This window comes from Mustela nigripes, chromosome 3 (assembly GCF_022355385.1).
Source record: "Mustela nigripes isolate SB6536 chromosome 3, MUSNIG.SB6536, whole genome shotgun sequence".
In the NCBI taxonomy this organism is placed as follows: domain Eukaryota; kingdom Metazoa; phylum Chordata; class Mammalia; order Carnivora; family Mustelidae; genus Mustela; species Mustela nigripes.
Genome location: NC_081559.1, coordinates 20,885,448 through 21,173,805, shown reverse-complemented (window position 1 = coordinate 21,173,805; position 288,358 = coordinate 20,885,448). Strand labels below are relative to the sequence as shown.

At 37.5% G+C, this 288,358-nt stretch overlaps 1 protein-coding gene and 1 long non-coding RNA gene across 4 annotated transcripts; both read right to left on the bottom strand.

The window, feature by feature from the left end:
• Positions 1-11,252: 11,252 nt before the first annotated feature.
• On the bottom strand, positions 11,253-96,282 carry LOC132012865 (uncharacterized). 3 transcript variants are annotated; one of them, XR_009402781.1, is made up of 7 exons: positions 96,203-96,282; positions 95,823-95,885; positions 84,223-84,305; positions 56,297-56,373; positions 48,009-48,112; positions 12,558-12,604; positions 11,253-12,004 (listed from the first exon to the last, which is right to left on the bottom strand). It is a non-coding gene; the product is annotated as an uncharacterized LOC132012865 (long non-coding RNA). The 3 variants fall into 3 exon arrangements; XR_009402783.1 differs by lacking the exon at positions 56,297-56,373; XR_009402784.1 differs by lacking the exon at positions 84,223-84,305.
• Positions 96,283-122,003: 25,721 nt separating this feature from the next.
• CPS1 (carbamoyl-phosphate synthase 1) lies at positions 122,004-246,114 on the bottom strand. Its single transcript, XM_059393414.1, has 38 exons — positions 245,974-246,114; positions 223,619-223,728; positions 219,435-219,579; positions 218,046-218,135; positions 215,835-215,891; positions 213,596-213,688; positions 211,245-211,334; positions 209,671-209,799; positions 208,984-209,090; positions 207,992-208,130; positions 206,989-207,066; positions 205,269-205,367; positions 203,462-203,557; positions 199,505-199,694; positions 198,324-198,481; positions 196,674-196,802; positions 193,326-193,470; positions 191,592-191,802; positions 190,061-190,259; positions 186,468-186,644; positions 183,042-183,160; positions 163,732-163,873; positions 162,371-162,436; positions 161,839-161,902; positions 159,956-160,137; positions 153,040-153,234; positions 152,548-152,615; positions 150,417-150,492; positions 146,051-146,128; positions 143,237-143,344; positions 141,499-141,588; positions 140,045-140,215; positions 137,260-137,334; positions 134,491-134,589; positions 125,908-125,967; positions 125,308-125,420; positions 123,840-123,969; positions 122,004-123,097 (listed from the first exon to the last, which is right to left on the bottom strand). The coding sequence occupies exons 1-38, from the start codon at positions 246,097-246,099 to the stop codon at positions 122,999-123,001; spliced, it is 4,503 nt and encodes a 1,500-aa protein (XP_059249397.1). The 5' UTR covers positions 246,100-246,114; the 3' UTR covers positions 122,004-122,998.
• Between the last annotated feature and the right edge of the window lie 42,244 nt (positions 246,115-288,358).

Genomic DNA, 288,358 nt, shown 5'->3' with positions numbered 1-288,358 from the left:
TTTTTTTTAAGATTTTATTTATTTATTTGACAGAGAGAAATTACAAGTACACTGAGAGGCAGGCAGAGAGAGAGAGGAGGAAGCAGGCTCCCCGCCGAGCAGAGAGCCCGATGCGGGACTCGATCCCAGGACCCTGAGATCATGACCTGAGCCGAAGGCAGCGGCTTAACCCACTGAGCCACCCAGGCACCCCTATTTATCTTAATTCTTATTACACAATACAGTGTTCCTAGTTTCCCACAAAAAAATGTACAAGATATTCAAAAAGATAGGAAAAAAACACAGTGTGAAGAGAAAATGACACAGATGTTGAAATCATCACACAGGAAATTTCAAGTAACTACAGTTAATGGGCTAAGGGCTCTCTAAGGGAAAAAATGGACAACATATAAGAATAAATGAAACCTAAGTAGAAAGATGGACATTCTAAGAAAAAATCAAAAGGAACTGCTAGAGATCAAAAATACAGTAGCAAAAGTAAAGAATACCTTGACGGGTTCATCAGTATACGGTATGTGGCTGAGAAAAGAATCAGTGAGCTTGAAGACATATCACCAGAGACCTCTAAAACTGAAATGCAAGGAGAAAAACAAATTAGAACAAAAGAAAATTCAAGAACTGCTATTTTTCAAAATATATTAACATGAGTATAGATTATCAGAAATACAGAGGAAACAAAACAGAATTATTTGAAATAATAATCCTGAAAACTCTCTAAATGTAATGACAGACACCACACCACAAATTCAGGAAATGTGAAACACCACAAGAAGGATAAAAACAAAAACAAAAAACAAAAACAACAACAACCAAAAAGACAACAAAAAAATATAACTAAACATATTAAATTTAAACTTCAGAAAACCCAATCAAAGAAAATCCTGAAAGATGCCAAAAGGGAGAAAAGAATGACTTAGCTCTTTAGGAACAGGGATAAAAATTATAGTGGATTTCTCATTGGAAACCATGCAAGAAAGAAGAAAGTAGAATGAAATATTTAAAATGTTTTTAAAAACACACACACACAGACAAAACAACCACCAACCTAAAATTCCATATCTGGTATAATTATGCTTCAAAGGGAAGCAAACATAGAAACTCAGATAAACAAAAACTGAGGGACGGGCGCGTGGGTGAATCGGTGGGTCAAAACCTCAGCCTTCAGCTCAGGTCATGATCTCAGGGTCCTGGGATCGAGCCCCACATCAGGCTCTCTGCTTAGTGGGGAGCCTGCTTCCTCCTCTCTCTCTGCCTGCCTCTCTGCCTACTTGTGATCTCTTTCTGTCAAATGAATGAATAAAATCTTAAAAAAAAAAAAAACTGAGGGAATTCAACTGAGGGAAAACAACTGAGCAGAAATATCCATTGAAAATGTTAAATGGGTTTCTTTGAGGAGAAGGAAAATAATATAGGTAAGAAACTCAGAACTACAGAAAGAAAGGAGTTTCAGAAAAGGAATAAATAAAATAAAATATTTAATTTTCTTATTCTTACTTGATCTGAAAGAAGACTTTGTTTAAAAATAGTAATTATAACATACGAATAAGTAAAATGACTAACAGTAATGTCATATAGAATGGTAGGGAAATACACTATGATAAGAGACCTGTATTACACATCAAGTGATGAATTAACACATCTGCTGAAGCTGAAGTGAAGAGTTTCTTTCTATGATTATTTTCTTCATTCCATCCCCATTCCTCAAAACATCCATGCATAGCTCCTTTAACACTGAACTTTCTACTTTGGCTTACAGCAGAAAACAAGATTGCAGACTTCAATTATACAAGATGGGTTCTTGAAGGATATACATATATACATATATATATATATATATATATACGTGTTTGTGTGTGTGTGTGAGATATATGTGTGTGATATATATCTATATAGATATATATAGATATATATCACATTGGCTAGGGGATAGTGCTTAGATAATAATGTTATAATTACCAAGAAACTAAATGAATTTTCTGTTATGGTTGAGTTGTGTTATAGTGTGTGCTCTGATATTTCCCTATTAGCACATTTAACCAGAAAACTGGAGATGTGAGGTACTTGAGACTAGATTAATGTAACTCTGGGGGTTCTTATGTATCCCTACCTTTCCAAGGGAACTGATTCAGGCTAGATTTGTTGGCACCTGTACAGAATTTCTCTGGCTAAGAGTAAGCACAAGAAAACAAGGAAGAAATGATATATGAACTCATTCCTTCCAAGGAGAAGGGATTGTATTTTGGAAGTTAACATGGCTTTGACAGTAAGAGAAGGGAAATTTTATGGTTTGGATCTTAATTTTCCTTTTAGAAATTCAAAATGAAAAGATGATTTGAGATCCTTACTTTGTAGCTATACTTTTTAGCATAATATGTCTGTAATGCTCTTTATAAAACCCTCTCTGATTATCTCAGACAACATAACAGGCCATAGTTTGAGATGAGAAATAAAATAGTGAGTGAATCTTCAACATAATATATGATATACTTTTCATTAATATTATTATAAGCTGCTAACTCGAGCTTTTAGGCTATAACATCTGAACTGTTCATTTCTCTAGAGTCACTTAGTGGACTGTGGCTATGACCAGCTAACTTCACTGAAATTTCAAATATATTTAATGGATATTAAGAAGTAAATATGGATAATGAAATAAATATAGAGAAAGAAAGAAAGAAATATAAATAAATATAACTGGCACAATGATACATTCTTTCCATGGTGATGAGGTAGAACCTTAAGGATTGGCATATCCTCACCACAACCTAGAATAGTATAAAGGCAATAAATCTACATGGTTGCAGTTTTCTGATCTGGCAGTTTCCTCACTTCATTAAGAACTTCTATGAGAATCAAGAAATGAGCTGAGAGGTACATCTTATTACCTGAACATGTATTCCTGGATCTTATGTTTGGCATAACTCACTAGATCATTTTGGAGGTGATGATAAAGTAAAATCAATTTCAGCCAAATTTCTAGTATCATATCCTTACCAATTTTCAAATCTGGTCCATCCTTTGGGTGAGTCTGGTTCATAGATGTACAAGAAAATCTGTAAATATACCAAGTTTCACAAATGCTGGAATAAGACTTACCTGGAACCTTGTTAATATCATCTGCCAGCAGAGGCAGCTCATCTTTGGATCCTCAGAATCTCAGCAATTTGGTCCAGGAAGCCAACAGGGAGCACTGAAAAGTAAGGCGATAGAGGGCGGAACAAAAATCTCTCCCATCACCCTCCGTATGAGAAGACGACATCAGGCTGGTTTACTGACTTTGTTCTTGGTTATAATTCATAGAATTTTAGACCATAACCAATTAAGAATATAGAAGGAAGTTATGCATGTGCATGAGAAAGAAAGATATAGATACACTATATAATGTGTGTATACTATATAATCTGTGTTTGTGTCTATGTGTGTTTGTGTGTCCATACAGCTTATATAACTAGGAAATACAAGGATTGATGAACAAACCAACAGAAAAACCCAACAACTTATCCCTACATATGGTACAGAGAGAAAATCAGACCTATCTGGATTTGCAGAATTCCACTTTAGTTACTCTCATTAGAGAGCCTCTCTCTCCCTGTCCCTCTCTCTTTCTTTCTCCTCCTCTCTTTCTCTTTCTCCCCATACGGTAGTGTGGCAAGGGAAAAACTAAGCCAGAAATTTTCCCTCAGATAAGCACAAATATTTCATTCTCTGTTCTTCTGTCTCCTATCAATAATGACCCAGGGACAGCATGAAAACTGATTTAACTGCTCCTCCAACCCCACCCCCATCAAATTATGTTCTCTGAATGTTCGGGATTTGGAAGTCCCTGGTGATTTGGAGAGCAAAGCATATTTGTACTTTAGTCAAATGTCCCAGTTCAGTTTACCAGAAAACTCTGTATTGAGACACAGACACCTGACTAATAATAAAATGGTACTTTTTTCCTCATTTTCCATGGTCCCTTATAGATAGGGTGAACATCGGTCCCAGTTTTCAAAAGGTGGTCCTAGTTTTCCCAGCTCAATTATTAACAGTATTCTTCTCACACACACATATTCCACTTTGGCTGAAAAAAATGTTATGATCAACTTCCCTATCATTGATTCTCTTCTCCTTAGAAACCTCACAAATTGAGTTACTGTATCAAGATGGGAATTTGACTCTGCTGGGTATCCCACTGAGCCCTGACCAAATTGAAAATTTGTAAGCAAATACAAAATAGTTGTTTAAGGCCCCCCAAATTTGGGGTGGCTTGTCACAAACCAATAACTAACTAAAACATCAAAACCTAAACTGCATTAACATTAACCAATTCTCTTCCATGATGATTTTTGGGAAAGAACTAGCCTTAAGTGTGAAACACTTACTTATATAGAAACACTTCCTTCCAGATATAGAGTCCTCACAGCTGTGCTGGGCTTGTCATGTTGTATGGGAATATCTTTTTCTGTTTCATACTCAGCACGTGCTCTTTGGTTCTGTTTACAGTATGCGCATCATGTAACACCTGGCTAACTTCCTTGCTCTATCTGTGCTCTGTGGGGTGAGGACAGCTTTCCTTTTACTCTGGCATGAGAATGCTTGTGAGAACACACTGACAATGGGGCATTGATGTCTGCCTCTCAATGCTGATTTTGCTCTATCTCTTCTTACTCATCCAGCCCCTGACTGTGTTGTGTTTTCTTCAATGACTCAGACACCAAGATGCAATGGTAAGAAGTATTTGAACATCTGTTCTTAGTGGTTGGCAGAGAGATGATCTTTGCTATCCGATATGACTTTTTTCTTTTCAGCATAACAGAATTCATTGTTATGCACCACACCCTGTGCTCCATGAAATACGTGCCCTCCATAATACCCACCACCTGGCTCCCCCAACCTTCCACTCCCCACCTCTTCAAAACCCTCAGATTGTTTTTCAGAGTCCATAGTCATTCATGGTTCATCTCCCCTTCCAATTTCCTTCAACTTCCTTCTCTTCTCCATTTCCCTATGCCCTCCATATTATTCCTTATGCTCCACAAATAAGTGAAACTATATGATAATTGACTCTCTCTGCTTGACTTATTTCATTCAGCATAATCTCTTCCAGTCTCATCCATGATGATTCATCCTTTCTGTTGGGTATTCATCCGCTCTGTTGGAGGCATAATACTCCATAGTGTATATGGACCACATCTTTCTTATCCATTCATCCGTTGAAGGGCATCTTGGTTCTTTCCCCAGTTTGGCGACTGTGGACATTGCTGCTATAAACATTGGAGTACAGATAGCCCTTCTTTTCACTACATCTGTATCTTTGGGGTAAATACCTAGTAGTGCAATTGCAGGGTCATAGGGAGGCTCTATTTTTAATTTCTTAAGGAATCTCCACACTGTTCTCCAAAGTGGCTGCACCAACTTTCAATCCCACCAACAGTGTAAGAGGGTTCCCCTTTCTCCACATCCTCTCCAACACACGTTGTTTCCTGTCTTGCTAATTTTGGCCATTCTAACAGGTGTAAGGTGGTATCTCAATGTGGTTTTAATTGAATCTCCCTGAGGGCTAGTGATGATTAACATTTTTTCATGTGTCTGATAGCCATTTGTATGTCTTCATTGGAGAAGTGTCTGTTCATGTCTTCTGCCCTTTTTTTGACGTGATTATCTGTTTTGCATGTGTTGTTTTTGAGAAGTTCTTTATAGATCCTAGATATCAACCTTTTGTCTGTACTGTCTTTTGCAAATATCTTCTCCCAATGCGTGGGTTGCCTCTTTGTTTTGTTGACTGTTTCCTTTGCTGTGCAGAAGGCTTTGATCTTGATGAAGTCCCAAAAGTTCATTCACCACTCTTGTTCAACATACTATTAGAAGTTCTAGCAACAGCAATCAGACAACAAAGAGAAATAAAAGGTATCCAAATTGGCAATGAAAAAGTCAAACTCTCTCTCTTCGCAGATGACATGATACTTTATATTGAAAACCCAAAAGACTCCACCCCCAAACTACTAGAACTCATACAGCAAGTCAGTAATGTGGCAGGATACAAAGTCAATGTACAGAAATCAGTTGATTTCTTATATGCTAACAATGAAAATACAGAAAAGGAAATTAGAGAATTGATTCCACTTACTATAGCACCAAGAACCAAAAGATACCTGGGAATAAACCTAACCAAAGAGGTAAAGGATCTGTACTCGAGGAACTCCAGAACACTCATGAAAGAAATTGAAGAAGACACAAAAAGATGGAAGACCATTCCATGCTCTTGGATTAGAAGAATAAACATTGTTAAAATGTCTATACTGCCTAGAGCAATCTATACTTTTAATGCCATTCCGATCAAAATTCCACTGGTATTTTTCAAAAAGCTGGAGCAAATAATCCTAGAATTTGTATGGAATCAGATGAGGCCCCAAATTGCTAAGAAAATGTTGAAAAAGAAAAACAAAACTGGGGGCATCACATTACCTGATTTCAAGCTTTACTACAAAGCTGCGATCACCAAGACAGCATGGTACTGGCATAAAAACAGACACATAGACCAATGAAACAGAATAGAGAGCCCAGATATGGACCCTCATCTCTATGGTCAAATAATCTTCGCCAAAGCAGGAAAAAATATACAGTGGAAAAAAGACAGTCTCCTCAATAAATGGTTCTGGAAAAATTGGACAGCTATACGTAGAAGAATGAGACTCGACCATTCTCTTACACCATACACAAAGATAAACTCGAAATGGATAAAAGACCTCAATGTGAGACAGGAATCCATCAGAATCCTAGAAGAGAACATAAGCAGTAATCTCTTCAATATCAGCCACAGCAACTTCTTTCAAGATATGTCTCCAAAGGCAAAGGAAACAAAAGCAAAAAATATGACTTTTTTAAAATACCAATCCTTCCCTGGGATTGGTAAACAGGGCATGGTGCTCTGTTCAAGAATGATAGGTGACATGATATATCTTCTGAGGTTTCATTTATATCTTCTGAGATTTCTTTTCCCTCAAGTACTTGTAACCTGACGAGTACCCTAAGGCATTAAAATTATTTATCCATGAATTTCTAATATCTTCTTTCCCCCAAAGATTAGATGAAAGACTAATGAATTTATAGCTAACCTTGGGAATAATAAGGCTCTTTTATTTTGTTACGTTTCTGTTTGTTAGTTAATAGCACAGCAAAAATAACCAACACATTTCATGTGTCTTTGACTATCTTAATAAAATGAGAAAAGGTGTAAGAATCAATCTATCTCCTGTAACACTTTGGCAATACTGAAAATGTGCTCAAAATTTTCTTTTCCCTGAGTACTTTATAGTTTTCTGAGTATAGATTCTGTGTCTCTTTGGTTAGGTTTATTCCTAGGTATCTTATGGTTTTGGGTGCAATTGTAAATGGGATGGACTCCTTAATTTCTCTTTCTTCTGTCTTGCTGTTGGTGTAGAGAAATGCAACTGATTTCTGTGCATTGATTTTATATCCTGACACTTTACTAATTCCTGTATAAGTTCTAGCAGTTTTGGAGTGGAGTCTTTTGGGTTTTCCACATATAGTATCATATCATCTGCGAAGAGTGATAATTTGACTTCTTCTTTGCCGATTTGGATGCCTTTAATTTCCTTTTGTTGTCTGATTGCTGAGGCTAGGACCTCTAGTACTATGTTGAATAGCAGTGGTGATAATGGACATCCCTGCTGTGTTCCTGACCTTAGCGGAAAAGCTTTCAGTTTTTCTCCATTGAGAATGATATTTGCGGTGGGTTTTTCATAGATGGCTTTGATGATATTGAGGTATGTGCCCTCTATCCCTACACTTTGAAGAGTTTTGATCAGGAAGGGATGCTGTACTTTGTCAAATGCTTTTTCAGCATCTATTGAGAGTATCATATGGTTCTTGTTCTTTCTTTTATTGATGTGTTGTATCACATTGACTGATTTGCGGATGTTGAACCAACCTTGCAGCCCTGGAATAAATCCCACTTGGTTATGGTGAATAATCTTTTTAATGTACTGTTGAATCCTATTGGCTAGTATTTTGTTGAGTATTTTCGCATCTGTGTTCATCAAGGATATTGGTCTATAGCTCTCTTTTTTGGTGGGATCCTTGTCTGGTTTTGGGATCAAGGTGATGCTGGCCTCATAAAATGAGTTTGGAAGTTTTCCTTCCATTTCTATTTTTTGGAACAGTTTCAGGAGAATAGGAATTAGTTCTTCTTTAAATGTTTGGTAGAATTCCCCCGGGAAGCCGTCTGGCCCTGGGCTTTTGTTCGTTTGGAGGTTTTTAATGACTGTTTCAATCTCCTTACTGGTTATGGGTCTGTTCAGGCTTTCTATTTCTTCCTGGTTCAGTTGTGGTAGTTTATATGTTTCTAGGAATGCATCCATTTCTTCCAGATTGTCAAATTTATTGCCGTAGAGTTGCTCATAGTATGTTCTTATAATAGTTTGTATTTCTTTGGTGTTAGTTATGATCTCTCCTCTTTCATTCATGATTTTATTTATTTGGGTCCTTTCTCTTTTCCTTTTGATAAGTCGGGCCAGGGGTTTATCAATTTTATTAATTCTTTCAAAGAACCAGATCCTACTTTTGTTGATTTGTTTTTTTGGTTTCTATTTCATTGATTTCTGCTCTGATCTTTATGATTTCTCTTCTCCTGCTGGGCTTAGAGTTTCTTTCTTGTTCTTTCTCCAGCTCCTTTAGGTGTAGGGTTAGGTTGTGTACCTGAGACCTTTCTTGTTTCTTGAGAAAGGCTTGTACCGCTATATATTTTCCTCTCAGGACTGCCTTTTGGCGAGGATGTGGAGAAAGGGGAACCCTCCTACACTGTTGGTGGGAATGCAAGCTGGTGCAGCCACTCTGGAAAACAGCATGGAGGTTCCTCAAAATGTTGAAAACAGAACTGCCCTATGACCCAGCAATTGCACTATTGGGTATTTACCCTAAAGATACAAACGTAGTGATCCAAAGGGGCACGTGCACCCGAATGTTTATAGCAGCAATGTCCACAATAGCCAAACTATGGAAAGAACCTAGATGTCCATCAACAGATGAATGGATCAAGAAGAAGTGGTATATATACACAATGGAATACTATGCAGCCATCAAAAGAAATGAAATCTTACCATTTGCGACAACATGGATGGAACTAGAGCGTATCATGCTTAGCGAAATAAGTCAAGCGGAGAAAGACAACTATCATATGATCTCCCTGATATGAGGAAGTGGTGATGCAACATGGGGGCTTAAGTGGGTATGAGAAGAATAAATGAAACAAGATGGGATTGGGAGGGAGACAAACCATAAGTGACTCTTAATCTCACAAAACAAACTGAGGGTTGCTGTGGGGAGGGGGTTTGGGAGAAGGGGGTGGGATTATGGACATTGGGGAGGGTATGTGCTTTGGTGAGTGCTGTGAAGTGTGTAAACCTGGTGATTCACAGACCTGTACCCCTGGGGATAAAAATATATGTTTATAAAAAATAAATAAATAAATAAAAATAAATTTAAAAAAATTTTTCTTTTCCCAATAACCAGGAATTTTGGCATAAATTATTCAGATAATTTATCAGATAATTCTTAATGAGAATAATTTTTAATCTTATTTGATGTAAATTAGAAAAAACTTAAGTACAAATCAGATAGAAAGTATTGAATTTAGATAGCAACTGTAATGCCAAAGAATTAAAATGATATGAAAGAAAATTTATGAGAGTAGATTAAAGGAAAAGTATATTTTATTTGGGAAAAGAGGCCATCTTCCAGGTAAATTAATAATAATTATTACACACATGATAGATTATGATATGCAAGATGTTGACCAGCTGTTCCTTATTTCCACTGAGTACTGACTATGAGGAAATGCATTGTAAAACACAGCAAAATTTTAAAAACAATAGCATCAGAACTATTGTAGAAATCCCTTTTTAAAATGTAAAGTGGTTATTAATTTAAAAAATAATAAAATAAAATGTAGAATGATTATTAACATTTAAAAATGTAATTATAAGGACTATAAAGCTTCCCTTCTCAAAAGATGTGTTATAAATTCAAACAGAGACTAAGTCTAACATCCTAACACATCATGGCTAGTAGAGTCCTTAACAAGGAGTATTAACCTTAACAAGGAGTATTATCTCATATTAAATTTTTGTTTTGTTTTGTTTTGTTTTTTTCTGGAAGACTAAACAGTAGTTTGCAATGAAAAACAATGTGATTTACTTTAATGTTCAACTTTTTGAGATGTGCTATTCTCCTTGAATGTTCCATTGTTATTATCACATTGTCACATTTCATTTACTTGTGATTGACCTGCCTTTTTTATAAATTGGTGGTGGAGTGGAATAACTTACAAAGTCACACCGAGCCCTATATTACTTGCCCCCTTGCCTGATATACCTTTGTACGTTCTTAGCTGCCCCATTTTCCAGCCAGTCCAGTCATAGTGGCCTTTGCTATGCTGAGAATCTGGCAGCACTGGCTGCTGCTCCTGCCTAGAACTCTCCTTTTACACAGCATGGCTCAGCCCTCTTTCTTTCAGGAGATTGCTAAGTGTTACTTTCTCATGAGGTGTTTCCTGACAACCCTATTTTATGCTGAAGTCAACCTTCTCCATCACAATCCCATGGGCACTCTCTATTCTCTGTTCTCTTTATTTCTTGTTGGTTTTTTTGTTTGTTTGTTTGTTTATAATGTAACATTCATCACCTTCTAACATATAATGGTTATATTTATAACATTTACTATCTATGGTCTGATTTTTTCCCCCACTAGAATGCCATGTAATCTCCACACATTTAGGAAATTTTATCTTTTTTTGTTGTTGTTGAAGCATAGGTATACCAAGTGCCTTAAATGATGCTTGGCGTTCTTTATACATTCACTGTATGAATGAATAAATAAATGAATATAAAAAGATAGATCCAATTGAGTATTTGCCCAAATCAAGTCACAGAATACCTGATTATATATAATTCCTGATTATATGTAAAATGTCTTACCTGTTGCTAAGCCATAGGGATTTTGTGGTTTGAGTACAATGAATTGCAAGCATAAGAAGTAGATGGACATACACACATACTAAAACACAAACAATTAATGCCTTAGGATCAAAAGATAATGACAGGCTGTGTTGATGGATGTTTTATAGAGACTTTCAACCCCAATTATCTAGAATATTATGTTAGTCTTCATATCTCATGTTACATTTATTAGTTCCTGATGCTATTAATCTCAACTCAGACATTGAGTGCTAATTGGCAAGTCAAGGAGGGATATCGTTTTAAACTTAGAACTATTTATTCAAAGGGAAAAAAAATTGTAAGGGTGTCACATAGAAACCATGCTAAATTGGGTTAACCTAGTTAACCACAGCTTGCCCTGGCATCCACTGTTAAGCCTTGCTATTCGTTAAGCTGCACTATTTACTGAAATTTTCTATAAACCAAAAACTAAACTGAATGCTTTACAGTCGTTATCTCTGGTCCTCTAGTAACTATTATAAAATACATATTGTTAAAAAAAAAAAAAAAGATTCAAAGAGGTTAGATAAATTCTCCAAACTCACACAACTAAAATAAATAAATAAATAGATAGATAAGTATAGCCTGGATTCAAGCCAAGGCATGTGGGTTGTTTAAGACCCATGTTCCTTCTACTACAGCAGGCTGCCTCCCTGTTTTCTGATTGTTTTCACCACTGTCTGAGAGCAGGGACATTGCTACAGATCATCAATTCAATAGTAATTTGGCTTCCTGGCAGCCACCATGAGAGTGAACTCGGGGATGTGGGGAAAAAAATCTGAAAATCCTCAGTCCCCTTTGCCCCCATCACATCATGAGTTTTGACGAGAATCCAGATCATCAAATCAGTGCCTCCTTGACTCTGTCTTCTCCGCGTGGGAACCCTTCAGGCAGATCTGTGAGTGCTGCAAGCATAACAGTCCATCACCAACCCGGAGGCGTGTTCTAAGGAAGTTTGGTGCATCAAGGCTCTGGGCGACAGCACAGCTCCTGGTTTTCAGCTCTACCTGGAAAGCATTTTAGTTTTTCATTGCTTTATTTTCTTGCAAATTAACAATAAATTCTTATTGAGTACATATGGACAGCTCAAGACCATATGAAAATGGTCAAAATATTACATGCAATCTCTACACACAAGTATTAATGTGAGCTTCTTGTGTTTTTTCTTTAACTCTCCCATCCTTTTTCCTTCACACACCACTCTTTCCTTTCCTGTATCCTGAGCCTCATTGTTGGAACTCAAGTCCCAGAGAGTGAAATCCTTCTAAGCATATTTAATTTCCCACATTGGAATGTCTGAGGCACAATAAAGAATAAAGGCCAATAAACACCTGATCTTTAAGTAAAATCCATCCAAGTAATCAAATAGAATTTATTAAAAAGCAACCATCACACCTACTTATGAATAGAGTATGTGGTATCTACCTTTAAGAGTTTATACTCTATGGATTGTGGGTCCTACATTCAGTTGGGTGATAGTGGAGAAGTTCTTCACCTACCTTCATCTATAAATATACTAAGAATAGTAGTAATTATAAAATAATGAAAATTAAAATATACCTCTCAATGTTGGAGAGTTCCAACAAAGGATAGATGAGCTTGCAGACCTGGAAAGTACAACAGAGACATTATGTTCACTCTAAACATCACAATCTCCCTATATTTCCCTGCTCTCTTGTGGTTGGACAGGGCCATGAGACTATTTCTTGCCAAAGATTTATCAAAAGTGCCACGAATCATGTTCAGACCAAATCATTTGAAGTTTGATGACAGAGGGATGAGCCAAGAGCACCTAAATCACTGAGTCACTGCACAGAAGACCTATAACAAAGTTTTCATGTGTGAGAAACAAACTCTCATTTGTTCAAGTACTAAGAATTTTAGTTTGTTTCTCATTAAGACAAGTATAACCTTTCTTAAAGAACAGAAGTGGTCTGATACAGAGAAATATTGTGGACACTTGATAAATATTTCCCTTAAAAAATTCCATGAATACTTCATTCTAATAGGCAGTTTGAGATTGGATGCTAGACTGTACAGGAAAATCCACAATTGGAAATTTAGCAGAGAAGGATCAGAGGTGTGATTGATGTTGGATGGGATTTCATGAAGTAAAATAGACAGGAGAGAGCTATTTATGCACACAAGGAAAATGGCATGCGTAAGAGCAGGATAGACTGGGATGTGCACAGTAAGTTGGTTGTGAGACCTGTACGTTTGAAACAGACAATGTGAGTTGTAGAATGTTACCAAATCATGAGATAGTAAACATGCTTAAAGACTGGGCAGAATTTAGATTTCATTCAAACGTCAATGGAAATACCAAAAAAGATTGGGTCAGTGATAAAAGTAATGATTAAGGAAAATGCCTGGCTTTAGCATTTGTAAAATATTACTCAAGACGGTGGTTCTCAACTGAGGCTGCACATTTGAATCCCATGGGAAAGCTTGAAATGTAGCCTAGGTCTCCCCCTAATTCCCGATTTAATTGATGAATCTGGGCATCGGTGGGCTTTCAAAGCTAAGCAGGTGATTCTAATTATTCTAAATTGCAACAAGTATTATGGTAACTGGAAATCAAGGGGTCTTATCCTCTAGAAGGCCAGTTAGGGAGATAATACAAGACACCCTTTCAGGTGTGATGACACACATACACACAAAAAATCTGCTTATTCTACCCAGGAATTGAGGTGGAATTTATAAAGGGGAAGTGGTACTCTGGATCTTGCTCTGCTATTTTTAATTCTTCTCCCAACATTAGAGCAAGAACAAACTACGTTGGTGCACTTTCTCTTCTTTTCTCCATTTTTGTTTTCAAAACACCACACTCTGCAAATATACGGTCTACAGCATAAGGTGTGAAGTAGGACCGTACAAATTTCTCTCTGTATTCCATCTCATTTACCAAGCCCACACTTTAAGACCTGGATTTAATCTTCATATTAAAGAGTGAAAGGTTAAGTAATTTGTTTCAGTTACTTGTAAAAGAGTTATCCAAACGTCCCAGTGCTTTAACCAGGCTTCCTGCCTCCTACACTTTAATTCATTTTCCAACTCTGTAACATCTTACAATTAGCCAAATGGGTCCAATCAAAAATCATATATACAAATTATAATGTACCCATATAGTAGTGTTCTTAACCACTTATTACATACCTTCTTATTTCCAACTCCCTTTCTCAGACTCCCAGCAGACATCCAAATACATAGAATATCCCAGAATATGCACACAATATTTGAGGTTGAGTGAGTTTAAAAAAAAAAAAAAATTCAGCTTTTCCAAAACATACAGACTTCAGTGCAATGAAAGATTTCCTCACCAGAGACTTTCATGATGGTAGTGATCAATTTTTTAAAAGGTTAACAAAACTCCCTTTAGCTTTTTAACAAAATTATCCCAGTCATCAAAGTTGTGCAAGACAGAGACTCCAGTGTATTCAGCTTCAAGATTTTGTAGAAAACCCCTAGTTATTAAAAAGAACTGAGCGTCTTTTACACGATCACACTTATTTATTTGGCCCACGCCCTAATGTGTTGGCGTGTTTATTGAGGAGAGCTTTTTGTTTTATTCTTTCTGGCTTGTTGGCTTCAAAACACAGTCTGGCCCCATAGGAAGCCATTTCGATCTAAAGAACCCACTCTCCAAAGAGCAAGGAGCTGCTGCAATATTTATGAAATCTAAAACCTCTCTTCTTGATCTTTTTAATAAAGATCCTAGAGGAAGGTGTTGCGGGTAATAAAGAGAGAAGGGAGAAGAAAAAGCAGCTTGTGAGGGAGTCTAAGTGCACTCTCAGCAGACTGCTAAAATGTAAACAGAGAGGTGATCAATGACGGACTCTGTTTCTAAATTAAGTCTTAAAATGCATATTAATGAATGCTTTCTGGAAAAGTATATCACATTGAGAATGTCACTTAGGCGAATGGCAGCTACTTTAATTTTAGATTCAGCCTCCCACCCAGCTGAGTTAGGAAACTAAGAAACATTTGCCTAGTTAGTGGATAGAGTGGTATGGTTCATTTTAAAAGTAGTCTGGAAAGAGGATTTGCGGGGGGGGAAAAAAACCTTCCCAAACATAAACAGGTCAAATGTTGCTCTCAACTCATCCCCGAAGGGTCTCTTAGAAAGACTCACAGCTGTTCAGTTTTATAGGGCCACCTGCCATACTGATGAAAAGGATGGGATCGCTTTGAATAGCAAGGGAAAAAAGCCAACCTCCTGGAAATGAGCATGAAAAACTGAAAAGATTAGGATTCAGTGTCTCGATTCTATGAAACAACTGTGCAATGTAAAGCATATTCATGAGTCCAAGAAGAAACAAAATTAGAACCGGTCTAATTCAAATTGAATATTCTTCCGAGGGCAGTAGCACCATGAAACCTCATCTTTCCTTTATTAAGTAAGTGGCTCGATGAATGTGATGGAGCATAAATTAAAAAGCAGGAGAATTTAAGGGATGAGGCTGGCCCGCTGGTCAGGAGCTAGGTCATGCAGAGGGTTGCCAATCTTGGATACTATGTAGGCTGATGGCTTTCAGACTTTGTAAAAACAGTCAATTTCTTTCCTTTCTTCCACATCCTCCATCTGTTTACCTCCCCCAAGTGTCATATGGCACTATAATATATAAAAAAATATAAAAATGGACCTACTCTGGTTAAGACTGGAAGAATTAGAACATAGAACATAGATGTGGTGAGAAGCCAGGAGTTAGACTGTCTCTGTCTCCATAAACTCCCCCAACCAAACCCTGCCATCACTACATGGACCCACAGACATTTCTAATGAATCTTAAGGCTTTCAGAGAACCATTTTGAAAACTGCTCATGTCAACTATTTAGGGTACTCGATAGTTTTAAGCAAAAGATGAACATGTCCCAATCACAACTTAGATGCTGAATATCATTCTGAGATGGGTAAAGAAGACAGATTTGAGCCTGTGAGCTGGGAGGCAGAGCAAGAGTTGGGAGACTATCACGGTTGTCTAGATAAAGAAGGCAAACGGCCCAAACCAGGACAAAGGTTTTGAGAATAATATGTGGGGGTGACATGAGAAGATTTGGTGATTAGTTGGATGTGGGAAATTCAGGGTTAAGGAGGACTCGAGAATATATGTTAGATTGGTTCCAAGCACCGTAACTGGCTAGAGGTATGGAGAATGCTGGAGGAACAAATATTTATTTGGAGGGTAGAGATAAATTCAGTTTTAGTTTCAGGTTGGTGTATTTGACAAGTTAAGTCAGAAATAATATATATATTATATACAGTATATATTCAGACTCAGATTCATGTATTATATAATTATTTTTATATATGTATATTATTTTATATAAAAAATATATAATATATTATATACTATATTATTATTTATATATAATTATATTAAATTATATAATTATATATTCATATATAATTTATATTTAATATAATTATATATATAATTATATATATTTATATATATATTCATATATAATTATATAATTATATATATTCATTATATAATTATATAATTATATATGAATCTGAGTCTTGAAAGACAATCCTGGTTTGGATATTTATATTTAGTGCCATTGCATATAAATAGAATTATAATTATAGCAAAGCAGTAGACAAGAAAGAAGTCTATTTTTTCTTAATATTTTAATTATTTGAGAGAGACAGAGATAGAGCACAAGCAGGAAGGGGAGGGAGAAGCAGACTCCCCATGGAGCAGGGCACCCAATGTGGTGCTCCATCCCAGGACCCTGGGATCATGACCAGAGCCAAAGGCAGACGCTTAACACACAGCCACCTAACCACCCCTGCACCAGAAGAATCTATTTAAACTCCATGGGCCAACATTTAAGGGATGGATAATGCAAAAAAAGGCATATAATAGAGTCAGAAAAGATACAGTATGAGGAACAAGGAAAATATCAAGAAAATCACCACAAGGTTTTAAGAAGAAAGAGATTAGCACTGTTAAATGTAACAAAGAGGTCCACAAAGACAAAAAAAAGAAAATACTTCTTTTGGGTTTAGCATTTAAGAAGTTGATTAAGCCTCAGTCAGTTAAGCCTCTGACTCTTGATAGTAGCTGGGGTTAGGATCACAGGGTTGTGAAATCAAGCTCCACACTCAGTGTGGAGTCGGCTTGAGCTTCTCTCTCTCAATCTCCCTCTGCCCCTGCCCTGCACATGCTCTCTCTTGCTCTCTCTCAAAAACAAATAAATAATGATTTAAAAAATAAAAAGGAAGTTGTTTGGGATTAAAAAAAGAGAAAAAAAGGAGAAGTTGCTTGGGACCATAACAAAACGTCAGAAATTGGGTTACAGAGGGGAGGTGAGTAGAGTGTTGGGTGAGCCTGGTGGTGGTTATGATGGAGGGCACGTACTGCATGGAGCACTGGGTGTGGTGCATAAACAAAGAATTCTGGAACACTGAAAAGAATTTTAAAAAGAAAAAGAAAAAGAAATTGGGTTGCAGTAGTTGACAAGTGAATGGAAGGTTAAAAGGAACCAGGGACTACTACAGACAGGGAGAAAGGAAAAAAACAAAAAACAATTGGACAATAGAAGAGGATTTATGAGTAGTGGAGCATGCAACCAATACGGAAGCAATAAATGAGTGAATGAGCACCAGAACAAAGGGATGAAATAAATGGGGAGAATAGTTAACAGGATAAAATTAAGGAAACATAACGTGTGTATAATGATTTTATTTCTTTTACATTCCTCGAGCTGCTTCAAATCTTTTGGGTAATTGAATGAGAAATTAATGATTTAATCGATCAGGGATCCTGATAGTATTCAAATGTGCCATGAGTCATGCCATGTTTCCTTATCCTTGAACATATAAGGAAAGGGCAGAGAAAGGAAGGGAATTGAGCTAACATTTATTCATGGAGAGCACTTCACTTACATTATTGCATTTGATCTTTGAACAATCCTATGAGGCAAGTATTATTATTTCATCATCTTACAAACGAGGAAACTGAAGTTCAGAGGGTTAAGTGGTTTGCCTGAGGTCTTACATCACTATTTATATGGTACTATACTCAGCTATCAAAATCGGCTACTATAAATACTGTATAAAAGAAGAAAATAGGTCTGTGAGTGCAATTTAAAAACCATTCTGACTGGAGAAATTGAGTGGCAATAGAATGTGTTTAGAAAAACAGCATGGGAAGCAGGAAATACTTCGCTGAATGTCGAGGATGAGAATGTAGGTTTTGGAATCAGATTGTCTATGGTCTATGATGTTGGGAAAGTTATTTATCCTTTTCATGCTCTGATGTCCTCATCTGATGAATGGAATTAAAATCTTTCCTCCCTAATGCATGACATAATTTATGCAAAACACTTGGCACAGTGCTTGCCACATGGTAAACACTTAATTCGTGAAGTTATTTTTCATCCTTGATATTATTGCCTTTTATTAGAGTGACCTAAAAGAGGAAAATCATAACGTGACATTCCCTTTTAAAAGCGTTCAGAGATAGTCTGTTTAAAAAGTACAAAAGCTAATGCTAGGAAACTTTGTCTTAGAGTACGTTCCATTTGGAACAACTCCAGCAGTCGCATGGGTGAAAGATACATGAGTGCTGCCAAAGACTATGAGAGTCAGACCAGATTTTTCTAAGATCTATGCCTGAAATTCATTAAAAAGCAAAAAATAATTTCCCTATTTACATTAAAGAGATTGCAGAAGAAAACATGAGCTCTGTAGCTGAGTGATAAGGTTACTTGGTTTGGAATCGTGGATTCTCATGCGTCCATGCCCACAGGACAATGCTGCTTCTGATGGGTTCTTCTGCTAAGGAAGGAATCAGCCCTCTCATCTTAGAAAACTCTCCCCTTCTGTCTGACCTGAAAACTCGAAGAAAGAGAAGGAAATTCTATTTCTCTGGATGTTCTAGAGGACAACTACCCTTGAAAAAGTGACATTAACCCACCACCACTCTAAAGTTAACCATCGAATCATCTATTCGGACCATGATGTGCAGCAGCCTTGAGGCAGCTACCCACCCGTCTTTGGAGGAATCCAGTCCCAGGAGGGGGGTTTCAACCATGACCACGATACTTCCTCCTCTTAACATTAATGGTGCTGGCTAAGTAAATTGAAGGGAGGAGCTATATATACTAAAATCAAATCCACATGAAAACAAAACGGAGCTTCTGGAGAAAATCAGGTTGACAAAGTAAAGTTATTTCTCGAGCTTGAAGCTTGACCTTTGAGTGGCAAAGTCTGTAGAGACCATGTCCTGTAATGGAAAAAAATTCCTTAAAGGGTGCCTGTGGGAGACCAATAGCACATAAAAGTAAAATATAGCTGAGGGCTAAAAATGATGAAAAGATGACCTGTGGTCCCTGAGCATAGCTTCAGTCTAAGGAAACATTTTATTAGATTGGGATAAAAAGAACAGCAAACGATTTTCTCTTCCTCACTTCTGTTCTCACTACCTCTGAGTGTAAATATCACTTATGGACAATGAACACAAATACTACAGAGAAGCATAACTGATTAGAAGAGTATGAAGGAATTTAGTGGAAAAACCAGAATAAAAACCAGATATAAATGTGGTTTATCCCTAGACACAACTATGAGAGGAAATATATTATTGTGTGTAAGAGCTCGGACACTATCATCGAACCATCTGGGACTGAATGCTAACACGTATTAGCAGTGTGGTCTTGGCAGGGCATTTAATTTTTCTCAGCCTCAGTTTTTTAATCTGTAAAATGAGGATTACATTGGTACCTATATCATATATGATGAAAAGGGCTTTTCTTCTTTCTTAACTGTAAGTTCTTCAAAAGCTCAGAATATGCTTCATGAAATCAGCTTCTATATCCAATTCTTAATATGGTGTCTTCTACTTTTCATAGTAGAAAATAAAGTGTTTGTTGGATAAAATATGGGATAAATTATTCCCTTAATGCAACCACTGAATTACCTAAGCATGTTTTTATGATACACCCAAATTCATGTTTTACTTAACGCCAAATGGAATCAAGGGTAGTTTACATGTTCCTAAGCTTGCATTTCAGAAAGATTATTTAATAAAAGGCATAATAAACACTGTAATCAAATTTTGGTGAGTCCTCAAAGATGGGGATAGAAAAGAACTGTTTATTAAAAATAGTTTAACATGAATAAGTCTAATGGACATTCTGAAATCACTTTGCTCCTTAGTGTTATTAGCTATATAAAATTAGGCTGTCAAATGCTGCTTTATGAATAGTAAGGAAGAAAGAGAAATCACAGGGGACAAATCACTGTCATTCACAGAAGACTACCTGGCAGTCTAAGAATTAAGTTCACTCTTCAGGGCATGCTATCCTCAGCTGTTATAAATATGCCAGAATGCCTCTGTCAGCGGGCTTAATAAAGAGGCCGCCTCCACCAATATGGTGCTTGTAAGGTGCAGTCTGTTGCTCAGAGGGAAAGGGAACAAAGACATTTTGTTTCCAATTATTGTCACTTTGCCTTTTAGCTCAACTGAGCAATTTCATGACCAGGAAGACAGACAGGATTCTCAACAGTAGAGTAACTAAACAAAATCTCTCTAATTAAATGACACTTGGCAAGGGCAGAGGACACCCAGAGTTTAGTTTAGAGCAAGTTGTCTCTACATGGAGTCAGTAGCTTAGCATTTGGGGGTTAGGAAAGACTTTTACATTTGCAGGCGATTCCACTGCCTCATTCTGAACTACTTTTAGGCCTTAGCTAGGCATGAGTTTTCTCGATGCTCACTGGTTTATTAATCCTTACAATATGTCATGAAATAAATAGAAGCTTTTGATACAACCATCGTCTTTTACAAGTGGTGTACTATTATAGTTCCCTTATCTCTTTTTCTGCCTGGTCTCCTGACTAAATACTTTATTAACCTACATCCCTGGCATCATTTGATATTCTCAAGTTTATATATTTAGCCTACAAGTTTCAGGAGGTCAGAAAGTGGTTTATAAAGTATATTTAGGAAAATCCCAAAATCTTCTTTAAGTCATGGCAATGGCAGGTCTGTGTGATTGTAGTAGAGCCCATCTATAGCTATCCTTTAAAGTCCTAGGTCTCAAATCACATAAAGTTTTGGAACTCTGAGATCTAGAAAGCTCCAGGGGCCAGAGCAGGAAATGAATGGCAATACATGGCCAAGTCGTCTCCATGGACCATTGAACAAAGGAAGAGAACATAGATGTACAAATCAGAAGACAAAATATCAATGGTTATATTCCTACAGTTATTTGTAGAATATATATGCCTGCTATTCTAGAATCTTCCAGTGGGAATCATAGAACTATTTCCTACTCTAGGAGTCATAAATCCCTGGGGGAATCTGTGGAGTAATTAAGGGTCTTCAAATCCAAAAGCAAAGGCAACATTGTTAGTAGAATGAATAAAACATCTTTTGTACCTAAATGTACTTTCAAAATGTATACTGACTCTAATACATAAATGTATTTGAAATATTTCCAGAAAGCATAGTATCTACTGATTGTTACATTTTTTTATTATTAACTGATTATAAAGGTCAAACTGACAGTAAGGTTGTGAAGAACTGTAAAAAAAAAAAAAAAAAAAAAAAAAATGCTGATAATCAGTGACTTCCTTTCATTCCAAAGAGTTTAGAAGTACTTCCAAAGAGAAAACAATAAACTTGATATGCATGAAAATAAGAAAAAAGGTTAAAGTGTTTCAGCTACCAAATTTTCAATCCAAAGAAGAGATTTAGAATTACTGAAACCTACTCCAAGTACACTAAAACCTATCTCCCTCCATACAGTACCAGCATCTGCTGGAAGACACATATTAATGTGACTTTCTGATTAGCACTTTGATAATTTTCACCTTATTCTTCCTTTATGTGACAGCGAGATCTAAACACTAAATTTGCTGATCTTCTATGGCAGCATAAGTTTTATGGGACTTTCAGAATGCTATTACTCTTGCTTATTCATTCTTTTCCTCTCTCACCTTCTATCTGTAGAGTTCTTAGTCATAGATGGGTGGCTTACACTGACATGCTGAGATTTTTTTTTTAACATTTATCTTGTGATAGGTGAAATGGTCTACACACTTTAATATCTGAATATATCCTCCATGTCTAATTCAATTCCCCAAGCAGTATAGAAGGTGCAATCTAAACATTTCAGGTAGGAGTGAGTAATTTACATAGAGAAACAGTTCTTGCGAACAGCATCTAAAATGATTTAGATTTTACTCATTGAGACGTGAGATAGAAATCTTTCTCTACGAATGACCTTCACATTATGACATGGATCATATGGAATTTAAAAGTGTAATTATGAACTATAAATCCTCTAAGAACCAAAATGTCAGCCTTTTTTTTTTTCATATTATGTTGTTTCATTACCATCCAATACAATAACTGTTATATCATTAGATATATGTTGGTTTTTGAATGAATAAATAAATGAATGGGTAAAACAGTGAATTTTATTAGCAATTTAATAACTTAACAAACTCACTTTGGCCTAAAAATAATTAATCAGTGATAGAAATAAGGGAAAGCTTGGGATAAGGGAGAGGGGGTTTTAGAATTCATACCTCCATCACCTCTTCCCCAAAGTCATTTCAAACAAATATGAAATCTATATTGAAACAATTTGCTATCTTTCTATATATAGTTCAGTTCAAGATTTGTCAACTGCCACATTCTTCCAAGAAGACCACCCCAATCCAAGTTTGTTTTACAATGAAATTCTAGAATTGGATTGAATCAACAATCAGCAGAATCCATAAATTGTTCTTTATTTTCCCCCCAAATATTTTGTTAAAATTTCCAAAATTCTGTATAAGTCTGCCATAGCATTGCCTTTCTCCACTACTCTGAATCACTAGAATATAAACTACACAAGGATAGACTCTTAGCTCAGTTTGTTTAATAGTGCCTTACAAGCACCCAAACAATGTTGGGTATATACTTGACACCAAGTATACATTTGTTGAATTTTTTAATGTTTCATCTAACTCAGTTAAACATACCAAACCACTGATACTTCATGTCACTTAGTGATTCTATGCCTACATTTATTCCATTATTGGACTTGACACCTTATTGCCAAAACTATATTCTCCTCACACAAAACCCATTTTAAAAAAAAAAAGACAGCAATAACAAAAGACCCTGCTATAATCAATATAGTGGAAACATTTAGTTATTAATTAGACTTCTACTTAGACATTGTTTCCTTGGACGCCCAAGAGTGAAACACTGTAAGATTACCATTAAGTGGCAGAACAGGAAGGTGCCAAAGCAAGAAGGTGAAATGGTCATCCCTACCCACATCAGCAGTTACACTTTAGAAATCACTTCTCCCATCTACCACCTTATTTGATAATCTTCATAATCTTTTTTGTAGAGTCAGAAAGAGTCCTCAACATTGAGGAAAAGAAACTGAGGCTCAGAGAGGCTGACTTGCCTGGGTACACATAGCTAATAAAAATTTGACTAAGTCCTTACTCATTCCCTTGGAATTTGCTTTCTATCCAGAACTTTAGGTCCACGTGCATTCCAGAGTTATTATATACTTAGGAAATGGAGAACAAACCAACAAATACTAAATAGAGGCAAGTATATGTCTCACTTTTGCCACTCTGGATTGCCATGTAATAGCTGTAATAATGAAATTGATGAGTAAAATAAAAGACTAAAGAACAAGCCTTAATCTCATAGAAACAAGCCCTCCAGGGGAAAAAGTCTGTGTGCAGTAAAAGTTGGAAAACTGTGCAGAAGACAGAGAAGTCTGTAAAGGCACAGGTGGACAACCTTTCAAAGTGAAAGAGATAATTGTAATTCTGCGGGGACACACACCCTCCAGACCATGTGGCAGCTGCTTTCCAGACCTCTGTCACACTCTGCTCTGCATGCCCCTGAAGTCAGTGGGGGAAGGAGGGCTTCTTTCCCTTCTCACTAATCATCCTTGACATCCAGTTGGCACACCCATCAGAAACAGTCTATTTGTGGCTTTCTAGGTCAGCATGGCACTGTGCGAGGAGAGTGTCAGTATTTATAGGTAGCCTAAGGTTGTAATTAGAGTTACTTTGCATTATTTGGGGAGCTCTGGGATGCCTGTGCCTTCCCTGGGATTCCATTTGCAGATGTGTTGCTGTGTCCTTTGAGGGAGGCAGATTCAATCCAGACTTAAAGATTCCTATGCTGTAGGACCCCCACTTGCATGGGACCCTTCCAAGACCCTGGGTAAAGGAGAGAGTTCCTAGTAATATCTGTACATACTCAAATATTTTGTAAATTTTATAAAAGTTGCTAAATTTTTCTATTCTATCTCTTCCTCTACTGTATTTCCCCCTTATGTCCGGTGGCATTAGAGTACCTGCTGGTACATTTTGGAACTGGCTAAAGGTGGATTAAATTGGAGATACATTAAATTAAATATACAAAATATATTTGTGTAGTTTACAGTCTCATTCCTGTACAGTTAAGTTACTAGTAACAGGGTTGTTCAACTCGTGAGGGTAAGAGATGGAACTTAAACTGACCTTTGTCTGACTCCAATTGTAATGAACTTAACACTACACGAAAAGACTCTTCGTATGCATAATGATCCATCATAAGCATTTGGTTCCTTACCCTAAAGGCAGGAGTAGAGAGCTTTCAGCTACCTGCCAATATCTGAGATCAGGTCTTTACCTGACCCTGACACACTTGTCCAGCCTTATCCCCCTGGTTGCTCCCTTGCTGTATACACTAAAGTATACCACAATTCCCTATATTCTTTTCATGCAAGTCTTCTCACACACGTTCTTCCCTTGGCCTGAAATAGTCGGACCCAATAATATTTCTATGGATTCTTATTAAATTCTGGTTGACTTAACCCAAAGTGCTGATGTTGGCAAATATAAAAATCATCATATGCCATTATTATGAGGACACCGATGGCAATTGCTTCATGAGAATTCTCAAATTAAACAATACTGAAGAATACTCCTGGCACATAGAAACATGTAATGCTCTGATATCTTACAACTCAAGTAGAAAATTTTCCTAAATCTAATAATTCTAAAAATTTCCATGACAAAACCAGAGTTAAAAAGATAAAAAGGACTTTGCCTTGTTTTCAAAATTAAATATAGTCTTTTTATGAATGATGGTCAAGAAAATACTCAGTCGTCTCTCTCTTTTCTCTGTAGAAACTGGCACTGCAAAATTGTTGTCAGAGATTACACAGCCAAAATGCAGGACAAATTTATTACAGAGGTGTGTCGAGCATTTAATTAACAAAAAATAAAGCTGTTTTTCTGGATTTGGTGCTTCTTGTAACATTTGTTCCTTTTTCAGAATTTATACTTTGTTGTGATTTCTTTTTTTTCATTCTACATAAAATATTTATTTTAAGTAATTTTCTATTCTTTTTTCTTAAAGAAGAACTCCAAATTGTATAAGCTTCAGGCTCCACAAAACCTGAGTTTGGTTTTGTTGGAGGAGGACTATAAAAGAAATCACAGATTAACGATGTGTCTAAAGGTCTGAATTTAGATGCCCTCGGGACAACACAAGAGGTCTCCCTGGCAGCCTAGAGAGTAGAAACTCACTTGGAGCTAAAGGAACATAAAGGAAGCCCTGGGGAGTCAGGAATGTGACACTCTCATGTATGAATTTGTTTCCTTAGGCAATCACAAACAATACAGAGAGAATTCTTAGCAAAATTTCTCTCAACAGATTTGCATTTCAGTGGTGCTATTGCCAGATAACTCACTGGTGAGATGGTTCTATTCCTTCTCTAGAAAAACTGGGGGAACAGTCCAGAGGATGGCTTCAGGGAGTTACCAAGAAGGCCTGCTGAAAACAGGATTGCCTGAAGCCCACACTGGCAGGTCAGTAGTGATAAAGGAGTCAAGAAATACTCTACTGAAAAAGCTATTGATCCATAGGATGCTACACACAGGATTGAGACCTAATGCACAGAGCAGTAATTCTCGGTGGGAACCATGCCACACATAGCGGGTGTTTTGGAGATGTGTAGAGATGTTTTTGGTTGCAGTGATGGCAGAGCACTGATGGTTTACCAGTCAGGGATCCTAGACAGTCTTCAATGTGCATCATGATCAAGCCTAAAAAGACTTCTGTATTTTATGCTTTCCACTAGTTTCAAATGTGCTTCTGGATATTGATGCCAAATAGGTGATAATCCTATTTGTAAGTATTTGAGTCTTTTTATACAAATGTGATATACTTTTGTATGGTTATAATCTAAACTGGATTTTATACCATGTGAAGAATGGGAACTTGTTTATAACTCCCTCACAGTTTGTTCATCTCTTTCAAATATGGCCATCTTGGGAAAGAAGCATGTGTCACTTCCATTACCAATATATCATGCCTAAGTCATTTTGTATTTGCAGTTGTTGTATTTACGGAATTATACCCATATACAGAAATATATTTCACTGATTTCAAATTGTCAAATGTAAAACAAAGTTTCTTATAAGTTTTGAAAACCTATTCACTATAAATGTGTCTACATTCTTATTTCATCCTTTATTCTATTGTGGTAGTTCCAGAACATGTTCATAATGTCAAAGAATAATTCAGAGTTGGTTACATAGTTATTTTGCTTGTTAAAATTAGTTTCTCAAATATGAGAGTAAGCTTGTAGGTTGAAAAATAATAAAGGCAAAAAAAAAAAAAAAAAAAAGGATATATAAGAAGAGGGAAGCTCTAGCCCAGCAACAGTGAATCTTGTGAGTACAAATTGTTGGTTAAGCCTGTTGGCTGGAAACTAATGTGGAAGCATCTGGACTTTGAAGAGGACAATGAGGTTATGAGAGAAGACAATTTTAGTGATTATGGATTCCCTAGAAAGCCTTGAGAGTTTTAGATGTAAGCATTCATGTCAGGTTGTCTGTGTTAAGTCTCCTGGCTTAAGTCTGCCCCATACCCTTCACTAGAGTTTTTAAATATTGACATATACAATATTTTATTTTAAATTACTTTTATATTGTTTTATGGATATTATTAAGTTCTTAAGAGTTAGGTAAATAGATGGGTTACATTAGCTATGACTTTTATATCAGGAAAAGACAGAGTTGTTACAAAACATTCACTATGAAAAAACATGGAGCAAAACAGTGTAAGGACCTATTTAGAAACTGTCCCTGCTCCCCTTCCCCCAGGGGATTGACTTGGAGACAGGTCCAGGAAACCAGCTTCAGGTAACAAAGCCCAGATACAAGGGTGGGTGAGTCCAGGTGGAGAATTCAGTGGGGGGATGCACACTGTCTCCCTGGTTACCAAGGAGTATGGACCCTGCCCTTTGGGAGCCGTTTGTCGCCAATCCTAACCAAGGTGTGATAGGCTAAATCAAATGTCTACTAGGGTAAATTGTAACTCGACTGGTCACTTAGCATCACTGTGATGTTTCCTGTGTGTGTTACAATCTCATTGGCCACCTGTGAGTGGCCAGGCCCGACCGCATGGCCATTTCCCTTAAAAGCTAGACTGTGAAACAGAGAAGGTTCACCCTCTCTTGTAGGAGGTGCGGCCCCGAATGTTTGGTTAGATTCTTGATGCTTGGTGTGAAATAAATCTTTGCTTGACCTTTGCTTTGTATCAGTCTCGCTCCTTTAATCACGGACCCATTATTGGGACATAACAACAGCAGGACAAGCTCATGTTTAGAAGCCTTTGGCTTGGACTCTCTCCTTGTCCATAGGTCTCCCACAGGTGGAAAGGTGTCTCTATCAGAGAGTCTACCATGTGATAGACAGTCAACTCATGTTTAACATATGGATGGATGAACTTAAAAAAAATTAGGTTTTATAACCTTCACATGCCTCTGGAAGGAAGGTAGAGTCTTTCATTTTGCTTGTTTCTTTAAGTAAATGATCCACTGAATAGAAAGATGATTTGGGAAGTTTGCTGTCTCAGAGAAATTATAAGTAAAGAAGCAAGTGAAAGGAACTCAGGATTCCCTTCAGAAACCCTGTAGATCTGGCCTGAGGAAATCAATAATTTTAAAATTTATATGGAATAAAAACAGAAGTAGATTCATAAGCCATGAATTCCCTCCAGCTTCTAATAACCAAAAACAGGTCATGTTGGATATGCTCACTGCCAAAAAAATTTTTGGCTTTATAAAATAAATGGCCAAATCAACATAGGTATTATATTATTTCAGAGAAGGTATTTCACATATTGGAGGGAAGACATACCAGCAATTCAGCTTATTACCAATAGTAGCTATTTTTCTCAAAATGATGATGACTGCCATACTCTCTCTCTGCGGTCATCAATTTGAGTGGCAATTCCTAAAGGAGTTCTTATTTCCCAAATCACTTGTCCATACCAACACCTATCCATACCTTTTCTTAATAGTATGATCATCTTAAACTTTCTACCAGTACTATAAATAAACCTATATCCCAGATAATATCTCATCTTAGTTTTCTCCTATACCTAAGTTGTGCCCCTGTTGAAATAAGCCTCAATACCAATTTCTCTCCCAGACTTAGCCACTCTTGCCAGCTCTTGGCTTCCTTCCTACTGGTGCTCAGCTTCCTTCTACAGTTCACTAGCAGTTCTGATGGTAGGTACAGGTGGATGGAAAAGACTTGGCAAAAGCCATTCTATCTCTAGAGGTCTCACAAGTTTCCCAGCATTATCATATTCAGAGATATCATAGGATGATATATTAATGACTTCATTCATTCATTCACTTGGCTGAGTGTTTGCCCTGTGCTTTAGGTGTTGAAGATGGTTTAAAGTCCAGTACCCTATCACAGGGTTTCAGAATGAACTCAGTCCCATCGTGGGGACAGCTATTTTCTGTCACTTAGCCTGCTGCCAAGGTGGCAAACCCCACAGAATAATGAACTCCCATGAAAATCATCAATAATTAAGAGCTACTTAAAAACTCTCCTCAGCCTTTTGAAAGCTATGGAAAACAGGGGCAATTTAAAAACTGAGGAATGGGGGCGCCTGGGTGGCTAAGTGGGTTAAGTCGCGGCCTTCGGCTCAGGTCATGATCTCAGGGTCCTGGGATGGAGTCCCGCATTGGGCTTTCTGCTCGGCGGGGAGCCTGCTTCCCTCTCTGTCTCTGCCTGCCTCTGCCTACTGTGATCTCTCTCTGTCAAATAAATAAATAAAATCTTTAAAAATAAAAATAAAAACAACTGAGGAATGTTTAAAAATCTTTCTGTCTCATCACTAAGACTTTGTTAAACAAAATTTATCACTGAAAATCCTAAGCCTCCTTTCCGGAATACAGACTGCATTGCTAAGGACTTAGAACTACAACCACACGAGAAAACTTGTTAGGCACGAATGTGTATGCGAGCAGAGTGTCGATGAGATACTCAGCATCATAAAAAGCAGTACGTAATTTCTCTGCTGCTTTTCATTCATATGTTTGCAGGACTTTTTCTTTAGCCTAAACATGGTAACCCTGCTTAACGATAACCACGCAGGATGTTACTTACTACTTACAACAGAATTAAAATAAAATAAATGCACTGAATCGGATTATTTAACTTCAGAGTGCTTATACCACCAATCTCGCCTTTCCGGCAGCAGCTGGAGAAAGGCAGAGACAACACCATGCTTCAGTTCAGCTTTACTTTACAGCCTGACTGACTCCAGATGCCAGGTTTACTCTGGAAATGTAATTAGTTTCAATTAACTAACATCTGGCCAAATATAAACATATTTGGGATTCAGGTAAAGAAAAGCACATTCCTACAGAGCAAGCTCGTTTACTAAACAACCTGAAAAGAAGGTGAAGAAATGCTGTTTAGGTTCATCAAGAAAGAACTATTTCATTACAAGTGGCTTTTAAAACGTGTGATATTCTCCATCTTGAGGTTTCTGGATTAACCTCATTACAAGAGCCAAAATCGGTTTGTGGCATACCAGGTCAAATTCTAACCCATCTGAAATCTCTGCATCAACCTCTGCCAAGAGTTCATCTGTTTCAAGGAAAATTTTGAATCTATTTTCAACATGACAAAAGAGCCATCTCCTTGGAATTGGCTATAATAGGATTTGAGTTGCACTTCCATGAAATGTTGAGGGAAGAATTTGGCTTCATGGTAGCTATAAATAATCCTTTACATGGGAGCTGTACATAACGATATTGATGATAAATCTCTAATTTGATGTGCAGCATGTAGAGATCCAACGAAACACTGCCAAGCTTAGTGGGAATAAAAGTCATGTTTCATTAGAGAAATTTTTCTGCACATGTGCTTATGAGGCCATAAGCACTACGCACTTCTATTCAAATTTGAGACTTTAGAAAATATAGACTTGCCAATGGCTTGAATATTGTCAACATAGACAGAAGACTTCAATCTGTAGCTATAAAATGGTAAATAACTCACGTCCTGGAAGACCTAAGTGGGAAAACATTTGGTTTCTTGTTCATTTCCACGTTTGTAATATTCAGATAAAATTCCCTTTAATCATCACCTGTAATAAAGAATCAAATCAAAAAACATGTCCAACCATAGGAGGTTGAAAATTTGATGATAAAGTAGCCTCAGGCTCTCTACTAAATAAATGTTTTTAAAGCACTTTGGCATTCTACCCTTTTGTACCAGAAAGAGGTAGACTAACTGCAGTATCACATTTTACTTCCTGAAAGTAGCTTTTTCACTTGAACTATTCCATGTATAGAAGAAAATTGTCATCAGTAACAAACTTCAGTCAATCCATATTTCAATCCAGTCAATCAATTAGCACATTCCCCGATACCTTGTAGCCTGGTTCAATTAACACAGATAGTTTACATAGAATAAACAACACAAGCGATAGTGACAAGATATGATTTTAAGTTACTAAAAAATAACTTCAAACTTACTTACTATACATTTCCTTAGCATTATTTACCTCTCTCTAATTCATAGCCAAAATTCGATTTACATAGACTTTCTCCATTTTCTCATCACTCCCTCATTCTCCAATCATGCTCTATTTTCATGACTTCACTGAAAAACAAGTATTTCTCAATGCTTTTCTTAACATGATCTCTGTGACAAGTTGAACACAATGAATTTTCCCTCCATATGGAACTATTCTGCCACCGCGGCTTTCAACCTACTCGACTCTTGCTTCTATTCCCAGGTCCCCACCTATTCCTTTCCTGTCTGTTGGCCCTCCTTCCTCGGTGTTGTCCTTAAATGTTGGTGTGGCCTTGGGTGTTCTCATGGTACGTAGTCTCCATGGCTAATCCATTTATTAACTTCAACCACCATGTCTATGCTGACAGCTAGTAAATCTATACCTTTTGCCCATATTGCCTTTCTAAGACGCATAACTGTATTTCTAACCATCTACTACTTACTGATAGGTGTTGTCTAGATATATTAAACTCACCTATCCAAAATGAACCTATTTAACTCTCTTCTTTATGAACTAGATCCTCTTATTTAATTCCCAATGTACTCTGTCCTATCAACATCTACATAATTTTCCAAACCAGAAACATGAGTGTCATCCCATTTTCCTCTGTCTTTCTGATTATTACTAGTGCTTCAGTGTGGGTCCTCATCTTCTCTCATTTGGATAAATACAACAGCTTCATAATAGCCTCATTGCCTTGAGACATGACTGCCCCACTTTGAACTCTAGGCTCTGACTATCCATTTTACATAGTCTCAATGCAAGTCTAATATCACTGCTTTGATTAAAGCATATACATGGCAATAAAATGTCAATTTTTCAAGAGTTGTATACCATGAATTTTTGTGGGCTAGATTTTTTTTTTTAGTCAACTTGGTTACACTAGGAACTGTTCCTATAGAGTTTCAAGTTATACCTGACCAAAAGTGAGATTACAAGAGATTTAGGAGGCAAAAGTGAAACAACTGCCATTACCTTGTGAAGGTCATTGTTCAGAGATAATGACACGATACATATGTGCCAGAAAGTTCCACTTTTGTCTCTTTTCCATTCCACTTCCAGTTTCTCTTCCTGATTGCCAACCATGCTAAGTGACAGAGGCCTCAAGCCAATGAGCAGCCTCTATTCTACAAACTCACAGAGGTGGAAGTCACCAAGATTAACAAATGCCCATAGACTTCTATGCAGTTTTAATCTTGTGTAAGGTCTAATTCTTATGATAAGATCTTTATTTCATAATTCTCCCTGCCTGAGTCTTGATTGACACATCTGATGCACGATCCCCAGGTACAGTACTGCTATAGCTGAGGTCCTCCAAACATGCCCTTCTCAGCAGTACTTGTGCCCATGCTCTTCCCCTGTCTGCCATGTATGTCCCCGTATCAGTCTTCTTCCCATATCTCCCTGACTATTTTCTCTCAGTCTCAGGTTCTAATCCATTATCGCCTCTTATCAGAAGGATTTCCCCACTATGTGCATAATAACTGACATTATATTAATGACTATGATCTATAATTAATTGATCTAGTTTTTTTTATTACTAAATTATCTCATTTATCTCCTGTTACCTTCCTAGATTGTGAGATTGCTGAAGGTAGGGACTATCTTTATACAGTACCTTCAAAACCTGACACAGAACTTATCAATGAGATCTAAAATGGTAGTCAGATAGGAAAACACCCCAGCCAACCAAAGCATATGGAATAAAACTCTTCATTTACAAAGACCTCAAAAGGTCCAATCTCAAAAGAACCCTTAACAACTGAAATGAGACCTTTGCTATCAAGTAGAGATATTTTGCTGAGTTCAAAACTCAAGTTTATTGCCCAAAACACTGGCATTACTATTTCCATTTCATTTTAGAACCTCCTTAAAACTCTCCAGCCATACTTCACCCTCTGCAGCAATAGTTTTCAAACTAGATTCCTGAAACTCTGAGGTTTCCTTGGAATTGTTTCAATGGTCCCTGTGGTGATGGAGGAATTAGTAAACCCTACATAAGAAAATTTTGAGTTATCTTGCTCTCTACTCTTATTAGATGATATTCCTCTGTAGACTTCTGTTGAAAAAAAAAAAAAAAAACAGAAGGAAAAAAAAAGAGAGAGAGAGAGAGAGATGTTCTTTGTTTAAAATAAGTTAAAAATAATCCCTGGCTTACAGGAAAGTGTCAAAGCGTCTTAGCAAATCTAATCAAGATCTCCATGAACTATCCCTTACCTAATTCTGTAGATTCTTCTCTTGCATCTCCTCTATACCTTTACATTCTAGTAATTCACAACACAGACCACGGTTTACGCTGATTCTGCTTCGGTTCATGCTTCTGCCTTTGCCTTGCATGTTCCTCCCATTTCTCTTCACCTAACTCACTTCACTCTTGTGTCTAAAGTAGGCTCAGACATCATCATCTCCAGGAACACTTTACTGAGACCACAGGATAGGATGGGTTATCATCCTCTCCACTCTTTTTTTTTTTTTAAATATTTTATTTATTTATTTGACAGAGAGAAATCACAAGTAGATGGAGAGGCAGGCAGAGAGAGAGAGAGAGGGAAGCAGGCTCCCCGACGAGCAGAGAGCCCGATGCGGGACTCGATCCCAGGACCCTGAGATCATGACCTGAGCCGAAGGCAGCGGCTTAACCCACTGAGCCACCCAGGCGCCCCATCCTCTCCACTCTTAAAGTGCCCAAAATACAACTCTCTTGTAAGATAGCAGTCCACTGACATTATCTTCCAAACTGACTTGTAGGACGGTGAGTGTTGTGAGATGTGTTTACAGTGCTTTAGTTCAGCCACAGACGCAGTCAGTGTTCAATAAATCACTGTTCAAAAAAGCGCCCTCCCACATATAATGATCATAATTCATCAAAATATTTTAGATTAAAGATGAGAAGGATCAAAGGAAATGGAAGGTAATTCTGTTTATTTAGATGTGCTACCTGATTTCCTTACATAGCCTATGTGAGCCTCACAAGAGCTCTATGACAGTGATGCTATTGTTTCCATTTTACAGTTAGGAAATCGTGGCTCAAATCATATGGGATTGGCTATCTACAGGAATAAAAAGGATTTGATATCGGAGTTGCCTGACTCCAAAGCTGAAGTCTTTCGTTTACTACATGTCTGATGGTTAATTTTATGTGTCAGCCCAAACAGCTAAGAGATGCTGGTAAAACACTATTTCTCTGTGTGCCAGTGAGGATGCCTCCAGAAGAGATTAAGATTCGAAGCAGTAGATTTGAGTGCAAAAGACTGACCTTGTCAATGTGGGTGGTTATCATCCAATACCTTGAGAGCCTAAATGGAACAAAAATGTGGAAGAAGAACAGGTTTGCTGTCTTACTTGAGGTGGATTTTAATTTTCTCCTGCCTTTGGATATTAACACTTGGTTCTCAGGCCTTTGGACTCAGGCTGGGACTTCTACCATCGATTCTCCTGGCTCTCAGACCTTCAGATTTGGACTAGAACTACACCACCCGTTTTTCTGAGCCTTCAGCTTACCGATGGCAGATTATAGGACTTCTCAGCTGCCAGATCACATGAGCCCATTCCCTCCCAACACATTTCTGTCTATCTATGTGTATATCCTATTGGTTCTGTTTCTCTGGAAAACCCTGATTAATAAAACATAAATAACATATGTTAATGCATATTAAAATGTGATACCAAAGAAAACTGACCAAGAGAGTGTGTCTGCTCTACCAAAGTCCCCCATAACATTCAAACCTGTTTATTTTTCCATATTTTTCTGGCAACCAAGATTTTAAAATAAAACAGTCCTTTCAACGAACAGCAGTCTATTTCTAGGTATATGCCACCTACTCAGTCAATTTAATAAACATTTACTTAGCACCGACTAAATGCAAGTCACTGCATATGGCCTTAATGGAGATACAAAATGAGGAAGGCATGGTCCTTGCCCTTCAGCAGCTCATAATCTAAAAATATACATTAACAACTCTGAATGGAGGCAGATGGTGATAAGTGCTATAATAAAAGCACTTACAACATGCCAAAGAAGCATAAACCAGGGAGAGATTAATTCCAACCATGGAGTAATAAAACACCTTGGTAAATGTATCTTTCATTATACACCCAAAAAATCTTTTATGACCCAAGACAAAGGATGCATTTCTTTGTGAAATACCAGAGCTTATTCAAGAAACTAATAGACATGGCTTTTGTTAGCAAGAATAGAATTTAACAACAATAGAGACAGCCCTACCTGTGTGTGTTTCCCATAGCAATCAGAGGAGACCCAGGGGCCTATTTACTTAAAGGGCTCTTGGTCTGTTTGGAAAAGACTGTACTTGGTTCTGCCTACAAATCCATGTCCATTCATAGCATTTCTTTTCAGTTCCTTTGTGTGCTTAAAATGAGACTCTGAATAGTCAATCTTGATGTAGGAAATGTAGATTTCGGAGGATACAGCTCAGGCCTAACCAATGAGGGATGAAAGAAACAATTTTTTTTTTTTTTTTTAATAAGAAGCAACTACAGCAACTTATCTAGTTGAAACTTTGATTCAAAGAACTTAAACGACTGTGACTGAGGCCAACAATGTTAAATGACTTCCTCCATGTGCCAACTAGATTTATTAGGTTCTGGCAACGCTGTATCAGACGAAAGTCATTAGACTAGAATTAAAAGTGAAAGCACAGACAGTTCATACAATTCCATCATTAAAGGATCAATGTGTAACATTTGCCCTGTTTACAGATTGATAGTATGCTGTATCGACAAAGGAAAATGTAGATCATTCACCCTAGTAGTATTTTAGAATAAAGAAATGTCTTAATTAATGTAAAAATACACATATGGTTTATTTTACATAAGTTCCTTTGTAAAAATTAGCAATTTTCTTAAGGAAGATATATCCATGGGAAAAAAAAAACAATGTGAACTAATTAAAGCTCAACGTGTTGCTATTTTTTAAAAGCTCTCTCCCTGGCAGGATATTCAGACCATATAGGAAAGAACAGGTGGAATTTGCCAGAAGCCAATGGGCCAGTGAAAAGTTCTGCTTTTGTGAAATCCCGAATTTGCTTTAGACAGAATGAATAATTGATGAGGAAGTGCCCATGACCTTACCACCTCCCTGTCTCTTTGAACCCTTTCTTTTTCAGCTCTAGCATTTTCCATCTTTCATTCCCCAAAATAAGTTCCCACTCTACGGTCAGAGATGAAAAGCTTCTCCTTGTCTCTGGGAAAAAAATCCTTGGCTACCAATATATTCTTCTACCATAAAAGACATTTAAAATCTTTAAAAATAAATAAAATAAAATAAAATAAAAGACTATATTTTGTCCTTTTCTTGGATGGGAACTAGTGGTTTCTTAACGTGTTTAATCTGACCTTTGTCCCAGCCATTGCCATTACGCTTAAACATTCTCGGTATTTACCGGTTATACGCTCCAAATCTGATAACCTGGTTGTTGTCCTTAGAAAAGTGATCGCTTCTCTTTTCAACTCCTGACATCTCCTTCCTATGAAAAGGGCTCAGTTAACATGACTCTGGGCTGCAGTGTGATACTGCTGAGGTGATGTGATTTACCAGACTTAGAAATCTGGGAGGGAAAACTAGGCCTGTTGAGCTCATCTCCAGCTGCTTCTTTCCGGAGCTGAATCTGCCTGCTGAGAACTTGTGTTCTCTGCTTCTCCTTAGCTAAGACTTAGACATTCAGATACTCACATCAGCCTATCCAGATATAGAATTGACTGTGATCAGATCAATAAATTAGCTAACTTTTAGAACCCTGGTAGGAAGTCCATTTGGACCCCATTTGGTTCAGCGGTCATACCACTGTTATTTTCTTTCTTTGTTCTTTGTTTTATTTGTTAATTATTTCAATACCTAGATTTAGAAGAAAACGCCAATCTCATTTCACCTATGAAATGCTCTCCACCCATGGCTTCTGGTACATATTTCTGTTTTTCCTCCCACTTCTCTAATGGTTCCTTCTTTCCTGTTCTTTTATTAGATTTTAATAATTCCTTTTTTTCTCTTCATAAACCTTTCACATGGAATGTATTGTTTCTCTCTTTATTTTTTTCTCTCCCCCCACACACGTCGCACATATGTACATATACATGCATACATATATGTTCATACACACCCATAAACACACACATACATATATCCTCAGTGCACACATAGAGGAAGTTCAATACGTTTTTCTTGCATTGAATACATCTTCAGACTGCTCCTCACTCATACTCATATTTTGTGATTAAAAGTTACTATTAAACCAGGGATTCCCCATCAAAAAGTGGAGTGATTTTAGGCATCCGTAATTTAATCACTGTGTCCAAGCTTTTGCTAATAACTGACTTTGTACAGTTATTAAGTTTCAGAGCTTTGTTTATGTATTCTCGATTAAATCATTATCAATAAATTTCCACAGAAAATCTATATGCCAGCCACCATAATAGGTGAACAAAAGAGTAATGTATGAAACAGACATGGATTATAATACCAGGGATCTTACAGTAGAGAAGAGGGGACAAATACTAAACATCCATCATTACAAAATGCAGCAAGTGGTATGGGGGGCAGGGAGGTGGCGTTATCAAAAATAGCCGAGGAACTAGTTTACATTGGGATGTAAGGAAATGGCTTGCTGGGGAAGTGACGTTTGACCTGGAAACTGAAGAATGGGTTGGATTATACATGATAGGGAGAAATTATAGTTCCCAGAAGGAGATCATAGACATTTGTTTTATTGTGCTTCATAAGTGACATACATGTAGCATATATTCAATTTCAAGATATCAAAGTTATAAAATAAAAAGAAGCTTTATATACAAACTAGAATTATAGGATAGATGGTATTTATTACAATTGTAAGCTTGTATATGTATATACAGACATACACACACACACGCACACACACACATACGTGTTTCTTATAGGAACCCCATGATCTTAACGAGCGGCTAGAATCCAATCAGTCAAAGGCTCTTGGTATCCGGCTTTAAAAAAATCTGAATCTTCGCCAACCGAGAAGTTTTAAAATGGATTTGTTAATTATTTCAATACCTAGATTTAGAAGAAAACGCCAATCTCATTTCACCTATGAAATGCTCTCCACCCATGGCTTCTGGTACATATTTCTGCCCCCCATACCACTTGCTGCATACACGGCTTTAATCTCCTTCAGCAACTCCTTTGAAAATGGATTTATGGGAGGAAGTTCACTGCAACTCCAAATGCATTGATTCCCAATCCTCTTGCCCCCGAAGTGAAAAGGATGCAACCTCATGAGGCAGAGTGTGAGCCGCGTAGTCGGGTAAGTCTAAAATTATACCTCCGGTATGATTTCTCTTTCCTCATAAAACTGAACTCTAAATTTTAAAGAAATGTTTAGAGTATTCAGAATGCAACCTCTAGACAATATGCTCACTCTATCCCAGAACGGCACATCCTAACTTCATCTCCACGTCATCTGGCAGGTGTACAGGCGTGAAGTGACGGGGGAATGCCTCGCAGTTGCATCGTGTAGCATTTTATGTCTTAAAGCAGCAGCTTAATTATTCATATCATTATCATTGCTTCCCAGACAGACTTTTTTTAAGTTTAAATTATGAAGGCTTCTGACAAATGACAAAATTATTATATTAACACTAGGGCAAAAGACTTGCTGATATTCGTTGAAGTTTAAATGGAGATTCCGAGAATATGTGTAAAATAGACAATGAGATAAACAACAGACTTCATTTGTAGCTCAATATATATTTTGTGGGTTTAGCTTTCCTTAGAAAGGAACATGTGCAATTGTTCACAGACACAAAACAAGCGGTAGCTGCATTTCTCATCTTTGTTAAATAGCTAATTCTGAATTTTTTAACCAAGTAGTGATTTGGGTTTGCCATTTAGGCAATTTCCAATGTTACATGCATAGGAACCACCTTAGACATTGGAAAGGAGCAGCCAGATTTCCATCTAGACGTCACATCCCTCAGTAGCTGAGACTAGAGCTTTGTCCTAAAGGGACTGGTGCTCAGAAAGTGTGGCTCATTTCCCATAACACTAGTTAAGGTTTCAAATACACAGTTAAGAAAGAAAAATGAATAAACAGATTGGACCTGCCAGAGCCTGCATCACCAGTCAGAGAAGCAGAGAAGGAGAACAAAGAGAAAAAAACGAATGTGGCCTTGTCCCATTCCAGGGCAATGCACACGATTTAGGAAAAATTCCGTTCCCTCTGTTTACCCACCGTAAAGACTGATGTCGTAGTTCTGGTAGTGAGGAGAGACATACACTAGTGAAAGCGATCTGACAGAAGAGGACTGCCGCAAAGCACCCCTCAGCTCCTTCTGGCCTCCTCCAAGGCAAGACTGCATAGACACTGCTGACAATGTCACATGCTAAATTCATTTTGTGCTTTGGTGGGCATGATTTTTTTTCTCCTGATAGAGACAGGAATTCACTAGGGACACCCAGGAGACTGTCACACTCATTCCATTTGTATGCAAAAACAGATCGGAATGCCAAAGGTGGTGAGGTCCGGGGGCACAAAGAAGTAGTTGCAGGATCACTCAGCCTCCCTTTCTTGGCTGAATCATGGGGCAGGGCCAAGGCAGGCATCCTTCCCAGCTCTTACTAGGGAGAAATGCTCAACAAACACCACCAGATGTGAAGAGAAGAGAAGAAGGGAAAGGAAGGGAAGGGAAGAATGGAAGAGAAGGGGAGAAATGGAAGGAAGGAAAGAGAAAGAACCCATTGCATTTCTTTCAAATTTAGCTTTAAAACGCTTTTCGAACTTCAGGCTGTTATTTTAAGCAGCACCATCCCACTGTGCCGATGAATATAGATTTTGATCCCTCCGTGTCTATCTAACACCTCTTCATAAAACACTCTCCCACACTTCACCCCCAAGCATCCCCACCTCCTCCCCCTAAAGAGCAATTAAACCCCATTACCCTTCAGCTCAGGCACAACGGACACTGACAGCCTGTGAAACTGTCATCAGATAATCACCATCAAGGTGGCTCAGCTTCTGTCAAGAGCAGCCCGCAGAATTCAGCCTGGAGCCCAGAAAGCTGCTCTAGCGCTCTCAGGAATCCCACCCACTCGCAGAGAATCCTGACTCCGGGGGTTTTCCCTAATGATGAGTCTCGTTCCTGGAAGAACGTCTTCTGGGACATCCCTTAGGGGAAGGGAGCCACCTGCCTTGTCATTTCTCTACCGTGTTACCCTCCACCAGAATGGGAGTCCTTAATGTGGAGGACTCCCAGGACCCTGGAGGGAATCCGAGTGTTGCTGTCATTTACATATCATTAAAGAAAACCCCATGGCAAACCACTAGATGCTATCAAATCACCAGGAGTGAGTCATGAATGTCTTGTGGCAAATCCCAGCCAGCCTTGTCAGTCTTTCTTTTCTCCGGGTACTGCCTGGTCTGAGAGCCCGTTTAGGGACCCCCACCGTACAGTACATTCTGTTCAGTGTTCCTTCTTTACCACCGACTTTGTAAGGTCCGAGGACAGTTTTCATAAGTCACGTCAGCCTATTAACCTTTAGAATATTGGCATTTTCCAGTCTTGCAAGTAAATGAATCTTCTAAGAAGTGGAGGTAGACGGTCCCCAGTGTGCAGCTCACAGAGAGCAGCATTTGAAGGCTTCCAGCCTTGCTCAGAAAGGGCAGCTGCCCCTGGCTTCCCTCAGCACCTTTCAGCAGGCAACCAACAGGAAAAACTTAGTTTCACCTTTTTTCCTCATCTCGGAGAAGCACAGAGAAGCAGATCAATGGACTGTAATTAACAAATATTCATTGAATGCTTGATGCGTCTAAGTTTCCCACAGAAGAAGGGAAACAAAATTAAGGAGGGAAAAGGAAAAAAAAAAAAAAGAAAGAAAAAACAGGCTCGTTTACATATTTATATGTAATGAAGTCTATGGCCTTTATATCAGCAATAAATTAATTTTATGAACTCACGGCTTATAAACATTTAGAGAAAAAAATATGTAAGGTAAACATTATCCAGCTCCTAGGCTAAAGAGCTGAAATGGACCCTCGAGATTATCTTGATTAACCTTTTCCATTTACCAGTAAGGGAAACAAGAGCTCCAGGAGGGAGCTCCTGAGAGAGCTGGCACACGGCAGGGGACACAGAGTAAGCACGTCTGGATTGGCGCAAAATTAACCAGAAAGTTGGTATCAAAGAATTAGAATGTCGCTGGATTCCCAAGCCTGTTTGGTTTCTTCTGATATTCTTTTTTTTTTTTTTTTAAGATTTTATTTATTTATTTGACAGAGAGAAATCACAAGTAGGCAGAGAGGCAGGCAGAGAGAGAGGAGGAAGCAGGCTCCCTGCTGAGCAGAGAGCCCGATGCGGGACTCGATCCCAGGACCCCGAGATCATGACCTGAGCCGAAGGCAGCGGCTCAACCCACTGAGCCACCCAGGCGCCGCTCTTCTGATATTCTTAGACATAAGTTATTTGGCTTATTTATGCAGATAAAAAGTCAGAGAACCAGGATCTCAGTAAAATACCTATTTCTACATAATAATAGGGCAAATAAAGAGAGAAAGGGAAGTAATAAATAGGTGCTATAAAACCAGACTAATGCAGAATACAAGGAAGAAGGGCAAGGAGAACGGACCCACTTGGGTGAAAACCATTTTAATATATGTTAGGTATAGAAATACAGCTAATTATATTATCTGACACAGCTACTTCCAGATCAAGTTCAATGAAAACAAGCATCATACGCGGATGTGCCTTCTAGAAACGTATGTGACGGTGACGCTAGGTACATCTTGTCTCTTTTTAATACAGACTTTCCTTCTCCTTAAGCCCTGTATCATGGGTAAGCCAAGAGATTAGCACCTAAAAGAGGAAAGAAGAAAGCTGTCGTAGGGTCATCCACCTCAGCGGGAGAAAAACTACTTTGGAGAGAGCGGCTGTCTAGGTTTTGAAGGAAAGGGAGGTAGAACCTGGGGAGGAAAAGAATGGCCCGATGAAGGGGTGAGAACTGTTTTCACTTTCACTTCCTTCAGCTCAGAGTATAGGGGGGGAGGTGGTAGAGGACGAGATGCTAAGGGATAGAAACAGCACACGTGGGGTTGGGAGAATCCAAACCCAGAGGCTGAGACTCCACTGCTCTACACACAAACCAAGGGAAACTACACCTTCAGAAAGCCTTGGTTTGGGTGCAGTACTGGATCCAACGTGGTGTGACGCTCCATCATGTAGCGTGGCTGAGCAGGTGCCTGAGCCGTGCACGTTTCAGACAAACATGCACAGAAGCATGAAGGGTGTGTGTGTGTGTAGTGTGTGTGTGTGTGTGTGTGTGTGTGTGTGTCTGTGTGCTGGGGGACAAGTATGCATTGAGCTCATAAGTAGTGAGAGAATTAATAGACTAGAGCAGACCGTGAGTAAAGACAGGATAGGCAACTACAGAGGCCTCTGAAACTCTGCAAATCCCTCTCTTTCTATGTTTCTCTTGATGTCTCCTTACTTGTTGAACAGAAAGTTGGCTCTACCTTAAGGACACTGCGTCTAAGTGGTGGTGGTGTTCCCTTCCACATTCTCCACATGACTGTCTTTGGAGGTGGGGTAGATGTCCTTGTTCTTCAGTCTCCTTAAAAACCCTTTCCAGGTGTGCCTGGGTGGCTCAGTGGGTTAAGCCTCTGCCTTCAGCTCAGGTCATGATCTCAGGGTCCTGGGATCGAGCCCCGCATCGGGCTCTCTGCTCGGCAGGGAGCCTGCTTCCTCCCCCTTCTCTCCCTCTGCCTGCTTCTCTGCCTGCTTGTGATCTCTGTGTGTCAAATAAATAAGTAAAATTAAAAAAAAAAAAACCACCCTTTCCATCCAACCCACCACCCACATATACTTCCTTCTCACAGGAACCCACAGACTCAGATAAGTAGGGGGTCGAGCATCACTCCCTTTTATTTCATGAAACTTCAGACGCTGGTTCACTGTCATTCTTGCAAATGCACTTGGGTCATAACTGGTATTTCCTTTTCCACTTCATTCCATAAGAAATCTTCCAGTGTGCTTGCCCTTAAATTCCTTGACTCATTCCTTGATTTCCACATCACTGACCTGTTCCACATCTGCCAGTTGCTCCTGCAAATACCAGAAGTATGTTGACTTTTTTACTCCCACTGGCCTGTCAGCTTGTTGGGTATCTAAGTCACCTCCAAGTAGCCCAAATTTTTCATGGGGTGCTTCCTGGGGTGGAGACCGGAAAATCCTGATTCCCTGAGCCTCACCGCACATCGTTGGCCACAGTGACTAATTCAAAATAGAGACATGATCTATATGGCTCAATAAATATAAGGAGATGTTGTGGAGAAAGCAACTTTCCTGATCCTCCTAGAAAACCACTGAAGAAGTTCCTACTCTTTTTCTGGACAATGTGGTATAAAGTTTTACCATTCAGGACTGCTATGACCTGTCCTGCTATAATACCATACACTTCTAGATCAAATCATATTTGAAATTAGATAAGCAAATAAGTCTCATTCTCTACTCTACTGATACACAAAGCTAAGAAATGGTCTGGGCAAACCAGAGGCCAAAATTACTAAAATAAACAAATAACCAAACCTTTGACTGGCTGAAACATACCAATTATACTTTCAGAAGAGGTCCCTTTGTTTCTCTAACTGTGGATTGGTAAATTTAGTAAGAAACAGATAGATGACAATTTTTTAGTGGCACTCTCTTTAAAAAGCTTATGATTAGGGCGCCTACATGTTTCAGATGGTTAAGCATCTGGCCTTTGATTTCAGCTCAGGTCATGATCTCAGGGTTATGAGATGGAGCCCAATGTCAGGCTCTGCACTGTGTGTAGAGTCTCTCTCGCTCTCGCACTCTCTCTCTCTGTCTACCCTACCCTTACCCCTGCTCATGCTTTCTAGTTATCTCTCCCTTAAAAATAAATAAATAGGGGATGGGAGGTTGGGGTACCAGGTGGTGGGTATTACAGAGGGCACGGATTGCATGGAGCACTGGGTGTGGTGAAAAAATAATGAGTACTGTTTTTCTGAAAATAAATAAATCGAAAAAATTTAAATAAATAAATAAATAAATAGTCGTTGATGATGACCTGAAAACTTTAACTGTGTTAGCTGTGCGAGGGTTTGTTTTACTATAGCAGCTGGCTCTATCCTAACTCCTATACCCTTGTAAGCCCTGGTAAAAAGTCTCGATTCTATTCTTTCATGCAACAGGGGAAAGTCATAGGAAGGTTTAAAAAAAAAAAAAAAAGGTTCTGGCTAAAAATTGGGGCCTTAATATATAGACAAATGCATTCTAAAAGTCTGTATTTACATGAAATGATCACCGTGTTCACTCTATGATTTCTACGTACTGGGGTCCTCCATGTTTATTTTCGCCTTCCCCCAATAATCACTTAAGGTAATAATTGATTCAGAAGCACAACAAGTCAACTTTCAGGTATTCTTAATTTTTATAACAGCACTCAAGTAATTGTATCATTCTGGCTTTTCATTCAGAATAGGTCTTCATGGGGCACCTAGGTGGCTCAGTGGGTTAACCATCTACCTTCGGCTCAGGTCATGATCCCAGGGTCCTGGGATTGAGCCCCACATCGGGCTCCCTGCTTGAGGAGTCTGCTAATCTCTCTCCCTCTGCTCCCCCTACTAGTGTTCTTTCTCTCTCTCTCTGTCTGCCAAATAAATAAATAAAATCCTTTAAAAAAAAAAAATAGGTCCTCATGCTTGCTGTTGTTCCTCCTTGGGCCAGCTTCATGGATGTGCAGTCACACAGGCCACCTGTGCAGTCACACAGGCCACAGGCTGGAGAGGGTCCCCTGCTTGGTATAAGGCTCTTTCATTGCTATTTTCGAGTTCTTAGTAATATTTAAATGAGAAAAATCCATATTTTTCTTTGGCCTGGGCCCCACTAATTAGGTAGCCAATTCTGCTCCCACTTAGTCACCGTCGTGCGCGTTTGCACATGCGTGTACATACACACTTATCCTCCATTGCACCCCTGCCTCAATAAGAACAAAAATAGCGAATGTGCCATAGGTTTAGTCCTATCATGTGCTAGATACTGTACTTAGAACTTCATAGACATTGTCTTTTCATTTTTATAACAACCCTGTAAGGAAAGACTTTTTTTTTTTTAAATAGGTTTTTTTTTTTTTTTTAAGATTTTATTTATTTATTTGACAGAGAGAAATCACAAGTAGATGGAGAGGCAGGCAGAGAGAGAGAGAGAGAGGGAAGCAGGCTCCCCGACGAGCAGAGAGCCCGATGCGGGACTCGATCCCAGGACCCTGAGATCATGACCTGAGCTGAAGGCAGCGGCTTAACCCACTGAGCCACCCAGGCGCCCCAGGAAAGACTTTTATTATTCTTATTTACAGGTAAGATATGGAGATATTAAGTCATTTTTTACCCAAATTGGTCCAACTTTTATGCGACTAAACTAGGACTTGAATTAAAAGATTCTAACTTTTAACTGCTATGTTACACTATAGACTTTTTTTTTTTAGTAGACTTCAAATTCTGTGTTAAGAAAAAGTTGGGCAGGGGGAAGAAAGAACACCTTCTAACTTAGTTCTGCTTTCTGGTAGAAAGCAGCATCACTGTTTGGGATCAGAACCATATAAGGTAATCCACATGAGTATTAAAAGCCACTGATAATAATGACCTTTCTTGAGTAAAACATACAGATATGTGGCTTCAGTAAGAGAAACAAATTTATTTTAAATTATACTCTACTAATATTCTACAAGGCAGCTATGGAAACTAAAATACAAGCATGATATTCCCCTTAATCTCCTTAAATATCAAATTTTGACTCATCCAGTTGTTTAACATTCATAACATAATGTTATAGGAATGGCAGATGAATTATTAATCAGAATCTGAAAAAAATTTATAATTACATATTTATAAAAGTAATCCCTATCTTTGGTTCTACACTTACTGAGAAGAAAAGGCAGCTGAATCTTGGCTCGAAGGAGCCAGCTGCCAGTTCTTTTCATTGCAGCAAGAAACAATTACAGATCTGATGCCTTCTAAATATGGTTAAAATGCAAATTTAAAAAAAAAATTCAGTATTTCTAAAAAATAACCTGAGAAGTAGTAATGAGCTCTGGTGTTACCAATACCAGTTAGTTAGTAAGAAAAAAAGACCACTTATCCATGAAAATTAAAAAAGCAGGTCAATTTCTGTGGATGTCTCAGGTTAACTTCCATTTAACATAGGGTACATATTTCTTCTCATTTTGGACACTGAGACAAGACAAACCACTCCCCAGTTAGAGACAGATGATCTTTTGCCCCTGCTTTGTCACCTTCTACTTTAGGATGGATGCTTCTTTCAAATTACCGCTTCATCTGCTCCTTACTTTCAGAAGATGAACCACACTTGCTCTGGTAATAAGTCATTTCAATTTCCACTTTAATAATATAAAGATCCCAATGAGTTTCATTTTCCTACACTATTGCATAGCAACAAAAAATTTTCATTACATTTGTCTTCAAATTATTCATGTTTCTTGTAATCAAATTTGTCCTCTTTGGGGATTATTTCTTTTAAATTTTGATTACATTTTCCCATTCACAATAAATCACATCAAAATGATTTTTAGTTTCCCTAATACACACCCAGGACATTAATCTCCTCTTATTTGAATCATCTGGCAAATGAATCCCATCCTCTCAAAATACGTTCAGAAGCACCTTTTTTGTCTTTTTCCTTTTTTTTTTCTTTTTCTTTTTTAAGAGGGAGAGAGTGGGGTAAAGGCAGAGGGAAAAGGAGAGAGAGACTCTTAAGCATGATCCTGAGATCATGACCTGAGCTGAAATCAAGAGTTGGATCCTTAACTGACTGAGCCACCAAGACACCCCTCAAAAGCACCTTTCTTAAGACTTCCCTAGTCCAATCCTTTCCTAACAAAGACTGTTGGGACCGGATGCCTCTGATAAGTTTCCTTCTATTGTAACTCTAGCTACACCATATTGTGTAATAATTGCATGTTTTCCCATGTCTTTGATCTCTGTTGCATAGAGGAGGAAAAATAATTTCCCTTCTACTCTTCTCAGTTCTTGGCTAAGACCTTTGTAATAAAACCCAGATTAACAAAAGAAAATTAGAAGTAAACATGTGTACCTCACAGACACATGAGAGATACTCAGGGAAAAATGAGTAACCTAATGAGGTGACTTTAAAATTCAGGCTTAAATACAATACCAGGAAAAGGGAAAGAGGCCTTAATAGGGAAATGGAGGTCTCTTCGGGGTATGCGAGTTTTAGGAAAAATGGATGGGCCTTTCAAAGAATGGATGGGAGTTGTGAGAGTTGGTAACAATGTGTCTGGGTGTGGTGTGGCTTCTATTCCATGACCCCCACTCCCACCCCCACAGTTGCCTTGACAAGAGTCAATCTTCCCTGTTTGATGAAACTCCTGGGGAGGAGACAGTTGAGTTCTTTTTGGAGGATGTGTCTTTAGGTAGATAAGGAGAGTTCAGAGAAAGCATGTCCCTGCACTTACTGTTTTTTGAGTGCCTACAGCTCAAAATCACCAGGATGCCTAAGTGGCATATTTGGGGATGGCGTCTCCTGAATTCCTGTGGTCATATCCTGCTGTCCTTCCGTTCCTTTCGCAATCCAACACATGGTAACAAATGTTTGTTTGAAGTGTGTTGAAGAAAGTATACATCTCAGGGAATGTGAGGGAGTTATTCTTAACATCATTGTATGAGGGACTTTTTACCACTGTACAATGGTTGAATCACTGCACGGTGTTAGGACACCCTGAGTTTGATAACGAAACTCCTAATGATGATCAGAAGATCATTTCCAGCCTTTGTTTTGGCTACACAGGCTACTGGGGTCAGTCAGCTGGAGCCGCAGCTACTATGGGTCCTGGACAAAGTTTTTACTCAGTATTGGAGAAAACGTCTTTTTAACATTTTGTCTTCTGAGTTTTTGCTTTATTTTACAAAGGAGAGATGTTAGAAAAAATGCCAACAAAGTTAGTTCCCAAATAAGTGGAGATTGTTACATAGTGTTTGATTCCTACAGTTTGACTCTTGGATCTTTCTTTGGAATAATTTAAGGTAATCTATAAACTGTTTACTTATAACACCAACCATCCTACCAAAACACAACCTGATGATTCCTTTAGGAAAGACCATTCCTGAAGCCAGGCACTTACCCCTCACCCCTACAGAATCATCATGGTGAACCTCTGTTCTTCAAAATACTCCTCGTATAATGGCACGTAGGTTGTCCTCATGCTCTGAACTTTACCTGGGCCACCTAGAAATGTTGAGAATTTATGGATTTACTACCAGATTTCTAAAAATGGTGTGGTTTTTTTGTAATAAAGAAGTTTATTAACCTGTAATTTTCAGAGCTTCAAATGTATATGTGCAATAATATAAGGTTTAGATATATAGTAAATTCTGAGTAAAGATATATAGTATATTTTTATTTAGATATATAGTAAATTCTTAAAACTTTTAAGAATGGTAAATATGCGGGGCGCCTGGGTAGCTCAGTGGGTTAAAGACTCTGCCTTTGGCTCAGGTCATGATCCCAGGGTCCTGTGATTGAGCCCCACGTCCAGCTCTCTGCTCAACAGGGAGCCTACTTCCCTTCCTCTCTCTCTGTCTGCCTCTCTGTCTACTTGTAATCTCTGTCAAATAAATAAATAATATCTAATAAAAAGTTGTTAAAAAAAAAGAATGGTAAATATGACATCTCTATTCTTTGCTTACATATTCATAATAAGTAAATGACATTGAAGCTTGCATGTCATGATGTATCTCCCATAAGAAAATCTGTCTACTTCTTTCAGAATTCTTTGCTCACTGTTTTCTTCGTACTTACTGAGTTTTAGAAAAAGCTAAAATTTCTGTTGGGCTATTTTCATATTAGGCAGAAAATGCCCAAACATATTTGCACAGGTTTGGAGGCTATGGGAGAAAATACAGGCTACAAAGCATTCTCGAATTCTTTCTTTGAGATGTGCGGGAGGAGTCTCCTCAAAAAGATAGGCCAGCACCCTTCAGAAAATGTGAAGCTGGGACACAATCAGAAGAGCTACAATATGTATTAAAATGCAAGAAAAAGAAGGAAGTGGCTCCCAATACAAGCCTCAAAACTAAAGTTTTGAGGACAGATGTTTTCAACTGCAGATGTTTGTCTTCTATCTAAGCTACTTCTCCTACGGGCAACTATCAATTCTGAACGGAACACCAGCAGCAGTTGATTTATTTAAGACAGGTAATGCTCACTTGCAAGGCCAATAAGACAGCTAGTCTGGTAAAAATTTGCAGAAATATAGAAACACAAAAATGAAATATTCAGATGAAACCTACTACTACTTCAGAAAATAGATTCAAACAACATGAATATTAAAAAAACAAAAACAAAAACCACTTTTCATTAGTAAAAGAATTCTTTCTCTTTCCTAGTCATTTAAAATTCGGAACATCCTGTAATTATTGTTAAATATTCTGACTGGTGACATGTGTTGACACATCAGAACATTCACTTTATTTAAGTGACCTAATAATCTGTCATTTGTATTTTACAAAACGGAAAGAGAATTTTACATCTCAACAGTTTAACCACGGGTACAGATTCTTTTATGTGCCAGTAATTTTGATAATATTTGCTCATAGAAAACAAATATAAAGCTTGTCCCGGTCGGATCTATAAACTCATTTATATGAATAATCACCAACAGATTATGACTGAGAGGTAACCGCACAAATCCATGGGCTGTACAACTGAAGGGAGAAATTAAATCCATCGCAACAGCCCAATTCAAACTAAGCAAATTCCTCTTCTCGCCGCTTCTCACATTAAATTGCACAAGGTCATTTGACCACCCTGAGATTGCCTGAATTACCAAAGTAGTAACTACTAAATTCCTTGCCTCCTTTTACCTAAATTAGCTGCAGCAGTGGCCACTCTTGAGACAGGCATTTGACTTGGACTTAATACAGTCCCTTAACAAAACTGCAGAATGACCCAATCTGGCAGACCCACTGGGGAAGAAAGACAGCCTATTGACAGCTCCTGCTGGAGGAGTGGTTTATGTTTCCTAGCTGTTACAACATACAGCTGTAACTTCCAATATTCTTGCCAGACCTCATGTTCTAAGTTCCTGGTTATAAAAACAGAATCATTATAACCTAAAGAATCCCTACAAATACAATCCGATTCTAGCTGCCTGGTATTTTGGACTCTAAGAAAAGATGTATATGTTTTCTATGCATCATGGTGTGGTTCAAAGTTAGAGCTCTGATCCCTTTGGGGTTTCTCCCATCACTCACAGCATATTGTAGTTAAGGAAAAGGATTAGCCAAGAGTAATTTTTATAGCATAAAGGTCTGTTTCTGAAAGCTTGTCTATCTTTTGCCTCTTATACTGTTCCAACACAAAACGTTCCTAGCAAAAAAGCTAGAGCCTCTCTTCTATTGAAGAGTTCATCGCCCAGAAATCAGAATATATTGCAGCTCTTCCTTATTTAAGTCCCTTGAGAATTCTTCTAAACATGGAATTTTTAGTTACTTTTACTTTCTATCTAGCTCATCCACTTTCAGTCTGAGCTTTTTAAAAAATGTTTTAATATTTTTTTTTTTTTAAAGAAAGAGAGAGTGTGTGTATGTGCAAAGAGGGAAGGGGCAGAGGCGGGAGAGAGAGAGAAAAAGTATCTCAGGGAGGTTCCATGCTCAGTTCAGAGCCTGACATGAGGCTTGATCTCGGGATCCTGAGACGTTGACCTGGGCAGAAGTCAAAAGTTGGATTCTTAACTGACTGAGCCATCCAGGTGCCCCTCAGTTTGAGCTTTTAATGATTACTGATCACATCCAAAAAATGATAAGACTGACCCCAAAACCTATTTTCTTTTCCAAGTTCCTTCTCAAACTCTACATTAGGTCTTAAGATTCCTAATCAATTCTTCAGATGGATTGTCTTCTCCACGAACTTTATTCACATTGTTTTGAATAGGGGTGATATCGAACCATCTTATTTGGCAGTTTATAGCAACTACTGTCACCTAATTTCATGAAGTTCCTACTTAAGCTCAAGGAGTTGCTTCCATAACTAAGTAAAGCCAGTACACATGGGAAAAGTGGCCAGTATACATGGGAAAAGTGGGTTTGCCTTGTTGTTAACAGACATAGACAAGCTAAAGCCCCCCAAATTTAAAAAAAAAATCACTTAAAAAATAAAAATTCAGGCACCTGGGTGGCTCAGTTGGTTAAGCAACTGCCTTCAGCTCAGGTCATGATCCTGGAGTCCTGGGATTGAGACCCGCATCGGGCTCCCAGCTCCATGGGGAGTCTGCTTCTCCCTCTGACCTTCTCCCTTCTCATGCTTTCTCTCTCTCTCTCCCTCTCTCTGATGGATAAAGAAAATCTTTTAAAAAAAATAAAAAAATAAAAATTCAATAGAACCATAATTATGATTTTTTAATCAGAAAAGTCACATTAATTTCATTCATTTGTTCATTCATTTATTTATTTATTCCTTCATTCAAGAATTCGTTCACTCAGCAAATGTTTACAGAGTACCTATTTGTATCATTTTATAGGTTCTGAAGACAAAGCAAAGAAAAAAGTGACAACATTTGCTTTTTAAGAATTTATATCTTAGCAGAAAAAGAATAAACTGACTGAATAAAATATGAAATATGTCAGCTGGTAATCAGTGTCATGGCAAAAATAAATTAAGGAAGTAGAGTCCAACAGTCAGGGTCAAGGAGGAAAAGGGGCAGAAATGAATGAGGAAGGTAATAAGGGAAGGACCCCTTGAAAGGGGGGCAGTGAGCACATACCGAACAGAGATGAAGGAACAATCCAGGCATATATCCAAGGAGCATTCCAGGAAGAGAAGGCAGGTGTGTGTCAGAGCCAAGGGAGCCAGAGCGAACCCAGATGGAGATGAGGAAAGGGCAACAAAGAAGAAGGCAGGTAGGGGGGAGGAGCATGAGCTCACACAGTCCCAGGGCCTCGCCAGCCACGGAAGGCATCTCCGGGCATTGGGGGAGGGGGGGCATTGAGGGGTTTTGAGCAAAGGAACAACATGGTCTGCCTTAGCTGTCCTGATGACTGCTGCTGGGATGAGAAAAGATTTGGAAGGACAAGAGCAGGACAGAGGAGCCTTCTTACTGTCCAGGACGGGCAGACAGAACTTTTCATCCATCCTTTTCTAATGAGAACTCTCAGCATCTGTTTCCTCATGTGGCAGAAACCAGTGTACCTGCTGTGTCTTCCAAAGGGAAACTCCTCCACAAGTACCATGGCAACTTCCTGTGTGTTAAGAGTCATTCTATCCGTGCAACCAAGGCTCCCTCCGGGCATAAATGTGAGAGCTTCTTAATTGTGCTTAATTAAAGAGCATGTAAACAATCTTAATTTGAGATGTCTATGTGAGGATGGATTTTAATTATTTAATATTAAATTTAAAAACCCTCCCTTATAAGTGGAATTTTTTTCTCATATGAAAGATGGATATAGCTACATTCTCTGGATTAGACATATGGTGTGGAAGTTTTATAACCAAGAAAATGTAAGCAATTTAAATCTGACACATGCTTAGAATTCTATAATATTGGTATTAAAGGTATATGCCTTAAAACTCAGAATTATAGAAGAAAAAAATTTAAATATCTCTGTGTTTCAGGGAGGTTTCTTTAATCTATGAATTACCATAGGATTCCTTCAAATAGAAAGCTCCCATAGTGAATTATTAATATATTATCGACATGTTTATAGAAATGCAATTATATTTTAAAGATTGAGATTTCTAAGCTGGGTTATTACGGCTCATTACTAAGTTTCCTGAAGTCTGCAAAATCCCTGAAATCATGTGCAAAATTCTGTGTTTGTATGTGCGTGTGTGTGTGTGTGTGTGTGTGTGTACTATGGATTTTTCCAGAGTGGTCATAGATTTCACCAGAGTTTCAGAGAGCATTTTTACCCAACAAATTTAAGAACTATGGTACAGTCGGTAGAAAGAAAAGATTGTAGCAACAAAAAAAGTAAGAGTTTAAGCAGATATTTTACTGTTTAATCTGAGAGATTTTTTTAGGGTCTTCTAAGTGCAGAGTACTTAAACTTCTCACTACAAAGATCTAACTCTTCTAAAACTTGTGTTTTTCTCTAGAAGATAAATAAAACTTACATAAAACAATCCACGGAAAAGGCAGGGGGGGTGAACTGAGCAATGATCAGAAACCCAATCATACTAAGAAAGAGGAAACACAATACAAGGAATCAGGAGAATTGTGCAGGCCCCCAGTACAGAAAGGACACCCAGCTGGCACGGGAACTGAGAGGTCTTTTCTTATTCTCGTTCTCTTTTATTCTCTGCAATATATCTGATCTAGTCCTTTGTCTGCCAACTATCTCTAATAGGCTGATAATTTTTGTTCCTCCAAACTTTGGGTTATGATTGGGTTTGGATCACCATGATGTTGATGCTGAATTCTCAATTGACTAAACTTCTAAGCCTCCAAGCTTAATAAATCAGATTCAGCTTCTGTTTCGTTTAAATACGTTCTATAAAAAAGAGAATCTGATACTCTCAGCTTGGATTCTGAATCCATCCTTGCTCCAAGAGGTAGAATTATCTGGTATAAGCCAGATAATTATCATGGTCGCTCCTTCTTTTCTCTGGAGAACCCTAACACAGATTTTGTTACTTAAAGCAGTTCTAGAAAAACAGAATCTTAAGGATGAGTTTTCTAAATTGGTTCTGGGGTTTCTGAAATTGCAATTCTAATTAGATCTGAAGAGATGAATGACTCTATTTCCAGTAGTAAAGAGAGCAGTAATAGTTCATAGTATGATGTGACAACAGAAATACAGAAAATATCACCATTGGATATTCCTAATGAAATACTTACAAGATAAAGGTTCTAAGTAACCACATATTTGATAGAAAACTTAGAATATTTTTGCCAAACTAATGAGTATTATGAGATTCGTTGACTGCTCCTAATTGCACTGGGTGAATTGGAGAGAGAAAAGGATGAGCTCGGGGATTAAAATTCCCTGCTAGAGCACTGTATAAATGATCTGCAAATTTCTAGGTCTACCCTGAAAGAAACCCTTACCACCTATAGCTGCAGGACTGAGGTTGCTGCAAACTAAACCCAGATTCTCATTCTATGCAAGTCCAGATTACAACACAAATTTAATTCCTAACCTCAGAGGGTGTCTTCTGTTAAAATGAAGGCATGGACTGGAAAGGAATGGGATCCTGAAAATTAGCATGGGGATATATGGGAAGATCCTGATGAAGGTGGAGACATTGAACCCCTAAATTCTGTTGAGGTTTCTTTGCCAGTAGAATCAGCCATCCAATCCTTATTTGAGGCAAATAACCCTGCTTTACCTGAGGAAACTGAAATGGCCTTCCCTAAGGAAGATACTCTAAGTTCACCTAAGGTGAACTTGCCCACCACTCCTCTTTGCTTCTAAATCTAAGCTAACTCAAGCCCCAGCAGACCCAACAAGGTTATATATAAATCATGACCCATGAAGATGTGAGCTATGCTCTAAAAGAACTTTGTAATGCTTCCAACGTACAAAAAACAGAAATCTGGGAATATGTGTGAGAATGGATATTAATTATGTGAGATGGTAGTGCAACATAAAGTTGTATCAGGCCAAATTTATTGATATGGGTCTACTAAGTGGAGATTTGAATTTAACATTACAGTTTTGTGGATGATAAATAATTGTAACAGTTTGGTTCGTTGGCTGAAACATGGACTCACAAGTGAACTACAATAAATAAAATGACACGTTAAAATTGTCACTTGAATGATAGAGTAGATTTATCATTTAAGACCTAATCCTAATAAATATAAGCTAATAAAAATATAGCCTATAAGGCTACTAATAAACCAAATTCAGTAGACATTTGGAGGTAGGAAGAAGGAGAGGGATGTCATATGATAACCACCAAGAATTTTAAGGTTAATGTTCTCTGCTGCAGTGTGGAAGATTGAGGCTTGGTTTACCTTACCTTTTGCTCTTACTACATATAATAAAGGAAAATAGAGAAAGAATATCACAATTTTAGAGAGGGTCAACTTCTTATGATGTGGTTTTTCTCCCAACCTACTGTTCTCACCTTTGATCTAAACCATAAGCTTTGAAGAATAGAAAAGAAAGTGTTCTCACTTGAAAGTTTAAGATTATAAATCTTCTTTCCTCACTCTGATTATAAATTTCTTGGGAAAAACCCATCATAGACTCTCTCTCTCTGTCTCTATGAATCTAAGATGTAGCAGTACTTTTCCTAAACAGTATTCTCCCAAAATATGACATCATTAAAGTTTTCTATAACAACAATAAGAAGAATAATAATGATTGGGCCATGTTAAGTTACTGGTAAGATCTTTATCTCTACCAAGCAAACATCAAATAGATATGTAATTAATTTTTTCCTGACTATGAAAGTAATTATATACTGGCAAACATATAATTGCCAGTTTATAAGATACAAAGGTAAACCACAGTGTACCAGAATATATAAACAATGTATAACTAAATCCAAGATGAACAAAAAGGAATTAATGCAATTGCTTTCTACTCTTTCTAAAATTACATTATTTATCCAATATTTACTAAATATATACCACCAAATATTTATGTAACAAAATGAGTAAGCTTTGTCATGTAGTAAAGAGTAATTTTCAGAACAGTGAATAGAATTAGACACCTGCTTTTAAGGGTCTCATTTTTTCATTGTTTTCTAATATTTTCTAGACATGAACACACATGGCCAAGATTCCTAGGATCTTGCTAAACCATCCAAATAATTTCTTAAAATTATGCCTGATCTGTATGGAACATATTTTATGCTATCACTATTACTATATGTTCAAAAATTAAGAGAGTTTAAAGTGTGGCAACTTGGGCATTGAGACAGAGGTTAAATACGATTTCACTTAAGCTCAAATGCCTACAATGACTAGGCAGCAAAGTGAGGAAGAATAAAGAAATACAGAAGGCACAGACTGTTAACATGGAGAATGTGGCCGATGTGAAGTGAGATAAAAAATCTCTACATTCTAGTTGGAATTTGTCATTTGGGAACTGAGGCCAAGCATCGCCAGACACCCTGAATTTTCAAGAAAGCCAGAAATCCAAATATCATGTTATTTTAAAGTATCAATAGTGTGCATTTTAACATTCAAAGCTATGTACGGTGGCTAGATGGGTAGGTGATGGGAACCTGGATATGTCCCAGCTTCAGACCTCTGGCCACTTGCTTGCAATTTCTTAGTCAGACAATACTGAAGATTAATTTCCTATCATACAGCTTCCTTAACTAATGGGAACAGAGTGCTACACATCTCAGACACTCAAACATAAAACTGTGAGCTTATTATTCAGCTTATGAAAGTTAATACGGAAAATAAATCCAATTCCTGTTGTAAAATTATGCAAACTAATTGAGCAATATTACCTTACATGTGCAAGAGGATTGGGGTGGGCTTATTTCAATTAGGCAAACACACAGTGCTCCGACAGGCAGAACAATTTCTAAGAAAAATATCGGGAAAAATCCTATATAAGCAATTTGGTTATGATCACAAACTGTTTCAAATCAACATCATCAATCTGTTTTAAATAAGCAATAAACAACTAATTAAAACGAGAATCATAACAGATTCAACAGTTAAAATTCTTGCTGCCAAACCAGCTATTTTTTATCTAGAAATAAATCTTCAGTTGACATATACATAAGTTATAGCTTCTAGGCTTCTATGCACCTGCCTCCCTTTTAGAAAGGAAAAGAAAACATTGTTTCATTTTTTTTTTTCACAAGTACAATTATAGGATGCCATCCAGTCAAAAGTCCTGTTAACTTGCTCTCTTAGAAATACTCAGAGGCTCGATTAATAAGGTTGGTGTTATTGTTCATTCTTGTACCCTGTTTGTCTCGGTCATTGTCTCACTCTGGAAATGAAAAGTTTACTCTCACAGGGAGGCTGGCATGACTGTTAACTATATTCAAAGCAAAGTTTAAATATGCAAAAGAATGAACATTTTCCCCAAGTGCAACATTTCCTAAGGCTTCTGAAAATGCCTTCCTGCTTCTAAGGTTCCAGATGAGCCCCTAACACCTAACCCTTTGATTTTCTTTAGTGATTGACTTGGTGTTTATCTATCTATTTAGTTTTTTTATTGAAGTATAACTGATACACAATATGACATTAGTTTTAGGTATATAACACAGTGATTTGACATCTAACCTTCTTACCTCACCCTGTGCCTATATCTTTTGGCCTATGCCTCAAATACAGCATTATTATAGCATTTATTTCAAGTCTTGCCTTTTTTGAATAATTTGTGTATGTGTTTTTCTTCACTGATTAAAACCAGGTACATGAAAAGCAGTAATTTTGTCTTGTTTAATTTTTATCGTTTGTCTGCAGAAGATCAACATATCATAGGGTCTTACATGGAATAGTAGATACTCAACAGATATTTACAAATTAATTGAAATACCATGAGTTGGAGATTTAGAGATGAAAGTCAACCATCCTTTCCCTAGTACTTTTGTTTTTGATTGGTATCAACAACTGGTAGCAGCTGCCAACTAATAATTTTATAAAATATATATCATATTGTTGAATTATACAAAGAGTTTTTGAGTTTCTCACTTGCCAGCAGACAATACCTCTTAAGAACATGAAAATGAGATATATACATATATTTGCCCTTTAAATGGAGTATAGAAAGTGGTAAGACAAGAGCAATGACTACATTATATGAAAATCTGTTTCTTTCTTTGCTAGAATACAAATCCTTCAGGATACTGATCATGTCAGTCTCTCCACACTTGTAAAACGAAACACAACACAGGATTTAACAGTTAAGATATGCTCAGTAACTATTAACTACCTGTTAATACAGTAATCAGTGATAACCCAATTTGAATAAAAATGACATCACCACTCTCACAATCATACCCAATAAAACATATAGTAAAGAAATTTCTAGGTAATGAAGATAATAGTAGCTGCCTAAACCCAAGTCTCTCCATACATCCTCCAAAAACTATACAGATCAACAAAAAGAACAAATGAAACCACATGAATTCTATGTTTTCAGCAGAAGTGGAAGACAGTGGGGTACCTGGGTGACTCAGTCAGTTATGTGTCTGCCTGTGGCTCAGGTCATGATCCCAAGATCCTGAGATCAAGCCTTGCATTGGGCTTCTTGCTCAGTAGAGAGCCTGCTTCTACCTCTCCCTCTGCTGCTCCCCCCTGCTTGTGCTCTCTCTCTTTTTGTCAAATAAATAAATGAGATCTTAAAAAAAAAAAAAAAAAGTGGAAGACAGAGAACATAACAAACTTAGATTAACTAAAAGTAGAAAAATAAATATCAATTTCCACCAGAATCCCTGTCACAATTTTTGAACCCCTGTCACAGTCTTTTGTAGGGAGTTAGTGAGATTTGGAAAGATAGTCCAAAAGAGAGAAGAGGGGATGGAGATAAAACATACTCCCACAGAGAATTAAAAAAAAAAAGAAAGAAAGAAAGAAAGAAAGAAACAAAACAAAAAAGGAGTCATACTACATCAGAACAGTAACTTAAAAATTTACATAGTGATGTCAGCAAAAATGACAGAGATGGTACTCCAAGGGCCCATCCCTCCACAGAATTATTGAAAAATGAAACCTAACTATAAGAGACAACTTGGTAAGAATTCTGAAAAAAAGAAGTCATAGGATTTCAAAACATACAGAACCCTTAATCAAGAAAAATACAACTTAAAAAAGGTAAGAAAACTTGACAACACTTTTACTTATTCTTGTCCCACCTGCCTTCACAGCTCAGTGAGACACAGCCCAGACTCAACAGTGAGAGACCTTGGTCCTGGGTTCTAGAGGGAATGGATCAGATCTTATTCTCAGAGAATTGTGTCAGTCTGTTTTAACTTACCTGAGTAGTGGAAGAAAGCATGTTTTGCCTAACTTAGAATGTGCTCAGGAAAGAAAAGAGGCAATGCCGAGGGCTTCCCAGTAAACACTGTAGGCAAATGAGCAAATGAGGCCAACAATAGACATGGAAAGTATGGGGGAAGAAACTGGGGGACAGTCCTAGAGAGAGTCCCTTTGGGAAATGAGCGCATCCAAAAGCACATATGTGTATACTGGAGGGCAAAAATGCATGCTCAGAAAAGACTTGAGAAGACCCTAAGATTTCAACCTCTAGCTATCCTTAAGGCTCAGGTTGAGCACCAAGGTAAGGCTAAAACAAACTGGTAAGGGACCTGACCAAGCACTGAAGGAGATCCAACCAGCAAAGATTAAGAGTTTTATTTTCCTTTTTTTAAAACTTCTTTAATTTTTTTGTCTCTGGGCCTTCAAGAAAGTCTTTGTCAAAATAGTAGCTGAATATATGCTAAAAGAACAGAAAAACAAACTTCAGAGCTCACAATGACAAAAAATACAGACTTTACAAAAGTAGGTTAGAAAGTCACTAAAAAGTAAATATGTACAGCCTACACACAATAAGCAACATAAACCTTGAGGAGGAAAAGAATCTGATTTCTTTAGATACCACATGATTATATTCAAATATCAAGTTGTCAACCAAAAAAGTAGAAAACATACAAAGAAACAAAAAGTGTGGCCGATTCACAGAAGGTAATAGAAACTATCTTTGAGGAAGCAGAATAGGAAGGAAAAATAAAGCTGTCTTTTGTCGCAGAAAGTATGTTCATCCATGTACAAAATCCAAAGAATTGACAAAACATTCCTGAAATTAATAAGCAATTCGTGTAAAGTTGCAAGATTCAAGGTTAATATACAAGAGTTGATCATGTTTAGCAATAAACAAGTAGAATTTGAAATTAATACAATTTACATTAATATCAAAACATGAAATAGTTGTAAGTCTAACAAAATACGTATAAGAGCTATATGGGGAAAATTACAAAACCCTGATGAAAGAAATCAAAGAACTAAGTAAATGGAGAGATATTCCCTGTTTACAGATAAAACAGCTCAATATTGTCAAGATATTAGTTCTTTTCAATTTGATCTACAGATTTAACATAATCACAATAAAAAAAAAATCAAGTTACTTTGTAGATACTGACAAACTTAGTCTAAAGTTTATATAAAAAGGCAAATGCCCCAGAATAGCCAACATAATATTGAAGAAAAAGGACAAAGTTGGAGAATCCTCAAGGTTCAAGAACTTATTATAAAGTAATTGACTGTGGTATTGCTAAGAGAACAAGAAAATAGATCTATGCACCTTAACAGAAAGTCTGAAATAAACCATATAAACAGAATCAACTGATCTTTTACAAAAGGACCAAAGGCAGTACGATGGAGCGAAGATAATCTTTTCAGCAAATAGTGTTGAACAATTGAGCATTCACTTGCAGGAAAAAAAAATAAAAATGAATCTAGACACAGACTTTATACACTTCACAATAATTAACTCAAAATGGATCACAGATTTAAATGTTAAAATACAAAACTATAAAACTCCTAGGAGATAGGATAGGAGAAAATGATGACCTTAGTTATGGAGAAGAATATTCAGATATAATACCAAAAATACAGTTCATGAAAGAAATGACTGAAAAGCTAGACTGTTAAAATTAAAAACTTTTGCTCTGTGAAAGATAATGTCAAGAGGAGAACATAAGTACAGAGAGGCAGAAAATATCATAAAACACATTATCTGATAAAGAACTGTTACCTAAAATATACAAAGAACTCTGAAAACTCAACGATAAGAAAAGGAATAACCCAATTAAAAGAAAGCTGGAAGACCTGAATGGACACTTTACCAAAGAAGATATATAGGTAGCAAGGAAGAATATAAAAAGATGCTCCATATCATATGTCATTTGGGAATTGCAAACTAAAACAACAATGAAATACCATTACATGCTCAGAATGGACAAAATCCAAAACACTGATGACAACAAATGTTGGCAAGCATATGGAACAACAGGAACTCTCATCATTCCTTACTAGTGAAGATGCAAGTGGTACAGCCATTTTGGAAGGCAGTTTGGCAATTTCTTACAAAATTAAACATACACTTACCCTATGATCCAGCAATCATTTGTATTTACCCATATGATTAAAAACCTAAGTCCACACAAAACCTAGACACAAGTTTATGGAAGCTGTATTCATAATTCTCAAAAGTTAGAAGCAATGATGTTTCTCAGTAGGTTCACGAATATATAAACTGTGGTTTATCTAGCTAAAGGAATATTATTCAACACTAAATAAATAAATAAATAAATAAACAATCAAACCATAAAAAGACATGGAAGAACCTTAAATGCATATTACTAAGTGGAAGAGGAAAATCTGAAAAGGCTTCATACTGTATGATTCCAACCAATTGACATTCTGGTAAAGGCAAAACCATGGAGATGGTAAAATGATCAGTAGTTGCCAAGAGTTAGGGGGAAGGGAGGGATGAATAGAGCATAGAGGATTTGTAGGGCAGTGAAACGACTTTGTATGATACTATAATGGTAGATACATTCTATTATACGTTTGTCAAAAGCCATCAGGAGTGAAACTTATGTCATGATAATAATGTGTCAATGTAGGTTCATGATAGCAACAAATGTATTATTCTCACAGGTGAGACTTTTGATAGTAGGATCAGGAATAAATGGGGCATCTGTGCTTTGTGCTCAATTTTGCTGTAGACATAAAACAGTCCTAAAAATAAAGTCTATTTTTTAAAATGTGGTGGTAAGAGAGGAATAATAATATATAAAATTTTTATGTTCTGAAGAGTAGAAATAATGCAACTAAAAGTCAGTGGTACAAGCATATATAAAATGGAAATATAATAAGACGACTAGTGTAGTGTAGGCAATAAGAAGCAGCCAAAATATATTATTAAAAACTGGGACGCCTGGGTGGCTCAGTTGGTTAAGCAGCTGCCTTCGGCTCAGGTCATAATCCCAGCGTCCTGGGATCGAGTCCCACATCGGGCTCCTTGCTCCGCAGGGTGCCTGCTTCTCCCTCTGACTCTGCCTGCCATGCTGCCTGTGCTCGCTCTTGCTCTCTCTCTCTCTCTCTCTCTCTCTGACAAATAAATAAATAAAATCTTTAAAAAAATAAAAAAATAAAAAAAATAATAAAAACTGACAAAAGACATTAAAATGTTAAATTTAAAGATCAGAGAAATAGGACATAAAGTGTATAATTATAAAGGCAATCACAGAAAAATGCTATAGCCTTAAATATAAAAAAATTTATATTTATGAAATATAAATATATTGTTCTCTTTAAAACAGAGAGTTTAAAATATTGATATCAAAGTTCAATTCAAGACAAAAGTGAATATATTAAAAGAGAACAATTTGTTCTCAATTGTTAAAAATCACAATAAAGTTGAAACAGTTGTTAGTGTACACCAAAAAACACAGTGACCATGGTTAAGAAGTAAAAACTGCAGAAGATGATAAGAAACATACATGAGAGACTATGGACTCTGAAAAACAATCTGAGGGGTTTGAAGTGTCGGGGGGTGAGAGGTTGGGGGAACCAGGTGGTAGGTATTAGAGAGGGCACGGATTGCATGGAGCACTGGGTGTGATGCAAAAATAATGAATCCTGTTATGCTGAAAATAAATAAAAGAAGAAAAAAAAGAAACATACATTAGTAGAAGATTTTAACATACTGTTTTTAAAAAATATTTTATTTATTTGAGAAAGAAAGAGAGAAAAACAGTGGAGGGGCAGAGGGAAAAAGAAAGACTCTCAAGCAGATTCTGCACTAAGTATGGAGCCCAGTGTGGGGATCTAGCTCATAACCCTAAGATCATGACCTGAACTGAAATCAAGAGCTGGATGTTTAACTGATTAAGCCACCCAGGGGCCCCTGACATACTACTTTTAATACCAGAACAAGTTAAGGGCACAAAACATAAGCATGAATATAGAATGTAAACAATATAATCAATAACCTAGATTGTGTGTGTATTGTATGTATCTGAACTTTATACCTTTGGGACACCTGGGTGGCTCAGTTGGTTAAGTGCCTGCTGGCTCTGGTCATGATCCTAGCGTCCTGCGAATCAACTCCCACATTGGGCTCCTTGCTCAGCCAGAAACCTGCTTTTCCCTCTGCCTGCCACTCCTCCTGCTTGTTCCCTCTTTCTCTCTGACAAATAAATAAAATCTTTCAACTTTATACCTTTACAGCAGAGAAAAATCCTTTTTAACAACACAGGAAATATTCACAAATTTTTATTATATACGCTGCTATAAAGAAAGCACCAATGAATTCCATAAACTAGAAATATTACAAATACTCTGTTCTAAACAAAATAAAACTAGAAATTAATAACAAAAGTTTTACAGTCCTTTCTATATAGAAATTAAAAAAAAAAACATACTGAACAACTCTTGCAAAGGCAAAAACAAACCAGAATGATAGGATTTCTCAAAAGTAATAATAATGACAATTTTATGTATTATAACCTCTGGGCTATACTGAAAACAGTAATCAGATGAAAATTCATAAACTGAAACTCATGTCAATTAAAATAGAAAAACAGGGACGCCTGGGTGGCTCAGTTGGTTAAGCAGCTGCCTTCAGCTCAGGTCATGATCCCAGCGTTCTGGGATCGAGTCCCACATCGGGCTCCTTGCTCAGCGGGGAGCCTGCTTCTCCCTCTGCCTCTGCCTGCCATTCTGTCTGCCTGTGCTCGCTCTCTCCCCTTCTCTCTCTCTGATAAATAAATAAAATCTTTAAAAAAAAAAAAAATAGAAAAACAAACTAAATAAATTAAATTCTCCAATTAAAGGCAAGAAAACAACAATAAAATAAACCAAAGAAAACCACAGGAAAGAAATAATAAAATGCAAAAATTAATGAGTGAAAACAGTACTGTTCAATAGAATTTTCACATGTCTATACATACGAAAATTAATAAAAAGCAATAAAAAGGAGCAAACAACTTATATATGCAATGATATGGATGAATGTAAAAAACATTAGGTTACCTGAAAGAAGAAGCCAGACACAAAATAAAAGGGAACTCTAATCTATAGATGTAGGCAGCAGGTCATTGTTTGCCTGGGTTTGAGGGTGATGCTAGAGATTCACTGCAAAGGGCATGGGGAAATTTTTTGGAGTGATGGAACTGTTCTATAATTTGATGGTATGGTGGTTGCATGGATATTCATACTTACCAGAACTCACTGAATTGCACTCTAAAAATGAATGCATTTATATATGTAAATTACACCTCAGTTTGATTTAACAAAAGAATCCATGTATCTATGCTGATACAAATATAATAAACAAAGAGAAGTGAAGCAGATCTCTTCCTTATAGTAGAATCCAGCTGACTAATGTGGCAACAATGGTGAAGTTACAAAAGAATATAAGGAATTTCCACACTGTTTTCCAAAGTGGCTGCACCAACTTGCATTCCCACCAACAGTGTAAGAGGGTTCCTCTTTCTCCACATCCTCTCCAACACTTGTTGTTTCCTGTCTTGTTGACTGTGGCCATTCTAACTGGCATAAGGTAGTATCTCAATGTGGTTTTGATTTGAATCTCCCTAATGTGCGTGTTGAGTTTGAAGAGTTCTTTATAGATCTTGGATATCAGCCCTTTGTCTGTAGTGTCATTTGCAAATATCTTCTCCCATTCCGTGGGTTGCCTCTTTGTTTTCTTGACTGTTTCCTTTGCTGTGCAGAAACTTGATCTTGAAAAAGATATTGTCCATTTATACAATGGAGTATTATGCCTCCATCAGAAAGGATGAATACCCAACTTTTGTAGCAACATGGACGAGACTGGAAGAGATTATGCTGAGTGAAATAAGTCAAGCAGAGAGAGTCAACTATCATATGGTTTCACTTAATTGTGGAGCATAAGAAAAACATGGAGGACATTGGGAGATGGAGAGAATTGAGTTGGGAGAAATTGGAGGGGGAGACAAACCATGAGTCAATTATAGTGAGTCAATTATATAAGAATCATCTTTGGATGACAAAACTAGTGGTTGAAAGGTTGATGAAAAGCAAACTGTTTACATAGTTCTAAAGTATCTTCCAAGTCACTTGGTAATTACAAAGAAGACAAAAAAAAAAAAAAAAAAACACTTTCTGAAGGAGAAACTAAGCAAAGTCCACTTTAACCTAGTGTTCAAAGTTAATATCACTAGTAATGGGACAAATCAACATCATATACCTGCTGATATGCCGCACTAAGGACATATCACACCTGTAACACATGTGTTTAGATCTTATAAAAATATCAAACATTAAAAAGATAATACACAACTGTTTTTAGAAACATTAATTTCTTAAAAGCAAACATTTCATATAAAAACTGATATAAAGCACTAAAGTGTATTAAAGTACTGGTTTAATAGAGATGGAATATCTTGCCTTCCTCACCAGATACATGTCCCCTAAATAAACATATATTCCTCATTGCTCAAAAGATTTTTATATTCCTCATATATTGTATCTAATCATGTGGGAATATCAAACTCATTGAGCTCAATTCTACAAAATACCTAAATTTTACTCTTAAGAAATAATAAGGCTCATGAAAGACAAATATTCAAAACTGTTCCAGATTAAAGTAATATGACAACCAAACTTAATGTGTGATTCTGGATCCTAAACCAGATCCATATTTGGACATATATTCATAACATATACATATGTTATATGTACATATATTCATAACATATACTTAGATATATGTTACACTGAAGACAATTGGTAAAATTTTTATGAAGTCTGTAGATTCAATAATATTATACCAATATAATATTCTTGAGTTTGGTCATCATTCTCTAGTATATAAGAGTGCTCTTATCAGTAAGTAATGTACATTAAAGTATTTTAGGATAAAGTGGCATCATACCTGTAACATACTATCAAAGGGCTCAGGAAAAGTAATTGTGTGTGTATGTGTGTTTGTGTCTGTACCTATTTATTCTGAAAATGATGAAGCAAATGTGGTAAATGTTAGCAATTGAGGAGTCTGGGTAAAGAGTAAATGAGAATTGTTTGAATTGTTGCGATTGTTCTAAAAGTTTGAAATTATTTCAAAATAAAAAGTTACAAAAACTAAAAAAAAAAACACATATTAAGTATGTAGTAATAAATGGTATAATATTAGTTTGGAGACTATGCATATGCAGTAGGTTGTAAGAATGACCCATTCTGATAAACCATTTCCTTCTTAGACATAATAAAAAAATGTAAATAGAATGGATCCTTTTCCAATGCCTACTGTTCTCTGTGACTCATTGAGAAAGAATGTTGAGAATTTCAAGGCAGTATTTGACCTATTCTCTCTTCCTTATTCTTCTCTTCTAAAGCCACATTTTGATATTGTCTCGTGAGATTCTCTGGAGGTTTGAGTTACTACTGTCCTTTTTATTTCAGTATAATAGAACCCTCATCAATTCATGGTAAAATACAGGATCATGAAATCTCTAAACAGAGAAGTTTCTATTTAAGACAGTTGATTTCTAGATAGGCATCTCAATTTGAGGTACTACAAGGGAACAGTTTATATTGTTATTTCAGTAATATATGTTGAATTTCTGACATAAGCCTATATAAATATAATAAAGTATCTAACATTAAATATAAAACAAGTATATATTTTTAGCATTAACTGCCTAAAACTAAACCAATTGTTATAAAACCTGGTAACATGCTATATATAACAGTAGCAGCTTAATACAGAGAAAAATAATACATGTCTTTCTCACCAGTTATATATGCTAATAATCTAAGGATCTTTAAACTATACTCAAAATTATCATCATCTGTCTCAAAAATTTCATTGTCAATTTGATTTTCATGAATGTCCCTAAAATCATTTGGATGATGAGTTCTGGGACTGGAGAAGAGTCTGTGGCTGTCATTTCCTCTTCAATAATTTCTTATTTTATAGACAGTTAAATACTTGAAGTAAGTAAGCAATAGCATCTCCAGTAATAATTTCAGCTAACTGTTGTGAAAATTCTTCAGTGTATCTATTTGTAGCTTCTCCCTAGACTTTGCCGCTATTCTGGTCAGAATTTCTAAGATCATCAAATACTCATCCTCACAATAACTAAACAAAGCAAAAGACTTCTTTGTTGGAAGACAGAGATTCAGCTAGCTTAACTATGCATCCATGGAAAGTTATGTTTTCCATATGATCACATGACTCATCATGTTATCTTATCACCATTTATTTAATTGATCAGAATCAGTTAATTTCATTAACTTCATTAGACACCGGTTTAGTCCCCACATTGGTACTTTCAATTGGCAGTTGTAAATACAATTTATGAACATCACTGCAGAAGCATTCATGTAGCAGTCATCTGCTCTGATTTACTAGCAATTATCAATGGTAGGATAAGAAAGTTTACATCAAAAATGACTGTGCATTAAGAAAAAATATTATGATAAATAATCAATCCACCAGTATTACTAGTATTTATTGGTTCTCTTAATTACATATAGTCTTAGATCAGCTGGATTCTAACGGGGCTTTCAAAAAAAAAAAAATGAGAAACACTGCACATAATACATTTCAAACAAACCCTGCATCTTCACAAGACTGCCATTTTGTCAATAATTTTCCAGTAGAAACTTCCAGAAAATGGAGACTATGAGCAAAGAACTAAGCACTTACAAGGTTAACACAGAAGCAGTTCCAAAAGGTTTATATTTGAGATAATACTTAAGAGCATAATACCAATCTGTCTGGGTTCAAAATCTATCTCAATCAGTTATTTGTCATGTAGCCCTTGGGTTAGCAGGCTAGTTCCCTGACCTCACTGAGACACAGTTTCTCTATCTGCATATTAGGAATATCAATGCCTCATAAGGCTGTTGTTTTTTTATAGGAATTAAACCCCATATAACTTTTTTTTACTTGTTTAGGTTTTCTTCCTTTTTTCTAACCACAGAAGCAATAACAGAGTAAGAAGGGAGGTAATAATAATATAAACTCCCATCGAGAGTTTAGGCTCTAGTGTTATAAATACCTGATTTCAAAACCTGGCCCTGACACTTACTATTGACAGGATTCTGGGCACATTGCTTTATCTCACTCTTCTAATTTGTATAATATACATACATAAAACATAGTTAGTGGGAATACTGACATAATAAATATTCAATAGAAAGTCATTTCAAAAAATACATTTTACTCTTAGAAATTTTGTATGCCAAACAAGTAATCGATCATAGTATGAAATCAATATGGTATAAAAAAATAACTACTGAAGAATTGATTATAAAGCATTTTGCCAAATGATTTGTAATGATGGTAGCACAGGTCTGCAGTCCCTTAACTAAAATTCTTGGGCCACATTTCAAAATTCAGAATTACTCAGATCTTAGAAAGGTAATATACAGCATAGCCTGCATATTTCATACCTCTAGCAAGGTCTGAGGCAGCACCCCATAATTAAGCATATTAATATTCTGTAGAGAAATGTATGAATATTCAAATTAAGTACAGCTTTAAAAAGATTTTAAGTCACCTCAGCTCAGTTTAGGTCAGAGTTTGCCACCAAGTGACTTGAAAGAAATCTTTTCGTTTTCTGAGATTTAGAATTTCAGAATGGTAAATGGGGAATCTTGGATGTGTATTTGCATACCTACTAACAGAGCTGGACATACAGAGAATTCTTTATGTACCTTTAACAGGGTGATTGCCCAATAAGAGAAAATTTTCATCAAAACATTCTTATCTCTTCAAAGTCAAATTTGCACATCACCCATGGTAAGTTTAGTGTCAGCTATGAATTCATGTGTTTTCTAGAACACAGCAAGTTGCCTTATTAGGAGATCTGTAATAGTTTCTATGTCCAAATTGAGTTCCTATTAGGATATTCAGTAATTTTGCTTCAGTTCTTCCCGGGTTCTCAAAAAACAAAGCAATATAGAAGTAAAAAAGCTTTCATTAAAAAAGAAGGAGAAAAGCAGAGAGAAGGAGGGAGAAAAAGAAAAAAAAGGTGTCATCTACCCAGATTTATTGGGACATTTGCAAGTCAGAATTTACTCCCATAATAATGAGTATTTCATAAAAGCTCTGTCTTAATTATTATATGTGATTCTTTTTAATATTATGAGTATAATCCAAAACTGTGTAAATTTTATCTTTATCAAGAAACACATATCCAAGGGGCTCCTGGGTGGCTCAGTGGGTTAAGCCTCTGCCTTCAGCTCAGGTCATGATCTCAGGGTCCTGGGATCCAATACCTCATTGGACCCTCTGCTCAGCAGGGAGCCTCCTTCTCCCTCTCTCTCTGCCTACTTGTGATCTCTGTCAAATAAATAAATAAAATCTTAAAAAAAAAAAAACAAAAGAAACACATATTCAAATAATTTTTTTAGATGTCACTGGTATGAAGAGTCTTCAGAAAATGTTTTAAACAAAAGATCAATAAATAAAGACACTTTTTTTTGTTTTGTTTTTCTGAATTTCCCCTAATTACTTAACTCTCCATGTATTTAATTAAGACAAAAAATGAGTAAAATGCTTTGATTGTCTGGGTGAAAGTTTTCATAATTATGCTGACCATTATTATTAATAATTACAACAGTAATTCAGTGTAACTTAATTTAGCATGCATTACAATCAATGACAAAACCACATACTGATCCTGCAAAAATGTTATTTTTAATCAATTGCAATTTCCTTGTCAGCAAATTTACTTTTATATTTGGCATATATACATTGAAAGCTATGGATATTTGAAGCCCAGAAGCCCAAAGTTAAAATAATATAGTCCAATAGGCATTTTAAAAAGTGAAAATCATTTCTATTCATAAACAGATAGTATAGCATCACTATCTAAAAATCCCATATTCTAGGGCGCCTGGGTGGCTCAGTGGGTTAAAGCCTCTGCCGTCGGCTCAGGTCATGATCCCAGAGTCCTGGGATTGAGCCCCACATCGGGCTCTCTGCTCAGTGGGGAGCCTGCTTCTCCCTCTCCCTCCACCTGCCTCTCTGTCTACTTGTGATCTGTCTGTAAAATAAATAAAATCTTAAAAAAAATAAAATAAAAATAAATAAATAAAAATCCTATATTCTAATTTGGCCAGTCACTTTAAGAAAGATAATCAGGAGCACCTGGGTGGCTTGGTCAGTTAACTGTCTGCCTTTGGCTCATGTCATGATCCCAAGGTCCTGGGATCGAGCCCTCCTAAGGCTCCCTGCTCATGGGGAAGCCTGCTTCTCCGTTTCCTACTCCCCCTGCTTCTGTTCCCTCTCTCACTGAGTCTCTCTCTGTCAAATAAATAAAATCTAAAAAAAAAAAAAGAAAAATAATTTTTAAAGATAATCAATGAAGAAAGATAAGTATTGGGGAAAACATTATTTTTCAAACAAAGAGTTTTCCAGATGCCACATAGTATTCCTGCCGATCCATCTATATAGGGTTTTTACTGTCACCTTCTAGGGTAAATCAGAGCCATGGAAGACCAGTAAATTCTCTGTTTCTGACATTCTGTCTACTTGATAGCTTAAAAATCCATCAGATGGACTCAAGTGCTTTAAAAATAACAACAACAAAGCTGCTTTGTTTTCAAAGTCTCCTGCTTTACCCACTACATCCCGTAAGAGTCATTACTAGGAACCATGTTCCATTCCTTTAAATAGGCTTCACCAGAGCAAAGTTTCAAACTCAGTGAGAGAAGAGCATGCTACTACCACTAGTCAAACTGACCAGGCTGGGAAGCACTTCTTTATCATACTTAAAGCTGAGAAACAAAGCTTATCTTTTCCCAAACCAAAATAAATCACTCGATGTCCAGTTTGATGCTAACTACAAAAGATTTTACAAAACAAGTCAAGGACTTCTTTGGGTTTGCTGAAGGAAAGGAAGAAACATTTAGTTCTTGTGAGTGCCAATTGCAAATGATTAATGAATTGACAGAAACGAACAGGAAAGGGAGTAAATCAACACAGAAACATGTAGTCCAGATGTCAAAAGAAGGAGCAAATGGGCCATTTGTTGTGATGTTTATGGAGGATTTTCCCAGGGAAGTTTACAAAGTGCCACGACTACAAGTACAAGAGGTACGGAAACTCTTCCATTCACCTACAGGGAGGATCTGTGTTCCTGCTGGATACAGGTAAAGGTATCGTCCTTATACACTTGCTGATCTCGTTGGAGGAAGTGAGGTGGTGTCTGGAGAATGTCTTCATTCTCTCTAGTTTATGGGAGCAGATGAACAGAGCTGAGACTGCACACACACACACACACACACACACACACACACACACATATATATATATATATATATATATATATATATATATTCAGGGAAAGTTGAGGGGAGAGGGGCCAGGAGGAATTCTAGAAGCTGAAACAGAGTGAGCAGAATATAAGCCATCTTAAAATGAAGGGAAGAACATGAGAAGAAAATCTGCATCTCTTTATCAAAGATTCAAAGTTTTGTAGGAATGTTAGTATGAAAGTCATAGGACCATATTCTCTATTGAACATAAATAGGGACTTCTTAGGCCCCAGCAGGCAAGAATCTCTATTTTTACACATATAGGTGAAATCCTTTTGAGGAAAAGAAAGAAGACTGTATTCATACCAGTCATTACAAACCACCAGTACTGGTCTGGCTAACCAACATTACCAGTCAACAGCGTTGTTCTGCAGAGACAGGTCAGAAGGTCAAAAAGACGGCAAACACTTACCTAGCACACAAACTATGTGTTCCTCTGTCTCAGGAGAGTGAAAAATACCTCCAAAAGAAGTTTGGATTGGTACCTTAATGCAAGAGTATTTAATGTGGGGTCCACAAACACTATTCAAGAAAGCCAAAAATCCAATCCTCTCCCCGCCACACACATAGTATACTTTGTTAATCTGTGTGCATTATTCTGAGAATCTTATAGCTTCCATCAAATTCTCAAATGATCCTTAAAGTGTTAGTAACCACCAATGTAATACCCTACTGATAGGCCAGTAGGAGATAGAACATACTAAAAGGATGAATAAAGCAGTGACCATCCATTTAGCTAAACCCAAGAAGAGGGTTTAGTTCATGGAATTCGTGTGTGTGTGTGCATGTGTTTGTGTATTCGAGGAAAGAAAAATTGAGGCAGAGTCAAAAACATCCTTGTATTATACTGTTAATATTAATAATCACACAATTCTTATCAGTTTTATATCAGAATAAAGAAATTTAGCAAGTAAAAGGAAGAATGTCAAAGAGAACAGAACAGGGAGAACATGTTTGGTAGAGTGTTTATTTGCTGACTCATCAAAATGTCTTTAAGTAGAAAATTGAAGGAAAGAGAGAAAGCTGTTTTATCAAGTCTATAAGGGATACCAGGGTAAGCATTGGAAGAGAAATTTAAACACTGAACTGTGGGGACACAGAGTTGTGCAAATGTCCTTGTTTTACAGAAATTGAATAATTACTGAAGAGCTCATATTTTGCTCCTTTTTCACTCAAATGATGTACAATGAGCTAAGCTACTCAAAAATCAAAGTTTTTCTCATGAAATGTTCATGTGAGATTCTTCTATACAGTAAGAGGACAATAACCTTGCATTGAAAAGCTTGCTAGGATTTAAGTCAGCTTACAAAAAATAGTATAATAGTCACATGAGACAGAAAGTAGATTTAATAAAATTCTATCTTGCTTTTATCTTTTAAAAAATACACAATGATTTTCAACATAGAAAGAGTAGGAATACACGTTATCAGAGATAATTAAAATCAAATATGATATGGATGAGAAGATAATTTTCTTTTGGAAAAATAAAATCTAGGAGACAGAAAGAACTTGTAGGGAAGGTTAATCATTTTTTGAATCTTCAAATTACAGAAACATTCAGGAGAGTATTACAATACTAAACACTATCAAAAATCTTGATTTTAAGAAAGAAGAGATTATTGAATACTGTATGTCCTGACTGTTTACACTGGCATTGTTCCCTGGCCAAAGTTCAGAACAAGTTATTATACAAATGGGTTATGAGTACATAGAAAAGAAAGTGGGGTTACTAATGACCATCGTGAGTTCATGGGAAGTGATGCTGAGGGGAATCGTCCTCCCTTGGGACAGAACTTGCTAGTGCCCCCCTGAAGACTTCAAACCTTCAAGCAGACTTTGATGTTTTCTGATCCATATTTCTTACCAATGAATGTGAGTGAATGCCCAAAAATTTCAGAAGAAAAATATCTGATTGCATTGGAAAGAATGAGAGCAGTTATGATAGTTAAAAGATTGAAAAGCACAGATAAGCCGTGGGAACCTGGAAGCAACATAAACCAGACAGAACAATATAAACCAGATAGCTGTCAAAACAAGCAAACAGGAAATAAATGCAGTTTAGGTTACATAAAATAATGTAATAAGCTAGAGAACAATGGACACCTGAGAAATAGATATGATTAGTGAAAAAGAACATATTCGTCATGACAAGGCAATCTTTCTCACACTCTGCCTTGCAGGGCTAAGCTAGGAGAATGGATATAATTATCTACCAAGTTCCTTGGTTCTGTGACCTTTCAACTTTCATACTGGAGGCTTTGTAACCCCTAGATTTGGACTCTAAAACAGAGATTACAAACTCAGCAATCCAGAGTAAGACAGCAAGAATGATGGGGATGCTGGCAAAGCAGAGTGTCAGATTCCTTCTGCTCCAGCCTATTGTTGTCAGCAATAAAACAGGTCCAAGTGGTCAGATTTTCCAGTTGCTCAACAGAGGCCAGAAATCTACATTTTTAAATATGCAATCTACTGATTTCTTAAAATATTGGCAATTAATTTAATATTTAAAATTATTAAAATAAAATAAAAAATATTTTTAAAATAATTGTGTAAATGATAGAAAAAACATGAATGGGTAATATATACATTAACAAGTTGCTCTAGATATTCTCCATTATGAGAGATGTAAAGAGCTCTAGGCAGAGCCTCCACTAAGCCTTTATGTGAGTGCTACCTTTTTAAAAAATATTTTGTTTATTTATTTGAGAGAGAGTGTGTGCTAGTGAGAGACCACAAGCAGGGGAAGCAGACTCCCCATTGAGGAGGGAGCCCAATGGAGAGCTCAATCCTAGGACCCTGGCATCATGACCTGAGCCAGAAGCAAACATTTAACCCACTAAGCCATTCAGGTGCCACTACAGTTTCTTTAAGTTTTTATTTAAATTCCAATTAGTCAATATACAGTGCGATAACATCAGTGCTACTTTGAATTTATTCTTGAGTCTCACAATCTCTTTCTTTTCATGAGACAAACATCTGGTGTGTCCTGACTCTACCGACCTTACTCCTATCCTGGTTCTCAGATCCCGTGGAGCTGCTCTATCTCTTACTCTTCATGCTGCCTAAACTCCTTCCTGAGACTTGAACTTTCCTGAACCTGAATGTCTGGAGATGTTCTCTATCATAGTGTCATCTCTGTGGCCCACAGATGGACATTCCTCTCACTTCCAGGTGGGCACCATTGCATATTTGTACCAAACAATTCTCTACCCACTTAGTTATTCTGCTACCTGGAACATGGATTAGGGTCACTTGGTAATGTTGGTCAAGTTGTACAAGGTACACTTTTCATGTCACGGTCTCCCTCTATTTGTAGTTTATTCTAACAATTTTTTTTGGCAGAAGGGAGGGGAAGTAAACTGTAATGGGGTGGGAAGTCTCTTTCTAATTCACACAAAGGCATCCTTTGGGATTGATGTGGACTTGTCTACTATTGCAAACCCTACTTCCCCATAGATTTTATTGTACAGTGTGTTAAATTTGGATTGGCTATAATTAATGAAATGAATTCAAACTGGCTCTAGCAATATTTTTAAAAATACATAATAATAACAGGAAATCCCAGAAGGAATTCAGAATATGACAAAATAATCTAAGTATACTATAAATACATGAGACCACCACTGACATGACTGGGGGGAAAGGTGCTAATCCAAGTAACTTTGGAAATGAGCAGTCTATAAGACTAAAGGCAAAACAAACTGTACATAAGGACTATACTCTAGTTTATAAAATAATTTTCCATTGGGGATACAGGTTTACCATTCTGATATTAAAATGCATGTGTAATGAAATTGAATAATTAAATAAATGCATGGCAGATGGGAGAGCCAGATTTTTCACTGTTAGAATAAAACATTATAAGTAATCAAAGGAAAGAAGATAGAATGATCCATGTTGTAATGGATTTAGAGGTGGACACATCAGTATAAATTCATATTCTGCTTAATACAGATACAGATGATTTTATACAGAAATATTTGTAGAAATGTGCATGTACATGGGCTAGTATATACACATGCCTCTTTGCTCTGACAGCTGGAAGGGCCTGGAAACAGTGATATCCCATCAGTAATGTGCACATCTAGTACCCAGATGTTAGTTTCTAATACTATACCCCCCCAAAAAGGAACTAGGGTTCCTTAGAGAAATGACCGATTCTAGGACTGGGGCAGGAAATGTGCAACATGAACCTGAAACATCTCATAGTACCAGAAAGCACAAAAATTCCTCACCCAATTCCTCAACTTGATAAAATCTATCTATGAAAAACCCACAGTGAATATCATCCTCAATGGGGAAAAGCTGACAGCCTTCCCTTTGAGATCAGGAACACAAGAAGGATGTCCACTCTCACCACTGTCGTTCAACATGGTACTAAAAGTCCTAGCAACAGTAGACAACAAAAATAAAAGGTATTCAATTGGGAATGAAGAAGTCAAACTCTCTCTCTTTACAGATGACATGACACTTTATATGGAAAACTCGAAGACTCCACCCCCATACTATAAGAACTCATACAGCAATTCAGTAATGTGGCAGGACACAAAATCAATGTACAGAAATCTTTTGCTTTCTTATACACTAACAACAAAAACATAGAAAGGGAAATTAGAGAATTAATTCCATTTACTGTAGCACTAAGAACCATAAGATACCTGGGAATAGACCTAACCAAAGAAGTAAAGTATCTTTACTCAAGAAACTACAGAACACTCATGAAAGAAATTGAAGAAGACACAAAAAGATGAAAGAGCATTTCATGCTCATGGATCAGAAGAATAAACATTGTTAAAATGTCCAAACTAAAATTTTTATTTAAAAAAACAAACACATGATTCTAAGTATATAGGAATAGATTACTAAAGGCAAAGGAAACATTTGAACAATCTGATCAAGAAAAGCATAACGAAGTAGAGCTTAGGAGACTTCAGTATAGGAGTTTCTGACTTCATCTGGTTTACGTCCAATAATATAATTCAGCCACCAACCTCTGCCTTTCTCTTGTCAGAATTCCTAATTCCCAGGAGAATAAACCTGACCAGTTTGCATAGGTTAGATAACCAACAGACTTAAGTGGCTATAGCTCAGAGAGTCGTAGTGTAATGACATGTCTTCCTTCGGTATATTGTCAACAGATCATAGAAATAGGGAATGCATGGTTCAGTTATCCAGTAGTCCATTCTTCAAGGAGACTTGAAAGGAGGCTTTACAAACAGAACTGGGCTGAGCAACACCAAGATAGAAGGATAAAGGAAAGCAATTAGCATTTCAATTCTACCATTTTTGGTTGGTATATCACTTAAAGTTCAGGGTAAGTGCTATAACAATAAACATTTTTTTTTTAAAATCCACCCATTTAACAAAATGTAAGTTTATTTTTCTCCCACATAACAATCCCAATATGATTGGTCCAAATCTGGTGGGTGGCTCTTCCACTCTCAACATTTAGCTTTCAACTCTAGACTTGAGGCAGTTTTTATTTTTTTGCTGCCATTTCCTAGCTGGCATGGAAGGGTTAAAAAGAATAAAGAGAAAGAAGCTAGAAGCAGGGGGAGGAGGAAGGAGAGGAGGAAGAGAAATTGCACATATCACTTCCGTTCATTCCCTACCTCACCCCCACTCCCTACCAAAATATTTATTCTATCTATTAGTAAGAATAATATTAGTGAGGCCATGCCTCACTGCCAAAGGCTAGGCAGTACAGTCCTTAGCTATACAGCCATATGCCAGCTAAAACTTACAGAATTCTATTATAGAAAGAAAGAGGATTAATACTGGGGATCATTACTTAGACCTTCCATGGACAATAATCAAACTTTTACTCCCATGTATGTTTTCCATACTGATTAATTCACCTTACTAATATTTTATGAATCTCTACCACCTTTGTTTAAAAGATATCCAGTGAAAACTTCCATTTTATTCTAGTACTTTTATAGGCTCTATGATTAGCCTATTACTATATAATTTGAGTTGGGATGATTTAATCTACAGCACTATAATCTGTGGCTACAAGTTACAGGTAATTGCCACAGGTGTTAGGGCTGCTCTCCAAAGATGACACGTAAGAAACTTCTGGGACAAGGAGTCAATTCATTGCCTTGTTAGTTAGGCCAGTTTGAGTTGGGCTTTCTATTACTGGTTGGATCATTCATATTGATTAAGAATTTTTTCATCTATCCTATCAGTTACCTCTGGAGCTTAAGAAGGACAGTATTCCCTTGAACAGCATCTTGTCAGAGACACCTAAATTGACAGAGGACTGTCAAATCCTAGTTGGCTAGTATGCCTGAGAATTTGAAGGGCTCATGAAGAAGCCTGGAAAACACCCCCATGAGAAATAACTTTGACATGAAGACAAAGTTTGCATTTGTTGACTTGTTCTTTTGACTTTTCTTATCTTCTATGCCAGGAACCTCACAGCTTTTGCTGGAATTGATGCTGTCACAATGATCAGAAAGTTAAACTATGAAAAGATTATATGAATGATTTTATGTGATATATAGAGAGATTTGTTCTAAATAAACTTGTGCAAGTTTATGACTTTGAATTATGCTTTGAAATGCTATCACATACTCTCTTGATGCCAACGTGCACCCTCAAGTCAGTAGGTCCTTCTTAGATTTCCAAGAAAGCCATGTCTATAGTCTGTGGCATGGAATGAGGGGTAAGGGGGTATGGGAATGAATAGGCTTTCAAGTCAGGGTGTCAGTCAAAGGTTAAAATCAAATTTAAAAAAAAACAAGAAACAACAAAAATATACAGAAGGTCAGAAAGAAAGGTGTGGGAAGGAAAAGGAAAAGCCAAGCCAAAATGCCTAACTGTACTTGACTAAACCATGTTTTAATTCAGATGAGGTGAGAGTGTGGTCAGTTCCTAGCAACATTTAGTTCCTATGCCCTTTCATGAGACTGGATTACAAGTTTCTATAAGAAGAAGGACCACAATTTTACATTTCTTTTTAACATCCTCTCCTGACCTGACTGCACTGCTGAGCTTCCACATTCCTCACACAAAAATTACTTGTTGATGAATGTATTTTGTTCTGACAATCCAAAATTGAACAATTTCTTCTATCATAAAGACTACCTGATGATTTATTTTACTTTTTTCCCCCCTACTTTTCAGTAATTTATGGGCTATAGTTGAGATGCATCCAATAGAAAACCAGTGCTTATAATTGCAAAATCCACCTGAATGAGAAAAATTAAAAACAAAAGCACTAATTAAATTTAATTAGGTTAGACAGAGTAGACTGATCATCCCCTTTCATTTACTGAAGTATATGAGCTTGAGGAAATGGTAACTCATTAAGCATTTTGCATCGCACTTCACTGATAGCTAACAGATACGATTTCCTCCATATCATGACTGTAACAGGAAAATTTTAAAAAAGATAATAAAAAGAACTGAGAAAGAACTGAAACTTGAAATAAGATTTCCTGGAGGTTAAGAGAAATGACCGTGTCACTTACAAATAGACATAAGGACCTTAGAGTGATGCATTCTTCCCCTCTTTAACATCTAGAAAATTTTGTACTTAGCAGTGGGGAAAAGATACAGAAGAGATTAAGATGTGACTTTTTTCCCCTTCAGATCAGATTTATAAATTCATCACACAGGCTCTTCTCGGGAGTTTGGTAAAAAGGTCAAATACAGCTACATAGTCGACTAGTTTGTATCACTGTGTGTGTGCCTGTGTGTGTGTGCATGCACCTGTGTGTGTGTGTGTGTGTATTTGTGTGTATATACACATTGTTTGGGTGCCAGCAACAAAACATGACTCTGGCTACATTAAGAAAAATGTGGGGGAAAAAACGTATCAGACTGCTCCTAAAATTAAATGGAAAGCGAAGAAAATATCTAGCTTAGAAACTGGCAGAAACCAGAGGTATTCCACAGCCCACAGAGCAGGCAATTCTCCATGGTCTCTTCACAAAAGAATGAGTTCTAACAATCTTCTGTCTTTATATCACTCAAATCAACATTCAAATCCCAGAGGAAAAAAGTCCGGTGGACCTAGCTTAATCCCATTAGAAAGGCCAGGACACCTTGTGGAATGGCCAAGTTGCATACAGTAAGAAGACAAGTAAACTCCACTACCACCACTGCCACCACCACCACCACACACACACACACACACACACACACACACACACACACCTCCAAAATTTGGGATCCTATCACTAAAATAATATCATTTCATTTAAAAAGGACAGACATCCACTGCAATCACTCAAGTCTGAATCAGTCCCTAGCCCCCAAATGGTGGATCGCCTAGCAATGAGCATAAAATCCAAGCGGGATCAACCAGGGTCCTTCACAGAGACTGTAGGTACCTAAGACTGCTTCCTGTGGGGTTTTAGTCTGAATGATGCATGTGTAGAACAGTCACAGCCTCTAAACTTCTCCTGACATGAGGAGAAAGACTTTCTACAGTAAGCAGGACAGGCCACAAAGGGAAACAAAAAGACAGGAAGAAAAGGGGAGTAGAAGAAACTGAAAACTATCTTACATCATGTGAGTTTCTGACACTGACGTGACCATAGACTTGCCAGCTTTTTACAGCTCCCATTTGTAGTGGGAGGAGGGGGGTGTTAGGATTAAAGTACTTGGAGCAGAGATTCTGTCACTTGTTCCCATAAGAAATCTAACTAATAATCCACTTTCTAAAAATAGCTATTCCCAAACACTAGTCACTTGAGACATCCTACCTACTTATGGCTTTCCCAGTTTTTGTAAATGTTCTTACTAAGTGATACCAAAAATAAAAAAAAAAAGGAAAAAAAAGTCTCTCATGTGAAACCTCCAACTTTTTGGACCATTCTCATACTAGTGTGTGCTCAAATCTATTCTATCCACTCTTGTTCTTCTCTTTGGTACAACCTCAAAGGGAAAATTGCCAACCTCCTTTCTCAAACTAAAGTTCTCTTCATTCATTCATTCTTCAGTAAACACACATTGCATATTTGTTACTACTCATGGGACAATGACTTTGGCTTTGGAGATAGAAGAAGAATTAAGACCAGTCCCTACTCTCAAGAAACCCACAGCCTAGTCAAGCACGTAAAACATAGAAATGGGGAATTGATTGTTATTTGTATTAAATGTATTAATGTATTACTGTATTAAATGTAGTAAAAGGGCATGTGGGAAACAAAGACAGTTCTTTAACCAAACATGCAATAGGAGGAAGAAGTAATATCTAGAAAGACCTGATAGAAGAGAGACATGTTAAAGGTAGGAGATGAGGAAATAAAAAGAACATTCCCAACACAGAAACCCAGTCTAGAAAGTATAGAGAAAGCAGCAGCATGGTATCCACAGTGAACCATAGTCCCAAGTGAGTGACAAAGCAAAGTTGAATCAGACGGCCAAGAAATGAGACCCATTAAATGAATATAACTGAGGGTCTAGCACACGAAAGGCCATGATTGAGGATTTGAACAAAAACATGACATGATAAAATTTATGCTTTATAAGATCACTCTGGATGCTCTGTGAAGAAAGGCTCTAGAGGGGTAAGGGCTAAAGTAGATAAATAAGTCAAGAGGATAATTCTGGAATTCACAGGAGAAACAACACTGCTAAGAATATTACTGGCGTACTTCTGGAATATTACTGGAGAAACAATGTTGCTTGGACAAGGGCAAAGGTGGCAAGAAACATTTTGAAACAAGAGCTAACAAATTCACTTAATGGATTCAAGAAGTAAAGGAGAAGAAGCTAGAAGGACACCAACGATTTTGACCTGAGCAATGGGGGAAATGGAGATCGAACTTATTGGGCTGGAAAAGACAGGGAGAGAAACAGTTTCTAGAAGAAAACAAGACATCGTTTGTGACCACTGTACGATAAAAATTAGAAATTTGAAAATTAGACATTCAGATAGAGATACCATGTAGGCAGTTGGACACAGGAGTCTGAATTAAGAGGAGTGGTGAGAAGTGAAGCTGTAAATGTAGAATGCTTTAGCATAAATACATCATTTCAAGGTGTTTAGCTAAGTGAGATCACACAGGGCGTGAGTATAAACAGAAGTCTCAGGACACTGAGGTGCTTCAACATTCGGAGGTTGGGAAGAAGGATCTAGCGAAGGAAATGGAGAAGGAAGACCTGTTAGTGAGATCCAAGGAGTATCAGAAAGAAATACTTGACAATAAGTTTCTAGGAAGAAGGAGTTGTCAAATGCTGCTGAACACTTGATTTTCAAATTTAGAGTTGAAAGCCATTTTCAGCAATTCCATTCTGTCATTATCCTTGTCCCCCTGGCCTTATTAACTCTTATCCTGTCTCCAGCATTGCCCTGCCTTCTGACAACTGGTTCCCTCCTCGCAACCAAGACAGTAGCCCTTTTCAGTTTTAGCATCTCTTCCTAAAGATAGGTTAAGTAAATCACGTTTAATATGTATCAGGGGGCAATAGTTTAATAGTGCAAGAGATAGCAGAAGCAAAGAAAAACAGTCTTGAAAAGCAATTATCTTGGACATAAAATTATAAGTTGTTTAAATCAGGTGAAAATTTTTGCAATCGTTTATGCTTTTCTAATTTTCTTGCCTCTACAACTCATTGCGGCAGCATTACACATAGCTCAGGGATTACCCCAATTTAGGAGCTTCAGTTCTTCCCATTTTGAAAGTAATTCTGATTGATGGTATTAATATTATAATATTACATCAAGAAAAGCTATCAAATATTCATTTTTAAGTATTTGTAACCCCAATTTTCATTACACGGAATGACAATAAAGATTGCCTAGGACAATCCCGGCAATTTTACAAATAAATTTCAAGATTGATCTAAAGGTGTGCTGGTTTAACTCTGAAAGCTGAGACTGGGTTATCATGTCCGTTCAAGTGGTTCGTGAAGTACGGTCCCTAGAGCCGAAGCCGTGTTCTCACCTGGGAATCTGTTAGAAATGCGAGTTCACAGGCCACACCCCAGATCTACTGAGCTCTACACTCTGGGTAGAGGCCCGCCCCCTCTGTTTTCCACAGGCTCCCCCGTAGATTGCAATGTACAAAAGAGTCTGAGAAGCAAGAGTGAGCGAAGGGAAAGCGGGAGGGCAGAGGACCCAAGGAGAAGGACTAGAAGGGGCGAGAGAAAGGGAGCAAGGAGAGAGGAGAAGGGGCAAAACAGAAAGGAAAGCAAGAAAAAAGGGCCAAAAAGGGGAACACTAAGGAAAGAGAACCATAGTTATCCTAAGATAGTAGTAAGCAGCGAGGTGTCTACTAATTAGAAGGGCAGAATCATTACCTCAGACTACTGCTGTAAGAACTGAGAAAATTAAAGTAAAACACTTTTCCAGGTGCCCTGGCACCCAGTATTGGTGACATCTGTATAAAATGACTGGTCACAAAACAGCTCAATATGAAATTTGCTCAGCGCAGCCACGTTCTTTTTTTTTTTTTTTCTATTTTTTCTATTTTTTAGGATTTTATTTATTTGACAGAGAGACACAGTGAGAGAAGGAACACAAGCAGGGGGAGGGGGAGAGGGAGAAGCAGGCTTCCTGTGGAGCAGGGAGCCCGATGTGGGCCTGGATCCTAGGACTCCAGGATCTTGACCTGAGCTGAAGGCAGATGCTTAATGACTGAGCCACCCAGACGCCCACACAGCCATGTTCTTAACCTTCATTGCTCACCTTTATTACGAACTATCTAATCCACCCCTTGACTTACTTGAACTCTGCTTCCATTCCAGACACTTCATGACTTCCTTGAAATCCCCTTTACTGCCTACACTGGCACCCATCCACCTGACTTCCAGCTACCAGAAAAAGTTGCAAAGGCACAGTTGAGGTGGGGTGACACTCAAGACTGTCACAGCGGAAGGTTCGCCACTGAGACACGATCTTGCAAAGAATGATAGAGGAGATTGATATTTGTTCAAGCTGAGAAAGGAACACTTTCCGTTTCAAAGAGAGAGCCAGAGAGAAGAGCAGCCAAATTGTTTTTTAGTATCGTTTGACTTCCTTATGGAGACTTGAAGATTTCCTGGAGTTTTATTACCAACAGAAAATACCTGAGAGGCCAACTAATTCCAAAGATTCAGCTCTTCTTCGTTGTTTAATAAAAACCATAAAATCCAGCTGGCTAGGAAATTTAAAGATAAAGAAACAACTAATTAAACTTAATTGGGTCAGTCTGGGCAGGCTGATTACCCTGCTTGGCCTCAGGAGAATCTGATCTTGGATTCACTGAGCACAACTTGGCAAAGGAAAGCCCGAAGTCAAGACAGGTGCTATATTTTTGTCTGACTGGAGATGTAATTTTTAGTGAGGAACACGAAAAAGAGGTTAAAAAAAGAAACAAGATACTGGGGTATGGCACAATCAACCGCAGACAAGTCATTCCAGACCCATTCTATTTTCTCAGAGTGGAGCAGAGGGAATTATTATAATAATAAGACAACAGGCTTATTTTATAGAAGGCCCTGGATTTCCTTCACCTGAATTAACCAAATGTATTTTATCAGGTTTTCTTAGCAAGTTCTTTCTTGCTTGCAACCCAGAAGAGAAATCTGAAAGAGCTATGTGCAATGAATTGAGTACATGGACGAAGGCCCAGTTTGAGGAGCCCACATCCCGTGAGTCATGGACAAGGGTGTTGGTTCTTAGAACCTGAGGACAATCTTATGCCTCCAGCCTACATGCAATGAGCATTTAATATGAAACCCTTTGTTTTGTTTTCTTAAAGATTTTATTTATTTATTTGACAGACAGAGATCACAAGTAGGCAGAGAGGCAGGCAGAGAGAGGGGGAAGAAGGCTCCCCACTGAGCAGGGAGCCCCATGCGGGGCTTGATCTCAGGACTCTGGGATCATGACCTGAGCTGAAGGCAGAAGCTTTAACCCACTGAGCCACCCAGGTGCCCCATTCCACCCTGAAAGCGCCCAATCTCTTCTGATCTCAGAAGCTAAGCAGAGTCAGGCCTGGTTAGTACTTGGATGGGAAACCCTTTGTTTTGAATGCAGTAATAGTTAATCTGGCTAGTATTGGTTTGGATTACACCAAGATAGAAATGGTTTTGCACACAGAAATTATTTTCTCTCCTAGGAAATGACTTAAGAATTTCAGTCCTGCATTTTTACCTTATAGGAGAACTCAAAGAATTAATTGAATTTTCTTCAAAGATGTATAGATCCCACGCTTCTCAAAGTAATCTGTGGAACACCTGCATTGAATCCATTAGAATCACGGGTTAAAAATGCAGTTTTTTAAGCCCCAACCCTGGCTCCTAAATCAGAATCATCTATAGTAGTAGGTCTAGGGAAAATGTATGCTTAAAAAAAAAAAAAAAATGCTTCCCGGGTGGCTCTTAATAACCCTAAAATGAGAGAAATGTACTTCCAGTGTCTTATTGAATGGCAAAGTAGTTAAGAGTTTGAATGCCACCTCCATCAAGCCAAATAATGGTGTGCCTTACCTTAAGTAAGTCATGTTACCTTTTTTCTCGTGCGTTGGTAACTAAAATGAGAATAATAAGAGTACCTGTTCTCAAATGTTGTTGCAAATATTAATACACAGAAAGTGTTTAGTATAGTTCCTGGCTCAATAAATCTTGGCTCCAACTATTATTAACAGTCACACTATGGAGATAAAAATAGTAAGACATTAAAAAAAAAAAAAAAGTGGAGTCTCAATGAAATCCGTGTGGTGACCCTATTGTACTGTTGCATTTTCGCCGTTTTTGCAACATGCTAACTATTCTTCATTAAAAGCTAATTTTTAAAGTTTTTGAAACTTCTGGGGTGCCTGGGTGGCTCAGTTGGTAGATCATATGACTCTTAATCTCAGGATTATGAATTCAAGCCCTTGGGGGTGCCTACTCAAAATTAAAAAAAAAAAAAAAGATGAAAGGTTTTGAAACATCTTTTTTGTCTTTTACCATCTTCCTAATACTGTTAATCTCTTGAAAGAAAGAGAATACGCAGACAAGGGTATTTTCTATCGCACAAGGATGAAACAAGAGACCTAGCCTTTATGAAGTGTCAACCACGTGGCAACAATGTCCACACATGACCGTAGGAGGAATTAGGTGTAAACTTATGACCCTTAATGACCCAACAGAATGGCTGATGACCGAGAGGGGGAGAAAAAAATCTGAGACATTAAGCACAACTGTCAAAAAAGGATTAAATTAGTTACGTATATTATGAAATATGTTTCTCATTACTCTGGAATATGTCGAGTACATTTTTCATTAAGAAAAGAAGTAAAGGAACACTTGGGTGCTGCAGTCGTTTAAGCAACCGACTCTTGGCTTTAGCTCCCGTCCTGATCTCAGGGTCATGAAATCGAGCTCCATGCTCAACCCAGAATCTGCTTGAGATTTTCTCTCCCTCCGTGCCTCCCTCCCTTAGTTTCTCTCTCTCTCCCTCTTTCAAATAAATAATAAGTCTAAAAAAAAAAAAAAAAAAGAAAGAAAGAAAGAAAAGTAAAAACATAGATAGGAAGATAAAGAGTTTCATATCATGCAAAAGCCACATCTAAATTATCTGTGCTTCATTAACCATAGTTTTTATGCTATTCCTACAGATTGATATGCATGATCTCATTGAATTCTCAGGAAACTGTGCCAGGAAGATATCATTTCTTTTCACATGGAAAAGAAATAAGGTTAGCAAGATTAAGCACCTTGCTCACGGTGACACTGCACATTCAACAGGTAGCCAGCTGCTTCTGCCTCCAGACTCCTGCCCTTCATCCCTCTACCTGAGTGACAGATACAAAGGGGTCTGTTGAGTGCCCAGTACTGAACCAGCAGCCGAGGACACATGCCCTCATGAAGCTTTCAGTCTAGTAGAAGAGCTAGAAAATAAATACATCCTGATCGGCATTATGGGTTCTGCCCATAAGTGGTTTAAGAAGTTTTAAGAGCATGTCATGGGGAAACCCTTAACTTATTCTGTGGACAAGGAAAGGACTCCTCAATGAGGACTTATTCTGTGGGCAAGAAAAGGACTCCTCATGAACAATGAGCGGGGTCAGTGAGGGAAAGGGACAGTGCTTGTAGTGAAGGAGGCAGCAGGCATGAAAAATCTGAAGCAAGAATGAATCAGATACTTTGAAGAAAAATGATATTCAGGAAGGCTGGAGCACCCAAAAGGAGGGCTGGAGCCAAGGAAGAAATCATATAGGTTATGTAAGGTTTGGGGAATTCACCCAAAAGGATAAAAACAGACATAAATTAAGCAGATGAAAGCCATGAGCAGATTTTCCAACTGGAGAGGCTCTCCACATGAATGACTGGCACAGACATATGAGAAGACTAGCTAGAGTTAGCAGTTTTCAGCCTCTACTCAACATGCTTTTGACCAGTAGATCCATAGCTCTCTTCAAGCTATACTCCTGCCAATTCAACTAATGCACCACAAATACAATAAGTACTATAAATACTCTGCAATTTCTACTGAACTATAGCTCCAAGCACCACCTCTTATCTTGATCTCGAGATGTACATCAGCTGTTCCTCTTGGCTTATTGTCTGCAGCTGTGTAATAACAACACCCCAAGCACCCATTAGAGTCAATTTTATTGGTAACTTCTGCTTACTTACGACGACCATCATTAATCAGCTTCTGGAAATCAAAGCCAACCAAAGCCGCTGTGCTGACATAGACTTGCAGTCCAGTGAGTACTAGATCCACAAGGATAGAGAGAGAAATAGCCTTTTTCTGTCTTGTTGATAAGTCACTGGCTGCCTTAATAGATTTTAGTTGGAGTCACCGCAGACTACAGAATGAAACTCATCAGGTTAATCTTGAGTAATGTCGTAGCCTTGAATGTTCCTCACACCTCCTAAACTTCCTTTTTTAACATTTCATTAACTGATTCACTGGCAATTAAAAATAGGCATGAGAGTGAACAACTGAGCTGATTTTACTCCTCTTTGGATTGGCTACCCAACTATGAACAAGATTACAAAGTCTGCCCTTTTGTTCCCCGGTGATTCCTGTTCTTCTTTATCTTAGGTATGCATCTGTCTCCTAAAATCTTTCCCAGGGCTAACCCAGTCCTGCTTTTGCACAACTTCCCTAGTCAGAGTTCCTCCTGTACTGTTTGAAGATTTAGTTTAGAACTCAAAAGTTTCCAAGGATGTACCCTACTCCTTGGAGGCTGAAGCCACAGAATATAAAGTGAAAATGGAAAATAAATAATGTATGTTGTAATTTGATGTTGTGATTCCCATCAGAGTCTACAGAGCAAATACATAAAGGTCAGGGCACTGCCCGGAGAGAAGGGTTTCTGCATCAGGGAGGTTTGGAAGGAAGATGTTCAGCAGGCTTTTCTCCACAAACTGATTGTTCAACGAGTAACCTACCACGGACTATTCTAAAATTAAGTAAAAACCGTGTGCCTGGAATTCCTTTAAAATATTCCTAGTATAGAAAGATTTGGTGCACACTCTAAAGTGACCCTGGTGAGTCACGCCCTCGTGTAACTGCCTGCTTTTAAAGGAGGGTGGAAATTGCTCGTGCTTCTAAATGATAGATTGTAACAAAAGAGATAGGATGTAATGCCTTTGATTAAGTTACTTTATATAGCAAAGGTGATGCAATGTCACTCCCATGAATTTGTTATATTATATAAGCCTCTGACTTAGAAGGCTGGAGAGAGAAATTCTCCCGGTGGTGGTGAAATAAGCAGCCATGTTGTGAGGAACTGATGGGGAAGCTCCCGTAGCAAGGAACCATGGGAGGTGTGTAGACCCCAGCCAAGAGTGAGCAAGGAAATGGTGCCCTCACTGAGTAAGGGACAGGCAGGGCCAGGTACGGAGAGATAGTTAGGGGGCTACGTGATTAGCAAATGTGGAGGGTTAAGGAAATCAGAGATAAGGGAGCACACCAGATCACCCTGTCCTAGGCAAGCTGTCCTGTGACAGTCTCCTGTGGTCAACCGAAAACAGCCAGACCCTAAAAAGAAGTAAGCGCTTGAAGATGTTATCAGTAGTCCTTAATCAATGGTGCTGCCAATAGAGAAGTTAAAAAGATTTAAGTTCCTTGCTTAGCTTTCAATAAAAGACCAGCCTAAAAGCCATCAATGGCAACCCTGTCGCGACCCCTCTCACTCCTGAGAGCTTTTTTCTGTATCCTTGGTTAATAAAACTTGATGGCTTTACTCACTCTCCTTTGTCTGTGAGATTAATTCTTCAACTCCGAGAGACCAGTACCCCCCTCTCGCACTTCATTTGTTCCATAGCTACAAGGAGATGAACTCTGTGGACAACTGGAAGGAGCTTAGAAGCAGAGCTTTCCTTAGTCAAGGCTCTGATGAAAATCTAGTACGGCTAATACCTTGATTGCAGATTGTTTGAGACCCTGAGCAGAAACCCCAGCTCATCTGTGTCTATACTCCTGTCCCCCAGAAGCTGTGAGAAAATAGTGGATTTATTTATTTTTCCTCTTCCTTCAATATGTTTTAGAAACTTTCCATTATCTTCTGCAATTGGGTTTCTGTTGCAGAAAGTATAACATACAACTAATTGACTTGGGGTCCTTTGTAGGTGATTAGGTGATTTGCTCTTGTTCTTTTCGTGTTTGTTAGAATTTTCTTTTCGACTTAGCTGAATTGACATATGTACAAGTTACGCATTCTTCTCGGGAGACTACGAATAGGGATACATCTGAAAGAGCAACACGCGGAGCTCCGACCCTAATGATGTGGGAAATGTTGGATTTCAGCACTGATGACCAAGAAAGAATCCTTGAGACATCTTCGGTGCAAAAAGGTGGTTTTATTAAAGCACAGAGATGGGCCTGTGGACAAAAAGAGCTGCACTGGGCTTCTGAGGAATGGCTGATTATAAACTCTGGAGCTGGGGGAAGTAAAGACAAAGGAATATTTCCAAAAGGACTTTCATATGCTAAACTATACGCAGATAATCCTGGAGCTCTAGCTATTATCAAGCTAAGGTTGTTTTTCCCTCTGGCAAGGCATTAACATTAAGACAACTGAGAGTTTCCTGTAGGAAGGTTATACTCTGCCTTCCTCAAGGATTTGTCAATGGGCTGCAGGTTATAAGGAAATTTAGTTTTATCTCCATTTCCTTCTGCCTTTGTTTCCCATATCACTATCACCAGTGAAACAATCACAACTGGTGAAAATTATTGAAAAAATAAATGAAGTCTCTGGATATTGTCCTATGGGCATATAGAAAACGGAGAAACATTTATTTAAGAAAAATCTATGCAATCTTCATAAATTATGAACAGCGAGTCTGGATTTTGAGCTTTTATCACCTTTCCCCGGGTGCACTGGGATCATAAGCCTACTCCAAGCAGGTGCAGCCAAGAACACAGGGATTCCTTCCGCAGCAACCTGTCCAGGATTGCACTAGCTGTCTTGGCAGGGCACACCACTAGAACTCATCCCACAGCTCTGTGAGGCAGAAGCTCTATTCCAGGCAAGAGTGGCTGAGCAATCTGGAGCTCCCTTTCTCCACCCAGCCCTCACTCCATTGGTGGAGGCCCCACACCAGGTGCATCAGACCAAAAATACTGATTCCTGATTGCCTGTCTCTGCTCACCTACAGGTGGGATAGAATTTCTCTGTCTGAAGAGGCAAACCAAGGTCAGAAGTTAATGCCCCACTCGTAAAGGGATGTCACTTCTAGATAAGTGAGTCACTTTCCTTACCCCAAGGTCTAGAGCAATGATACAGAGGTTTGGTCGCAAGCAATTAAAATAAGGCTGTAACTCCAACAAGCTAAACCGCAGACCAGGCAGACATAACAGAAAGGACCAGGGAAAGAGCTAAGAAGATTCCACTTGGGGTCAGAGCAAACCTCAAAGGCCAGCTTCAAAGACAACCCCTGCTGAGACCAAAATTTAATTGGATTAGACTGGAGTTGATATAAACCCCAGGACATTGCTGAAAACAATAGAACAATCAGTCAGCAATTAGAGGAAGCCAGCAGCTGGATATGATACCATTGGAGGCAACCAGGTTTTTGGTTTGGTTTTTTTTTTTTTTTAAAGACTTTATTTATTTATTTGACAGAGAGATCACAAGTCGGCAGAGCAGCAAGCAGAGATAGAGGGGGAAAGCAGGATCCCCACTGAGCAGAGAGCCCCATGATGCAGGGCTCCATCGATCCCAGGACCCTGAGATCATGACCGGAGCCGAAGGCAGAAGCTTAACCCACTGAGCCACCCAGGCGCCCCTAGGCAAACAGTTTTAACAACAGAGATCAGAGAAAAAGACAAAAGAGAGCCCTGCTAAAGCCACTGTCTTCCCAGGGTGACTATGTGCAGTGCCAAAGGTGGTATCCACTGAGGCGGGACACTGTGGGGGACACAGATTTCACAGAACTAATCCAGCCAAGAAACTAAAAATATAAACAAACATCAACAGCCACAGCAAGCCCTGGAGGGGGTGCACCAGTATCCAGAGTTGGAACCCACAGAAAAAAATGGTGGAAATACCAAGGGGTGTAGCCACTTTGGAAAAGAGGTGATCCCTCAAAAGTTGAAAAATACAGCTCCATATGACCCAACAACTCCACTGCTAAGCATTGACTCCCCCCCACAAAAGAAAACATATCTCCACACAAAAAATGTATGAACAAATGTTCATAGTGATGAGAGAGAGAGGAGAAGGCTAGCTAAGGTCAAAGCACAAGCTGACACCCTGCAACTCTCCCCTCCCCTACTCCTGAGTGGGGCAGGTACAACATTGTTCCAGGAAGCTCCCAACTATCTTACAGTTAATGCCTTGCCAGAAGGGAAAACAACCATAATTTGACAATGACAAGGTCTCCGGTATCCTGTGAGGTTTTTTTTTTTAACAAATAAAAATCCTTCTGGGGCGCCTGGGTGGCTCAGTGGGTTAATCCTCTGCCTTCGGCTCAGGTCATGATCTCAGGGTCCTCGGATGGAGCCCCGCATCGGGCTCTCTGCTCGGCAGAGGGCCTGCTTCCTCCTCTCTGCCTCCTGCCTGTGTTTCTGCCTACTTCTGATCTCTGTCTGTCAAATAAATAAATAAAATCCTTTAAAAAAAAAAAAAAAATCCTTCTGAGACCTCCCTGTTCCTTACCTCCCCCAGCTCCCGAGTATATAATCAGCCACGCCCTTCACAACCCGGGTGTAGCAGCTCTTTCTGCCCACGGGTCCAGTCTCCGGGCTTTAATAAAACCACCAGTCTGCACCAAACATATCTCAAGAATTCTTTCTTGGTCATCGGCTCCAGATTTCGCCCCACCAAACCGCACCTATATTCAAAAATTACATCAATAGCATTCATAATGAATAAAAAAGTGAAAATGACCCAAATTGTTAGACTAGGCACCTGTCCAGGCAGCACTCCATAGGAAGTGGGATCAGACCAGGTAGGCCCAAGATGGTGGGTGCCATGACACGAAACCCCTGACCAAATAAGAAAGGAAAAGGCAGAAACTCTGCCTCCTCGCCTCAAGTAATGAATATCTCATACCCTGTTGTTAACAACTGCCAATAAAAGGATAAAAACCTGGACCCCAGGGACTCAGCTTTCTCTCACTGGAGCTCTCCCACTCACATCTCCCGAGTGTACTTTGGCTTTGATAAGCCTTTCTGCTTTGCTTTGATGAAGTTTCCTCAGCCTAATTCCTCAGCCCAATTTTATGGAGGGGAGGGTGATGTTAAGGCTTCAGGAAACGGAGTTATGGGTCTCTCGAAGATAGACTGTTGGTAAGAAAGGGTCTTTCTTTTTTTTTTTCTTTTTTTTTTTAAAGATTTTTTTTTTATTTATTTGACAGAACACAAGTAGGCAGAGAGGCAGGCAGAGAGAGAGGAGGAAGCAGGCTCCCCGCTGAGCAGAGAGCCCGATGCGGGACTGGATCCCAGGACCCTGAGATCATGACCTGAGCCGAAGGCAGCGGCTTAACCCACTGAGCCACCCAGGCGCCCAAGAAAGGGTCTTTCTTGTAAATCACTAGGACATTTGTAAATTGAGGGAGACTCCTGTCCTGCAGAACTGTGATCTATATCCATTAACCATTTGTTTTTCCTTTAGGACAGCCAGGAGCCCCTGAGGAAATGTCACACATAATCACATGGGGAATGGGGGGTATAAGGTGCCAGCTTCTGCTTTGTTCTCAGCTAGCCTTCTGCTCCCTCATCGCCTTCTGTCACTCCTCTGCTGTGTTGTGTGTCTGCCCTTGAATTCCTTCTAGAGAGGAGATTAAGAATCTTCAGTTAGTCCTTTGGGACGGTCTGGGTTAAAATCTCCCCAGTTCCCCTGGCAACAAAATGCCCATCAACTGGTAAATGGATAAATAAAATGTGGTATACTCATATGATAGAAATATTACGTGTCAACAGGAAAAGAATGAAAAACTGATACCTGCTATAAACACGAATGAACCTTGAAAACGTACTAGTGACATGAGCTAGCCACAAAAGAGCCCCTTTTGTTCCAAGATATAGAAAGGAGTGGTTGCCAAACGTTGGAGACATTGGGAAGAAACGGTAAGTGAAAACTAATAGTTGCAGGGTTTCATTTTGAGGTCATCAAGATGTTCTAAAATTGTGGTGATAGTTGCTCTACTGTTGAACACACTAGACAATTGAGTTGTACATTTAAAAGTGAATTGTGTGGTGGGTAAATTATATCTCAATAGAATTTTTTTTTTTTTAACTGACAGTGTTGGGGTGCCTGGGTGGCTTAGGCCGTCAAGTATCTGCCCTTGACTCAGGTCATGATCCTGAAATAGAGTCCTGCATCTGGCTCCTCACTCGTCAGGGATCCCGCTTCTCCCCCTGCCTCTACCTGCCACTCCCCCTGCTTGTGCCTGTTCTCTCTTTCTCTCACAAATAAATAAAATCTTTAAACAACAACAACAACAAAAACCGACAATGTCAACCATTTACCTTCCTCACTGGACTAATAGTATATTTACCGATTTTATCCAAAGTTTTGTGTTTGCCTGAGAATTTTTAGAACATTCCTCTAGTTGTGTGGTGGAGAGAAAGGAGAATTTTTAATTAGCTGGCCTCTGCAGATTTTTCTTTTCAATAATAAAGTATATGTTGCTATAAATGAACACAGAGCCAGGAATTGAGAGGTTTAATATTGCTTAGGAATATGGGGTTTGCCTCCAAAGATTCTGAGCCCTAGCAAATAGAATCCATATTGTCCCTTCTGTTCCCAAATCAATGGTTTAGTTCATTATTATTAGTGATTCTATTCAGGCACACAACGTACTTCTAGGCTGTGTTTTTTAGTTTAGGAGAGCCAGCCTTTAAAATTAAGCTTATTCACCACTCGAAAAACACCAGGCCTGCAATTTTAGATCACCACACCGCATCTGTGCCTTTAAAGAAGAGAGTATAGTCACTTATATTTAAGAGATTAGAATATATATTTGGGTACTGAAACATAACTCTTTACTAAAGCAAGTAAATATAAATACAATTCTTTTAGAGAAAGATTTCTTTCAGAAGTAAAGACCTAGGATATATTTCTTAGTGACTACTTTGAAGGAAAAACAAAAAAACCTCCGTCATTTCCGTTTTAACACACATACACACCTCAGAGTGGGGTTAAAAATCTCTCCAGAAGTTTATTCTCAACCATCCTCAGCATTTGAGTGTCCCAAGATTCTGTTAACTTCTCTGTCACAGCCAGACTATAATCAGAGTGTCCACATTAACTAGGAAAATAATTTGGTTTACCTACCTAAAAACAAGCCTACTTGTTTTTAGAACTTCTTTTGTTTTGTTTTGTTTTGTTTTAAGATTTTATTTATTTATTTGACAGGCAGAGATCGCAAGTAGGCAGAGAGGCAGACAGAGAGAGAGAGAGGAGGGAGCAGGCTCCCCGCTGAACAGAGATCCCAATGTGGGGCTCGATCCCAGGACCCTGGGATCATGACCTGAGCTGAAGGCAGAGGCTTTAACCCACTGAGCCACGCAGGCACCCCTTCTTAGAACTTCTACACCCTTCTGTACCCGTAGCAAAAGAGACTTCTAGTTCTCTACCTTACGTCTGCCACATGGTCATGATCATCCTGAAAGCCTGCTGTCACGGGAGCAGGGTTGCCCTTTCTTTTTAACTCCCTCCCAGCAATTATTTGATGCCTAAACTGCGGCCAGATATAGCTTAATTGACGTCTATCTGTTTACATTTTGAAAAATAACTTAAGATAGCCCCCATCCAGAAAAAAAAATCGTAGAAACTATTCTAAAGCACTGATATTCTCTAAATATCATAATATTGTGAGAACAACTTAAATATGACTTTTAAATAGAAATAGTTGTCAAGTTTGGCAAAATGCTGGACCTTATTGGGCATGAGTAAGAAGGCTGCATTTAGCCAACCACATCCAAATCAGGAATCAGGCCCTCGTCTAGCTCCTGGCAGCAGCAGTAAATTGATGGCAAGAATGGATCATTAAATTCTGGTAATTAGTGGGATATTATTCCGTCTATCAAATTTGAAGCATAATTGATTAATCCCTTAACTTTGAGATATGTCGCATCAATTTATTTTGCTTGTCTCAATAGCAATCTTGCCATGTTCTCAACACAGTTATTCCAAAATTATAGATCAAGGAATCAATATGTATTTACAAGTGCCATAAAGGTGTGAGTGCTCATGGTAGGCTTTATGGGGGCTACAAGAAAAGATAAAATCTCTTTTGTCACCAAGGTACTTAAATATTAGATAACTGGGAACTAAAAACGTAAAAGATATTTTGTAAGTGAAAGAGAGGGAGAGAGAGAAGAAGATGTAGTAAGTATGCCAAATGAGTAGTTTGAATCTCTTTAAAACAATGACCGCCATTACACCAGTTTTCGGATTGTCATACACTGGATTTCTGCCTCATGATGCTTCATTAGCTGCCCAAAGCCTTCATTATACTTGGTAGATATGAGATACTTGGTAGATATATTTGGTAGAAATAAGAATATCCTTATTTTCCTCAAAGATGAAAACTACAAAACAGCCTAATTACTTTTTTAAAGATAGAATAATCAATCGATTGATTGATTTACTTGAGAGAGAGAAAGCACATGTGCATGCATGATGTGGGGGAAGGACAAAGGGGGTTGGGGGAAAAGTAGCAGACTCCCCATTGAGTGCCTGAGCTGGAAACCAGACAGAGGGTAGGATCTTCAAGACAGGGCTCCATGTGCGGTTCAATCCCAAGACCCCGAGAGCATGACCTGAGCCAAGTCAAACAACCACCTGACTGAGCCTCCTAGGCACCCCAAAACCAGTCTAATTTCTAATGACAAAGGTAGTTTTGTTTTGACTTGCCCTTATAAAATATTGGCCTTTAAATTATTCCCATAACTATTTCTTACACCATTCTGATAGTCAAATTATTAGTTTCTACATTAGGCTGTCATTTTTATTAGTGAAGATTCTAAGGACTGTGGTCTAGATACCAGTTCTAAAAGTTTAATCTGCTAAACCCACTAATACACAAATTATAGATTTGCCAATAGTTCACGTAGCTGGGAGCCAAAACAGTGACAATCTGAAAGTTTAAAAATAAATATTAGGCAAAGCATTTACTCTATTTTCATGGCTCAGTTATTTCCATTTTCATTGCTCTTTCAGAAACAGGAAACGTTTCATACCACATTATATAATTAATGATGGATGTGTGACCCTGTGTACATTTTAGTCCACTGTGATCTCTGGCTACATAAATAATTTATATCAAGGAAACTGCTCATATACAGGAAAAGAAAGCACTGACCTGGAGCTCCTTTATCGGTTTCATCTCTAGTAGGTGTCATATCATAATTCCTTCTTCCATCTCCTTTTAAATTTGATTAAACAAAGAGCAAATATGTTACTGCTGTGCAAGGGTGACACACTCATTAATCATAACATAATTTACAATTATGAGCTGCACTTGTTTATTATACTAAAATAATAGATGCCATATGAATAACTAATCTGATAATAATATTCTATTAAAAGTATTCAGTGTTACATTATAAATCCACACTACAAAGAGAATTCAAAGGGATTAGAGACTAATTTTGTTCCAAACTAGAAGATGTCATGTGCCAGCTCTAGTCATAAGATGGTCCATACGACATACATAAGGCATCTATTCCACTGTGAACATACCTGTAGGTAAACACAGAAAAGAAACCTATCCTTTAATCTTGTAGTATTTTAGTTTTAGTTACAAAAGCTGTTGTGTAAAGAGTACATGAAGGCTTAGGGTTATTAAAGCAATATGTTTTATCATATGTGCACGAAGATAAAAGTAACTACCAATGTCTGACTTGTAACTCATGCTGATAGTGAGGAATTTGCTCTTTCTCGTGAATTCATGTTTTTTGTAGATAACAAGCTGCCCTGGGGAAAAGGGCCCTGGGGAGAAAAGGGTGGTAACCATCACTGCGCCTGCGTGCCTGCAGAGTGCTGCACTCTGTTAACACTCCTCCTTCCCCAGGAGCCTGCCTCTGACAGCTCCTAAAGCTCAGCACTAACACAAAAACTGAAGCAGGTGGATGATGGGAGGTGTGATACCGACATGGTTGCATTCCAGAAATAACTCAAGTCTGAAATCAGACAGACCTGGGTTTGAATCCTGACTCTGTCACTTACTTACTAAGTTACTGCAGCCCTGGGTAGATGACAACCTCTTGAGTTTCAAGTTCCTCATATGTAAAATAAGTAGAGTAGTATCTACCATCAAGATAATCATAGATGTCTGATTAATTAAGCTAGTATTTATTTGAAACAGGTCTACTGTGACAGGCACTATGTTGGGAAGAAAAACAACTTAGGGTGACCAGCTGTCCTGGTCTACCCAGGACTTTCCCAGTTTTCGCAAAGAAAATCCTGCATCCCAGAAACTCCTCAGCCACAGGTAAACCAGGACAGTGAGTCATCCTACCAGAACATCCCATCTAACAGACTATATCTAGATGCCAGCAAGAATATGACCACAGTGTGAAACTGTAGTTTCAGAGAGGAGTCAAAAGGGAAAGTGGAAGTATTAGCCTTCATCCCGAACTGAAGTTAGCATGAGAATTAGAGAATTCTAAATGGGCTGGTAAGAATTCCCCAGGAGGTGCTGGGGAATCCAGTGAGTGAACAGTTGACAGAGCCAAATGAGAATCCTTGAAGCTCTAACTGGTCCTTGAGGAAACCTTCCATAGTCTGTAACCTACAGGGAAACATCCGATGGCGAAAGGAAGTATAAAGGAAGCCACACACATGTGTAGGTACCCATACATACCACTTGGGGAGAAGCCAAAACATAATCTATTTTGCTACAAAAGATCTGTAGACGAAGCCTGACTGGACCACAGGCTTGAAGCATCCTATAGTCTTACATAATAATACCTCCACAGTCCCGCCACCTAGTAGTGAAGAAACTAAAGCTCCAGACATTACCCTCAGCCTCACGTTCCCAAGCCACTGCTTCCAATAGGAACACCTCTGTTTTGCTTTCCTTGCCTGGACTTATATCCCAACACTGCTCCAGGCTTTCTGAGGCCTCCAGCGCTTCCTCCCATGCCTGCCCTGCCAAGCAAACCTCCTGAGAGCCTCCGGATCCCGTTATTTTTATCGGGAACCCCCATCAGATTCCATCTCCTTCATCAGCATTCTTCTTGTTCCACGTCTTCTCTCCGTCTCATTGCTGTTTGGTTCACACCTGCATTGCTGTTCTTAAATCACACCGCAGTCTGCAACTGGTTTCTCTGGACCTTTTCACCCTTTGCTAACGTAGCCACTGAAGCTGGCAAAGCTGACAGCGTACAAAACTGCCAGAGGAAGTTCTAAAAGGAATACCTGACCTGACCATGTCCGTTCCCTGCTTTAAAATCATTCACCTTATTTCTACTTTCCTTTTCGATTTCCTCTTTGACCCAGTGAACATTGAAGAGTGTGTTGTTTAAATTCCACATATTGGTGAATTTTCCTGTTAAATCTGCTAAGAGAGTTGATCTTAATGTTACGTGTTCTTAACACACACACACACAAATAATAATAATAATAATAATAACAAAAGGGAAGTGTTGAATAGATGTATGGCATAAATTGGGGTGATAGTTTCACAGGAGTATACTTACCTACAAACACATCAAGTTGTATACATTAATATTTTCATGTATGGAATATACTTTGAAAAAAAAATGTTTTTAAAAAAATTCTGAGTTTAGAATCACACTAAAGGAAAATTTTTAAAAGTATTATAGATCAAAAGAATATTATTCTATATTAAAAAGGCAGCTTTGCAAAAAATAATGGTAATTAAAAGTATTGGTAAATGGGCTGGATTAATGTCAAAAAAAATACTAATTCAACTGTCCCTCAAGATGTTCACGATGAAGACTGAAACTCTTGGTTTGGTTTATAGGCCGAACTATCATGGCTTATTCTCCCATGCTGGTTCCATGTTTCCCAAAGTATGCACTACGGAGCACCATTTCTGTTACTGAAAGTGTTGTACTAAAACAAGAATTCCCTTAGTACAATGAGTTTGGTATTAAATAGAATTCAATAGTACAGGATTTCTTACAATGAAAATGTGATCATATCTTTATGAATCTCCAGAAGAAGAATATGATTTATTTTGTTACCCCATACCAACTGAATCTGAAAACATTTTTTGTAATGCTTCTAGCAGGATGAATGTTCCCCAAAAACTATTTCGAAAAGTGTTGTTCTGGCCTCACCTCCTACTCTATCCCACCAGCAGTAGCCTTTACCCATGGCCTACGGAACTGCTGGAACCCATCACGGTCTTAATACCCTCTCATCTTTGCCTGTGATCCCTCCTCCTCCTGAAATGTTCTGCTTTCACTCTTTCTCCTACCTAATTGATACGGCATTTTCAAGACAAAGTTCAAATGTCCTTTCTTGGTCTGCCTTCATCTGGCTTTCACGCCCTTCCCTAAACACCCAGGGCATCCCGTTCATTCCACTTAGGGCTCGGTACTTTTCCAAGGAGAGGGACCTTCTTACTCACCTTGGTTCCTTCAGTGGTTAGTACAGTACCTGACATATACTAGATGGTTCCCAATTGTTGAATAAATGGAACGTTGAAGTTGATAGAGAAGAAATCACTGAACCAAACCTTAATGGAGGATATTGGACCAGTGGTATAGCAACTGCCTGTCTGCAAAATTAATAAGAAGAAACAAAGCTGTCTTTCTGGAGTGCTCTAAGTACAGGAAAATGAACTGTGTGACCTGTGGGGTCTTCTACTTGCCTTTGGAGTCTGTGAAGTTCTGGGAGAATAATACATATCTCTATGAGTTTGATGTAGCCCTTTCAAATGGATTTATTATTCTTTATTTAAATAATGCATGACTTACCCTTCCAGCTGAATATCAATAGGAAAAACAAATGTGATCTTAGATTTCCTAAAGTCTCCAAGTTAGAATGGCATTCAAATTCAATGAGATTAAAAGAACTTAGATATAAATTATCAGGGATTTCTCCCCAGACTTTTAACTGTCACTTGCACAGCCTCTCTTTTTTATGTCTATTTTGACTTTCCACATCCTCTTACAGAGATTTTAAATTATCCTTTCTTGACTTGTTTAGTGAAAACATTAGAATCTGCTGAGAAAATTTGCTGCATTTATAACCATCTTTTTTTCCCTGTCAGATTTTTTTCCCTTGTTCTTTTATGACTTCTTTTTTTCACTAATCTACTCTTGCCAGGGATTTTGACAGCTGAAATATGTGATTAGTGCCATTCTATATCTCAATGTATGGATTTAAATTTAGTCACAGTGGTTCTAGTTGAAGTTTTGATCTGTCAAAATATTTTGGTTTTAGAGGAAAGCTACCCACATATACCTTTTATAAAAACAATTCTTACACAAAAAGATTTACAGAATTCTTCCTTCTTAGAAATTCTGAATAGGTCACCTAGAGCAGCTGAAAACTACCAGCTTTATTTCATTCTTTGTGTTTTGGGTTTGGATATGCACAGTAAAAATTTTCATGCATAGCCATACTTAAGACTCAATAAAGGAGTTAACTTGCCTCCTGGAAAACAATGTCTGCTAACTTCCTGCCTCCACTTCCTATTCATGCTTCAACATACGCAATTATTACTTAACAGTTCCCCACCCCATGAAAACATAACTTTAATTTTTTTTTAAATCTTTATGACATTTCTTGGCATTGTTTGAGAAATAGGGAATGAGAAAGTAGTTCTAATACTGATACGGGTAAGAAAAAAGAGAATTTTAGAAAATTAGAACTTGGTCTCTAATTTAAAAAAAAAAAAAGAAGTATCCATATATATTAACCCTTTAACCTATGTCCTTCAAAGTTAGCTTGTTGCTCTTTCTAAGGTACTGTATTACTTGGATATCAGCAAAACCAAAAATTTAGGATGCAGGTTTTGTTATAGAAATAAAGTATTATAAAATATACTGCCTTAGAAGTAACTTGTTTCTGATCTAAACACAGATTCATATATGTAAATTTAGTATTTGATGAGTTAATATATTTTAAAAGTTTGATGTAAATATTAAGAAAATAACGTCTTAAAATCAAGCTTTGAAGGAAAGTCTCTGTTCTGTATTTCTTTATCTGTTGTGTCTACCACATAGCTAGGCACATAGTAATATTAAAAAAAAAAACACTTTAAATTGAATTTCAAGTAGAGAATTGTGGAAAATGACTGTATAATCAATGAAAGGCAGGTTTTAATTTCTTATGTCAAAATCCACCTGTTGGCCTTTATAATCACTGGTCCATGGGGTAATTTTATGTAAGAGAGTAAAGTCACTTTAGGTGGCATATCTAGCATGAGAAGTTCTCAGTTAAGCAACAAAGGGAGTTTGCTCAACAGAGATAAAACTAGCTTCCCTGTGGCAGTATATTAAGTACATTGGAGAGAGACAACACAGAAACTTTTTGCCAGACTTTGTGCCAGGGTCATAAGTTTGATCTTTTTCAGATAGCTTTAAAATGCCAGGGAAATATAATGCAATGGGGCACATATACGGTCTCTAAACTCATCAAGGGCTTCAAGATTGCCTGGCTTGTTTCCCACCCCTCCACAGTGGTCATTTTAAGTCTTCTGAATTCTCCCTAAATCCTGACCCTTCTCTACCGACTGCAATTTCAGCAGACAATCCTCTCTCTGAGTTTGCTAAAATCAACAAATTAGAATCATAAATAAATTAAAATAAATGACATCAATCACAGGGGAACTTATAGAACTCCCATCATCAAATACACAGACATACCCACATAGATACTTGGATTCACCTCTTTCTCTACTTTGAAAATGGAGGAAATATCCTTCCTCCTAAAAAACACCTTACCTGATGCTTTTTCACAGCTCTCTGTCCCTGCCTGTTTGCTGAATATTTCCCTCTCCCAGAGGGAATGCTTTAATCATCCCTTTACAGGATTTAAAAAAAAAAAAAAAAAAAAAAGGTCCTTGGATCCCATGTTCTCCTAAGCTATTCTTCTTTCTTCTCTTTTCTCCTCTTCACGCTCAGTGGACAGTTCTGCATCTTTCTTATCTCTTCTTTCTAGTGACTCTTCAACCCATTCCAGCATGGCTTCTCCCATGCCACCAATGAAAGCACATTTCAACACAGCCAATATACTTTGTAACTCAAAAAAAGTTTTGATTCTTCATTTTACAGGATTTTTTAACAGCATTTGACGTAATTGGCCTTGATCTCCTCTTTAAAATTCTCTCTCCCTTGAATTCTGTGAGCTCAGATCCCCCTGGGTTCCCTTCTATTTTCCTATGACCAGCCCATCTCAACTTCCCTTGGTAACCCATTCTCCTCTCCCCAACTTATTTTTTTTTAAAGATTTTATTTATTTATTTGACAGAGAGAGATCACAAGTAGACAGAGAGGCAGGCAGAGAGAGAGAGGGAAGCAGGCTCCCCGCTGAGCAGAGAGCCCGATGCGGGACTCGATCCCAGGACCCCGAGATCATGACTTGAGCCGAAGGCAGCGGCTTAACCCACGGAGCCACCCAGGCGCCCCCCCCCCAGCTTATTTTTTTAATGAAGAGTTTATTTTTACATAATCTCTGTACCAACATGGGTCTTGAACTTACAACCCTGAGATCAAGAGTCAAAGGCTCTACAAACTGAGCCAGCCAGGTGTCCCTCCTGTCCCCAACTTTTAAATGTGTATGCCTGGGGGAATCCCAGGTTCTCCAGAGCACTTCTCTGCACTCTATTCCTAGCCAAACTCATCCATTCCTACAGTTTTAAATGCCTCCTATATGATAACACCCAAAATTATATCGTCAGCTCAAACATTTCTAAGTCTCACTTTGCCAATCCCGTTGCTTAACTGAGGTGTCCCCTTGGATATCTCACAGGTACCTGAACCTCAATATGCTAAACTAAACTTAAGATTTTCACTCCCATACCTGCTCCTTGTCAAATATTATCTGCATAACCTGGGCATTATATTATTTACCTTGTAGGGAGAAGGTAGGACAGTCAGAAACAAGAAACATTCTCACTGGGAGGTTAATTTTTCTCCACCATCAAAATGTACCTATCTGCTGGTAATAGGGGTGAGGACAGCTATGAAATATGGCTTACCTACTTCCAGAGACTGTCAAGGACATACACACAAATCCCAAATTCCAAATAAGTTTCTAACTTCAGAGTCAAGTAAGGATTGAGGAATAGTGTACTTAGTCTATCTTCCCCAAGCACTACATAGCCCATCACATGCGAACCCTTAAAACCACACCCTTTCTGCTGTGTGAATAACACATCTCCATCGCCTTCCCCTTTCAGAGGTATCAGGCTGTTTTAAGCACTATTTACTCCCAAAGTCGTAAAATTCTCTTATGCCACATCCTCTACTATGCTTCAGTCATTCCCTGCTTCACCCATTTCCACTGCTGGATAAAGAAAGAAAGATGTAGAGGGAGCCTGGGTGGCTCCAGCCCCTTAAGCAACTACCTTCAGCTCAGGTCATGATCTCAGGGTCCTAGGATCCAGGCCCACACTGGGTTCTCTGCTTAGCCCGCAGTCTGCTTCTGTCTCTCACTCTCCCTCTGTGCTCTTACTCTTTCTCTCTCCCAAATAAATAAATAAAATCTTAAAAAAGGAAAAAGGAAAAGAAAGAAAGATGTAGATCACAAAGTAGGAGGACATGGGGGAAGACTCCAGCAATTTATTTATACTCTGGGAGAAAAATATTCAAAGCTTTCAGACATGTCTTAATATTAACTTTATAATCTTATTGACTTACCTTTTTATTGAATAAAAAACTGTCAATTTATAAGAGTCACAACTATTTTCTTAAATATGAGAAACATGAGAAAGAAAAGAAAAAAAGAAATATGAAGACAAATCCATTGTTATGAAACAATTCTCTTTGCCAATGGAACTAACACTCACATAGTTGCTTATGCCAGAAATATGAAAAACATCCATATCTCTTTCTACTTCACTCATCATGTGCCATCACTTAACCCAGTCCTGCTAAATCTGTTATATATTTTTGGAATTCTCAAACTTCTCGCCACTTGCACAATTACCACCCAAACACAAGCCACTATCAGATGATGTGCTGATCAGCTCTTGGAATATTTCAATAGCCTCCCAAAAGAATTTCTCATGTCCAATCTCATGTTCTTGCAAAACATTGCCATACTGTAAGTAGGATAATAAGTTAAATCATCTCTTTCCTCTCATTCTCTTGGAAATCACCCAATGCAATAGAAATAATACCCCAAAATTTACCTTTAATGAAATTCATAGACATTTGTTAAAAAAAAAAAAAATGAGGAAAGCTGTCAAATGCAATAAAGGTAAAACACAGGAGTAAGAATCCACCAAGAAGGGAAACTTATCCCAGATATATTTCACTGTGTGTTGTCTAAAATAGCCAACTTAAAATAGATGACAAACCGATTCCTCCCATCTTTACCACACACATCCCCTGCCTTGCATAAGTTGCCTTAGGAGCATTATGCTAAGTGAAATAAGTCAGACAAAGAAAAGAAAATACTGCATGATATCATTTATCTGTGGAATCTAATTTTTTTTTTTAAAGTCATAGAATAGAAAAGTAGTTGTCAGGGGTTTGGGAGATGGAGGAATTAGGGGCAGTTTGATAAAAGGATGTACAACTTTCAGCTGTAAGATGAATAATGTCCGAGGATCTAAGGTGTAACATAGTTTATGGTTGATAACATTGTATGACATAACTGAAATCTGTTGAGAACATAACTATTTCACTAAAATAAATGAATAGGTAAATAAATAAATAAATGCACTATTTTTATTCCCTATTTTACAAAAGAAGAAACTGAGGCACAGAGAGGTGAATAATTAGGCCAAGGTCCCATAATTATTAAGTACCAGAACCATGTTTTTTGGGTGCAGGCAGTGGGGCAGTGTCCACGCTTTTAGCTCCTGCATCCCACTCATCGTTAGACCATATGTGCATGATAGCCCCCAAGATTCAAAATGAACATCGATCATCAGGTAACACTGTTTGTTCTTATAGAAACGTTCTACACCTACTCTAGTCTGCTCTCTCCTTGAGTTAGCTGACTCTGATGGACTGATTAATCAGGTGTCTTCGTCTTCCCCTTCCCCTTTGGATATGGCCAATGAGAACTACCTCAGGAGATGGTAGGGTGGCAGGAAATTATGGATGGGGTATTTATTTTGTTAGTTCTCTCCTTACTGAGCCACACGTTAGCAGTGCTTTATTCCTTTCCATAAAACAGCTCCTGTTGGGAAGCCAGCTTTCACACCTTTAGTTCCCTCCCCCCAACATCCATTCTTCCATCCATCTCTCTCTATCTCGATCATCTCTATCTCTATCTGTGTGTGTGTGTGTCTTTCCATAACGACTCCATTCATACAGCCTCCTGCCCTTAGAAATCCTGGCTCCCTGTTACTCTTGCTCATATAGTCCTTCATCGTTTGTTAGTGGTTTCTCTTAACGATGACTACTATATCCTTGTCAATAAACTCTTTATTGAATTCTCCAATTATTGCATTTAAATAGGCCACTTGATGCTTATTGGGATACTGACTGATATACCTTGTTTAGAACAACATGAAAAGCGTAAATGGACTCAGGGCTGGTCTTTCTCTAGAATATATTGGGTACCATGGAATATGAACACACAGACACGTCATTTTCATAGAGACTCGTCTGCAGGTGAGTCTAAAGAGCCTAATTTCTAGTCATTTGTGGCAGCGGAAAAGCCAATAGATTATGTGAGAACAGGAAGGCAAATAGAGGGTAAACAACTCGCATACAAATTAAACACTGCTGATTCTAATATTGCCCAGGCACCTCCCCGCAGAGGCTTTCTCCAAATAACTGACACAAATGTGCTTTGTCACCTCAATCAAGAATGTATTATAATAATTTTGTAAAGGATACAGACAGAATCATTTAAAAATACTTTTAGGAACAAAAAGAACAGAAAAAAAACAAATGGCAGGCCCAAAACACACCAACTAGAAAAAATATTGCCACAAAACAGATAAAAATCTTGGCCAGGCATGTTGCCATGAATTCAAAATAACCAAGTGAATTAATCAAAGAGTTCAAAGAAAAATTACAAGAACTCAGGGGGAAAAAAAATGCAGTGAAACAACAGAGCGAGATGAAACATAATCTTGCAGAGCTCATAAAAGAAGTAAGAAAGAATCCCAAAAAATGAAACCCATCAGAGAAACAAAGAGGAGACAAGACTGTTAAAACACACTAAATGATGTGAAGAAGAACTTTGCAGAAAATAATTAAAATGAATTGAAAAGTATAAGAATAATAATTGGGAAAAGAAGAGAAAGAAGCACATAACACCGATTCCCTCAAATTTCATATGTAGAATGTAACATATATATATTTAAACAGTAAATAAAATTAGGAGAATAGGTTCATTTACAGGGGTAAAAAATATATAAGAAAAATGATGGAATCCATGGAAATCATTTTGTAGACAATAAAAAGAAAGAAATCTGTACTAATATCATTACTGCCCTGAGAAGTAGAATGATACAGGTCTTCAGATCCTGAACTCAGAGTTACAAAACACAAAAAGAAAAAGTTTTGAAGACAACTAGAGGTAAAATAACTTTTTTCATATTCTTATTCGACTTAAAAGACAACTGTTTAAAGTAATAATGGCAACAATGTATGGGATACTTTTGAATAACAACAGTATCATAAAGGACGGGAGAAGGATTTGGGAATGCTCTGTTGTAATGCTGTAAGCCACCTGACCTAATGAGTAGTGCTGTTACTTGGAGGTGGATTTAGGTTAACTGAAACTGTATTTTGTGAACTCAAAGGCAACAGGTAAAGAAGAAAATATATAAAAGAAGTCTGTTGATAGGCTAAGAAAGGAAATAAAATAGAACCATATAAAATGCTCAATTAAAACACAAGAAGGCCAAAGAGGAGACAAATGAAACAAATAAATAGTCATAACTAATAATAATTGAACAATAAACAAATAAATAAATAAAATAAGTAAAGTAAAACATTGTTAAACTAAAGGTTTATTAAAATATGCCATTAAAAACCAAATGGGATCCGGAGGGAGACAAACCATAAGAGACTCTTAATCTCACAAGACAAATGGAGGGTTGGTGGGGGGGGTAGGGAGAGGGTGGCAGAGTTATGGACGTTGGGGAGGGTATGTGCTATGGTGAGTGCTGTGAAGTGTGTAAGCCTGACTTGTACCCCTGGGGCTAATAATACATTATATGTTAATTTTTTTAAATACCATTAAAATTCTGAAGAAAAGCCAGCTGCATAGTGGGAGAAATTTGCAACACAGAGGTATACATTCACCTATGTTCAACAAAGGGCTCGAATCCAGAATATATAAGGCACTCCTATAAATCAGTTAAAAAAAAAAAAAAGGAAATAAAAAGAATTAAAAAAGCAAAAAAAAGGACAATGACCCAATAAAAAGTAGATAAAAGACTTGAACAAGCAGTTTACAGTAAAGGATGTCCAGATGACCAATAAGCACGTGAAAAGCAGTCTGGGTGGATTAGTCATCACAGAAATGCAAATTCAAATCGTACTGCAATGAAGAAGAGCCAAAATACAAAAACCAGAAACAAAGACGAAAACACACAAGTTTTGGTGAGGGCGTGGAGCAAATGAAAGTCATCTCCTGCAATAGTGTAGGTTGGTAAAACGGCTTCAGAAAACCGGCGGTATGTACCAAATACAAGCACATAGGCACACTCTCCAACTCAGCACTTCTCCCAGAAAAATGCCCAACATAAATAAATACGCATATTCTCCAAAAGACAGGGACAAGGGTATTCATAGCAGCATTATTCAGAATAGCCCAAAGCCAGCAACAATGCAAATCCCGAACAGCAGAATGGAGAAATAAGGAATGACATATTCACACAACAGACTGTGATTTTAAAATGGGAGTAAGCTACAGCTACACACAACATAGATGAAGATTATAACCACATTTTACGACCAATTGCAAAGCAATTGGTCATAAAAGAGTATATGTATATTATTCTGTTTATATAAAGTCAAAAACAGACATAACTAAGCTATGGTGTTAGGAGCACGATAATAGTCCCCCAGGGGTATAGACTGGAAGGGACTTCTAGGGAGCTGGCTATGTTCTGTCTCTTGGTCTGGATGATGATTACATAGATATGTTTGTGAAAAATGTCAAGCTGCATATTTATGATGTGTACACTTTTCTGTATATGTATTTTATACTTCAAAAACAAAATTTAGGGGCACCTGGGTGACTCAATAGGTTAAGTGTCTGCCTTCAGCTCTGATTACGATCCCAGGGTTCTGGCATCAAGCCCTGCATTAGGCTCCCAGCTCTGCAAGGAGCCTGCTTCTCCCTCTCCCTCTGCCTGCAGCTCCTCCTGCTTGTGCTCTCTCTCTCTCTGCCAAGTAAATAAATAAAAGTTTTAAACACACACACACATACACACACACACACACACACACACACACACGAAGTCTATTGAAGTGGACTCTTAGAAAAAGATGGTCTTTGTATAGAAAAGCTAGCATCAGGAATTAGCTCAATTTTTTAAAATTTCACAATGCATACAAATATTGAATCATCATGCTGTATATCTGAAACTTATATAATAAATTCATTCCATCTCAATTAAAAGAAGAATTAGGTGGGAGATAATGAAAGTTGAAGAATAATGAGAAGGGACCAAACATTTATTAAATCATGTTTCAAAGTGGTAACAATTAAAAACATGATAGTATACACTGGTCACTGTCTATTTCCCCTTCCAGATCCATTATCTGCCTTTTTTTTTACTCTGCTCCGTGCTCTTAAGAGATGAAACTGTGGATTCATCATCAGACAGGCTTCTGGTTGGGCTCAACATGGCTGGCACAGGTGGGATACTGGAGGAACAGAGTAAAAAGTCGAGTAATTATTCCCTCGACTCAGCTCCTTCTGTGCAGGGGGCTATAATTTTGGAAGCAGCTGCATTCTTCGACCACAGCTCCTTTTGGTCCAGCCATTTATTATCATGAAGGAAGGCCTTCCTGGATGATGGCAACAATGTTCCCTCTCTTACCTCTTGAGGTTTATGGAGCTAAAAGGTTTCCATTGTTTCTATTCGCTGAGGGCTTTACCATCCCTTGTAGGGTCCCTTAAGTTTGTCCACTCCTCTGTAAATAGACCCTTTGATAATCTCTTCAAATTAACTTTCGAGTGTATAATCTATTTCCTATAGGAACCTCAGTACATACTATCATTATGAATAGAAATATAGCTTTCATGTATAGATAGATTGTTGGAACAGATAAAGAAGTCCAGAAACTTACAGAAATTTAGCAAATGATAAATGTACCAAGCATATTAGTTGGGAAATAGGAATTATTAAATACATAGTGTTGGGGTATCTAGATACTCTTCTAGAACAAATGGGTATTAGATACCACCCTCATTCCTAAATCTCCAAATGTATCAAAGGTATAAATATTGAAAAACCATTAAACCCTTAGATAATAAAATAAAACATGATTTCCTAAGTAGTAATCTCAGATAGACAAAATATTTTAAGTGTACAAAAAGCCTTTATCATCTATGAATTGAAAAATTTAAAAAGAGACTGCTGCTTCTTAACAGAGAAATGAATAACGATCTACCATAGATAAACTCAAAAGTGAAACAACCAAAGTCAAAATGGGGAACGTAATTTAGATGTAAGTAACACACAAAGGCCTAATCTCTTCTAATTTCAACAGTAAAAATTTTGCAAGTTAATTTTTTTAAATGACCCAAAGACATGAAATTGGTCATCAAAAAGGAAAATACTCAAATAAATATTTTTATGAAGAGATAAAGTCTCTTTCTCTACCCCTTCATCTGGTTTTGGTCATGCAACCGGTTTGACCAATGAGATACTAAAAAATATGACGCATGATGAGGGTTAAAACATGTTTACACATTTTTCTAATTTGTTTCATTCTAAACATGTTTTGAGACAACTTACGGAAATGTATATAGTACCACCTAATAATTAAATAAAATAAAATGACAAAAATGATATTATGTAATGACTCTAAGGGTGAGTTCAGGACTCCAAATATGAACCATTAATTTCTGTCTGGATTTTGAGGGTAGGTCTCAGATTTAGTCCTTTGCCTCTTGGCAGCCAGGGATAGAAATGAGATAGGGTAAAAGAGATATGAGATCCCAGATCAAAGTATACAAGTTGCTAGTTGCTCTTGTGTATAAATATTCAAGATAAATATTTCTTATAAATCCTTTAAAGGGATACTGTGGGATATAGTGGCTTAAACCCTCAATTTCTTAAAACTGTTTGACAAGAGGTAAGCTCAAAGAAGATTTCAATTACCCGTTTTTCTAGATACTCCAAATCAAACAACGTTTACCCCACTGCCCTTAGAATAATCCATGTTTTACTGTAAGTTAGTATGCCTACTTCTCCTTTCTTCTCAACTCCTTTGCCTCTAGTTCCTTGTGGTTCAGTCATTCCAGTTTCCTTGTTATCTATCCAACTCCCCAAGATTATTTCTTCCTCTTCCACCTTGCAGTCAGTGGTCTCTATGCTTGTAACATCTTTCCTCCTAATCTTGCCAAAACAAGTTTCTTGTAGTTATTTAAATGTGCCTCAATTATAATTTTCCAGAGAGGAGGGCCTTCTTATCTTCTTGGTTACTCTCCATTACGCAATCCTGTTCTATCTCCTGCACAACATAGATCAGTATTTAAAATGAATTTCATGATATTTTTCATTCATTGCCCATTTTTCAAACTGTCTATCAACTCTGAGACCTTACCTGTCTCATTCACTAATCTCTCTCCCTTGTCTAGAGCAAGGCCCAGGACATAGCAAGGGCTCAATAAAGACTTTAAATATTTCTTAATTGAATAAATAATAAAAATAAAGCTAGACTATCAGAGTAGTGACCTACCTTAAGGGATAAGCAGTCATAAAATCTAGTTTTTGTATCTTACAAATAATTTTGAGAATTTAATCGTCTATATCCTACAGTATTCCTATAAAATGTTTCAAACAGCATCGTCCCACTGCTCATCACCCTTCATAGGCAAACCCTTCAAGTGCCTCCCCTCTTCTAACTAAGGTGTTTCTTAAAGTCCATGGGTTACAGTTCAGTCTTTGATCAAATATTGGTGTAATATGTTCTAGTTGTTTCCTAATATAGATCCCATAAGATTTTAAGTCCTTATGAATTTATATATGTTCTCCCCACATCTGGAATAGTGCCTGCCACAAAAGGAGTATGTAATAGACCTTTACTACATAAATGAATGGCTTAATATATCGCTTAATATATCCTATGGCTCAATGAAAGAGTAAGATTACTTTTAAAACCTAAAAAAAAAAATGAGCAAAATTAGTGTAATCAATATTCTGGAACCACACCTATCAAAGCAACAACAACAAAAAAAAAATAGAAAAATGTGTGTCTAATAAGTTTCCTACAAGAAGAAAGAAAGTATTGATGATGTTCAAATACATAAATATTAAGAGACAGTCTATGCCATGCTTTCAGGATACAGTATTTTACCAGGCACAGATTCGTCAACGATGCAGTGCTTTTGTATTGATTCTAAAGTGCTTTTTGGATGAACTTTGAGAGCCGTTTGCTGAGTGTGGGATTTTGTAGGCTTGGGGTTGTCAATAAATGTGTTTTGCTGTAATTAATAACTTTATGTTCTTGCACCTGTGGGGAAGATGAAGTATCTTTCTAATTTCACATTCAGCAATAAACACGAGCAACTGTCTGCATGATTCCTCGTTTGATTCCAGCTGCCAACAGCTTGGAATGCTTTGAGTCCAGCTAACTCTCCATTCCCTCATTAGCTGGTGTCCCCATTTATTTTTCTGACTAAATGGGTAGAGAAGTCATTTTGTTTAGCTCATTCGGATCTGTGGAGAAAGATACCAGCAAATCAACACCTGTCACTTTTCAGTAAATCCTAAGAGGAACTGGGGCTTTGTAGCAGATTTGCTTTGGCAGGAAATAAAATGTTCGAGGACTGCATTAAATGACAGAATTCTATGAAACTGCCATCTCCTCTCTTAAAGTAGGGAATGAGCATCAGTCTATTATGGACTTAATTAATCCAAATCACTTATAAAACAATAAAATTTAATTATGGATTCTTAAAAACTGAGAACCCACCAATTATTGTTAATAGGTTTTTTCTCAATCATAGCTAGGGAGTTAAATTTATGGGGACTATTTTTCCAACAGTTAACTTTTTAAAAATATCATTTTATTTTTAGATAAGTAGCTTCAGCATAACATTGCTTTACAGTGGGAGATCTAATAAATCCATTAATTTCAGTGTGGTTTCTATATTTTGGAAAACAGTTAAGAACTAAATTCCTGAATGGGTCTCTATATAATTGACATTCTCTGCACCTTCCAGACCTTCTATCTTTAATATCTGTTAAGAAAAGTATTTCCCTCTCATCTCTGAACAGCTGGATACCTGTCTTTACATTGATTTTTAGGTACCTCTGTGCTTGAGAGCACAAACATGGCAAAACATTTCAAAATTCATTCTGATTTTGTCAGATTCTAGAGTAGGTCAACCATTGCTTGTGAATGAGACCCTCATTCCTTGAAATTGTATTAAAGGACATTATGGATTTAATGATGCTTCTGTCCACAAAGAGTTAAGCTGTCCCTAGAAATCAGTGACTTATTCTTAAAAAGTAATTATAAGAATGAATGTTTATTGAACTTTTGCTCTGTGTCTAGTACTTTTCTATAGGTGTCTACATGGATTGTGTTATTTACGTGCACTACAATTCTATAACTAGGTACTAGTACATACTCCTTTTCACCAATGAGAAAAGTGAAGCACAAGGAGTTTGGATAGCTCGCCCCAAATCACACAGCAAATCAGTAGTGGAGACAGACTTCAAACCCAAGAAATTTGGACTTTCATCATTACACACACCAGGTTTCTCACCTGATTAGAAGTAGAAGACTGTGTACACATGCACATGTTCTCATTTCTTTAAAGCCTGTCTTGTGCTTATCCCTGCAAAGCACTGTGATCAATACCATATAATCCTACATGTATGTATAGTACATGTAGGTGCCTCTTTGGTAGATCACACCCAGAGTAGTAGTTCTTGCCAAGCAGATGTTGTCTGCTCCCAGTTCTAACCATGCAGTGTTTCCAAACTTCCTGCCTGTCTTTTCTAAACCTCATCCAAATAGATCTTCCTGGCAAAGATTTTCTGTTTTGCTCTTGAGTCATTCAAAATGACTATCATTACAGACCTTGACCCCAGGTGACTTTAAAGTACCACCTAGTCTTCAACAGCAAAATATTATTTTACACTGTGGGAGACCTAGGTATATCTTCAAATAAGAAAATGTTATTCATACATTGCTGATGAGATTTGCACCGTGAATGGTGTTTACAGCTGAGGTGGTAACTGTGCATATACATTTTCAGGCTTTTAGATCAATTGAAAATATTTGCAAATTATCTAATTGGAGTTGGGGGTATGTAATTAATTAAATACGGCTGTAAATTTGTTACTACTCCTTCAGTTGAGAGGTGGAGTTTAATTCCTCCCTCCTGGATCCTGAGCTGGTCTTCGTGATGGATTTGCCAATTTCGATGCAGGGGAATTAACATTCTGAGAATTCCAAGGATGGATCATATGAAGACTTGCAGCTTCCATTTAGGTCTTTTAAAATCCTTACTCTGGGGGAAGTCAACGGCCGTGTAAGGAGTTCAACTTCCCTGACACCACCACATTGAAGACGCCAGATTAGGCACTCTGGCCAGCAGTCTCAGCTGGGTTCATACTCCAGTCGTCCTTCTCAAATCACTGTACCTGTGCGTGAAGCCCTCTTGAAACTTCAAAATCAGCCCAACGACCAGCTGTATGCACAAAATGACCTCATCAATGTCACAAAAGCAGAGGACTCATGCAACCAAGCCTCATCCAAATTTCAAAACTATGTAATTAAGAGATATAATAAAATAGTGTGTTAAGCCACTAAGTTTGGGGGGTAGTTGGCTATGCACAATGAATAATGCACAAAAAGTATGACATACAGCTCTGCCACAAGGGAATCAAGCCTGACATTCCGATTCCATCAACACATAATCCTAAAATCCCAGGCCTAAAGAATTCATTTCACATTTATAAGTAAATTTCTCTTCCACATTGGGATCGAGCTAAATAAGCAAGGACCTCTGACTCTCCTCTGTACCGGGATCCTCAGAGGACACTTCCAATGTCTTTGGGAACAAGTTCATGCAAGTTGGCTGCTCCCTGGCAGACTTGGGCCCATTGAAAGACACCAGTTCCCACCGATTTGACTTATCTTATGGTTTCATGACATGTTTATAAAGACCCAAAAATCAGTTCATGTTGACTAGGTAGGTATGCAGACAAAATCTGGTTATTCCATCGGTTTGCCCATTTCTCCTGCCCTCCTGTCTTAACTCTTCTGATCTCCCATTGGTCTTATGTACCCTCTCCCCAGCAGCTTCGTCTCCTTCTTGGACCCACTGCTCCTGTCTACCTCCTCCCTTGCTTGTACATGAACTTGAGCAGTCACTTTCCCTCTCTTCACACATGTAAATTAGGGATGTCAGGATCGTTAAATAAGATAACATAATTTACATGCTAACATAACACTGGATAAAGAGTAAGAGCTCCAAATGTGTTCACTATGATTAATATATTATTATTATTATCTTTCAGCCGAAAACAGTAGTGGCCCTGCCAGGAATTCATGCCAATAAACACCTAACTACCAACTACCAACCGCATCACTCTTCCCTATTAAAAATCTACATTCTGTTTGGGCTCATTCATGAACAAACCATCTCTCCCATAATCAAAAGCTTCAAGTCAAAGTAACCACACTGCCCAGAAAATCACAGCATTGTCATTGTGATTATAGAAGAAGTATAATGTCCAACCTCATCATACAGAGGAAACTGTCTGTCAAACTGTCACTGAGGTCATTCGAAATCCAAACCTGGACAACTAAATTACTCTTCATAATTATAAGGCTTTGTTCAATATAATTACATCATTTCTGACAGATATACCAAAGTTATTTTAAAGTGGGGTTATCTGGTCTTTCAGTACATTAAAACTTGCTATGTTAGTCCATATAGGATAATATGGTCCTGAAATACATTTTCTTATGTAACAAACAAGAAAAAATAACAATTTTTAATTTTATCTTCCTAGAATACTTTTTGATTCAGGTATTTCTAAACATTTTAACATTGCATGAATTTCACTTTTAAACTGCTAAGAGGTCAATGGTAACTATTAGAATGTCTCATTTTAGGGATCTCTTGTTCCCCCCAGAATATAATAGCTACTTAAGAAGATTTGGCCTTACCCATGGACTGAGTGATCTCTTTCCAGTCTTTAAAACTGATTATACAACTGCCTGCTAGATATCTCCATTTGGATGTTCCATAAAAAATCACTGCAATAATAATGGCTAACACCATAACACTTACTCTCTACCCAGCAATTTGAAAGTACCTAGCTTATATGTTCTCAGTCTACCCATTGCAACAACCCTATGGGTAGAAAGATATTCTTTTTTCCATTTTTACTGAGAAAACCAAGGTATGGAAAATTTAAATCACTTGCTCAAAATCACATAGCTACTGAGTTTCCAAGCTTGGATTCAAACCCAAGAAGACTCACTCCAGAATCTGGGTTTTGGTCACTGACTATATACCATTTCCATTCTGGTTCTCACAGACCCTTGAAACTCAAATGCCTGAAACAGAATTTAACATTTTCAACCATAAACCTGCTCTAACTCATGGGTTCCCTAGAGCCAGAAACTTCACATGACCTCTCTCACCTACTTTCCTAGGCAACAACATGGAGCTCGGAATCACAGCACCCTTCATACTCTCCAGATACATCATAACAGGTCTTCCTTCCAAACACATTATCCTCAAACTGGTTTCTCTTTCCTAGTCTAGTCCAAATGACCACCCACCCCCCTTCTCTCCCTCCCTCTCTTTCTACCTCTCTCCTCTCTCCTGGACCCCGGCAACAGCCAGCTCCAAGCCTGGTGCTTTCAATCCATTCTTCCTTCAGCAGACAACCTGAGTTTTGCAAAAATGCAAAAGTAAGTATGTTACCTTCTTACTTAAAATACTTCAGCAGGGGCGCCTGGGTGGCTCAGTTGGTTCAGCAACTGCCTTCGGCTCAGGTCATGATCCCGGGGTCCTGGGATCGAGCCCGACATCGGGCTCCCTGCTCAGTGAGGAGCCTGCTTCTCCCTCTCCCTCTACTGCTCTGCCTGCTTGTGCTCTCTTGCTCTGTCAAATAAATAAATAAAATCTTTAAAAACAAACAAACAAAAAAACACTTCAACAGCTTCCAATTATCCTTAGTCAAGTGTTCAAATCCTTTAACACTGCTTGCAGGGCTCTTGTGATTTAGTCTGTGCTAGTTCCCTGGCCTCGCCATCAACCCTGGACTCACGGCTCCAGTCAGACTCTGCTTCCCTCAATTCTTCAAATGAGGTATGTTTTCCTTGCCTCAGGGTCTTCATGCGCCTTGTTTCCACTGAGCATCTGCACTGTAGAATACAGCACACTTCTTCACCTAGCAAATTCTTACGCATCCCTCGGGTTTCAGATTAGATATTACCTCCTTGTGGAAGCCTGCCCTATTTGCCCCAGGCATGTGTTTATATGGCTTCTCAACTTCCCTTACTACAGCATGAATCAGGCTCTAGTATAATAGCTTTTTAAAAAACTCTCTTCATTCACCACTGGACTATAAGCTTCACAAGTCCAAATCCGCTCTATTTTATTTAACATAGCTACTCAAAAATATTGTGAAATTATTAATAAAGTTTGACACAAAAAGGCTAAAGAGAAGCAATAGATAGTATATACAAGCAGCTACATACTCCTAAATTAAGATATTTATTTTCTGCCAAAAAAAAAAAAAAAAAGAAAGAAAGAAAGCGACAGATTTCCACAGACATTCTGTGTGAAATGTTCTATAACAGGAAGTTAAAAAGAACTAAAAGGAGTGGTAAATAACCATAAACAAACCACCATATAGAAAGCATAAGTGAAGGCACAGATCAATAAATATAATTTTTGGAGCTCAATAAATGTTTATTTATAATATCGTGAGCCTGGAGATACACACAAAATTTCATAAGATTACTGAAACAATAAGTAAGATTGAAGATAATTATATTGATCTGTGATAGACTTAAAGAGAAAGTAGATTGAAGATTTGGGAAATTAATGCTGGTAAGTGTTTCCTTTACAAACTTCTCCAGCCTCCTGTATACGTGAAGAGCGAAGTTAAGTCTGGACGCCAGTGGATACTGGACAAGGTCCCTGTAGCCAAGAGAGGAAATAGGAACCCCTAAATTAAGAGAAGACAGGACCACAATCATCCTAATCAAAAACTTCGTACAACTATTACTTTCTAGGATCAAAGTACTGTGGATTCAATCTTGAATGTCTACTATCATTTAGGTTCCAGAAGTAGAAGTCAGTAAGACAGTCTCTCTACTTTCTGTAGACTCCACCTTCTGCAGAACCAGACACCCTTGACTGGCTTTCAGCTCTCAGTTCAGGTTAAAGAAAAAGGATGTTGAGATGATCTGGAATTATTTACAATGGACTAACCTCAGTGGATTAAAGAAAACCATCACTGATCAACACCAACCCCATCATATGGACATTAGGACATACAGACATTTAGTTACTGTATGCGACCGAAAAACTTGCGTGGTTCCCGTACTTCTGAGAATATCTGTTTAAAACCAGCCTTCCAAGGAGATTAGCATGGGAAAACTCGAAGAGAGTAAGTCAGGGGGCCATTCCCTGATGGTTCAGTCTGCAAATTACCACCTGCTGGCATTCAGATGTCCACGTGAAATTCTGATTCACAGATTTCAACTGAACCGAGCACCAGAGTTAGTAAGTTACTTCCTAAGCAAACAGGACCTCACTCAGTACCCCAAGGCAAGTAAGGATACAATTAACACCACCTAATTTTTTGTTCTGGAGGGCTCCAATGTTGGGGAGGGTCAATTCAGTGTTGTTTTATCTTATTCTGATACAATGAATAAAGCATGAGCCTAATTTACATCAAAGACTTGTGCCTCACGGTTTTAAAAAAAAAATCTCTAAAAACTCCTATTCCTTCCTATTTTAACTGCAACACCACCATTTTTCCCCTGAGGCTCCCTATATATTTTAATTATGAGTCGGAAAGAAAGTATATCAAACCTGGCAAGTAATAGGACAGTATGTCCTCATCTTAATTAGAAAATATTTTTTTAAAAAGGATCCATATGTAAATGGAGAGATTAAAATAAATGTTTCAATTTAATTAAATTATTTCATATAAATTTCATTTGCAGCTTTCTATGTAGAAATTTGTAAAGAGTTATGGAAAACGCTTAGCAGAATATTTCTGTTATGCTAAAGACCTCAAAGCCCTCCCATATTTTACCATTTAAGATCTTACAATAGGGAGGTAAAAAGGAGACTATGAAAGAGATTGCCAAATGCCCTTAAGTTTTAGAAAGGAAAATACAGTCATCTAGACACCGCCATTAGAATCTTTCTTTATTAATAAAATACATATTTTTTCAAGTATTTCTCTTCTTTAGTAACACGTTTTGAGCTGGTTGGATTCTCTCCCCTTTCTTGCATGTTGATATCTTGTCTGTCTTTATTACAGCTGCCAACAACACCAAGCTTTGTGTGGGAAATTGTCATTGGGAGACACAGCATCTTTGACTTTTTTGTGAGACTGCTGCTGTTGCTTCCTTTGATAAACAAAAGCCCTTTTCTGTGGTTTGTGTGGTTCTTCAAGGGAAGGCGTTAAAGAAATAATTAGCTAGGCTGGTAGTTTCAGGAGAGGGAAGCTGCTACCAGAAAAACCTATTTTTTGTTTTGGTCAACAATCAATAGTGGGTTTTTAAAATTTTTTTTTATTTTTTGGCTCTAAGTCCTTTATAAAATAAAAGTGTCAAGACTCAAAATATGATCTTTAAGCAACAAGAAACAAGCACAAATGGTGCTAATTTTGACTTGCTCGGAGGTTTGTGTTTTTGTTTTTTTTTTTTTTCTCCATTATGGCATTGATTTCAACAGCTGTAGGTACTTAAACTCTCTTTCTGGAAACCTTGCACCCCTACATTATGCGCAAGACAAGAAGTAGGGACAATTATTACCGATTTTTCGCAGAGCCCCGGGAGCCACTCAGGAGGAGGACAGGCATTCTTCCTCCTGCCCCAATACCTTCACGCTCACCGGTCCTACCAGCTTCTCATAAAATAGCACAGTAATATTCATTAGGAAAGACGGAATTGTTATGTGTAAGAACAAAGGGAAAAGAAATGGTAGGAGAAAGAAGGGAAAGAAAGTTGAGCTGGTCTCTTTCAAGCTAAGGGTGCCTGAAATGAGACAATGAAAGGGCTTTGTGGATTTGATTGGGTGTGTGTGAGCGGTTAGGGCACCTGTGCCCGCAGGGGGCCGCACCAGCAGCCACGTGGCAATGCTGGTGTGTAATTACGGAGCACTTAACTGCATTCAGCCATGGTTTGTTTCTCTGATAATTTCCACTTTCATTGTTCAAGGGGCTGTGGACACTCGTGGAAGCTGAGGTTCGAGTACCTGCAGCTGTTGAGATAAATGACTGTTGTAGCTGTTTCTGAAAGTTTCTAGTAGGAACGCTGCTTGAGAGGGAAGTGTGACGGAAGTACAGTTAAAATATTCTACTTACTTTTCCAAAGCCATAAAATCCTAAATCTATAAATGGATCATTCCTTATTCCTCTTCCTCATTTCACAAGCTGGCTGAGCTCCTTTCTCTCCCCTCCCAGTAGCGCTGGTCCTCCTTCCGTGCTATTAAATTCTCAGTATGGAAAAGCTACTTCGATTTCGTATTTAGCGCTACAGACATAGCCCCTCTGCTGTCTGTCTGCACTTGTGATATATAACAGATTCAGACATTTATAAAACGTGTTAACCTGTTTATACGAAAGAATAAAAATGTTCCAAAATCTGGCCGGATCTGAACACAAATCTGCTTCCATTTCCTTGCATTGCCCTCTGCCAACCAAAGCTCATTGTTTATTTGTGTTCAAACTATTAAGTTTGAAACATTAAAAACAAAGATAACAAAAACAAAAATTAATGTAATTTCATATGAGCACAAGGAAGAGAGTATATATATCTTATCTTCCATTTTCCAAAAGACCCTGTATTTCACCAACAAAAATATGGGCTTTATTTAGGAACAATACTGCTTGAGTCATTACTATTATTCTTGCTTGACGAAACTAGGAGCTGGTTCTTTGAAAGAATTAATAAAATTGATAAACCCCTGGCCCGACTTATCAAAAAGAAAAGAGAAAGGACCCAAATAAATAAAATCATGAATGAAAGAGGAGAGATCACAACTAACACCAAAGAAATACAAACTATTATAAGAACATACTATGAGCAACTCTACGCCAATAAATTTGACAATCTGGAAGAAATGGATGCATTCCTAGAAACATATAAACTACCACAACTGAACCAGGAAGAAATAGAAAGCCTGAACAGACCCATAACCAGTAAGGAGATTGAAACAGTCATTACTATTATTCTTCTCATTTGACTGCATTTTACAAATAGTCTGTTCAAATTAATATAGAAATTAAGAACCTTTATTAAGCAATACAAATCTTAACTATTGCTTTGAATGTCTGGTAGTTTCAGCAAGCAATACTGTCTCAAACTATGAGTTACATTTCTAAATTGGTCACTAGTAGCCTGATTACTTCTGTTTGAAGTGTACCTTTTCTCTTCCTGTGTGTTGTGTGTTTAGATAGAGACGGATGAAGATGATGGGTGGATGGATGGGTGGATAGATTAGAAATAGAGGACAGATACATACATAATACACAAATGTTAAAGTAATAATTGGGGGGGGGGGGCCTGGTTGGCTCAGTCAGTAAAGCTTACAACTCTTGACCTCAGGGTCGTGAGTTCAACCCCTATGCTGGATGTCAAGCTTACTTTAAAAAAAAAAAAGTAATTGAGAAAAAGTAAATAGGGTAAAATATTACCGATAGATAAATCTGGGTAAAGAGAATATAATTTTTATTTTTGCAATTTTTTAAGTCCAAAATTATTTACAAACAAATTTTTTAAAATTTACATGTGGCTTAAACATATAGCACCAAGATTCTGTCCTCAACTTTTATCCCTTGCCCTCTCTTGCCACACATACCCTGAGCTTGTCATACATATTACTTGTAATTTCCTTCAATGGATGCCCTATTTTGTCTCCCCGGGGAACTATAACGTGCTGTTCCAGACAACAAATGAGGCCATCTTCCCAGAAAAGCCTTTCTCTGATCTCTGCAGGCGAATTAAGTCTTTCTTCTTTGTGAGAAATTTATTTTTTTTTTTACATGTTTGTCTTCCTTATAAGACATTAAAAAAAAAAAAAAAAAAGACTGCATTTTGTGTGACCTTAGTCATGTTACTTAACTTTTGTCTGCCTCTGTTTATTTAAAATATGGAGAGGACAGCACCTACTCATAGGGGTAAATCAGGTAAAGTGTTTAGAGAGGCCTGAGGTATAATAGGTGTTCCATGATGTTAGTTGCTATGGTGTCGTGAGGGTAGTAAGTGGTAGAGCATTGGGAAAGTACTAGAATGATAGGAGGGATCATGGTATATCCTACACCAACCTTTGCAGAAACTCACTAAATATTTTCAGGTATATGAACAAATGGATGCTCAGGGAGTACATTATTATAATATCAAAGGGAAGAAGTAGTGAAGGTTTCAACCATGGTGGTAACAAGGAGCAGAGGAGGAGCAAATGAATTTGCAAAGCGTTCATGGAAATTTACATCAAGGGGTAATCCCTTGACTATGGGGTGAGAGGCCAGGGATACAAACTATTCCACCATCATTATCTTGGGACCTCCACAAAGCCCCATTTTAGGTGGTATTTCTGGGATATGCTTATCCCTGGGATATTAGCACTATCGCCACCAGGCGATAGGCATCAGCTTCTGCTGGGTCAAGTACTTCTCTGCATTATGCAAGGCATTTGTTTAAAAGTTTCTTATATCTATGTGACAATCTTTAGTCAGTTGTATACATTTGAAAAGATTGAGATCAAAGACAATATATAACCACATAACAACATAATAATTTTTTTAATGAGACTTGGTGAGGGAACAAAAAAAAATGTAACAGCCTAGGTGTTGTTATTTTTAATATTAATTTGCTCACTCATATCCTCTATGGCTTTTAAAGAAAAAGAAAAAGTCACATAATCCTGGCTCAAAACTGCGTTTCATCAGAGTAGTCAAGTGATTTTGTGAAATTAAGTCAATGTTAAAAAAATAAAATAAAATAAAATAAATGCAAGAATACAAATGTACAGCCTCTTAATAGCATTTTATTTAAAAGTTTACAATTAGAGCACACGTAGTAACACAAAAAGTGTAAAAGTGACACAGGCTGCCCTGTAGAAAGCACTTTTCTTGTAGGCAGAAGGAATGGAAACCTTGTGCTTAAAATGTGTGGCATTCATAGCATAGTACGGGGCTCAGTAGATCAACAGAATCCATAATCTGAAGGCAGTGAACATAACTTCCAACTTATGCCAAAACCAGTGGGGGGAGGTGGGAAAAGATGACATCAACCTGAAGATTTCACTTGGCTCAGGTTAAATCCAAAGGAAAACAAGAACAGAAAACCACCTCAGCGGCAGCTACTCTCTGCAGACACACTCCCAAACACAAAACTACAAGCCAGTGTCCTTTAAAGAAATCCATACTTTAAAGACCTCTGTCACTTCTCAAGTTCAGTACTGTGGAAAGGAATAGGGAGATTCCTGGGTGAGCCAGATAATTGAGAATAAGTATCAAAAAGATGCCTTACACAAAATCATGATGAAGAGGTTCATAAATTAAATCCATATTTCATTTTAACAAATTTTTATAGTATTCTGCCTTGTTAAAATGTCCTGAGTATGGCAGATGCTGTTTAAAACCAATGACAATAGTGTCTTGAAAATACGTATAGTAATAGTTCAGAAGATAGAGAAGCGATGTTTTCTACCTTGATCATCATTAATCAGCACCATAAAATGTTAGCTGCAAATAAGCACAGAGGTAAGTTTGCCAAAAATAAGGCATTAGAAAATAGATGAATTCTCATGCAGAACAAGTTATTTAGGAAGGAGTTTAAGAAAGGTTTGTAAAAAGGGACGGACGACAATTTGTGAAAGAAAGGAATGTTAAGGCATAGCCAAGTAAACTGAAATAGTTTGGTGTCAGTATTTGTCTCCGTGGAAGACGGTTGGGGAATCAGTTCCTTTAGATCCAGTGTGGCTTGGCTTGGTTTCGGTTGGAGCCCGGCGTTGATTTCTCTATGCCATTTTGCCAGCACTGTACTGCCTGTAGTGGAAAAGACTCTTGGAGTCCACTTTGCGGGATTTCTGCACAGCCTCAGCAAAAAGTTTGGTCACCTGAAAACAGAAGGGTAGGAATCTTAGTGTCCCACATGACATGAAAGTGAGATTTAATGAAGCAGGAGCAAAAGGTCAGTTTCTGCTCCCAATTTGCAAAGGGACATGGGATGAAAGACACAAAAATTTTTATTTAATCAGGACTGTCTCCTATATTTCAGACCTTAGCATGAGTAAGCTAATCCCTGCCCCTCAATTCCCCCCAGGGATTAAAGATTAAAACGGACTGGGGGTGGGGGGATACAATGTGTCGAAAGTCACTGAGTCTTGAAGTACAGTTCTTCTCTGCGATAAATTTGGTGGGTCATGTCCAAGTGGAACTAAACATGTGATCATTTTCTGTGAATTGGACAAGTGCTTGCACTGTATTTGGATCCTCAATTATCATTAACCTGTTGCTCTTTTATGATGGCTTTCATTTAGAAACAATGGAATAAAAGTTTGTCTCTTTATTCCATGCCACACCACGCTTTTTATTTAAAAGATAATTGCATGGCTAATGAGTAGGAATGGCTCTCTGTGGCTTTTGATTATCTCAATGGCTTGATCACCAACTGTCTGTGAGGCCATGACCTACCATAATAGCACCATTATTTCAGATTCTATTTAAAAATTCTTCTCCATCCTGAATGTTACAAGAAGGGGAGAAGAGAGGAGGGATGTTCATATGTTGATGAATACTCTTAAGGGAGACATAGAAATAAAAGCCTGCACATAGCTGTATCTGAGGAAGAGAACATACCTGGAAATTGGTGAGAAGAGCAATCCCACTGTCAACAGCTGTCCTCCGAATCACATAATTATCATGGACAAACTTAGTGTTGTTATTGGGGAGGTTAATCACCAGGTCGATGCTGCCATCTCTAATCAATCTGGAAGAATAATCAAAATAAACAAAAGTTGGTAGGTGGCAATGTATATTTTATAATTAGTTTTTAAAATACTAACGAAATTATTCCCTTGTGCGTTCAAGTCAAAGTCATACGGAGTTGACTGCCATCTGCCCTCCTCTGTTCCTAAAGAGATGTTCAAATTACATTAATTTTTTTATTGTGTTGTTGAAAGAATTCTGATGGAAATCTAACTAAGTAAATGGAAAGGTTTTTTTCTTTCCCAATTGCTATCTATCCATAGAAGAACTGGTAATTGGATAGGTATTTACTTATTTTACAAGGAGGTTTTTCTCCAGTATTGAAGTCCATTCCACGCCCATACTCCCAATTCCCAGACTTTTACCTCACTGCCTGCTTCCCAGTGCCTCTCAGCTAATGGTATGCCAACACAGATACGTCAACAACACTTGCTTTTGAATTAAATCTCTTCACATTCTGTTGCTGGGCTGCTATACACACTAGGGGACATTTAAATGTCAAACAGCATGAAGGAATGCTAATTGTTGTTTTACAAAGTTCTAACCAATTGCCTATTGCATCTTTGGAAATCTACTAAGGTGTGGACAATTGGCCCTTCTTTTATTAATTTGATAATGATTTATAGGTTGCCTTCTTGAGAGCCCAAACAAATGGTGGCCATTTAACAGATTGTAATATCCTGGAATAACTGAGAATTTTCTCTTATGTACCTATGCCACATACCTCTCTAAGTGTTGATGTAATGGAATTCCTGAAGACTCACATTGTGCACTAACATAATATGTCTTACCAAGTCTAATGATGACATAGCCTGAGGCATAATAACCAGCCTGATTAGAGAAGAGTAAATTAGGTAATTCAATGGTTGGTGTTATCCTAGCATTCACCACAGTCTCCTGCATATAGCAAGTGCTCAATAAATTGGACTAATTGATTCACACACAGACCTCAGTGAAATGCAGCTGGTCAATCTTATATTTGATATACACACCTACATACAATCTAAGGTTAATCTAAAATAAAAAGTGCTGTATTACATTCTCCATGTCTGACTCTCATCACTGAGATCTTGCTGTCCACTCAGGAAAGCATCCTTACTAGAAAATATTTTGAAAGATGCTATGTATCAATATATAGACATGTGGCATTATATGTTATAGTAACAGCAAAGTTCACGAGAATGAAACTTTACAATAATCCACAGATTTATTCATCTGAAACGGCTAAGAGGACTTTTAAAAGACTTGCAATAGGGTAAGGTGAAGTATTCACATCGTACTAGTTCCCCCAAATTAATCTTCTCTCTGTAGGAAGATAGAACTCTGCCCCAGTTCTTACTTTCTGATGGAAGAGAGGCTGGGGTTCTGTCCTTCCTGAGACGGCCATGCCACTGGGGTGGCAGGGACATTGTTGGCATTGAGCCAGTCTGACGTGGCTTCCGTGGCAAAGAGCTGCATTTAAAATGGAAAAGTCAGTTACTGAATCACAGGGAAGGCTTTCATGGAACAAAGAAACCTAGTGGGACACACTTGTCACTTAAATCATAAAGTAGAAGAAAGTGGTATTTGTGGCAAAGAAGTTTTGCCTATAACTGCAACAGCTGGAAACTATGACTTCATACGGAAACAAGAAAAGGAAAAAGAAAAAATATATAGGAAATGCATTGGACCTTTGTCCCAATCCTGCGTAAACTAAACTTTCTAAGTGTTTAGCTGCCAACTCCCATGGAGTTTATGGTACCTTTGTTATAACTTAAAACTAGTCTTTCTAATAATTTTATTCTATGGAAGTTTTGAAACTGTCACGTTAGTTAAATCTTTCAAGTTGAAAGGATATATTTTGAGCTATTTCATTCCTTAAGATTCATTAATGTTCTCTTTTGTGAATGGATTTCAGGGCTTACAGAAAACGACTTGAAAAAAAATTGATATCACGTACCTTGAAGCCTTCATTGTGTAATTGTTCAGCCACACCAAGGAATCTGGGACGGAATGATTGCTGAAGTAAAAGGAATTTAACAAAATTCACTTTTTGGATATTCCGCTCTTTATTTAGTCATGTGCAATACGTTATTCTCTCATGCCATTACAGAGGCAATGCCATATGTTGCCAGGTGCTTTAGATTCAAAGGTGACAAGTTCGATCCTCTCATTCTCCTAGAGGGAGTACCGAGTTTTTACTGATTTCTCCCTATAGGTAAAATTACATCCACATAGTCTTGCTCTCTACAGTCTGACTTTTCACCTTGCCCTCAAATTCTTCCACTCCCTACTTAATCCACTTTGTCTGCAGATTAAGATACACCTTGGTCCTACATGGATCCTTCTCCAGGTCAGGGAGAATTTAAACACACCTGGGTTAGGAGTCCAACACCAGGTCAGCCTTATTGATGGTTCTGCCTGCTCAACCGGTTCTACCCACTGAATTCTAAATTGGTCCTGTTCTTAGTTGACTGGGACCTGTCCTAACAGCTTGCGCATACCTCCCTTCAGTAAGTCAACCATTTTGGACTCAAGTTTGCATTAACTTTAAAGAATGAAAGAATGGGCTCTAGAGTCACTAAGCTGCCTTTGAGATCCTGGTTTTACCATTCATTTTTAGTGTGTCCTTAGAAAAATTAATGTCTTTGAGTCTCTGTTTCTTCCTTTTTAAAATGGCAGTGAGCATGGTAGTGTATCTTTTCTTGGGACTCTACAATAAACTGTGTGACCTTGAGAAACTTACTTAACCCCTCTGTGATGTACTTTCCTCATCTGTTACATGGGAATAGCAACAGTATCTGTGTCAAAGGGTCATTGTGAGTATTCAATGAGTTAGTTTATAAGTAAGCACTTCTTAAAAGTGTCAGTATAGGAACTTAGTCCATTAATAGTTCTTGTACAAAGTTACTTGTCCATTAATAGTTCTCATTAAGTATTCATTGTTATTATTAAGACATTTGTTTTTTCAGCCTCCCAGAGACTAGATTCCCGCCCCTGGACACTAGTTTCCAAGCCTGACTTCCTCTACTGGCTGTCATATTTCAAAAATAGCCAACTTTTTGCTCACATATATTTTACTTCCAGACAAGCTTTCCTCAGGTTCCATCTCCCAATTCAGATATGTTCTTAGAGCCCATTGTTGTGAACTTCCTAGAGCCTCAGCTGGCCCCATTTGGTGGCTAGGTCCCACTTTCCCTGGACTCCTGCACATTGTCAGCAGGGTTCTTCCATTCTGAACTTACCCCTTCCTGTGACCACAAACCAGTATTTGCAAGACAGTGATCAGGGTGAGAGAAAAAAAAAAAAAGCCAAGTGGCCTACCCAAAAGTCAATCCCTTACCTTGACCTCATTAACTGGAATGTTTGGGTAACTAAGTTAAACAGCACACGGTTAAAAACGTATCTATTCTGCCTTTGGCTAAACATGTTAACTGTTTTCTCTTGTAAAAAGTTTACAAACAGATGAAATAATTTGGTTCTTCAGTACATGTTTTATAATCTATTTAGAAACCATGCTGGTAACAGCTAAAAAATAAAACAAAACAAAACAAACAAACAAACAAAAATACAAGGAGATGATCTTATTTCAGAGCCTCAAAGAAACTAAGAATTGTGATAATAAAACATATCAAGATCCTTGCACAATTTTGATAATGTTCAGCCCATAAAACCTCCTAATATTTACTTGCAGAGGCTTTCTGAGAACAGATCTAAATCCTAGGAAAAGACTCCAAAGACTATGTTCAAATATAAAATTCTTTTGGATTCAGGCTCTCTCAATCCCAGAACTGCAGTTTTATGAGAGGAAACTATTGGCAAATAGAAAAGATAAATGCGACTGGATGAATCTCAGCTAAGGCGGGCTCAGGGGTTATTCACGGACGGTCTTCTAGAACACAAATTGTAACCATGCCCAGGATAGTAGCTTTCCATTCCTGCTTAGGACCAAACAGGAAGAAATGGGCCTTAGCTGCAAGAAGCTCATGCCTAGACGTAAAGAAAAGAAAATATAGAAGTATAAAATCAGAGTAACTCAGTGACCTTAGAGTAATTTAATGAGGCATATGGCAGCCTCCTTAAGAGTAGGTTAGACAGAAGAATAGGACAATGACTCTTTAAGCCTGATTCTACTTGGAAAGCAGGGGCTGAATTAGATGGCATTTTAGGTTTCTTCACATTTCAAGGTTCCTTGAAATATAGTAAATATACATGAAATATTCTAAATGAACTTCTGAATCTCCCTGATTTAGAACACTACATTGTGACCTTCTGCTAAACACAGGACAAACTTAATTAAGTAAGCACCGGAGCACATTAGAAGATGCAACATAAAATTGTCCAACAAGTTATTAACTGATACACTAATCGTGTATTGAACAAACTATTCTCAATTTCTTAAATTTTTTCCCTAGCAAAATGTCACTAATAATACATAGCCATGTGATAACATAACATTGAAACCATTTTCTTAAATACAGTTTCAGGGGCACCTGGGTGGTAAAGTTGATTAAACGTCCAACTCTTGGTTTCAGCTTAGGTCGTGATTCTCAGGGTTGTGGCACTGAGCCCTGTGTGTGCTCTCTGCTCAGCTCAGAGTCTGACTGAGATTCTCTCCCTCCCTCGGCCCCTCCCCACCAAATGCTCTCTCTCTAAAATAAATAAATAAATCTTTAAAAATATATCATTTCAGGGCGCCTGGGTGGCTCAGTGGGTTAAAGCCTCTGCCTTCGGCTCAGGTCGTGATCCCAGGGTCCTGGGATTGAGTCCCGCATCGGGCTCTCTGCTCAGCAGGGAGTCTGCTTCCTCCTCCTCTCTCTCTGCCTGCCTCTCTGCCTACTTGTGATCTCTGTCTGTCAAATAAATAAATAAAATATTTTTTAAAAATAAAAAATATATCATTTCACAAGTACAGCAATTCTCAAAATGTTGTTCCCTAGGAAATCAGTATCACCTGAAAATCTGTTTAAAATACAAAAGTTAAAGGGCACCTGGTGGCTCAGTCAGTTATGCATCTATCTGCCTTCAACTTAGGTCATGACCCCAGGGTTCTGGGATCTAGCCCTGCATCAGTTTCCTTGCTCAACAAGGAGCCTGCTTCTCCTCTCCCACCTGCTCCTGCTTTCTCTCGCTCGCTATCTGTCACTCTCTCTCAAATAAATAAATAAAATCTTTTTAAAAAACAAAACAAAACAAAGTAGAAACGTTTGGGTCCCACCTTAGATCTGTGGAATCAAGAACTCTGAGAGTGGATCCCAATAATCTGCATTTTAACAAACCCTCCCGGTGATGCACACTTAAGTTTAGGAGGAGGAGGGAAGAAGAAATAGGAGAACCATCCTTCGCTCATTTTGTAATGTGAGGTGAAGATCCATTAACCTTGGCCAAAGTCACAATGAAAAATGTTGAGGAAGGAGTACCAGAATGTAATTTTTTTCTTTGCTATTTTAAAGTAAAATAAGTCAGCAAGTCCTCTAAGACCTGCAGACACTAGTCAGAACCTCATTATGGAGCTGTTTCAATGCTGTCCCCCAAGTGGAAAAGATAAATATCCAACATGACAGTATTGGCAGTTCCCAGCCGGGGAACCACTCTGCCTTCTAGTCTGGGGTGTTGGCTTTCATAGCCACATTATAAACTTCTATCAAACATGTATTGAACACTTGTGACACATAAAACAGCCTCTCCACAAAAAGAAATTACAGCTGTCAGCTTGCATCTGAGTAGCCCCAGATTTAATAGCTGATTGAAAATACCTGGGTAAGAAACCATTTGTTCCTAAAGGTGAAAAGTACAAGCTGATTTATTTCCTGGAAAATGTTTATAAGAAAGAAAGTCCTTTAAAAATGAAAAAAAAATAAAAAACCACCATATTTCCTCCAATTATCATTTTCACATTATTCCAACTTCTGGCCGCGGAACAGAAAGCCCAGTTAATGTTGTGTGGTACTTGTGGATTCTACGGGGACATCTGCATCAACAACTCTATGGTTGTTCCTAATGATTCTGTATTGAAGATAAAAGGTTATTCATGTCACTCGGCGTTGTCTTTTTCAAATAAAACGCTTGCTTTGTGTTTCGGAGCAGGGCTGAAGCCGCAGATGTCAGGATGGCGCACGCCGCCCCACAAACATCGCTGAATAGCCCAATCAGAGGCGAAAAGACAGTGAGTGCTCTTGATCTACTCTAGAGTAAATCATTCATTGTTAAAGGGTGTTCCAGAAAACTTCAAAACAAGGCAGATTGCCTACTCATAGCGACTAAAAATAAATCCTGATGAGATGAAAGGAAGCTGGAAATATTGCGGGAAAATAAAGGAGGGTTTTGTTGCCATATAAACCTACCTTATGCCTTTTTTATGTTAGGATCTGGGCCTATGGAAAGCCTCTTGTTAGCGACCCAGTGCATGTAATAGTTGACAAGAATCCTTTGACAAAATCTAAATCTTGACTTTTTTCCCCCTAAGTTCTAGTTACACACAATTGATGTTATGAATATTTCAAATGCCCCAGGTGATTTGTCCCACAGGATCTAACTTCGGGAGGGCAGAAACGGAAGGTCTGTGTGTGTAAAGGAGTAGGGTAGGAAAGAGAAGAGAAAGAGGAGGTTAGGAGACTGAAGTGCAACAAATTAGCATGCACATGCCCCCCACAAACACACACACAAACTCTATTTACTAGATGTTGAGAAGTGGCTGATACTTGCTAGTAATACATTACTATTTAAAACGTGTTAAACTACCAAAAATAAGGAAAAAAAAATGTTTCCTGGCTCAGAGTTATTTTTACCTCTCCTCCGTAATTTCTCTTTTCCCCCAATTTTTTTTCTTGCAACCTGTTGTGAAAATGAATGAGTTAAGGTATCTTCAATTAAATGCTTGTGTTTATCACAGGAAAGTGGGTCAAGTTGGGGACATCAGAGAAAAGGCCTTTCCCTCAAATAAATGGGACAGGTCCTGACGATCTTCCTCACTTCTCCATGGAGAAGAATTAAGCAAGTTAACTGCAGCGGTGTTGGCTACAAGCATTCATCTGTGCACGAAGCCTACACGGCATCAGGCTGAATTAATGATTATCTTAAGAAATCAAAATTCAGTGGTGGATTTCTTTCTTAGAACTTCACTCAAGGGACGCCTGGGTGGCTCAGTTGGTTGGACAACTGCCTTCGGCTCAGGTCATGATTCCGGAGTCCTGGGATCGAGTCCCACATCGGGCTCCCAGCTCCATGGGGAGTCTGCTTCTCCCTCTGACGTTCTCCTCGCTCATTCTCTCTCTGTCTCTCTCTCAAATAAAAAAAAAAAAAAAAAAAAAAAAAAAGGAACTTCACTCAAGAACTCAACTAACCGTGTTCCTTTGTATTTACTGGTTCTAATGCCCATTAGCATATTAGCATAGGGCCCCTAATGTCCATATATTGTATTATATTAGCAGTACTTTTTTAGGTCCTTCTCGCTTCTGACTTTATATATTTGAACGAGTGCATTATTCTGACCATGCAGAATCATGTCAAATAAAATGATTTTTTTAGAAGTGCAATGCATACTGAAAATATGGAACCTGAATTACTTTGTCCACTGTCCCTAGGAAGTCTGAGTATACAAGGCCTCGGTTGGGTTTGGTCCCGTGCTATCTAAGAAGATACCCAGTGAGTTTTCTAGCTATTAATGCTCCAGTTAGTATATTCTGTCATGTTGTTCAGCTAAATTTATGACGCATTTTTAAAAGTCACTCTCAGTGACAATCCACCAGATGGTAACAGAGAGCGTGTCCTTGAACTGCCGGGAGGGGCAGCTCTTCCTGGCTACCCACGCTGACTAGGTCAGAAAGTGACTCTCGTCCATCTCCTGCTAATCAATTCTACCATAGCTACTAATACTTTATTAAATATAATTTTATATTAAGCATTTCTTTATTTTTTAAAAGACTTTATTTACTTATTTGCCAAAAAGAGAGGGAGCACAAGCAGGGGGAGCGGCAGGCAGAGGCAGAGGAAGCAGCAGACTCCCTGCTGAGCAGGGACCCTGATGTGGGGCTGGATCCCAGGATCCTGGGATCATGACCTGAGCCGAAGGCAGATGCTCAACCAACGGAGCCCCCCGACACCAGCATCCCTTAAACATTTCTTTAAATATACTTTTTAAACTTTATAATTAAAATAGACACATATCTAAAGCCCTAACATTGTGCACTTACACACAAGTATAAAGTTGTAAGAAGTCATGTAGCTGCTGCCATACTGATCTCTTTAAAAAAGAACATGCTGAAAGATAAACTTCAGTGGGCAGAACCTCATTCCTTTAAGACACCTCTTTTTACCCTACAAAACCCTCTTTTTTTTCTCCAACCATAAAGCAAAAACTTCTGTTCACTGATGCCAAAATCACACAAATACCTCATAGGGATCGAATTAATTTTTGCTTAATATTTCCCGCAGCACTAGAACCAAACAAGGCACAATTTTATACCTCACTGCCTTCTTAAACTGGTATTTTAAAATGTTAGCACTATTATGATTAGTTGTGAAGACGGGGACTAAGGGCACAGTCTCCTCTGAATGCCCCCAGGTCTCACATTAAACTTTAAGCCATAACTGGAAGTTGGGCCAATACTCTCATACTTGTGACTTAATAATACTTAATACTCATTTATAACATGATGAGTCTCTCATATGGTGTGATGCGTCTCCAAACTGCCATTAAGCTTCACAATTGCAAGTCATCTTGTTAGCCTCTGCTCTAACTGTTCTCCATCTCCCCTTCGGCACCTTGATGAAGCAAAATTCCAAGTTGCTCTTTGCAGAAACTTCTCTAAAGCCACTAACGCATCCAGTCTCCAGAGGCTAATTTGCTGATATGAAGACACCCTAATGAGGTGGTATCTATAATCATCACCCACGGGCTTGAGAATACCTGGTACTGTTCTAATTATATTTTTATTGATTTTTATGTAACCATGCAGGGTTTGAGCTTATTAAAAGTACGGCAGGGGTGATATTTAAGACCAGCTATTGTTTTTATAGGACCCAAGAATTTATCCAAAATATAAGTGTAAGACCAGGTGGAAAGTATTTAGTATTTTTTAGGAAATTTATAAACAGAGCAGACAAATGATTTCCATTTAATGTGCAATAATAAAAAATTAATAAGCAAAGCAATAATAATTAATACAGCAACTGCTTAAGAAAGCAATAATAAAGCAATAATACCCTTTCGCACTGTATAAAGATATTCTCTTATAATTATTTCACTTAGCTTTGACTTAGAAGACTTACCAAATAATGATACTCAAGAACCTCCCCAGGATACTGTGGACTCTGCTAACTTTCTTAAGCCCATTAAGCTCCTTCCCTTCAAGAACTTTCTGTCAGTTGAGGAGTGAGAAAATCCCTCCAGTAATGCCCAAATCTTCTTCGGGTTTGGATCTTTGACATTTACAAATGGTCCTCAACGTGAAAAAGTTCAACTTTGCAATAGTGAAAGCTATACACATTCAGTACCAACCATACTTCGAATTTTGAATTTTTGTCTTTTCCCAAGCTGGTGATACGCAGTCGGATACTCTGTAGTGATGTGGGCAGCTGCGGTACCCAGTCAGGCCACACGAGCATGAGGGCGAACAACCCACACACTTAAAACCATTCTGCTTTTCACTCTCAGTACAGTATTCAATAAACTACATGAGATATGTAACGCTTTCTTATAAATCGGCCTCATGTTGGAAGATTTTGCCACACTGTTGGCTGACATAAAGGGTTCTGAGCACACTTTAAGGGAGGCTACACTAAGCCATGATGCCCGGTAGGGTAGGTATATTAAATGCATTTTGACTTCTGATATTTTCAACTTATGCTAAGCTTACTGAGGCATCACCCCACCAGAATATGTGGAAGATCTCTGTATTTCCAAGTTGAAATGTGAATGAAGGCAGGTAAGGAAGAAAAGAACAAAGGTGACGAAGGGATTACAGAGCTTCCACGGGGGGGGGGGGGGGGTGTTGCGTTTGAGACATCAGATAGAGGTATTCAAGAGATGGCTGGAAATATGGGATAATGCAGGATGAAGATTTAAAGGTGACGGTTATGGATAGGACAGTGGATTCCACAGACACAAACTGGCAAAGGGGAAAGTCAAGAGAGAGACAGAGACAGAGAGAAAGACGAAGGGAGACTCACCTTTATGGAAAGCGTATGTTCAAGAGCTAGGGAGGAAGAACTAAGAGCAGAGCACATAGGAAAGATGTAACCAAGAAACAGGAGAGATTCCTCTTTAAGGCATCCTAAATCCTTTTCAGAACAAACACCCTTTTCACTAGAGACCTTCCTTCTTTTCGTTTTATTTATTCACTTATTTGTATTGATTGCTACAATGGAAAAAAGCAAAACCCAGGGAACGTATAGAGAACAAACATCCATTTTTTATATTAGTTGCTGTTTTCTTTAGTGGAGCTTAAAACAAATCTCCCCTCTTTTATACCACAATTCAGGTCCTTTCTCAGCCACTTCTAGCATGTGCCCAGGGGCATGCACACAACCACACGCCACTTACCTGGATTCCAATCAGGATGCCCTTCTGGGGTATCTTAAACCCTGTGGAAAGCATTGCCTTTAGGAAAGCTGTGTGAATACCTTCACCAAAGCAAGCCACCTGTTTAGAATAAATTAAAATGTAAAATAAGAAGAAGCAAACACTAGTCAACAGCTCTTACTGATAAACAAATACAAATCAAAGCACTTTACTCCTAGACCCCTTTGCTAGCTTTTATTGAGTTGCCCAAAGACCATGCAGTCTGAATCCTGGGATTAACAAAGCTGGCCAGGGCAGATGTATCTTGTGTTTTTAATTAAGCATAATGAATGAATAAGCAATTCTTTCCCTATTCAACAACACTCCATGGAGCAACATAACTGGATTCTACTGTGAGTTATTTGGATACAAATCACAGCTTCTGGTCTGTAATGTGGTAAGTTACCAAATGTTAATATGACTTAATGTTTAAATAACAGTATATGTCACGTACACGATGCCATGGTGCGTGAATTCATGGGTCAGTAGCACACATGCATAACTGCTGATTAATTGGTTGGGAATCATTTGGTACAGCTTATGAGAAAGCTTTTTGAGAAATTCAATAAATCCATGAAAATCTCAATTTAAAATCACTTTCATAAAATGAACCAAAATGCCCTGTTTAGTTCTGAATACCACAGCCTTACGTCAATAAATAAATAAATAAATAAAGACCATTCCAAACTAACATGTAATGTTTGGGATACACAGAAGTTTCAGCGAGGGTGATTGTGCTATTAGATAACTACAAGTCAAATGGTCCCCATAACCATAGAACAAGTGGCATATTTGAGCATGATGGGAATAGATTCTGCCATGCATATCATCATTTGGCACAGGTACAGAACCACCATTATAGTAAATAACACTGATGGCTAAATTCATTCTTTAAGCAAATGACTCCCTTATTGTGAAAAGGATGTTCTCATGACTATGACCTTCAACCAATCACGAGTACACGCTACTTTTCAGCAAACTCTTTCTTTGGTCCATTAATGGTCAACTAGCCTCAGTAACATCAACCTCAGTTAATGAAACCCAAATTCTACTGACAGGACCAGGCAATCCCATCATAAAAGCAGACAGAACAACACACAAGAGGTTTCAGCAGTTTTCTACAAAAACAAAACAAAACAAAACAAAAACCAAAAACACAGAACACAGTCAGATATTCAAGTAAGCTCAGGTCTAACATAGCCACCTTGCCACTAAAAAAAATAAAACAGCCCTTACCTAGATCAAGAAGTAAAGGTTTAGTCAGTCCCACAACAAGCCATCTGAACACTGAAAATGTCTCTTCGAAGCATAACTGAGATTTCACCTAAGCTAGAATTATTCTTCTGATCTCAGTTATAAAATAGCCCTTGTAACATCCCACTCAGTGACACCTGGAAGTATGACTCTAAAAATAGAAGAATTAACTCTCTACTTCTGAAATAGAGCACAACAAAGGTGAGCTGAGCTTCTAATTCTTTTGTATTTTCATATTTCAACAACTCCAATAATGTATGTCTGGAGGCAGAATGGACGGACATAGGCAGTGAAAATAAGTTTGCCGTACTAGAGAAAACAGCACAAAGGAAAGCCGATCTCTCCCGGATCTGAACCCTGGATCTGCTGAAAACAGCCCTGCTACCGAGTGACCCTGGGATCCGTGTGAGCCTGAAGAGCATCTCCTTAAACAGCAGAGAACCGTAATGCAGGCCCCTCGGTTTAAAGATAGGCTTTCTCACCTGGTAAATTAAAAGCAGCAGCAAAGGAGCTAAGAGAAGGCAATCGCCAGTGCAAATACAAACAAGATAGCCATTTATTCCTCACTCCCTGCCTCCCTGTCTCGCTTCACCTCTCAGCACAGATGTTGCTTGTAACCAGGCAACCACATAAGACATCACATATTTATTGTAATTAAATATTTTCCCCTTTCAGGTGTTCCTTAATAGCAAGAGGAAACTATAATGCCTCACAGTCTGATGTTGCCACTCTGATGGGCACTGATGAGAATCTGAAGGTTGTATCTAGTAAGTCTGTCAAGGGCTGGGTGATTCATAAAATGTCCTGACACTGACATGTAGGGAACTTTCTAGAATCTGACAGTTCTTCACAAGAAACACGGTTCACATTCTTAAGAAACCTTCGGCTGACAAGAGTCCCAACACAAGTGAAGAGGGACATCCAGTGGCCAATCCCATTATAGGTTTTAGATAATCCCCCAGGAGATTCACATTGCTTTGCAAATTTTTTTGAGATTTTTGCATTTATCTGCAGATTCCACAATGTTTAGGTCTGCAATCTTTCCAGTGCTGTACATTCTACATATTGCTAGTAAAAACCCAATGATTTAATTCCATAGTAGCAAGACGCTGAGGGAGGTAGGGGTGGGAAGTGCTGTTATAGAGAGATCTTGAAATGAAAACTTAAAATAAAGCAGAAAGACTCAGGAGATATTTACTTAGACACGTAAAGACATATTTTGGAATCTGTTCTTAATGTGTAATGTGGAAATGAATTAGGAACACATACATTAGATTCGTGAGTTAAATATGTGTGAAAATTTAGACTCTGGTCCACGAAAGTACAAAACGTTTCTTTAGTTCAAAATTCTTCAGCCCTTTCAGACTTACTCTGATAACAGAAGTTTGTGTCCCCCTTTATACTTAATAACTTACTTACTGTATTATACTCAGCTCATAAAACCATAGATTTCAAAGTAGATTTAATGAAAGCATTCATGGATCATTAACCAGTTACCTCTCCAGTGGAAGCCATCTCACATCGCAGAATGGGGTCCGCATCCCTCAACCGGGGCCAGGAAAACATTGGAGCCTGTCAGAAATAATAGGGAGGAAAAAGATGTGAGAGAAAGTTATAAAAGGAATAAGAGAGGATAAATATATTTAGTGAACCGTCTCTCACAGGTTTCATTTAGGCTATGGTAGACACATAAAAAAATCTCTTTGGTCTAAGCATCTGACTTGAAAAACAGCTTTAAAACTCTGTTCCAAGAATTTCTTGAGTTCTTGGCCAAAAGCTTGGGTTAAATAATCACAGATTATTTCTGTAAATAGGGCCCCTGTGACCAGTCTAGTCCAGTGTTTCTAATCTGGCCTACACATTGGAGTGATTTCAAACAAAGTCTACTGGGCACTGGTCTCCCCAAGCACAGAGTTCAAAGACATTTTTTTCTTGGTAGGCTTCGGAAACATTCCTCTGCTTTTTCTGATCATTTGAACTTGCAACAGGCAACCATGCCAGAAATGTCTGTCTGTAAGCTGACTTCTGAGACATTAAACTGTTGTTGACACCTCTTAAAAAGCTTTGAAAAACATTCTGCTTGGGCACACTTCTGCCCAGAACTTTCATGTGAACTAGAACATAGATAAGAGTGTTTCTTCTTCATTTATTTTATCGGTGTAGTTCATGAGGAACCAAGTCCTGGTTTCTTGCATCTATCCGTATTTCTAGTGTGGACTCTTCTTTGACTCTGGTACCCTTCCAAGTTATCCTGGGATTCTAGCTCGGGGTCACTTCACAAGGTCATCCTTAGTCAAGTTATATATTTCTCTACTCTCGCTTTTCTGTGCTCTCATCCAGGGACATCCATCCACCCCCCTAGGCCTGTGTTAAGACTGTCTATAAAGCAGCCATTCATTTTTTAAAAAGTCAAGATTCATATACAATGATAATTGGGAAAGAAGTAAACTAGAAGACACGGTGCATTTTGAAAGACGCATATCTGTCCTTCATTACTGTTTTTAACTGGATATTGTTTCATACACATATGTGTATGCATATTTCTGTGCCTATGAATACCGAAACATCAATTTGAAATGTATCTATAGAATTTCAAGTGGGAAATATTTTTCAGGGCCTTCTACTTATTGGTCTCAAACAAAGAAATACTATGTATTTTTTTTTACCTACGTATAATTCCCACTGAAAGCTTTAACAATTTATGTTGTGTCATAGTCTCCAGGAATAAAGTGCCACCTTTCCCCAATATAACAAGTGACATTCCATCTCAATGCACTGTAAAATCTAAGTCGTCCTAAATTATTAAGCTAAATAAGATTAATAATTTTTTTTTTTTATTTATAGCTTCAACTTAAAGCTTCCACTATAAAAGTCAGAAGTCAGAGTCTCAGCTGTAACACAATTATGACTCAGGTCACTAGGACATACAGGAATGGAAGTCTTTTGAAGGCATCCAAAATATATAAATGTCACATAAATACATCACATGATATAAATTGATTCTATCTTATGTTTTTTCTAAAACATTCAAATATATTTTTATAGTATCTCACTAATCCTCATACTTGATTAATGAAGTAAAGTCGTAATTATAAATATTCTGTGCCTGGGTGTGCTGAGGCAGCTAGAGGAGCTCAATGGTTTTATTATTAAAGTATTATTAGAAATATACATCTAGGGGTGCCTGGATGGCTCAGTGGGTTAAGCCTCTGCCTTCAGCTCAGGTCATGATCCCAGGATCCTGGGATCGAGCCCCCCATCGGGCTCTCTGCTCAGCAGGGACCCTGCTTCCTCCTCTTTTCTCTGCCTGCTTCTCTGCCTACTTGTGACCTCTGTCCGTCAAATAAATAAATAAAATCTTTAAAAAAAGAAAAAATATAGGGCGCCTGGGTGGCTCAGTGGGTTAAGCCTTCAGCTCAGGTCATGATCTCAGGTTCCTGGGATCGAGTCCCGCATGGGCTCTCTGCTCAGCAGGGAGCCTGCTTCCTCCTCTCTCTCTCTCTCTCTCTCTGCCTGCCTCTCTGCCTACTTGTGATCACTCTCTGTCAAATAAATAAATAATCTTTAAAAAATAAAAAAATAAAAAATATACATCTATATTGGAAATTAGTGAGCAAATCTTAGACATTCCTTGTCAATCTTCACAGAGGTGCCATCCATTTCATTTCCTTCGTGGCACCACCGTGAATAGCAATGGCTATTTCAGCCTTTCAAGAGGAAAAATTGTGCTGCTGAAGAAAATAGGAACTAAGCAAGGTGGCCAATGTAGTTAGAATTTAACCAACAGCACAAGGTAACACTTTTTACAAGACCCATGTATTTCTGAAGTCTTGGCATAATTCCAAAGGGACACAATTCAAGCCTTATCCTAACAAAATATGTCCGGAATTTCTGTTTACCAACCAAACCAACACTACTGTGTATCAGTTGCAATATCATAGTTTATAATTCACTCAGCTAGTTGGTTTTGAAGTTATATAATTCTAAATGATTTTTTTTTTATTTTTGAAATGGATAAAAATTGATATAAAGTTGCTTGTGTATATATTCAAAGGAAACATCATAAATCCCTGGTCTAGCACTTTAGTTAGAAATTTCATGAATTTTTTTTTAAAGTAAGCCCCCAATGTGGGGCTTAAAGTTATGACCTCCAGATGAAGTCACATGCTCTCCTACTGACTGAGCCAGCCAGGCATCCCTCGAGATTATTTTTGATGAAAAATTTTTCCTTTAATTTCTTGAAACTTAAAAAAATGACTGATAGATTTTTTTCAAATGTTACCTTAATTGCAACATAATCAGCAGGAATTATGGGATGGTCCAATGTGGGAAGGGGTTTCTCATCAATGTTCTCTCCAATCATCACCTTGGTGGCTACATCAATGAAGTCTACCCCCAGTGTCTTGGAAACAAAGGGGAAGGATCGAGAGGCTCTCAGGTTACACTCAATCACCTGGAGAGACAGACAACAAAATTCAAAAAAAGAGAAATGATGGTGAGATCCAATGACAACATATTAACATTCTCCCTGTCACCTGGGTTCTAGCTGTTTTTTACTGGAGCCAGCTCTTTTTTTGCCAGACTCTTCCTTTTCTCCCCGCTGCTCGCACTTTGACTAACCAGTTTCCTTTTAGTATCTTTGAATTCTGACTTTCTTCCGTCTGCTTTCCACAACTTCATCCCCACACACTGCTGATAGATTTTAATGCAGAACTCAGATAATGCCATGTCCCTGCTGAAAAGTCTTCACTGGGTTTCCACTGGCCATCGGATGAAAGTCTGGTCCTTGAAGGCTTTCTATTCTCTTGCCTCAATCTATCTCTCTATGTTATCTTGTACCATTTCCCTGAACCCAATTTTACTTTTCAAGTTTGCCCTGCACTATTTACCTAGAAAAATGATCTTGCTAAGCTGAACTAGTTGCTATCTCCCCAAATGTGCCAAATTTTCTCTTAGATGTTCTATTTATAATGTCCTCTCTACCTTTTGTTTGTCAAAATTCCAGCCATTCTTTAAGATCCACTTAAAATACAAAAATCACCCTTGAAATCCAGCCCAAACCAGGTACAACACTCAAACACATGCTCAGCCACACACGCGCACACACACACACATACACACGTAGATATGCTCCCTATGACTTCAGTACCGTGTATTTGTACATTCCTTGCAGCAGCTATTATATTCTAACTTATGCTATGGTTGTCTACAAAGTCATCTTACCAGTCCTCCCCAAACTGAATATCTTTGAGAGCAAAGACTGTGACTTATCCATCTTTATTGCCACCATATGATTTCACATAGTAGATGCTGCTGAACCAATTCTGGTTACTGACTGGTTACATTAAATAGACTAATTAAGACTAGTCTAATTGATTTAACAGTTTTTGTACATCAATAGTATCTGAGACTTCAGTGTAGACAATTTGTGACTATTTGACGTATTCAGATAATCACTGTCTCAGTCTTTCTGTACTGCAGATGGCAGAGAGCGATCCTGTTTCCAGTGGGTCGGAGTGCTTTCCACAAGGTGACTGACATTTCAGTGCCTCCAAAGGCCTCTGCCTTCCAGCAGGGCAGGCCTTCTGTGCTGTGCAACGACCCACACTCAGACAGGAACAGCTGCAGGAATCTCGGCTGCTCCGTCTGCGCTCACGGAGGAGACCACCAGAGAGGCACAAACCAACACAACCTGACACAGCTTGGTGTCTTCTCAGGCACCTCGGCATTTCTTACCAAGACATCGTTGCCTTTGACAAGAAACTGGACGTTGAATGGACCAGAGATGGCAAAAGCCTTGGCAATCTTTCGGGTAGCATCCTTCACCTAGATCGAAAGGACAATGACATAGTGCTAAAGAGCACAGCTTGATTACAAAACACACAAAAAAATAACACCTCAAATTTAGATTTTTTAAAATTTCTTTTAACAGAGAGCTACACCTCCACTAATAATAAGAACAGTCATAATGGCAATGATATTAATAAAAATAATGATAATAGCAGCCACTAACAGGCATCTATCAACAAAATAATAATACATAATAAATGTCCGTAACCAACTAGCAAGAAGAACAAATAGCTTGACAAAATTATCTTTCTGCCAAATGTCCCTATCTCCCTGCCATTGTATACTGCGGTTTTACTCTAAGGGCTAAATGGAATTCTGTCAGTCCAGTTGCGTCAGCCCCAGAAACCACAGTCCAAACCTCCTACCAATCTCACAACCTACCTGCTGAGAGGAGCAAGCCCTGAAATTACACAGCACTGCAAAGAGACCAGAGATACTTCTTTGCTGTGTTTTTCTGCTACCCTGGACTCTACCTGGGGAGATATGGTCAGAAAGAAATGACGTCTCCTTGCCGGGAAGCTCTGCATGTCACATAAACAGATCCCTACATGCAACCGGAGCCAGACGGTACCCATGCAATGAGCCAGACGGTACCCAGCAAGACACAAGAGCTCCTTGTTCCTTACTTTTACAAGAGGGACTCGGCAGCTTAATTAGTTATAAAAGGGAGTAGAGTCCGTGGCATATCAAACTCTGAGAGATGCCGAAAAATCTGAGTTCTTGAGGTCATTTACGCTGACATGATCAACTAAAGCACACTTGAAATCCAGGGATGTTGTTCTCTTAGGCAGCAGGTGTTACAATATATCCCGCTGCCTTCCTGTCAAGAACGAGGTGAGACCTTCAGAATCCAGCCCAGTGTACAGCCAGACAGGCCTACGTAGATTTGGATGGCAGGGTTATGGGTAAGCCTCACTGAAAAAGCCAAGCCTGACCTAACGTACCTAAAGAGTAAAGGAACAACCACGTGAATTATTTCAGATGATGGTCTCTGAGGCTGCCGAGCAGAGCTTACTGAGTACTGAGGCATCATTCTTGGGAAGATCTTTAAAGCAATGGTTCCAAAGGAGAGGTTGAAAGAGACCTAATCAGAAAGTGCTGGTATGAGATGAGGGTAAGGGTGGACAGTGAAAACAAAGGTTCCAGAAGGTTCCTCTGTAACTGCTGCATACCTGCTTCTAATTGAGAGGCACGGCTTTAGAGGCCGCTCACCTAAGTGGCTCTCAAACATGGGAATCATCTACAGCAGTGTTCTCCAGATGGGGTCCCCAGACCAACAGCAACAACAGCAACATCACTTGGGGACTTGTTAAAAATGCAAACCTGGGGCCCTGCTCAGAACTACTCAATCAGAAACTGGGGGTGGAGTCCAGCCATCTGTAGATGAGCAAGTTCCCCAGATTGTTGTGCTGAAGCCCAAGAACCGGTACCCCAGCCCACAATCAAGTGGGCTCAAAAGGGCAGGAAGGAAACTGTTATCTCTAAAATACTCAGCAGGCTCAGAACAGGAAAATTCCCCTCATAATTGCATTTCACCTGGGGCATGTCCTACATTGCTCCCTAGTTAAAATTTTTTTCTTAATCTTTGCTTTTTCCCTTTCCACTTTTCTTGATAAATCATGACCTTTTCGATGGCTCCTTGGCTGATGGTTTGTGTGGGTAGCATCAGAGTAGCATCTCCTGAGTGGACGCCGGCATCTTCCACGTGTTCAGAAATGGCATGGGAGATTACCTGGCCAAGAGAAGATTTTAGAAAGAGTTGTCAGGCACCTACTGCAGGGAAGCTACTGCCCCTCCACCCTGTCTCTCTCCACCCCCCCCACCCCACCGCATTCTAACAGATGCCTGAAACATTGACCAATTACTCTGCAGAGTCTTTGGGTGAGACAACCGCATAAAGCCACATGCATGGACTCACCTCCCTGCTGTAGAGTGACAGACTGACCCCTGGGGGCGGCTGACAGTGGCTGAGCTGACCTCCCTCCTTCATTGATTAGAATGGGTACGAATCAGGAAAATATGACAGCTGGACTAAGTCATGTTGACTTAAGAACAAAGAGGAACCTAGAGTATTTGGGGCGCACTGGAGGGATCTTTATCTTTTCCTTCCAGGTTGGGTTTAAACACTAGATGAGATAGGAGAGGTAACTATCCAGCGAGGTGCATGTATAACTTAGGTGGACCAGAAAAAAGACTTAAGATCTAGAGCAAGAGATTTTTTTTTTTAAGATTTTTTTTGACAGACAGAGATCACAGGTAGGCAGAGAGGCAGGCAGAGAGAGGAGAAGGAAGCAGGCTCCCTGCTGAGCAGAGAGCCCCATGCGGGGCTCCATCTCAGGACCCTGGGACCATGACCCGAGCCGAAGGCAGAGGCTTCACCCACTGAGCCACCCAGGTGCCCCTAGAGCAAGAGATTTTTTAATTAAAATTTGAGAAAGAAGGGGAAGCAAGAAGAAAATATTCTTATCTTCTCTTACAAGTAAGGAAACTAAGGCAAGATAAGAAGAAATAACCCAAGTGCATGTGACTGCTGTATGGCAAGTCAGATTTGAAGCCCTTATCTGTCACACTGCAAAGTTTATGGTCTCAGTCACCGTAACCTGAACGTTAATAGCATGTGTGTCTTTGGTAAGTGATAAAGCTGACAGTCGGGGAGAATAATTGGGTAACTGTAAAAGACTTAAATAAATTATAGAGATAACTTGTTTATCAGATTTATAAATGACTTAAAGCAGAGTAACGTTTGAGTCTCCTGCTGTCACTTAGGAGCTCTGTGACCTGGGCAAGGTACTTTATCTATTCAGCCTTGGTTCCTGATAAGGCAGTGCTAACAATGGTATCGGTCTCATAGAATGTTTGTAAGGGTAAGAGAGAAAGCATATATAGTGTCTGACATGATATTTAGTACATAGTAAGCATTCAGATTTTTTATAGTGTCTAGAAATGGGGAGGCACTACTCCCACCAAGCTCTGAAAAGAATTATAATATAGCTGAAGCACTATTTCCATTTCGGAGTGTGACTATTTAAAAAAATTGCGAGTAACCTGGAACATTTCCAAAAGAAGGAGTCCAGGATGATAAGCAACGGTTGATGTCTGAGAGAAGCTTAGAATAAGAGCATATCCTAGCAAGCTGGAGCCAAATCAGGCCAACAGACAAGCATTATATTTGAAAAAAACACAAATGTCTCCAGGCTAGTCTTACATTCTCCACGGTGACATTGGTAAGATCACATCGCTCTCATTTTATACCAGAGTCTCAAATATTTAAAACACTGAAAAGGAGGAAAGATTAAACATATGCTCTACAATTCTGAAGGCCAGAAGGTCAGGAATGAAAAAATTCCAGGGAAGCAGACTTTACCTCAAAAGAAGGAATAAATGAGATGTCCATATGACATCTTTCAGTCTGACAACTTTCTGCGCTCTGTATAACCAAAGTTGTTAAACAGAAAATAAGTGACCCCTTTCTGGGGATGCTGTAAAGAAAATTTTCATCCTTTGGGGTATGGGGTTGAAATAAATGATTTCTAAGGGTGCTTAAACTCAGGATTATATGATTCTGTAGTAAGAAATCATTACTGATGTGTATATATATAGATATACATATATATATACACATACACATATCTAAACAACCCTACTTTGAACTGTTAATCTGCAAGACCAAAAAGACAAAAAGATTTCACATTTTCAGTAGTGTTTTGAAGTATCTACAAAGTAGAAAATGAAGGACAGTTTTTTAAAAATTTTTTCATTAAAGCAAATAAGATGACATGGACTCCCTAAAACATTACTTCCTATATATCAAGATAAATCATAAATGCCTTATTAGTACAACTAGCAAACCTAAGGAAAGCATTCTTCACATTTTCATTTTTCACTGAAGTTGGAGGCATTCATTGTACTAGAAATACAGATGTGATCTGGTAAGCTAATTCTATGTTATTATCCTTATCCACCCGGCTCTGTTTAGTTTTGTCTTTATTAATGCAATAAAAAGGTGGAGGCTGGGAAATCAAGACAGGAGAAAAACTAGGGATTCAATTAGGAACTTCAGAAAGACAAGTATTAGATGTTTTTATAATACCCATTGAAACATAAAAGGAAACCCACAGACCAAAGAAAATGAGAGAGAAAAATCTATTCAAGAAGAATGAGGAGTACAGGATGATAATTAATTTTGAATATCATCAAAGAGAAATCCTAACGTATGAAACACAGGATATATGATACCCGTGACACATACACTAAGTTGTCAGTGAATCTGAAAATTTTTGGACTGAGCCACTCAGTCCACTATTCTTAGAGACCTGTTTTGTAGAAATCAGGACCTCTAATCTGTTTCAAAACTGCCAAGTTGGGGGGTGCGGAGGGGACAGGTGGAAGAAACGTGATGGGGAGGCAGAGATCTAGGAGATGGGGATAAAGCACTTACTCTTCCGTCTTTGCCGACTGCATCCATTTCCACTTCCCGGGCCCCCTCAATAAATTTCGTCAGCACCACTGGGTGTTCCTGTCATTGAGGAAAAGAGAAGGGCAGAATCCTTAGCTGACATGTGTATAGTGTCAAGTGAAAATTGCATCCCGGAAGTAAATCTCAGTGTAATCCTTGCGAAGACCTTAATGCTCAACACACTACACAAACTCCTTAGCCAATTTGTTGGGTAATAACAATGTCATTCTCTGCTTTCAGTGAGGGAGAGGGTCGTGAGTCCTCAGTCAACTGAACATGAGTGCTGAAATTTCAAATACAAACTTTAAAGTGAGTGACAGAAAAGAGCGGGCTAAGGAGAGGGTCGAATGGGGGAGTTACGAATATTTCTCTATTTTACTTATAACTGTGTATTTTTCTTGGTTCTAGTTCTTTCTCTCTTTGTACACTTGTCTTTTCCAAGTGCTGCAATTTCCTAAATCAGTTCTCTCCAGGAGACTGTCAAAGAAATTAGGAGGAGAATCTCATTTTGTTTTGGTTTTGTTAGGTCCAAGATGGAATCCATTACGTGGAACTGACATGCCTTATATCAGTTCTAAAGCACGGCATTTGCAGCATTTCTTTTTATTAATCTTAAAACATTCTTCCTTTCTCCACTGTTTTACACCCTCTTCCTTCTCGAAGTTCTCCCCATTCTCAGCTCCTTCATGACACTGCAGTGATGCCCTCCACCTTAGGACCACTGCTTGCTTTTTCCAGACAAAATGAATAGGTTGACTCATGACCTATAGGGTTCAGGCATCTCTTCTCAAAGCCCCAGGCACCAGCAACACACCACTTGCCTTCTTATCAGACTCTGCTTTTCCCTGTCTTTTTGCCTCTCACCCCCAAATGCATCCCACTTTCTCTCCTCAGCTGTGTCTTTCAAGTCTCAACTCATGCCTTAAGCCCTTGACACAAAAGCTACCTCCTCCCCTAAGCCTTCTCCAAACATCTCCCTTCCTTCTGAACACAAAACCCCTTTGCCCACCATCATGGAGTTCATCTCATGCATATGTGTCAAATTTAATGCATCTAATCTTCTTGAGTAGAACTCTTGAAATTGAAAGGAATTTTGTGGAAAATTCAAAAGAACCAGTGTTTTATGCTATAAAGAAGCTTCTCTCTCCTATTAAATGGGGAAAATTTTCATACTTCCTTTTCTTCAAAACCTTACCGGACATGCAACTATCTATTAGCCAAGGGGGGGGGGATTCCTTTCCATCTCTGTTCCCTCTTCTTTAAATATCTGATGTTTATTGTAGCAGGCCTACTGGAGCTGTGTTGAGACCCATATGGGATTTTTTCCTATATTTTGATGATAATAGTATAATTTAAAACAAAATTACCAGCTGTCTTAGCTTCCCTAGCCAAGCCTGAGACAGGAATCCTTGTTCAAGAGATTTCCGGAGGGAGTTAGAAGAGCAGGATAGGACAACAGGAAAAGGTTAGTATGTCGGTAGTCTCAGGGGAAACTGAATTTGGCTTTACTCCACAGGGGGCTCTGGAGGATGAACTGCAACACAGAGTAAGTCCCACCATGAGGCAAAGGTTGCTCACTGGTTAGTGTTTTGAGGGTGGTGCGGAGGTGAGGTATCTTGCCTCCGTGCTGAAGAAGCTCCCATCTGACTGAGAGTAGTTACCCAGAGAGGAAGTACAGCTGGTCAGTGTTACCAGCTGTCACTACAATTAGGGACAGGTGCTTCTACAGATGAAGGGATCTGAGTGGGGCAGTGACAGTATCCACCATCCTGGCCATTTGGACAAATGTATGAAAAAGTCCTGACCATGTTGAGAAAGAAAATCTCTTAATAAATTTCAATCTTTCTGCAATATTATACATTGTCAGCCTTCCTAAGACACTTTCCACCTTTGATATCCATCAACTACATTTTCTTACTTCTTTGTCAGGCTCCTTCATGGTTCCTTTTCCTTTACTCGGCCCTTAAATGCGGGTATCCCTCTCGTCTCTGTCTTAGCTATTTCACTCCCTCTGTACTCTCGCCTTGGTGATTGCCTTCTCAAAACTCTAAAATGATATGCTATTTATTTCCAAAACTACATGTACATATCTATCATTAACCAAAACCTGGATTCTCAATTTAAAATCTGTATAACCCACTGCTTTTGAAGCATCTGCACTTGGGTTTCTCATAGGCATCTTCCATAAAAGATCAATTATTAAATATACGATTTCTTTCTCTAAAATTTCTCCTTCTCACATTCCCTATTTTAATAAATGGTACCACCATCCGTCTAATTGTCCAAGGCAGTGGCTCAGGAGCCATCCTTTACCAGATACTCTCTTACCCTCTGCCTCCATTCACTCACTAATTGTCTTCACTGAACATTCTAAATATTCTAGAATACATGTAATTCTTTTTTATCTTTACTACCATTACCCTGCTCCAAGGTGCTGTCATCTCTACCCTGAGCTATAGCAATAGCCCCTAATCTTTTTCCATGAAAGCAGTCTGGCTCCAAACTCATTATAACTGGCAAGATTCTCTTATCTATTCCCTGCCTACTCTTCTACTCTTCCACCATGTGGAGTGTCCTAGCCATATACTAAATGCTTTATGAGTTTCTAGAAACTCCATTTTTTTCCTCAGCTTTGAACCAGTGCCTGGGCTGCCCTTTCTTCCTACTCACACCCACAATGAAAACTTTTCAACCAGTTAATTCTAAATCAACCATTTTAAATTAATTTGAAAAACCCTCCTTTAGGGATGGACCCCAATACACTTACACTCACCCTCATCCTGTATTTTCTTACTGCAGTGCTCATTATATTTCATGTAATTAACTGAAGACTGATGTCCCTATAAAGAGTCCCCTGTGAGAGGAGACTGTATCTCTCTTTGTATGAGTGTAACCCCTGATACTGAGAACAGTGCCATAATACACAATATAGCAGGTGCTAAACATGAATGAAGACATAAATAGTTGAGTGATTGATGGGGGCTGATTTTATTCTAGATTCACTGAACTGAGTATCCCAGATTCTGCTGTATTTTGAAGAGGACACCTGAATCAGAATGTTCTCAATCAGGATATCTCCATGACAAAACTTTGGTCTAGTAGAGGCTCTATCCATATACTAGCAGAAAAAAATATTTTTAAAACTATTCAATGTCCCGTGGGATACAATGTCCCAGGCAAAAAAGAGAGGGCACCTGCTTTCTCATTTACATGAGTCCAGCTGGTTCTAACTATTGGTTTTTCAAACAGAGAGCACGTCCGATCCTTTGGCAGGAAGTCGGATAGAGAAGACAGTGTCTTGCTCCAGTCCGCATTAATGAAAACTGACCCACGGAGGGGATGCCCCCCTCAGCTATCTGACTTTCACAGAAGTAAATTCAAAATCTGCTTGGTTTTCTTTTTTACACTCTTTGTCTTTCTCACCCTTTACTCTTATCCACTCTCTTCACTGACCCAATGTCCTGGGGAGCAACCACCCTACAGAAGGGATGTCTGACTTCATGAGCAGGAACAGTCCATACTCTTTCTTCCTCTTTGAAATGCTGCTGACTTCACTCTTTAGGTCCCTCCTAGGTCCCCACTTGCCTAACATCAAACTCTTCTCTATGAGTTGTGCTCTCTGTCTTAAAAAAAAAAAACAAAAAAAAAACCAACAAGCTTTTGAAAGCTTTTAAAAGGAGAACACTACTTTCATCCTTTACAGTACAAGGTCTTCAGATCACTGACCTCACTGGGTAAATCTTAAATGGATCACACACTGAGGTAATACCAAGGGAGAAAGTAAAAGCTGAGGGCAATGGAGGAAGGTGGTTGAATCACCACAAAATTATAAACATTTTTATTAACTGATGAATGGAATGTATCAAAATGAAAAAAGTCAAAAGGTGAGAAAAGGGGTTTACTGTTAAAATTGCAGGGTTAACTAAGGCAAAGTCTCTCCAAGTGTGAGAATTAAAAACCAGGAAAGCCCTCACTGATACATGATGAGATTGGCTAGCCAGTCCTTGAGGCTAGGAACCCCAGGGGTAACTTGATCAGCATCTAACTTATGAACAAAGAAGGATACTTATACGTCCTAACTCCTGGAGGCTAAAACCAGATCTGTGTTGTGATCAGATATGCGCTGGTCGTCTTCTTCCACTAACCCGAAGGATCTAAACACAATTAAATGCATTTGAGTTTTCTTATTCCCATATATAGGAGACTACTGAGTAGGGAGAAAGAAAAAAAAAAGTTGGGGAGGAAACTATCCTAACATAGTATGAAAAGAAAAACATATGAAATAAGGTAGCAATTAATACTGAAATAAGGTAGAAGTAAAAGTCATGAGGAGGAAATCGGATACTACCTGAGAGACTCTAGTGGCCTCCTCTAGGAATTTTTTCATCTCATCCTCAGAGAATACCACATTCATAGCTGACCCACTGGAAAAAAAGAAGAGGACAGGTCAGTTTCTTTCAGCACTTTGGAGGAAAAGCATGCTAGACTTCATTGTTTCTCGGAACAGTTCAGGCGATCTCTAGTTTCAGTCTGGACTGAATAAGAAGATACTTTTTTCTAGATTGAGTCTTTACTCCATTTAATCACCAGAACAATCAACCAAAGTAGAGTCACTCAAGTTAGGGGTAACAGCTGTGATGATGTCCCAAGAGAATCACATAGCTGTAGAGATAGCAGTATCTCAAAGTTTGTCCTTTCTAATCCTGTGTTTTCACTCTGCTGGTGCCAGGTAATTCTTAAGCCTTAACAAGATTCATGCTAGGATCTAGCTATTCTTTTTTTTTTTTTTTTTAAGATTTATTTATTTAGGGTCACCTGGGCGGCTCAATGGGTTAAAGTCTCTGCCTTTAGCTCAGGTCATGATCCCAGGGTCATGGGATCGAGCCCCACATCAGGCTCTCTGCTCAGCAGGGAGCCTGCTTCCTTCTCTCTCTCTGCCTGCCTCTCTGCCTACTTGTGATCTGTCTGTCAAATAAATAAATAAAATCTTAAAAAAAAAAAAAAAAGATTTATTTATTTATTTGAAAGGGCCAGGGGAGAGAGCAAGGAGGGAGGAGCAGAGGGAGAGAATCTTAAGCAGACTCCTTGCTGAGTGTGGAGCCTGACACGGGACTTGATCACAGGACTCTGAGATCACGACTTGGGCCAAAATCAAGAGTCAGACTCTTAACCGACGGAGCCACCCAGATGTCCCAGGATCTACTTACTCCTTCCGAGGTCATTGACAATGGCTGATCTTAACCCACAGGTCTGCTGTGAAAGCAGGTCATTCTACTACCAGCTAGGTTAGAAAAGTATAAAGTTTTTAGCAACATTTGCAAATATAATGTAGGGTATCTGACTGAAAGATATTCAACTGTGTCCTTCTTATTGATTGCTTGAGAAAGAACGATGATATCAATTTATGCTGAATTTTGATATTTTTAAAGTGAGATGAAGAAGGAGGAGTAAGAGGGAAAAAATAAGGAAGAAAAATACTACTTTCCACTTCTTTTTAAAAAGTAACATTCTTTGCTTCTTCTACTCTATTACATATTTTTGCATAAAGAGCTTCCCATGTCTTCACCTATTCAAGACAGGAAGGCTAAGTCAATAACCCCGATAATTCAAGGAAACTGGAACAAAGAGACAGATTGCAGAGATGAGAAAGAAAGCACAATAGTCAGAGCTGCTTTCTGCAACCCTCCCTCAAATGTCTGTGTGCTCTTTAAATTAACTTACATTAATACCTCAAAGAAGTAGTATTATTTGACGGTGATTTACACAAAATGTCATTTAAATAAAAAGGGAAGTTTTCCACCTCATTTCAAATTTTTCATTATTTTAAAGGATCCCATCACAAATTCCATTTACACTTTCAAATCGTGCACAGCAAATTGTGTTTCTCTTATTATCCCCTGTTCAGTGAAGTCCTTCCTTACATGTGGTAACATCTGAAGAGAGTAAGTGATAATTCACAACTTCTCCTTTGATGATAGAACTTCGTTTCAAAGTTTAATATAAAAGATCCTCACCGTCCCTGTCCCTCACAATTATAATTCATCCATTAAAAAATGTGATCTCAAAAACTCAAAAAATTCAAACCATCAGAAGGTGCTGGCAACAGTCAGAGACAAGCTGCCATTTCCGCTGACTAGAAAACAGACACTAGAAAGAGATGTCCCAGGTTTGCTTTGGTTTTGCTCTTTGGGTTTTTGAATTGTTCTCTTTAATGTGGAACTACCCTCCCTCTGTTGGGCAACAAGATGCCCTAAGCCGTGTTCTAAGATGGAGGACTGTGCACTCTTATTGCCACCCTCTGAAAGAAAAGCGATAAGCTGAATGACCACGCATAGGTCCTCTCTCTGGCCATCTTGGTTTGGGGGGTGTGGGCGGATTGACAAATCACTACACATTAAAGCCAAGTGCTATCAGCGTACAGCATGCACTTCAGTATCTCCTGATTTTTAAAGCATTACTTTGGGAAAACAATATATTACCTCAAAACATAGGAAGGTCTCAACAAGCAGGGGTAGCCCACAGAATTCGCGAATTCCAGTGCCTCATTCTAATTAATAGAAACAACAACAACAAAAAAGCACATGAATAGTTTAAAACACTCAATAGAACTGCAGAAAGGCATCTTTAGAACAAATGGTAACACAACTCTTTTTATTCTTTCTCTCAAAAGACACCATTAACATGTAAATTGGACATGGAAACATATAAAATTCCTAGTTTCTAATTGTAAATATCAATCAAGCTCAAAAATAGTTTGAACGTCTTTCATTGTCCGAATCTTAATGAGAATACTCTTACCAATTCACAACCAGCATTTAACTGCACTCATAGAAATATACCAACTTCAAAGTCAAGTCCCTAAGCCTAAGTGCCTCCTGTCTGTCCTGCAGTTAACATCTGCGGTAGTTAACATTCGGGTTGCAACACTTCGAAAGCCAACATTAAACACAGACCCATGTTTCTCTCCTTACCAAAGTGTTAACAGCCTTCCAGGGTGCCTGAGCCACCTTCAGCTCGTCCAAGACAGCTGAGAAGATGGAGCGATCCTCAGCCCGGTCGATCTGCAGAGGGCTCGTGCCCATAATCTTGACACCATTCTTGTAGAGAGGGACTGCCAGATTGTTTGGAATCTGACCCCCCACTGAGATGATACAGCCACCGCACGCCTGGAAAAGACACCCATAACATCGACTGTTAGGGCCACTTCGTGATGGATGAAAACTGCTTCACATGTTGCGATTGTTTCATGTCTCCCATCCGTGGGCAGTATTAAGTTATGCCCCCAAAGAGATAAACATGCTTCGTTCCTCCTTTCCAGGCACTTACATGCGAAAATCTATTTGAGAGTTCCATACAACGACACGTGACTACCATGTCAGACTTCCACACAACTACACAGGGATGTGTGATATGGGCATGTATGACAGAAAAAGGAAATCAAGACAATTAACGTTTTCACCATGCACTCTACTGTAATCAAGTGCTGCTTGAACTACAGTTGTAATTCCTTAAATGGACAGAGATCTCTCCTTTCACCTCTCCTGCTGCTCTCCAGCGCAGGCCTTCACCTCCAGATGAATTATCCTACGAAACTGATTCACCAAGTGACTCCTATACTGGACACTCTAAAGTTTCCCTATGCCTAAAGGACAAGGTGTAAACTCATCACCATCATTAGGACAATGATGGTGTCACCCTGCTTCTTCACCATCATTAGGACAATTTTCTATCACCCTTCTTCTCAGCACCAAGACCTCCTACTCAGTGTCCCCAACTACGTGCCCTCCCACTAGCAAGATTTCTGCCCGCTTACCCTTCCCCTGCCTTTGCTGCTTCTCTCCTTTTCCCCTCGCCCTTATCCAACTCCACCACGTCTATACTACCGGCCAATCTACATCCTACCTCCCATTTTTACATCTTTCTCCTTTCCTGTTACCTTGGCTCTTATCTACAGTACCCAGTAACTGATTTTAGCCCCTGTTTCCTTACTATTTGTCCTGAAAGCAGGATCTGAATCTTTAACCTTAATCTTCTGTTAGTAGTCAAAACTTCCAGATTAAAAATAAAAATGCGTATCAAAAAAACAAAAATAAAAATAAAAAAATAAAACTGCTGAGTCCCAGCTCATTCTGGAAATATATCCTAATCAACCAGGGGTACATGCACCAATCAAGAAAAAAGCCCCATCCATCTCATTAACAGAAGCATTTCTGATAAATGTTCACTTTTTATTTTAGTAATTACTAGAATGCATTATATTTTGCTTTTAGTTATAGAATGATCACCATGGTAATAAAACCTACTACTGTGGCTCAGTAACAATCACAGCCTGAAGGTCTCATGAAGTAAACTTTTAAAATTTCAATGTGTATGTAAGATATTGTTATGGATAAATATATTTTATTAATAGAAATATAGGAAGAAAATTCTAGGAAGAAGGTGAAATAGAATTCCAGCTTAAGGAGATAAAAGGAATAAAGAAATATTTCTGAATTTCAAAAGAAAAAAGCCCCATCTTGATTGTCTCTGTGAAACTCCCTCTAACATTTAGTCTTCATGTCTGCAAAATTAGAACAATATTTGCCTGCTTCACAAGGTCACGATATAAGTTAAAGAAGATAATAAACATTAAAGGCCTTACACATTGTAAGTGCATAAATAAGACATTGTTATTAATATTAGGAAATATTATTATAACTGATAGACCACTGATCTTGGAATAATTTGTATTTGCCTTAATAACCTACTAATGAATACTGGAACTACTGAATTAATAGATATTAACCAAATGTATTTTATCATTATTTGAAATAATTCTGAAATAGTCTTAAAAGGGATAAAGCTAATTTGTCTTTGATGAGAGCAATGATAGTAGTGCCTAAGCAAACACCCCACAGTTGAGTGCTTAAATGCCTTGTAAACAGTATGGGAAACAATAATCCACAGTTCTGCATATTTATAAGTGCTTTTATCATTTCTCATATTCAATATACATCTTTGCAAAACCTTTAAGAAGATTTATTCTTCGTACTATAATAATATTTTTATTTGCTTATTATTTTTAGTTTATTAGCAGAGTTGATATTTTAGAGGCTTAAAAACTAATTCCTCAATTAAATGCATACAAAGATTTCTCACGTGAAGCACTTCAACATAATTTCTAAAAAGAGAAGTATCAACTTGTGAGCAAAAATTGGGGACCACTGCACTAAACGGGAGCTCAAATTTGAGTGAAAAGTCTTTAATAAATACACTAACATTTTTTAAAATGTTCTGTGAAATCGTTTTTTATTTTTTCAACAAATTAGCAACTTTTAAAACAGTCATAACGTAATCTGCTACTATTCCCTAAGGATATTACTATTTGCCCTACACCATCTGTTTGACCTTTGCTGTATTCCTCTGAGACAGTTATTACTCCCCAATTTACAGCTAAAGAAACTGAGGCTCAGTAATGGTGAAAGGACTTGCCCATATTTCGAATCTAGCAAATACAGTCAGTACTGATCTCAATTTTCCACACTGTAGAGCAGTTATGTTTAAATAATAAACCGGATCTTCGAATCTTAAGTTAACTATTTTTCTGCCTGGTTTCAAGGGTCGTTACTGCTAGAGGTGCAAAGAGAGCTATTTCTGAAACGTTGTTTTTTGAAAAGTGGTAGAAAAACTTCCTCTGCAAAAACCCCATTCTCATCATTGACTCCAGAAATAAAGATCATTGCTGGAAAGACAAACACATCCACAGGACATTTTAGAGTAATAGTGGACGGTATAGTGTAGTTTTGCCCACACAGCAAAAGGAAATCAGTACAAAGAACATGTTTGTAGGATGAAGTTAATATATGACAGTTTTGTGAAAGAATTCATCTTAAATTGGCCCCAACTCCAAGCACAGAACTAGCAGGGACTTAGTAAAAGAATTTGGTATCCCACATGGGTAAATTATCATTACTACCGTAATGATCACTTAAGCCTAAATAGTTTTAAATAACTCACTGACATAAAATAGTCTAAAATTCAGATTTGTTTCACAGATCCCTAAATACCTGGCTGAAAATAATTCCATCAGAGTCCCAAAGTTCCACTGATCTTACCTGGATTTGTTTATATCTTTTTACTCAGTTTAGTTTCCTGTTTTATTTTTTTTTTAATTTGGTATCACTAAGCTCAGGCAATACCACACAAGAATATTTCTGAAACAGTATTCAAGTACAATCACACCACAAATGTATTTTTAGTACTTTGGTTTTTCCTTATTTTTATGGGCAAATTAAATGATACATTATAGACAGAATGCAAGAGAAAAAATTTATCTCACCAACAAAAATAGCATTTAATTCATTAAAAGATGGCCCTAATTTTTATAATTTCATGTATTATCTTTAATTAACAAAGCTCTATTCTTTGTACACCTATGAGATTATCTTTACTGTGCTTTATTATCTTAGTTACTCACATCTTACTAAACCATTTTTAACACTTTAGGCAGACCCTTAAGATTGTACTTAATTACAGTTAAATCAAATGCTAGGAATGAAACCCAATTCTAGTTTAGAGCATGAATTCCCTAATGGATTTTATTTACCATTAATTAATGATTTTCGTTCATTCATTCATTTAATTCAAATTGTGTTACAGAGGTGTCATTGAATATGTATATACATATAGCATAAGGTATTAAAAATAGAACAGTTATATTATTAATCAGAGTACATTTCTATGTGGGTATGACCCAGTAAATTACTCACTATAACAGAAAGAAAAATTAAAAAGGACTCAAACTAGATAGGGACATCATAAGTTGTCAGGTATATTGCCTGGCATTTTTAGACTCAATCTGGTTTTACATGAAGAAATTTTTAAAAAATGAGAAATGGGTCTTACATGGGGCCAGGATAGAGAAGAAAGTAAATGTTCTTTTATACAACTTTTCAAACCATGAGTCTTCAGTGGAAAAAAGGAGAATGTAAAGTTAAGACAGGATATGTGTGATTCTTTTAAAAAAATAATTTATTTATTTGAGAGAATGTGTAAGCAAGTGGGGGGATGGACAGAGGGAGAGAGAGAGAGAAAGACAGAGAAAATCCCAAGCAGACTCCCTGCTGAGTGTAAAGCCTGACCCAGGGTTGAATCTTGGGACCCTGAGATCATGACCTAATCCAAAATCAAGAGTTTGGCCATTTAACTGACTGAGCCACCCAGGTTCCCCTTGATCTGTGTGATTCTTACTCATTGCCATAGCCTGCAAAGATTATTGTATAATTCATCCCTAGAAAATAGATTTAATAATAGATCTAATAAAAGAGAAACTCAATGTTGCAACTTTCATAAACAATGTAATAATTTTCAACTCTTATACCTCAAAATAACTTGAGAACATCTTTTCCCTTATAAGGAGTGCCTTAGCCAAAATTAAGAACTAAGCAAAATATTATCTATCAAAGCCCTGTAGATGGTAGATACCAATTTCTCATTTTCTTGGCATTTCCCCATACTCAACACCAAAATTAAGGAAAAAAATTAAAATGTAAATTTCTTCTCAAGGAGTAGAATCCATAACACAATCACAAGTAATAAATGACTTGAATTTAAAGGGTTGCTCTTTATAAAGTATTAAAAAATGTCTGATGCCAAAAGAATATATCACTGAAGTATTTTCTATTAAAAAAAGAGAACAAGTAGGAAGGAGATTTTAGCATAAGAATCTTCTCTCATTCCACCTCCAACTAAGGTTTTGTTTGTTTGTGTGTTTGTTTGTTTTTGGTAGCCTTCATGCCTAACATGGGCTTGAACTCATGATCCTGAGATCAAGAGTACATGCTCTACCAACTGAGCCAGCCTGCTTTATTCACAATGCATGTCACTTTTCTGACTCCCCCTCATGTTTAGATATCCTTATTGCCATGGAAATATGGTAGGTCCTGAACTAAATCAAGAAACCTGGACCAGGAGACTCATCATACTTTCTACCATCCTATGTAGCTATGTAGCCTAAGTGCCTTTCTAAAGTGACTCAAATGTGTGCTTTTGAGCAAGTTTAGATGTGCTTCCAATTTTCTGCAGATTTACCATTGAATGTCTCAGTGCCTTTAACATCACTAGGGATACCCAAAGCTGGATTATGGTAGTCTCCTGGAGATTGTGAGGAGATACACAACAACCTCAAAAAAGGAAACATACACACATATGTACTGTTTGTATGACATGTGTATGTGTTAATATAATATTTCCTGTGGGATAGTCTAACAAATACATCAATGGAATATTGTTTTTGTATTCTTCAAAATAATATTTTAAAATACCTTACATAGTAGCACTATAAATGTCAACTAGCTTCAAAGAAGGACCAATTTATTTTTTACCATCATACTGAATTCAGTTACTATAAAGGATCTCATTAATATCCATGTATAACCATAACCAAAGGCAGTTGTAGAAGTTTTTAATCTTTCCTTAAACCATTTCATGAGGAAATAATTAATTATGTGTAAAATACTCACTGCAGCTCCTGTAATCCTCGTTTATATTTTTTAAACAATTATGTAATCTTTCATTTATTTTTGTTATGGGTCCCAATATTATTCTAATGTCTTGAAGGTAGGGACATGGTTTTACAGCTTCCTATCATGCTGAACCTGGTATTTAAAAGGTATTCAAGATATATTTGTAGAATGTACTTGTTTTGATCCTCACGTGAAACGAATCTTGAGAAATTATTAGAAAAACCATGTCAGAGACAAAACTAAAAATTGTCTATATTCTACCTAAGGGTTCAATTTCATTATACCCAAAGATAAGTGTGTCAGTCTCAAATGGACAACTATGATGATATATCCATCCAAACTTTGTCTATTTTTCTTCAAGGTAATAAAATCATTACATGTTCTAACACTGAAATTCATACTTTCCCATGTGGTTTCAGCCACAAATCTCCTTATCTTCACAATACTTGTATGTAGCACAGATATACACTCATCTGGTCCATTAACAACAACAACAAAAAGATGAAACAGAATTTCAGAAATTTGCACACCTAATGAATTGTCAAGTCAAAGCTTGAACTTAAGTATTATGGCCTTAATTCAGTTTTGTTTTTTTTTTCCTAAGTGACCGTATTTTATACATAGGAATGATTCTCCATAGTAGGGAATTAACTGTAATGACATGAAAAGACTCAACCACTAAACATCACCCTGAAATCTACCAGTAGTTATCTTTTTTAACTGTTAGACTTTAACTTGTCTTACAGACTTATAGTAACCGGTGGTCATAGGAATCCCAAGTGAAGATACTCTCGGTAATACAAGAGTGTGGTGGAAGAACTGCCAGAGAAACAGAGAGAAGTACCAGTGTTGTTCAGAAGGAACTCCTCCATCTTAAACTGAAGACTAATGACTTCATCTGACAGCACACAGAATTAACCACACAGAATTAACTGGTCATTTGTGAACAACTGACTTCTCTTCTCTGGGGGCCATTCATTATTAAACTGCAACAACACAAAAACTAGAGAGAGGTGGCTTCTTCTATGTCTAGATAATCAATTAAATCATTCTGCAAAATATTTTGGAGGGTTGTCTTGTATTAGCTAATACATGTCTGGCATGTGTTACCAAGAGAAGGGTTTTCAATCTAGTTGGAATGCTTAGAAAGAAAAAAAATAATCACTCTGTGCCAGGGCCTCAAGACTCTAAGGCTGGGATAATATTTTTTTTTTAATTTTTTAAATTTTTTTTTAAGTTTCACTACAAAATTAGACAGTGGAAGACACTGGCAACTCTTTCTCCAAAGGGGAATTACAACATAAATCTACATACATACATCTACATCTATAAAGTATGCACTGCATATATTTTTCTTCTTTTTTTTTTTTTTTTATCTTTTTACCTCCTGATGGTAGATGTCTAGGATTCTCTCCAAAGACAACTCTTCAAAGTACAATTTGTCACACTCATCAAAGTCTGTGCTCACAGTCTCAGGGTTGCAATTCACCACCACTGTCTTCTTGCCAAGCTGACGCAGTGTGCGGATGCTGGAGACAGCACACCAATCAAATTCCACACTGCTGCCTGCAGAGAGGGTGAGATTGGGAAGAGGGGTAAAAGAAACACAGAGTTACAACACAAAGACCAGCAGAAAGATATTGCTAAGGCTAAGGAAGCTAGTGTCCTTTCCTTGCAATTTTTAAAACTCCAAAATGTAAATTTCAGATACATCACGCATGCTACAGTAATAGGAAAACCAGGGACTAATTAAACAACAATGACAAGCTGGCTGTTTTGTATGCTAAGTTCTGCAATAAGTAATCTCCATATTTGAAACATTCAAATTCAAAGTTAATGCGAGATCGTTTTAATGATTTTTTTAAAGCCTCATTTACAAAAAAAGAATTCAAAGTAAATATACTGACCTCAGGACACAAAAAGAGTCGAGCTAGTGATCAGAATACTTGAGTTCTTGTTTTAGTTATTCCACTTACTCTGCTCTCTGAGGGCTAAACCCAATGATCCCTGAAGTGCCTTGGAGCTCTGACATATCTTGATTGATTGGAAAATCCTGTCCTTTCCAAGCATATCCTTTTAAACTTGGCAAGGCCACCCCATGCAGAGTGAGTGACCTTCTAAAAAGTAATTTGAAGTACAATAATGGCCTAAATACCTCAAAATATCACCTCTACTGGGACGCCACAGAACTGAAAGTCCTGGGATTTGTACTAATCCTTTGCATTAGGATTCTGTCTTCTAAAAATTCTTATCAGAATGATAATTATCCAAAAATAGTAGCATGGTAATTTTCACTATCAGTTAAGTATACACTTGATTATTAGCTTAGCTAGTCTTCCCTGGGTCCTAAGGTAATGCATAATTGTTACAGGAATTAGGCAAAATTTGAATAGGAAAGAAGAAATTTCTACAGAAGAGAAAGGTAAGTCCTGGTGGAGGTATTCAGGCCATTTGGCCATAAGATAACTACAGGGGTAAAGATAAAAACACTTTCAGCCTACTTCAAGATTTGAGCAAAGATTGCTGAAGTAGCATATCCTTGGTTAATTGTAAAACCTAAAATAAACTATGTTTAAAGTAACAGAGAAAGACTACATACATTTTAAATTATGTATTTCATCATTTCTATACTAGAATAACTTGCAAGACTAAATGTTAAATACAGTTGTTGAGAAATATCATTGCCTATTTAAATATATACTTTGTAACTATAAATTATGATTATTATATTGTTATTAAATGTCTAATTTTAAGTGAATGGGTGAGGTGTCACAATTTCTGCCGAGAACATTTTAATTAAATAATATAATGCTCTATGTACCAATGATAAAAGCTCTTTGCATTCGGTATCAACAGAAGTCATATATTCCCAGATCTCATCTACAAATGTAATTTCTGGTTGATATACGAAGTTGTTGAACAAATATAGATCATTGCATAAAACTATGCCTGATGATAAAAGGTCAGAGTGTAATTCATTCCCCAACTTCAATGAGAGGCTCAATTTAGTTCACAAGGATAAAAACATAAAAGGAGGACATGGTGAAACAGGAGAAGGAATTAAGTTGAGACCTGCATCTGAGTCCCACATGTATCATTTAATAGCCATATCAACTTGGGCTTTACCCAATTGAACCTTTTTCTTACTTTGCAAAATATTCATTATAACAGCATCTCTTTTACATAGTTCTTAGAATAATAGAATGAACATGTATGAAAAGTACTATATAAACTATAAAGTCTTATGGAAATACGTTATCACTTTACCAATGTGATATGGACCACAGCCCAACACCATCATTCCATGGTCATCAAAACTGATATCATGCTCCTGAGGAGGAAAAGAAAAAAGAAAAAAAAAAGACACAGAAATTATTGTGTGTTATTCTTCAATCTAATTAAACTCTTTGTCCTGCCACTATGTCTGTCTTTCTCATTCTTCCTCTTATTGACATGTATCCTCTACTAGTCTCTGGGACCTTGTAAGTATAACGTATAAGCTCTGTTTAGTCACAGAAAACAAGTTCAATATTGTTTTAGTTAAATAGCCAGAAGAACACATCATAATTGTATGTTCATATAACTCTTATTCTTATTATAATTTATTTGTTTGATTTCACCATCTTTAGGCAGTTCTGAGAAGACTGAGTATGGAAAGACATTATCATATCTGACCCACATGATGTCACATTTAATACCAAGATTACTAGATAAGCAAAAACACAAAAATCGTATTTCCCCATGTAGACAATTTACTAAATCTGGAGCTTGTTGCATATAACAATTTAGCAGCTCCTACCTGACCGTTATAGGTAATATAGAGGTAGTTTGTTACTGATGGGTATTCTGCAGCCAGTGTATCGATCTGCAAGAGAAAATAAATAAATAAATAAATAAATCGGGATTTTTATTCCCTTTGTTGTTTTTTTTTCAAGAATGAAAAAAAATATTGTGCTGCGCTCATATTCCTTTAATGCCTCATACTGTCAGATACAAAGACAGATAAAAAGCTAGGTACAATTCAATTACTGCCTAATTCTGAAAATGAGATTAGGTGGAGGAACAATGATATAATCTGGTTATCATTTGACCAATAAATAACAATACACACCTCAGCGCATCACTGATTAATTACAGCAGTACTTTACTTGTACAAAGCACAATGGTCATAGTCAACTGGCTACCAGGAAAATTTACCCAGACTGCTATGAGCAAAACGACCTGTATATAAGAATGTTTTTGGTTTGCAAATGAATGCATAGGATTTAAGTTACCTATGGCACTTAGCAATGGGATGACAAAAATACCTTAAAGCTTGGGGATGAGGGGGAGGGGACAAGGTCTCATTGAACATATTTAGAAAAAGTAAATCAATTCAGTTCTCAAAGGCCAGAAGCTCAGCTTAGTGAGCAAGAATTCAGGGCCAACAGGGCAGGCTAGTGTAAGGCAGGTGAGAAGGAAGAAAGATAATTGCTGAATAGAATATATTCAGCATCAAACCTGAGACCAAAGGGTATGCATGTGCCCCCTCAGCACATGGGAAAAAGTCAATGATTTTAAAGGACAAAAACCAGCTGGTGGTACTTTAAGCCAAAGCATCCCTCTACTAAAGTCCAAAAAAAAAAAAAAAAAAAAAAAAAAAATCACAATGGTACATCTATGAAAGTTCTTGTGTGATTGTCATGAATACTAGATGAGCTCATTATGCCCAACCCTATCACAATGAATACTAAATGAACCATAATGATGGGACACTTAAAATAAAGTATTACCCTGTAAAAAGTTAGTGCCAAAAGAGATAACTATTCTTTTCAAGAGGTCAGCCACCATGCTAGGGTATTTCAAGTCCTTCTATTACACTAAGGATTTAACTTATCACAGATCTATTTGCACATGGGTCAAAAAGTAAAGGAGAGGTCATTTAAATTTTTTTTCCCTTAGGCAGAGAAAACCATGTACCACTCTTACCTTTACATGCCAGTGCCCCTTCAACCTTTCCCTTTTAAGCTTAAATCAATTCTGTGCTAAATAAAATTGGTGGCATCATGGGCTTCAATTAGACAAGTAGAATCATTTTGAATTTCAACCCTCTTTCTGTTGGCAAAGGCTCTATGACTTGGTGCCTTTGTTTCCCCCTTGAGGAAAGGGAAACTCCTTTACCTGTTTAACCCAAGGGTGGATGTTTTTCTTCAGCCTCAGCTCCCTTGTCTGGGCCTCAGTCAGCCCAAGGCATTTTGAAATCTGCTTGTCTGAGAACCCAATCTCCTTTGACTTTTTCAGGGTTTCTTCTGTAATGGACTCACTAGGAGTTAATGAAAAAGAGAAATTCAAGTTTAGAACAGACACAGTAAGGACCAATTTCAAAAACACCAAAGTATCCTTCTTTTCCATCTTCAACATGTTTAGATCTCCTATCTTTTAAAAATGAACAAATTAAATAGGACACTAAATCGTCCAGCCTCTGCAATCTTTCAGTGTTTTCAAAGCTGACCTTTTCAAACATGTGGTTTCCTACTTCCATACCCCCGGCACCTTATTCTCTTATTTTCTGAAAAAATGGCTTCTGTATTTACTGTCTTAATGGACTTCCTCTTTCAAAATAATCATGGGCCTTCCTCTAACTAAATCTAGGAAACTTTTCTCAAGTTCCTTCTCCTCAACCTGTCAACATATGACCTACTTGATGTTTCATTCTTTAAAGATATCGTCCTCTGGCTCTGATAGGTTGCTTCTCACCCTACTTTATAATTCGCAAAAATTATTTACTGGTGTTTCCTCCCCCCCCCCCCCCAACAAGTCTCTATCTTTTGGTACCAGATTTAAGCCTAAAGGTCTGGCTACCTCTTCTCTTCCTCTAAATGTAACCACTGTCCTTCGCTCGAGCATTATAAGTAATCAATAATTCCCAAGTCTGTAGCTCCTTCTCTAATGTCTGACTTGTTCTCCAGGTCTTTATATGTAGGATCTTCGGGAATCAGCTTCACCTGGGAATCCTAACACTGCAACAGGCTGGGTATACTCTCCTTGTCTCTATTTACTAATATTATCTGTCTATGTCCACAAGATCGTTCTCTGTGATTATTTCCCACCCATAGCGTAGACTCTATTTGTGCTGTTTCTCTCACCTGCAGTGACTTCAACATTCCTATAACCTACCCAACTGCTCTCCAACTCCCAGCCACTCTTTATAGGTCAACTAGAGCCAAGTTTCATCCATAAGATCTCTCAGTCCGCTTTCACTCACACATCTTCCTGGGCTCTTCACTGACTCATTTGCTTAAAGGCAGGAGCATAGTTGGAACCATATTGCTTAGCACATCAATATTGCCAATATTTTTAATGTTTCCTAGTTTTTATTCACCAACCTGACTTTTTTCCTCACTAGATTCATGTTCCATGATGACAAAGAATACATCTGGCTCACTTATCAATTCATTCCCAAAGCTTAGCAGGTTAGTCCTCAGACAACATTCAATAAATATTTATTAAATGAATAAGGGAATTGGACTTCAACAGCTTTTGTAGAAAAGACAAAGTTATTGAAATCAGCTTACAACTAAAATTCAAAATGTAATACAAAAGATAATACAAAAAATAATTTGTAAAGAGCCAAGATACAGAAGAATAAAATACTTCTGTAAAAGTATACCTAACCAAATAGCTACAGGCCAACTATTTCAAGCAATAGTCAACACAATAAAATTCAATTATAACAGTCTGATAGTCAATACAATGAAATTAAAATATAACAGTATGTTCTCAGAAGATCTAACAATAAATAAAACATTTTCATTGAAATTCTGCTAATAAAATGTAGTTGAATTAAATCTATTGCATTTTGTTCATTCTTCAATCTTCTTTAATTAATTCATATTCTGAGTTTAGAGAAGAGAGAATCAAGCTGGTATATTTAATAGCTATTTCTCTGGCTTTTGGATATCAGTCCTAGTTTGGATTTTTACAGCTCTGTCTCTTCCCAGTCATTTAGCTTTTTCTATGGCACTTAAATTTCCTTCTGTCTCTCAAGTTAATTCATTATTTCTTCCCAACATATTTAATGTCTTTTTTTTCTATTCTGATTTTGATTTTTTAATTTTCCCAAGTGTTTGATAAACAGTCTCCCAGAGCAACACATTTTTCTGTCAAATTCTTGAATGTATTCTGATTATTTAGTATGATTAGTCACATGCTATGTATGCAAAGTACTGGGCTTCCTGCTCTAGAACTATGCTGTCCAATATGGTAGCAATTGCAATTAGTCACATGTGACTATTTAAATTATAAATGTTAATTCATTTAAAAATTTTTAAACTAAATTTTAGATTAACAATTACATTAGCCACATTTCAAGTGTTCAACAGCCAGTGGTTACTGTTACTGTTTTAGATGGTGTGGATTACAGAATATTTTATTGTCACAGAAATTTCTACCTAGGTCATGCTGCTCATGAAGATACAAAACAGTATTTGAGACAATGCAATGATAGGGAGTGATTCGAAACACTTTATGGAGAGACAGGCTATGTGGTGCAAAGTGAGGTCAGACAAAAGAGATAACAATGTGAGTGGATGTAGCAGAGACCCACTATGGCAGGAGAGGAATGAGAACAGAGCTGTAAAGAAAGTTCAGCTTTCTATGGTTGAAGGAGTTGACAGATGTACTATAGGCAAGGGTATCTGCATCTGCAGTAATTTGAGACCACGATGGGCATGGCAGGTGTAGAATACATACATACTGAGGATTTGTAGTTAGTAGGAAATTATGAATGGTGAAGGTGGGGCAACACCCACTGTCATTCTGACATCAGCGCTTTAACACTTAGTGAACATGCCCTGTGTCTCAGGCTCTATGCCACCTACTTTATTTTTTTAAATTCTTTATTTAAATTCAATTTAAATGGAATCTTAATTAAATTAAGTTAGCATAGAGTAGATTATTAGTTTCAGGGGTCGAATTTAGTGAGTGATTCATCAGCTGCATATAACAGCCAGTGCTCATCGCATCGAGTGCCCTCCTTAATGCCCATCCCCCAGTCATCCCTTCCCGGACTCACCTGCCCTCCAGCGGCCCTCGGTTTGTTCTCTATAGTTAAGAGTCTCTTGTGGTTTGCCTCCTTCTCTGTTTTTTCCTATTTTATTTTATTTTATCTTATCTTATTTTATTTTATTTCTGTGCTACTTATTTTAATGATGGAGAGATAAAATATTGAATCTCTACATTCAGGGAGGTCAGAGTACATTAGGAGGCAAACAAATAGCCACTGACAGGGGCTCAGTGGGTTAAGTCTCTGCCTTCGGCTTGGGTCATGATCTCAGGGTCCTGGGATCGAGTCACACATCAGGCTCTCTGCTTGGAAGGGAGCCTGCTTCCCCCTCTCTCCCTGCCTACTTATGATCTCTCTCTATATATACCAAATAAATAAATAAAATCTTAAAAAAAAAAAAAAAAGGCATCGATATGCCTGCACTGTGAGAGGTGCTGAGGAGAAATGGAGGCAAGAGAAGCTCTGGGCTCAGGGGAAATGCTCCCAGCGGCCACTAGGGAAGTCTGGAAAGGCCTTACCCAAGAGAGGACTGCTGAGCCCCTGAGGGCTTTTGAAACACCCCAGTGCCTGGTGTTTACCTTTACTCTTGCAAAAAATAAAAAATTTGAGGCAAAAGCAGAAGAAGAACTTGTTGCTATTTGTTTTGGAAATGTATATTTTCACTTTTCTTGCCAAGATTGTGTTCCTAAATCAATCGCTCATTTGTTTATGTGCAAGTGTGCATTCAGCCTCAGGGTGGAAGTACTTGATAAATAAGCCATTTTTCTCAATTAGAACTATGCGTGATGTTCTTTTTAAATAAAGATATTCCTGAGTTTTGTGAAAGAAAAATCATATTAATGTCTACCTGCCTGGTGAAAGGCTACACATTTTCTCTGATCTGCAATTTTGTTAAAAACATAAGTATGAAGCTTGAGTTAAGTGCAGAAATACTGTACATATAACATTAAGCCGACTCGTGCCCTTAGATTTTTCTACCCACTTGCTAGAACATTTTCCCATAATTGTGCCATAGCAGTAAAAGAAAAATACAAAAATAAACAGATCTTTAGTAAGACGTTTCTTTATTATTGCAGTAACTATCTGAGGCAAAACCCGTATTATGTCACTATATCAGCAGCCACCCTAGCTTCAATGACTAAATCCTAACCCACAGAGCAACAACCCAGACACACTTAGGACATACACCTTGAAAAGAGCCATTACACCTATAATTATGACTCCGGACTAGCAAAAATGCAAGTTCTTCAAGTCCAAAGATAACCGGAAGTAATATATTCATCTTGAGCTCTTTGGGTCATGCTTTTCTATTTAGTTTTTTTTTTTTTTTTTTCCCTTGCCTTGAATGATTATTTCCTCTTATAAGGAATATCAGTCAATTCTTCAAAGGTTGCTACATTGCTCTAAATGAAAATTATAAATAACAGTATTAAATAAAAAAAGAAACCACTTAGATTCCTCATGTTTCTATTAGGGATGAAATAAATTTGCATTTGTTTTGTCCACATTCAGCAGTGCAGTCTTTTCTATTGCTGAAATATGCATAATTCCTCTTATTATTTTCCACCAAAGAGTCCAATAGAGCACAGAAAGACATCTCCAGCAAATACGCGATCATCCTCCTCCACTCACCAAATAAAACTGGTCTCTTACCGATAAGCAAAGAAAGAAGGAAAAAAAAAAAAAAAGAAAGAAAAGAAAGAAGACTGATAGAATTGGCTTCATGCATAAAAAAGTAAATTATTTCTGTGCTCAACTCTGGTGGCAAAAAAACAGCTATCTGTCACTAAGACTAACTCAATCATTACTGCTCCCCATAGCATCTCCACACCAGAGAATTTTCATTATTCAAAGGGGATGCCTGAGAAGAGGAACAGTAACACAGAATAATGAATCATAAATGATAGAATTTCAGGATGGGGTTGAAAATTTACTTCTCAATAGGCACCCCCTCAATTCTTACCAGGTGAGATTCCCATAACAGATGTTATCAAGCCAGACTTGCAGAGTGCATGCTTACAAGCTGATGCCCAGAATATTTTCTGGGTGAGCGCAAAACAACTTTTTAACTTTTGCTCAATCTTCAAATAGCTAGATCAATAGCATGATAGGACATTTTTTAACATCTTGAAAATTAGGGTGTTTTACATTGGAATGGCATATGAATGTAATCATGCTCATCTCTTTTAATTTGAATGCAAATACTGGGTAGGTATTTTCATACAAAATTCAAAGTGATATCTCTTCTGTAGTATTTTACTTAAATCTCTCTGGTTATTAATTTCGACTTGTCAGGCATGTTCATCAAATAGTGTAAAGCATTTCAGTATTCCTCACTGACAAAATAAATGTTGATTCTTCTCTTCTTTTTTTTTTTTTTTTTTAATACATGTTGATCCTGACCCAGCATAGCAGTTACAAAGACACGGATAAATTAGGTTCCTTCCCACATTCACCGCTACCCTAATTCTGTGAGGGACCCCGAACTCCAAGACAGGAAGCTGGTTGCCTCTCTCTATATTTCGCTCTTTCTGCTGCTTTTGTCTGACACAGAGCTGGCCGTTATGTCATTACATAGGGAAGAAAATTGACTTGATTCCCTACTTGTTCTGATACAAAATTTTATTTTGAGTCCCATTATAATAAAATAAAAGAAGAGACAGTTTGAAGACACGATTCATTAGCTTTGGGCCAGTGATTTAGATAAGGTTAAACCTCTTCAGAGTCAAATGCAAGATGAATCATCTTAAGTGAACTTAAAGCTCATCTAACAATGTGGAGATTCGGATAGGCGCTCCTCCTGTCTATCTGCCCACGTTGGGCTGGCCTCCATTTTGTCTGCCTAAAAGAACTTCCATCAGAGGGAGATTTTTTTTTTTTTTTAAGAAATCAAGTTAGATGAAAGCTTATTTTAGGGACAGGGCTATACTATTTCTCTTTTTCCAAAGGAAAATAAAAGCCTTAATTTGGAATAAACTCAAAATAGAATAATTACTAAAAGAAGTATAAATGCTGAATTTGTGATTCCAAACCGCGTTCTGAAGTCTCATATAGGGAATGCTCCATTTATATTATATTGTAAATCAAGGGAGCATTATACCAAGCAAGAATGTGATCAGCTGAAGGGAGCATATTGCAGAAAAGCACACAGTTTTAAAATATGTGCGATAAAGTATCCGTCTGTTATCTGGTATGTATGCCTGTGTGCTGGTATGTTTCTGTTGATCTTTATTGCATTCTGGGAAACGTGCCATATATGTAACCTTTCTCTTCCCCCCCCCCCCCCCCCCCCCCCCCCAGTTTTCCTTGCTTTCAGAGTTCAGGGGCAAACTCTGCAAAGGTTACACTTCCCTCATTGCATAAAAGAAGCTAAACAATAACACAAAGAAACACCAGATCGCTGTGATGTTGGCCTTTTCATAATCTTCAGTTCCTCTCTACTTAGCAGCTGAAAATGACAGTTCTGAAATTTTTGGAGGGGGAAAAAACACCTTAAAAACAGACAATCAGACTTTTACACACTCTGCCATAATCTTTTAACGGTTAGACAGCAGGGCTCAGCTTCTACAGCGGGAAGTCTCTTGTGTGTTCTCTGGTTTTATAAACAATACGAGCCTTTCTCCTGTCTCTCTCCGACTTCCAACGTCGATTTTGTTGTTGTTGTTTAAAATTCTACCCTGTCATCTCCGCAACTTCCTCCACTCACACTTAGTCTTCAATAATAAATGATAAAAGGAAATGGAATAAATTCCCCTTAATGAGGAAATTTTCACCTGGCATAGAGGAGCTGGGGAAATCTATTAACCGACTGGAGGAACGCCGGCAGCATGGCTATTACCAAGGGAGGCAGCACACTTCACACAGTCCTCTCTTCCACTTCACTGGCTTTTATCTGATCCACCAACTCACAAGTAATACTAAACAAATTTCTCTCCAGATTGCACAAGCTCTAAGGCGAAAATGAGCACTCCACTTGGCCTACGATTACGGGATGGACGGGCTTGCGATTTTATTACTGTCTTCTTTTTAAAAATCCCCGAAAAGGCAGAAGCTGAGAGAAGCAGAAGCTGAGAGAAGAGCCTGATCCTCAGCAATGACACCTGCTTTCATAAGGACAGAAAAAAAGAGTAAGATTCGTGTTCTCTGCCCTGAGACCCCCCCCCCCCAGTCAGCCTTTCCCCTGACTCTTGCATGGCTTCAAGGATTATTTTTGGCATTTTGCAGGTTCAAGACCATGCCCCAATCCCAATAATGCAAGCAGGGGAGGTTATTTGTCTTCTCATCTTTTTTTCCCCCCCCCAAGGAGAAATGCAAAATTTTCCTTAAGAGAAATGCAAAACACGTTTTTCAAAAGCAGCAGTCGTGTTTAGAAAAGCAAAGGATGAGACCTGGGCAATTGGGTAAATACCGCTATTTTCTCTTAATTGTTCAAAGCACCGTGCTTTGTTACTATACAGCCGTGAGGTCTTTGGAGGAATTAAAGAACACCTTGATCTTGACCGCTCATCTACAGGGCAAACAATACCACAATACCCAGTGATCCAATGTTCATGGGAAAGCACACCAGCATGAAAATTATCTATGAAGATCTAGGTCTGCTTAGTGCTATTGCAATATGTTACAATCTTACAAATGTTGACTTTCGAGGGACCAGACACTTAAAACTGTATTTCACCTTAAAGGCTACTAAAAACAACAGAATCAAACAAAGAAGAAAAGCATGAGCAAATGATACTGTACATACTTTTTCAGCAGGCAATTTTTAATCCATGAATCTTAACATTCTTTCTTTTAGCCAATCTTTAGTGATCACAATAATCCCGAATTACTATGGTATTATTTTCGATCTGGTAAGAACAACTTATATAATACTGATTATAGTATCATGATTATAGATCATGATACCAAGTAATAATAATGCAGGAAATGACCTAATATAGGTTAAGTTAATTGTAATTTTTGAGACATAATAAATCACATTTTATATCTCACTGATTCCTAGCTGGAAATGCTGTGACTCTCTTGTGCTCTGCCACAGATTTGGTAATGATGAAAAACAAACAGAAAGTACCCTGTCACAGTAGTGAGTCATGTCTATAATTGTATAAGAAAGTGTTCTGTTACATTCACAAATCATGTTTTTTACCAAACAACTTTCACCTGATCAGATTGAACTAAAGGGCAAAGTGCATACCATAGAATACTGCTTTTCTTACTTCTGATTAATAAGTTTATTTATAATTTTAAATCCATTCAATAGGTCCTTTCCCCCAAATTAAGATGTATTCAGTAAGGAAAATCCTGGCTTTTCCCAAAATATAGGTTTTTTATACATCCAGAATTTAAATCCAACAAAAACAAATGTTGTATAAGGCCTTAGTAGAAAACTGAGATTAAATGAGCATTCTTTGATTTTATAAAATCTGTTCTTTCACAAATAAATTTATGTGGAAGTCCTATATTTTACAACCTCTCCATGATCTTTGTTTAAAGAAAGTCATGTTTCCACAGAGTAGTTTTCCACCTACCAGATGTGTTGTTCCAAGCAACAGCAGTATAATTTTCAATATATAACCTTCTTTGACTTCTAGAAACTATTACTTAGAATCTTATTAAAATAACTTACTTAACTGAATCTTATCTACTGATAACTGCTGCATAGATTTTTTTTTCTTGCTAAATGGAACATACATAGGAATAATTTTTGACCAAATGTTTTAGTTCTTGAGTGAGCAAAAGTAAGCCCGTTCTAGAAAGGGAGAGATAAAATGGAAAGTCATTTCTAGGAAGATGTGGAAAAATGCCAGTTTGAAATTCCTGATAACCTATCACATTAGATCGGTTAATTTGAGGATTATTACCTACATGGAAATCAAAAATCTTTATCACTGAGTGTTTTTCAGAAGAAGACATAAAAATAAATATTAACACCCTGGACAGCAAAAATTCTCATTTACTTCATGCTAATGACTATATACTCAAGAGCAAATTGAGTAGCTCTCCCTTCAAGCCGCCTAGAGCAAAGGATGGTCAATTATACCGGTCCATCAGCTACAGAGTAGGTTAGGTTGGGGAGGGCTAGGTAGGGTAGGTAGGGTTAGGTAGGGGAGGGTTTGAGTCAGTATGTGTAATACCACCACGGCCATGTTCACACTGAGGTGATGGCCGTTACTTTATCATCATTATGTGTCATTGACAAAGAGTGTCTAACAGCCTATTTCAACCCTAAGTAAATACCTCTGGCCAAATCTAGAGTCAGGCTCCAACTCTACTGAGAGAACAAACCTATCAGTCAGACAAAATGATAAATCTGTGAAGTGTTTGGCACAATGCCAAGCAGGTAAATAAGTGCTTCACAAATGCAGATGCCAGGGCCTGAGGGAGAAGGGGAAGAGCGCAGGCGCGAGGGAGGAGAAAGCGGGAGAGAAGGAGGGAGAGAAGCAGGAGGAGCGATTCATCAGAACAAAACTGGAACGTCATTTAAATGTGGCCCCATCGTCTCAGCATTTCTCAGACTTTTCCTCTCCTCTGCAACATTCCCGTAGCTCTCCCCTGACATGAGGGCCAACATACTCAGCTCTCCTTGCAAATCACAACTGATCTTCTGGAGAGCACGTGCACCCAAGCATTTTCTACACCGCGGGGAGGCATGGCCACTACCTTACACTCCGTAGGACAGAAATCATGCATTTTACCTCCAAGGCTGGACTCCGGGGCTCTAGGCCACCTAAAAGACACTTCAGGTATGAATGAGCAGGTGAAAAAATTCTGGGGGTCAGCCTCTAACTACAGCTGAGGCAGACGATTTAATGTAAATGTATTCTCCATTGTACACTTCAAGAAATTTTTTACGGACCTGCATTAGCGTGGAGGATAAGGTGTTCTCATCTTATTTAAAGAAAAAATATATGTGTATGTATGAATGCCTGTATACAGACAGTCTTCTATTTGAAATATGGCGAAATGTGAAAGGAAAACCCTTACCCCAGCTCTCCACACCCTTCAAAATTCTGTTTACATCTTTTTTTTTCTCATTACACTCTAACTTCTTTTTTTTTTTTTCTACTATATTTTTTTTTTCAATTTATTTATTTTCAGAAAAACAGTATTCATTATTTTTTCACCACACCCAGTGCTACATCTTTTAAAGGTGACTCACCAGGGCTTTCTCCCTGCCAGGCCTCTGTGTTTCCCCCACAAGAGTCCCAGAGAAGGGCACATCCCTTACAATGCTTCTGCTCTAAGTGGGGTCAACAATTCAAGCAGGAAAACACACAACTCACAACTTGACAGCTAAGGAGGAACTGATCTCCAGCTGTCTGATTTAAAAGTCATATCTCTAAAAAGAAGCTCTGAAAAGGGTTAGTGACTAGAACCGCAGGCAGAAGCCCAGGGCTAGATTCCCTACTTTCCTCTGACTGCTGTGACAGAAAGAATGACACACACCTCAATTTGACTCAGTTTCACCGTCCACGAAAATAGAATAGTGATATTTCCCACTCGAACCATAACAGAAATGCACCTTAAGGTCAAAAGAGAAATATAGATCTCTTATAAATAATATATCTTTTTTGCCCTAACCTTCTCCACTGGTTAATTAAATTAGAACCTTCACTACACTTGTAAATATTAGTGAACGTTTCTCACAACTTTTAAGAAAATTTGCAATTTTGAAAACCTGGATAGTTTTTTGTTTTTAATCCAAAAATATAAAAATTTTGGCCTGTTGTCAACAGGCAATATAGATTTGATAATGCATATGTAGGTATTATAATGCTTCCAATAGATATGTCTCCATTTGATAATTTAAAACAATTAGATAAACCCCCTTTTATTAGAAAGCAGTTTATTCAAAGTCTTCCTACCTAATCAGTAATACATAGTCACTTAAAAAAATGAAAATGTGGAGATGCTGATTTACAATGTCTTCCAACACAGTGAATTTGTATCTTGGACTATATATTTTTCAGGTAATCATTCTGTGGGTCTCTTGAAACAACCAGGAACTATAAATGCATTTTCTAATTTCTCCTTTTTATCATGACTAAGAAATTCGGATTTTCATTTTCTACCAAGAGTATGTATTCATTTATTTAATGGGCATATTATCACACAAATATATTTGAGTTTTTGCTTGATGGAAGACACTGTCTGCCAATGCCCAAGAAAATATATGATCAATAAAGAACTGGAAGCCATTTGTATCTGTTTCAGAGCTGATGCTATGCCTTAGTATAGTGAACTTTTTTCTGTGTTCACTCAAATCAGCAAAAGCTCTTAAGAAAAGCTTATAATAAAAGTCTATTAAGACATGATATTTGCAATTTGCCTTAATGGAATTTACAATTTAAGTGGAGGATGGTACCCACATGCATCAAATGATTAGGGAACACTGAAATGAAACTATGTGCTTCCAACTACTACCTACATTGAACAAATCGGTAAATAATACCCACTTTAATTTCTGTTCATAGACAATTTCTTTACACTAAGATTCTCACTTTTATGAAACATAGTAGAAACATAACAAAATAAGAGCAAACATGATTTGTTGCTTCCTAAGTAAAATTCATCCCTTTACCCACTTCCTCTCTTTTCTTGCATATTTGATTCTTAGAATCTAGTTCTTTCTCTTCCCTCCAGATCCTCAAATTTGGAAGACTTGCTCAATTCCCTCGCTCTCTACTCTCCCTAAACCACACAATATTGTTGAAAGTGTCTTCTGATTTTGTTTATTCTGTTTTAAAGTTTCTCTTTTCTTGGCTCCCCTGGCTTTGGGATATATTGAAGGATTTATTTGGGGGGGTATATTGAAGGGATATATGCTGTCCTTGGATTCCTCAAGTCCTGAACTTAAATCCTGGTTCCAAGGGACACTACCTCTGAAATCTCAAAAAGTTTACTTAAACATCTGAGCCATTGTTTCATTTATAAAATATGAGGTAGGCAGGCACACCTTCTAGGAACTCTTAAATGAACACTTTATGTGAGGTAACATATGCAGAGGTCTTAGAGCTTAACCTCCATTTAATTTTCCTGGATTTGTGTTCCTGCCTCTAGTTGGTCTGTTAAAAGTGTCTGTCTTCTGTATAGCCATGTGTATATATTTTTTAACCTTCAAATATAGATTATAAACCCAATGAAGACAGGTTAATGACTAACAATTATCCATCGACAGATGGCACTGGACCTAGTAGCAAGCTTTGCACATAGTAGGTACCTAATAAATACTAATGACTGAGTAGATGAACAAATACCATATGGTCCAATAAGAGCTCTTAATAAAGAGAAATGCCATCTAGTAAATGCCATCTACATAACTCATCATGCTGAGATCAGAGATAATGACATAAAGATAATCTATTAATTCTTGACTATTAATAGGTACATGCAAATTATGAGTATATGTTATTTTAAATCAACTTGAGATTTTTTGTACTATCAATATTTAAGAATCGATACACACAAAATACATATCTGTTTTTTGAACTATCTAAATATCACTCTGAAACATTTTGAGTAAAACATTTATTTTGCCCATGCCAGAATCAAGTTCTCTCTCACACTTTCAAAATACACATTTGTAAATGCTATTTAAATAGTGAATTTAATGAAGACTCTCAGAACATTAAATATTTGATGTAAACTTTTACATTCTATCTGATTCAATAAATTGTTAGTTAAAAAAATTAATGGAGGGCCATCAAATCTATGACATCACCTAAAATATCTTATCACATGGAACATAAAAACAAATTAAAAATAAAATCTATTTTTGGCATTAGTTCACAGGGGCATAGAAATTCCCACAGTAATACTCCTCTTTCAAATAGAAAAAATATAACTTTCTCATGTAAGCTCCAATTTTTAGTATTCTTGATGTGGTTTATTAGATAAGTGGTTTAGGGTATAAAGACAAACCACAGAATGGTAATATGTTGTAATTGATAAAATTGTTTTCCTTTAGAGTTAATTATTTCACACATAATATGTTATATATTCATCTTAGTTGCATGGCTTCCCAGTAAAATAAGAATGGAGTTTGCTTTTTTGTGTGTTGTTGTATTTTGTTTTGTTTCTAACTAGAGAGAAACTGAGACTCAGAAATCTAGTGTGACTCGGTGGTGAGGTCAGAGGACATCACTCATTTTCTGCAAATCAAGACAATGGGTTCCGCTAAAGTGCCCAATCATCGCCATTCCCACATTCATCTATACTTAGTATATATATGAATGTTCAGACTGGAGTGGGGAAAACAACCAATGGTATCACAAACATATATCCAGAATAAAGTATCATCAAAATTATTACATGCAATTATATTTTATATATAAGGATATATATATATATATATATATTTCTTTCCCTAAATTATTTCTTTATTTAATACCCTTTAAGACTAAAATTTTTCATTATTAGGGTTTTTTTCTAACAGAAAGTACAAATTATCATGAGAAAACAAAGTGCTGACATTTTTCTGTCTTATATCTAAGTTTTAACAACTTTTAGGTGACACTTTTCCCCAAGAAAACTTTAATCAAATTTAAGCACAAAAGGTTCTTCTCTGGTTTTGCCATGCCTCATGAGCAAGTTAAATAAAAAGCCAATAGAAACGAACATGTGTAGGAGAGGACATTCAAACGGAGTGTTCCAGCTAAGGTGACACCTGCATTATTACATCTGCCAGAAGTTTGTGGCTGCAGGGAAATGGCCAACTTTACTGAGCTCAATTTAGCACTTGAATGCCCAAGTGGAACTCACCAGGTTTGCCCTAGATTGTTTTCCTAAGCAGTAGGCACACCTATGATTTTTCAGCACCCACCAGTGGACACAGTTTATCACACTGAACACAGTGATGTTCAGATGACAATGGGGCCCTTCAAAAGTGTACTTGACTCTTTCTGACTGCATTGACTATAGCAATAAGTGGAGGTGAAGGAGGAAAAGCAGATTATCAGAATTAAAACAGTAAAAAAAATGAAGGCTATAGAATATTGGACAAAAGCAATTACTGGATAATTTGTACATTAATCCACAGTAAATTGAATTTATATGAACAATTAATAGAGAAATAGATCCAAATCTAAGCCCCCTATACTTACATAGTGGAAACTGTACAATGGTCATATCCCCTCTTTTTAAACCTCTAAATTGGACAACAGATTCATTTTGATATGTCAATCAGAAAGAGCCAAAGCACCCGAAACTCAAAATAAGGAAATAAAAAAATTAAAAAGACACAAGCAGAAGATAAGCAGATACTCAAACCTGGTAATTAGCACCTCATGGTATTTTTTTTCTTGCCTGTTCATGCTGGGTTTTTTTTAAGTATCATTATGATCTTTCAACCTAAAATTGCTAATCCAACTTGATATTATAAATTAAAATGCTTGGAGTGTAATGTCCTGAAATAGTCCCTGCTCATAAACAAGCTTTATTACAGTTGACTTCCTTCCTTCCTTGTAGCAGAAGGGGTTCAACTGAGAGATTCTTGTACCTGTGCTTGTCTATTAATTACTAACCTAGTTGAAAACTTTATCATATGTGCTAGTTCGATGGTGATGGGACCGTCATGCTCTATTGACTACTGTTACTATACTGAAAGTGTCTATTATATGTAAACTTATTTCCCTCTGTTTAATTCATCTTGCCACACTCCTCAACATACATGTACAAATATATGTGTGAATACATATACATATTCACATATATATGTGTGTATGTGTATACATATACACACATTTACATATAGCACAGGAGTGAAATTTCAAACATCCCGAGCTCTGGAGTCCTGCTCAGGTTTGATCTCACACCTGTCATTTATTAGTATGTGATAGCAAGGAAGTTGCTAAGTATCTCAGTGCCTCAGCTTACAACTATAAAATCAGGATAATTACTGATCTCCTTAGGTTGTGGTAAAAATTAAATGAACAGTGACTGATATGTAGTCAATAAAGTTTCTGATTATTGTCTTACACTTGGAAGGCACTCAGAATTGTTTGATTGAATCAAAATCTGGTTTTCTCTATTAAAAGATATAATTTTAAATCCGTTCTTTTGTTACTTTAAGGAATCAGTTATATCAGGAGGACCTAGCTGATGAAGACATCTGACATTTGATTTATTTGATTTATGGTACTTGTACTTTTGCCCTTCAGGTCAGGTTTATTTGCATGACCTGAATTGAATCTATCTATATGCTAATGGAGGAAAGGATTACAGGTGAGGTTTTTGTACTTTTTAATAGATCAAAATAAGTATTTTTTTTCTTGTAATGAGTATTTATGAAAATGCTATATGGGAGTAGCATTATGTGTGAAAGAGTGTGGGGAAAATAGACATATTAAATGTGGATAGCTCAGTTGTGAAAGCCAATGGATAGAGCTTATGCAAACGTCGCAGCGCCACTAAAAACTCTGACTGAACTTTTCTTAAACTCCCTGCAAAGTGATCCAGTAACATGAAGTTAACAGGTTAAACACCTAAATCCCAGTGCATATGCATTACAGACATTGGAATCCTGTATGATACAACTCACATCACATTGAGTAAAGAGAAACTTTTCAAAACCTAAAGAAATTCACCGTAAAATATGTTATCACTCTAAGTCGATTAATGCTACTATACCAGCTTATAAATTTGGGGAACTTCCTAGAAACATCAACTTTCCTAGCATTCCCCTGGGCAACAATAAACAATTTAAGAGGAAAAGGAGAAAGTTCGTGAACTCAAGTGGGGAAGCTGTCTGAATAATGGCTATCACCTGAGTTGGTAAGAATGGCTATTGCTTTGGAAGTCTCCGGAGGGCTGCCCTTGCTCTGTTCGTGTACTGGAGATGGCAAACCGAGTTCTGATGGGAGCAAGCACTTGCAGCCTGGACACTGAATTGATTATTCTAACACTGGTCTAAGGTCTCATCGCCCCGGAACTCGGCTGGGATTTCATATATTATCCTCAGCATAACACACGTTCATCTCCACCATTCAAGGAAAGGAATTTCTATAATTTTCACCTTCTCACGGACATGGAAAACTCAGTTACTCCCATAATGCCAACCTCATTACAAACATTGTTTTGTTTTCCCCATTCCAGCCTATGGACACTCACATATACTAAATACATGGGTATATTCCATTTAGGAGTCAAATTCTGAACTTCATCTCAGATGACTGTATATAAATACAAATCATAGACTGGCCATCAATCTGAATGATGTTCTCATCCTCTGCTAGTAAAGATGTTTATTGGATTTTAGAAGAATTTTAGCACGATTAACAACTGTAAAATAGAAATTTTTGTTCATTAGCATAATGGAGTGTTATTGATCTTCTGATAAGAATAGCATTTGTATTACTTGCTATCACAGCTTCTTTTAAAAAAATACATCTGGTATTAAAACAAGTGACAGTGCATCATCAAGAAAGTTAAGAAATAGCCTATTGTAAAATGCATAAGCAAATGCAAATTGAGTGACTCTAAAACATAGTCTTTAAATGTATCTGCCCGAAATCACAAAATACTCTTCATTATAATATGTAGCTTTTTCATTTTCAGAGGGAAATGAGGGAAAACCTTCTTAGGCATTCACGGTGTGCCAAGGGTCCTTTACATTTATATTGTTTAAGTTTCACAGTAAAACGATCAAGCAGACGTTAGCAGAAAGCATGTGAGGCCAGAGAAAGGAGGGGGCGGTCACGTGCAGTTCCACAGTGGGGAAAACTTCACACGGATCCATCGGACTAGCTCCAAAGCCTGTACTCTTTCCAACACACAAGAAAGGAACCAAGTGAAACTTAACCCACATCTGGCGTTCTATACTTTGTCCCTTCTTAAAGTTTCCCCTTTTCTCCCAGCTGAGATTCCCCAGTGCCTGTTTTCCAGAGGACCTATCAGAAAAGTGCAAAGGGACCTCAGCACACTGGCTGCAGAGAGATGCCAAGGAGAGAGAATTTGGCGGCCATGTCAAATCACACCAAATAGTTACCTCCTGGGTCTACAAGGAAAGTCTGCCTTTCCAATGCTGGAACAGTTGAGATTTTGAAATAAAGTGAACCACAGATAAATGTAAATGAAAAAGAACTGATCTTCATAAACTTTTTGCAAAACTGGCAATGCGTAATTCAGCTATCTAATGTCAATTGCTAATAGAGTTATTATTACTGTTGGAGTAGTGTCTGCCTTGATGACTAAGCCTTCTTGGATATATGCAGAGGCTGAGAAAAAGCAGAAGACACCATAATCTAGGGTAATGGTGAAGATAACCAAAATAGGACAACAAAACTCAAGTCCTACACCCTTACACTCCATCAGCTACAATATCCATTCAATTTCGGACCTCTGTGCACCACACAATGACTGAGACAGGTAGCTTCAGTGGACACCTATTCTTTTTTTTCTCTTTCTTTCTTTAACTTATCTAACACTTCTAAATAACAATCATTTTCAAATTGCTGTGTGCATCTAGGATACTCCAAAAACAACCAAAAAATAAAATAAAATAAAAAAACAAAAAAACAAGAAGAAGTAAACAGTAAAGTGTCATTCAGAAAATAGTGAGTTCAAGGTTTAGGTTTACCAACACCATGGATCACCTGTGGAGTCCTTAAGACAAAAGATGACTTTGAATATAATGTTTTAGACCATTCTAAATTATTAAAAGCTTTATATAAACATTTTTAATGTTGATCAATACGGACAATAGAAAATATGTCTATTTACAAATGTGCTTATGCCAGAAAATGAAACCTAAAAACATTAAATTGTCAGCAAATAAATGTAAGAGAATGTGGAAGTCAAAAAGATAAGTGATCTGTAACAATAAGTGGGTCTAATCCTCCAAGGACATTTTTCACTCTCAATATACACTTATTTCCGCTTAGTTAGAATTTCAACCTGCTTTCTGGTTGCAACAAAAACTATTCAATTAAAACATAGAATGGGTCCAAAAATCAGAATGTATATCAAGTGAAAATTTAAATCACAACAATAGCTGCTATTTTTCACCCCAGGTCTCTCCCACTGCTACAACCGTCACACTGTAAGTTTCTAGCACCCTCCTGTGGTTTAATTGGGGTGGTTTCCTAGGCATTTGAAATCAGTTGTCTGAAACTGGAAGCCGTAGAACAGACTATAATTCAACATGGAAGTTCTGCTGGCCTCGTAAACCAAAGAAAGGAAACCTCAAGTCAGCAAAATTCTAAGATGAATGTATAGGCTCAATTGTTAACGTATTTGCTGTCTAGTGTTCATTTTATGTGATCACTAGGAAGGATGACTTATAAGCAACCACAGCTAGTTTCATTTTTGGCAGATTGGAATCCCCCATTTTCAAAACCAAGCATTTGTTGTGGGCAACTATTCAATAGATGAAAAGGAACCTCGTTTTGCTCAAAAAGAAAAGCAAGTGTTATTACTGCCCAGTTCGTGTGCATCTTGATTAGGTAAACACAGTGACTCAATCATATGTCACAGATGAAGGCTTTGAGAACTTTCCACTGTCTTCAACATTTTAAGTGATTAATATTTTTACATTTACTCTAATCATTTGAGAATAACTTACCCCCCCCCCCAAAAAAACCATTTCCTTCTCTCTAAACATATGCCTAGGCTTGTAATTGAGACCTTTTCCTAATAATTATGTATTTCCAAGCCTTCTTAAAGGCAGGAAGCTAAAGAGGATTATACTTTCTCTCTCTCCTGGATTGGTAAATGTTCCTCTTATCAAAGATCCATGATTAAAACCTATCTGTGATTTCATAAGCCTGAGGTGTCCCAACAAACGGTCTTCTCATGAAAAATAAAGAAGTAGATTTTAAAGCACTGATGTTATCAGAATATTCCGAACATGAAATGAAATTTTAAAAATAATTGGCCATGAAGGAGATAAAAATGTAAATTAGTGAGAGGTAAAGAATCTATTAACAGAACTTGAATGTGGCTTATTTGTATGCTGAACTAGAAGTCCCAATGTTAAAAATACCAGTAGAATGCAAGAGGAATACATTTGCTCATCAATAGACAGCAATATGTAGGTTGATATTAAGAGAAAAACCAACTTCAGAACTTAGAAATATTATAGAAAATAAGAATATTATTCATTTATTACTGATTAATAACATTTTGATCTAGGTAATTTTTGGTAAGTTAAATAGCACATGAATTCATAGATTTTATAACTTCAAAATACTTAATAAAAATACCACAATGTTTGAGGGCAATGGTAGGGGTACAAGACTGTTAAAAAGACACCTTTCAAAAGGTAAACATTTAAAACTGCTATTTCTTGATGGCTACTGCTTACCAACCTTGGCACTACGAACTTCACTGAAGAATTTTGAATGGAAGAATTTTGGCTGAACGCTTGAGGGTAAGAGGAAGACAAAAGCTGCACAGAAGCTATCTGGAGCGACTCAGAACACTGCCTTACCTGTTGAGCCCTTTCAGTGTCTGTTCCATGTTTAAAATGTCACGCATCTTATACAAAAACCACTTGTCAATGGATGTGAGCTTCATAATCTCCTCAAGGGACATGTTGTCTTCCAAGGCCTGCCAAAAGGAGAAGAGATGCTTTCTTTGGCAAACATTTTATAAATGTCTTATTTGGTTGAAAACATATAGCAACCATTCCTCTCCATGTTATTGGGAGAGCTTGAGGCTATAGACTGAGAATGGAACCGATATTCTATCATTGATGTTCCTCCAATAAACCTACCAACGCTGCCAACTATATCCGCTAATGGCGCGCCGAGGAGGTGTCTTGAGTTAATCAGAGCAGTCTGTGCTCCAAAAAATCCCCCTGACAGCCTCTGCTTCCCTGCTTTTTATATAACCATGTTGCTAATTATATCCTAAATTTGGTACATCTCTTTGGAATTAAAGAGAATCTCTTGAAACTATAGTTAAGTCAAGTTGGTAGGAAAATCTAGAATCAATACGATGATCATTTAACTTGTATTTTGGAAAATTACCCTTTGGCAAATACCATAGTTTTATTACCTCATTCCACGCTCACACAGACCAGTCAGTGAAAATTTATGGATCAAATCTGGCTTACTGTTATTTCTTTAGAATATTTCCTCAGAGAGGACTTCAAACAAAAAATTATTTTGAATCAGTTACTATGACTTTTGTGCTAAGACAGGCATTTTACAAAATCCTAATATATTCCAAAACAGTGTAGCAATAACTTCTGTTCTGATAGGCAGCTCAGCTTTTTCCACAAGCTTACTTTAGCAATTTCTCAGAAGTAAAATTACAACGATGGGTCATTAAGCTGAGTAGAAAAGGCAATGGAAAGAAGAGATAAATGCTCAAAACCCAAACCCTGATATTCAAAAGGTATCCACTCTTCCTCTTTACTATTTTTAGATGTATGTTTATACTCAATGAAAATTAATAATCAGATAATACTCCAAAACCACATATTCTAGAAATGGCACACTCTATTTTAAAATCCCATTAAGAAATTTATGTAACTAGTAATTCTGCTGTTATATTTCAACTCGAGGAGCTTAATTTTCTTTAAACTTGCACTGATTTCTAGCACCAGAGAGACAATGATCATAAGTGTTGAGAGACAGCTCAGCTCATAATTCTGTCAACTAGCGTTAAGACAACACCTAATGGGAATACTCAAAGTCTTGCTCATTCTATAATTCTATTCATGTTTTTTGTTGTTGTTTAATTCTCCCTGTATATTGCCAGTATTCTGTCTCATTTTCCAAGTGATTAAAGGTGCAATTAGCTGTTGGCCATCAACACTATGAGGGGGATAGAATCTTAAGGCAGTGACACTTTTGACAGAGCAGAGGAAGTTTTCACATGATCACACACTCTCAAGACCTCACGGTTGTCAGAGGGCCTAGAATCTTGGATTCATTTCACCACGAGGAAGGACAACTACAGTCACACCCCCGGAGTCTAACTGAAAGCCAGGTCCTCCCCGTCTTACGAACTCGTCTTCAAGCACCCCAGCTTTGCCACGTCACACAGCTACAATGAAGTTCATAATGATCCCGAACAAGTTTGAGGTTCCTTTAATGTTTCCCAAATCAAAAATAATGCCCTGTATTCTCCCCAGATCGAAAGAGGTGATGATCCAGTCATCCTGAAATAAGACTGCAGCAAAAATCAGGCCTCAGAGCAACTTGCCCTTTTGTAAGGACCATGAAAGCGAGGGAAGATTTACTGCCGCCTTTCATTCATTTTCCCCTTCAGCCCTCCACCGTCCTCACTCTTTTTGTCAAAATCACCAAGTTCCTGGTTGCTGGGGCAATGAACAGTAATGATGACCTCTAACAAACAGAAATCAGTTCCTTCTGCCGCACGCTGGCAGACAGTAATTTATACCTCAGACCCTGCACTTCTTGCTTCTACGGAGGGTGCTCTGTGCGAGAAAGGACCTCCACACATTTCCCCTGAAATCTCATCCTTTATAAGTCTGTTAGAAAAGAATGAGAGATTTGCTTGAGCTTTTACAGCCTTGCCGGGAACTTGGAAATACTTCCCTTTTTCATCCCCCTCAAAATGGCAGAAATACGATTACTAGACTTAAGGAAAAAAATCCATTTACTGCCCCTTGTCTGGAAAGAAAAAAAATCATATGAATATGAATCTGGTGGAATGCTTTTTTTTTTTTTTTTTAAGGCAGTGACACTCCCCTCTCAGCAGGACTCGGTATATGGACCTGGAAGTTGCAGTGAGTTCAAAACCATTCACAGCATTTTGCTGTTGCTACAAAGGCAAATTACAAAGACAGATTTCCTCTTTAAAGACAAAATTCCTATTTTCATCAACTCGTCGCACACGCACACACGCATGTATAAAATGGTCAACGGGGCTTTGTAGCTCCAGGGTGGTTTGATACTGTTGGAGGATTAATGCCTAAGCTTCCTTAAATGTCAAAAAGCCATTCAGGGATTTCTGACCAGACAGGTCCCAGCTGCCCAAGTCACCTTTTATAAAATCAGATGAGCTGAAACTTCAAAACCCTACGCATAGTAAACATGAAGGGAGATTAATATGGCATTTAATTTGCATAAAAGGGAACTAGGGGGTGGAAGTGAGAACTGTGGGGCTTTTTTGTTCTAAAAATAAGACCGATAAAATAATTACACAAAAAAGCCTAGAATCACTGAAGATCTTTATAGTCATTGTTTTCTAAAAACAGAAAATGATGCAAATAAAGATTATTCTAAAGTCTGAGGTAGCATGTACTAAATGATACTGTTTTATGCATCTTCCTTTCTAAAATACAATTTTATACATTTTCAAGGAACAAGTAATCCAAGGGATAAGAAATGGCAGATCAATACAATCAGACCTACTTAAGAGTATTGATAAGATATATTCTAAAAGGAAGGAACATTTTATCTATGTGTTCTTCAGGCCAGGTTCAAACCAAATTTTTAAAGGAGGGGGTAATATTTCATTAATTATAGAATAATCTGAAAAAAGCCACAGAAGTCTTCAGTATAATGCTAGTGAAGAAAATTATATTTTTCCCCCAAATCCCTGAATTCAGAACCATTTTATGTTTCAGTTTTACTTTAAAGTCCTGGTTGTCGGGGTGCCTGGGTGGCTCAGCTGGTTAAGCGTCTGCCTTCAGCTCAGGTCACGATCCAGGAGTCCTGGGACCGAGCCCCACATCACGTTCCCCCGCTGCTCTGCGGGGGGGCCTGCTTCTCCCTCTCCTCCCCACTCATGCTCTGTCTTGCTATCTCTGTCTCTGTCTCTGTCTCTCTCAAATAAATAAAATCCTTTAAAAAAAATAAAAATAAAAATAAAAAAATGAAGTCCAGGTTAGCTATATTCTGAAGGAAACAGTCGCTCTGGGCCCCTTATCACATATTACCTTAGCGATGGCATAGATACGGGTGCTGGATGGTTCCGCAAGCTCTCTTCTGAGATCTAGGTTGGCTGGCCATTCTTTGTTCATTGGGAGACGGGAAGTGAAGCCATCTATAGATGGGTGGCACATTCTTAAGGCTTTCTGGAAACTTTCCTCAAAGGTGCGACCAATAGCCATGACCTGTAATGCACATTTAAGAACATGTATTTTTAAAAAGAGCTTATATATTTTGAATCTGAAACAGAAGTAGAAATAGATGTTCTTCAGAAAAGATGTAGGAACAAAACATATAAGATTATTACTGAAATTTAAGTGTTATTATTGTTACTTTTCTTTCTCTCTCCTTTTCTCCATGGTTTTGATAGAATGGGTCTTTAACAATCTTAGGTCAGTCGTCTGCCACACCAGGAATTTAGCTTTATTTGCTGGGACTGTTGAGGAAGTTGCCTGCACCTGCTCTGAATCATAATATTAAACTAAGGAATACATGGAAAGAGCATATGGACACTTTCTTAATAAAAATCTTGCTTTTATGCAAATGTTCTTTAAAACAGAAAACAAATAAAGAGAAGTCAGACATATATTAACACAAAAACAGAACTATTTCCAGATGGGTTATCAGTCACAATCCAAGACAGGTTGGCTTTCTTTATAACTAAGCATTAATATTAATAAAACCTTCAGAATTATAATGATTACTGACAGATTCAGATCTTGAATGTAGGCGGAGTCTAAACTCCCCAGGACAAATTCGACGTGTTTTCCCACCATCTTTACAGCTGATTGTACACGAATCAATTAGGAAGACCATGTGGTGATTTCATTTGGACAAGTTACAACTCAGAACTAAACTTAAATTGCCTTCAAGCCTAACCAGTTATTTTCAGTGGCTAAACACTGTCTTTGAATCTTTCCACGGAATAATAGATTGCTATGCATTTTTGGTCTCCAACTTAAAATAATAACAGTGACAATGTTGCCTTCAGTAAACTTCCAAGATTCCTCAAATAGACCCAGGTTCCCATTCATGTCGGTTTGATAAAACTTCATGTCAACTGTGTGACAAGATATATATTCAAAGATAGCTAAAGCCAAACAGATAACATTTCACTCTGCTGCCAATTTAATTAGAAGTAAGGAAGATTTTCAAGTACCGAGGTAAATAAAATATTAGTCCAATTCAAATAGGCAACTTGCGAGGCATAGGGGTATTTGAAGGGGTACACAACATGGTCCTAATACTTGCTAGCCTAAGCCTGAGAGAGACTGCCAGGAATGAAATATTTTACAGTCCTATCAAATGAGGAAAATATTTCTGGAATATTTAATACAGTTTATAAATATTACATATTTAAAAGTTGGCCATAAAGTAATGGGTTCTATAAGTAACTCGCCATAAATAATTATTTGTAAGTATACTGTACATAATGGTATGTAAAATATGTTCAATGAAAGAAAAATTAACATACCTATATAATAATAAAGGAGTACATAACTGTATTTGCTCAAAGTTTGTGCTTTTTAATATTTTATATTATTAAAATTCATCTTCATTAAGTGAAAATTTCACCATTTTTCATTGGAATAACTGACATGGCCCTAACTCTATTCCCTGACCCTATTCCTCTCCATTATCAAAGTACCTGTATGTAAATACTGTATCTTAACTTTCACCACAGTTGAATTCATATTACATTTGGTTCTATTTATATATTCTGAACTTACCAACTGCAGATAACACATAATAAATATCTACATCTTATTCTGCATCTTGCATGGAAATGCTTCCTAACTTGAGTTGAATTAAATGTATGATGGGAAATATTCACACAACAAATGTCCCTTAAATGTCCCTTTAATGAAAACATTACAGGAATTATCTCATATTCCTTGGCCTATAAATTTTACTGTAATCAATGTGAAAAAGGGATACTTCCTACAAAATAAACTAAGTAACAGTTGTTTATTTGGCAGAAAAGCTACCAACAAAACTTTTCATGGCATTTGAGTTTTAATTCTATTGTGCACCATGAAGCATGAGAGGAAAAATAAGATTTAAAGCAGCTAGGAAGGACTACTGGGTTTTTTTGGGTTTTTTTTTTTACACAACTAGTAGGGAATTTTAATTTAAAAGGTCAAATTTTCTTTATCTGTCATTACTTTAAAATCTTGCATTGATATCCTGGAAAGTAAGGAAACCAAAATAATAATAATGGTCCCTTGCATGCATGAATATGATTGAGCAGTAAAATGTCTTTTTTTTTTCTCTTTTCTCCTGCATTGCTGATGGATTTAAGCTGCACTTCCTGTGATTGATGGTGCGTATTTCTGCAATGGCTAGTCTGAGGGTAGGTAATAAGCTGTAACATAGGGCAAATAAAGGCCAATATAGAAAAATAGGTCATAAGTAGTTCTTTGCTCTGTAGTCTAACTAGTTTAGATATCTAGACATAGATGAAGAGCTCCTATGTTGACCATATAAAGACAAAGATGAGATAAAATAAAATAGATGATAGGTCAATACATTGATAGAGATTGAGATTCACGCATCTGCCTGTCAAATAAATAAATAAAATCTTTAAAAAAAAAAAAGTTCTACCCATAAACAATGACAACAATACTAATGAAATACATTTACTGGAGATTCATTATGAATCTACCTTAAAAGACATTACTAAAAATTTACATGTATTAATCCTAAACCTTATAAGAACCCCCCAAGATATGTGTTATCATTTTCCAGTTTTCGGATGGAAAACCTGAGGACCCGTGTCTCCCACGAGTGTCTGTAACTGGTAAGTGGCAACACCAAGAGTAAAACCCAAGCTCATTTGGTTCCAAGGCTCATGCTCTCTCCAAGCTGACTAGATGCAAGCAGAAATAAAGCCCTTGGTTGGGGAGGGAAGAGAGTAACTGTCAGAGACTGGGGGTCTCCATTCCTTTCTTTCATCTTATACTGAGGAGCGCTCCATCTTTGAAGATGGATTAATCAAAAGCTAATTTTAATTTCAAATACCATAAAAAGGAAAATTATGAAAAGTCTAAAGCCCCTAAAAGCTTAGACCATTTCAATATAATCAAAGAGGGCTTCATATTCCAATTTTAAACTTTACAGCTAGATGTGACATGGATCTTCTAGTCCAGCCCCTTCTTTTTAGACATGTAGAAAGTGAGGTCTAAGGAGGGCAAAGCCACAGTGTGTGTGGACAGATTAAAATTAAATTCTTAACCTCAGTGCAGTGGACTTTTTGGTATGCCACTTTATATCATGTTATTTTCTAGATTTGATTATAAAACACATTATAGCTCAATTATTTATGAAAATGTGTTTTTCGTATGTGTAAATATATTATACACCCACATATATAGCTTCTCCTTTTAATTAGAAGCTTTTAAGATCCATTAAGTGGTCATGTAACAAATGCCTTATGTTAGTAGTCAGAGAGATGTTGAAACACCATGGAGGAAATGAAATTCCCATATATCCTTTAATCAGGAACCCAGTATCTAGGAAACCTGAAGACTTTCAAGGATATTAAATATTTGACAAAATAGCTGAGAATAAGAATAAATAGAGGAGTAAACCAAAGACTCACCTCTCCCACACTTTTCATAGAGCTACCAATTCGGCTAGATGTTCCATGAAAACGATCAAGATCCCAGCGAGGAATCTTAGTAACCATATAATCCAGGCTAGGTTCAAAGCAGGCTGATGTTTTCCCTGATACAACATTCTTGATTTCTGGAAGTGGGATTCCTAGGGCAATCTTTGCAGCAATAAATGCCAGTGGGTAGCTATAAAAGAGGAGATTTTTTTTTTTTTTTCTTTCAGCAATGAGCATTAAAAGCAGCCCAAGACATAAATTGGTCTTAGAAATTCTGGTATTATTCCACATCAGTATGTAAAACACATCTGGTTCTCTCTTCTGTATGAAGACTTAATAGCCACTTATAAAATAGTGTGAGTCATGATAAAGTAGAGAGGCACGGATCACAAAAGAATTCACTCTCTATGCCTGACATTCAGGGCAACAGCTGACAACCTTCACCTCTTTAATCCAAAATCAATGACTTCCTTGATAAGGTGCTCATTTTGTAGAGCCTCGGCTAAGATAAGAATCTGAAAAATATTATTTTGAAAAGATATATAGATGTCTGCACCTAGGAAGACAGGAAGACTTAGCTGGTATTATGGGGTATGCAATGGTCAGAAAATGTAGTCATTGCAAGCTAAGGTCCTTGCTTTGTCTCCAAATTATTTCTGAGCTTGGGACTCCTTACAAAACTAACATTGTAGTAACTTAACTAGATAGTTTTGATAATTATATTTGAGGAAATAATTCAAAGAACTGTAGGATTACATATGATTCTTTAATATATCTCCTCCATCTGACAGATGAGGAAATTGATAGAGACAATAAATGATGTGTCCAAAGTCAATAGGAGAATTGGAAGGAGAACACAGGTCTCCTGACTCTTGCTCAGGGCAACACTGCACTGGCACTCCACGCAGCACTGTGGAGCCATATTAAGCAAAAATGCCATGAAATTTAAATGCCATGTGCTAAGTATATTAATAGAAAAAAGTACTAGTTAATGTTCCCTCCAATTATGCTCACTGGCAGTTTTTAAATGGGTAGCAAATTCATTTATTTGGTTGCAATATTTATCTATAGAAAAACCCTACAGTGTTTGGTCCTGTGGAGTTTGGCTAAAATAAAACAATTTATTGAATGTTTGAATCAAGTAAACTATACTAGTTACCTACCATGTACTAAACACCTGAAGAAACCAGTTGAGGACTAAAATTGAGAATTAATTCTCACTTTTTAACAATATCTGCAAAGTGCAATTAGGAAGCAGATTTTTTGCAGCCTGCTTTGACCACCCAGATTTTGATTAGTTTATGATTAGCCAGCAAACAAAGCCAGCTAGCAATATCATTTGCCTCAATCTGGCAGCAAGCTCATTAATAAGCATGTCCTTAGGGTCCTAAATGATTTGCAGCCAGCATACAGAAACGGGGACTGTAGCTTGTAAATGCAGCTCAGTCTTCCACTAGCTGTCAGTTTTCCAAAACTATCTGTGAAGAATCTGCAAACACATGGTCAATCATTCTGATCTTACCCAGTGGCCTTTGAGGCCAGGGCAGAGCTTCGGGACAATCTGGCATTCACTTCAATGATGCAGTATTCCATTGAGGTAGGATGCAGGGCAAACTGAATGTTGCATTCACCCACAATGCCCAGGTGGCGAACAACATTGATTGAAGTACGTCGCAACATCTGAAACTCTGCATTGGAGAGGGTCTGGGCAGGGGCCACGACAACTGAATCACCTGTACATCGAGCAACACTTGTTATTTGGTACCATATCTGAATAACTAACTTTAGTGACTTAGAATTTATTTGTGTGATACAAGACACAGATTAGTCTAAAGGACTGTTGGGAAAATTACTGTCTCGATGGGTACATAAAAGGCACAGCAGATACTCTCCCCTCTGATTCTTGTTTTGCCTGTATTACTCTGAAACATTATTGACAGAAACCCCTCTAACCTCTCCCAAGTTCATCTAGCTATCAAGGCCTCAGTCATCTACTGACCAGATTGACATTAACTTCTTCAATCTTAAATCAAACTCTTCATCTCAAAATCTCTCTCTCTCTCTCTCTCTCTCTCAAGTTCTCCCTTCTGTAAATGATCATCTTCTCTTCACTCAGACTGGCTCATCCCTCAGTTTTCCACATCTCTTCCCTTTCCATTGTCTCACCCCTCTCGAATCATAGCCCTTGTATATTCAATCTCTTAGTCTTTAGCCACCATCCCTCCTGCCCACAAACATGCTCAGATTTCCTGCCCCCCACACCGCCAGTCAGAAGAACATCTCTTTATTCTTCACCTGACTAACCTTCTTGAAAGTTTCCCAATTCTGTGTATCCCTCATTGCCATAGAGTTCTTTTCAATATGGCTCCCATAAACAACTTTGCATTAAAACTGTCCTCTTGAACGTCCAAAAACCCACATTAAATTCCTAATTCTTGACATTTCACATTTGATAAAGCCAAAACCAAAGCTCTTTTGTGAAATATTTTCTTGCGTTGGCTTACTTGTGTACTACCCTGGTTTTCTTCCTACCACTCCCTTCCTTCTCTTCCACACTAACCCTTCCTCTTACTCATGCCCTGTAAATCTAAACAGGTCCCAAGTTCAGCCCTTGACCCTACTGTCTTTCTTTCTATGTCTATGCCCTTGAATACTTAGTCTATGCCTCCAGCTTCAGTTATGGCCTTCACACCAATGACTCCCATGACTTTTATCAACTTCTTTATTTGTATCCCCCTTTCTTGAATTCCAGCTCCATAGTATCAACCCTCTTCTTGAGAATTCCATGCATGCCTCAAAGTTAGCATTTCTATATCCTAAGTCATCCCTTTTGCCCTCTCATCTAACTAGTTCCTCTTCCTAAAAAACTTATTTCTCCTATTTCTATTACTTGTGGCTATTTGTTTTATTCACCTGGTAACTAATATCTTCATCTGATTTAAGCCTTCTTATCCTCATTTTTTACTTTTCAACAGCAAGTCTTACAGATTTTACCACCACTACATTCCTTACATATAACCTCATCCTCAAATGAAATCAGGATAATACGTGCCTTACTTCATAGGGTTTTTGAGAAGATCAAAATTAATGTGAGGTTATGTTCAGTACTAAGAAATACGATTTTGTGTAAAATTTTATCACTAGTCTGTCAGCTAAGAACAGTAATTTAAAGAAAAGACCTTAGTAAAGACATCTGTGGGTCATCAGAAGCATGAACTGAAGGCATTACTGTAATTCCTCAAGATTCTTTGCCTACCTGTATGAACACCCATGGCATCGACATTTTCCATGTTACAGACAGTGACACAATTATCATCAGCGTCTCGGACCACTTCATATTCTATTTCTTTCCAACCTGTCACTGACTTCTCCACCAGAATCTGGTTGGTCATAGCAAAGGCCTAGAAATTGGTGACAAAAGACACCATAGAGTCAGAAAAGGCACTGGTTTAGACATGGATAGTTGGCAAAATGCCCTGGCCTAAATCCTGGTCAGCATCGAAGTCTGAAGCCTGGTCTCCGTCCTCCTCCATGCTCCAGAAGGCACAATGTGTCAGAAAATCAGTGAGGTACTAGGAATAGCATCCTGCAGTGAATACGCTTGATTTACATTATTGAAGCTTGCCATTCAAAGTGCTGATATGACATTAAATCAAACTAATTTAGGAAAAAGAAAAAATAATTGAGCAATCAGGCAGAGGGAAATGGAATTATTTCAGCAGCAAGGCTTCTGTAAAACCAGAAAATGTGATAAGTGCGAATAAATATAGAAAAATAAGTCTAAAGACTCTGGTTTTCTCTAAAATAGCTGAGAGTGTTTTGTACAGTGACATACACAATAAAAGTCAGTTGATGTTGATGAGGAGAAGAAAGGAGATAATGATGGTTGTAAACAGTTAGCCAAGATGGCATACGAAACTTGGGAATTAGAAGAATCATATGCGACTATTATTATGGTTAATCACCACCTAAGTGCTTAAATACCCTGAGTCATATATCATGTGTGCCTGATTTAACAGATATGAATTAGTATAATTATCATTTCGTATTTATTGCGTACCCAATGGTGGATAGAATACTGAACCCAAAATATGAAAGAGACTGTCTCTGACCTTAGGACATTTAGTGTCTGAATATCCAAGACAGAATTGGCCCCCTTTGTCTTGTAGTATTTTTGATTTGCAACAGCAGCGAGAAAGGAAGAGAAAGCAATTGGGAAAAGTACTTTGAATTTTTTCTAATTATTAGCAGGAAGTATAATGAAATAACTCAGTGTTAGTTGGGGGTGTGTGTGTGCGCTTAATGTGTCTCAACACTATCTTTTTAACCTCAGTCAACACTACAGGCTCTCCCATGTCCAACTGAAAATGTAACACATTTGTCCCCACAGCTGCCTGATGATGAGGTTTTCAAAGTGGTTAGAAATCTCTGTAGCCAGCATGAACAATTTAATAATGATTCATCTGTCATTAGAATTGCATGCTAAAAGAGGAAGTCTGGGAAACAAAAGGTATGGATTGGGGAAAGCTCTCTGCATTCTAATGGACCGGGCTGGATGTTTGGACACAAGGACAATTGAGATCAAATTCACCTGTTGCCTCAACTTCCTTCTTTCCAGTCTTAGATTTTATACAAAGACGAATTTTGAGACCTAGATGAGTTAATACTACTTCGAAAGGTGCTAAATATAATCTCAAGAGAATAAGGAGTACTTTAAGAATTAATGATAAAAATAATTATTTGAATGGAAAAGCTATGTTTTTCAAAAAAAAAATCCAATTCACTATTATTATTTTAAGGAATTTAAATAGTTAAAAACTATTCCATTCCAAAATTGTTTTCACTGTAAACCTTTTCAGACAATTCAGTATTCAGAATTTTTACACTCTAAAAATATATTTTTAATAGAGAATAAGTATACATGAATACTAGTATTGAAAATATTGAGAACATCTAATATACCAGAGGGAAAAAAAATTGCCTCTATAAACACGTCTTTTCTTTAAATACATGATTCATAACTCCAGAATGGAAACAAGAAATATTTATATTGGGGCGCCTGGGTGGCTCAGTGGGTTAAAGCCTCTGCCTTTGGCTCAGGTCATGATCCCAGGGTCCTGGGATCAAGCCCTGCATGGGGCTCTCTGCTCAGCAGGGAGCCTGCTTCCTCCTCTCTCTCTGCCTGCCTTTCTGCCTACTTGTGATCTCTGTCTGCCAAATAAATAAATCAACAAAATCTTAAAAAAAAAAAAAAAGAAAGAAAGAAAGAAATATTTATATTGATATATTTTCCTTTTGGGGGTTTTGTTTTGGCAACTTTAGAAACACTAAATCCAAGCTGATAACAAGTAAGTTTGTCATTATAGATGTTTAAATATATTTAATTTTATTTATCTGTTCTCAAAATCCTATGACAATTCAAGGGCTGCACTTTGTTTCATACTAAAGAGTAAATAATAACAGATAGTATTTACTCAGAACTCTCCAAAGTAACTCCTTTTTTTTTTTTTAAGATTTTTATTTATTAATTTGACAGACAGATCACAAGTAGGCAGAGAGCCAGGCAGAGAAGGAGGAGGAAGCAGGCTCCCCGCTGAGCAGAGAGCCCAATGCCATGCTCTATCCCAGGACCCTGAGATCATGACCTGAGCTGAAGACAGAGGCATTAACCCACTGAGCCACCCAGGCGCCCCTGCAAAGTAACTCTTAAAATAATCCTGTGAGATTCATGTCCACAACCATCAAGGTACACGGGCCTCTTGGCTCTACACATATTCATTCATTCAGCCAGCAATCACTGAGACCCCTACTACCAGGCATTGTTCTATTTTGTAAGGAGAGAGCATGGGCAAAATTCTTTGCTTTTGTGGAGGATGTTTTCTTTGATAATGTCTAATTTATTTTTTGGAACACATCTTAATTTTCTTTTTAATACTTAAGAATGTATTTGTTTAATGTATTCAGTAATATATTAAAATTATTTTGATAGAACACAAATTTTGAAAACTCAGATCTCACTTTTGCTTAGATGAGTGTGCAGCAGTTGGCAGGGAGAGCTCATTCATTCGTGATACCAAAAGGTTTATACTGTATATATTTTAAACACCTGACTTTGAGGAAAAGCCAAATTACTCAATGTGTTTTGTTTCACTTTAGATGTCATCTGTGTCATATTATTTCAAAAAATAGTAGAAAATAGGACATCACATTCACTTTTTTTAATCACTAAAATATATTTTAGCATCATGTGTATTTGGGAGCAGATTCTGAAGCAGAGAGAGATGGAATTGAATTGAGTTTATGGCGCTGAAATCAAATAGTACAGTAAAGATCAAGTGACTATCATCAGTTAGTATGATCACCGATAGTCAGAGTGACCATCAGTTTTCCTAGGATCTTCTGGATTAATGCTGTGTTCCAATGTAAATAACTGTACTGCATTTCCCTTCCAAAGGTACCATCTTTTGGATACTTTTAGAAAACATGACAGTGGTTTAATAATAGAGAAAAGATCATTTCTCATCTACATAACTTCCTCTAACTGAAAGGGCATATCGAATCCATTTTCTTGGTTGGTAAGAATTTGGTCTGTGAAAATACAAACCTTTGTACTGAGGTCCAGTAAGGTCTCCTTAGTGGGACAGATGCCGGAGCCTAAACCACCCAGAGCATAGGCAGAACGGATCATCACTGGGTAGCCAATGGTGTCTGCTGCTTTTAGAGCATCCTCGATCTAGCAAGGAGAAAGATTCAAAGTCTTAAAAGCTGACCACACTAGCAGAAAAGACCATATCAAGAAAGTATAGCAATTCAGGTAAGTCAGTTTCTTTGGGGAGAATGACTACAGAAATGCTCTATTATTCTTTCATTTCCTTCTGAAAAAGAAGTAAAGTTTTACAAATTTAAAGTAAAAAATCCTATTTTTTTTAATACACAGCAAAGGCTTTCATTTATCTTTTTATTGTAAATTTTGTTCTGTCATATAAAAAAAAAAAATGAAACAATGGCCCAAACTGAAATAATCATTATGAATTTGAGAATGGGAGCCATATTGAATTTTTAAATTCAATTTAAAAGTCTTCATCTCTTAATGATACAAGGGTTTCTACTGCCAAAATGAACTTGATATTACTGCAACAGGCCATTAGGAATACTGTACAGAAAGAGAGTTTTCATTTTTCAAGTTCGGTCAGAGAGTAGTCCCAGAAGCTTGGATTTTTTTTTTTTTTTTCAAACTTACAGAATACAACATATGGTGGCTATATTTTTCTGTCATGGAATATTATTACACTACCAATGGGAATGTAATTACACCTTTCCCATATGCCTGTTTCTCATCCTGAGGAAGCAAGGACATAATTAAATCTGGCAATGAAAGAATAAATGTATGGCAGGAGCTTTCCAAATGTTCAGCAGAGCTATCCTGGGACTATTCCTGACTGACAGCTCTGCAACATAGTATGTACTTGGTAGCATTCTTTTCTGAAAAGTGCGTGGTCCATTTTAGTTGTCCCAGCAGTACTTGCCCTGTTTCCTAAGAATTTGCCTACTTTTGCAATGGGAAAGTTGCATTTAAAAAACTACCTCCAGAACCCCCACTTCATTGACCACATGTCTGAAAACAGGAATAAAGTCAGGGACAGAAACAGATATATAGCAAACCAACTTTATCTTGGTGCCTTGTAATAGCCTATCAATAGGCACAGGCTACAGTTGAAAATAATTAACAAAAAGAAGAAATCATCTTTCCTCCCTAAACATCTAAGCCACACGTTTCTTAGTCATGAATCTCATTGATTAGATCCAGTGGCTTTTTCTAGATGATTTCATTTTTAAATGTTCATTCCATTCTAACAAGAAAATTTCAATCCAGTCATTCCCCACTGGCAAACCATTTGCACATACAAGATATGTAACGGGTCCCAGAAAGCAAAAATCACTTTGGCATTGTAAGTTGACATGGCCCTTTGTTTTACGTCAGGAGATCTGATAGTCAATGGCACTTCAACCACTGATAAACCACTTGGTCTCCGGGCTTTTGCTTCCCTTTTCATAAAATATTAATACCTATCCCAAACATTTCAGCATGGAAAGCTGCAATTAATACACAAAGATTCTGAGGTACTAACACATTTCTGGAAGATAATACATGCAAATATAATAATTTAACTATCATTTTTAGGCATGACAAACCACTCTCCCTATAACATAAGACAAATAACAGTCTTGTTTCTCCAGAACAAAGATTCCTTACTGATTCCACGGCAAAGCTTGGAGCAATCTTTTCATTAATTTCATTTAGTTTGTCTGAGAACAGCTGCCTGTCTTCTGTGAACATAATGGATTCAACTGAGGTCCCCAGGACTTTCACGCCATACTCCTTGAGTACACCTCTCTTGAATAGTTCCACTCCTACAGAAGAACCAAATATAATCAGTTTTTAAAATCTCAAACTCTTATGTCTTTTTTAACAGACACCTGAAATACAACTTTTTTGAACCTTAAAATTAGCTCCAGGAAGCCACCTCAGTCCACAATAGAAAGGGTGCTTAAGATTTAAAAAAAAAAAAAAAAAATTGAAAGAGAAATTCTGAAAACACTTAAGCAAAATATGTTGCTGGTGACATTACTTATATTACCACCTTCTCCAAATGGTTTTTATTATCTCAATAATAAAAATCACAGGACACAGTAAACCTCTAAATCTTAGGATATTCCCTTTCCTTCTAAGGTCCAATCTTATAATGAGATTCTCTTATTTAAATAATCCTAGTGAATATAAAAGTCTTAGCCCAAGTCAGATGGCATGTTAATGGAAACATTATTTTGATGATCTTTAACCCAGATAGATACAAAATAATGTTTCCACTAACATGCCATCTGACTTTAGCTAAGACTTTTATATTTGATATTTAAATTATTACACCAACTTCTTACTCCAACTAGCTCATGAGATTCTCATTCATGATCCCGCTCCAAAGATTTGAAGTCTTGAAAAAAGGACAGAGTACTGGGTTCAGCAGATGCATGAAGGGGTGGTAGAGAGACTGATCTATGTGATCATGAGAATATGTGTGAAAGCCAAATGCTACTGGGCCAACAGGTAAGAGCACAAAGCATTTAATCAATGTTAATTCTCATTTTTTATATATAATAGTCCTCAGGGTTTTGCTGGTCAAGAGAAAAGCAATATGCTGAAATGGAGCAGGGAGCTCTCCCCTGGCCACCCCAGAGCATTAAAGTACCTCAGCTGTTTTGTGAAATAAACCAGTAATATTTATCACATGACATTTTCAGGTGGCTGTTTGCTAAATGCTTCCTCACACATTAAAGAAAAGCTTTTACGAACACACAGAGCATAATTGTTAGAGTCAAAAAAATATTACACATAAGTGCATGGACCAAAACTCTGCAATTAAACTTAAAAGAACTCACCACAGTTCAGAGCTGTCTGGCCACCCATGCCTAGAATTAATCCATCTGGCCGTTCCGCCTTAATGACCTCTGTGACAAACTGAGGGGTGATGGGGAGAAAGTAGACAGTATCTGCTTGCTTCAAGCCCACCTCGTTGGTTTGCACTGATGCAATATTTGGGTTCATCAGGACGGTTTTAACATTTTCTTCCTGAAAGAAATAAAAGGATCCAAAATCTGAACATATGCTCTAAAGGAGAGAATCACCATATTCAACTGAAGGGTCTGTATTGGGTGACAAAACTTTTAGGTTAGTTTGTGGGCTATCGAGATCAGTAATAGGACTAATGAATTTAATGGAGGGTAAAGGAAGACAAACGTCTGGTGAGAGGAAAGAAAAAATTCCTTGAAAATAGAACTATTCAAAAAGAACTGGTTACCTCACAAGGTTCACCCTGAACTCCTTGCTAGAAGTATCAAGCAAAACTGGAGTTGATTTCTATAGAATTTGACTAGAGGTCTATGAATACTACTGAGTTGGCTGTAAAAGACTAAAATATTTTTAAAACTTAAAAATTAATAAAATATAAAATGGAACCAGAGGCAACATCCAAGAAGTTTCCCTTTCCAATGTTTGTAAGAGACCAACATGGAGTGTACATGTAAAATACCAGATGATGTATTCCCTTACTGGAAGCACTGGGAGCCTTCTGCTGGATTCCATCTTTTTAGATTTTCATGACTGCTATAGTGCTTTAACAAAGGGGCTTATACATAACTTTTTATACATACTACATTAAAAGAAAATGACCATATGACAAAAAAAAAATAAAATAAAATAAAAATGTTACGTGTCTGCATGTGTATAAATGTATTCATAGCTCTATCTTATTTCTGACATCTGCAGAGATCTCAAAAATAATTCCTCATGTAGGCTATGAAAAGGATAAATAGCTTTATAACCTGGGATAAGGGTGATACAAAATAATTGTTATAAAATATGGCCATCTGTCTCTTATTATTTTACCTATTACCAGGTCAATTTAAAACCCTCCTAATACATCAACAAAATACTCAGATGAGAGTATAGAAATCATCCTTGAAAGCCCTATATGTCCTTGGGGAAGGATCTGAATGAAATATTAAATATATTTCATATTACTTTATACTCAGTGCCTTAAAACTTATAATATACTTTTTTATCAATTTATTTGATTTTTATAAAAAGACTACAAGAGAAATCTCTACCTCACAGATGAAAAAACTGACATTCAATAAGGTTAAATGACTTGCCAAAGATCTTCTAGCTGATCAAATGGTAAAATTAGGATTCTAATCCAAGTCTTGTGATTCAAGTTCTAGCCCTTTCTTCCATCTGAGTCATCTCTCAAGATTTTAAGAAAGCAGTTTTCAAAAAGTGTTATTAAGAAATTTTTGAACAAATACATACAGATAAGCAAATCCATTTAAAATATAGGGTGGATTTTTTTTTAATTAACATATAATATATTATTTGTTTCAGGGGTATAGGTCTGTGAATCATCAGTTTTACACAATCCACAGCACTAACAATAGCAGATATCACATACTCTACCCAATGTCCATAACCCAGCCACCCTATCTCTTCCCCACCCCCTGCTTCCAGCAACCCTTAGTTTGTTTCCTGAGATTAAGAGTCTCTTATGATTTGTCTCCCTCCCTGGTCCCATTTTGTTTCATGGAATTTAAATAAAGTCCAAACTAAGAACACATCATCAATAGAAGTTACAGAAGGTCTCACTACTAGAGAAAATCACCAAAAGTTTTAAATATATTTGTATTTTCCTGAATGTGTTTATACAATGGATATAACTATTTTTGTAAATCAAATTATATAAGTAAAGTTTCCATAAATGACTGTGATGAGTGTCCATATATTTTAAAACTAAAAATTATTTCAAACTATTTTAATACATTTTTATTATTTTTTTTCTAATATAGTTCTGTCTACAATACATGCACCATCTGATTATTTTTAAATATTTAGCCCATAGGGGTGCTGTGTAGCTCAGTCAGTTCAACGTCTGCCTTAGGCTCAGATCATGATCCGCAGTCCTGGAATTGAGCCACGAGTGGGGCTCTCTGCTCAGTGAGGAGTTTGCTTCTCCCTCTCCCTCTGTCTGCCACTCCCCTTGCTCATGCTCTCCCTCTCTGTCTGTCTGTGTGTGTGTCTCTCTCTCCTTCTGTGTCAGATAAATAATAACAACTAGCATGGAGGACATGGGGAGATAGAGAGGAGAAGGGAGTTGGGGTAAATTGGAAGGGGAGGTGAACCATGAGAGACTATGGACTCTGAAAAACAATCTGAGGGGTTTGAAGTGGCGGGGGGTGGGAGATTAGGGGAGCCAGGTGGTGGGTATTATAGAGGGCACGGATTGCATGGAGCATTGGGTGTGGTGAAAAAATAATGAATACTGTTTTCCTGAAAATAAATAAATCAATTTAATTTTTAAAAAAATAAAAATTTAAAAAAATTTAAAAATAATAATAATAAAATCTTTAAAATAAATAAGTAAATAAGTAAATAAATATTTAGTCCACAAATTCATTTCTACTAACTTCCTCATTAATCATAATACTATCACAAATAATTTTTATTTGGTTAAAATATATAACTTCACCTAACAAATGTAAAGCACATAAATATATATAGGCTATGAAAATATTAATTCTTTATAAAGCTACCAACTAGGATAAAAAACCATAGGCTGCTTAATTGTATTTATAAAACCTGAACACACTTACATTGTATTCTAACCAATCTAAACCACTGGACATCCGCTAATTATATAAAAGGAAATTGAATCATAATACAATAAAATAAAGTACTCCTTGAAAACGTGCACAAAAAACATATGTGTGTATGTGTGTGTACTCATGCATGTATGGAAAAGGGCAATAAAATATAAAAATATATGGAAAGAAGAGTAACTAACCGGGGGCTGCATTCTATTTTTTTCAACAGAACTGTCAGGTGAAAATCTTTGTGTATAGCGTACGAATACAACAAAATGGAAAAAGAAAAATTCTGGCCAATTGTTTCTCTGTGTTTGTTGTCCTAGTCTCCCGCCACCTTGTCTGTGTGGCTTTCTCCTAGCCAGGTCTCTGGTGCATGGCTTGACACTACAAAGCCAGAGGCAAAGTCACAGAAAGCTCACATTGTCCCTGGATGGCTGATTAGCACCAAAATGAGGACTATCCAAGGAAATAAGGACACCAAAGAGAAGCCAAGTTAGCTCTTTCTTAGAAATACCTTACATATACAGTGAAATTTTTCTAAAGGTTTGTTTTGCTGACAAAGGGTTGGAGAGATCTTGAAAGACTTCAAAGGAACAGGGAGGGTGTTTTTCCCAATGTTGAGTATCCAATCCTCATTTCTACATGATAATCCGCCAAATTATTCTGTTCAGTCATCAACCCAAGTCATAAATGGTTAAATTGGGTCCCCTAGTGACAGGTAATAACTTCTAAAGCTGGGCAAAAGTCATCTGCTGCCTTTGCTCCATCAACTTAATCTTGCCATGTCAACCACAGAGATGCCTGAAGCATCCTCTAGAACATTTACAATATCTTACAGCACCAAGGATCCCCAAATTCCCTCTTTCACACAAAAGACAAATATATTTTAAATGCTCACTGCCTCAAAAGAAATGAGCAACATCTGTAAACATGGCTTTTTATGTTTTCAGTACAAATTGGTGGTAACAGGTAATTTTGGAGATCACTCTCACGTTCTTGATTTACGGGCGTGCAAAAAAGTTTGAGACAGTAGAAGATTTCACATGTGGTCTAAATTTCTTCAATGTAAGATGTGTGAGAAACTGTTAAGGAAATCAATTACAGTGACTTTGAAAAGAGGTAGTGTCATAAATCTAAATTTATCTAAATACTAATTAGACTCATTAAAGGAGTATATTAGTTCTTACAGAAACCTCTCACCTTCATGGCTTTTACAGCTTGTGATCCCGAGTAATCAAATTCACCTGCCTGACCAATGGACAGACCTCCCGATCCTAAGATAAGGACTTTGGAAACCTGTAAGCAATAAGAAAATGGCATTGCTCTGATTAGCAAGATGGGGAAAAGAGGCAATTTCAAGAGCAGGGAAGACTATCTATATTGTCCAGGTTTATATCGTGATTTAAAGTACAATGTTTCAAAAAACACATGAAGAAAAAGGCTAACATTTTAAATTCAAATTCAATTAAGTAACATATAATGTACTATTTCTTTCTGCAGCACAGGTCTGTGATTCATCAGGAAAAACACAAACAATTTAAAAATCTCTCATTTCAAAGCAATTTCCAATGGTCATGAAGTTTTTTTCACTTAGGTAAAAAATTTTGAGAAGAGGTCTACATTTTATTTAAAGATACATAAATATCTAAAAATTACTACATAAATATATATGAAAATCTACACATCTATGTGTGTGTGTGTGTGTGTGTGACAAGAATCTCTCTAAAACTTAAATGTATTACATTCAATACTCCGTTGGTTTCTTCTAGATAAAGCAGGACTCTGGGCCTTCCATAACAAATGAATGAAAACACAGAAGACAAGGGGCCCATGGATGCACCTTCATATTCACATTTTCACCTTTACTGTTTGTGCCAGAAATATTTACAGAAAAATGCAAGACGAAAAAGCTCATGTCTTGACAATATACTGACATTCTATAAATCATACATAGGATTCCAAGCAAATAATGATTCTTCTTATTTTTTAGCCCCAAGTGCTAAAGACTTCAGTGGAGAAAGATATTCCTGGTCACTGCAAAAGACAAGGACTTGAGAAGCTTGGTTTGCCTCAACAAATGCTTATTGGATGCCTACCACATGCGAAGGTGCTGCAAAATCCCAAATTATATCTTTTTTCCCCACCATTAAGAAAAAAAAAAGCATCTGAAGAACGTGAGTTGAGGTTCTGAGAAGAACACTATGCAGGAAGTACATGGGTTCTTTGCTTACCAAGAACCCACAATTTGATTCCACACGGAGTGGGTGGGCTACCTCCATCATTTCCATCTGAGGACAAGAGGCTACCATGGAAATCCTTAAAACAGGTCATCCAACTCAAATTATCATTTCATGTAAACATTTAATTCAATTACCTTTATTTATAAAAAGCCAATCTGTATATATATACTTGAAACTATATACACATTCTTCTAAATTTTATGTAATAATCATGTGGGTATATATGTAGTGTAACTTTGAAGGAAATGTGTAGAAATCTTATCATACTAACCTATACATTCACACAAAGAAGGACTCAAGTTTGTGCTATAGTACTCCTTATCTATTTGCTCTTAATAGGTAAAATCATATTTTTCTATTCACGATGACCAATAATAATTCTTTTAGTTGAAATAAAATTTCTGTCACCTATAATGAATGATTCTGTAATCTGAACTGTATCTGAATCATACCTAAAACTATAGTATATTAAGTAACAGAATGTGTCAAATTGTAAACTAAAATCCTATTGTTTATTAAATTATTGTATTACAAATTTCTAGAAGCAAACTGTAAAAGGTATAATTTTAAATCAAAAACATGAAAATTCCAGTGAACACACCAAGAACAGACCAAACAATTAGATGCTAAAATAATGGGTAATTAAAATATTACCAGTAGTCTTTTACAGACATTAAAATGGTTAACATCATTCATTTAAAAAATTATCATATGATAGAGAAAAAATCAAAAATACACAAACCAGAAAGGAATCCACATATACTGACCTCAACTCGAGATGCAACCAGAGCTGGTTTTGGTAGAACAGATGTAATTGTGGTACCTTTCCCTTTCTTTATCAGTGAGAAAAAAGAATCAAACAGGTACTGGAAAAAAAAAAAAATAGATCCAACTAGTTAGAAGCTATAAAACTCATAAGGTTGCTAGATAAAATATATACACCCAGTTAAATTTGAACCTCAAATAAATAATAAATAATTTTTTAGGATAAGTATTCATATACAACATTTGTTTTTTGCTTTTCTGCCAAAATTGGCAAAAACTAAATATTTACTACTATAAGAATTAGATCAAATAAACATTTCTCATTGTTCACTTCAAATCCTATCAAAAGCAAGTTTTCAGCAGACAATGAACATTTCAGATCATGCCTTCTGAGAATGTCATGCTTCATCCCCTTAATTATGAGTTATTTTCTTCTAAATGGATCCTTCTAAATAAAACTCTAGTTATACAAAAGAAATTAAAGCTATATTACTTATACATCCTAAAGTTAGAAATAACTAGATTTTGAAAATTTCTATCAGCTCAAAAAATACCTCCAAAGCTTATTCTTAAACTATACTAATGAATTTACTACTATTGTGTCACTAGACATGACAAATTTCAATTTCATTTACAGCTACCTGACAGGACCAAAAAAAAAGGGATTAAGCGCTACTTAATATTGCATATCTTAATTTCAATGTTCCTAATACGAAGTACTACTATGGGCAAAATATTTAAATTTGAAATTTGAAAAAAAAAATAGTATTCAGCATGTATTAGGCCAAAAAAATCCATGTAATTAAGTTTCTTTATGCATTTCATCATGGGCAGGTAATGTTATACGGATTTGAGGTATTAAGAATCACATCCTAAAAATATTAAAAAATGAACAGAACATATATATCTGAAAAGCCAATTCAGGAATGAGAAATAGAGTTTACAGAGGGAAAATTCCATTTCTCCTCATTTCACCTGGGTGTCTTTCGGGTATGTGCTGACAGGGCGGAGCTGTCAGCATTACTACTAGAGAGAGGCTTTAAGGTGTGGGAGAGGAAGTCACACCAGACTTTCCAGACTTTTCTGTGTCACCACAAGCTCTTGTTTGAAAAGGTGACCTTGAGCACTGAACCAAAAGCTCACACACACAAAATAAAAATATTTAAATTAAAAACAAAACTCCTCTAAGCATTTTTTCTGGTTCTTTTCTTAAGCCATCTGACTCATATATATGTGTGTGCATGCCCTCCCCCCTCCGAGTACCCCTGCCCTTCTTCCTTCTCCTGCTGCTGTTTATTCACTCTTCCTGGCTACACAACCAGTTGCCATAGGGATTTTTGTGAAGTCACAGATGGGGGATTAAAATTTCATTTCAGTTATGAGAACAAGAGAGCAAGAGGGAATTCATTTGCATAGTACAACAATTGTAAATTTCAGAACTAAATATATTAGAATGATAACGATTTAAATAAAAACAACATCGCGTCAGGTTTCTTCAGGGCTTTCCCACTTTAAATTTTAAAAAACACAGAAATTTCCTCCATGATATTCATGGGGAAATTTTAATGCAATATACATGTGTTATCAAGGCACTCTTCTTGAAAAATATTCTGTACCTAAATCATCTGAGGTGATGATGTTTGTTTCTCAAGTTTTCACATAAATACATTTCTGATTTTTTAAAAAAATTAAGTGTACAATAGGCCTCATGTCCTAACATACCTCAGTGTCTGTGGGACCCGGGCTGACCTCTGGGTGGAACTGTACGCCGAAGAAGGGTTTACTCTCATGCATAATTCCCTGAGAGAACAAGAAATAGGAGAAATTCCTTCTGTAACAATGACTGTCAACCAGGGCTATGTATTATTCAGCAGACAATAAAGTTCAAAGAAAAAAAAGAGTTAAATGCTCAAGGACATTCCAACAGCTAACAGTCATAATAAAAATAAGCCAACAAAGACTCAACCAAATGTGGTTCCTTCATAAAAACAACTGATTTGAGGGCACCTGGGTGGCTCAGTGGGTTTAAAGCCTCTGCCTTCAGCTCGGGTCATGATCTCGGGGTTCTGGGATCCAGCCCCGCACTGGGCTCTCTGCTCAGCGGGGAGCCTGCTTCCCCCTCTCTCTCTGCCTGCCTCTCTGCCTGCCTGTGATCTCTGTCAAATAAATAAATAAAATCTTTTTTAAAAAATTAAATAATTAAATAATTAAATAAATAGAAATTAAAAAATTTTTAAAAAAGAAGGAAAAAAAAAACTGATTTGGTCTATAGCCTTTGGGTGACCCCCTCCCAGGGTCTGTTCAGAATAAACTCAAATCTTCTTCTTATCTCCAACTCCTAGATTTCTTCTCTGAGGGTCTTCTCAAAGGCTACTTCAGAGCCAAGTAAGTCTCAGAGACCCACACAGACAGGCCCAAACAGATCTCCACCAGCTGTCCATTAGCAATGAACGTGGAAGACAGTCACTGATTAACCACTCAAAGAGGGTATCTCAATGAGCCAACTGATGAGAGAATAAGACAGAAGTAACTTTTTAAAAAGCAGAGGGTGATGGGAAATAAGCTATAAAAAGAGTTCTTACACATATTCTCTCTCTCTCTCTCTCTCTCTCTCACACACACACACACACACACACACACACACACACACGGTGTCTGGCTAACAGAGTATGAAAAGCCCTGCTTTACTCATTGCCAACTGAACAGGTTTATTGAGAGCACTCACCTCGTTGGTTTGGTCGTTGACATTCACAAAAAGTGGTTTCCAGCCAGCAGGAAGGGTGTTGTCCAGGGCATAGCCGTGATTCTGAGCAGTAATGAAAGCCTGTCTGTTTGTGAGATTCAAAACAGGTTGATTCTGCCCTCTGGAGAAAAAAAAGGAGAAAAAGAATAGGGAAAAGGAAAAGTGAAAACGATAAACACCTTCATTGTAAAATAGTGGATGAGAAAATCCTATTAAAATGTGAAAGTTTCAATTGCTTCGTGGAAATTACTTTGTGAAAAAAGTCACAGATTGTTAATCCCAATAATTTTAGCAACAAAAATCAATTCAGGAAGCTTTGCTGTGTGTTAAATACCAGGTCTATTAAACTTCTACAATCAGTACAAAGGGAGAACTGAGCTCATAACAAAAAGTTAAGAGTGGCTCATGAGCTTAACGGAGAGACAAATAACAATTTATGTTAAGGAAGATAAGTAATTTTAAAGCCAGAGGAGAGTTTTTGGGAAATGATAAAGAGATGACAACTCTGTCCTGAATAACTTTGAATTACACTTTACGAAGAGGGTGGACTATGGGGGAAGAAAGCGCCATGTTGAATAAACTGGCATCATGCAGGGTAAGGAAGCAAAATGGAGAGGATCTGAAGACTTCCTGGCTCTTGAGTCTTACAACGTTATCAGTACTCTGCTATTTAGCTTGGAAGGCAGAGAAGTTTCCTTTGGAATATCATATGATGGAGCATAATAACCTCGATTTATGCCAAGGGAAGGAAAATAACTTTAAACCACAGCAACATTATTGTTAGAGAAGGCTGCCTTTCAAAAATGCAATAAAAGTGGTATCGGGGAGTCAGACAACTATGAACCATGTAATAGTACAGTTATCTGGTTTTTTCTGAAGAAAATGGCACATAAGTTCTCTAAGGCTTTTGCAGTTAGTTATTAACGGTGTTTCAGAACCAGTTTGACCTGTAAACAGACGCAGAATTGTCTTACCTGTTGGGCATGGACATCTTGTAGGTTTTGGCACCAGCAGCCAGTCCTGTTATTAAATTTCCTGTACTGATTCCAAACAATGGCTCCTTGCGGTCACTCTCCAAAATCTAAATCAGGGAGAATTTTTATTAGCCAGGAGTACTGTTCCAAAAAAAAAAAAAAAAAAGATGCTGCCTCTGATGGAATAAAAATGAAACATCTCTTTTATTCTTAATTAAAAAGGTAAGGAGAATAGAATAAAAGGAGAATTGAATAAAAAGCTAGACTATAAATAAGAATATGACTGACAAATGTGTACCATTAGAATTTTTTAAAATGTACTTAATATTCAAACTAAACAAAACTTGATATTTCTTCAGAAACTCGAGGGTATTATAGGCCCCCAGGCCATGATGAGAAACATGAATTGCCATTTTACATTTGTATAGAAAGACACATTTGGAGATTGGACTCAAGCTCTCTTCACTTGAGGACACAATCCCAGTTACTCTGCCTGAAGAAAGGTTCTTTTTCCTCTGGGACCCTCTCCTCACTGGCTCCCCCCATACAATATCTGCTGACACTGCCTCAGAGGTCACAGATAGGAGCTAAAGAATATCTGAACACCTAAAAGAGATTCCAGCCTTTCCAGCTACACAGACTCCCTCCACCTCACGCAGATAGATACCACCCCCAGGTTTACTGCACCTTTTTGACATTCTGGATTAGTGGTTGTGCAAGAGCAGGGTTCCCCGGTCCTCCAGCAATTAAAAGCCCATCATACTCCATCTTGGTGAAATCATGATTCCAGGGAACTAAATGCACTTCAGCTCCTCGCTGGGAAACAAGGACAAAAATGATCAAGTCAATAACGGTGTTCTTGGCCAAAGTGTAATTCTGCTTAGACTTTCTCTTGACTAACCACTCCCTAAAGGGGAGGGGAAAATGGCACATAATTCAAATAAATAATGTTGAGTGAAAAATTCTTTGGTGGCTCCCTGTATTTTGTGTGATGTGTAGGAAGTCAGTGGTCAATAGAAAGTGGAGGAAAAAACATCACTGAAGTTTTGATCCTGAAAAAATTGATAACACATTTTCCCATATTTCAGGAGGCTTCAGAACCTAAAGAATTCCTGACTAGGCACTGAGTAATATTGGTCATTTTCACTACCTGTAGTAGAGAGAGTGGGAAAAAAAAAAAATCCATTTTCTGCAAAATTTAACTTGGTCCACCTCTTACATTTTTCAATTTTTTTTTTAATCTGACCAAATTTTCATCAGTCTTCTTTCCTAGAGTTTTCTCACACTATCTGTAGTATCTATACTCTGATAGAATAATTAGAACTTTTATATATAGAAGTGGACAGGAAAATATCTTTGATGGTTTCCCTAGAAGCATCTCCTGGGACAAGGATTTGAGGGTAAGAAGCCTATTTGGAAAGGTTTCTAAGAAAAAACACTAGAAAGTGACACTATGAGGCACCCCAATAAAGTATGCATTACCAAGCACTATGGACAACTGGAGTTTCGGCCCACTAGGGAACTCTGAGAGCCAGTGTAGACTACTCACTCTCGAGATAGTTCATTGACAGGGCAAAGGAGTTGGGATATTTACACACTGGTGTTCTCTAGTCATTGAATGGGACTGCTCCAAGGATCATTAATTCTGTGTTATTTCCTGCCTACCAGCAGGTTCCAAACATCAAGAGAGAGCCCTCAAGCAATGAAGTGCAGACATTGGATGGACAAAATGCCTTATAATGGTAAAATGAGAAGAAGATACAGAGAGGCCATTGACAGCATCTGCTACTGAAGAGTCGAATGCAAATTTGTGTTAATAAATTGACAAGAATTTGAAATCATGATTTGGAATGTGAAAGTTTGTACTATATTAGGGCATGATCCCTGCAAACATTTGGCACATGAGGAATGTAGTCCAATGGAGGAGTTCTCCAACTGACTCCAAATTTTGGGTCATTTCTAAACCCGAAGAAAGTAAACATGGCATGTCTCAGAATGTCAGTTAATCCATGGTAAGAACCATCATCATTCTTCTCTGTATTGGTGGCCCCTAAAGATTTTTTTAAAACATAGCCTACATCACTAATTTTAACAGGGATACAAGTGTTATTTTATAGATCAAAGACAACAAGAAGAGAGCAGATCCCCTGACGTTCCAAGGGGAATGCACAAGTTTTCTCTGAAACAGAGGAAGGAAATCAGTTTAACACTAAAGATCAATATTACAAATCCTCACCCTTGAGATGGAACACATCACTTACCTTTACTAGTAGGCGAATTACATTGTTTTTAATCCCACAGTCAACAGCTACCACTTTCGTGGGGTTTCCTTTGCCATACACTTTGACATCCTGCAATTTTGACAAGCAGAGCGTGAGAGGGAAGTACAAGCCATGAACAACACAGCAATATCGTAAACACATCTGGGGACGCTTTGCACTTATATTGGTAACAGACTGATTGCTAACTACTAGGGAATGACTGGCAGTTAACAGTCAATTTATCAGGCACAGAGAGTGCCACAAACTGTATCGTTTTTATGAGGGAAAGTGTACTTTGCTGTTTTATATAAAATGTTGATTATAGTAATAACAATGATCCCTAAGAAATTGGTCACTTCCATAATTGACAATAATCTCTCCCATGTTTTGCCACATTAACAACCAGTGGCAATGGAATTTTCAAGTGTTACTGGGTGATTCAGTACTAGACAGATGTGGTAATAGATACATCATGCTTTAAATAGCATTTGTTCCTCAACTTGCAGTAAAGTTTGGATGGGGCAGAGCTGTTGTGCATTAGGCTTCTGTAGTGGGGCTAATGGGTAAAATCAGTATGAGAGTCAGAGGATTGCTAAGCTAGTGTAGACCACTGCTCTCTTTAGGTTACCATGCGATCATTTGCATTCAAATGGTAGACTCCATAAAAGGATCCCTGAGCATATCATAATCATTACCTACAGCTAAAGCACTGCTTGGAGTCAGATCCATTTTCACAGGCATTTACCCAAGAAGCAGTTCCCCCAAAGTCATAAAAGGAGAAATAATAGAAACGGAGAGAAAGCCTAGAGGGCTGGGTGCCCACACTGATTACAGCTTCGAGAATTACCTAGTATATTCTGAATTTAGGGTGATTTCAATGTTTCCAAAAGATTTTAGATGAAAGTTGCAACCTGGATATTTGAAAGAGCATTTTACTTTAACTGAAACATCAGCTCTCCACTCTCCACAAATTCTAAAGGATGGGAAATCATAATCCTTAGACCGTACTTGAAAAAAATATCTATAAAGTTTGTCACGATTTTTTTTTCCCTGCTAACTATTCTAGAGAAAAAGTGCTCAATTCTTTCCATGATCTGGGGAAATTATTTCTGAGCTGATCCATAAATGCTAGAGATAATCTCTCTCATCGGATAATTTGAAAAAGTGTGGATTTATTTTTAACCTTAGGCTTCTCCTACAACATAAAGCACTATTACCATCTAGTTGTAGCTACATCAAATTGCAGTTACAAGACAATAAATTAAGCTATCATCCATATCAAAACAAAACACACAGAATATATATAATCTGATAAAAATATGCATTTTAGCACAGCTACAATGTAATTATTCAATTCTGCTAGCATTAAGAAATGGGGTCAGTTTTCACTATTGCGATCTCTCTCTTGATCTGACATAGATAAAAATACAGACAGGCTCCTTTTTGCTGGTCTGTACACAAATACATTATATACTCTCCATACAGAATGACAGCAGTTTTAAGGAAGACCTCACAGACACGTGAATATGTGAATTTACATTATGACTCTTGAAGAGAAGAAATGTATTATGCACTGGTTTTAACCTTATTACCACAGAATTCTTTTTAAGGTGACTTTCTCTAGGTCAGTGTTCCTTACATGTGGAAAATGCTGCACTAGATCCTCAAGGTAGTTCTCAATACTAAAAGGAAAAATAGCCCTTTTTCATACTGTCTCAAATGAAATCACTTCACAAGGGAACATATAGAAACACCTACAGGAAAAATAGTATGGGCAAATTTTACAGTTAAAAACCAGGGAATATTGCATATGGCATGATCAAATTCCAAATATATAAGCAATTACATATCTAATTTAAAATTCGCTGTCTTTAACAACTCCTATTTCTCAGGTTTCGGCATCCTGTGAATCGTGTTTGCATCCAGCATCAGCACCACGGTCAGTACTGATCGGCAGGGACCCATCGTTCTGGTCCCCGATTCCATGTGACTAGGCGTAGGGACCGGAATACCAGATAATATCAACATGTGTTTTCTCTGAAACCGACATGCTCTTAGTCAGGCGATTTTCAGCCTTTTCATAACATTTTCTTAAGGAAAGGCCCTGGTGCCCGGAAGTTCTCACAGCTGGAATTCTTCATGAAATGTTATTCTCCACAGTCATTCTGATTGATGCTGGATTGCAGCAGGTAAAATTTACTAACTTTAAATGCACTGATTTGTAATATATATTTTAGCAGCTATGAGATCTTTTTTCCCTCAAGTCTGGTGCTTCAGGATGAAGACCTCGGCCTACGTGAAGATTTTGATATAAGAAATAAAACTAGAAAATGTGAAGGGAAATCTCTCACCTTGGTTGAAACCTCAGCGATCAAATTCTGCTTATTTGGATCCACGAAATCCACAGGCTGACCTTCAAATTCAATCTTCCCAAGCATGGTACCCTATCAAAGAAAAAAATTAGACAGTTCAAAGGGAGTACCAGGCAAGGTGCTGACAGGATCCATTCACAGGGACTTAAACGACTGCTCCAAGATCTAAATGTCTTTATAATTACTTAAAACCATCAGCAGAAGTTCCTCATCTTCTCAAACTGGAAAGATGAAGTAATTTGTACAGTACATTTTGAGAAACACTGTGGAATGTACAATTCTTTTTTTTTTTTTTTTTAAGGTCCGAGACTGGCCCTTGGAGTAAGCAAATTCTAAAGGCATCAGAATTCAGGTCTCTAAGTTTCAGGCTGCTGCAAATTAGAGCATTTAGGGTACCTATTCCCTTAGTGCACATGACCTAAAGATAGTTCAGTGGCAACGTGGACAAAACAATCTTTTGAGAAGAAAATAAGAAATCTAAAAACAGAAGAAAATTGAAAAGAAGTATTAATTATATGATGATAGTTAAATTCATTTACAAAATGATATAAAGTGCTAGGTAAATCACAACCTTTGAAAGTAGCATTGAAAATGTTCACTGTTTTCGGTTGTTCATGTCCTGGTGTCCCTAAGGCCCTGCACTTTAAAGAACGTTCAGACCTCTGTGAAGTTTTCACAGATTAGCCTTGCTAGCCTGAACATGGCAAATGTTTTCTTATTATTAGCTATGTCTTGAGATTTACTTATTTGTTAGTAAGTCTAGCTTTATCTATTTACAAAATAGCATATTACAAATCAAGACTTTATTGGAGGAGGGGAATCAAGATAATTCATTGATTTGCCTCTCTCCAAGGAAATCACTGCATTGGAGGAAAGGGAAGAAACTTTTGTTTCCTTCTGAAATATATTCCTTAAGGAAAGAATTAGTCACGTGAGAATGAGTGAGGGTAGAAAGCGCCAGTAGGTCATTCTCATTAACATCTATTCTCGGGAAAATTACGGAGGAGGAAGTAAAATCAGAAGTAGAGTGGAAGGGCTGTGTCAACTCTCATTGTCTTCCTTCTGGTCACGGGTGTGTGACCGTTTTCAGAAAGCCATTCTTTCTGCTTACAGAGATCCTATGTCAATATACATTCTAACAAGGAAACCACATATTTTCTTGAAGAGTCTATTTCACTTTGAAATTGTATCATTTCTTTTTTCCTTTTGGTTTCTTTAAAGATTTTATTTATTTGAGAAACAGAGTGAGAGACCATGGTGGGGAATGCAGAGGGAGGAGGAGAAGCAGACTTCCTGCTGAGCAGGGACCCCCCCACCCCACACAGGGCCCAAGGTCATGACCGAAGGCACACGCTTAACAAACCAACTGAGCCACCCAGGTACCCCATCCTTTTTTAGGTAATATGATTCAATGAAAAACTTTAACAGCATTTGGGGAATTTAGTTAAAATTGATGAGGTAAAGTTTCTTTCTGCTCTGGGATATGAAGGTTTTATGTAAGAAAAAAAGAAAAATTAGTACCCTCCTCTTACAACCGATGAAGCAAGCAGATGGTAATGAGATACTCTCAAAAGGAGGGGTTGGACTGTTCAGCAATCAGATATGCAAGCAAAAGATACACTTATCTTTCATCACCTTGGTCATTGGTACAGTCTCAAGAAAGACTATACAATTGAGGTAGCGTATGCAGGGCTCATTAGACACACCCATGAAATATAACTCATTAATTTCACAGATAACCCCTCCAAGAAGACTAAACAAATAACAGCACTAATGCTGCACACTTCCTGGTTTGCTTCTTTCAGCAGGTCAGTATTGAATTGAGGCAAAGTTGTTATGCACCTGATTACCTTCTCCACTGGGCTCACTACCCCTGTCACGTGGGCTGACTTAGGCCTTGACTCTCTGGCATAGTGAATACACAGTGGGCATTCAATAATCTGCTGTCCATCCAGCAACAAACATCCCACTCAAGTATTCAGTTTTGAAAATGACATCAGAGATAGTAAAACAAGATGACAGAGGCCCAAATGACAAGAAATTGGTCAGATTTGTTCTTTCACATATTGTTGGGTTCCTCAAGCACTGAGAAAAAATAGAATATATATTTTTTCATTTATAGAGCATATAGTAGATAAACCATATATATGTAAACAGGGAGAGAGAGAGAGAGAGAGAGAGAGAGAAACATTGAGTTGGCTAAAGATGATGATCATACCTTATCCCGAATTATTTTGGTCAGCATTCTTGTATCCACTCCATAAATTGCAGGGACCTATAAGAAAAAGAATTCGTAGTGACAGTGAAATTGGAGGAAATTAGATCCAGCATATTGTTTTCAAGTTATAAACTGAGATCATCTATCTTCTTTTTTATTTTGTTCATCATCTATCTTCTTGAGCAGTAAATAATTTCCCTCCTCCTTCTTTTCTCTGGCCCAGGGTGACTGTGTTGTCAGAACACGGTAAATTGCTGTTCCACTTGGGAACAGGACTCTTAATACCCAGGTTCTTCCTCAGAATAAAAAATGAGAAATTCTGAACATCAATCTTTTGCTACAGTATTGTTTCTTTTTACACAGGATAGTAAATAGGCAATGCTACATATTTATATATATAACATGCATTTATGTATATAAATAATGGAGTTTGTGAATTTCCTAAGCAATGATATGTAAAGACTATGAAAATCCACATTTGGAGCCAAATGCTCTGGCTACCTACTAGACACTCAACACATTTTTCTGAGGATGTTTATTTTTTTTTTTAAAGACGTTATTTATTTGTTTATTTGACAGAGATCACAAGTAGGCAGAGAGGCAGGCAGAGAGAGAGAGGGAGAAGCAGACTCCCCGCCGAACAGACAGCCTGATGCTGTGCTTGATCCCAGGACCCTGGGATCATGACCCTAGCCAAAGGCAGAGGATTTAACCCACTGAGCCACCCAGGCTCCCCTCTGAGGATGCTTATTAAGTAGTCAGACTCTAATAAGATTTCCCACCTGATTAGGAAATCAGGCAATATAACCATTTGTTTTCTTTTCTTTTCTTTCTTTTTTTTTTTTTTTTTTTTTGAGTAGTTTGAATAGAGACAGATGTGGTAAAATAAAGGGACAGTGAGTTAGGAAACAGCAAAATAGGTTCTAATTTCTTTTCTTCTACCATTCGTCTGAGTGATGTTTGAGCAAGGAGTTTTTATTCACCTATACACAGAAGGAGATGAACTGGTTACTATCTTAGACCTTTTTTTTTTCTTTTAAAGATTTTATGTATTTATTTGAGAGAGAGATTAAGAGAATGGTGGACAGGAGAGGCAGAGGAGAAGGAGACCTTCTGCGGGGCAGGGAGTCTGACATGGGATCAATCCCAGAACCCTGGGGTTATTGACCTGAACCCAAGGCAGATGCTTAACCAACTGAGCCACCCAGATGTCCCTATCTTAGACCCTCTTCTAGTCTATATGTCTGTGATTACGAAAGAAGATTCAAAGAACATTTTAAAAACTAACAAGTCATGGATGAAGTTTATACTCAGACCATTAGATCTGACACAGAGCAGCTGTAATATCAGTTGCCTAGTGACACAAAGGAAACATTAAAAGGAGGGTGTCCTAAATGACCATTACAAAAATTAGCTGTCTAGGTAATGGAGGTAAATTTGGATAATGGTTGAGAATGAAATAGTAATGATTCAGGTAGTGAAATAGATGCCTTGTTCTCCCCTTTAAAATTTAGAAAAAAAATGAAACCCAGGAAGTCAAAATCAAGATTCCTTGATTTTCAGAAAGAAGCAACATATAGCCTCAGTAGGTTAATGCTCATTGGTGTGGCAGAGCTTTCTTAGAATAATATTCTGTCAGGTAGAGGCTCCAAAGCGACAGAAAACAGCTACGGCAACACTAGAGATGAAGTCAAATATAGCAGGTCCCTTAACTTTAAGTACGTCTGAGATTCAAACCAGGAGAATCCTCTTATTTGATTAGAACAATAATACTTAAACTAAGGAAAGTATAAGATAAGGTTTATAACACTTTTCAATTACCACTTCAAATAGGTTATATCTAATTATATGTCATCGAGTCGTAATGTTTAAGCCAAAAGAAACTTAGCAATCTGTTTATCCTCAAAAGAGTTCACGATTTGGAAAATATGGTATGATTACATGATCTGCATAAAATCACACAGCTAGTTAACGGTAAAGCCGGTCCGAGAACCCACGACTCAAGTTACATATCACAATCGTGGGTATAAGGGATGGGAAAATTAAGTGGTTCAAGAAAATAAAAAAAATCTAAAATGTTCTCTAGGCTCTTTCCCCAAAGAGAAATGCTACCAAGCCTGTGCGAGTGCCACCTAGTGGATTAAACTAAAAATGTGTGGCCCTCAGTATTTCAGAAGAGAATTGGTCCAGACAGGACAGCCTTTTTCTCACCTTTTCTTCCTGTAGCCACTGCCCGAGACTCTTGGTAGCCAGCCAGTGGTGGTAGTCATTGCTGTAATTCAGCACCAGCAAACCTGCAACCTAGAAAGACAGGGAGTTGGGGTGAGCAGAAAATATTATCCAACTCTTGTGACTTGTTTTACAAGTCCATTTGCAATTTTTAAAAAAAAAAAAAAAGCTTGAGAGATGGAGAGGAGAAATGAGTGGGGGAAATCCGAGTGGGAGACAAACCATGTTCTGAGAAACAAACTGAGGTTTGGGGGGTTGGGTGAGCCTGGTGGTGGGTATTAAGGAGGGCATGTATTGCATGGAGCACTGGGTGTGGTGCATAAAAAAATGAATTTTGGAACACTGAAAAAAATTAATAAAATTTTAAAAAGCTTTATTATATCCACTGATTCAAGGCTTAAAATTCTGGAGACTTGAAGAAAAAAGATGATCAATAATTTTCTCTTAAAAAACATCATTGTCACCTTAATTACCATGTCGAGGAATATTCTTACCTCATTTGCCAAATCCTGTGACTAAGCTAGGTCCCCCATGTCAGCACCCTGGTACTTTTTCTCCATGGTATTTACCAATAATCTAATTAATGATTAGATTTCATTATCTTCCTGTACATTAAACAAAGGATACATAATTGTCGATCTACATTTAAAGGAGACTGAATATATGGGGGAAATTGTGAGAAATAGAATTGAGCTAAATGATCGGTCCAAGTCATTCAAAAATACAGTGGGGAAAAAAATAGAGTGATGAATTTGGATTCTACATTTTTTAATTGTTTATATGGTCCACATTCTTAATACTATCCAAATTTATCTTGATTAGGAAAACTTAATGTGTTTACTTTTAGACTGCATATAAGCTATCTTTTATTCAGCCCCTAAATAGGATAAGATTAAAAGGCAAATACTTGATACAGAGTGGATTACCAAAGACCTTTTAAAAGGTAATTCATCACCATTTCTTGTAGCATACTTGTCATTTAGACTTATAACAACATCTTTCCAAATTAAACCAAATTTCATCCAAGGCATTAAGAGTAAATGCAAAGTGCCATGAAAAATGAAATTCAAAATTATGTCATGTTAAAAATCATTCCCATAATACACAGGAATAAGGTTGAGAGCACGAATTTAATGGGTTGTCCTACAGTATTGAGGAGAAACTTTACTCATCCTGGATTCTTAAAAATAAATCAACTATCCCCCCCTCCAACTGCGACTTTTTACTTTTTTTTTTTTTTTTTTAAGTAGGTTTCGTGCTCAGGGTGGGGCTCAAACTCACAACCCTGAGATCAAGGGTCTCATGCTCTAGAGACTGAGTCAGCTAGGTGCCCCAAATTGAGACCTTTTAACTAGTCATCACTGGCACTACCTTAATTCCATCAGACTCCAAATACTTGCTAAGTCCCAGGCCATCCACTGCGGCAGTGTCAGGGGCTCCACCATTCCCAATAATGGGATTGGCCATGGTGAGAATCTGTCCCTTGTAGGCAGGGTCAGTAATAGCTTCCGGGTACCTGAGTAAAGAAGCCAAAAAATTACCAACGACAACAACAAAAATGTCTGTAACCACAAAACTACAATCTACAGACACACTCTTAACTACTGAATCCTCGGAAATGAGAGAACATTAATTTTAAAACCTATAAGGCTGCATCTAGATTTTAGCAAATCTAAAGAAATTTTATGATCAGATATAAAAATGTATCGCATCATCTGACTCATATGAAAAGTCAAACTGACCTTTAAAAAAATTTATTTTTTCATGTGAGTATAGCTTACAAACAACGTTACATTAGTTTTAGGTTTACAACATAGTGATTCAATTTCTCTATATGTTATGATCTGTTCTCCACAAGCATAGCCCCCAGCTGCCATGACACAAGACTATTATAATTCAGCATCACTGTATTTCCTTTGTGGTGCTCTTTATTCCTGTGACTTATTCATTCCATAACCGGAAGGCTGTACTTCCCACTCCCCTGCCCGCACTAGCCCATCCTCTCCCACCCACTCCCCCTTCCCTTTGGCAACCATCAGCTTGTTCTCTGTATTTATGGGTCTGATTCTGCTTTTAACCTAAACTGACTCATAAGTACTAAGACATATTCTTATATAATCTTCAATCCCTAAACTTCTTAAACTTTTTAATCCCTTGAAAAATTCCTTCATAGGGAATGAAGGAATTTCTAAAAGATTGTCCTAGTTAAAGTTTTCAGGTATCCTGAAGTTTCCCCTTGCCTTCCAGACACGAATCCAAACTGGTATTTACTATTAAGGGCTGCCAGTTTCACCAAAATATTAATTGTCAAAAATGTTTAAGTTTTTTAAAAAATAGTTTTCAGGAACCTTGAAGACTATCCTGATTACATCGCTGGTGACTGCATGGGTGTCTATGTTTATTAAAATTCATTCAACATTTAAAAAGACTGAGTTAATTTCTGTGGCAGAATTGCCCAAAAATATAAAGGCTGTTGGTTTTTATTTTAAAGTCTGGAGAAAGGGAAAAATAAGAATACATATATTCCCTGAGAGAATTACTTAATATAGTTGTTTTTCAAAACAGTTTTAGAAAGAATTATACAAGTTTGAGAGTTATCAACTTAGAAAAGAAAATCAGTCCCACAAAAATTGCCCTGAACCACTTCTGACTTCTAAATCAAAAGATTCCGAATAACTGTTTTAAAGTACTGGCATAGAATTAGGGAGAAATGCATTAGATCTTCATTTTATTTTTTTTTTTTTTATTTATTTTTTTTTTTTAATTTTGTATTTTTTATAAACATATATTTTTATCCCCAGGGGTACAGGTCTGTGAATCACCAGGTTTACACACTTCACAGCACTCACCCAAGCACATACCCTCCTCAATGTCCATAATCCCACCCCCTTCTCCCAAACCCCCTCCCCCCGGCAACCCTCAGTTTGTTTTGTGAGATTAAGAGTCACTTATGGTTTGTCTCCCTCCCAATCCCATCGTGTTTCATTTATTCTTCTACCCACTTAAGCCTCCATGTTGCATCACCACTTCCTCATATCAGGGAGATCATATGATAGTTGTCTTTCTCTGCTTGACTTATTTCGCTAAGCATGATACGCTCTAGTTCCATCCATGTTGTCGCAAATGGCAAGATTTCATTTCTTTTGATGGCTGCATAGTATTCCATTGTGTATATATACCACATCTTCTTGATCCATTCATCTGTTGATGGACATCTAGGTTCTTTCCATAGTTTGGCTATTGTGGACATTGCTGCTATAAACATTCGGGTGCATGTGTCCCTTTGGATCACTACATTTGTATCTTTAGGGTAAATACCCAATAGTGCAATTGCTGGGTCATAGGGCAGTTCTATTTTGTTCCTCAAAATGTTGAAAATAGATCTTCATTTTAAAGTTAAGAATGTATTCTCAATTTTATGATCTATATATATATATATTAATATATATGCATATATATCACTCTCATTCTGAATATTAAGAAACATTATTCCAGTAAATACCAGGAGTTATCTGTAGCTATTCCATGCCCTGGAATACAGTGTAAGTGAGGCTTCCCCGGACCCTACCCACCCCACCGACCCCCTCGCCCTCTGACCCACGCTCACATTTTCACTTTCTGCAGAAAGAGTTAAACCAAATCTTTCTTGTGGATTACTACTGGTAATGAATTTAGGTGCTGAGGGGGACAGAATCAACAACCTTGAAACCAATAAAGTTGAACTCGGGCAATAGTCAACATAAATTCTTCAACCCCATCCAAGACAAAGTCCTCCCAGAACTACTTTTGTCAACAAAACACTTAGTCTTTCAGCTCTCCAACCCCTGAGGAGACTAGAGTGCTGTAATATTTATCCACACCTCCATCAGCTAATTTCTCAGATGCCTCTCACCTGTCAGGAACTGATAATTTTTTAACCAAGGCTTACACACAATATAAATGCATTTCTTGAAGATGAAAAACAAAATAACCCCTTTAATTATCAGCCACCTTACTGAGCGAGACACACAATGAATGAAAGCAACAATTCTCAATGGAAAATAGGCTCTGTGGACTAATCTTATTAATGAATGCCTTTTCCTACATCAAAAACATCTTTAATTAATTTAATTTTACTTCCCTTTCTTCTTTCTCTCCATAAAAGAACTGACCATTCCCTTTAAACATATGCTTACAATACTCTCGCTGCAAGTGAATAAATACAGCTTGTCCTAGAGAACTGCAGTGTTAGAAGCAAATTAATCCATCAGGTCCTGTTTGACTTTTGTGATGTGACAAGATTTATTACCCATAATCTATCACAGAGAAGAAAACTCCAGTGCCCTCCATCATTCTGATCTATATTAAACAGTTGTTTGTTGGCAGGTATATTAACACAGCTAGTAATTAGTGCTGTCGGAAAGCTTAAATAATTGCCTGGTGAAGCAAAACTTTGCAAACAGCTTTCATACACTGTAATTTAATGTTCTCACCAGTGGAACTATTTTAAAACCCACCTAATATTCTTCATTTCAGACAGAGCCAAGAGTTTAGAGAAAAATGTATGTTAATAATATAAAGGAAGTTTCGTCAGTTAATAACTTCCATATCAGTTAACCCAACATCCCTGTCTTTATAAGGTTAACGGAATTTTCCTAAAAGAACTTCCAAAGAAGTTTAGTTCATTGACTCTCTAAGGGAAACCTCTTGAAACCATCCAGTCATATTTTTTTAAAGGACTCATAGATTAGTTTTTTTTTTAATCCCCGCTATAAATTACTGTCTAATCCAGGTCCCTCATTTTATATGTGGAAACTAGGATTCAGAAAGGTTAAGTGATTTTCTCAATATCGCGTAACCTGTTAGCATTGAAAATTAGACCAGAACTTCAGCCTTCCTGTTCCCAGAGAACAACCATTTGTTGGTCAATAAGGACAGCTAGGTGATTTCTGCAGCATCTCTGATCTTTTTGCTGCACACCTATTAGCAGATCTTAAACACTGACTTGGGTCTCAATTGATAAATTTTGGAACCATCAGATCAATGAACCTGCTCTCCCTTTGATTACTTTAAGACAATAAACGGACCTGTTATTTCACCTTTCTTACTAGCGTGTGAAATTACACAGAATACCTAAGAACTTTCTCAGCTCCTTATGGTACTTCATATCAGATCTGCAAGGTTGATTCTTAACTTCACTAAAGCAATGGCACTGGACTGTGCTATCCATCCCTTCCTTGCTTCAATTTCTACCTTAATCATATCCATACCTTCTCCGACAGAAGCCATTTAAGTAATCTCCTATGACTTGTGTCCTTGGGCTCTAGGTTTCTAGAATTAATTTTATGCTTTATTTTTCAGGGGAAAACCAGTGTCCATGTTCTCTTTCATTTACCACGGCAGGGAGGAGTTTGTTATCTATGCTGGAAGAGACGACTTCGAGCACAGGGCAACGGCAAGCTCATGTGTAGTCTTACTATGATGGGATGATTTCAGTTTTCCACCATGACTAAGACCATCTAGTTAGTCCTCTACATAGAGGAAGAAGAAAACCTTGGTGCCCGAGCATTACTCACCCTCCCAGGCCCGTGTTAAAAACCACTTCACCAGCGACAGAGGATGGATGGCCGAAGGAGTAGCCTTTCATCTTAGTTCCATCTTCCAGGACAATGTGTGCTGTCTGTGCCTAAAGAAACAGACACATGAATCTGAGCGGAATACAAAATACGAGGCAAAACGCATTGAAAAATATCCAAAGGTACAATACACAAACTCACACACTCATTAAATAAAGGTCCAGTATATGTGATGAAACCATACTGCCTACATTTGGAGTTTCTCTCCTGCTCCTTGGCACTTTTCTTCAGATGTATATCTCTTGTCCCTGGCAGGTGTTTTATTTTGTTTCACTTGCAAGAGGAACTGAAGCATGTTGATACATTGTCTATTCTAAGTCTACTTGTAGAATTATCGACAATCCAGGAATACTTCAGTTGAGCTGAAATGCTGTGTGTCTATCTTTTTCCCCTTAATATTCCATAGCTTTGCTCAAGGATAGCTTTAAGGGAACTCATGAGTTTGCAAAAACTTTGTGTATCGTACCGTACAGCTCATCATCACTCTGGGGTTTAGAGCTAGAAGGAATCTTAAAGATTATCCATCAAATCCCCCAGAGTGTTCCAGAGAGCTCTTGTGTTTCTTTCTTTCTTTTCTTTGCTTTCTTTCTTTTTTTGAGAGTTCTTATGCTTGATGGAGTTGTCTGAAGGGCCGTCCCTCTACACTAGCTTTATGATCATAAAGAAGTCAAAACTTTATCACTCAATTAATACTGATACAAAAGCAAGCAGTATGAAATATCTAAATATAGATCATATTATATTTTTTAGTAGAGTTATTTATATCCATGTCTGGTTCTCTCTTTAGAATATAAGGCATTCTGAATTTGATCACTTCACCATACTAATCTTTGAACAGCTTCTATACAATCCTTGGCTAAGAAGAGGGACAATGAGAGAAACTTATCTATGAATCAGGCATCAGCCACTCTTCCAAAATACTCTAAATGCTATTGTTGAAACAATTTATGTCAAATTTCATTTCCATAGAAGTTAGGGAAGAGAGAAATGTGTTAAAGTATACTTTGGGAGGCAAAATATAGACTCGGTAAGAAACCACAGGGCAAAATAAGTGGAATGTGATCTTTAGAATAAATATAAAGAAAAACATCTCTGCAAGAATTGAGGAAACATTATTAATTTTTGGCATAGTATTTTTAAGATTGAAGATACCATTGTGCTTATATTTAAGAGTCCTTTTTAAAAAAGATGCATATTTAAATACTTAAGGATAAAATACCATGATATTTATGATATCTGAAATTTCCTTTGAAATATTCAGGGATTAGGGCGAATTGGTAGGGATATGAAATACATTCCGCCATAAGCTAAAATTGTTGGAGTAAGGGAAATCAGCGTGCTGTTCTTTCTGCAAAGATTAAGTGCAGCTCTTAAAGAAGAACCAAGATGCCCTTCAACGGACGAATGGATAAGGAAGATGTGGTCCATATACACTATGGAGTATTATGCCTCCATCAGAAAGGATGAATACCCAACTTTTGCAGCAACATGGACGGGACTGGAAGAGATTATGCTGAGTGAAATAAGTCAAGCAGAGAGAGTCAATTATCATATGGTTTCACTTATTTGTGGAGCATAACAAATAGCATGGAGGACAAGGGGTGTTAGAGAGGAGAAGGGAGTTGGGGTAAATTGGAAGGGGAGGTGAACCATGAGAGACTATGGACTCTGAAAAACAATCTGAGGGGTTTGAAGTGGCAGGGGGGTGGGAGGTTGGGATACCAGGTGGTGGGTATTATAGAGGGCACGGATTGCATGGAGCACTGAGTGTGGTGAAAAAATAATGAATACTGTTTTTCTGAAAATAAATAAATTGAAAAAATTTTTAAAAAAAGAGAAGCATAGGAATTCTCTACTTTCTTTCGCTCACATTTTTAGGACTGCTCTCATGGTGCCTAATCCTTTCGTACCCTGCCACTCACCCCCACTCCCACCACACATACACACACACACACACACACACACACACACACACACACCAAACTTGATACACAGCAGAAGCTTGGGAAGTGATTTCTAGACCTGGGTTACTACACTCCTTTAGATCTGCAACATGTATTCAGCTTTTCAGGTGTTAAAGTGGAAAAACTTGATTATTTTTCTATAGTAGTCTTCTCTGTAGAAATGCAATGCCTCTTTTCGGTACAAAGTACACAAATCTTTTGGCATTTGAATAACTGCTCATTAATGTATAAAGTAGTGTTTGATCATCTTTAAACCAATATAATCTGTGCCTAAATATTGTTTATGTGAGGGTATGCATACACATCAACTTATATTTACACACAAAATAATTCAGTATTTCCTAATAAAATTGATATGTTTAAGATACTTATTTCAACAGGAAAGTTCTGTTTTTTTGCAACTGGAGGTACAATGCATGGATTTCAAATTTATATTTCTGAGAAAGATTAAAGTGCTGGACTGCTCACATATGTGTTTCTGTGTGCAAGTCCGTATGTGTGGCAGAGTTAGCCAAAAGAATTTTGTCCTTTAGTTGGCTTATCAAATAATCTTTGAGACAGTTTTGTTTCATGTATAGCCTTGGAACTAGTGTTCGAGATCTCAAGCTTGATACTTTATCTTTGAATAGTTATGGTTTATCCTCTTAGCAACTAAACGAAAAGAGCTTTTGGAATTTAAGAAACAAAACAGATGAACATAAGGGAAGGAAGGAAAAAATAAAATAAGATGAAAACAGAGGGAGACAAACCATAAGAGACTCTTACCTATAGGGAACAAACTGAGGGTTGCTGGAGGGGGGAGGGGTGGGGATGGCAACACTGGGTGATGGGCATTAAGGAAGGCAATTGATAGAATGAGTATTTGGTGTTATGTGCAACTGATGAATTACTAAATTTTGCCCTTAAAACTAATAATACAGTGTATGTTAACTAAACTTAGATTTTTAAAAAAAAAGGCTTTTAGAATTACTTGGCACAAAGGAAACCACAAGTGATTAATGTAGTATGAGTGATGTCAAGTTCTGAGTTCTGCTTCTGTATATAGGAAATCAACTTTGCATGTCCCTTCTTCTCATAGCATGATTTTCTTACTTTGCATTTTATTTTAATTTACCAACTATTGGTTATTTATGATTGAAGACAGGGGTTGATGGTTTTAGGAAGAGTGATAATGTTCAGTGTATTGTTGAAGATTGTTACAAGCTAATCAAATGTCTATGGTGATGGTTCTCAGTAGGGATATTTTTAATGGGAAATTTCCCTAGGTAGCTCTGACATGTTTCACTAGGTGAAATTCTTTGGTCCAAGTAATGAAAATTCACTGTCAAAAAAGTATTTTCTCCTCAAAGTATTATTTTCTGTTCTTGAGGAAGTCATGTGTAACCTACATGCTTTCACAAAATGGAAGGAGGAAAGAAAACATCTTCCTAAACAATACGTAACTTTGATAGAACCTAAAACAACTGGACTTAGTTGGCAAAACGGCTACAAACTACAAATTTCAGCTGTTTTCTATCCATCAGTTTATCTATCCTACTCGAAGCCACCCCTGCCTAAAATATCATCTATTTACTTTTTTACTCTTTTCCCCTTTTCCCATCTAAGAATTTCAAATTGTCTGATCTCTGGGTTAGACACCATCTAATTATTTTAAAGAAAGGTAAAAATTAACATAAGCAAATCCAATTCTTGTTAGCCTGTTCCCACAATTCTATTTGGCATTTTTCTTTCTCTCTCCATGGGACTAGATTTCTACTTTACTTTCAGTCTCTTAAAGATATACTTGAGGAGACATTTACTGTTGCCTGAAATAGTCCCTGAGATTGTGTTCAATATGTCTTTTTGATCCTTTAATTATATTTTCTGTTCTTTTTGGCAACTTTTATAGGTCTTCCAATCCTCTTTCCCACTACACATTATATTCTTACAAGGCTTCTGTTTATAGCCTATGGTACCCTTTATATTCCACTTAACTACATAGGCCTCTGATGAGTTTAAAATGATGAGTGCCAATTGACTTATCTATGAATTGATAGAGGAACTCTGAACAAAGAGCTATTATTTGGTATCCCCTCTTCTAGCTAATAGTTCCCCAAATGCTATTTCATTCCAATGAGTCCAAAAGAAATCACCTTGTGACTATTGTAAGATATTTTAGTAGCCTTGCCCTGAGAGAAAGAGGTCCATAGCCTAGGAATTAGATTGTACCATTAAAGGATAATTTAAGTGCCTACTGACAGAGCCCTTCAATACTTTGAATGCTGAAAGTACAAAGGAAACCTTAAGGAAAAGAAGCCTGTACATTCATATAATGTCAGGAAAAGTAACCAAAGGATATATAAATATGAATTCTACTAAGTGAAGGACCTCTATCATGACATGGTCCCTATGTGTTTAATAAAAATATATGTGTCAAGAAGACTGCTTTCACATTCAGGTCAAAAACTCATTGAGTTCCTACCATGTGCCAAATCCCACACCAGGCTCTGGAAATACATGGACAAATGTCCCCAGACCCTCCATTTAGCAAAAGGTCTAGATATGTGACTGAATGGTAAGGAAGAAACCTCCAGAAGAATATCACTGAAGCACCTGGAGATAACATGATAAATAAAATATCCTTTCCTTTGGGAGATTTTTCTTTAATAAAAGAATTCACCCTTTCTTTTCCATCTATGCTTTAAGTAATAAAAATTAAAATTTTATGAAAGAATTTATGTCAAATTTTGAATTTAAAGCCCAAAATTTAAAGGTTTTTTCAAGGGATGCCTCTGTGGCTCAGCTGGTTAAGCATCTGGCTCTTGGTTTCGGCTGTGGTCTTAATCTCAGGGTGGTGAGATCAAGCCCTGTGTCAGACTTTGTGCTTAGCGCAGTCTGTTGGAGATTCTCTCTCCCTCCATATCTGCCCCTCCCACTTGTGCTTGCTTGCTCTCTCTCAAATAAATAAATAAATCTTTTTTTTTTTTTAAAGGAAGAAGAAGATGCCTTCAAATCTGCTCAAATGTCATCTATCTTCTTGGTGAGCCATATCTCCTCCCTCTTATTTAAAATGAAATCATTGCCCCCTCCCCCCCCCCCCACCCCCATCCCCCCAACCCCTCCAACTCCCCACCCCCACCTCAACCCCGTGCTCTATCTGCTTTTCCTTTACAGCAGTCATTGCCTCCCTGCCTTAATGTCCTGGAAAGCAAACTTCATCTGGACAGAGTATTAGATCTGCACAGAGTAGACAATTATTCAATTTTTGTTGCATGAATAAAGATTCATTGAGTGTCAATATGAAGAAAATAACATAATACCAGAAATTGTTACTATTTTTATCATTATTATTCAGCTTTCAGTTTGTCAAGGAATGAATTTAAAAATAAGCAAATACTTGTTTTGAGTCGCCTTTCTGTTAAGCTTAACCAAGAATGCCGTTCTATAATGTGTTTAATTTAGTCCCATCAAGCGGAGATACTATGTTGGAAAAGAGACCTGAGTGGCATTGAGGGAGACAAGGGGCGAAGAGGGAAAGATCAGTGGATGGTTATACCCACACAAGCATAGTGAGTGTGCTGTACAAATACGTGTTGTGCAGAGCTAAGACAAATACCATGCTCATTCAAAATTCAATTTACTAGGCATTTCACATCAAAGAGGCTGACGGTGCTTGAATTACTTAACAAACTGTTTCATTTCTTATCTCACTTCGCAAACATAGACAAAGAATGAGAAAGCTCTCCTTACCCAGTACATTCTAAAATATACGGGTACATGAAGAAAATTCCATTTTATTCTATTTAATTTTAAGATAATTTATGCACATGACTCTTGAAGAAAAATTATTTTACATTTCTCTTATTGTTCTCAGGTGTTAAAACATGAGTTTGTCACAGCAGATTCATGTGAAAGGCGTAAGGAAAGGTGAACTCAAAGGGATCAAAAGTTATTTTGTACACCGAAAGCTATTTATTTCTTGATCACCAAAATTAGGTGAATAAACATGTATTATTACCCACCTTACTCAAGTAGAAATTGGAGTCTAACTGGCTGCTGCCTATCTCTTTGTCAGTCATTGTAGAGCAATGGAAGTATGCAATAAATTCTGAAGTGAGTTTACTCTGACCCCTGCTTGGTAGAATTATGAAAGATTTTAGTCTAGTTTGCTCTCATTACACATGGAGAACAACTATTCTCCAAAATGTAAATACTTATATGAGCATTATTTGCAGATGGCTACTTTGGATTTTTCCTCGTTTTGTTGTTGTTGTTGTTGTTGTTGTTGTTGTTGACGACCTGGGATGAACAGTCTCAATTCTTTTCACATTTCCTTAAAGTTCTTCATTTTACTTTTTCCCCTCTGGGTCTTTGACTAATAGTCTAAGAACTTTTCTTAGTAAAACCTTCATGAAAATTAAATTCCATGTGTGACAGGATCCACTTAGTGGCCTAATTTTAATTGAGTCCTCATTTTCATTATAGTGTAATTCTTCATCACTAATTAAATGCATATGAAATTATAAGAATATTCTTCAAATCTCAAGATCATAGCCAATAAAAAATCTTAACTTTTAATTCACTATCTAATTTTAGATTTAAGTGCCTCAAAGTCAAAGAACTAGTTATGTGTTGTTGTTAGTTGCTTTTATTCATATTGACTCAACCAAACGGGCAATAAAATAATGAAATATAACAAAGAAATTTTGGGTTGTATCGGTACCCATCTTCAGGTTAGCAGTTAAGAGATATTTATACTGCTTTTATTAATGGAATGTAAATCAATCCCTTTTCTCCATTCAACATCATTTATCATCCCAAACAAGCATCATCCCCTAAATGTAATGAGGAAAATAACCTTAGCACAGGGGCAGCAGAACAAGAAGCATCTATCTAGAAATCTCATTTCAATAAGGTCAGTCACATTGGTTTGCCAAATGCCTAGATCACAGACTTGAAAAATAAAACTATATATTGTAAATATATAAATTATATAGTTATTTCAGGATAAGAGTAAGTAGAATTTTCCATCTAACCAGGTGAGGAATTATTTTAAGTATAGAGGGAGTAGAATTCTGGAGAAAAGCAAGTACTATAGGGAAAAAAAATTCATAGACTATGGTCAGTTACTTCTTCTATGTTGACCACATCTATACCAATCTGTGCCCAGGCCTTATCTATTAGGGACTATTTAAAACTGTACTCTGGGACTATTATCATCTCATATGTGGAATTTAAGAAACAAAACAGAGTGTCACAGAGGAAGAAAAAAAAATAAAACAAAACAAAACCAGAGAGAGACAAACCATAAGAGACTCTGAATCGTAGGAAACAAACTGAGGATTGCTGCGGGGGGAAAGGGTTGGAGAGATGGGGTGGCTGCATGATGGGCATTACGGAAGGCATGTGACATAAGGAGCCCTGGGTATTATATAAGACTGATGAATCACTGACCTCTACCTCTGAAATTAATAATGTAATATATGTTAATTAATTGAATTTAAATGAATGAATGAATGAATGAATGAATGAAACTGTGCTCTGTGGAAGGGGGGGAGAGGTAATAGAAATGCAGTTGGGCTGGAGAGAGCAATTGTGACCCTCTCTCCCCCCTTTCACCATTTGGCTTTCTCTCCCCCCCACTTCCTGATAAAATATGGATTCACTGGCTTTTTGGTTTGTTTTTTGTTTGTTTAGTTTTGGTTTTGGTTTTATAAATGTGACTAACTGTAGTATACTAAAGGTCAACTCTACGGATGCCTCTGGAGACTTTGTCAGAAAAACAAACCTTGAAGAGCCATAGAGATTCTGGTATGCCCAGGTTCTCACCCTCATCTCTGCCTCCCTTCTTTCTACCTCCCTGAACTCTACCACTTGTTAGAAACCCAAGTTTCATCATCTTTGTGCATTGATCGAACAAGCAGTAGAAGACTTGTCCTTTCTCAAGTTAAGACTAAACAAAAATTGGCACTTATTATTTACTGCCCCATAACCAAGTATATGACTAATTTCTCCAATAAGATTATAGGCAACACCAGACAACATCAAGGACAGAGAGTCTGCCTTGTCTGTCCAACACAGCATCACCAGCACATAGCACAATGACTGGCACATAGTGGGTGATTGGAGAAACCATTTTATTCCTTCCTGAATTCATACTTTGGTCCATGAAGCTAATTTTCAGAGACTTTGGAAAGGTCATTTAACCCCAGTCCACAAAGTAAAAGTAAAAGGAATGATTGGTGACTTTGGGAAATGGAATTGAGCAAGACTGGCTTAGCCCTTCTTAACTCTCTATTCAAAGAAACCTATTCTCAGTTGTACATCCAGATAGGAGAGGAGCAGCTGTAAGTGAATACATTCGACTCAGGGAAAGGAGTTACAAGAAACATATTTTGTTACAGAGCTGGGACTTGTTTTCTAAACAGCTTTAGCAATAATAAAGATGATATTCAGATTGCTGTCTATTTGAATACTGTGTCTTATTTCTGTTTTGATTCTAAATATAGAGATTGAAAAGAAGGTATTATTACACCCTAAAATCACACCAGTAGAAAGTACCCTGCAAATACTGACAGGCTGAATGAATGAATGAATGGATATTTGAATGAATGGCTTTCAGGTGGCAAAGAAGCTACAGAGATCTATTTTTGTTTCGCTGTAACCTAACTGGCTTGCAGAATGCAAGTCATATTTTGACTATTCCTCTTAGGCACTGCTCACAAAGGTAAGAAACAAGGGGCAATATATACCTGTCCTTTAACTCCGTGTGACTTATTTCCTGGGAGACTAGTTAAGAGAATAAAGAACACCTGCTTTCACAGTATTTTTCTCTTCCATATTCCACCAACTAGAGATGCAAATGGGTACAGCAATTCCTTTTTATAAAGTCATTATCATACTTAAGCTTTATTCACACTTTAGTAAAATCACTTCACGCAGATAATCTACTAACCATTAGTACTGCTAAATGATAATGAATTCACTATAACAGAAAAAAGGAAAGCATGCACTCTCTTCCATACGATCTTCTCCATTATTTCCTTTAATAGAGAAAATTATAAAATTTAATACGGAAAAATAAACACCTATTTTTTTCATTTTATACTTAATATAAGTTTTTACTTTTCACCACATCATGAATTCTTATTTCATTTGTCTTATTTTTGGCTGAACTCTTTTATATAGATTTCTAATTTGATACTTTTCTAGTAGCAGTTGGTTTTACAAATCTTTCAAATCCAATGATATTAAGACAAATAGTAAGATGGAGTTTCAGGGTCTCTCTCTTTGGCATCTTTTCCTAACATCCCTTGGGAATAACAACTTTCAAATCACATCTGGTCCTACAGGCTAGATAATAAAGTTACTTAAAATAATTACTACTGCAATTAAAAATAATTCCACTGTTAATGGGAATGTAAAATTGGTGTAGCCACTGTGGGAAATGGTATGGAGATTTTTCCAAAAAAAGTAAAACTGAACTAACATATAATCTAGCAATCCTACCTCTGGATATTTACCCAAGGAATTGAATTAAGGATCTCAGAGAGATAGTAGAACTTCATCTTCATTGTAGCACTATTCACAATAGTCAAGGTATGAAAGCAACCTAAATATCCATCAACAGATGAGTAGATAAAGAAAATGTAGCATATACATACAATGGAATATTACTTAGCTTTAAAAAAGGAAGGAAATCCTGTCATACATGGCAACATGGATGGACTGTGAGGACAGTATGCTAAGTGAAGTAAGCCAGTCACAGAGAGACAAACACTGCATAATTCCACTTACGTAAGATACCTGAAATAGTCAAATGTATAGAATCAGGAAGAAGAAATGTGGTTGCCAGAGACCAGGGTAAGAAGGGGAAATGGGAGTTACTAACTAACAGACATAAAGTCTCAAATGTTTAAGAAGAATAAGTTCTAATGATCTGCTGTACAACACTGTCCCTAAAACTGCGCTGTACAGTTAAAAATCTTTTAAGAGGTTGGATCTCATGTTAAGGACTCTTACTGCAAAAAAAAATAATAAAATAAAATAAAACAGTTCCACCTCATCACACAGTACCTAATAATTCATAATGTCTATTAGTAACTCACAGGTTGTCACTGACTTGCTTCAAGAACTAATTCCATACTACATTGGATTTTGTCACCACCCAAGAGAGAAATCTCCATCATCATTTATTATTGGCTCCCAATTGTTCCCTCTGTCTCCAAACTCTCCCTGCTTCTACCTATCCCATGCAGTGAAGTTAAAGGTTATCTTTCTTAAACATATACTGCATAACACTAATCTTCACGTTCCCCAATTAACATTCCAAGTCCCCTCATCTGGCCCATTATGGAATCCGTTAGACTCGCCACCTCTCTAGACTTTGTGCATAAATGTCTCCTCTTTGTCTGTTTCTGTCCTGGTTATCCTTCTTAGCCTGGCTCATAATATGTCTTCAAAGATCCCCCAAGTCAGAATCAACCACTGATTTTCCTGTGCTGTCACTGCATGTGTGTGTGTACTGTTTGTGTTACCTTTTGTTTTTTGTTTTGTTTTGTTTTTTATTATTAAAATATTTTATTTATTTTTTATTTATTTTTTTATTAATTTTTTATTTTTTATAAACATATATTTTTATCCCCAGAGGTACAGGTCTGTGAATCACCAGGTTTACACACTTCACAGCACTCACCCAAGCACATACCCTCCTACCTTTTGTTTTAATTGTTTAAGTTACTCTTCTACTCTGCTAGGTCACAACTTCTGAGACAGAAAATCCAAAGTCCGATTTAATTTTATATCCTCAGAGAAATGGCCCACGGTTGTTCACACAGTCATATAATTACAATATACTTGGTGAATGCACAGAAATATGGGCCATTATGTGATGCTGAATGTTGTTCACATGCTGATATTATGGTTTTACTAATCAATTCTCTGATGCCCACTGGCTACTGGGTTTTGTTCGCTTGCTTATTTGTACTTGAAAACAAAGACAGATGTCCCACATAGGCATAGCTCATGCTAAAAGATGGAAGATAAAAGTAAAGAATAAGTTGGGGCTGGTTGGCAGCCCTTACCTCATAAGCATCCCTAGGTTTCTATACCAACTAAGTGTCATACAGATAATATCCTCAGAAGAGTCTAGAAGATCATTTCTAATCTTTATTCTTTGGCCTTCCTAATGGGTTGCTTCCATTACTAATATTAATTATTATCTTAATGTCAACATAAACCTAAGCCTCCATCACTGGGGAAAAGGAATAATAAATTATGTGTGCATACATAGCCCAATTATTTTCCTTTCTTCCTTTACTTTTTTTTTTTTTAAGATTTATATATTTATTTATTTTAGAGAACAAGAGGTAGAGGGAGAATAAGAGGGAGAGAACCTCTAATAGACTGCCCATGGAGCATAGAGCCCAACACAGGGCTCAATCTCACCACTCTGAGATCACGACCTGAGCCAAAACCAAGAGTTGGAGGCTTGACCAACTGAGCCACCCAGATGACCCTCTTCCTTAACTTTTCATCTAAAATCCTTACCAAATTTTACTATAGGTCGTTGGTAAATTCATTGATTTTAATTCACTAATATAGTCTCATAATATTACACTTCTATACCAAACCCCCAAATAGTTTACAACTAATAGTCTGTTTTTATCTCCCTCTGGGAAAGAAAAAAAAAAAAAAAAAACTGAGGTTGCCATATCTTTACCAATATTCTTTCTGAGGTTCACATTTAGTGCTCGTGCATACTTGACACTCAATAAAGATTTTAACTAAATTTGAGAATAGTAACTAAAGATGACATGTATACTTCAATTTTTCTCTACTTTGTGTCCATATGTTAAAGTACCTCCCACTTTGTTTTGTTTCTATTTTAATTCTGTAATAATCATCATGTTTGAAAAAATATATATAAAGCACACCATGTCTTAAGCATGCCTTATAAAAGTGGATTGACCTGTCACGATACTATTTCTACCTTTTGATATTGCTTTAATGAGACCCTGTTAAGGCATAAACCAGATGGCATGTAGAGTTACCAATGCTTATTAAAGTCTATCTATAGTTTCACCAATAAACTTTGTATATAGATTTGAAAGATAAATGTCTGCTGTTCTGAGAAAGCTACCTTACCTCAAATAGAATTATGAAGTTATGTTGGAAAAATGGGATTTGGGAGAACACTGACCTCACCGAGGGCTCTACCCTGATCCCCTTCATAAGATTTCATTAATAATAATTAACATGATGGGTTGGGCACTGCTTCTAAAGCTACCAATGGGTTTTCTCAATTAATCTTCCCAAAAAACAGTGAGGTAGGTAATGTTAAGAACTGTATTTTACAGTAAAGCTAACTGAGGTTTGGAGGAGTCAAGATCATTCCAGTATAAACAGAAAAACAGTGGCTTCTGAATGTAGTCAGTGTTACTTAGAATCCACAACCCTCTATCCCGCTATCATTACCCTCTGCAGGGAGCCAGGTAGAAGGTTTCAGCTTCAGCTGAGGTACGTATGGCCCCTTTTTCTTCTCCTAAGCTTACTTCTATTTCTTCATTCCAATCTTTTCAAATGGGAACAAAAAAGCATTTCAATTACAAACTCACTCAAATGTATTTATAAGATCTTTCTTTCAAAACTGCCGTGGATAACCTGGCAGGTGCCCAGGTCAGCCGAGAATCATCTGTCTGTAAGTCTGTCTGTAAATCATCAGAGTGGAAGGTCAAGTCATTAGCTGTATCCTGTGATCTTAGGAGAACCAGAAGGCTCTGAGAACTTTTCACACCAATTCCAGGCCCTTGAGTCTGAAGCTCTGAAGACTGTCAGGACTATCGATGTGGTGAACATGGAGACCCACCGCTCAGTCCCCCTTCATGAAGGCCCTGCTGCAAGCGGGGAGGTCAGTGGATAGTCACCACCAGTCGGTTCCCTGATGGTCTGCCTCAGCTGCAGAGTCCTGCTTTGCCACAGGCCCTGCACGGAGAGCCCCATGCCCGCACTGGTTACTGAGGCTGGCAGGGAGAGGAAGGCCCTGGCCCAACACAGGAAACTCTGGTGGGCAACAGCTTTCTGTCGGGTTGAACTACGCTTTCTCAAACCTGCATCACAGTTTACTTCTTCTCTGCCCAACTCCATTGCCTCAAATTACCTCCACCAGCATTAACTGCTAATAAATATATGGCTCCCTAAACACCATTTAATATCTGCTTCTGGAGAACCTAACTTATGATAGTCACAAGTCAATAAGAATTCAAAGGCTTTGGCGAGTCTCAAGACAGAAAGTTCTGCTATTTATGAGGGTTCTAACCCAGAAACTACTAGAGAAATGTGGAACACTGCAGGATACCTGAATGGTTTCCTTTCTTCGTGTATCCCTAAAATGTTAAGAATTAGCACAGACTTCAAGTGAATTTGGCATAGTGCCTAAATTAGGTCAGTTAAGGTCCTTAGGCCAAAGTCAATGGTACCTCCAAGTTGTTCAATGTCCAGAGGCAGACATACACTTTTAGGGGCCACTAAGCACAAGTTCAGCATGCAACTGCCTAAAATAAAACTCATACACACACACAGCTACACACACACACACACACGCACACACACTTGCCTATACCTTCTAAATCTCTCTTGACTGACCTTGAACCAATGTTTAAATTGTGTCTGCAATTAATAACATTATCTCTACCCCTTCACAATTGTATTTTTCTCCCATCCACGTAATTATGTTTACAAAACATCCAACAGGACCCTGCACCTCATGCGCACCCTGCCAAATAAGGCCAGGCTTTGTAGACAATATAGGTAGCAAGAAAAATGCGTTAAAACTAGCTCACACTCAGAGTTTGATTTCTTTCAGCCTGGAGCATTCAGATATTGTGGATTTGGGAGCCAGTTAGATTATGAAATAAGGAGTCAAAAATTGTCTGTTCTTATGACTTATATGATTTTGTGGGATAAAGACTGAAATTAGTAGTCCCCTTGTCCTAGTAATACTAAATATTACTTCTCTTCACAACTTTATAGTTGGAACATCATAAGATTATAAATTTTTCCACACACATAATATTTAAATAGGCTAAAATGGAATTTTTCTGTGTATACTCAATTACCTCATTTTAATCTTTTATTTTATAATTATAATTTTCTCTAAATTAAATTGAGTTACATAAATTTCTACATGATCCCTATTCTTATATTACTTTTTAAATGGAAACTTTAGTAAACTGCACAATCTTTGGGTGTTGTACTTTCTTTTTTTTTTTTTTTTTAAAGATTTATTTATTTATTTGACAGACAGAAATCACAAGGAGGCAGAGAGGCAGACAGAGAGAGGAGTAAGCAGGCTCCCCGCTGAGCAGAGAGCCCGATGTGGGGCTTGATCCCAGGACCCCGGGATCATGACCTGAGCCAAAGGCAGAGGCTTTAACCCACTGAGCCACCCAGGCGCCCCAAGGGTGTTGTACTTTCTAATATTTAAAAAACCTGGTGATTCCTTCACAAAGCATAGGTAATTTCTGATGAAAATACATTTTTGTGAGAGAGCTTGCATATAAGTAGAAATTCCAACAAATTCTCTATTTAATTGTTGATTTGTCTGCCAAGGAAGTTGATGTCATTTTACCATACCACAGAATGTTGTTGTTGTTTTTAATGATCTCAAAAAATGTGATGCTGTAAGCAAATCTCACATTTTCCCTAAACATCTCACTCATCTCTTTAGGGCTTTTGATTTTTTCCATCAAATTAAAATTCACTGTAAACCTACATTTATGGGTCCATTTTCATTTCCTAGTAAGATGACTGATTAGCTTTATGGGACCACAAATAAATGACAGAAATTTTATACCCTAATACTCTCAGTTTGAAATCAGGTTTAAAAGGGTAGATGATTCAAAGCACTTTCCAGGATAAGAACAATGCAACAGCTGTTAATAGGAGTCACACAGCTAAATTCTCCTTCAAAAAGCTTTGAAAATGTGTCCCTGGTGTTATGCTCAACTGATTTAGAGAGCTTAGGCTTAGGAAGTAACAGTCAAAATTCAAGCATAATTTATAATTTAACCCACAAAGGTTTTAAAAGTGCTCAGTGTTCATTACTGTCTTTAGGCTTTTCCTTTGCACTCAGTATTATGTTATTAAAAGTCATCCACTCATTCCTTAATCATCCCACATCGCAGCATCATTCTGGGCTAACTTTGAAGCAGCTTTCTTTGGATCCATTAGTTTGAGACAGTGGAAACAAGTCAAAATGAGACTTTTCTTACAATTCAAAATTATTAGCAGTAAACACCTACCACAGTAGATTTCTACATATGTGAAGCTTATGGGACCATAAGAGAAACAAAGTGGAAATTGAAAAACAGCATGTTTTGTTACAATACATGACAATATTTTGGTTGACGTGAAAGAAATATGTCACTGCCCTAAAATATCCTATTAATAGAATTGTTAATTAAAGCAAGAATCCTTACTAATTCTTTAATTTAAACAATCTGTTCTCAAAATGCAACCACAAAAGGAGAAAAAAGGAAAGGAAAATGTATATGATTTATTTTATGTGAGGATAAAGTGCATAGATACATGGGCTCTTGAGTAAGCAATAACACTACAGCAGGAGAAATGATTTAGAGCATTATGAAGCCAAGTTAAACAACAAGGATGGCTCCAAGTAGACAAAAAGCCAAATTAAAAAATTCCATGTGGTTTTGGGCCCAATTAAAATTCTAACCAGATTTGCTATGGATATGTTTCACTTGTACAAAAATAGACATCCACGTGTCCTTGTGTTAACTCCAGCACTTACACATCCATGAAATGGGAATAACTGCACTGTTTCTTCCCCTAGGTGTGAGAATTTACCAGTAAAATGTTCTGAATATAAAGGCTTAAGCTAATTTAGCAATAAGTTCCATAAAAGATTTGAATATAAAACATGATAGTTGCAATAATCCCCTTAAGCTAGTAGTAGAAATGAAAATCATTTACTCGGGGAATCTGACTGTATTGCTATTAAATCATTTGACTATGTAAATTATTTGTATATCAGAAAAAAGCAGAAGCCCCATGTGTTTATTTTCATTTTCACCAAGGCCTAAAGCCATATAACATATTTGATTTCTGGCTTACCTGATGTTTCTTAGCTATTAGTTTATATCAGTACTCATCCTCTCAAGAAATAAAATAAATCTGAACCAAGCTTTAAAACGGAAGAAGCTTAAAGCCAGAATTTATTCCAGTTATTACTGCATAGATGATATGGTAAAAGTTAAAATCTTAAAGTGTTCTTTATTGGTAAATTAAACCTCTTTTTTCATTATTGGAGTTGTATTATCAAAAAAGGACACTTAAAATTCAGAATTAAGGCACAATTTCTAAATGTGGAATATTTAATGAGACTTTTCTGCAGTTATAATATCTAACACTTCAACAATTAAAAGTACTGTAACAGCAGTAATCAATCAAGACTTACAACATCCTAAGTTAATAGCCTTACCACATCCTACATTAATATTAAGTTATCTGTCTTTAGTTAAACATAAGCCGTTGTTGGGGGGAAAAACTCACAAGGTTAATTTACTTGAATACTTCTCTGTTCTAGATATTTGTAAACAAATAGTCAGATTCATAAGTAATTTTTATTCTAGTTATGCTTCTCATTATAAATAAAATATAGCATTTAGAAAAATTCCATTATAAATTGTGTTCGTAAAGTGTAAGCTTACGGTAAAATTTTCCTGAATCTAGGGGGCTCTCCAATATTATAAGACGGGGCGCCCGGGTGGCTCAGTGGGTTAAAGCCTCTGCCTTCGGCTCAGGTCATGATCTCAGGGTCCTGGGATCAAGCCCCCCATCAGGCTCTCTTCTCAGCAAAGAGCCTGCTTCTTCCTCTCTCTCTGCCTGCCTCTCTGCCAACCTGTGATCTCTGTCTGTTGAATAAATAAATAAAATCTTTACAAAAATTGTAGGACAATTTTTATTTTATGGCAATAATTAATATGGTTTTATTTAGTTTTACATCATAGATGAAAATTATTCAGTAAAATTCTTAGTGGTACATTGACTCTATTGATTCACCTGTTAGAACTGTATGTTAGCCAGTCATCTCCCTGTGAAAGATAAAAGATTGGTATATGATATTTAGTAAGTTAACAAAAAAGGAAAAAAGAGCAAAGAAGTCTTGAAAATATTTTCATGAGTGGAATTCATTTAGACCACATGAAGAAAATCAAGGGGAAACTAGATGTGCTAGGACTAAGGAGTCCAAAACCAAGTCTGATGCTGGCTCATGTAGCTTCTTTCCAGTCTTCAGTCACTATAAATACCCTAAAAAATGCTAGTCCCATCAAGGACGTTCATTCTTGCATAGCAAACTGAGGAAGCCTTGAAGTGGGCTCTGGCATGACCATTGCTTAAGAGATACTGAAAACTCTTTATTATTATAACTTAGACTTTGGTACAAGTCAGAAATGTGAAAAGGTTAAATGAAGATGTGAGGGCAAAGGAACGTTCTCTATTTCATTAAATTCACTTCTACAGGATCAGTAATTCTGCTAAGCATGGTCAGGTGAAAACTCAAATCTCCATCAGCTGGAGAAGGAAACAGGAGGAGTCCAAGCTCGTGCCATTTCTACACGCACTTCGCCTACCAAATTTCTTAGCCTCCTAACCTCCTGCCCTACACTCACCTAGGCCCTATTTGACTATCACTTCTTCAACAGTTTTATGGCAGGAAGCTCAAAATGACAAGGCATTCTTGATAACCAACAAATGAGTCTGTGCTTTAGAAAAGAGCAGTGGGACATGAAAAGCAGAGTACATAAACAAAAATGTTCAAAAGGGACCTACCTCCTAATTAAAGAAATATCATTCACCCAAAATATACACAGTTGCTAATCATCCAAACTATCTAACCATTCATTTGGGATTGAAACATAATCTTTTCTTTTTTTTCAAAAATTTGCATCATCTTAGATGAAATCCAGCCCTAAAACCATATATATATATGTAGTAAAGGTCTAATACAATAGTTACTCTTGAACGTGTATGATAACCCTATTCCTACCCCCAGCTTTAATATCTACAAAGAGGCTCCAATATAATATCCAATGTAATATCCAATATAATAATGAACTCTATTTCCTGTGAATGTCTTTAAAGCTACTTCAATATAACTAAATGATTCTAATTGTAGGAGTTTTTGTAGTTGCCAATTTCTAATCAATGACAATAGCTCCTCAAGACTGAGCTAAATAGGTAGGTTAATGTTGGAAACAGAGTATAAAAATCTTACAAAATGAAAACCATTCAAAGGGAATAATGACTCTAGGGCTCAATTGTTTCTGAAGTACCAGAGAGAAGGACACTTGGACTGTTATGTTCCCGGCTTAATTGTAACACAGGTCACCATTTTAAAAACCAAGTGGATTAATGTTAGAATCTGTACCTACTGAGAATCTTTTCGATTCATAAAGTACTTAACCTTTTCAATTTAATACCTTTGATTTCCAAATTCATTTGCAAGTAAAAATAAAACTACTTAGTCTTGGTGACTTTCCAAGACTTGTAAATTCAGAATTTTTAAATTTTAAGTTTCTTGAAATCAGAGACTATCTACTTACTACCTGTTTATTTCCACTTATTATTCTTCCTGTATACTCCCAGGATAGAAGCTTTAAAAAGGATATTAAGAGGTACATCCTGACTTTTGGAGTTGAATTCAAAATAGTAAAGATCATTTGCTTCATAGTTCTTGAGTCTAATTTCACTATAAGCAATATCTTCCTAGAGATAAATTTAATATTAAGGCAAAGGTGAAAAATCATTATATATACTTGAGAATTCTCATCAGACATTTTGTCATTATAATAATTTGTAGTCCATGAAAAACTGATGTGTCTACTAAGTCCTTCTACTAAAGTGTGTAGGACAGAATTTTTTTTTTTAGTATCTAAGGCTTGGAGTGCCTGAGTGGCTCAGTCGATTAAATGTCCAACTCTTGGTTTCTGCTCAGGTTGTGATATCGTGGTTATGAGATGGACCATCATGTTGGGCTCTGCATTGAGCATGGATTCTGCTTCAGGTTCTCCCCCTCCCGCCTGCTCTGGTCCTATCCCTGCTTCCTTGCACTCTCTCTCTCCTAAAATAAATACATAAAATCTTAAGTATCCAGGGTTTGTTTTTACAGTATTTTATAGATTTTTTTTAAGATGTATTTATTTATTTATTTATTCAACAGACAGAGGTCACAAGTAGGCAGAGAGGCAGGCAGAGAGAGAGGAAGGGAAGCAGGCTCCCTGCTGAGCAGAGAGCCCGATGCGGGCCTTGATCCCAGGACTCTGGGATCATGACCTGAGCCAAAGGCAGAGGCTTTAACCCACTGAGCCACCCAGGTGCCCTATAGATTATTTTTTGAAGATTTTATTTATTTATTTGAGAGCCACTATGATTGGGGGAGGGGTAGAAGGAGAGAGAAAAGGACAAGCAGACTCCCTGCTAGATACAGGCTGGAGATGGGGCTCAATCCCAGGACTCTGAGATTAGAATCTGAGCCAAAGTCAGACACATGACTGACTGAACCACCCAGGTACCCCAGTATCTTATAGATTTTTTAAGCACTGATTATATGTAATAGTCACATAATCCTCTGAGTAAGTCAAGAACTGTTTCTACACTACTGATGATAAAATTCAGGTTCAAAAAAGACCTGTAACTTGACCAAGTTCAGAGAATTAATAAATGCACGAGAAGGTTTAGAATCCAGATCTTTTTATTCCCCATCCAGTGAATTTTCCACTACACAGCTACAACTGGCCAAATGTAGTATTGAGCACTGAACATTTTCTACACTAGTAGAAAAAGATTGAAGTCTCTGAACCTTCCATATGATCTGGCTGTTGATCATGTATATCCTTGGTAGCTAAGTCCTTTAAATGTAGAGCACCTTAAAATTCCTACCTCTTTCCTATAAGAGAAATACAACTGTGTCTATTGGCAAGCTACATTTTGTAAATATTGGCCACAAACAAATATACAAGGAAGGGCCACATAAAACTACAAGTGCATTACTGCTGTCGTCAAGCCCACTCTGCCACTAATGGGACAAGAAAAGTGACCTCCAAAGCCATTGAAAAGGCAACTAATTTATAGGGCATTGCTTATAGATCTGCCCACAGGATATCTTCTGCAATCTATTAATTAGCTAGACCTAACTATAATGCCACTAACCTTCAGTGACTATTCTCAGTGCCCTTCACTGACCATTATGTAACCACATCCTAATAATTTTTAGGTGATGTCTATCTAAAAAGAAGAAATTTGGATATAACTTTCTAGGAGAGCTGAGTTTTAAAAAGGCAGGAAGAAAAGTAGGTAGAGGACTGTTCCAAAATAAGTGAATAAAACATAAGCCCCCTTGGACTTCTGCACAGAATTTTAATTTGCTATTGTGAAGTTCAAGAACTTCTATTTTTCATGCCTGGCTTTCCTCCAAAACTCTGACCAGTAATGACTGAGTGTGAGTAATGACTTCTACATCACGAAATGATGGCTTATTCCTCTTACAAATTTGTCATTCTTAGCTATGAACTTTGGCAGACCTTTAAAACATATATGCCACCCTGAGCTAGAAGAACTACTTTCACTGTAGTCCATCCATATAATTAAATCATTTTGTTGCGGTTGTGGTTGGGATCATACAGAGCACTTATTAGGATCATGGAGAACTGGCTTCTAATCTCAGTCAGATCTATGCCATTTCAACTAGTCACTCAATTTCTCTTTTTCTGGTGTTGGATGGAGCTACACCTATCCCTGCCTACCTATATTTTTTTTTTGTAAGAAGAAAAACATATTCCAAGGGAGACAACTTTGCAGTCTTAGAAGACACATCTAACTGTAAATGGCATTACTTTCATTACTATCTAGTCTCTCTGCAGTGATATATGAGTACCCTTGAGATACTGCTAACACTGAACTGAAACTAATAGTCACTCTCAGAGTTTGTGTCTAGTCACTGCATATTTGATGATGGTTTAGAACATATCTCCTTTCTGGCTCTCTTGTTGTAATTAAACTGAATCCAAGAAAATGGCTGTTTCTAGGTTTCTTAATTTTAAAGTGGTAGTTTCTCCTGAGATCTTGTGTTCTTTCTCTCTCTTTCTCTGTCTCTATTTCTCTCTCCCTTCCCTTCTCACTCCTCACCTCTGTCTCTTTCTATCTCCCTCTCTCTTCCTTTCTTTCTACTCCTATTCTTTCCCCATCCTGTCACTGGAGGCCACAAAGACCAACAGGCAAGGCTGAGCCCTACAGATGTCACTCAGGGCTAAATACCATACTGAATCCTGACTTGAGCGATCTAAGAAACAGAAGCTGAGGAAGCATTTGGAGCACTTTTAGTCAACCCAGTGAGCATACAAAGTATTAGCAAAACACTCAAAACTATTAGGACCTATTTTTACATCAACAGATACAGTCTTCTTCACTTTTTATAGCTCTTACTACTAAAGAAGACATCTATTTAAAGCTACTGTGATTACTTGAACTTTATATTCACTAAAAGTGTTTTTCATTGGCAAAGTTCCCATGGAGTAATTTCAGATGCCTCTGGTAATAAATACCTTAATAAAGTTATAGGAAGGAACAGAAGTTCCCACTGGAATTTCATAATCCAATAGTAGGAGTAGGGGAGAACACTTCATGTTCTCTTCCCAGACCTGCTTTTCAGTTATAAATACATTCAGAGGGACAGAATTATCAGCTTCTAATTGCCTCCAAGTCTTAATCTGCAAAATAAAAATAATAAATGTGGACTCCCAAATGTGGCAAAGAGGAAAAAGAAAAAAGTAAAGGGATGGTCTACATCATGGTTAACAAATACCAGAATTATGTAGATATTTTCCTTCTGAAATTTTTTCCTAAAAAATGATGTTTCAAAACAGAAAAGATTACAGTGATCCAGTAAAGCAGGGCTTAACAAATTACCTTCTGTGCTGTGGCTCATGAACATGGAAGCAACTTCATGTTTGAACCCTAACTGTGTGCAATAGTGACTGTACAGACAGAGCGAGCCCTGGTAGTTTTTAAAAGTCATTGTTTCCTTACATTTTACATATTCACAGGAATTGTGACCCTTCTTGACGTTTGTTGAAAACTGCCATAATTTTACTTAGAACAGTTGAAAATGAGCATTTACTAAACCCAGTCGATTCAATATTAAAGCCAATATTAATACGTTAGCACTTCAGAACTACATGCAAATCTGTATTTGCTTCCTAAGTGACACCTTTGGTTCTTGCTAAACTACACTCCATATGATTTTATCAGAAACAATAAATATGGGAATGTTACCTTGACAGAAAGGAGCCTGATGCCGGGTCTTGAAATTTTCCATTGGTGGTGTGCGGTCCCATTGGTAAAACCAAAACCAGTCTTCAGGGTCTTTACCACTTTGCAAGCTGTCAAAATCCTCGTCATTTTGAAGATGTTGATTTGTGACTATAATTAAATAAAATTATATATATTTATGAGAATTTTGTTATAAGATTTTTTAAATTAATGTGAAAGAAAGATGGGGGGTGCAGTCGGTGTTTAAGGCTGACTGCACAGCAATCTGAATTTCCATTCATTCTGTCATTAAATGTCTTCAGCCACAGCTCCTCCTTCTCTTAACCCCTCCTCCTGAGGTAATGTCCAGAGATGTTCCATGGACATGTAATACAAATTGCAACACATCAAACACTACCTTCTCCTGCTGAGATAATGCTAGCGTTGTAGAAAACCAGTCATCCATCAAAGGAACTGCTTATGCAGCTGAATAGAATGACCTAGACACAGTGGATAACCTTAGGAATCTCACCCTAAAGAGTAGTAACTTTCTAATAATGCCGAAGATCAAAGGCTTTTACCAGTGTTACATGTGATGCCTACTTTGCCTCAAAAGAGATTTGGGACTCCCAAAGCACCCCGAAGAACTGCCATTTTCTTCATCTTAGAAAAAAGATGACACAAACCACATGTAGTAAAAATGACATCAGAATTAACTTTTCTCCATAAATATAGAGTGTTCTTTTTTGAGTTAATAGGGTAGTAGATGACATGCTTACTACTGCATTGTTTTGTATTCCACATTTTAAAGCAATCAGTAATATTAAGTAAAACACAACTGGAGCCAAGGAGCCTGTTTATATCTCTCTTAAGTTATAAGATTCCTAAGAAGTCTATGAAACATGAGCAAGCATTGATTTTCGTGTAAGTACTATTCCTAAGTCAAGATTTTTTTTGTTTTCAGAATAACACATTTATAAAATTATTGAGCCATCGTGCTTCAATTAAGGCAAAATGGATTCATGGAGCCCTTCAATCCCATGCTTAATCAGGTAGGCAAAGGGTCTCATTGGCTTGTGGAAGGACTCATGTCAGGCACATGCCTGCGTAGATCAGGAAGCGCTGAACCATCATCCTTTGGTATCCCTGCACAGGAGGCCAAGAAATGAAGGCTCCCTCCCAGGGCTTCCCATAATGAAAAAGATGACCTAGAATAGTGTAGAGATTATAAACTTCATGTGGATAGGATGAGTACCAGAACTAGGGAAGTGAAGAGGACTTGGTTTTTTTAAAAGAGGAACGAAGTTTAAGTTCAGTCTTCTGTCTTACTTAATGCATTTTGTATAAACATTCTCGGAAGCCAAAGTACTTCATGGTCCCTGGTGATAGAAAACGGAAAAAAATAGTCTCACTCTAGTGTATATAAGTAATTAATAAAATAACGCTATGGTAGTGTGTCCAAATGCAATGGAAAAATACAGAGCAAGAAGGAAAGGAAGAAAAAGAGAAAGAAAGAAACACACCCTTGCTCATGTCCAGTAAAATTTAAGTATGGAATTATGTTACCCTGAAGCATGCATGAGAGTTCACCAAGTAAATGAAAGGGGAAAACACACACACACACACACACAAGAGATGGCATGAGCAAAGTTCACATATGAAAATCATATGGCATATGGTGGGGGGGAGCTGACACAGCCTGGGGAAGCCTAGCAGCAGGTATAGTGTGGGGAAGTGAACAGGGCCAAAACATGGAAGACTGTGTGCCTTAAATGGGTGGCCTTAATTCATAAAAACTGTTCATGGTAGTCATGGAAGTATTTGAACAGAGATGGAATTTGTGTGAAAGAAAGAATGAATTGGAAAAAATGAAATGGAGGACTTTGATACTGGTAGAAGAAAAACAGTACTTAGTCTCACCCCTGTGTTTATGTCTCTGTCTCTCTCTATATATATATCTACACCAATATTAATATTGATATTGATATATAGTGAGGCTTATCTTTCTCTCCTTAGAACAATGACATATTTATACTTATTATGGAAAAATTTTTAAATGCAAAATAAATTTAAATCAGTCACAGTCCCATTGCCCATTACCCAGAGTCATGGCCCATTCCCGCAGTAAACATTGTGGTCTATTTTCTCCCTTCCTCCCCTGCACTTTGAATATGACAGCTAGGGTACTGAGGACTTCAGAGTTTGAATAAGGAAAATAAGTAGCTTTGTAACCATTTATAACAGTTAGCCAAAAGCATGATGAACTAAACATGGTTTTCCAGAGAGTTATCTTCAACTGTAGGACATAATTCCATGACTCCAGAGTCTAAAGAAAAATGTAGGCCTGAGAGTTGTAATGGGCTTTCCTTTGGGTCAGTAAAAGGCCCTGGATGTAGCCTCTGGCCCCTGTTTCCAGTCATCAGAATGAAAGAGGAAAGGAGGTAGAAGATTTAGGATTTCTTTTTAAGTATTCTGAATTAGAGACTTAGGAAATTCATCTCTCATGATTCTACAATCACCTTGGGAATTGGAAAGACCAATAAATAAAATGGTGAGTATTTTCAGATTTGAGTGTTCAAGACAGACTGAAATCTACAACCAAACTGAAAAAAAAAAAAAAAAAAAGAAGATTGTTAGTGAGGGAGTTTACATCAGGGTAGATCAAAGGGAAGAGATGATAAGAGCTGATTGGTAGCAAACATTAAAGCTAGAGATGAAAAATTTAGTGGAAATATTATACTTTTATGAAAGACATTTTATCAAAGCATTTCAAAAGAAAGTATTTTTCAGGTTGGAATGATTTTTTTTTCCCCCTCTGATAGCATTTACGTGGTGCTCCCCTCCTGTAAGCTGTCTGCGCACAGCTGAGCACAACGACAGGCGGGCATGCGTGTACACACAGAGACCTGGGGAAATCTGTGCATTTGAAATGTATTCTGTATGAGCCAAGATATAAATCCTTTAATCTTATAAGGCGCTCACTCAAAAAAAGAAATATTTTATACAAATTTAGCCCTTCTTTTCTATTGATACGTTTATCACAGTTAACAACTGTTTACGCACTGAGCTACTTGCCCCTGCACAATCTCATACACAGTGTTAAAAATTGTTAAACCACGCATATCTCTATTTGGTTGGATTTTGACTCTTGAACATTTTTATCTAATGCTGAGAAAGTATTTTATTTCTTTCATAAATTTGAAAATGTCTTATGGAGATATATATACATATATGTCGACATATATGTATATATATGTTATATACATATATGTCGACATATATGTATATATATGTCTGTATGTATATATGTCTATATGTCTATATGTATGTATATGTACATATACGTGTATATATATCTCCACATATATTATATATACACCTAATATATAGGTATATTATATATACAAATATATAAATAAAGAAAAAAGTGGGGAAGGAAGAGAGAGAGAAGAAAAGTATCTTTAACTAGTAATAATTTATCATTTCTTAAGAGAAATGAAGCATTTAGCCTTCCAAATCTCTAAGAGTACTTAATTTGATAAATCTGTCTTTGGGATATCTGGTATTAAGAATGCTACTAAATCAAGTACTAGGTGATATTTGTTTCATTTACTATTTTAAAATTTTTTTAAATATGAAAAAACAGATAATAGTCCACTCCCCAAACATAAAATCTGTTACTGTTTTAGAGTACCTTCTTCTTATTCCCATGAAAGGGTCATAGTTTTGAAACTGTGATCAACCTGCATTATACTTTTGTGAGGTAATATTATATCAAGAGTACATTCAATGTTATTGCATGTCCTTTTAAGACCTTAACTGAGAGAGCTGTAAAATACCTGATTTTCATTGCTTCTATTGTTGCTACGGTATATATCAGTATTGCCATTTTTTTTCACTATTGCCAAATTTCTCTCCAAAGAGAGTATACTCATCTATATACTGATTGCCAACACACCCTGCCAACATTAGACATTATCTTTTATTTGTTTATCTAAGCACAGAAACCAGTATTTTGCTTTCATTTAAATTTTAAATTACTAGTGAGGTCAAAAAGTTCCACATGCTTTTTATAAGTACTCTTTCTTTTTTTATTTTTGTTTTTAACATCTTTTTGTTCCCATCACTAAATTCATTCAGCTTAAAGATCAAGAATATTTCTTAAAAGGAACACCAACTAACACTGATTGACAGCCTATATTAGTACTTGTACTAATTTCACTATCTTCTTCATTTGGATGATCCACTGACTAAACAAGGGAGGATCTGCTACCAACTAGAAAAAATGAGACCAGCTCATCCTAGATGAAAGGCAACAAGCATGGGAACATAAAGAAATAATGGTGTTAATAATTCCTTCGTAAAAAATACAAAAACTGTCAATTGCCCTCTTGAAGTGTGTCTTGCTAGGTAATGAATCTAAGGCAATGCTAAGAAAGTGATACATCTATCAAAAAGTCTTTAACAGAACAGACATGCAAGGGGCACTTCTGGAAAAACGATTGAGTAAATGAATGGATTCCTGTGTACTGAGTTCTTGCTTGATCAATTAGACTTATTTAAGCAGAAACAAAATTATGTCAATGAATAGGAGGAAATAAAGATGTTCAGGAAGGGGAAAAAAGAACTGTCAAGTAAGAATTCTACAAAAGGTTTTGAAGAGATAAATTTAAAGAAAGATGCAAGGTATGTCTGCAGAGCAAACAAAGTCAGAGTAAAAGAAGATGAGGTAACACCTCCAGAAAAAGAAAGTTCTACTTTGTGTTTGAGTACGGATGCCAGAAACTAGAATGAAAAAGGTAGAAATGATTATTATGTTTCAATTCTGATTTTTATTAGTCTAATAGAGCAAGGAACACCATTGCAAGTAAGGCTATGGACAAAAAAGGCTACTCTTTCAAGGAAAGTGATGTGCATTTGTACCCGCATAAAAGGCATATACTTTCTCTCATTGCAAAAAACAGAGCAAACTGGTAGATAAAGTAAAGTTTGGCAGAGAGAATGTTTATCGATAATAACAACAGACAGATATTAGGTTATTAGATGATGGAATTTTTTAAAATAAGATGTCTTTGGAAACCCAATCAAGACAGACACATTCATTAAGATCCAATTGGCATTTAGAAGGATAGAGAGTGAGGGACCCGCGTTCATGAATGTGTTTATCAGACTAACGTTTGATAACATAAAGGTTGAAGTGATACAAAGGAAAATGCAAAATGAAGCAGAAAAAGAGGCTTTGTAAAAATGGTTTCATAGGTAAAATCCAAGGCACATGTGATTTATATCCTGGGATAATAAAAAAGCTACCATAAATGAGACCCCACTTGAAGATACCTTAAAGAGAACAGGTTAATCCACACAAGCAGCATGTATTTATAAAGAATAAATCTTGTCGTTCAAATTCCTACCTTTAAGAGACATAACTACTAGACTAACTAGAAATGTTAGGCGCAACCTACTTTAATTCAAGAGCACTGAGCACATATTCGAGACCAGGATTAGGTGCATACACATCTGCTGGAGAACGTGTATAAATGTAAAAGGATACAATGAATTAGCCAGTGAGTAAACCAAGCTTTTTATGTATTTATGGGATGAGAACAGAGTGGAAAGTGCTTTAGAAAGTTGATTCAGAATTCACAGTGACCTTGGCAAATTAAAGACATAGTCAAACACAAACAGAGTGAAGTGCAAGCAAAGTGAGGTCAAGTGTAATTTGGTCCAAAAAGGGGGAGAAAAGCAAACTGCAAATACCAGCTATGGAGGACAGATTCTATATTGCATATTATATGGAAGTAGGCCAAAAAGCATATGTAGCAGCCCTAAAGCATAGCAGGCTGCCCAAAGTTGGTTATAGTAAGTTGTTATTATCAAAGCCATATATGGCAGAACTTAGAGTAAGATTAAGGAAAAAAACTCTCAAAATTCATTAGAAAATTAAATATTAAATAACTTAAAATACTAAAAGTAGAATTCTGACAATAAGATGACTATTAAATTTAAAATCATATCATACAAGATTCCTAATTGAAATTTCCAATCTTTTTTTTTTAATTTATTTTTTATTTTCAGCATAATAGTATTCATTATTTTTGCACCATACCCAGTGCTCCATGCAATCCGTGCCCTCTCTAATACCCACCACCTGGTACCCCGACCTCCCAACCCCGCCCCTTCAAAACCCTCAGATTATTTTTCAGACTCCATAGTCTCTCATGGTTCACCTCCCCTTCCAATTTACCCCAACGCCCTTCTCCTCTCCATCTCCCCTTGTCCTTTATGCTATTTGTTATGCTCCACAAATAAGTGAAACCATATGGTAATTGACCTTCTCTGCTTGACTTATTTCATTCAGCATAGATGTGGTCCATATACACTATGGAGTATTATGCTTCCATCAGAAAGGACGAATATCCAATCTTCTTGAAAGTCCCCCCTAAAATAGATGCAGTTAGTAGTTAATATATAAGAAAAATTCTACCATACAAGTTAAAACATTGGAATGTATAACTATAATATATTAGCATATACCTATATCTAGGGACATATACACATGACTTGCTATTATGTCAATAAGTGCAAATAAGTATTTAAATAAACCCATTTAAATGGCTCCAATGATGATAAAATGATCTTGCCTGAAAGTGGAGGTACTTGTCTTTTGTGGATCACCTACTAAGTGCTGGGCTAGGAACTTGGTATACATAATTTGCTAATCTTTAAAGCAGTCTCTGTACCGAACATAGCTAACACTATCCCCATATCACAGAGTTGGTGAGTGAGTGAGGCCCAGCCAGTTAAGTAGCTTGCCCAAGATCACAAAGGTAACAAGCTGTAAAGCCAAGATCCAAACCCAGCTCTTAGCCAACATGCCTCCTCTTTCCAGCATGTCAGTTATACCTGGGACAGACAGAGGCAGCAACATGAAATGACTTAGAAAGGGTAGGCAAAATAAGATCCAATTTCATAGGAAGGCTACATGATTGCAGAGGTAGCAATGCTCAAAATACTATGACATTACTGGGAAATTAGTATAATATAACTTCAATAAAAATCAAATAATGAGAAGAAACTATCCATAACTTTTCTGATTTATTTTTATGTTTAAAATTAAAATAATATAAGAAATAAAGATGGTAACAGAGAAATAAAACTGTACATTTTTTCCAGTGATCTATCTCATAGAACCAACTGGCCAGGGAGCCATACTTCTTGGTGGCTGATTCAGCTAGACTTACCTAAAATAGCAAATATTTTTCTATCTTACATCCTATTGCTTGAAGTTCCATATTCCAGAACCTGGATAACTGGATACCATTGAATTTTCACAATTATTTATAAAGTCTAGAATTGCTCAAAGAATAACTAATTCAGGAAGCATTTACTGAATACTTTCCATGTATCAGACACTGTATTTCAGGAAACAGTATTCTTTTCTGATGAAAGATGCTTTAGAGGAAATGAAAACACTTTTAAAATATGTTGTTTAAGTACTCCTCAAACAGAATATAAAAACGTACATAGAGGGGTGCCTGGGTGGCTCAGTGGGTTAAGGCCTCTGCCTTCAGCTCAGGTCATGATCCCAGAGTCCTGGGATCGAGCCCCACATCGGGCTCTCTGCTCGGCAGGGAGACTGCTTCCCCCTCTCTTTCTCTGACTACTTGTGATCTCTGTCTGTCAAATAAATAAATAAAATCTTTTAAAAAAATGTATATAGATAGATGGTCTTATATAGCTGAAAGGATCTTTAAAATTATCTTTTCAATTCCTTTGTTTTATAGATATAAGAAATAAATATCTAAATGAGCCCACGTCAACTCATTATTTTGAGTTATTTAATACTCGAACTAAAGTCTGTAGTTCTGAACAATATGTTTAAGTAGAAAAAAATTTGCAAATGATGGCACAGTTTGTGAAACAAGCTACATAAATTATATCAATCAAACTCTACACTTAATGTTGGCCTAAACATTTTCTTAAAATCTGGCCTAAACATGGCTACAGCATAAATTGCATAAAATAAAATGACCAAATCATCAGGCAACTGTCATTCTAAAAAGTGAAATATTTCTAAGCTAAAAAATTTAATTCATCATCAGCCTTTTTTGCACAATAATTATCATTGCATCAAAATCATCTTCTAATGTGCTGAACAGAACAAACAGCTCTGACAAGCTTGTTTTCTTAACATTTGTTGAGGGTAAACACAAATGATTTTGCAAGGCTCTAAAGAGCAAAGCTGGCCATCAGGAGGGGTTATCTATGGTAATCCAGGTCATGTGCTAGGAGATTATTGGACCCTCTTTAAATTAAACATTTTTGAGGATCACAAAGAAGCAAGTTGTGCAACATGTCTTGAAGTTACCGACTTCATGAAGTAAAGGACAGCAGATTACATTGAAATGACGTAGAAGACTTTTTTCTTTTTTGACTAAAAACAGGTCACCCACGCACATTCATACTCCACACCCTTTTATATTACGTTTGTTAGAGTAAATTGATTTCTTCCCCGGCCTCCTATTTTCAGGAGAATTTGGTCCAGGAAGATGTATTCTGTCCTCCTAAACTGTTGTCATAAACAATAAAGTTCCATCTTCCTAAGTACCATTGCAAATTCTCATGATTCTTCCAGATTAGATTCTTGAGTTGAGTTACTGAAAGACAAGGTGTCTTTTTTATTTTATCAAAGTTAAATTTTTTTGCTTAAAAATAATGCTCTAGGGGGAAAAAAGGAAAAACAAGAGGGAGATGGAAAATGGGAGGAAGAAGAGAAAGGCAAAGAAAAAGAAGCCATCATCCTGATCCTTAATTCTGCACGGTCAAAAGTGCCTACTTGGATTTATACTCCTGGCACTCTCTTGGGTGTTGAAGAATTAAATGTTTTATTCTGGTATTGTATATTTGATGTAATTTATTTTTAACTTATACTTGACCTCACCGAGATCATCCTCAGCTGATAGGAAGAGGAAGATAAGTAACGTTGCTGCTATCTGAACTCTCATTAGGAAACTGATTATTTCTAGAGAATATTTTGGAAGACTTCATGGACCAAAAAGTGAAGACTGAACATTCAAAAGTTAAGAACTGTGCCAAGGTTCCAAAAATTTATTTTTAAAAGCCAATTGGGCTTAGAAACTGAGGTCAAACAGTAATAATAAAAATCCTACAAAAAGAGTGATTAAACATATTATAAAAAGTAAGATAAATGAAAAAAATAAGGCTGTATATTGGAAGAAGTTTCAGTATTATATTAGTTACTCTGGATGGTACACTAATATATAACTTGGAAAAAGAAAGTGTTGTCAGGTTAGAATAATATTTGTACTAAATATGGTAGCTGTATTCCTCAAATCATTAAAGACTGAATCAAAAGTCACTTGTCTATAAGTGTGTATTTTTCTACCATTAATTAATAGGATTCATTAGTATTGATTAATTAATCAATATTTCCCATTGTAACAAAACAGAGAAAGATACAAGGTCCTCAGCAACATAGGTTAGTTATAAAATATTGCTATTCCCAACAAAAACCAAGGATTCTCTCAAAAATATATCTAGCTCTTCTCCAAATAGAATTGCACATCCTCAAGATAAATTTATTGTGTGATAAGCCTGAAAAGGTATTTTATTGGGATATGATTTTTTTTCTCATATTTATATTCATATAAGTTTCAAAGGCTTAAAACCTGATGAAAGTTACTGAAACGTTCAACTAAGGTCTTTCAGGAGTATAGTTTAACTTGCCTTTCACATGGAGATCAGAGCACCTATGATCTAATGATCATTCTGTGACTAGCTAAAAGAATTGTTATCCACTAAGCTATATCACTCTCATTTTCTCTCATTTTTAACATAGCAGATAAGAAAAATGAGAAATTTCTATACCATGAAGGTATCCCAATTCTTATCTTGATCATGCTTAAAAGTAAGATGAAATATCACAGTGAACTGAGAAAAGAGTACTCAAATCTGAAAATAAACTTTTTTAATAATCCAAAATTAAATCCTGAATTGTCTGCATTTTTTTGCAAATTGTCTTTAGAGCTAACTCTCTGCTTAGAGGCCAGAGTCAATCTTAATGATAATCAGTCTTTTAAAGAAAAAGTGTTTTTTTTAAAAAATAATGTTTATATTTAAATAAAAGCTGTTTATACTAACAACTGACATAATCTTGGCAAATACGTCCATTGAGCACCAACATTTTTTTTTTAACTGTTATTTTCCGTCCTTGGGGTTTATAAGTAGAGTTTCTGGCTCAGCTTTTAGGCAAACCTGATGTGGGGGAGGTATGGTAACAAGCCAAGATGACTCTTGAACACCGAAGGTTGAGCTATATGCAAATATAAAACAAAAGAAATTAACACTGAGGGTCCAGCCTGACTCCTGGCAGAGACTAGAGCCTCTCAGTAGAGGGTCCAGGTCTGCTGTGATGTTTTTCTCCCATCCTTCAGCTACAGCCACTGGCTGAAATCCTAAGTGGCTTCATACTCTCCATCGCTGCTACTCGTTTCCCTTCTCTTCCTCATCCTGCCAAACAGATTTCACCAAAGGACATGCTTAAGACATGACAGAACAAGAAAAGAGAGATAAAGGGACCAAGATCTTATAGGGAATGAGAAAAGAGCGAAGCCAAAGAAGGAATAGACAATTACCAAACAATATATTTAAAATACCTAAACAGTTTTCACAGTGGCCTGACACACTGCCCACAGGGTCAAAGCTCACTGAAGTTTTCTCTAAAATGGGGCTGACTGAGAAAACTAGGAAGAATAATTAATTATACAGTTTGTGAATCATTTAGCCAACATAAGATGATGCAATATTTTACCTGATGAAGGAATTTGAGGACAACTGTTCGTTAGATTAATTTTCTCAATTTGTCCATATCCGGTCAACCCTTCAAAGCCAAGTGAAATCAGACTTTATGAATTGCATGTATATCTTATCTGTATCATAAAGTTAAGTTGCTATTCACAGACTTTTATGTCATGCACTGAAATAGCTCCACACTGCTTATTGCCTACAGTGCAAAGCTAAAAATACAATACATACACCTTCCCACAGCTTTAGGTTTCTTATGCCTCATTCATGTTGTGAGATCCTAAATTCCTTTCTTCATTGTCTCGGTTTTCCATCAACAAGTTGGAAATAGTATCAACTGTGACCTTTCATGTGTCACATAAGACTTAAGTGATAACTGAGTCTCTCTAATTCTTTTTTTCAACATTTATTGAAGGTCTTTTATGGCCCAAACATAGTGCTAAATCCTAGAATAGAAATAAGACTCAAATACAGACTTGGACCCCCAAAGCTTGCTCTTGAAAAGCATTTCAGACTTATTCTTTAATAGAGACATGATATACATTTTCTACTCTCAAGATCAAATAGTAAAGAATAAAAAACGAGAATTCAAGACCCACAAGACCCTAGCATAACAGGCCAAATCCATATTCCTCTCTAGCAGCTCTCCCAGGATGAAATGTGATCACCCACTAATGTACTTTACAAAACAGAAAGCCCTCATGTCATCTTTCATATCCCAAAGGAATCGATCCACACCCTAAGCGATACTTTAGATCCAACTTCTCAAGGGGAAAAAAAGAATCACACCTTTTTACCAGTCAAATTTGGCTAAAGGGTCTAGTGATCAACACTGAACAAATTAACTGGAATAAAACTGTAAGTAGCTACTGCATGTGTGACTATAAAAGTGAGGAATAAAGCATGAAATCTCCCATTAATTCCTTCAGGAAAAACAAATGCTTTCTGAAAACACATGAAAGAAAAATTCATGTAAAACTCTATTTTAAAGGAATTTAGACTAATACTGAATGCTATGAGTAGGTAAGGCATAATATAAAAAAAAAAAAACATCGAGCTTTAAAATAAATAAAACCTCAAATACTCATGAAATTATAAATCTATAGCTTACCCTTACACCCAACAGGAATACCAGAATGTAATCACTAAACCACAGAGAGAAAAGTAAGGCCTCAGACCAGTTATATTACAGTTACAAAAGTTTAAAAAGTCAGTAATAACAAAATTTCTCAAGAACACCTCATCAGAATCCAAATCCAGTATCCAGCTCACCACTGTTTCTTCTTTTCCAAATCTTGAATATGAGCAGCTAAGAAAAGATGAAAACTAAAGTCAAAGTAAACAAACTTTTGTCTGTTAAAGCTTATACACAGGGTGGTTGGAAATGGGATTGCCATGTCCAGCAAAGTCCTTTTTTAAGGAGATTAATCTTTTTCTTCAGGCTTGAAAACCCTGTGCTATGTATGTCTGGGAAAATAACTCCTCCACTACCTTGATACTGGACTCCGTGTTTCTTCCAGACTTAAGACACTTTTCCTTATCTTCTCTGAAGAAAAGACACAGCTTCAAAGTCCAGGAGACAGGTCATATTCTAATACCAATAGAATTAGAGGCCTTACTGAATCACCTGACCTAGAAATAGTATGGGGATAGAAAAAAAAATGTTAGACAAGTCAATAAAAAAATTCTCCAAATTAACATATTTCCTCAGTAAACCAATGTCCTAAATATGTTAATAAATTTCAAGATGAAGTATGACAACTGTTCTTTTACACACTTAATGTATTATACTTCAAAATAGTATACACACTTTAAATTAACCAGCAGAAATATGCTCGAAATTTTATTTGCAATTACATTTCAAGTCTGATGTAATTTTCTACTTCAAGGAATATCTACACTCTCAAACTAGCATAAGTGAATTCCTAAATGAAGCCAGTTGAAAATAATTTCTGGCTTTAAAAATATTTTAAATATTTAAAATCATTTATATGATTCATATGTAATATTTACACATACAAGTGACATAAAAAGAGTTAAGTAAAATGTTATACAAAATGTTTCCCTAGAAGGACTCAAAGCATCCTGAGTAATCTTCCTTTGATGTGTTTTAAGTCTTAGCAATCAACAGAATTGGAATTTTTAATATTAAACATATAAACTGTTCTCCAAATGAGGAAGAAAAACATAGCTGTGTTTATGAAAGTCAACTAGAAATCCCAGAACGGAGCTTTGACATGAATTCATTCTATCACAGCAGCTAAGTTATTAACATATATTTGTCTGTATCATTTTCTCATAAGAAAATTGAGAGAGATTAATAATGATCATGAAAAAAGAGTTTATGGCCTAAAGATGTATCTCATCAAGTGTTCTATGTGCAGAGGAGGAATATTTGCAGTAATCCCTTTAGGAAGCAAGTTTCCAGTTTCACAAATCTACTGAGGTGGATTCATCCCCAACATATTTTCTGTAACTACTAACAAGTGTGTAACATGCTAAACTAGTTAAGAAGCAGAGGACAATTCTTTCCCTAGCTCTGTCATAAACTGATTCTATTGTTAGCCCATTAATTAACTTTTCTTTATCCAAATTTCTCTAAAAACTGGGCAAGTCAATGCCACATAAATGACAGGGTTGTGTAAGGGTTACTGAGCGAGGATCTATCAAGCTCTATGATCTCAGAAGAGAGCACTGAAGGACACCAATTTTGAAACATCAAATGGACTTGTGTCCATAGCCTTAGTAGAACTGTTAAAGGATAACTAGGGGAAAAAAATGAGTGTTTCCTGATCCCTTGATTTTTGCATGTCAAATGTATTCATTACTTATCCATTTATTTATTTATTTATTCATTCAGCACGTTGAATATGTTCTACTATGTACCAGATATACCACTAGGCATTGGTGGAATGAACTGACATGGTCCCACATCTCATGATACTTCCTATAGGAGATGCTTAACAAATATGAATAAATCATTTATTTCTCACAGTTCTGGAGGCTGGGAATTCCAAGATCAGGTTTCCAGTACAGCTGGGCTGTGTAGTGAGAGCCCTCTTACCAGTTTCCTCACACCTCAGAGAGAGAGAGAAGCAACCTCTTTCATGTCACTTCATGTAAGGGCAGTAATCCCATTAGAAGAGCTCTACTCTCATGACCTAATTACCTCCCAAGGATCCCGCCTCCAAACACCATTACATTGGAGATTAGGGTTTCAACACATGCCACCCTTGTGACAAAAGATCATTAGGAGTAGAGGCAGGAGGGTCATAAACTCTCAGGCTATAGCACGTGAAAAGTGAAATTATTTTATTTATATTATAAAAATTGCTGGCTGTGTAGAGACCACATTGCATGCAAGGTGAGTCCCTGTGAAAAGCCAACTGTGGCAGACCTGTTTGGGAGTCCTTCCTAGATGCCCTTTGCCAGGCCACCATACTCATCTCCCAGCCACTGCAAGGACTGACTGCGGCTCAGTCATATGTGACACCTTTATCAGACACTGGCCCTGGTTGATGAGTGTTGCCTTGCACCATTTTAGGGTCATGAAAGGCCAAACTTTTTTCCCTCAGGAACAGACAGCTCTGGTGTGTGGTTTGTGCTCTAGGGCCCTCTCCATGTGGATCAATAGAAAGCTACAATTTACTTGAGACCAGAGATGCCATATTTAATTTCAAGTGGTGGAGGGAGAAGTCAAATCCAAGTAGATTAAAATGAATGGGACCTTAAAAAGTGGAGACAATATGGGGAAAACACAGTTACGTAAAGTAACTGAAGCTGTCTGAGAATGTGGAGCGAGGAAGGGTTTTATTTGCTGGGTTTTTGGTTGGTTGCTTGCTTTTGATTGGCTTTTCAGATGCAAGATGACCAGGCCATATTTGATGAAAGGAAGGAATAAATTTGCATGAGAGAAAGGGTGTATCCAAAAAGTGAAAATTTTGAGAAAGAGAGTCAGGATGGAATCTAAAGGACATGGAGAAGGACTGACTCATGATAGAAGGGAGGATATTTCCACCCTTGTGACAAAAGATCATTAGGAGTAGAGGCATAAAATATCCCCGCTGTTGCTGAAGGTTTGTTGATTTGGTAGTGTGAAGATGAGAGCCTGGCCTGTTTCTACTTTATAACCAAGGAGGGCATGTAGCTTTCAACTGAAGATGGAAAAGTTTAAAGTAACACCTGTGAAGAGTAGAATGACACTCTCGTTAGAGAACCAGAGTGAGACAGCTCTCACTGCATTAGATGCCCATTTGATCATGAATTTATAGCAACACCAAAATGTGCATGTATGTGGTTTTCTACAGCCATGTTCAAATACATGGGAGGAGGCACAGACATGGAGGGTTGTTCGCGAAAGACTTGAGTTTTGCCAGGCCAGTTAGAGAGAAACAGGAGCATGGAAGTTTCCACAATGAAAGGATTATAATGGCAGACTTGAAGGTAGATAAGAAAGGATACTGAAGAAACAGTTCATAGTGGGAATTCTTGAGTACATGAAGTCAAATAATAAGGAAGTGGGTTAGGGCAGAGGGGTGTTTGAATCTTAGAGGCGGTGCAATTTCTGGTAGAGAGAGGTCTAAATGCAGCCACAGGAGTTGGTGGCTGAAGTCAACGTTGAATCAAAGGAGGGAGATGGTTTGCTAAAATTGGTTTACATCATACCATTTGGTTCATGCAACTCCAGTACTCTATGGTGTCAACAAACATCTGCCAAATAACATGAGTTCTCTTCACAAAAACAATTCACCATCGTTACACTGCAAAGCAGTCGGAATGAGTAAACTGTACTAAGTGAAACACAAGTATTTCCCATTTTTTTCCTTTTAAGGAACATATAACTTCACATCTCAGAAATATGGGTTTAGATAAAGTTGGAAGAATGTTTTTTTGGTTTTTTTTTTTTGGCTTTGTTTTTCAGGGTTTAATAGTACTAATGTGGCCTTGGACTTCTGTAAGTCAGCACAACTGATCAATCAGCATTTCACTGATTGCTTAATTCCCCTTCTCTACATAGGAGGGGGGGAAAGCCCTTGCAAAACGTGTTTGTTCTGTTTGTTATTCTGGACAAAGCCGATAACGAGTTGCAGCTGCTGAACACAGTGTACTGCTTGCCGAGGCCATTGCTTTAACTTATAGATAGAAGTGGAGCAGCCAGAGATGTGCCTCGGGCTGAAGCGGTTGCTGTGAGTAGGACAGCACTCGCCAGCTACAGTCTCTGCATTTCTTTACCCGACAATTTGTTCTGGGAGGGCAGTTTGATTGGCCAGGCAACGGACTCGAAAAGAGAGATTTTTAAATATCACAACTCAGCTGAAAGAGTTCTTCTGTTTTCTAACCTGAGGAATTCGCTCTGTCAGTCTCAATAAAGATGCCTGTAATAGTAGGTGATACAGACTCTGAAGACATGTGTCCCTCTGGACACGGAGCACCCCTGATGATTAGTCTTGCGGCTATGCCTCAGGCCTCAATATTCCTAGTGCTAAAGCTCCTCGCAGATCGAGCCCTCATTCAGACTGAGTTTTGCTCTGCTTTTCCCTGACTCAAAAAGATGTGAGGTCAACTACTCGCCCTTGACCAAGAACGAGGTGTTTACACTGAGCTAAGTAAATAACACCATTTGTCCATTATTTGTGATTTCATTTTCTATTTTATCCTAGATTATTCACTAGGACAGAAGGAAAATGATAGTAGCCAATATTAAATGGTTTAACTCAAAGTAAAGACAGATTTCTGGAATGGAGAACTAAAAAAAGATTCTTATGCTTTGTGTGAAAAAACTTGCAAATAAGCCACTATCTGTCTGACCTTGAGCAAGATGCTTTCCCTCTTCGCACCTTGGTTTCTTCATAGGTAAAACGGAAGTAAGAAAATGAGGATTGCTGAGAGAATTTAAGTGGAAGAAGGTCTGTAAAATGTTTGATACTGGCGAGTGAAGGATACTACTGGTCACTCACAATGGGAGTATAAATTGGCTAGTCATTTTGTAACATGATTTGTCATTGTAAGTAAAACGTAAAATGAGCATATCCTAAGGCAATTAACATTTCTCACTATGGAGAAATACTAAAACATGCACAAATGATAGATACAGAGATAGATATTCATTGCCGTAGAAATGAACCAGCAGAAATAATATTTAAATGTGTTAACATTCTTTTTCCTTTTGAAATTCTTTTTACTGACCTTCAGCACGTACACACTCCATTTGCTTTGGGATAGTTTAGGATTATTACAGTAGGAATACAAAGAGAAAGAAAGTTAAATATTTATCTTCTGGCATTCCAATGGTATTTTGTAGTTAAGACAACAGTCCTAAAAGATAAAATGTATTTTAAAATCTTACTAACTTATCAGACCTGGCTTAGTGGACTCTGATTACTTAGCATTCTTTCATATTACAAAACAGACCAACCTTTCCTATTATAATTACTGGGCACTGAGGTACAGAGAAGAAATGTCACAGAAGAAGCAGACACACTACCACTTTGAGGCTGAAGGGTGGTGGAAAAAACATGGAAGCTCATAGGAAACAAGAAGGTCAGATTCGGAGCCCATATTTCCCATCCCATCTCTGATTCCTCCTCCAGGACCACTCTTCAGGAAGTGAAAAAGTCATGGAGAAAAACTGACAGTGGCCGGCCACCAGATGCGTGAAACTGAGAGAAAGCTCATGGCATTCCGGGCCTGGAAATTGGAGACCCAGAATCACCTAGAATCATCCTCACTGTGGCAACACAGAGGCATTAAAGTACCAGAAGAATTATGAGACCAGGGGTTGAGATGAAAAGATCACTGCAAGCAGATCATTTCATACAAGAGACAAATAGCTAAAGCCAGTATTACACCCCAAGAGCAGGGGGAACATAACAACATAGCAGGATCCAGCACAGACAGCAGACCAGCTCAGCCTCTCTGCAGATATCAACAAGGATCCAGAATGCACTACATCGATTCAGGCACCCTTCCTTTCTCTACCATCAAATCATGTAAGCCAAACAACCAGATGCCATCTTGAAGAAGAATAAGGTAGGCAGGCAGAACTTGGAAAGACTGAGCATCTGCATAGGTTAACTAAGCAGGGACAGAGTTACCTAAAAGAGATGTTTGCATTATAGTATTAGGCTCAAGACAGTGTCTACCAGCTTAGACTAAAGTTTAATTTTTGTCAAGTGAAACAGATCAGATTAGTCATTAAAAAAAGAAAGAAAAGAAAGAAGAAAGAAAGAAAGAAAGGAAGGAAGGAAGGAAGGAAGGAAGGAAGGAAGGAAGGAAGGAAGGAAGGAAGGAAGAAAGAAAGAAAGAAAGAAAGAAAGAGGAAGGAAACTAAGGGCTGCCTGGTGGCTCAGTCGGTTAAGGGTCCAACTCTTGATTTTGGCTTGGGTCATATTTCAGGGTTGTGGGATTGAGCCCAGCATTGGTTCTGAGCTAAGTATGGAGTCTGCTTAATATTCTCTCTCTCCCTATGCCCCTCCCCTCTCTAAAAATAAAGAAAATCAAGCTACATATTCTTTGCATATCTGAGACTTCGGTGAGTAATTCCAAATCTTGCTTCAAAATCATCAGTGGAGATATGACTAAACAAACATAATATGCCAATTCTTTGGAATATTTTGCAGTAGGTTGAAAGACTAAAGTAGATCTCTACACACAGAGAATAAGAGCAAACACTGACACAGCATTTACTCTGCGTATCGGCTTTGTTCTAAATACATGTGTTAACCCATTTCATCCTCCAAAAATCCTGTGAGGCCTGTTCTTTGTTATTCTCATTTTATGTATGGGAAAACTGAGGCTCAAAAGTTAAATTGTCTTCTCAAGTTTCCCGCCCCTAATTAGTGAGAAGCCTAGATAGAAATATCTCGAAGGCATACTGATGGGTGAGAAAGGCAACTTACAGGACAATATATATAGCATAACATTAATAAATACACATATATATACACAAACCAATACTCTACAATTTTATCTATAAATGGAAAAGGTTTGAAAGGGTATTATCAAATTAGGAATAAGACTCTCCTCCAGTAGCAGAGTTTTTCCATAGGGCTGAATGTTGTCAAAGATTTTAGCCTTATCTATAATGTTTTAATTTTTCATATTTACAACACAGTAATGCACTACTTGTGTTGCTAAAAATTGATAATACAGATGATAGGAAAATGGTGAGATTATAGTGATAAGTAGTATTTTTTTATTTTTCTACTTTATCTTCAATATGCTAAGATAGAAAATTATTTTTAAAATGCATGAATAAGTATTAGCTAATGTGGAAAGTTAATAAACTGCAAGCTGTTTAGCCTACCATCTCCACTGGATGTCAGTGGGCTGATTTTTAATCATAGAACAGTAATTAAATAGGAGTCAATGGCATCCTCTTAAGAACACTCACACGAACAAAAATAGTTACTCCAGATAAAATAGTTTCTATTGAAAAATAAAAGAATGAGAAGTAAATTATTGAAATTAAAATACATATCTTTACTTAAACATATAAGGATATCTCATTTTAATATACTGAATACATTCCACTACTATAAAATTCTGTTTCCCTGATTTTTTTTTAAAAAACCAGTTGAACCTTCACTGTAGGCTATACTGTACAGTCTGTAATATACCACAGTAGACCATTTCAAATGTGATATCGTAATAGGAATATAGGTCCCTGTGAAGTTTACAATGGCCTTTAAAACTTGAATAGCATACTGGGACAAGATAGGAGATCTGAAAATGGAGCCTTATTAATTTGAAAGATAACTTCATTATATAATTATTCAGCCTCTATTCTTATATCAGATCTTGCCACAAAGAAATAAAAATGGCCACTAGGGAAAAGATTGTGAATCACGGTGCCAACCCCCAGGCCAGGAGGATCAATGCACCCATGTTCCACAGGAAGAGAATCCGTAGCTATGGTACTGTTTTTTCTTCCTGAAAAAGATGAGTATTACCGGAGAGGAGAGCGAAAAGTAGTGTGTTTCATAGGAAAACAGACTGCTTTAGCCTCTGTGAGAGGCCTGATTTAGCACAAACACATTATCTGCCAACAGCACCCAATGAATCACATCCCCACTGATCCTAAAAGAATAACTGTAGTCTTATCATTTTCATATGAAACAACACAGTGTTCAAGGAAAGGTGGTAGCTTACTACGAATCAATGGTATGAGACATCCACCTTGGAATCAGGGTATCCCATTTGGTTAAGACCATACTTTAACAGCAGTTGAATATTGCTGCTGTAATACTTAGAGAACACTCGGGCATATCAATACTCAGTACTTCACAGGGCTGCTTTGGCAGGTGTTTTTGACGTTATTTACGTGTGGTAGGCCCACCTATATGGTAGGCCCAGCATATAGAATGACAGTTCGACACTAGAGCAAATTCACCATCCTATAATAGAGCCTTTACTAACCCCATGCCTCCTAGACTGGCCAGACTGAATTAGGAAATTATTCCTTCCAGAATATGGAGCAAATGCAAAAGAAATATACATCTATCCACATGGAAAGAATTTTGCCAATTACAATTGCTTTTTTCCCCTTATCACTAGCTCTTCTCACCACTCATTGGTTTGAAAATTAACCCCCTTAGCAATGTACCATAACTGAACTGGTGGTGATTTGAGGAAATAGAAATCCAAAACTGATAATTCATCTTTAGGTAATATATGATACACCTCTACAGCTTATCAGCATTTCAAAGTACAAGAGTTTAAGAAATTCCTATTAAAATGCATCTGGTATCATTAAGGAAGGGAATAGTGAACTTTATATCTTTCTGGAATCTGGTGTGTTCATGAATATGATGTAAAGTTATCACTCACTTTCAACTGCTAATATTTCTACCACTTAGAACAGTGAAATCACCTGATAATACTACATGGGCTTTTTTTGTTGTTCACATTTATGTATCTTGTACTATTTAACTTTTTAGAATTAATATAAAAATTATTCAGTTTCCATTCAATTATTCATTCTCATATTCTTTCTTCCTTACTCTCATTTCCCTCTTAATGGATACAAGATCTATCAGGCAATTTAAATTCTTCTCTGCAAAGGTATTATGATAGCAGATACACATAGCTGGTATTTGTAATTCCAGTGTTCTTTGATGACCTACTGGTTTATTTTGGATTGCCAGTCCACAGGGTTTATCACTAAAGAATCCCCAAAGTACTATTTAATCAGGAGCACCTGGGTGGCTCAGTTGGGTGGACAGTTGATGCTTGGTTTCACCTCAGATCACAATCTCAAGGTCCTGGGATCAAGTCCCACATCGGGCTCTGCACTCAGCAGGGAGTCTGCTTGTGGATTCGCTCCCTCTGGCTCTGCCCCTCCCCCTGCTCATGCTCTCTCTAAAATAAATAAATAAATAAATAAATAAATAAATAAATAAATAAATCTTTTAACCTTTTAAGTACTCTTTAACCAGAAGGATTTTTTTAAACTATCTAGGGAAAAAGAGATTATTAGAAGAGAACTAATTGTCTTTCAAATTTAAAAGTTGTATGTAATTTTTGAATCGTATGCACATAAAATCCTTTTGTAGGAAATTAGTTTCCAACTTGAATTGGAAATGGCAATATAATATCAGTTTTTTTTTAATGTTAGGTAAGAAGTTACAGATCTAGGTTTGAATTCCAACTTTATCAGTTAGTAGCTGAGCGAGCCTAAACATAATCTCTCTAAATTTGTTTTTCTCATCTGAAAAATGAAAAATCATAATAGCACCTTTCTCATCACACCCATTTTAGATGGCCTATAGATGGGCAGCAAGCTAATTTTGGAAAACAGGAGTTAAGCTACAGTTGCATCAAGAGGACGTTTCAAGGTCACCAAAGAATGGAGAAGGAAAAGGGGAGGAGAGGCTGGACTTTTTTTTTTTTTTTTTTAATATAAGTGAGTGCAGTAAAAAAGAGAAAGTGTTATAGGCAGGATAATAATTTTGAAATATTAACTGATGCATCCCCCCCCCCCAGGATTTCCTCATTTCCTACCCTCCTTTTTGAATCAGACAACTGCATTCCTTACTTCCAGGAGAGGGTGTATATAGCAGAGAAGCAAAACATCATTCCTCGGTTTTTGATATTCAAAAGTAGGCCAGTAGCTGAGGACAGAGGCTGGAAAGCCAAGCTTTCAGGTATTATTATTCTCTACTGTGAGAAGACAGATTTGTGTGTTCCAATGACCAGAGCTTAAGCGACTCAGCATAGCATTGATAGTATAAAACCTACAGCAGGGATAAAGCATAAGGTTTTCCAATACTAAAAGGTAAGTAAAGCCTTTAATGAGAGGTGGGTGAGGAAGGGAAGGAGATGAGCCGGTGAGAGTCTTACAGACGCTGGGCAGATTGTCACGTGCCGATATGCGTAGATGCCAGACCCACTCTCTGCCTACCTGCCCACCCCACTAGGATTTAACCTCCAGAATGGAGGAGCAATTAAAACACCCAGAGCAGGGATACAAATGCTTTCTTTCTCAAAGCATAGCCAGGGAACACTGTAAGCTCTTACGGAAATCCCTCATTCAGCCTGGCACGAAAGCAACACGGCACAAGGACCACCGCGATAGCTGGGGAAGGCTCTAGACAGATGAGCCAAAAGAAGCCTCCTAGAATACCCCAGAGCCCACTCTCTGCATAGAAAGCAGCCATGAGTTCCTGAACATCCTCTAAAGAAATACAGGGCCTGTGGCCTGAGGAGAGCCAAAACTGGGGCATGGGGTGTCGTCTGGATCTCTAGACAGAGGCTCAGCCAGGCCCATGTGTACTAGCACCAGATACTCCCCCGAAGACCCTGAAAGCTGTAGAATAGGGCAGCTAACATCCGTGGAAGCCAGCAAGGACCAGGGATGACCCAAGAAACGAGACACTCTGCCGTTAATGCCAGGGTGACTTAAAAGCCCCGCAGCTTAGATCATCTTTAGAGAAAATGGAAGAGGGACCAGAAAGCTACTCTCATAATTTCACTGAATAAATTAGAAGTAACTGAACTAAGTTGAGGTGGCAAGAGTAATAGTTTTCAGGCAACAGAGTAAATAGTTTTAGTTAGTTTCAGTAATAGAAAAATAATCCTTTCTGTACACCTGAGTTATGACGGTCAATTCTGAACCCACTGTAATGTCTGATCAATTACATATCTTCATGTAAAGCAGATCCCCTGAGACCGCTTGGAAATTTACTGCCTGTTTCTTCTAAGACACTTTCAAGTTAACAAAAGCGTGCCCCCGACGCTGCAGAAGGAAGTCGGTAACTGCCACAGTGGAACAATCCCCAAAACGTACAGATCTGACCCTCAGCGATATATATGAATGGGTTTGGGTAACTGTGACAAGAGTAGACAGTCATTTATCTTTCCATAATGAGTCTGCATTAGGCAGAAGAAAAATGAAGCGATTATGAGTGGTCCCTCCTCCTTCAAAGGTGCCCTTCATCCCTTTCCTAGCACAAGGGAACACCTGAAGGGAGCGGTCTACCCATTAGCCACTGTGGGGCCGGCTATGCAGCTAAACAAGGGGCTTCTGTAGGCAGCCCCTCCACAGGCAGTCTTTTTGCCTCGAAACATAGCTCATTTCCCACAGGATATCCTAGTGCTTCTTCTAAGAAGCTGTGTGACAGTAGCCGCCGAGAGCTGCTGAGGCATCAGAACACTTGGCACGGACACCCAGCACGGCTCTATCAGTCACACTACACTTGGGCTAATCAAGGAGCAGTCAACAGAGGGCAGCTAAGGACACTGGCTCGATTCAGCAGTTCACTGTCTGATTAAACCCGGCAGAGAGAGTTTGAGCGGTTGGTTTCCCTATTCCCCAACGGCTTTCCTTTGAAGAGAAGGAGGAACAAAGGATCGTTTTTGATTACTCTGAAATGAACTTGTTCCTGCAGTGTTTATTAATGATCATTTGATGGATTCCCCTTGGTAGGTCACTGTCTGAGGCATTACTCCTCAGGTGCCTTCCAGAAATAGAGACCATCCAAGAACCCCCTAAGTTGCAAAGGGAGGAAATACTCCACAAATATTTCCCTTAAAGAAAAATAGATGAATTTGTCTTGTTTGGGGAAGCCAGGTACATGGTTTGTTACCATTGTTTTCAGCCTTAAGAAACTAGACATGCACAGCTTCCACCGATGGTTGCGTGTCTTAGGAATCTCACTCTTCACACAGGTTCTACCTGAGCACACACAGTCAGGAGCCTGCCCGGTTCAGATCCTGGATCCACCACTTACTAAATGTATGGGCTTCAGAAAATTGCCTGCTTAGCTTCTCTGTGCCTCGATTTTCAATCTGTATGACTGGAACAATGACACTGCCTACTTATAGGTCATAATGGGAGTTCAGTAAGTGATGTATCGATAAAATGCTTACAACAGTATCTAGACTAGAAGTGCCGCAGAAGTGCCAGCTACATACTTGTTATTCTCGTTATGGCTATTTTTGCAATCTTTAAGACACTCCACCCATGAGCAGTTTTCAGTTGTCCAAACCTCTGACCTAAATTTAGGCCTTCAGAAGACCAAAAACCCTGTTTATCCTTTCAACCCAATTCATTTTCTTTGAGTCCTTAAGACTCAATCAATTTAGAGTGCACCTGGATGGCTCAGTAGGTTAAAGCCTCTGCCTTCGGCTCAGGTCATGATCCCAGGGTCCTGGGATTGAGCCCCACGTTGGCTCTCTGCTCGGCGGGAGTCCTGTTTCCTCCTCTCTCTCTCTGCCTGCCTCTCTGCCTACTTGTGATCTCTATCTGTCAAATAAATAAATAAAATCTTAAAAAAAAAAAAAAAAGACTCCATCAACTTAAGATAATTTCAAAGACGGTGATGGTGGCAGACCCTGCCAGATGCTAGTTCCCTGTCCTTGGTGGTCATGCCACTCTCCAGAAAAACTTTACACCTGAAAGGTGACTTTCTTCCCTTCCCAGCATTGGTCTTCCCTATCTTTCCTGATTTCACTGGTCACTCATTCTTACAAGGTTGACCACATTGGTTTGACCAAAGCTGAGATCAGTGCTTGCAGAATCATCTTCTTGAAGGCCTGTTTAACCTAGAAGGCATGGACAACCACAGTCAAGAAGTGTGATATTTAAGGCCGAGTATTTTATGTGTCTTACCAAAATAAAAACAAAAACATAAAATCTTCCTATTTGGACTGTGGCTCAGAACAGTGTCAGGTTGGTAGAATTGCTTACCAGGTGTAAGGCACCATGTATAGGAACATTTTAATCAGTACTAAACTCACTGGTAAATACGTATTTCTTAATTTAGAAATACCTATCTCCTAAACCAAAGTTTAAAATAAATAACTTCAAACTAAATTTAAGCAATTTAATTTCTTTTTTATGGCACAATATTATTAATGAAATTACTCATTCATACCCAATAACACTAAATAGTATAAGAAGATATACCTCTCTTAAAGGCATAATAATCAAGCAATTTCATTGAATAGAATAATTCAGAATTCTGAGCATCAGCATAGAAACCACTATGTGAAAATCTAAAGCATCTAGCTATCTTTCTTGACCTTGCAAACTTCAATTGAAGAACCCAGACACAACTATTACTATTCTTTCTGCACAAGTCCTTTCATGTCGCCTCCCCAGCCCTACGAGGAAACAGTGGAAAGACAGAAAAATCTACACCTACTTCAGTTTTGTATAAGACTGTTTCAAATGAAAGATTAATTCAGAATTTAGGACTACTAAGTAGACAACCATTCATTTAGCATTGTATCAGTTTCTCTTTCCATTCTTCAGAACAATTTTTAATTTAACACTTTCCAAGTAACATATTCCCCTTCCAAATATCTCTAAGGTCAAAGACTAATTAACCTTTTCTCTTTAAGTTTGGCAAAGATTCAGACCCTGTTGCCTTATTTTCAAGTTTGGAGCTGCCTTGTAACTCTCCAAAATTAATTATACATTCTCTAAAATGCCTCCTGGTTCTTTGTGATCTAGTCGAGACTAATGAAATGACCAAACTTTCACTCCAGGGGCCTTAAATGAAAACCATGGTACTGAAGTGAAGTGTTAATCAAAGACCTCACTACAGATTACCAGAGAACTGTGGGCTTGTCCGAGTTAACCAAACCCTGCACCGTTGAAAGAGACCATAACATGGGCCACTCAGAAATTCTTGCTCTCCTCACTGACTTAGGAATCTTGAGTTGCTAACTTAACGTATAGGTGTACATTTTTCCAGCAATTAAATAGGGAAAATTATATTCAGGGTCTCTATCTCACAAGAGCAATGGAATCTAGAAAGCCAGGTACAACACAGAAGAACTGAAAAAATAGCTATACCTGTCTATTTGTGCTTAAATCTTAACATTCAGGACATCCTACAACACAGGCAAATCTTCGCCTCGTACCAAGGCCAAATTTATAATCTTCTTCCCCAATCCTTTTTGGTAATGGACTGTAAACAATAAAAGCAGGTCATCTGTCCAAAAAAGATTCTATTATGAACTCTTCCCCATAAGTGACTTCTTTTTCTCTGCAGTTCAAATTTACCTGAAATTCTCTAATCTTTCTTTTTTCCTCTTATTTTCTCATTCATTAGGTAAAGTAAAACAGAGCTTGGAGGCATAACTTCCTCAAATTTGAACAAATACTTGAATGCAAAGCTTTGGGTGGCCTGCCTCATTAAAATGTTCCCAATTGATTACTTTTATTGTTTACTTTTTCAGTAGGCATGGAATGATAAGTACCAAAGAAATAGAAATCCTAAAATAACTGGTAAATCACTGGACAATTGAGAGACCATTACACAATGCTAAATAGAAACCACAGGACCTAACAACTGGCAGAAGAATTCTGTTTAAAATTACAAACTGAACATAGAATTATCTGTTCTGCAGAGTTCCTTCCCCCCCCCCCCCCCCGTCTTTGCCTGTTATAGCTAAAATTTATTCCCCAGGGCTTTCAGCCCCAAGGCCACGATCTTTCAACTTGCATACAAGTCACTCCTTCTGTCATCATTTCTCCTATATCAGAAACAAGAAATGTTATATCACGTCCTGGAGAGTTTTCAAGCCTTGCAGTTTTATTCAGCTGGTGATATGGCAAGAGTTTTTAGGACAATATTATTTGTTAATATATATATATATATATATGACTTAAATACGAATAAAGATTAGGGGTCCCTGTGTGGCACCATCGGTTAAACGTCCGACTCTGGGTTTCAGCTCAGGTGGTGATCTCAGGGTTGTGAGATGGAGCCCCGAGTCCAGCTCTGTGCTCAGCAGGAAGTCGACTCAGAATTCAATCTTAAATTAATAAATAAATAAATAAAGATTAAAAAGTCACTATGTCATGAACATTTCCCTGATACTAACTAAGACAGTTGTTCTCCAAGCTTATTGTGCTTAGCAACAGCAAGGAATGATGGTTAAGTTCATTCTGAGGTAAATGGTTGTCAACTACATACCCACCAGAACTAGAGTATAAATGGAGGTTGGAGTAAAAACAAGCAGGGAGGAAGCATTTGTGATGCAGCAGGAAGATTCTGGAATTTGCCTGACGGCTGACTTTATCCTTACCCCTCACAGCTACTACCTCAGGTTCAGCTACAAAACAACCTTCCTCTTCGTCAGTTTCCTCACCTGAGAAATGAAAATACTAATACTTACTTCGTCCTAGGACCATGGTCAGGTTAGGCTCACAGTACTGAAAACACTCAATGAAACTGAACAACCATACAGGGGCCGCCCTGGAATCGAACACCCCTCACAGCAGGCCAGAACAAAACATCTTTGCTTCGGCAATTATGATGTTTATCCTTATGTCTCTCAGGTCTATACCAAACACAACTGTCTCTGAAATGGAGGCAAAAGTAGTCGAAAACACAGGTTCTCAGGTTGAACCATCTGAATTTAAATGTTAATACAACCTCTTATTTGAGCAAATATGTGTGTGCCTTGGTTTCCTCCTCTGTATAATCAGCATAATGAGTACCTGTCTCATGTAAAAGGGTTAGCAGAGTTCTAGTCAACGTTCCATAGTGTTGCTATTACTGTGCCATATGAAAGGGAATTTAATGGGGATTTAAGGGAATTTTATTTTATAATTCAGGATAGAAGAAAAATTGATGCTAATTATTATATTAAGGATCAACAGCATTTAGAGAAGCGAATTGTTGGCATTCTCAACAAACATGATTCCAGATCAGAAGAGTCCAAATCCACTTAAGGAGTTTAGTAATTCCATCCATCAAAAATTATATTTCCCTTAGTATATAACAACCCATTTTGTACAGGAATTTGGTAATTTTGCCCAACTTTTATACGTGACCTCATGCCTTTATGCAGGTCACTAAATTGCCTTCAGCATCAGCCCTCCTATCATGAAGGTCATTATAAAATGGCAACTTTTAGCAACTTACCAAGATACTATAGTATTACACTTTTAATGAAATGTTTACAGTCTCCAAGTTTTTTAAAAGTGAGGAGCTTAAAATCACTAAAATTCACTATAAGAAACTTGAGATCCGTAAGAGACGATTTCACTGGTGACAAGATCTGAAAATGCTTTTGAGTGAAAATGTCCATCCTTATATTGAGTGTGTATCTCAAGTTGAAATAGAATAGAATTGAACTGACATGGAGCAATGAATGGGCAATAAAATGGAGATAGAATAAATGCAGTTAAGATGAAACCAAATAAAATCTATACTTTATCCATCTCCATCCATCTCCACAACACTGTCACTTATCATCCGGGTGTCTAACCCAGTTCCCGCTTCCAGTGTGAAGGAAGGCCCTGTTTCCTGCTGCTGCTAGAAGTATTGATTAAGTAGTGAAGAGTAAGCAAAAATATTCTGGAGTGCTATCCTTCCAGAATCTTTTTTCTTTTCTTTTTTTTTCAGAATCAAAGGAAAACTTGAGCTAAAATGTCTCTCACTCTTTTCTCTCTGGAGGCTAATGTCTAGGGCTTATGCAACTGTAATGCAATAAACCCAACAACCAAGAGAGGACAAATGAAAAAAATCCTTTCCTAGTCTATAAACCTGATCAAAGGAAATAAATGGTGCAGATGGACACTCTGGTTATGGAAAGAGGTGGCCTCTAAAATGGGTTTATTCTGGCATGGCAGAGACTTTTTTTTTTTTTTAAGATTTTATTTATTTATTTGGCGGACAGAGATCACAAGCGGGCAGAGAGGCAGGTGAAGAGAGAGGAGGAAGCAGGTTCCCTGCCAAGCAGAGAGCCTGATGTGGGGCTCAATCCCAGGACGACTGAGATCATGACCTGAGCTGAAGGCAGAGGCTTTAACCCACTGAGTCACCCAGGCACCCCATGGCAGAGACTTTAAAACTGAAGACCAAATTTTAAACAAATTCCATGAGAATGTGAACATTTTTTAGGCCTTCACTCTTTTTTTTCTCTTGACTTCAATTCAATTTAATACAACAATGACTTCTTTTGCACCTACTAAGTGCTGAGCTTTTGGCGACTGGATGATGATTAAGGCATGGTTCCCTACATTCAAAGAAACTAGAAGAGTCACAGATGGACAAAATTAACTCCAGAGAGAGTTATTTTGTTCTTATGGCCATGTCAAGACTGACTCTATATTCCTAGTTCTATTTCACTATAACTCCCTTTAAACATCTTAACTTGGACTTCTCACCATCATGATAAATTCAAATATGCATAAAGCCAAATGTATCATAATTCCCTCCCTCCCACTCCCCCCCAAAAAAGCACTCTACACTCCAAATTGTCCCACGGCATCACTGCATTCTCAAGCAACGCAGATCATAAAAGATATATATTTTTGATTTATCTTTTTCTCTCCTGTCCCACTATGTTCCATAATTAGCCACCATGTCTTGTTAAATTTTGCTGAGGAATTTAGCTCAATACAGTACTTTTCTTCAATTTCTACTACTAACTGCACCTTATTTCAGACTCCCTTGACCTTTATCTATTACAGTCAAAAGTAAATAGGATGACAGAGATCTGCCTCACTCATACCCACAAAACTGAAACTCAGTGAATAATAATGCAGTAGACACAGGGGTACCTAGCTGGCTCAGTCAGTAGGGCATGCAACTCTTGATCTCAGGGTTGTGAGTTCAAGCCCCATGTCGGGTATAGAGATTACTCAAAAATAAAGTTAAAAAAAAAAAAAATGTCATTGACCCAGCTGGAATAGCTTCACAAAATTTACCACTTAGGTCCTCAGATTTGACACAATTCCTGCCTTTCCTAAGGCACTGTTGTTTGGCTTTTTCTTTGAGCTACCTTGGTATATTTCTAATAAATTACCTTTTTTTTTTTAAACTTACTGATTTCTGTTTCTTGCAACCCAAAGAATCTTAACCAATACAAAGGGAGATAACATTGAAGGTTAAATAAATTAAATCAACAATTAGTAAAAGGATACAGAATTCTCCTAGATTTATATTGTTAAAGCTTAACTGATACTCTTGGTAAAAATAAGGACATCAGACATGTTAAGTAGAAGCCAGTGTTGAAACCTCTCTTAAGGGGATCTGAAGTAGTACCCTGTACATCAGAGAGGCTGTAGTAGGGTCACTAAAAAGGTTTCTATTTTTTTTGCTGTGGGGTAAAAATGTTTAATCTCATCACATGGCAACCTAGATAAAGATGTGCCTCCAAAAACCTTCTTTTTGCTCTAATTATATGTCCACTGAACAATCACAATTAACTGAGTGTAACATCAATCCCCACCTACCTCAACATTGGCAACAGAGTGACCTGTGTTGAGAATGTCAGCATTTTAAAGGGACAGGTCCTATTTTAAAAGAACACTATCTCTATGCATTTGGTTACTATGAGTCTCTTCCACAGAGTGTAATAATTTCTTAAAGGACCAATAAAAGCTGGCTTGCGGTCCTCACATGCTAAGGAATATAACCTTGGCTGCCACAAACTTACAAGGAAAATGTCAGTTTCTGAGCCCTTGATGCAATCTTGTCATTGGCTCATCCCCCACTCCCACTCAGCTGCGTCAGATTTCAACATCTGTATAACAGTCTCCATCCCCACAAAAACTCTTGTGCTCATTCATTTATTTTGAGTCTTTTTTTCTAATCTGGCAAGCACTATATTAGGTAATGAAGATATAAAAGTGCAAAAAAAGGATCATAACTAGTATATTAATAACTAATAATTTAATAATATGCTCATAAATGTAACAAAGAAAAAATAGAAGATTCTATTAGGACATACAAGAGGGTGACTTACCCAAGTTAAGGTTATCAAGGAATGCTTCCCTGAGAAAATAACATTGACGATGAGACCTGAAGATGACCCTAGTTTCCTCCTTCTACTGTTTTCCCACCACTACCAAACTACTCTTGATAGAGTTTCCAACACTTCGCTTATGTCCAAAATCTCTGCCTGCTAGGAATATAGTTTAACTGAAGAGACCTATCTCTGGGAGCCACTGGACTAAGTGGTGATTTTTAATGTCCCTTATAGATCTAAAGATTTTATGATTAGTTTTCAGTACACATAAAACATTCTATATTATAGAAGTCCTAAAGTTAGATGGATGTCCCAGGTGTATTTTTATGTAAGAAAAGAAAATTACAAAGAAATGTAGATGGTTACCCCATTTTTAGGAAAATGAACAACAACAATGTACTGCTAGGTGTTTTTGTTGTTATACAATTTTAGGAGCATGGAGAAACACAGAGAGGGAAACACATCAAGCTATTAACAATGATTTCCTAATGGGAAGAAAGAGGGTAAGAAGAATAAAAAAGGAAAAATGGGCTATAGAATAACTTTAAAATATAATTTAATTTCAAGTAAAAATTCAAATGTAAATATCCCATTTTCATATTATTCTAAAAATCTGTAAAAATTGAAAATATATAGATTTTGTTCCTACTGAACAGAGGTATTATGAATAAATGACTATCAATTAACTGATTAGGTGACAAGATCACAGCAATGTGTATCATTGGTTTGTAGTTCCATTTTAATACTACACTTCCAATTAAGTAATGTTTAAGCTTGTGATTTTAAATAAAAAATACTTCCATTCCACTTCAAAGGATCTCTTTAGTTCAGATTCTCCATCTCCCTGTAAGTGATTTCCCACTACTTCCCAAACGCATCCACCAAGCACTTTTTATCAGTAACCTTCAGTTTTATGGCTTTTGTGATAAATGTCAAGGTGTGTGGGGAGGGGGAGAGAGAGAGAAAGATTTCTTGGATTCTGCTGTGTGGCATGCACTGTACTATGTACTTCACATTCATGACTCCCTCTAATCCTCACAATAATGTTACCATGAAGGAATTGTACTTTTTCCCTCTTACAATTAAGGATGCTGGGTTAAGTAACTTTCTTGAGTTGACAACACCTAAGGGGGAGAACTTGAGTTTTCACATAGGACAGTTTAATTATAAAATTCATCCTTTAGCCACTATGTTTTGTCTTCTCTCCTCCTTTCCATGCTTCCTCCCATGAGTCTTCCAACGGACTCCATTCCAGCCCTACCAGTCATGATGGACTTCTTGCATTTTCTATCACAGACCACTCTTTCTCTCACCCAATCTCCTCTTCCCAATCTTTTCCACTTCTACTTCCTCCTTCTTTTCCACCTTCTCTCTGTGTCCCTCTCCCTCTTCTTCCCCTCCATTTACTTGGTTTGGAATATAACACTTTTCTTCTATCTGTATATGAAGTAAACTCCTATTTGTTTCCTAAGACTCAGCTCAACTATCTTCTCCTTCTACAAATCACCCAAGGCATGGCATATCCAAATAGACTTGAGAACGTCCTCTTGAACCCCATTATTTCTATTTCTATTCTAATAATTATTTATTATTTAGCCACCATCTCACAATCAACTTTCCTCCCCCTGACTGTGAGTCATTTTTGGCCAGAAACTATAATAACTTATTCTTAGTAATTCCAGAATCTCCTGAAGGACTCAGGACAGAGCAAAACTAAATGCATGCTAAAAGAATAAATAAAGGAATTGTTCCCTAGAGTTCAGTACACACATCCAGGTTCATTTAGAGAAGACAGATAAATGAACAAGACAGAATGAACATGATAGTTTGCCCTCTGTTCTTAGAAGATAGCATAGGCTCTCAGATAAGTTAACTGTCTGAAGAAGGTTTCGCATCACAATAATTAGCTGAAAAGTACAAAGTTTCAGAGAAATTACATATTACTTACAGGCACTAAGTTTTCCATCACAGACCTGTAAACTGAACCCTAACTCAGGGGTGTTCAACCACATCAAAGATTCCTTTATCCTCAGTGTGTTGTAGATAGTGGGTGTTTCCAACAATGAACAATGTAGACTGATGACTAATGACAGCAGGAGCCTCTTTAGTTCTCATCCTTACAGGAAGAAGAACTCTCATCAAGAATTAGATTTGGGGCACTTGGGTGGCACAATCAGTTAAGTGACCAACTCTTGGTTTCAGCTCAGGTAGTGATCTCAGGTATGTAAGATCAAGCCCTGAGTCAGGCTCTGCACTCAGCACAGCAACTGCTTGGGATCCTCTCTCCCTCTCCCCCTGCCTCTCCTGCTTGTGCTGTCTCTCAAATAAATAAATAAATCTTTGAAAAAAAAAAATTGGGGGGTGCTGGGTGGCGCAGTTGGTTAAGCATCCAAGTCATGGTTTCAGCTTGGGTTGTGATCTCCAGGTCATGGGATCAGGCCCCACTATAGGCTCAATGATGGGTGTGAAGCCTGCTTGGGATCCTTACAGGAAGGATCTTTGCTTCTCTTTGCTTCTCCCCCTACTCACATGATCTCTCTTTCTCTTTCTCAAATAAATAAGTAGATAGATAGATAGATAGATAGATAGATAGATGATAGAGTCTTTAAAAAAAAAAGTAGATTTAATTTCTTGCCATCCAGTGGAAGAGACTGAGGGTTAAATTTACGTTAGTAAATAGAGATAAAGGAATGTGATACTTCTTACTTAACCAATTTAATATAGTTAGGATTATTAGGTTCCAAGCAAGATGAAATTCAAAAATTTAAACAGAAAACACTGGAGATTTTGCACAGAAGGAACAGTCAAAGAATGAGGCTTTTGGAGCCAAGAAGAATTAGTCAGCTCTGAGGTTCTAGGTAACAGAAATCAATGGCATTTGTCAGAGTGCCATCTTTGCGCTGAATTCACTTCAATAATTTTCAATCCTTTTGTTACTTAATCTGACAGAGCAACTGATTGGTACAGGATGGTCAGGTGTCCACAAACTGACTAAGGGAGATTGGAGTCACTTAAGGGACAGTCCCATGAAGACTCCAATCAAAGAAGGATAAGTTTCCCATAGAAACATTGAGGTGTAGATACCAAGAAATAAGAAAATAGATAAATGGAATTTGGAACAGCAAAAATAACATATCCACTATCAATTCATATCCCTACTTTGCCATATTTGGAACATAAGCTAATATAGACAGGAATCTTTATTTGTATTGTTCTCTAGTATATTCTGATCACTAGATTATTACCTTGCATAAGCATTCAATAAACATGAGCTAAAATAATTTAATATTCTAAATCCATTTGGTTCTAGTTATCTAATGGGTTCTTAAAAATAGGTAAAGGCTCAAAAGGAAAAAGTTTGAAAAATGGTCAAGACCTGAGGCAGATGCTAATGGAACCCTTGATGAACAGAGAACCATATGAAGTTTCCAGAGGCTTATGAAAGGTCCATAGCACAGTACATGTTGGAGAGCAAGGCATAAGGAAAATGAAGGAAGGGAAATAACATTCATTAAGTGTCTACTTTCTGACAGTGGTTGTGATAGGTCCTTTTATATATGTTATCTTAGTAAATATGGTACACCAAAATTTCAGGGAATACACACACAGTAATGACTACTGCAGAAATGCAATTTTATTTACTTCATAACTGCATGTACGGCTGGCCCTTGACCTGAGGTACCCTCCACTGAGCACACATTTGTTTTGCACAATGGGGCCATCGGCTCTGATAAAGTGCAAAGGGTCAACGTCACCGGTCAGAGAAACAACAAGCTTTCCAGCCCATCTCTGCCCCACTCTCAAGCACACCCACTACAGGAAGTTACGCCAACCACTTTATATGTGCTTATATGAACATTCTCTCTTTAAATGTGTTCTCAGACAAGACTATCAGTCACGATGTTTTAAAGAACTTCCTTCTCCCCAGCCCCTAAAGTGGAAAGAATCTAGCTCACTCAGTCCTAAAATACAGACCGCTGGGTTAAAGTAGGAAAGAAGGTGTTTCCAGATCATGATCTACACAGTTACATCTAGGCCTCTAGAAAAGGCCTAAGGAACGCTGCCATATCTAGCCCATGCTTAATTTCCAGATGACAAAACAGATGCTTGGATAAGAAAAGTAAGATGCTCAATATCCTGGAGATTGTTAGTTTTAGGAAGAAGACTTGATTTTGGGACTCCCATATCTGAGTCCACCCCTCTTATTTCATCAGTTTGTTTAGATATAGAGATTCCACTGTAGCTTTAAATTGTTTACAACAAGAAATAGTAGATTAGCTACCTTAACTGTTTTGTTTTGTTTTGTTTTAGCTACCTTAACTGTTAACTAAATACTATTTTCACTTAACTTCATTATTCACCTCTGTTTCTCAAAATTGTTTTTCTCAAAATGATGCCCGATGAAACACTGTACCAGCTTCTCATAAGAAGCTAGAACCCAAAGAAGAACCCCAAATTATTCATTTTTCATAAGAGGTTTTAAATGTGAGGTGTCCTTTTTCTCTTTAAGGTCCCACCAATATAATGATATGCTTGTTCTTTCTATTTAACTATGATTTTGATGAGATCCATGGACCCAAGAAATAACATAAAATGTCCACTATGGTCTCCAGAATGTTTTGGATCAAAATAACATCAACCATCCAGATAAGGAAGTCCCTGGATCAACAAGCCAACAGCACCCTCTGGATTACAACAGTAAAGGCAAGCAACGAAAATTACAACTGTCAAAAATAAAGTTTCGTGACTCCAGATGTGCTTGTTCCCATTTTGGATTCACCAATTCTGGAATGAAATATAATTTTAGGTCTCCTTTCTTAATTAATCATAACAGTTACATTTCTTAGTTATAAATAACAAAATCTACTCTGGTTAGTTTAAACAGAAAAAAGAATTTATTAAAATGATAATAGTCTTAGCTACACCAAAACATGACCCATAAGAATAATGAATTGGACTTCATGAAAATTAAAAACATTTACACCTGTACCAGGACTATAGTAAGAACTGTTATTGCCCAACAATAAGACAAATTACCTGGTTTAAAATGGATAAAAATATCTGTATATATATATTTCACAAAAAAGTTATACAAATGACTAATACGCACATGAAAAGAGGCTCAACATCAGTGGTCACTAGGGAAATGTAAATTAAAACCACAGTGAAATACCCACCAGGATGGCTATAATCAAAATGATAACAAGTGTTAATAAGGATACAGAGAAACTGGAATCTTCTTTCCCGGCTGGTGGAAATATAAAATGGTACAGGAGCTTGGAAATCAATTTAACAGTTTCTTAAAAAGAAAGTATAGGGGCATCTGGGTGTCTCAGTTAGTTAAGCATCTGCCTTCAGCTCAGGTCATGATCTTGGGGTCTAGGGATTAAGCTCCATGGTGGGCTCCCTGTTCAGCAGGAAGTTTGCTTCTCTCTCTCTCCCTCTCCCCCTCCCCACCACTCATGTTCTCTCTCTCTCTATCCCTCTCTCTGTCAAATAAATAAATAAAATCTTTTTTTTAAATGTAAATTTAAACATAAATTTCATAGATGACCCAACAATTCCACTGCCAGATATCTACTCAAAAGACATGAAATAAAAAACATGTCCACACAAAGACATAGATATTCATTGAGACATTATTCATAATGGTCAAAAAGCGCAAACAATCCAAATTTCCACCACTTAATAAATGTTTATCCACTTGATAAATGGATAAACAAAATGTGATACATCCATACAAAAAGATACTATCCCGTCATAAACCAGACTGCTGATAAATCGCTGTCATGTAGATAAGTCTCAGATACCTCATCCTAACTAAAAGAAGTGGATGCAAATATTAGTTGATTCTATTTAGATAAAATGTCTGGAAAAGGCACTTCTATGAGACAGAACATAGTAGTTGTCTGGCGGGAGGCAGAGACCGAACAGAGGACAAAGGCAACTGATTGCAAATGAGTATGAGATCTTCTTGCATTGATGGAAATGTTCCAAACTAGAGAGTGATGTTGGCTGTATAATTCTGAGAATTTATCAAAAATCATTGAATCGTGTACTTAAAATGGGTGAATTTTGTGGTATATAAATTAGAACTTAAAAATTCTCTTTGGAGACTTTCATTCTTAGCTAAGATGGAGTAAAATGGACAGGATACCCCCACCACTACGTGAAACAAGGCAGCAACAACAACAACAACAACAAAAACAGTGCGTATAAAATGGCTGCTTTTCAAGACCAAGGAAGAGGGCAGCCAAGATCAGGGGTCCCTGACAGACTGGGTACAAACGAGGTGAGCCCTGGGATTACCCCAGTTTACTATCTGGAAGACATCTCAGGCTTTGGCTCAGGGAAAGAGGACGGAGACAGGATCCAGTACACTGCCTGACTTTAAGGACCTGAAACGGGCAGCGTCGGGGGCGAGGGGGACAACAGCAGTGAGAGTTCTCGGTATGGTGTAGCAGAGAGGAGTGAGCTACACAGAAAGAACACTGGAGATCTATAAAAGGTCCCCCTCGAGTTTTTGGATTTACATCTGAGAAAATTATCCCTGAGTGCACAAAGCCATATAGATGGTAATTAAACTATCATAGCATCACCATCTGAGATGACCAATCCCCAGTCACTTCCGATGGGGGTGAGTTAACAAATACCAGTAATATGGATAACATGTATAATATCCTGCATCTGATACAGAATCATGGTATGAAATTATAAGAAATGGCTTGTGGTTATCAAAAACAAAAAACTCTCATTTCAGATAATCACTTGGTCAATTAATTCATGATATGGCATAGCCAGAATGAGTTTCAAAAAATAAAATCATTTAAGATATCCTTCTAAGAACCATAATCTGCTTTGTATCACATATTCCTCTAAGAGCAACTCAAAAGCTATATGCTTCTTTTAGCCAGATACCAAAAAAAAGGGTGGGGGGGGGGGAGAAAAAAATATTAGAAGAAATATCAATGAAAAAGAAAAAAGTCTAAACTGTGTAAATGGAATAACTGCCATCATTTTTCTTTGTCATTACCTTGACAATAAAAGTTTTGTAGGGAAGCTACTGATTTATGGTCCTTTTCAGCAGTCGCTGCTGAACAAAGCCACATTGATTTCCCAGGATCCAAGGTGGGGCAGGTCAAGGCCATTAACAATTGCAACTCACACTTCCATTGGCTGGATATCTATGAATTGGGTCTGACCCAGACCAAATTCATGAATGGGGCTGCTCTTGACCTACCTGCCTTATCGTTGACAAATAGAAACCTTTACCTCTCCATAAGTCATACATGAGTGCACCCTGGACTTCTGACCCATCCTTGTGCTAGCTTTCTTGTTGGGAGACCTTATGACTCTCTTTGAAGATTATGCACCAATAAAGCATATTAATCTTTGATATAGCCGCCCCTCTGCCTGCTGAGAACAGTATTATTACAGCAAGAAAAGTTAAAGGATGAGGTGGAAAAGTTCAATGCGTTTGTTCTCGGGTTTTCCTTAGGTTGCCACTACAATGCAGTGAATAAAGTGAGATTAAAAACTCCTTTATGAAATATTTCCTTTTTTATAAAACAGTATAGGGCAAACAGGCAGGGAAAAAAAGTAGGGTTATAGAGAAGACTATAGGAAAACGATCTCAATGGACATATACGCATAGAGGTAAAGAAATGATTAATAGAAGAATAGTAGAAAGAAAGCTAATATTTTAAAGATTTTATTTATTTATTTATTTGACAGACAGAGATCACAAGTAGGAAGAGAGGCAGGCAGAGAGAGAGGAGGAAGCAGCCTTCCTGCCGAGCAGAGAGCCTGATGCGGGGCTCGATCCCAGGACTCTGGGATCATGACCAGAGCCGAAGGCTGAGGCTTTAACCCACCAAGCCACCCAGGCGCCCAGAAGCTAATATTTTAAATAAACAACTGATAAAGAAGGAGAAAAGCTTGGCACCAAAGAAATGGTAAATAAAGAAATTGGGAAAATATTAGATAAACAAAGAAAACTCAAAGTCTTAGCTATACAATAGAGTGTATCATTAAGGGCTTTCTGGAGAATGTGGCATGACCTGAGTTTTGAGGGCCAAGGAGGAGTTAGTAGACAGAACAGCATGTATAGATATAGCAAGTTGTGTTGTGGGGTGCCGTGGGTTAAAGCCGCTGCCTTCAGCTCAGGTCATGATCTCCGGGTCCAGGATGGAACCCCTTGTCAGGCTCCCTGCTCAGTGGGGAGCCTGCTTCTCCTTCTTCTTCTACCCCTCTCCCTGTCTTTGGTCTCTCTCAAATAAATAAATAAAATCTTAAAAAATTAAAAAAAAAAAAAAAAGACCATGTAGGTACACTGCATGATGTCAATCATAATTAAGAAGTTCGCCTCCTCTTGTCTGCCTAAGCAATAAGAAGTGGGTATAGACTGGAATGCTCTTAGGGCCTCCAGAATGGAAAAGAACTGGGTTTGGAGCATCCGTTCAATCTTACAGCAAAGGAAATACAGTTAAATGAACAGGAGACACACATTAGGAAATTTTCTAATGACCATCCAGTTGGAGAACCTATCAGGTTTTTTGTTTGCTTGTTTGTTTTTATGTTGGACTCCAATACCTAGCCCTTTACCACCTGAACTGGGGTAAAGAGAGTATGATCTCTGGTGTAGACTGCCTCAGCTCAAAGTTGGGTGGGCTCCACTACTTATCAGCTCTGCGGCATGGGGCAATTGACTTCACCCTGCTTTTACCCAGTTTCCTCATATGTAAAATGGGGCTAATAATAGAACCTAGGTCATGACATTGATGTGTAGATTAAAGAATAAACTATATGTCCAGTGTTTAAAACAGTACCTAGCAAACAATGAGCATGCTATAAATGTTAACTATTCATTTAAAGAAAGACTTTTTCTTGTATTTTTTGTTTTGTTTTGTTTTTGCATTTCTTTGGTTGGTTGATTGCTCTGTGTTTTAATGAAGATCGGTATCTGATGCTGCCAGATGGAAACCAGAGAAGAGTAAACAACAAGGGATCTTCATGGATGGACACACACCATGCTTTGCTCGGCTGTTCCAGGCAGTGACCCATCAGTACATGTCACTCAGGGAAGAAGAAAGCACAGTGGTATATCCTGGCACCAACAGCATAGCATCTCCCTGAACGACAAGCAGCTGGGCTGGAACAAAGCCAGGGAAGGAATGCAATCTCTTTGGGGAAAAAAAAAATTACAACACATCTTCCCATTTTGACAGCCCAGGGAAAAGAGGCAGCTATATAGAATAAAGCAGCAAATGCGCTTTGAGATCTTCCAATGAGAAGCAGTGGAGAAGCACACCCTATTATTGTGCAAAACCCCTACTTAGATGTACACCCAGAGCTTTGGCCGTCGCCCGAAATGTGCTGTTAAAAGGAGAGGAGTTTGACTGCTTTTCCCTGATCGGCACATAAAATTCTTTCTTTTCTCTGGGTTTGGCTCGTGCTGCTACAGCTGTTGCTGAAGAAAGCCCCTGAATAAGAATTTCTCCATTGCAACCTGAACATGTTCACCCTTCTAAGAACGCTGTGTCTGAATCATTTTTAGATTCATGAAGTTTTTATCAGCCACAAAGGTAACAAAATAAAATATAATCCATTATGTATAACCATTTATAACCAGATTATAGTGATAAGAGGCAGAAACCAAGAAAAGAGGAGAAAGAAAGGGAAAGAGAGAACACCGACAGAGAAAAAGAGAGAGAAATGCAGAAAAGAAGAAAGACGCACACGCCCGCTGGAAATAATAAGAAAAATGTGAGCTAATATTTATGCAGAGGTTCACGTTCTCTCTCCCTTCAGACGACAGAACGTTTATTTAATGAGTCTCTCTCTATCAACATGTCAAGCAAAACAGCTGCACCTTCTGGGCTCTAGCTCAGGGAAAGGAACTAAAGTGTCATGTCCCCACAAAGCGTCCTAAGCTAGGTGTCTCAAGTAGATTGCACAGGGAAAGCAAAAATTCCAAATAACCAGAATCTCCTCCCTCCCAAGAATTGCCTGTGCCATCTAGTGGCAGCTGGTAATATAACCTCCCAGAGGTGTGCATGCAATTATTAGAGCTTCTGATTTCATCTTCTATAGACTTAGAAACACCTGTGTTGGAGGGGAGGCGGGAGGGGGGGTGTTGGGGGGTTGGGGGTGGCTAAATGGGTGACGGGTTAAGGAGGGCACTTGTGATGAGCACTGGATATTGTATGTAAGTGAAGAATTCCACTCCTGAAACTAATACTACACTGTATGTTAACTAACCGGAATTTAAATAAAAACTGGGGGAAAACAAAAAAGAAAGAAAGAAAGACGTTAATGAACCACCTGGTCACAGGATTCTCAGTACTGGAAGAGAACATAAGGAGACCAGTGGTCTTGACGCTGACCACAAAAAGGAATCCCATGAAGAGCTCTTTAAAAATCTGTCAGTATGTGGGTCTCGTGCCCAAGTACTTATGACGCTAAAAAATGATTTTTATAAAACAACTCACTTTACTCAAATAAAAGGAATCAGAATTTCAAGATTCCTGGAAAGGATAGTTTTTAAAAGCTCTTCAGGTGTTTTAAGCTGAATCTACCCTTAAAGACCAATGAGCTAATCCAACCCCACCTTGTTCTAGCATGTGGAAAGGAAGAATGAATTACTATTCAGCACTCAGTTGCTGGAGGGACAGAGATGGGAAAGGAGGCCCTCAACCAAATTGTGGGGTCTTGCTAGAGCAAGGGGACGGTCACATGCCTGAAGGAGCAGGGCAAGAGAGAGGCAAGAAGCACCACCCAGACAGGTATTACAACTTCCTTTATTTGTTAATTTTTTTTTTCTTTTGACATCTCCCAGCTTGTTAAAAGATATGAATCAGCAGGCAGATGAAGAGACATATAGGGCTAGGTCTGGGGAAAGCATGGAGCTTCCATACCTTTCCCAGTTTTGCCTCCCTCCCCAGTCCCCACGTGTTGACCCCATGACTTCCCTTTAGAATGGATTTGTTTTGCTCTTTTCTTCTCCTCTCCTGTCTCCTGAAATACATCCCAAAACATTCAAACTAAATCAATATATGTTGACATAAATCAACTTTGTATTCATTTGAAAAGATAATTCTACAGTAAAAAATAATAAAGTATACATCTCCCCAAATAAATAGAATGTAGGTTTTTAAGAATATTTTTGTGACATTTATTAAATTTCTTTTCAGCAGCTTCTTTGTGTATAAATTTTCCTGGCATTAGGAGGTATAAAGATGGATTCTTCTTTATCTATAACCTGCCTTAATTCAACGAAGATTTAGAACAAAAGTAGATGCAAAACAGTTTTTTTTTTTTTAATTTTAAATCAGAATGAGAGGTAATGAAAACCAAACAGTAAGACAAAATC

Bases quoted from the DNA above. Each gene is read 5' to 3' on its own strand.
- CPS1 (XM_059393414.1), bottom strand. From the start codon at position 246,099: ATGACGAGGATTTTGACAGCTTGCAAAGTGGTAAAGACCCTGAAGACT. The intron at 218,136-219,434 runs GTAGTGCCAGTG...CTGTCTTTCTAG, and splicing joins TGGAGTCTGATGGAATTAAG to GTTGCAGGTTTGCTGGTGCT. The intron at 152,616-153,039 runs GTAAGGAGAGAA...TCTATTAATTAG, and splicing joins GGAAGGCTGTTAACACTTTG to AATGAGGCACTGGAATTCGC.